Here is a 288,358-nt window from a genome sequence, read left to right as displayed (position 1 = left end):
TCCACAACTTCTTACAGAAGCTGCTTTTTTTTGGACCATTGCAGTGTGCTGCATACTAGGAAGAAGGTACTTACCATAGGATTTATTTGTAACTGTGAGCCAAAATACATATTGCCTCAGACGAGAGTCAGTATTATCATAAAGAACCATGCTGGCTGGGATTTAATGAAATTGGACCTGGGTGACATATTTTAGCTTGGTAAGGTTAGCAGCTGGGACGAATTGGACCAGAAATGTGCTGTGTAACAGGATTTCACCAGAATCCTTGTGCAAAAGAAAAAAAATCCCGAAAACTAGAAGTATGTGGAATATGTCACGCTAACAGTTGACAGTGTAGCTGCAACACTAAACATTAAATAAATAAATTCCATACGTAACACAGGCACAGAAAAACTTCTCAGAAAAGCGCCCCAGAGCTGCATAGCCTAGCGTCTATAAATCTCCATTAAATCAGTTTGAGTGGGGCGAGTGTTAGAGACAGAGCTGCCAGAAATAGCTCTTTTCCTGCAAGATGTAGAAAAGATTACAGCTGAGATTGAGACGGCAGGGTGGGGAGGGAAAGCGCGGAGGGGGGGTGAGGCAAAGGAATTGAACTGGAGGAGGCGGGGGAGCTGTGAAAGGCATCTCATAAAAGTCCCATTTGTTGGAAGGCTGCAGGAAGTGGAGGCAGCTTTGGCACACGTGTCCATGGTGCTAAATTAACTGTTAACACAAATAATCAAAGTGCAAGGCCCATCAAGCCGCTGGCGCCAGCAAAATGAGGGAGAGGCCAGGTCAGCACTGCCTCTGGAGTGAGCCCGCTAGCAGGTGGAGACCAAGCAGGGACTCAACAGGATGGAAGTGCTTACAGAACACACTGACCCACTGACAGAGGAAAACACGGCTGCACTCCTGCTTTCCAGCTATTGTGTCCAGAGCATCTTGTGTGTGTATTTTTATTTTGCATTTATGTAATATATCTTATTTAAATTTTTTTTTTCCTATTTTATTTTATCCCTTTTCTTAAAAAACTTTTCAGCAAGTCACTGCAGTTGAGAGCTTGGATGCCCCAGGGTGAGTTGTAGTACAGCCCAGGCTTTAATTGGCAGCATAGATGGAGGAACAGCTGAGCAGGATAAAGGAAGAGCTCTCAGGCACGAAAGTACCAATTGCCCTCTGGTGCTACCCTTCAGAAGGGAAAACACTGCTTTTCAGAAATTGATGCTGAAAAGCAATGTGGGCGGAGGTATTTCTACCTGCTTTGTTCGCTCCCCCTTGTAAAGAGTCCACAAACCCGTTCTGTGCTGTGAATATTACGTAGATGCTTCAGTAGATGTCATTGCAAAGCAGCCACCCCAGTAGTGAAGCACAGAAACCCAGCGCAGCCCACACTGCACAGCAGAGCCACAGTGGTTGTACTCACTCTTGCTGAGTAGGATTAGACATGTAAGCAAGCAAGACTGCTCCCACAATTAAATTTGGACACACTAAAGTTCACTGAAAGTCTCAAATGATCTCATTGTATTGTACTGTGGAAACACAAATCGCTCCAACTACCACCCTGCTCCGTTTTTGTGACATAGCTTGGTGGAAAGGCTGCCTGGTGAGCAACTTCCACAACACCGAAGTAGTAGGAGTCCTGTGCTGGATTCGTTGGCTGCTTCACTCAGCTTCCTGACACAAGACAGCTGTAAACCCACGTGAAGTGTCAAGTAAAGCCAGGTTTACAACTACTTTGCATGACCAAAGCACTGAAAGCAATCACAGTACAATTGTGAATCAGGCCCTGGAATTACTGGGATCTTTCACCTCATTGCTCAGGTACAATACATACAGCTAGACACTATACAAATCACATCTACATCATAGACATGTGCTATGCACATATATATTTACATCACATACTTCAGTTTGCCTTTTGTTGGATATACATGTATTCTCCACAGATGCAGCTATGGGTGCATATATTCACAAAAAAGCCCACTTGTAGCTATAAAGTGTTACAATAGAGAACATATATCCTTGCTTAGCATAAAATATGTACCAGAAAACAAAACCCAGAAATGAGCATTCAACTTGAATCAAATTACTCACAATTACTTATAACATATAATGAGTAGTATGATAGAAAAAAGAATTCATTTCAGCGAGGCTACACATCTTTAGAGCATCTAAACCTTAATTATGCCTTTAATTCATAACTGAAACTATAGAAAACTCACATATCTTTAAAAAATTCTCATTGATTTTTTTGTCAGACAACAGATAGCAAAATGCCCAATAAAAATATGGAGGGGGCAGGTGTATAATCTTATCATAGGGCATAACCATTACTTTTAGTGAGGAAGTTACTGATAACTAAAATTACAAACAAAACCATCATTAAGTATGGTGGTAATATTCACATTTCTTCTAGAAACAATATTTTAGTGAGGTTTAATTTATAGAAATAATATTGTAATCTTTGCTGTATTCCATAGGGTCACTTTACATCTATCAGGTATGAAGCCTGTGATGGATCCAAAGATGTATCTGTTCAGTTAGAACTTTTATTTTATTTTAGACCAGCACCTTCAGTATAGGATATCATCCTTAGCTAACTTCGTAAGCTTTAACTGAACTGTAGCCATCTGTGTGATCTGTACAAAGAATATTCAGGAACTTTAGAAGCAGACATCTGATGTGATGCAAGTGGCAGGTATAAAGATAATTCGCTCATGTCAGTGAGATTTGTGTAGACTTTTACAGGACAGGAAAATGTAAGATCACTCAGGAAAAGAAACGGGAAGAGAGACAGAGACAGAAAAACAGCAACAGAGGAAGAAAAAAAAGAAAGAGAAGTTAATACTGTCATAGGTAAAAATTACTTATTATTACCCTTTGGCCCCTTCTTGATAAGGGTTAAACTAACTTCACTGAAACCTTCCACATGTTAAGTCAACTTGACAGAGATAGAAGGTTTCTATATGAGGAGAGGGCAAAGCTACAAAAAAACTGAGGTTAATAGAGGTTAGGCGGCCACTGCTGTACCTGTTACTATGGGGTTTACCTTTCTGGATACATTATAGCACCCCTTTAAAGATATTATTGTATGTGAGTGAGTGAGTGAGTGAGTGAGTGAGTGAGTGAGTGAGTGAGTGTGTGTGTGTCAGAGATGGCAAGTGCTATTACAGCTCCTGAATTAATGGAGAAGTTCTAATTCCTCTGAAAAAATGGAAGCCAAGCACTTCCTGAATAGCCAGGAAAAAGCTAATTGCAAATTTTAAAGACTAGAAAATCTTTGTTAATTGAATAAGAAAATTAAAATCCCATTAAACTTTTCTGACCCTAAGCCAAGTTAGAAAAAGAACGTCATTGTTACAGTTTGATAAAAACTACTGAAGATACAAAGAAACCGAGTCGGAAAAACAAAGTTCCAGACATATAAAGATGAGATCGCTCCACATACATCAAGACTGAGTAAGAGCTAACTTGGCTCCTCTCTTACAACTCATAAATCCAGACAAAATTTGTTACTAGAGTTTTCAGAGTATATTATAGTTAGCACTAGCTGTGTAATATTTAGCATAGCCAGTTAAATGACAACCCCTTTTCCAATACACTCATTTGTAAAGACAGTACAGCCTTGGGTCTGGTGTTCGCTGTGCCCAAACCTTGAGGTAGGGCACTCCACACCACTTGGCTCTGTTCTGTGCCTCTTGCTGCTTGTGGAACCTGCTGAAGTGTGCCACTACTTCGTTTTGGCCTGAGTTTTCTTCCAAAGAATATTCTTGCATGAGAAGAGCAGTCCAACAAGAATTTGGAACATAACTGAGCAAACTTCTGTGAGAAAAGAGGGGCATGAGGGTAAGTAGATTCGCCCATTAAGTGATGCAACTTATATTACTCTGACCCCACTGCTGATTTACACTAGTGTGATATAATCACACACACACACCCCACTTCACATATTTATATTATTTCTGAATTATCTGCTCTTTCAACTGCAAGGAAGGAATTTCTCCTCCTCACTGCTCAAAGCAAAGACAACAAGAGCAAGACTCTCACTTCAGTGTGAGAGAGGGGGAACAAATGTTCCCACTTCTCTTTACAAGGAGCTTAGACAAAATAACTCAGAAGACTGCTGTAGATCCAGACCGGGAAGGAAACCAATCACTCCTTAACATATAGGAAAGAATGTCTCCTAGCCTGAAAGAATAAAGGTCAGATAAAACGGGAAAGTGAGTCTGGGCCCATTTGAAAAGTCATAGATTGGTGTTCAGAGGCTTTTTTATTAACTAACATCAAAACATCAGGAACCCTCCACGAACATCTGTACATGAAAATCATAGAATTTCTCATTCCACCCATATTTTTCTGTTCTTAGTAAGACTCAAAATATCCAGAATAGGAAATATCAATGCAGCAAGACATCCAAAACTGTAACAAACAAGGAAGAAAGAAGCAGTAAGGGTTTATCAGAGACAAAGAAGTAGGTGGGAAGGCACAGACAAAGTATTCCGTGCAGGGGTGCAATTTTCCCAATACCCATTGTTTGTTTTAGTCATTTCTGTGTACCTTTTGCAAGCTCAGTTCTAAACTCCCAAGGATGCTGAGTTGTAACTGGAGAATGTGCAGTGTAATGTGGCTGGTATGTTTGGGAAGGTTCTGTGATTTGACCCTTATCTTCTACACAAGTAAAGAATACCTACTCTGTGCAAAAAGAGAGTCACAAGTCCCATATGACACCAACACTGTGCCATGTCCATCCCTAATGAAAGCTCTTACATAGGATCATTGGCAAACAGGTTCCTGAGCCACAGGAGTACATGAACTGCAGAATTAGTCAGCACAAGCAAACCCAAGAACTCCCTGTTTCATAAGGTAGGTGTCCACCTACACTAACCTAATGTGGTTTTCTGCCTTTTGTTTCCAGGCTACGTGTGATCCTAGACTCACACAATAGGCAGTACTTAATATTGCCCAAGTGGCCTTAAATAATCCTTTCATTTTCAGTTGCCATTAGTCCATGAAAGGAAAGAAGAGGCTGCCTGAACTAGCACTTTCTCAGTTTGTTCTATCATGAACTGTTTTTTCTCAATGGAATTGTGCGCAAGCAATAAAGGTAGCTATGCCAGGAGTGGAGCAGGGGGGCAAGGGGGAGGAAAGAGGCTCCTGAGGGCTTTTACTCTTTCCTCATCATTTTCTGCATGATAGAGCTCCTCTTTTAATTGCCCAGCAGGGAATCCCAGAGGCCAGAGGTACATTTTCCCTTTGGTCTTAGAGCATTCATGATGGATTCTTGTTTTAAGAAGAGGTTATTAGTCGTTTGCTCTTGAGTATTATAACATCACCATTGCAGTAAAGTTGGTCTCACTCTAAATTTTGTTTATTCTTTGGCACGCACAGGATATCTTGGGTTACACAGCTAACATCCTTTTATGCACCACAGTCAATGAAACCCCTTCCATTGGATCTAACGGTGACAGATGAAATGTTGCAAAGGTGCTGAATAAAAGATCTCTTTTTGGCTTAATTCTGTTTCCGCTGGTAAAATTCCCTGACTTTGACAGGAGTTTCTTTAAGTCCAATGATTTAAACAGCTTTTAGAAACTATGAAACTATTCAATTATCACATAAGCTTCTGCTTGACAAGTAATGCACATAGACCTTGAGGTTGATTTATGTTGTACCATGTTAACAAAAGTTATCACTTAAAAAAGTCTTGTCTGCTGTTAATATTTTCACTACTTATACTATAGTTCATATAAGTTACTGTAGGAATAGCAAAAGGTGCAATAGTTAGAAGAGGTATCCATTTAGAGACAGTACCTACTTAATTTTTTAAAACATCATAGTGTTTCCAGGTTCCTGATAAATAATGGAACCGTGCTGATCCTGATCAGAAATTTCACCAGTGAGGTTGTATCTACATATTTCCTTATACAGCTATTTTCGGCCCTGTTTTTATCTAAGTTTCACAGACTGGGAAAACATAACTTAGCCTCATCTCAGTACTTAACATCCCAAGGCTCATGCAAAAAGCAAAAGATTCCTTTGCTGCTTTTCCAGTTTTGTAATAACAGTGATGTGCAGCAAAAGATCCATTATTCAAAAAAAGACTGTGTAGTAGCCATATGTGTGGATGAAACATTATTTTTATATTTTTTTCACTAAGTCTTTGCTTAATAAATTAAGACTTTTAATTATGCACACAGAAAATCAACCTTCCATACACTTAGGGTCTGGGTAGTAGGTGTTTTCTCATTATTTTGTTGTTCTGTTGTTGTGCCTGAAGGATTATTTTTCCCTGACCCGAAACAGTTTGTTATCATGTATTAACTTCAACAAGCTCAAGAAACTACAATGAGAAAATTCTCGGAGTTCAAAGAAGAAAAAAGGCACCTTTTATCTTATCTGTTCCACACATACTTTTAATTCTGAGTCTGACATAGTTGCTGGCAAAACCTTCATAGTTACCAGAGAACAAGTTCACTAAAGTAATGAGCTTCAGAAGGTAAACTCAACAAGTCTCTGTTTACAGATGTCAGCATTGAAGGGTTTGAAAATTCAGAGTGTTACCTGATATTTCTCAGAATACTGACTTTAACTTTCCCACTCCTCATTTCTTTGTCACCTCTGTTAGCTCTGGAGACAAGGTGTGTGAACTCCAATACAAAAGAACAGGTTTACTTGGTAAAGAGTTTCAGATACGAATATGGTTAAAACCAACCTAGCTGATTTCAAATACTTTCAAGGTTGCTTGATAAAATTAACTAACCTTCCCTTCAGTTCTACTCCCATCACCTTCCTCTGGGACTGCATATTCCCATCTTCCAATATTTTAATAGTGCACAACAGAAAAAAAATTATAACTGTACATAAACACTTCAGCAACTATTTTAAGACATTTTGCACATCTCTAGGCTCTCCACTTACATCAGAGCAGGATCCAGCTGTGCCAGTTAATTACTTAGGTAGACTATCCATATTTATTAACCACTTAATTTTTGCTGTGAACGTTAAGTATTGATGCCTAATATTTGAGAATAATTATTTCCACAGAAAACAGTTTTGCAGTATCTTTGATTTTTTTTCTTTTCAAGGTTAGCAGGATGAGGTCACTAAAGGAAGTCTGTGTCCTGTTATGCATAACAGAGCACTCCCATCTGCTTTTGCACAGTATTCCTGTTCTTACACAGGTAATGAATACCTCAGGAGACAAGAGCCAAATATGCCTTGTGTGTTTACATCCAGCAGATGTTTGGCCAAAATTATCAAAGGTGAGCACCTGCCATTAGACACAAAAGAAAAAAAAAAATAAGTGCTTGGATTATCAGGAGTGCCAGCAAGCAATCACAAGGTTACATCTAAACAGAATCACAGAATTATTTAGGTTGGAAAAGACTTTTAAAATCATCGAGTCCAACTGTAAACCTAATGCTGCCATGTTCACAACTAAATTATGTCCTTAAGTGCCACATCTACATGTCTTTTAAAGACCTCTGAGGATAGTGACTCCACCAGTTCCCTGGGCAACCTGTTCCAGAGCTTAACAACCATTTTGGTGAAGTAATTTTTCCTAATATCCAATCTAAACCTCCTCTGACACAACTTGAGGCCATTTCCTCCCATCCTATCACTTGCTACTTGGGAAAAGAGACCAACACCCATGTCGCTACAACCTCCTTTCAGGAAGGTGTAAGGAGTAATAAGGTCTCCCCTCAGACTCCTTTTCTCCAAACTGAACAACTCTAGTTCCTTCAGCTGCTTTTCATAAGGCTTGTGCTCCAGACCCTTCACCAGCTTACGCTCTGCCTTGGGATGCAAGACAACCTTGTGCTCTCTTCTACCCAGGGCTAAGGCAAAGCAGGAACACTTGTACAAAGGCCAACAAAGGTAGAATTAACAACAGCCTCCAGGGCAATTGGGATGGCACTGCAGCAGAGCAGCAGGTGTTCATCTCTTTCTCTCCTACCACACCACAAAAGCTCAGGTTCTGTCTTTATTAATTCTTTTTCTGAGTTAGTCGTGCTTCATCTTGACATTTTGTTTGCTTGTTTTGAGGAAGAACAAGACAACAAACTGGTCTAGGCTTCAAATACTACCATTAAATGCCACAAATGGGAAGGAACTGGTTAGTTGGTTGGAAAGGGAGCCATTTTGGGCAGAAGGGAAGGAAGAGGGGATGCGGAAAGGAGGGGGAAGCAGAATGGTTGCCACTGACCACTTTGAGACCATTACAAAAGATCTCCTGCTCTCTCTAAGCACCATGACCTTCTCTGGGTATTAAACAGGGTTGTTTTGTTTTCTTCAAGCTAGGATGATTCTTACCACGTATTTGATATTAGAATTTCTCTCTAGTGGTTTGCAAGTATTTGATCCCCTAGGGCTTGTGATGCTGGATCCACTAATGATTCACACAATGGTATTAATGTCATTCATGGATGAAACCACATTTCCTTATCCTACAGGGTGAGAGCAAGATGGGAATACTGTGGCTAACATTAGGAAGGGACTGGGTGGGAAATAAAAACTGAAGTATTCAGGTCAAAAGACAGTGGGTGGCTAAATAAAAATCCGTGATTTCTGATCATTTTGGAGGTGGGGTGAACAATAGAGATTTCACCCTCGAATGCCTGAGGACCCAGCACTAAAAAAATAGACAATAAATGACCCCCCAAGTGAGCAGTTTAAAACCATTCTCTTTGAAAACAGTTCTTGAAAACAAGTTGGCAGAACAGTTAGATCTCCCCACAGCAATGCATCATGAGATCACGTACAAGGAAACAGCAGAAGTATCAAAGCATGCTTGACTAGAGCATGCCCTTAGTTGCTCTGCCGTCTTAAGCTAGGCAGCTCAGACTAGCTCCGAACAGCAGAGGCTGTGTGAGGAGCTAGGTAGACATTGCCAGCTAAATGGTGGCTCAAATCCTTATTGCCTTTGAGTGGGGAATAGGACTTTTAATTTTAAATTATTTAAAGTAATCACAGCAGACTGAAAGTGAGAACTTAAACTTAATTGCTAATGCGCATGCAAATTTTGAAGAATTATTTCACGTACTCACGTCCACTGATAAATGGTATGCAGAAGGTGAGAAATAACACAGGAATGTAGGAAACAGCTGACATGCAGGAGCACCTTTACCCAAAACACAAAAAGAAGGTCAAAACAAAAGCAAAAGACAAAGAAACCTCACCAAAAGTCCCTGAAGAAGTGCATCAGAAATATCTGCCTTAGGGAGAATGCCAAAAGCACCAGAGCAGTCAGCTCAGAAACACATGCAGGAGAAATTTCCAGCAGAAAGGTCTGTTCCAAGGCTGTGACAGATCTAGGTGACTCAGAGGGCCTTCCCAGCTCTAGTGTAGAAGAGGAAAGATTTCCAGTTCCTCACAAGAAGAGAGACAACACTTGGATCAGATACCAGCCTAATAACCAAGGCGCACTTTTTGTAATCTTGAAATGTCAAGGCTGAGAAAATATACATTGTTCACTGGTTAACAAAACACAATAACCGTCAAAAAAGGGGCTTGCATCTTGATTTGTGGGTATAAATTATACGCAGGAGAGTCTCAGCTCCAGCTTCAGTTTTGTGGGTGCCAATCCTACCATTTAAGGATTTGATCTCAGAGACAGCTACTCCTCTGAGCCACACCACTGATGTAATTTCCCAGTGAAGTCCCTTTACACCCACAAATCAGGTGCTGAAATCCCTTTGTGGGATAGTAAAAATGCTGGCACAACTAACTGCCAATGTAAAATTATTCCTGAAAATGAGAGGGACAGGTCAAAGCCCCTTTAAAAAAACAAATCTTGGTGGCAATGCAGAAAAAGATTATATTATGCTTAGCTAGTGCGTGGGTTTAGAGAACAAGGGACAGAGACAGTCTTCCTCATACGCCCTCCCCGCAGCCCCTTGTGAGGCAGAACGCATAGGCAACATTTCAACCTCAAATCCACAACCAGATCAGGATACACTGGAGGAGAGAGAGATAGATTTCTTTTTTTTTTTTTTAATAAAAGGTAGGATTTAGGAAAAGATGTAGGTGGGGAAGGTGTAAAACAAGCAGGCAGGCAGTCTTTACTCAGCTTCCTTCTTTTATTCATTGCTTTGAAAAGTGGACAAGTCTTAGGAAGAAATAAGACACATGGCTGTGGGTAAAAGGGGGGAGGAATTAGAAACTGTAATTCAATCTAATATTTGAGGCTTGGCAAATGCACCTATGGGATTTCATGAAAACCCCCGAATCTTTTTCATTTTGGAGCAATTAACCAGATCCCAGCATCGCTGGCTCCAGTGAGCCGCTTAGCTCTCTGTTTTATTACCCATTTCCTTTCCCCCTCGCCAGCACTAGCTCCCATCCTTGTACTTGGGGAAAAAAAAAAGCGGGGGGGGGGGAACCCCACACTGTTACAGTGCCACAAAGGGGCCACCACAAACAAGTGCCAGCCAGTGCATTTCAGAGCAAACACAGAACACACATAAATGAGGCTCACATTTGGATTAAAACGCTGTTGTGTTCAGGCATTTATGTGTGGCATAATTAAAAACATCCAGCCGTAATTTAATAGTTCCCACCAAGCACAGACATAAAGTCTAGCAATTTTTCCCTCTGCATATTTAACCCTTAGAGACAGAAGGAAGAGGAGGCAGGGGGTTAGGGGGAGGGAGCAGGAAGCCAGGGAGAGACAGAGGTCTTTCGAACACATTTTTTTTCCTGTTCTTTTGTGTTACTCTAGTTTGCTTTTTACATTCTCTGATCTTTTTCTTCTACAAAGGGAAAGCAAGTATCTTCTGGATGCTATAGAAACAGGAATCATGTTCAGATAGCATTTCTGTAGTTCAACAGCAGTACGGCTGGGTACAGACTCCTCAATTTGCAGAGGATAACATCTGTAGCTGGATGCACTGATTCACAGTTTGTGAAGATGCCAGATTTTTCAGGCTTAAAAATCAGCTACTAAAAAGACAGACTAATTTCACCACCATTACTCACTCTGAGTACAGTCTTTCTATTCAGAGCAGCCCTTCTAAATCAAAGGCAGCAGTGACAGGGCTAAGCATGTTGTTAGGACAGGAAGGATAAACCAGCATTTGCAGCACTAGCTAAGCATCCGGGACACCAGGGTGAGTTCATATCCCTGCTCTGCCACGTTGTTGATTTTCAGAGAGACATCTTGGGGGTGGAGGGGGGGTGTTCAAAAATGCCTAGCTAGGAGCTATGAGAGTGAGACACCTGAGTAAGGTCTGTACTGCTGGAAATCTGACTGTTTTAAAGTTTTTCACCTCTACTCATGTCAATTCCCTACAGGCAGGTTTGGGATGATAACATTTTCCTCCATCCTAAAGTATGCTACAAAAAGAAATGTATCCAAGATTGGGATGTCCTCAAATCCCACAGCAAGAAAGAAAGTTAATAAAAAGTAGAAAATCCTCTTGGATCTACTTTTCTAAATGCAGCACTCTTGATTCAGGCAACAGCCCATTACCTCAACTGCACAGCAGGACTTTGCTTGAGCAAGGAACACGGAATCTCACCCTTACACTGAAAGAGTGAAAACTGAAGGAAATGCTCTGCACAAGTTAATAATCATGTGTCCTAATTTTCCACCAGTTGTGTATACAACAATTAGTTGCGGACCTTAAATCTATTAGTATGCAGAGACAGTAGAGTACGTATGCATATAAAGAACATATAATATTACTATCACTAGTTATTCAGCTCCACCCTTTGAACATGTTCTTGTTCAACAGAACACAAGGGCAAAATACAGAGTGGGGAAAAGAAAAGCACTTCTAGGGCATTAAAGCAAAACCGAAGAAACTGAGAAACAAGCCTATTCTGTGCATATAATTCTAAATTTTAAGATCATTCTGTCCTCTCTTCAGCTTTTCTTCACCATTTCCAGCTTAATATCTACTACCATGAAAACTTGCAGAAAGTACGTGTCAATCCTCCCATCCTGAAGAATAAAAGAAAGCATCTAACCAATCCACTCTGGATTATGAAAGCCAGCAATGCCAGGAAATTTTGCCAGATAGGTCAGAAAGTCCTGGGACCTAATTGCAAAGTACCAATTAAGAAGCCCAGGGATGCTCACAGAATGGTTCATAACCAACATATAGAGAAAAGATCTGTGAAAGACAACTTTCTAAAATACGAATATAAGAAAATTATGACCAGCTCATAGATATCTTGCTTTTATTATATGCCTATGAATAAAAGATAATACCTCAACTTCATGCTGAACTATGTGCTTAGCAATACCTCTGGTCGTGTAAAATGTAGGATAACGGGATCATACAAGACCTCAGACTGGAAGTGACCTCAGGAGGTATGGTCAGCTGCTGTGAGGTGCACCTGGTTATACATAGAAACTGGGGAACAAGAGGCTGGAAAGCAGCCTTATGGAAAAATCTGGAGGGGGTGGGTCAATGACAAGTTGAGTATCAGTGAATACTGTGCCCTGGCAGCCAAGAGGGCCAACCATATCCTAAAGCGCACCAAGCAGAACATAACTAGCAGGTCCAGGAAGGTGATTGTCCCACTTTACACTGCACCGGTGGCAGCCCCACCTTGAGTACTGTTTTCAGTTGTGGATGCTTCAATATAAGAAGGACAATAAGCTGTTAGATTGTGTCCAGAGAAGAGCAACCAAGATTCTGAAAGGCCTCAAGGGCGAGACTCACAAGGAGTGGATGAGTTGACTTGGTTTCTTCAGCTTAGAGAAGAAAAGGCTGAGGGATGACCTCATTGTAGTCTGCAGCTTCCTCAAGGGGGACAGCAAAGGAAGAGGTGCTGATTTCCTCTCCTGGATGACCAGCAATAGGACACAATGAAATTGAATGAAGCTGCATCAGGGGAAATTCAGACCGGACATTAGGAAAAAGTTCTTCATTGAGAGGATGGTCGGTCACTGGAACTCCCCAGGGAAGTGGTCACGGCACCAAGCCTGTCAGAGTTCAAGGAGCATCTGGATGATGCTCTTAGTCATATATTTTAATTTTAGGTGGTCCTGCAAGGACCCATGATCTTTATGAGTCCTTTCCATTTTTGAGATATTCTATGATTCTGTGATTCTAATTTACTCAGTTATATCTACTTTGTGTTTCAGAGCAGCAACATGCTGACAACTCTGACCCATTAGCACTGTTTGGGTGCAGTGCAGTGTGGTACAGAGATATGGAGAAGCTCTCACTCAGATCCAGTGGCAGGACAGTGCCCCAGTCCCAGCACATCCCTGATAAACATGGATTTCTTCTTAGGAGGGTTAGTAAACCTTGTATGATGTGATAAAAATGAAAATACAGTGTTCTTGGCTCCAGAATCATTACTACCATCTCTGTACTCCATACTTGCAGTGCCCATATACCCTTACCTCTCTGCACTTCCCCTTCCCAACAGTAAAGCCTTCTGAGCTGCTGTGAGAGAGAACTAAATTTAAGATTCTGATAGCCTCATGTAAAGAGGACACTTGTGCAGGTGCCTAAGACAGATAGCTGTGTGGGAGGGGGTTAGGTAAATAAGTTCCAAATGAGATCCCACAAACTGCAACTCAGGACTACCGAAGCATTGTTTTTGATTGCCACTTTATTACCGCCTTTATTGCCTCTCAAATAGATGCAGAGAGCGTGGCATGCCAAGACAGAAGAATGTGCCTCCCTGTCCTAGTAAAATCATGCGTTGCTTCCAACTAGAAACCCTACCCCTGAGCTTCCAACTAGAAACCCTACCCCTGATCTCTTTTTATATAAATAAAAGTCAGACCAGGTCTTGCACTGTAGCAATTTCTTACAATGTCATTTATAAGTGCTCTGCTGCAAACCTCTCTGCAAATAAAAACAATCCATCTTCCCAAGGCATCCTGCAGAGTGTGTAACTTTTCAGGCAAGGCGGGAGTGGGTGATACTGAAATGAAGATGGAACAGGGTGACACAGTACTCCAGCACCTCACAAGATCTGTTTTCTGCATACTGGCTCTTACTAATGAGAAAAAAGCTCCCCTGTGCTTAAACATAATGAAATTGCAGACAAGAACAACTAGCTGATGATGTCTGCCAACAGCACTTCTTTCTCTGTACTTCCATGCAAAGCAGTGACTGGGCTTCAGTAACATGTACCGTGGACTAGTGACATGGAGTCACCCAACAAGATCCGCAGCGAATCTGCTAACCTGCTGCTTTTAATTATAAAGCCATGAGCATATGGTGTAGGACAATAATGTTTTACATTGCAAGATATTATTGTCATAAAGTTTTCCAGGTAAAAATACTTAAAAGGCTCTAAAACTGGAGAGTCACAGAAAAAAACGGGTTTTATCCTTGACTGAATCAGAACCAGAATGCTGAAGTTCTAGCTAGTCCTAGCAAAAATACCAAAAAGTTTTGTCTTAGTTTCAGTAATATGGGCAAACAGGAAAGCTGCCACCTTTCCTCCATAGCTATTCTGCTTTACTTTCCACTCACCTTCACCATCCACTACTATTTTAATGCTTGAAACTATGCGTAGTACTATAAAGGTTTCAACAATATTACATATAATAAAAATGCAATCCTATCCGTTCTATACATCTTATGTCACCATAGTAGCCTGACACCACCGTGATGAGAAGCACTTGTAGCACACAAGCAGAACTAGCAAGCCCAGCTAACCTAACAATGTCAGCAGCAATGCTTCACTATAGAACTAATTCATACACTGCTCCAGAAATTTGTATCATCAACGCCAAAACGCAACCACTGCTGGACTGGAAGCCGTCAACTGACTCATGTCTTGGTGTACAACGGTTACTGTGGGACATAATTATAGTCAAGAACTCTGCAATAAACCACTGCTCTTAGAAAAAAGCATAGCGGCCTCTTTAGTGTCTGCACAGAGCAGATGGGGACTGGGAGTCCAGCCCTGCAAGCTCGACTAAGCACATTGGTAAGGCTGGGAGCCACACCATGAAGCTTCCTGTCACAGTGGTGGCAGAGAGTATGACAGTGAGTTGTGAGAAGCTGAATTCACACTTGAGACCGTCGGCTGCTGGCACTGTAAGGTGGTAGGTACAACTGCAATTCACACTCACTTGAAAGGCCTTTTCCCTTTGCTAAATGGGTAAAAGTATAAATAAGGCTCAGAATCCAGGGTCTGAAGAATGAACCACTGTTTTTCTTAAGGCCATGTTTAAAAAAAAAATATAATAATCCCCCTACGTTTTTCTCCTGTGCTTTGCATGCAAGTCAGAACGCACTTTCCTGGGAAATGCATTATAATAACAGGCAATGTTTAGCATCACATTTGAAGTAAGCACATCCCAGTGATTAAAATCCAGGCAACAGAAATAAACACATCAGCAGGACATGCTGCACAGTACTGAGTTGGGACTTCTTTGTTTTATGACTTTCTTGAACGTTAAATACTGTGTGAGAAAAACATTGTTCAAACTTAACCATCTGTATTTAGTTTCTCTTGAGTGCATTACAATCATCAGTGATTATTTTAAGCCTAAAATCAGAAAACCTGGTTGTACTTGTAGGAGACTAATTGTGGCAGTAAAAGGTGGCTTATGTAGCAATAGAATTCTTTTATTTATTTTTGTAAGTAAATTTATTAGAAGCTTGTTGTTTTAAAATGGGGCTACTCTATATTAAAGTGGCACAGCCCATTATGTTAAGCTGAGAGAAAACCAGTTTCCCTATAAACAGTTTTCTAGATATCAATATTTTTTCCACACTTCAAAGTGGGAGGAAAGGTTTAAAGTATTTAAATTTTCAAAGCTAAAGACCTAGAGCAAAGAAAAAAAAATACAGTTCAAGGTCAACATTTTGCTTTGACAATTTCAAAACATATCTCTCAATGCAACGTCTTAAATATGCTATTAGGTTGAATTTTCAAAACAAGAAGTAATTTTGAATGAGAAAGCCATTCAAACTACCAAAACATTCTGACAGTTCCAAAAATTTAATTCCACAATAGTTTTCCAAGTCAAGATATTTGTGAAAGCCAACTCTTTCCCACAAACAGTCTCAGTTTCTGTGAGTCAGCATGTTCTGTCTTTGAACGCTTTATTACCAGCATGACACAAAGGGTCTCACCTCACAAGACCTCTTCCCAAGAGCCTGTTATTCTAACTCTCTCCTGGGAGTTGTCACAGCAGTGAGCACACTGGGTTTAGCTTCTGCCCCTCACTGAGAGATGACACCCTGCTGCCAGCTGCAGTTCTCAACAGAAGTCTTCTGTCTCTGCACAAGTCTTCTATCTCTCCAGCCACATCCTAGAAGATAATAGAGAGGAAGAAAACATAGTAAGAGAAACACTGCACCTACAAGCACCACCTCATACCTACCTCTTAGGCAAAGCTTCAGATCCTTAGGAAGGTCACTTGGAGAAGATGAGCATGAAGAGGAAGAATCTGGCCATCCCAAATAGCTCCTTGAAATCTCACAGCCCCTTGTATAGAAGTATAATAGTAGCCATCAGTACACCTGGTGGTATCACAATTATATTTTAATCATCCACACTGAAAGCACTGAAACAGTCTTGCTCATCCACCTCACTGGACAGTGTAACTCTGGCTTCCAGCTCATTCTCTGGGTCTCTCTGGCCAAGTCCATGATCACCCCAGATATGTCACCTCAAGGCTTTCAGCCCTAACCTCAGCACAGACCCCTCAGCAGTCCAGCTTACAGCATCCCAGGGATCCTCTCATTCTCCCAGTTCCTTGGTCCCCATACCAGAGTTAACACCTGCTCTCATTGCTCTTGAACTCTACTCATGGAAATTGCAGCCTGGGCACAGAAACTGGCAAAAAAACTGCCTTAACGCAGGGAAAAACTTCATGCTCCACGCATTAAATCTACTTGGGTGCTGAAAAAGTGACTAGCTAGTTGGACATGCCAGCATCATTCTGCAGCCTTAGGCTAACCATTTGAAGCTATATACTGCAAAATGCACGCAAGCCATATAGATAGTTCTGTATCCGAATAGGATAAAGTCAAAATTCGGCTCCTAAACAACATGCAGGAAGACTGCCCACACCATCCCACTCTTCCTTTCTCTAACACTGTAGGCATTAGGGGTTTTCTGTGTGCCTTGGGTGATTAAAGCCATGAAACCTTTGGCCTCATGCCTTATAACTCCACCCAAGGCATGTTGTAATTCCCCAGAAATGCAGTGTTTGTCAAGTTTTATTGTTTAATTCCACTCTGGCTTTATTTTATTGATACGTGTCTGTTTCTTGACAAGCTAGATGTGAGTTTTAATGTCCCTGAAAGCAAGATTGGGAGCATAGATGCCCTGTAACCATTGCTGTTATCAGAATTGCAGTGCTCAGCACCTGTCCTCTTCTATTTGCTGGCCTTGCTTCTGCTCCCACCAGAAGCGTTGCCGTACCAATTAGCACACTACCAGCAGCAAAGCCTACGTTATTCATATCAGAGTGAACAATGTTATCATGCTGCATTGTATATTCCCAGACTCCCAATTATGAGCTATCTTTTACAACACCTGGTAATTCCTTAAATAAACAGAAGTGAGCAAAGGAAGCAAATGAATCTTTATTGGAAATATTAACATTTTGGTGCAAGTAGGCAGCTATTTTTCTTTGTACATTTTTATCCCAAGAAGTGACATTGGGAGACACCAAAAAGTATGAACAAACAACACATCTAAGAAGTTAATCAGAAAAAAAAGAGGAAACAAAAGAAGAAAAAAGGTGAGTATTTGATCAGTTATTCCCAGGTGTAGGAATGACATCTGCACTTTCTAGAAGTATATGGTCTTTAGGGTGGAGGAAAAGGAAAGCAGCTTGATGAAGCTTCATTTTTCAAGGTTTGGCTTAACTTAGCACACACAGAAATCTGTGGTGGAACTAGACAGACTAATCAGGTAGCATTCAGTAGAAGGATAATTATTTCTACATCAGAGCCCTGAAGTCATTCTTCATATAAATTCCTATGGAAGTCAGTTGAGCAAAAGTTTGAAGAATTTCCCCCAAAATATGAAAATACCATAAAAGTATTTATAGTAAATTTCAAAATATAATGAAAGTTGGATGGTATGCTCTAGAATCATTCTCATTCTTACTAGTCATGCTGACATTATGTGTGTCTCTATTTTCCTCTAGTCTGATCATTTGAAAGCCTTACCTAGCTGAGAAATGCTTTCAAATAGGAAACTGCATACTTAGAAGTGCATAAGAAAGGAGGAATAACAAGCAGTCTCTGTAAACATCCCTTAGCTCCTTTCATTTTGCCCTTTCAGAGAAGGGAATTTGCCATTTGGAGCCAGTAATGTCTTTTTGTTGCCTGCTTCTGGGTCCCAGTTGATCACTGTTTCCCAAAACACAGCACTGCCATTTGAGAGTTGCATGTTAGGCATCTAGAGTTCAACAATAACAGAATTCTTTCTGTTTTGGCAGAGTTTGTCTCAGTTTGGAAACTTTCAGCCCAAGTTTGATGTCACTTACAGCAGTCAATATGCCCATCCAAAAAAATAATGCTAAGTAAATAGAGTTACTGCAACTTCTGCTAAGGCAACGGACATCATTATGTGTTTCCAAAACTTTTGGTAGTCCAGGAGTAACAAACAAGCGGTACAGATTTCATTACAACTATATGCATATATAGGTGTATTATACATATTTATTCAGTTTAACTGATGAGTGTTGTTAAGAATTAAATTTTTGTAATAGTCAGATCCCAAGCACAGGGAAGGCCAGAGCCTATAGAAACTGTGCTGACATTAAGGTAATAATTACATAGGCCTTTTGGCTAACATAAATCCTTCAGAGTGTGAAATCGCCAAGCATGAACCAGAATCTGCAGATAGAGAGCTTGAAACAAAAACCGATGGGGCGTCTCTCCTGTGTTAATTGTTAACTCCAAAGGACTGCCCCAGGACACTGAAAATGCCCATGTTGTTAACTATTTATTGCACGGGAAGGAGGGGGAGACATGATCCTCCTTCTTCAAATACTGGAGAACAAGGGAATGAGAAAAGAAAGCTAAGGTAGCCGTTAATAAAATTCTGGCTAATATGTATGACAATTGCGTGACTATATACTTCCATTCCACTCACAAGGAAATATTACCTCTGTTTGTCACCTAGCATCTTCTTTCCCTTTGATCCCCAATATAAATTAACATTGACCATACACTGTCTTTAAACTAATGATTTGCACATGAAGTGTCATTTACTACAAATTTACTTTTAGAGTTAGCATGTAACCTCTAACGTAAAACATCATTAAACATCACCCTATATCATCACTTGTCAAAAATCCTAAGGATGTTTTCCCATTCAATGCTCACAGACAACTTTACATACTAAGAGATACTGAAATGGCTCCATAAGTACTCTGGGCTGCTCACTAGATTGTTTTCCTAGCAGCTTGATGTTTCTTGGTAGTTATGGTATGACACATCAATCATGACACTTTTTAAGCACAGCCAACTTACAGCATCTGTGAATCCCACAGCTGCAAGGGCTTGGAGAAGGAGTTTGAAAAGTGATTTTGAAAAACTTATTTTTTGCAGTGAAAAGTTTCATTTAGACACATTGATACTTTTATCACCCTTCGAGTCTACTCTTTTTAAATTGGATTGGCTTCCTATGATATCAGTCAGTACTCATGTAAATGAACATCTATTTACTTGGCTTGTTACAAATAACAAGTAATCTATCCTGTATGTAAGGAAAGTCAAGGATGATTTCTGTTTAGTTGCCTTTCCCCTTCCTACTCATTCCTAAAATTTATTTACCTTTTTGACTGGCTGTGAGCTAAAGTTTACATAGATCTGCCTGCAACTATTTCAAGGTCTCTTCCCTGAATGGTATGTGGAGTCTAGCGCTGAATAACATACAGTCACAGCTGGTTATCCTCCCTAAATGGATTATTTTGCATTTATTAACATAGAATCTGACCTTTTTCCTCTGCCCTGCAAAGGACTTGCCTGCCTGAATAAACCAACCTTGTCCTTCATCCTCTCATAAATACACCAATAGGCCCGTGTACGCAGACTAACCTAGTAAGACTCTAGTGGAAAAAACTTACTTTGCAAACTCAAATTTTTACTTCTCACATCCTTCTCAGAAGAGAACTTTCCCAGATACTGAACAACACCACAATTTTATAAGAGGAATGGTGATGGTAGTGGATCATGTTGCTTGGAGAGACAGCACACAGCATATATAACTGCCCTGCTTTGACTCCTTCAGAAAATTCAGTAGAACAGTGAAGGAGAGCTACAGGACCATAATGTCAGTCTCTCATGACACATATCCTCACCTAATATTCATTACTTAGTTTCTCACAGTCTGGACACCACAAAGTCAGACACTCTAGACTGGCAACACAAACAGCTACTTTCCACCCTGCTACTAGTAACAACTAGGATGCATGCTCCAGTTAACAATTTTGCAATCTCATATTTATGTCATTTAAACTCCTAGGTAAGCAGCATCTGTCCTCTGAATTTTGTAAAAAAATATGTTATATTCAGCCTAAAACTATTCTGCCTCTATTTGAATATATTTCCTTGCCTCACCTCTTGAAAAAAAAAAAGAAAAAATTTATAGCAGCTGTAAGCTCCTCCATACTGAATTTCAATATAACACCATAACATTTCTTGCATATACTGATTTTACAGATACACCAGGAGAGGTTCAGCTTCTAATGTGTTTGAAATAGAAGAGTTAATTTATTTACTCATGTCTTTCACAATTTTCTTCAAAATCATTTTCGCATACCTTACTATGGCTTGACAGGCATCTTGTGAAAATTTGTTCTGCTTCATATGTTCCTTATTTGGAATGACTTCCACATATTCAATTATATATTTTTATTTCCTTTATATTTTTTTATGTGTTTAGAAACTAATCTTCAGAGAGAAAATGCACACTACCTACAAAAACCACCCTGAACACACCCCTTCACAGCACTTTAGGAAACTTAACATTTTTACTGTTTTAATTTCTTTCAGAGAAGTTTTCTCAGTTTTTTCTAATACCTCTGTGGCTTTTTCACTCCCACAAGAATGCTGAGCATCAGTACAAGGGGATAGCTACTGTACTAACTCTGATAGTTACCTTTTGGACCACATCTGGCACAGCAAGTCTGGCCTAAATCACAACCTGTTTCTCTTCTTGTTTGTTCTTTGGCCATTTACTCTAAAATGTCATTCATAGTGTCAAAAAAAAAAAAAAAGACTCTATCTTAAATGTCCATATGAGTTTACATTGTCTATATAGAAACAGTTTTCCACTGTGATTTTTTACTTCCACTTAGTATACCATGTTCACTGTTAGCTGCCCAACACAGCGATCAATATTGTAACCTCGACATTATAATTATAATATTCCTTCTAATTGGAATCCACAGGCATCCTGTAATATAGTTAATTTTTTAGGTTGTTTGAACCTGAATTTTAATGTATCGTGCCACTTCTGTATCAGCAAAGCTATTCTGCTATTCCTGTATGCTTTCTATTCTAATATTATAGCTGCTTTTGTTCCTTCTGTCTATTGGCATACTTATATTAATATAATTTCTGAGCTTCTGAGAATACTCAACACAAACAGGATGCTTCCAGAGGGCTGAATAAATTCAGGGCACTTATTTGTGGCTGATGAAGGCTGGTGGGCTAGCTCTATCTACACTGCATAGAAGTGAGAGAAGCCAGGTCTAGTCCAACAGCTGTCACAATGGCACCAGCAAGGATAATGCCAGGCCTTTCTCATCTGGAAGGGAAGACAATTTCACAAGCAAAAGCCCATAACAACGCCATTTCCGCCATTCCAGAAATCCATTATTACTACTTCCTCAACTGACAGTGCAAGAGGAGAAAGGATGAGGTCTTTGGTTTCTGAACAGCAAGGCACGCCCTTGAATCTAAGGACAGGACCTAGACACTTAAAAGAAAAGAGAGGGAGAGAGCTTTCCTCTTCTACCCTACAGCCTAAGCAAAGTCTCTCAACACTGCAAATCATCACATTTTAATAATTTTTAACAATTAGAAGCTATTAACATGTCCGTTTTTCCTGAAGAGAGCCTACTTTTTCAGTTAAGAAAGAAATATGGTAAATACCCATATAGTTTTAACACTTATCATTCTTGTCAAGATACAACTCATTTTTAGTAAGTCCTATTTGACAGAAACACCAAGAGGTATTAGTAACTTTAAATGAGCCACAAGTTCCTTCTTCCTTACTGCTTTTCTGTGGTACAACCTAGAAATTCAACAGAAAACACTCTCTCTATTTGGACCAGCCTCCTGATCACTCAGGCTATAACTTTTGGTTGATTTACAGTCTTTTAGAAAGATATCTTGGTTTAAAGACTTCCCTACGTTAGCAATTTTTCCAGTAATTACTTACCCTTGGTTGTCTTATATTTCTGTTTATTCCCAGGTTAAATTTGATTAGCTTTATATTTTCAGTATTTAGATTTTGTAAATCCTCTTTGTCAAAGTAAAGAACCCTGAAGTATCACCTACTTTTGTGCAGATACATACTTAAAAAATAGAGATCAAGCCATTTAATCTTTTTTTTTCCTGCACAGAGTTATGATGCTCTCCTGCTGTTGCATTGAGGAAAAGAAGCGAGAAGATAGAAGGAACCAGAGCAGAATCAGAGTGGGAGTGAAGATGAATGGTGATGATGCCAGTGTTGATGTTCTCTTACTTCCCCTAAGGCAACTACTGTTCCGCTGTCCTGTGATGCTGCGAAATGTGGAACACAATCAAACCTTCCAGCCGCTTCAGTAAGTCCTCCAGGTATCAAAGCCAAAACCAACATCATGGGTGTGTCAACTTCATTAGTGATGATTCAAACAATCACACAATACAATCATTTTGCCGGGCTCAGCAAAAGATTATTCGAAGGCTTAACTCTGAATCAAAGACATGGACATCCTTGATTTACTGTTAATGGTTTGGCTACTAAGAATTGCTTATATGATGCCAAAAGTGAATGTAGCATTTTAAAAAAACCCAAACAGGATAAGACCCGTTCTTTACATTGAAATATAATTTTAGCAAAACACTTGCAAAACAGATATGCTTCTGCATTCAAGGAACCTGTGAGGAACCTGGCAACTTAACAGAGCAGATTCTGTATATAAAAAAAAACTGAGGTTCTCATTTCAAAAAATCCTATAGTACATGCATTACGTGTACGTGTGAACAGGATGTTTCCACTACACAGTTCATCATTTGAATACAGAAGGCACCTTTCAGCTGCTAAACCAACAAACGTATACTTTTTTGAACCCGTCTGTCTCCTTCTTTTGGCTCTCAAAGGAGGATACCGACTTTGAAGGCTCCTTTTACTGCTATGACGATCATCCAAGTAGCCTGAGGAGACTTCAGTAACGAAGGAAATTCAAAGTGCAGCTCCAGAGGGCCTGACTGGTAATAAAGATTTTGGTTTACAATCTCAGATTGTAACTGGACAAACGAGTACAGTGATTTCAGCTGCATTTCTCTAACAGACATGCACTCAATATGGCACAACCAAGAGCTGATTCCACAGTACCACAGGTTGAAGTCACTAGAGATTTTCTCCAAAGTAAAGACTAAATAGAAATTGCAAGAATGACCCAAGATGGAAAAAAAAAAAAAGATGACCTTATGCTAAGTAGGAAGTGATGACTATAAAATCTGTGAATTTGGGGGGTGAAAGAAGTAGGGAAAAAAAGAAGTAGAATGTGTTTAGATGTATAAGCAAAATGACAGAAATATACCACAATGATCAGAGGGCTGGAGCACCTCCCATATGACGACAGGCTGAGAGAGTTGGGCTTGTTCAGCCTGGAGAAGAGAAGGCTCCAAGGAGACCTTTTAGCAACCTCCCAGTACCTGAAGAGGGCTACAAGAAAGCTGGGGAGGGACTATTTACAAAGGCTTGTAGCGATAGGATGAGAAGGAATGGCTATAAACTAGAAAGGGGCAGATTTAGACTAGACATTAGGAGGAATTCCTTCACGATGAGAGTGCTGAGGCACTGGCACTGGTTGCCCAAGGAAGTTGTGGATGCCCCCTCCCTGGAGGTGTTCAAGGCCAGGTTGGATGGGTCCTTGAGCAGCCTGGTCTGGTGGGAGGTGTCCCTGCCCATGGCAGGGGGATCGGAGCTGGATGATCTTTAAGGTGCCTTCCAACTCAAACCTTTCTATGATTCTATGATTCCATGAAATGAGTTTAAGCATGCTCTCAGCAGCAAAAAAAAATTGTACTTTCTTTTCTATCCATCATGCTACAGCAACAAACAAATCAAAGCACACAAAATATCATATAAGATCTGCACTGATTTATTTCTTCAATTTGTTATTTTTTAGAAAATAGCCATCCACAAATAAACCCAAATCAAGTCTGCTATTGCTTTTCATCAGCAGGAGGGCAGACTGCAAGATTTGGAGCTTTTCAGATGTTATTTCCCTGCAATGCCGGTGGTCTTAGCTTCCTGGCCTTTTTTAAACTCTTTGCACAAGCCAGACCAGCATAACAGAGACTGGGAAGAATTAACACCATTACAATAGCAAGAGTACAGAACATTATTAGCTACACCTAAAGAAATGGATCATATTTCCATGTTACATTGAAATATAAGAATATTTCATGGCAATGTACTGAATCAATTTAAACAAAAATAATCAGTCACTACAAAGTACATTACTGTTATCAAAAACTATAGACTGGATACAAAAATAACATGACATGAAATTTAGCTAAGCTGAAAAACATAACCACAACTTCTGAAAACCTTCTTTAAAAACCAACATCTAATTTAGGCAGTAAAAAGTTACTACATTTCTCTGTTAATTATCTGCTCATGAAAGTTTAATTCTGCTTGACTTCGGCATAGGCAATTCCCAACAACAATGAAGAACTGCAAGCATATATTGAGAGCTGGCAGCACTGTAAATAAAATGTTGATACACATAATTTCTAATAATTCTAATAAATTATTATAATTTCAAATAATTTCTCTCCTCAAGTTGAAAAGTTTAGTGAAATTGTTTAATTGCTTATATTCATTTTTGGATATATGGCAGATTTTAAGGACTGTAAAAATATACAACTAATGAAATTAAATTCTTGAGCATAACCCATGTGTGTCAAGGTTGTAAGGATGATACAAAAGATAACCATTGTATACCAATGCCTTACAAAATCACAATAACTTCAGGGCTGTCATTTGCTTTCTAAACATCTACCTCTTTCTAACAGTATATGCTCATTGTGCTGAAGCAGCACTGCTTATCTTGTTATGTGCACAGTGTGACTCTAAAACTGTCATTTCATCCTGATTAAAATGCAACATAGGAAAAATTTATTTCTGCATTTGGCACTCCTTGACTGAAATGATGTGCACTGAAATACAAATGTGCTTTATTGCATCTACATGCACTGATGCCTTAGAACAAAGATGAAAGACTATTGAAATTATACCTCAAATTCCTGGTGTCCTAAACTGTAACTTCCTTCTCTGCATTGTAAAGGTTTATGTTATAGGCAGATGTGATTCTGGCTTTTCTATTTCAGTTCATGGCAAACTGCATATTTTCACAAGATTTATCTTACGGTCTTGGACAAAGATTTGATAAAATATTGGTGATTTCATTTTAATAATTATTCACAAGTATTTTAATGCAATTTAATGTAGGTCATTACTGATGTTTCTCTCATTTAAGCAGTAGTTCATAATCAGACACCAGTTCATTAATAATAACCAAAATTTACCTCATGCTCATGTTTTCAAAGGTTTTTTAGAGGACATTTCTTATGACCCAAACAGACATGTCTGGGTTTCATACCATGTTCAGAGGGCACCACTAAGTGATTCAGATTTGGTGTTAGACCACTCAAAAATGCACCGTGCAAGCTTTCTCAAAATTCTTCCGATACCCTTATCCAACATAAACATCCTAATCATGATATATTATCACTTAAATTCAGACAATACTGAATTATTTTCTGCCCAACAATCAAAAATAGATGACAGACTAAGATGTAAGACACTCTTAAGTTCTCTCTAAATCTCTTCCTGTCTTAAATACAGATTTCTATTTCATCCTGCTGATCATTTTTTATGTCTGTGGGAAGTTGCCATCCATCCAATGCATGGAGAGTCCAGGCAACCAACATAAAATAGAAAATAGTGAATTCTGCTGTAGAAGCCTGAAGAATAAAAATTGCATACCAAATTGCTGTTGGCTGAAAAACATTGCCGGTTCTGAGCCTGTTGATGCTACTTGCGCCAGATCAGGTAGTTTCTTCAAAAGAGTGTTTAAGCAGCAAATGCACAAAGAAAGCTGATATCAGAATCATAGAATCATGGAATAGTTTGTGTTGGTTGTATCTTTAAAGGTCATCTAGTCCACTCCCCGTGCAGTGAGGAGAGACATCTTCAACTAGATCAGGCTGCTCAGAATCACATCCAGCCCAGCCTTGAATGTTTCCAGGGATGGACCATCTACCACCTCTCTGGGCTACCTGCTCCAGTGTTTCACCACCTTCATCGTAAACAGTTTCTTCCTTATATCTAGTCTAAACCTATCCCCTGTTAGTTTAAAACCATGACCCCTTATCCTATCGCAACAGGCCCTGATAAAAACTTTGTCTCCATCTTTCTTATAAGCCTCTGGTCTTACTGCTCACTCTATTATCAGTGCCAGAGGAATGGATTCACAAGTCACATCCAGAATACGAATGAACAATCTCTGTACAATGACTAGAAGCAAGACTAATCACAAAAGTACAAGCATAATAAGACAAATTCAGTGGAAAGCTTTGTTTTCATCATTCTGGAATCCTCAACATAAAAAGGATATAGAGCTGTTGGAACAGGTCCAGAGGAGGGCTACAAGGATGATCAGAGGACTGGAGCACCTCCCATATGACGACAGGCTGAGAGAGTTGGGCTTGTTCAGCCTGGAGAAGAGAAGGCTCCAAGGAGACCTTTTAGCAACCTCCCAGTACCTGAAAAGAAAGCTGGGGAGGGACTGTTTACAAAGGCTTGTAGCGATAGGATGAGAAGGAATGGCTATAAACTAGAAAGGGGCAGATTTAGACTAGACATTAGGAGGAATTCCTTCACGATGAGAATACTGAGGCACTGGCACCGGTTGCCCAAGGAAGCTGTGGATGTCTCACCCCTGGAGGTGTTCAAGGCCAGGTTGGATGGGTCCTTGAGCAGCCTGGTCTGGTGGGAGGTGTACCTGCCCATGGCAGGGGGATTGGAGCTGGATGATCTTTAAGGTGCCTTCCAACTCAAACCTTTCTATGATTCTATGATTTTCCTCAAAAGATCTGGGCTCTTTGGAAGTTTCTTGAGGTTTGGTGTTTGGTTCTTTTAAACACAAAGGAAAACACACATCTCTTAGAAGTGCCTGTTTCTCTGACAATGAGAAACCACTGAATGCAAATAACTACAATTATGCAGTTCTCAATTTCTTCCCCCAAAGAAAGAATACCAAGAAAACAAAAAAGTTATTTGAAACTAGCGTTCACCTGCAACTAAGCAGGTGTTACAAACTACTAATTTAGACAAATATACACAATGTTTCTCCTACCATGTCCTGTCATCACCTTGTCTTCCCCACTGAAGAGTCTAACCATTTCTTGGTCACACATCCTAGTACTACACTTCAGTCCTACAGGAGATGGGACTGCTTTTGACCTTTTCATTCAGTCAGTGTTTACAGCACAGAAAATGTCCTAGAAATAACAATAAAAATTGCATTTAAATCATGTTCTATACTCTCAAACCACCTCAATGGGAAAAACACCACAAATATCAAAATTCGGCATCAAACAGATGACATATTCTTGTTCACTAGCTCTCAGAGGAAAATGCATCTACAGAGGTTCTAATCACCAGCAGAATTGCCACAAACATGCCAGTCTGCCCAAGTTGTTGCAGAAGACAGAAGAGCGAGAAGCTCCCAGTTCCACCTCTTCGCTCTTCTTGATAAGCTGGGGCTTGGGGTTTTTTCTGGATTACAATTGGTAACGCACAGCAAATCTCCTTGAGCTGCCCTGCTCACTGCAGCTGGGTAGTAGCCCTGCAACTATTTGGTGGGCTGTTTGAGAGCTCATCTGGGGACAGAGGTCTTCTGTACAGCTCACTCCTGCCAGTTCTCCAGGTTCCTAAGGCCAGGAGGGCAGACCACACAAGCTGCTGCAAGCACTGCCACAGCAAACGTCGTCACTCTTGCAACACACTAGATTCCCATGCCCAGGGAATTACTGGTGTAAACACTCAGTTGATTTTCATCCTTAGACCCTACCTCAGCAAAACATTTATACATAAAGAAATGCATACTTACACACATGGCTGTACTGCAAAGCAACACATTAAAGACTTGTTCAATCAGAAATTTACTTAGAAGTAGGTTAAAGTTTCAAGCATTTTACTTTTTTTTCTGGAAAGATTAAAACACAGAAAACAGAGACAACACCAAAGAGGGGGGGAAAAAAATCTATAAAAATACATGGAAAAACCTTTTCACCCAGCCAGAATCTTGCAGCAGTTTTTTCAATGCTAATTGAAATACTTCACTGGATATTGGGAATTGGTTTGAATACGCAGCTGGTCCAGTAAACTTGTACATCAAAACTAAGCTTCAAATTGTGAAAAATCATAGAATCATAGAATGGTTTGGGTTGAAAGGGACCTTAAAGATCATCCAGTTCCAACCACCCTGCTATGGGCAGGGACACCTCCCACCAGACCAGACTTCTCAAGGCCCCATCCAACCTGGCCTTGAACACTTCCAGGGATGGGGCACAGCTTCCATAGCTTCCTTAAGCAACTTGTTCCAGTGCCTCACCACCCTCATTGTGAAGAATTTCTTCCTAATGTCTAATTTAAATCTTCGTCCTTCCAATTTAGAGCCATCCCCCCTCGTGCTATTGCTATATGTCCTTGTAAAAATTCCATCCCTTTAGGAGGTGCCTTCAGGAAGAATACCCTTTTTATTTTGCAGCCTCAAAATAAATTACCTCTTCTTTTGTCCCAAGTACTCCTTGAACATCTTGGGTGAGCTGAAGGCAAGCCTCTTATTTGTTTTTTACTCCTGGAATTTACAAGAGGAGACAAAATTCAAAATACTGATGTTACTTAACAATTTATGGTTTTACTTATCATAGACTTGAAAGTGTCTTATTTTTGCTATATGAGGTCTTTCATTCTTGTTTATTTGTCTTATCATAAACCACACATTGTTTCATGGCTACAACAGCACATGGAATCCACAAATATCATAAACCATTGCTCTTTGTCTGTAAGCTGATGTGTGCCAACTACAGTGTACAAGATAATGAAACACTTCACATATTATTGGCAAAGTATATGAGCTGTTAAATACGGGACCTCACAGTCTTACAGCCAAACACCTGGTAAAGTTCAAATGAATTCCACAGGTCCCATATAAGCTCATTTTTTGTCACTTACTCTGTGTCTACTAAGAGGCATTTTGGTTTTATACAAGTCAAATATTTATAGATCAGTCCTTGGGTAGGAACATCTTTCCTACCAGCCTCTCTAGATGAAAAGCAACCCAAAAAAACCCATGGCGTAACATTCTTCCCAAGTAAGCCTTCCTTGGATGTTGAAAAGGTTTGGCAAGACCATCATCCCACAACCACCATTCTCTCTCCTGTTTTCGCCCAGTCAACTGAACTCAACTTGGACCACCAGAACATAATTAAAAAGGTCTTTCTAAGTATCTTCTGTTCAAGGCAAAACAGGAAGCTCTGTCATGAGTCAACCTGCTCGTTGCTTCTTCTCTTCAGCCTGAGAATTTCAGACAGCCTGGGTGAGTCACAGAAAGCTTAAAGATGACTTCTGGAGTATTCACCCAAATAAATCCCAAATTTTGAAAGTCCTGAATTCCGACTATCTGTATAAGCATCTCTTCAATGAAGTAACATCACAAGGCTGCTTCGTACAAATGGACAGCCTACTCTGCAGGGTCAAGATGTTTGAAATTCCCATTTGACTTTAAAAAGTCTAGTGTGTGCTCAACACACCTTTTGCTTGCTAAAATGCATAGTAATGTACGTGGAAGTCATTCTTTTTCCAAAATGAACATTTCCAAGTCTATGGTATGCTTTGCTGCATAGGCATGCTCATTTATAGCCTCCTGCCACCTTGAAAGCAACATGCTTGCCCATGTTGATAGAAAAAAATTCTCAGAGATCTCAGCTCATCTGCCATGAACATTGCTTGTAATGCTATCCTGGGAATCCTCTGTTCATAGTTTTATGATTATAAGACATAACCTTGTACAGCATAATACATCCTGACAAAACTAATATCACAAAGTCTCTTAGAGATGAGACACTAATGGATAAGAGATGCATAGGAGAACTGAGTAGATCCATAGCAATCCAGTGAATTCAATGTTCCTGTCTAGTCTACTTGAGCTCTGTAGGAAGATAACATCCAGTACACTCCTAGGGGTTATTTAAAGGCCTGCTAAGAGACTGAAAACATAAGGCTAAGAAGGATCCAGTTCAAAAAACAGGAAAGTCAAGCAATAATAAAGGCATTCAGAACCTCTTGCAATGAGGACATTGGTTAAGACATGCAATAACCAAAGTTATTCCTATCTGTCAGCTGCTCAGTAGCCTACACAAAATGAAACAGTGGTTTCACTGCAGTTAGTAGACAGATGTTTACATTATAGCTAGAACTACGTGGCAAGCTCGACAGAGAAGCCAAGCAGTTTTGCTAGGTTAACACACCAGTGATAACAGAAGAAAGCTTCCAAGCCTGATACTGCTCGCCCCCACTTGGCGTTTGTAGGGTCAGCCCAGGTCTCAGCCAAGAAGCCATGCAGAAAGTGCTTATGCTTCTGCTATCTTCTCTGTTCAGGAATCCAGACAATACGGCATTTCACACAGATGCTAAATTAGCAGTAGCAGGCAATTTTTAAGTAATATAAAACCCTCCCTCAAAAAAAAAAACAAAAACCAAAAACAAAGCACAACTACATGTGGCAATTGTTTATACTCCTTTAGGCCCTAAACAATTTTATATTGCAAGCAGGCTTTGAAATATGAATAATCCCAAAATCTCAGTGGCCTTGGCCTCCTTGAGAGCTGATCTTGAAGTGTGGTATAACTGCTCTTGACTTCTTCCCCAATGAATACACGCAGTCAGACACTGTTAAACACAGGGTTGCGTTCTTCAGATGATTTTGCTCCCCAAAACCACATATACAGTCAATTGCATCCGTTCTTTTAAGGAGGATACTTGATGAGCAAAAACCGAAACACGCAAGGTTCAAAAGGGCAATACAGTCAACTGCTACTGAAATTCAACATCCAAATCACTTGCTCTAACCCATTCGAGGTCTGCTCAGTTGTCAGTTCATCTTAAAGGAGGAACCCCTCTAATTAACAGAGCACTCAGCTTCAGTCAGTGACACCTACCCCTCTGTCACCATGAGATGAACCCCTGTGCTGGCAGCTCTGCACTGCCTGGAGCAGCCTGATGAACCCCAACCACTGCCAGGGCCCTGAGTGCTTGAACTGAGTGTTTTTGCCCAGTCTCACCAGGGGCCACTCCCAACCCTGCCCATGGCTCAGAAGCCCCCTTTCACCACAGCTCAAGGCATGAGTCCCTGTCACAACCACTAGCCTTGCCATGGACCAGTGGCCCAGCCTAGACCTGCCCTGCCCAGTCATCCTGGGGCTGTGCCTGACCCTGACTTCCCTCACCTGGCCCAAACATACCCCCTACACATGGGCTGGCCTCATCCCCAGGGCTTGGCAACCGACCCTGGAATCATAGGAAATCATGGAAAATCATGGAAAAGACCTCTAAGATCATCAAGACCAATCACCAACCTGCTCTGAACAGGTTTAAGCAATAAGAGACCTTACAGGGAACCATTAGGATGGACAGAAACTACTTGGTTCTCCCAAGAAAGAAGTGATAGAAAGAGAAGAAGTGGCCTCAAGTTGCACTAGATGAGGTTGAGATTTGATACTAGGAAAAATTTCTTCACTGAAAGGTTTATCAGGCACTGGAAGAGGCTGCCTGGGGAAGTAGTTGAGTCATCATCCCTGGAGGTCTTTAAAAGACATGCAGATGAGGTGCGTAGGGATATGGTTTAGTAGTGGACAAGTACAGTTGGACTCTAATCTCAAAGATTTTTTCCAACCAAGCAATTCTACAATTCTATGATCAACACAACACCAACATGCCTCACAAACCGTATCCCAAAGTGCCACATTTTGAGCACATCCAGCAAAGGAGACTACACTACTTCCCTGGGCAGCCTGTTCCAATGCTTTACCACTCTTTCAGTAAATAATTATTTTCTAATACTCAACCTAAATCTCCACTGAGGCAACTCGAGGCCATTTCTTCTCATCCTATGACTTGTTACATGGCAGAAGAGACCAACACCCACCTCCCTACAACCTCATTTCAGGTAGTTGTAGGAAGTTGTAGGAACTGTTGGAATGGGTCCAGAGGAGGGCTACAAAGATGATCAGAGGGCTGGAGTACCTCCCATATGAGGACAGGCTGAGAGACTTGGCTATGTTCAGCCTGGAGAAGAGAAGGCTCCGAGAAGACCTTATAGCAACCTTCCAGTACCTGAAAGGGATATAGGAAAACTGGAGAGGTACTTTTTACAAAGGCATGTAGTGATAGGACCAGGTGGAATGGCTTTAAATTGGAGAGGGGCAGTTTTAGAGACCTCATCTGGAGTATTGTGTCCAGTTCTGGAATCCTCAACATAAGAAGGATATGGAACTGTTGGAATGGGTCTAGAGGAGGACTACAAATACAATCAGAGAACTGGGGCAAAGCCCATACAAGGACAGGCTGAGAGAGTTGGGGTTGTTCAGCCTGGAGAAGAGAAGGCTCCAGAGAGTTCTTATAGCCACGTTCTGATACCTGAAGGGGGCTACAAGAAAGCTGGGGAAGGACTGTTTACAAAAGCTTGTAGTGGTAGGACTAGGGGCAATGGCTATAAATTGGAGAGGGGCAGATTTAGACTAGACATTAGGAGGGGTTTCTTCACCATGAGGGTGGTGAGGCACTGGCACAGGTTGCCCAGGGAAGCTGTGGCTGCCCCATCCCTGGAGGTGTTCAAAGCCAGGTTGGATGGGGCGCCTGATCTAGTGGGAGGTGTCCCTGCCCATGGCAGAGGGGTTGGAACTGGATGACCCTTAAGTTCCCTTCCAACTCAAGCCATTCTATGATTCTATGACAAGGTCTCCCCTCAGCCTCCTCTTCTCCGGGCTAAAGCCCCCCGGCTCCCTCAGCCACTCCTCGCTACGCCCCTCCGCCGCCCTGACCCCTCGGGGCCGCCGCTCTGGGCCCCGCCCCGCGGTTCCCGCTGCGGAGCCGAGGCGGCTGCCCAAGCCATTGGGGAGGGCGCCACCCAGCGGCCGCCGCCGCCGCTGCAGCCCGCGGGGTCCCATGCTGCTGCGGGGGGGCGAGGGGAGCCTGTCTGCCCCTCGGTCCGTGGCGCCCCGCCGGCCGCCTCCGGGCTTGCAGCCCCCCCCCCCCCCCCCCCGCCCCCGGGGGCCATCTGTCTCCGTTCGGGTCATAATCCACCTCAAATGTGAAGTTAGTCCGTTTACTTAATCGCAGAACGACCCGAGTCGGAAGGGACCCGCCAGGATGGTGGAGTCGGCTGTTAACCCTGCACAGGACAACCCCAAAGTTCACACCGTGTGTCTGAGGGCATCGTCCAAACGCGTCTTGAATTTTGTTAGGCTTGGCGCAGGGACTGCTTCCCTGGGGAGCCTGTCCCAGTGCTCCAGCTCCCTCTGGGTGAAGAATCTTTTCTTAATATCCAACCTAAATGTCCCCTGGCACTAAATGTCTTCCTGCCACTCTTCAGGTCCTGTGCATTGGTCACCAGAGAGAAGAGATCAGCGTCTGCTCCCCCTCCTCCCCTTGTGAGGAAGCAGTAAGCTGCTATCAGGTCTCCGCTCAGTCTCCTCTTCTCCACACTGAACAGACCAAGTGACTTCAGCCGCGCCTCATACAGCTCTCCACCTGCACCGTGGCTCAGGTGCTCTGTAAGGTGCCTTTTCCAAGCTTTTCCAAGCTTGCCACTGCCTGCCTGACGCATCACCGCTCCACACACCCTCCTCACAAGCACCCCTGCACTCACCAAATAGCGCTACCAAACCCCTCAAAGGTCATATAATCACAGAATCATTACGGTTGGAGAAGACCTCATCAAGCCCAACCATCAGCCCAACACCACCAGCTTTACTAAACCATGACTCAAAGTGCCACATATACACATTTTTTTAACATCTCAGGGAAGGTGGCTCTACCATGTCCCTGGGCAGCCTGTTCAATGCTTGACCACTCTTTCAGTAAAGGTTTTTTTTCCAATATCCTATCTCCTCATTTCCCGTCAAGCCGATCAAATATTATAGAAAATAATGTACATGTAACAGGAAAACTCAGCTATTTAAAAACCATGCAAGAAACTTCTCGGTTGATGGCCACACTGTGTCTTTGTCGAGAAGCAACGCAGGCGTGTAACAGGGCTCGTGGCACTGGGATGGAAAGCCAGATGAGGAAAGAGATACAGTGCATCCATGCACGCTGCAGGGAGGAGCGGTTGCAAAACACAGGCAGCCACGCTGGGAACCAGACCAGATGCAGGATCTAAAAATCCATGCTCTCAAGAAGAAACAGCACGTAACACCTAACGATTTCAAATGGTCACGACCCAAGTTTGAAATCTCTTCTGAAGGAACAGCATCTCTACTAAGCCAGTTCCCGCTATGAGCACACCAGGGCAATGGTTCAAGGATGACTCGGAGGGAAGGCTGCCATTTCCTGACTCACCATGCCCGCTTCCTGTAGCCTGGCCTTTCAAGTCTCCATCCCATTACTGGCTCCTGAAATGAACCCTCTTATCGTGTGAAGTGCAATGAAGTCACAGGCTCCCACAGATTGTGTCTATACATACTCTTCCCTCCTCCATGTTTTTGTCTGGAAATTTGTTGCTCATACTGTTCATATGAACATTTTTCTCACTAATGTCCAAGTAAAATTATTCATAAAATGATTCAGGTTTGCCAGTAACTGTGTGGACTGTGAGAGTTCATTAAGTTGTTCTGTACCTATGGTTGCTCTAATGCTCTGAAAAGGCTTCCTATTAGGTTTTATCCACAAAAGGTTGAAAATTTACCTGATAGTGCTCTTCCTGTCAAAAATGCAAGTGGAGAAGCATTCACTAAAAAAACTCCCATTAACAACAGCAGATTTGAGATAAGGATGCACTCCCAAAAGTAAAAGAGAAAAATGTATTCCTCACTATCTCAGTGATAGGGTGCATGCTTTATCTGCCTCCTCAAAAAAAAACCTCAGAAGAACAGATCTAAACAAGAACATATACTGAGATATTTCACAGTCAGAGGTCATGATCTTTTACTTATAACCTTAACCAATTAGCTCTGTCTGTTTTAGTCTGTTTCGGCACACCTAATCAACAACTTCAAACAGCATTTCGCAAAATACTACCTCTAATCTTAAAATATATAAATCACTAGGGAAAAATGCACATAGCCCCTGATCTGTCATGTTTATTTCTGCAGAGACCTTTCACACAGCCCTACTCAAGTTCACAAAACTGTACAAAACATTAATGAAATAAATTCACTTAGGTGACGTCTCACCCCAGTGGGGTTGTGAGCTTGCCTTGGATTGGCTTAAGGATTGTGTATTCTGAGTCTGCTTGGGCTGCAAGCAAATGGACACGGAAGGAAGCCATTCTGATCACACTTGCAGTGCCAAGCAAAGGAAATTCAGAGCCCTATACCTTAAAAGTGAAACAGCAGCACTCAAAGCATTGCACAAGTCTGGAAAATTATGTTGTAACAACATAAACCAAGGGGTTCTGGCTCTCATTGCTGAGCTTGCCCCCCTTGGAGGTCTCCCTTGTGGTGCCTGGAGACTTGTTTTCCATCCCACACACTGGAAGGACCCCATTTTCAACATTTAACTGTGGATGTCATCTGTATTTTCTTTGGTCTTCTGTCTCCATTTCCACCAACATGTGAACAGTTTAAGAAGAATTCTTTCTGGCTGAGGGAAGCAACATAATGAAGCAGGGAATAATCGATACAAAATGAGCATCTGTGGCTGAGAAAGGTTCTATGTTGGGCAGGCATAAAAGCAACTGCAAACAAGTACAAAATCAATTAACCCATACCAGAGAAATTACTGAGGACTACATGAGAAACAAATAGGAACAAAGCTCAGCTCGTCCTCCAGAGCAAGCTGGAGAGGCTGTTGACAAGTAAGTTTATCATTCTGTGTCTCACTAACCTCCTATAACAGCATCCAGCAACCATCAGCCCACCCAAGTCCTACAGTCAAAAGGGCTGCATGTTCTGCTGACAAATGTAAAGAGTTGTAGAAAAAGAAGTCCAAACCCCAAAGACTCACATGCAACACCTTACATTTTTCAACTGTTATAAAACCACCCTGAGTAATTTCCAAAATCATGGCCAGACCCTAACGAATAATTTTTTGTGGATGTGAATTGTGGATGTTTCCGTTAACATGTTCAGTGTATAAATTTAATTTCTTTGTGTAGAGTTACTGTGTCCTAAAAGCCATTATGTTCCCTTCAAGAGACAGTGGAGAACAATGCCGCTGCACTCAGTCGGGGGCATCTTCTGGAAGGAGGAGAAAGTTGTGTTTTTCCAAGAGCAGCTGACCAGCTTTTTGGAGAAAAAGTTTCTTAAGTGCAAAGCAGGTCAGACTGAGTGGAGAACAGCCCAAAGAGGAAGAGCCTATAGCACGAGCAGAGATAGGAGAGCTCTGAGAACAGAGGACACATACACAATCAAGGGCCCAAGCTGATGTAAATACTTCTTCCACAATGCTTGGAGAGGATTGTGAAGACTTTGTTACAGTGCAGGAAGCCACTGAAAATCATGGTCTAAGAAAATGACCAGAACATAAGGACACGGTGCCTTGTGGGGAAGAAGGAAGGAATGGGTTAAAAGCCTTTAATTTCCGTTTTCTCAACATTCCTGCTTTTTAAAATATTAATTTTTCTAGCTTATCTTTTAAAGAAACTCTTATTCTTTTTGGTGGCATATATACTAGTATTTGAATGATAGAGAAGTTTAGCATGGCATCTGCACAAGTTGGTTTGGGGGTGGCAGGAAGGCTGTGCAGTACAGGAAAGATGTTGACACACTGAAGCAAGTCTAGCAGCAGGCCACCAAACTAGTCAGAAGGCTGAAGCACAGATATATGAGAAAAGAGTAAAAGAAATTAGTCCAATCACCTTGGAAAAGAGGTTCAGAAGAGATCTGACTACTGAAATAACCTGACCTCAGGATACAGATAAGACAGAGCCAGACGCTTCTTGTAGGTACACAATGTGAGACAATGGACACAAGCTGGAGGATGGGAAACACAAGAGGAGTGATTATAATAACATCACTGGAGAAGCTGTGGGACTTCACACCTGCAGAGCTCTTTGCAAACATAAACTGCACAAAAATATAAATACTTTTCTTTAACCCCTTCAAAATAAAATACACAGAAAGTGGCAATTCTTCACAGTTTCTTTGCTGGAATGGAGTAAAAAGTGGCATCAGTGGCAGAATGCTAGTCTTTGTACACAATCTATGACATCAGACAAGCAAGATTCGCCAGTCTAATGAGATACCGCAAGGTAGTCAACTATTTCATTGCTTAGGTTCCTCAGAAGTGTGCTAGGCATTGATTGCAATCTCATAATGTAAATTATTCTGGTTTGTTCAGTACCTCAAATAAGCAGCAGTAACTCCTCCCATGTTTGAACTCTGATGCTGGCATTCCCACACCATACCACGTTAGACATTCAGACAACTGTGCTGATCATGTATTTCCTCTTACTTTAATAGGCCTTTCAGGAATGAACAAGCATTCCCTTGTATACTACTATGGTTCCCATCACTTGATGGTCACACTTAATTAACCACTAGTTTAGTAAAGAGCTGGTTACACTTCATTTCGTTAAGTGATTTCATGATCACCAGAGGTACACTGACAGCTCTGTTAGCAGAAGCTATGTGAAAAGTGGCAGCAGAGACAACAGTAACATTTTGCAGCACTTCCTCATCAGTGATTTTCCAGGTACTACTCTTGCAGAATACTGCTTGTTACATTTCCATTCCCATTTAGCTTTTTGGCTCAATGCTATCTCAGCCTTGAGTTGAGACAGACCATATCCTATTACTAGTACCTTTAGCAATATTGGTCCCTTAAAGTCATCATTTTTATATGAAGTATATACTAAGAATTTCTTCATCTGTATTCTGTACTTTAGGCTTTTCTATTCAGTCAGCAAATAAATGCAACTGAAGGATAACATCCCATTGAAAAATATAAACAAGAATCAAATGGAAAAAAAGAAAATGTCAAAAGGTTCTACAGCATGTTAAAGGAGACAGTTTAAAAACAGTAGACAATTAACTCTGAGATGTTTAAGTATCAGGACAGGAAAAGCACCAGCAATGTTACATACAACATAGACATCATAGGATACCTGTAAAACCATACATTAAAGCTGCATACCACAAAAAACCTTCTCATCATACTTTATGCTCATTCACAGGGATATGTAACACACAGGTGGTTTAATGTTTCTAAAGTGAAAGCATTTTGTTCTCATTTAATGGGGGGAAATTTGCATCATGGTACTCCAAACCTAGATCTAAAGTTTGGTCTGCTTGTGTTTTAACATGTATTTCAGTTTAACAGAGAACAAAATGTTAGCAGAACACCATGATAAAGGAGGATGAGATGAAAGGTGTATAGCACAAACCAAAAATAATGCCAGTGACTTTGTTGTGAAGTCCTTTGTCACAGAGATTTGTACTCATAAATTGTAAAAATTCATAAAGAAACTGTATTTCATATAAAAACAGCATCTTTCCTCTAAATATCTAGTCTTTAATTCATAGAATCATAGAAAAATTTGGGTTGGAAGGAACCTTAAAGATCATTCAGTTCCAACCCACCTGGGCTGGGCAGCGACACCTCCCACTACATCAGGCTGCCCAAGGCCTCATCCAGCCTGGCCTTGAACACCTCCAGGGATGGGGCAGCCACAGCTTCCCTGGGCAACCTGTGCCAGTGCCTCACCACTCTCATCGTGAAGAAATTCCTCTTTGTGTCTAGTCTAAATCTGCCCCTCTCCAGTTTAAAGTCATCATCCCTAATCCTATCACTACAAGCTTCTGTAAACAGTCCCTCCCCAGCTTTCTTGAAACTCCCTTCAGGTATTAGAAGGTTGCTATAAGGTCCCCTCAGACCCTTCTCTTCTTCAGGCTGAACAACCCCAACTGTCTTGGTCTGTCCTCATATGGGAGGTGCTCCAGTCCTCTGGTCATATTTGTAGTCCTCCTCTGGACCCATTCCAACAGTTCCATATCCTTCTTATGTTAAGGATTCCAGAATTGGACACAATACTCCAGATGAGGTCTCACAGGAGAGGAATAGAGGGGCAGAATCATCTACCTCGACCTGCTGGACACTTCTTTTGATGCAGCCCAGGATACAGTTGGCCTTCTGGGCTGCGAGCGCACATTGCCGGCTCATGTTGAGTTTCTAATCAACCAGCACCTCCTGCAGTCCCCTGCAGGGCAGCTCTCAATCACATCATCCCCCATCCTACAATGAAATCGGGGATTGCACTTGGCCTTGTTGAACCTCATGAGGTTCGCACAGGCCCACTTCTTCAGCCTGTCGAGGTCTCTCTGGATTACATCCCATCCTTTCAGTGTGGCAACTGAACCACTCAGCTTGGTGTCATCTGTAAAGAATTCAAATCATATGAAGAAATAGTAGAATATTTACCATTTACTAAAAGCAGACAAGAAGAAAAACAAAAGTATCTTGTGCCAGTCAAATGATGTGTCCATTACTGCAATTCCTTAGAGATCTGTTCTACATAAGGATCACAAGAATCACGTACTGTTGAAAAGATTCCTACAAAACTTCATCTGTTTTCAGCATCTATGTGTGTAATGCTATTTTGGTTTGTGATTATGTGGATTTGTCACCGGAGTACAAAATATAAGGGAGACACTTGTTTCAGGAAGTCTTGGGAGGAATTCTGGTTTGTGTGTCATCATGAATTCACATCTATCACAAAAAAAAAAAACCCATCTAGGTATGGAACTAGATAATAATGTGGGGAAAAATGCAGCACACCATCTACCACTCAGCTTACAATATGGTTTGAGAAGTTTCATGTAAGTTGTGTAAACTTTTACTTAGAAAGTAAACTTGTTACTGATGGGGAGGGGGACGGGGTAGGGAGACAAATCCCCCACTGCTTTTTACAATTAGCCTCTACATAATATTATCATAAATAAGTTTATATTCCTGTAACATCTTCACACATATACTTTTCACAGTAGCTATGGTGGATCCATACAGATTTTCCCATTTTAAAGGCAGAGTAAATGTTACGCCAAGCATTTAAGTGACCTGTTCAAAGTTGTGTAATGAGTTACAGATATCCTGGCTGTCGACAGCCCTCATACTCCATGGAGTACACCCCAGCTACAGTTTGCACTGAATTATTTAGCCACAGATACTGTAATCAGAAAGAAATTTCATTACTCAGGTCTTAATAGGATGATACTTTGTGTTCTCTATAAATCAAAGAAAAGGAAATCGGCAACGGGCTTTGAACCAATAATGAAAATTCATGGTAAAGTGATTCAGATGTGGTTATCAAGAAAAGAAGGCAATCTCACCGCCTTATGGGGAAATCACTGCAGGTTTACAGATTAGCTCTCTTGTTCTGCTAGCACACAAACCTTAATTCCTTCAAAAAAAAATTGTATTTTTCAGGTAGGTGAGACAGATCAAGAGTGACAATGACCTTACTAGTTTACTAATGAACAAAAGATTACTAACTGTAACAGGATCTAAATAAAAATCTACCTCCTTGTCTCTTGGCTGAATGACTTGTAAAGCATTTCTCACCCTTCATATGACATGTTTTAACTGACCATTTAAAAAGCCTTTCTTAGGTATCTTTGTAAGTTTCTGGGATGCCAGATATTTGCATTAATTTGCACTGAAGTTTTAAAGTCATAGAATCATAGAACAATTTGGGTTGGAAGGGACCTTAAAGACCATCCAGTTCTAACTGCTCTGCCATAGGCCGGGACACCTCCCACCAGACCAGGCTGCTCAAGGACCCACCCAACCTGGCCTTGAACACTTCCAGGGAGGGGACATCCACAACTTCCCTGGGCAACCTGTGCCAGTGTCTCACCACCTTCGTCGTGAAGAATTTCTTCCAAATGTCTAATCTAAATCTGCCCCTCTCCAATTTATAGCCATTCCCCCTCATCCTATCACTACATGCCCTTGTAAAAAGTCCCTTCCCACCTTCACGTACTGGAAGGTCACTATAAGGTCCCTTAGGAGCCTTCTCTTCTCCAGGCTGAACAACCCCATTTTGCTCAGCCTATATCCATACCAGAGGTGCTCCAGCCCTCTGATCATCTCTGTACCCCTCCTCTGGACTCTTTCCAACAGTTCCATATCCTTCTTATGCTGGGGATTCCAGAACTGGATGCAGTGCTCCAGCTGGGGTCTCACAACAGCAGAATACTGCTATACTTTCTCTGTGCTGCTACAAAAGCAACATTATTGATAATAAAGACAAGATCCAGCAGGGAAAACAGGAGAAAATCCAACAAATCTTTCATTCATTGGAGACTCAAAGCCGCATGATTCAAATACCAGAAATTCACTTTCAGGAATTTTGGCAAGTTTTTATAACCAGTGAATTATTACTAGTTTTCCTTGGTATTCATTATAACAATATTAATAGTGGTGGATTCCTTTGTACATGTTTAATTTTAATATCCAAATGTGTGGGGATCCCTGGTATTTAACAGAACAAAATTAAACATCAATTACTAAGTCACAGAAGGAAATATAAAAGTGTCTTTATCCAAAAAATTGTTCACATTAATTTATTAACTAGCAACACTTTCCAAGGTTTCAGACACTGTATGACTCCAAAATAATGAAGAAATTTTTCATTCATGCTCATTTTGTAAATATGCTGCTACATACACAAACTGTTCCTGCAATTTATCATGTTGCTTCACCACTATTAGAATTTGCCCCATACCTCACTGCACATTAGCTTAACTAAAAATCCTATCATATCACGCGGAAAGAAAGCCTATTCTAAGAGCTGCAGAAATTGAAAGAACTGTAGGCAACAGAAAAGCATGTCAGGTTTCTCTCACTGAAAAGTGAGATGTGAATTTGGCAGGAGCCTCACAGTTGATAGCTTTCTCTTACACTGAATTCTCCCTTTCAATTTTTAATATACGTAGGCCAAAAAGAACGGTTAGCCTCTTGTTCCTTTCATTTGCCCATGTCTCTCAAAGCAGTATGTCCTCACAGTTAAACATAAATATTTCAACATTAAAAAGTTGATATTGGAGCATTCTCCTTTTTAACAGGCAGATACTCAGGTCTTGAAGATTTAGACCTTACTGAAAGGCCTTGCCAACATAGCTGCTGCTAATGGTTATGAAAGTTTTTATTGGGAAGCATAGACACACTGTGACAAAAGCATTCTTGGCATCTGCCCTTCACATCTCATTTTATCTTCCATAAACACATGAACTCTTATTCTGTCTCACAAGCACTTAAATTAATGAATTTTGCAATCACCAAACAGCTGAAAAGACAAAGCTCTGGGCTACAATGCCACATGTCTAGATACAACAGTTTTAAGCATGTATTCTCAAGAAGGGATCAAGTGGAAAAGCTCTGCTTATTTTTTCCTGAAGAAGGACATGAGCTCAAAAAGAAGTGCCAAAGTCTAAGAACACATCCTCGGCCTTAGAGCCAGGGGCTGCTCACCCACATCAGGGCTTTGTGGCTCCAGCTGGATCCTGAGCCTCTCCTCTAGAGGAAAGGGCATCAGGTCCTTCCTGGTGATGACCCCAACCACTAGGTTCTGCAGATCAACAATAGTGAGGTGGCACAGCCTCAGGGTATGAAAGATGATACAGGTGCATTGCAGGGAGAAGTCAGCTTGCACTGACATTGCCGATATGTTCACATATGGCGCCTGTAAAGCAAAGAGAGAAGACAATGGGAAAATGCAAAAGCATGAGTGCATTTCTTGCCACAGGTGTGGAGGGAAGGAGAGGCAGAGAAAGGAGCCCAGGGAGAGAGGTAGCAGGTTTGAGGGACAGGAGCCAATAAGAATATTAGTTCTCTCTCTGTTCCCCATCCCCAATTATACCTAAAACATCAGGAAATACCATAGTAAAAAAACTTTCTTTTTTTGGTAAGCCATCAGGTTCACTCTAAATAAACTATTATAACTGGAATGTACCCAAATCTCACAGGCTGGAAAAGTAAAGTTGAGCTTCATTGATATGGTCTAAGTTTTTACTTGGAAATAGTCGGTGACCCCAAGAGTTATTAAGTCTTAAGATTTTTTATAGCTGCTATCTCATTACACAACCATTTATGACATCCTGCAATATTTTGCAGTAAATGCTTATAAAAGTCAATTCACATAGAAACAGACACTGGGAGAAAAAGGGCAAAGAAAACAATTACATGGCTCTGAGAAGAAGAGGGCCTGCAAGTACTAAACTCTGGTCACTGAATACTAGGAGGATTATAAATGTTTCTTGATAAGTACAGAGCAAAAAATTATTTTCTTTTTAACCAGGCTGCTCTTTATAATTTATATAGGTGTTCGCTAAGTTTTTGCTTTGCATATAATTCTACAGTATCCTTCTTATGACTTAATTTCTCTCAAGGAAGGTATATTATGTTACCCAAGCATACACTTTCCCACACAGAGGAAAAATTAAACAAAGACATGATAAAATAGTATAAATAAATGCACAGTATAGAGGGACACGTCTGTTCTCCCTCTCTCCTTTACAGAACTCACGAGACATTCAAAGATGTAAGGAGGGAAAAAAATGAAGTTTAAAAAAGGTTTCCTTTTTTTTAAACCACATATAATTTTGCTGCGGAACTCATTGCCATGGGAAATCATTACAGTCAAGAACTTCACAATTAATATTCCTGTGGATATCAGAAACAGAGATTTCCTTTGATAATAATAAGTTGTTGGAAGAGATACTAAACTTTGTGCTTCAGGGATCACATTAGGTACTAAAAAGTTAGGTATCAATGGGAAACCTAATTGAGTGGAATAGATTTCCCAGAATAGAAATTTTGTGTGGCCCAATGGCATGAGCACTGGATTGGGTATCAACTGAGCTGGTGTCAGCTCCCATGTATGACCTCCTCTTGAACTTGTGAAATCTACATGTCCTCTCTTCACCACAGTTTCCCCAACTATTGAAAGAAAATTAAACCCAACTAGATAATGGATGTAAGGAGCATAGTGAGATTTATAACTTGCTCTCCTTCTAGCTGTTCTCAAAGCAAGGAATCCAGATAAGAAAGATTTTAAACTCAGTCCCATCTTCATTACACATGTGTAAGGAGGAGCAGATTTTATATCTTTTGAATAAAACCCACCCAAATTAGGCTCTTTCACCTGGATTTCCCAATATCCCCCACCTCCATTTCAATGCTGTAGGCTGGAAATTCACCAAGGCAGAAACTACATTTAACATATTTATTTTAGGCCCTTTTCAGTATACAAAACATGTTGTCGCTTTTGGATCCAGTATTTTAGTACACTATTTAGGAAATAAATGTGGCAATGTCATAGCAGGGATTAAAAAAAAAAATAAAAAAGGGAAAGGGGAAAGAAATACAGCTTTATTTATAAGTTGATATATAGGCACTGTACCATAATGGAGCCTAAAATTCTCAAAAGCGTTGCTTTATATTTGCTTTATAGGACTATCAGAGCCAAATAATGACATTTAAATGATCTATTCCATTAACATTGTATCATTTTGTCAATCTGGAATGTATTTTAATCAAAAGCCCCCTTGAAATAGTCTCCTTTGTTGTATTTTCTTTTTGGCTCATTTTATCAACATCTGTTATGTTTATATAATATGAATTAAAACTTCGGAATGCTGTTTGTACTCAGCTACTTTTGTTGAGAATGTAAGGTCCCAGGATTGGCAGTGTTTATGTAAATCAGTGCGGCTGACACAGCCATCATAAACAAATGAGAAAATATAACAAACACATTGTTCATGGAGGAAATGTTTGTTTTTAGAGTTGGCTTCAGTCTTACCAGATTGATGAAGAGTTGCTGATACTGGGGATCTGTAATGTAGCGATTCAGCAGCATGGTTAGGTGCAACAGACTGGGCAGCTTCTCCGCTGTTATCTGAAATACGCAAGAATCCATTTCTCTTTACTTCTGCACCACACATTAGAACCCAAGGTTCAAAAGCTTTCCAGTCTGAGTTTTAAAGGAAGGTTTTCTAGCAGAGCTACACTGGCAGAGTTTGTCCAAACTTCATGAATTCTTTTGCCAGTAAGGCTTAATTTAGCAATTTAAAAGAAAACATTTTACTTACAGAAAGATTTTGTTTCACAGAATCACTTCCCTTTACCTTTAGCGCTATCTCTATTAAGACAATGTAAGTTATATTGGCTTAGATGTGAGGTTTTTCACACTGTGAAAATTCACACACTAAGCGGTAATTAGAGGATAGCATAGTACAGAAAAATGCAACATGAGTGGCATCAGCCATCAGCTTCAGCTCTCTTCCATCGGACTACCTGTTTGTATCCTGGCACCTCATCCCATACAATCTCAACATTTTTCTTTCTAAACATTGTTTTTCCAGTTATATTTCCATGTGCAAGCCAAGCTTCAGTAATACATGATGACTCTATACATTGCTCAAACCTCCATTACTGGTCCTGCCTTGCTAACACATGATTTTTTTTCTACCACACTTAATGTTTACTAATCCTAAAAATCCTTCAGTCATCTATCACAGGCCATCAACAGGGAAGAATGCTACATGCTTTTCAAGTTTGAAAGCTTTTATAAATACTCATACTCATCATTCAGAGAAGTGCTATCCCATACACAATTAAATATTATAATAATTCTGCTGTCCACGGAGAAATTGAGAGAGGGAAGATTGGAACAGCTGATGAGCAAGAAAATTCTTTGCCAGCAGTCTTTCACAACTTTCAGACAGTTTATGACAGTTGTCCCTGGAAGGTAATTTAAATCATATCTGACCACCGCTTTATTTCAAGCACATATATTACATCACCTCTTTATTCACTGAGAGCTCATCCTAAATCACCTCATGTACATGCTTACTAAACAAGGAAAGAGCTGAAAGAATCATAGAATCACAGAATAACCAGGTTGAAAAAGACCCACCGGATCATCCAGTCCAACCATTCCTATCAAACACTAAACCATGCCCCTCAGCACCTCATCCACCCGTGCCTTAAACACCTCCACGGAAGGTGACTCAACCACCTCCCTCGACAGCATGTTCCAGTGCCCAATGACCCTTACCTTCTCATAGGAGAGAGGATGAGAAGAGGAGACAGACTCATTGTTGGTCTCTGGCTCAGAGATGTGCTCATTCTCCAGCAGCATGCAGAGCTCTAATCTAAAATTAACTAAAGGGAAAAAAAAGGCTCAAAAGAGGGAGAGAAGAGGACTACATTATTATGAGGAACAAATTTTAAAAAGCAATCACACTCCACTTTACCATCAGATATATGATGGATAAAGTATTAGTGGGCTGACCACATATTTCACCTTCCTGTATTTCCATTAACAATAGCAGCATCACACAGGTGTTTTCTGGTATAGGTTTGCTTAATTAGGTTCTAGGATATCCTCTATCCTATGTGTTCTTTTTGACCTGGATTAACCTGTTTGGCAGGAAAAGCTCATGTGCTGTCTAGTTTGCACCCAACATGACAATAATACCAATAATAAGTAAATACAATTGTCTGAATATAAGTAGATAGGCTGTTCTTTCTTCCCACATCCTTCTTAAGTAACATATACATTAAAACACAAGATCTGCAGAAACTCACATCATATTTTAAATCATCATTGAAACCTTCTGTCACAATGCTGCACTCCAGAGTTCATTAGGGCATATGGTATACTTGCTGACTTAGTCATGTGAAAACAGATATCTTTATCAATTATTACATCATTTCAAACCTTTCTTTAGAATTTTCCTCTTCTGCATCACAGATACAAAGCCTTGACATGCAATATCTCTAAAATCATCATCTATATCTTAGTGTTTCCTTGTTTACAGACACACTCCATCCACACTATCCACCTCCAGCTTTTTAACTTATATTTAGATAACAAACACCACAAAGATTTTTGTTTTACAACGTACTTAATATCATGTTAGCCCTGGTCTGTGAGTACAACTAGGAGCTTCTAGGAGTTGTACAAAGATGTGCAACACATCGCTAAATGATGAGATTGAGGGACCTAGAAAAGAGCTGACACACAACCTTCATTAGAGCATCAGAGAAATACAAATGATGTCTATAGTTTATAGATAGTTTTAGCATTGCAGAGAAGTCCCTCTTCTCCTGAAACATTCAGCTGTTTCACCCTTTAGGTCCAGTCTCAAAATTCGTATTTTGTTAATGTAGACATGTCCTTGGTCTCTCATCTAAGATTCTCAATGGAATCCACAAGTAAGTATGCCTGTGGCTGGCATATAGGTGTCATCCTTTTATAACTGAAGACCTGAGAGTGAAAAGAACTTGTGGGAAAATGAAAAACAGAATAAAGAAAATCACTGGAGTGATTTTACTAGGAATCTGTCACCTGCTTCCACTTTTAAAGCACATCCTAGTTACAAATAAGGAATTCAGCAACATTCATAACTATTTAAACTTAATTTATCTCAATTTAATATCTGACTGGCTTTGGTTTTCATAAAATCTCTTTCAGGTTACTAAAGAGAATGTAACACTGCAGCAGAACTACCTGCTGAGAAAACTCTGCTGAGGAAGTACTTTGCCCTGAGCTCATATCTCCCATTCTGGGAAAGTCACTGGCTTGCCCTTAGCCTCTTGCCATGTTCATGCCAGCATATTGACATGTTGCATAAACAATTAACAGACTCAGGTTTGAGGACAATCATGAGAACACAGTAAAAATAACAGTATAGCATGCTACAACAGGTAAGATCTATTCCTTGGAAGAAACAAGGGAGGAAAACACACTAAACATACATATATATTCACTACGGAAGAGGATATGGAGAAGAAATTAATTTAGTCATGCCGTGTGAATTACATTTGATGCATTGCACGGTTTGGTCTTCAGGGTGCTCTAAAGGATCACATTTTATGGTCTTTCACAAACAGGTCTGTAATCATGAGATACATGAGATACTCATGCAGAAATCTAAACTCTGCTCTGAGATCATCATGTACAGCTCCACAAAGTCAATTTCAAGGATGATCACTGGGCCATGAATACTCTCAAGACATGAATATATGGAAGTCAAGTACAAAAGTTAAGATCCATAGAATCATGCAACCATAGAAAATTTTCAACTAGATCAGGTTGCTCAAGGTCCCATCCAACCTGACCTTGAATGTTTCCAGGAATGGAGCTTCTACCACCTCTCTGGGCAACCTGTTCCAGTGTTTCACCACCGTCGCTGTAAAAAATTTCTTCCTTATATCCAGTCTAAATCCACCCTTTTAATTTAAAACCATTACCTCTTGTCCAATGACAATAGGCCCTGCTAAAAAGCTTGACCCCATCATTCTTATAACCCCCTTCATATAGTGAAAGACTGCAATAAGGACACCTGAGAGCCTTTTCTTCTCCAGGCTAAACAACCAAAACTCTCTCAGCCTTTCTTCATTGGAGAGGTGTCCCATCCCTCTGATCATTTTTGTGGCCCTCCTCTGGACCTGCTCCAACAGGTCCATGTCTTTCCTGTGCTGAGGGCTTCAGAGCTGGACACAGTACTCCAGGTGAGGTCTCACCAGAGCAGAGCAGAGCAGAGGGGAAGAATCATCTCCCTCAACCTGCTGGCCACACATCTTTTGATGCAGCTCAGGATCCGGTTGGAGACCTAGGCTGTAAGTGCATGTTGCCAGCTTATACCCAGCTTTTCATTCACTAGTATCCCCAAGTCTTTCTCTGCAGATCTACTCTCAATTCATTCATTCCCCAGCCTGTATTGATACCAGGAGTTGCCCTGACCAAGGTGCAGGACATTGTACTTGGCTTTGTTGAAACTCATGAGGTTCACATGGGCCCCCTTCTCAAGCTTGTCCAGGTTGCTCTTAATGGCATCCCGGCCCTCAGGTATGTCACCCATACTGCTCAGCCTGGTGTTGTCTGTAACCTTGCTGAGTGTACACTCAATACTGCTATGTCAGTGATGAAGATATTAAACTGTACTGGCCCCAATACAGACCCCTGAAAGACGCCGCTTGTCATCAATCTCCATCTGGACATTTAGCCGTCGACCACTACCCTCTGGATGCGACCTTCCAACCAATTCCTGATCTACCGAACAGCCCACCCATCAAATCAACATCTCTTCAATTTAGAGAGAAGGATGTTGTGCAGTACTATGTCAAAGGCCTTACAGAATTCCAGATAGATGACATCTATAGCTCTTCCCTTGTCCACTGATGTAGTCATCCCACCATAGAAGGTCATGACGTTGGTTAGGCAAGGCTTGCCCTTGGGGAAGACATGTTGTCTGTCTTGAGTCACCACCTTGTCTTCCATTTGCATAGCTTCTGGGAGAATCTGTGCCACAACCTTCCCAGTCACAGGGGTAAAGCTGACATGTTGGTAGTTCCCAGGATCTTCCTTTCTACCCTTTTTAAAAATGCGCACAATGTTACCCTTTTTCCAGTAACCAAGGATTTCACCTGACTGCCATGACTTGTCAGATATCATGGAGACTACCTTGGCAACTACATCAGTCAGTTCCCTCAGGATTCTGGGATGCATCCTGATCGCCTTCTATGACAAAGTGACCCGGCTACTGGATGAGGGAAAGGTTGTGGATGTGGTCTTCCTGGACTTCAGCAAAGCCTTTGACACAGTTTCTCACAGCATTCTGCTTGAGAAACTGTCAACCTCTGGCCTGGACAGGCGCACACTCTCCTGGGTGGAAAACTGGTTGGATGGCCGGGCCCAGAGAGTGGTGGGAAATGGTGTGAAATCCAGCTGGAGGCCAGTGACAAGTGGGGTTCCCCAGGGCTCAGTGCTGGGTCCAGCCCTGTTCAATGTCTTCATCAATGATCTGGATGAGGGCATCGAGTGCACCCTTAGCAAGTTTGCGGACGACACTAAGCTGGGTGGAAGTGTCGATCTGCTGGAGGGTAGGGAGGCTCTGCAAAGGGATCTGAACAGGCTGGACCGCTGGGCAGAGTCCAATGGCATGAGGTTTAACAAGGCCAAATGCCGGGTCCTGCACTTGGGGCACAACAACCCTATGCAGTGCTACAGACTGGGAGAAGTCTGTCTAGAAAGCTGCCTGGAGGAGAGGGACCTGGGGGTGTTGGTTGACAGCCGACTGAATATGAGCCAGCAGTGTGCCCAGGTGGCCAAGAAGGCCAATGGCATCTTGGCTTGTATCAGAAACGGCGTGACCAGCAGGTCCAGGGAGGTTATCCTCCCTCTGTACTCGGCACTGGTGAGACCGCTCCTCGAATACTGTGTTCAGTTCTGGGCCCCTCACCACAAGAAGGATGTTGAGGCTCTGGAGAGAGTCCAGAGAAGAGCAACAAAGCTGGTGAAAGGGCTGGAGAACAGGCCTTATGAGGAGCGGCTGAGAGAGCTGGGGTTGTTTAGCCTGGAGAAGAGGAGGCTGAGGGGAGACCTCATTGCTCTCTACAACTACCTGAAAGGACGTTGTAGAGAGGAGGGTGCTGGCCTCTTCTCCCAAGTGACAGGGGACAGGACAAGAGGGAATGGCCTCAAGCTCCGACAGGGGAGGTTTAGGCTAGACATTAGGAAAAAATTCTTTACAGAAAGGGTCATTGGGCACTGGAACAGGCTGCCCAGGGAGGTGGTTGAGTCACCTTCCCTGGAGGTGTTTAAGGCACGGGTGGACGAGGTGCTGAGGGATATGGTTTAGTGTTTGTTAGGAACGGTTGGACTCGGTGATCCGGTGGGTCTCTTCCAACCTGGTTATTCTGTGTGATTCTGTGTGTGATCTTGTCACATCCCATAGACTTATGTATGTTCAGGTTCCTCAAGTGGCCATGAATCCAATCTTCTCTTATAGTGGGAAGGACTTTGCTCCCCTAGTCCTTGGCCTGTGGTACATCCACTCAAAAGGTCTGAGAAGAGAGGCTGCTAGAGAAGACTGAGGCAAAAAAGTTGTGAAGTGCCTCAGCCTTCTCCTCAAACATTGTTACCAGTGTGCCAGTGTTGCTCATCAAGACAGGTATGCTTCCTTTGACCTTCCTTTTCTGGCTGACAAACCTTTAGAAGCCCTGTTTCTTTGCCAGCCTGTGTATGCTCAGGTCCAAAACACTGTTCAGTCTTGCCCATAGACCAGGCTTCACTATCTTCCATTTGAACAACGTGGGCTGGAATTAAAAAATCAGCTACATTGACCATGAGCTGAAAGAGCAGAAATGTTTGCTCATCACCAGTGGTTTGTTTTCTGGTTTTGGCAGTCTGCAATTTGCTCAGCTCTTAACTAAACCCAGCAGGGAGTCACTTACCAGGGCTCTTGGAAGTGTGAGAGAAATTTGGCTAGTCAAAAAAAAAAAAAGAAAGCACACGCAAATACAATGAAGGAAATCGTTGGAACATGTCTGATAAGAATCCAAGCCTATTAAAAACTGCCATATTCAGGAGAAAAATGAACATACATTATTTCACTTGGAGTTCCAGAAGTAATGCTTCAGAGGTATAACAACACCACTCTTTGATGTTACGTACAACATCCTTCCTATCACATCATCAAGCCTTAGAAAGCAGACCAAACATGTTTCTTGCACTATTTTGTGAGGTTTAACAGGAAGTGTTAGGATTCAGACTTGGACTCTGCAATTGTTCATTTACTCTATATTTATTTAAGAAGGAAGAAAACCTTTAAGTAGGGAATCTCATTTCAAAGATACCCTGGCAAGGCATTGCAGTAGTTTCATGTGCTCTATCTGTTAGAAAGCATGCATCATGAAGATACACCTAATTAAGATAACACATTATTATCCCAATATCCACACTTAAGACTTAGCAAAGAAGCCAGGAATTAAAAGTATCTGACAGCTGATTGTGTCACTCTTCTATGCAAGATGGCTAATTATCTGAGGAAACTACAAATTCTAAATATTGGGGGAGTGACATAAAAAGAACTGCAGCTCTGAAGTAGCTGCAAATGAACAGAAAGAAGATTAAAAGGTGATGTCGCTAGCAAAAGCATCCAGGGCAGGACTCCCCCAAACTGAATGGATAAAATCGTTACACAGTGGGGAGAGGGAGGAGGGAGGATTAGAGAACCTGGAACATCGTTTTTAGCTTGCTTCAGAAAGCTTTAGGCTTATTTCTCCCACATTAATCCAACAAAGGTACCTGCATTGTTTTTATACTTTAGCTGATTATATCTGACGTTTGGCCAAAATCCAGCTCAGTGCTATTGGTGATTAATATATTCTGATCAGAATAAAACAAGTGCCCCTTCCATCAATTCAAAACCTACTGCCTCAGGGCTTCTCTCAGACATGTACAAACCCTAGTGATACCAATTACTAAATTTTGATTGATGTCAGTCATTTTCAAAAAACAAAAATATAAGAACCAGTAACAACTAACAATAAATTGCACATGAAAATAATCAAATATGGCACCCTGAAAGTGTTCATGGTCCTTCATCATTGTGATATCTGATTAGTGTAAATTATTATAGGATATTAATAAGTTTTTGAAAACTTGCCACATTTAGACTTAGGGTCTTGCACCTTCAACTTTCACACCAGTCAAAATGGAAGAAGTGTTTAGAGGATTTTGCAGGATTTGATCACTCTTCTCTCAGCAGAAGTTCTAGCATAAGCATGCAATGCTTCCAAGAGGGCACAATGAGAGAAACATTTTACCTGGACTGTAAAATGTAAATTTTATTAAGAATAGTTTTTAATATATGTTATAGGTAAGATAGCCACTAGTATATTAAATGCATTTTTCCTGACTTGAAATAGCATTGTGCCTTTTTAAGATGGTAAAAAATAAAAAAAGAGGACTCTGCATATGGTGAGCAGGACAGCAGATACGGACTAGGTCATCACATACCAGGAACTGTTTTAAAATCCACCAAATCTTCACCTTCACAGCAAAATCTCAGGGCTACAGGGTTGTTTCAGGTTAGGCAGCCTGAAACATTACTGTTGGCTTGATATTTCATTCTTCAAAACAAGGAGTTTTGAAATATTTTTTGTTATTTTACACACAAGATGATAAAAAGTTCATTATCAAGTAGTTGGTCTGAGTTTTTCCAGAGCAAAGATCAAATTCTGTCCATGACATAGCTTTTCAGAGGATGCTGAATAAACATTTAATCTCTGTACCTCAGTTTTCAAATCTACAAAACAGGGGTTTCTTCCACCTCAGACATGTGCTTTGAAGTTAATATTCATTACTTAGGTCACCAGCTGTCTGGTTTTATGAGAACCATCATCAGGGTGAATGAGCAGACAGTAAGTCCACAGCCTCAGCATGAAAATGCAATGGCAACTGCAAATAAATTGTAAATGCAAACTTAGTATTTCAAACCTACAGAATGGCTAGATTTTAGAAAATTATGAAGTCTTGGAATAAGATTTGTATATCCCTACAAGCTGGCTTCTAACCAGGCAGATTTTAAATTTCAGAGAAACCTACCACACATTTAAGCAACAGGACAAGTATGTGATCAGTCTTTCCATTCACACACCAGTTTTCCCCATGCTTATATTTGATTTCAACATTTAACAACACTCTGCACTTGCCTAAAAGCCACCCACATGCTGCAGTGAGGCTGCATACGTTTTTAATTTGTTTTTTTGAGTTAGCACACAGCCTCTGCAGCACTCCAGTTTTCCCTCCAAAGGGCTCCATCACAAAGCCCTACAGCACCTGCACAATTATTTGTTTGGCCAAACAGGCCTACTAATTCTAAAAGTATCATGTAATGTTGTTCTGTGGAAGAAAAGTTTTGCACTTCAGATAAAAAATAAAAACACCGCCACAGACTCTATAAACCTCCCTGCATCATGTTATTCACAAGCTGAAAGCCCCAGGACCCTGACAATGCATGGCGGAATCATAACGTCAAGAGCTTTTGTTGAAAGTGCTGGATTCCATTTATTTTAATAGTCAAGATTACTGTATAGTATATCATTGAAATTAACAGGATCAGATTTTCAAAAGCAGGAGTCCAGACAGTAAAATACAATAACGTGCTGACAGATTCTGCCCTCTAACATGAAAAACAAGTAATCAAAAGAGGGCTTTGATATTGCCATCAACTCCCTAGTCTATACACCTAAAAATAGATTTTAAGTCTCTAATGTGCTCCTCCTCCCCTTCTTTCCTAGCTGAGTTTAGATGCAGCCTTCAAATTACTACCAACAGTGTTTCTAATTTTGATAGACCCGGTAGAATCACCATTGCCCAGAATTTATCACAAAGACATGGGAAGAGAAAAGGGTAAAGCTGTCCATGATCCTCTAGTAAGAAACAGAACCTATTTTTTATCTCCATGTATTGCATGAACTTTGTAGACTTGAGTTTGAGTGAGTAACTGCATTCCTGTGATCTAAACTTAGCAACCTCTCCACAACAGCGCCAGAAGGAAAAGGCTCTCCAAGAAGCTTTCAAATCTATATCAGTTTTTTCGAGAGTGCCAGCAGCAAGGCTGTCACAATATTAAGGTAGATATCATTAAGCTCAATATCATTAAGCTCAGTAATTAATTTATGAATTCAATGTTTCAGGGCTTACTTCATCTTTAACTTTCCACTTTTCCCTAAGCTGTTGCACCACATTGCTTATTGAAGACAAGTCATTCTCCTCTTGCTAAGAAAAATAAAGGTATTGCCTTATTAAACAAGTGTGTGTGGACTCTCTGCACAGACGCACAGGCATACGCCTTGAGAACAGTGTTTCATTAGTCCCAGTTGGTGGGGCAGATTAAAGAAAAACACCAGAAACCATACCTACAGCCTGACATATCTGTGATCTGTTGCAATGCTAGATCTCCTCTCCCACAGCACATATCAATATGGTGTAGTCAGTTTTGCTGAAGTGCTTGGCAGAAAACATTCTTGACTCACAACAGTTTCTGTTCACTGAACTAACCAGAGGTGAGTCATAACTAATAAACTGCCATAAAAATACACATACACACACCACTTTGGATCAATGATTTCTCGGCTAAAGGATGTTACTATGTAATACAGCTTTAAGTTTTCAACTTTGTCATATTTTCTAAACTCTGATCTCTTCAATTTACTTTCAGTTATGTGACATTCCCCTTTAGTGGAGTGAAAGCATGCATTAGCTAAACAGTGTGGTTTGGATTTAGTGTTCCCATGCATCATCGTGAAAATGTTTGTCTCAGCAATAGTGTCATTATTGTTACTGGGAACATCTGCTCTACCACGTCTTCTGATTGTGGAAAGCAAGAGTACCACACTTCCCACACCAGTTTACAAGCAGGGAGATTAAAGCAGGACCGTCGAGTAGGAGGTTTATGAGCGCACAGTGTGCTCTACCTGGCTTCCTCTTACCACAAAGGAAGCAGAAAGTGCAGCGCAGCAAGAACAGCAGCAAAATAAATATTGCAAATAGAAATGTAATTTGGCTCCCTCCACTGGTAGTTCTTCTGACTCTGAACCGAGGACTAACCTGAGGCAGAAATCCTCCTCTCAGGTGCAGCTCTCTGGCAGTTCAGCTCCATTAGAAATCCTTTGAGTACGAATTAGAGTGAGGAGTTTGCTGCTGATCAAGTGGATGTTTACTCTCTCCCCTGGGTTTCTGAAATGGAAAGATGTAACCCTCAGTGTTTTTGTCAGCGCACCCTGCAACTCACCGAATTAAGTTTCCACATCTAGCTCTGTGTGAGTGATGGAGTCCTGCTGGTTCGCCAGGAGTGTCACAGCAGTGATGCTGTGCCCTGCAGCCCCACACAGCTTGGCTTTAGCCAGCTGCAAATTTTTAAGGAAAGCTCACACAAGTTGCAGCCATTTGTGTGATTATACAGAGCAGCAGGCTCTAACTCACCTTTCAGAATAAGATCTTCAGAAGTAATTAAACTTTATTTTAGAGATGGATAATATCTGTTTTCCAGAATATTAGACCTTTTGAAATGTCTTTGGATGAGAAGCCATGCATCCAGTCACTGGTAATAACTACACAGTGCTGGAAGTCCAAGCTTTTGTAACTGTTCAAATGCAGGAGGACCACAGCTTTTGAACATATTTCTTTTCCGATTTAAAGAACTAAGTTCTGGCTTTAAAAGGATCTTAGTTTTCCAACTTTGTTCAGAAACTGGGAATTAGGCACTTGGAACACTTCACATATATCAAACAAACTTAGTTTGAGTAAGGCAATTGCACAGTCAAGACATTCCCGTACAGCATATCAAAATATGTAATAAAACAGTTAAAACAAAATGAACATGGTAAACTGCAAAGATTTTTGACAACTTTACCTATGATATTTTCGTTGAAATTTCCTTTTGGCCCAAAAATAACAATTTCCATCAACCACAAATGCTGAAGTTTCGGTAAATTTGATGCGTGGGAAGAGATGGGGTTTCCTAGGTGAAAAAATAGACACAAAAATGTAGGCACAATGCCAGAAATATCACATCCTGTACCGAAGGAGTAGAAAACCAAGTTTTACCCAATCCTGCTTAGATAGACACATTCTGTACAGTCTGCTTACAGTCAGAGGTATTTTGGCTTCTGCGCAATTCCTTTCTCTCAATCAAATTAATTCAAGAAAAAAAAAATTTTCCTTCAGCTAAAGGATAGACAAACAGAATGCAGAGTAATGGCTAGCAGCTGTGTAGGTAAGAGTGCAAAGGTAAAAACAGGGAATCCAGCCTTCAGCTTTGCATTACAAAAGCTATGTATAGGACAGATGTGAGAGGTTCAGTCATGAACAAAATGGCTTCTTTGTTATGGTAAAATTCCCAAACAAGTTACTCAGTAGTATTTATCAGCCCAGTAGTTTCTCCAAGAAAATTTTATCATAGCTGTATTCAAGAAAGAAATTAAGGTTGCTGGGCAGCACTCCAGCTTCTGCCTAGCTGCATCACTTCTCCTCAAAGGAAATGGAGGGAACAGATCCTGGCCTAACAAGATGCCAGCATCCACCTGTTTTTCTTCAATGAATACCGTGAGGATTTAACTTCAGTATGGAAACCCTACTCATTCATTTTCCTTGGCAAAACTGAAGCAAAGGCAAGGAAACCCACCAACATCATAACAGTCCCTGGGAGGAACATGGTATTAATCAGTCAAAAATATGCAGGACACCTACATATAATAAGGGATCAACAGCATCTTCAGAAAAAAAAGCACCTCCATAGATAGCACATTGTCATCCATTTTGGTGGAAGAAATCAGAGAGTATACACATGCATGTAGAGGGAAATGACCGTCATGGAAGGATGCACAGCGTGACAGCAAAGATGTTGCTGATGACCATGAAGTATCATCACCCTCCATGTCATATCCTAGCTGTGTCCACAGCCAGGGAAAAGAGATTCATTTCCTACAGCTTTCCTCCTCAAATCCTCCATGTCTTCTGTTTTTACTGTGGTTTACATTATAAAGTAACCTCTGGCAAAGAAAATGGAGCAGCAAAACTCAAGTGATGATGTGTCTAATCTCTTCATTATGTCAAAGAACCACTTCATTGCCCTACAACAGCCCTATACCAGTACATTTTAACATATGTTGAAGTGAAAAAAGTAGGTCTTGTTTCAGTTTCAGTCTCACAGAAATTAGGCAAAAGGATTACTATCTTTTCCCACTGGAGAAGGATCTGGAGCCATAGACTAGAGCAGCCAAGGCAAAAGAGAGCCAGGAGACCTCCTAACAACTCTTCAGTAAGCACTTACAGCCTCATGCAGTGTCTCTGGCAGAAACTTCCTGGGAGGGAAGGGTGTGGTCCTATCCTCAGGTCTCTCTGAAAAATGAATTCCACTTTGGGTACACTTGCTTCCCTCACCGGTAGGGTTTGCAGTTTAGGGCACGACATTAATAGCTTTCAGCAGACTCTGGGCTGACATATTCAGAACAGCCCAGCTCCCTTTCTTTAGTTCTAGTGGGGAGACAGGGAAGGCATTTCAGCTGCACTGTGAAAGAATTGCTTATTTTATTCTAATGTGCAAGTATCACAGTTACTGGGGGGGAAGTGAAGAGGGGAAGCCAGTCCCTCAACCCTCTGCATTGCACACAATCATCCTCATCAATTCCATGCATCCAATTCACCAGCTAGACATTCCTCAAACTGAATTCTGCAAGGGTTTCCCAGGCATACACAGAGCTTTGCCTATGGCAAAGTGTCAAAAGTATTACTCTAAGGAGATCTTTGTTTTGGAAACTTGCTTCTCAGCTACAGTTTGCTTCCTCTTTAACAATTTTAAAGCCAAGGAGTTTTCTTTAGGAGTTGCTTTTTGGTTTAGTCTCTACTGCTTACTCGACTGGGAAAGACAACAGATTCAGATTTAGGTCACCCATGCAAAAATGTGTTTAGTGATCTCATCTTTATCCCCAGCGGGTAACCACCCAGATCACCAAGAGTAGGAGGAAAGTTTGGCTCCGCTAAGCAGACCTGGAGGATTTGGGGTAGGGGTCTTTTTTTGTTTTTAATAAAATTGGAATATCTGGGTATTTGCTACAGGCCAGAACTGAGGTATATTTGTAGGTCCACACAAGTTCCAGCCAACATTGCTTTGGCCACAGCCCTTGCTTTTGTGAAAACTGACATTGACCTTTTTTTCTCAAAGAGTCAGAATCATTTGTATGTATTACAGAACATAACAACACATTGTCCTTGTACAGCAACTATCATCACTACAGTTTCCAAGTGTGGGCAGGTACTGAATAACTTCAACATTTGTTCCAAATTTAGTGTTTCATACATGCTTATTTCATGAGAAGAAATGGTACAGAAAAACACATAAATGAGGAACAGCATTAAAAATTATAAGCTGCTGCTGCCTTCATGCAAGTGTAGCAGATTCCTTGCTTCTTACCCTTCATTAGCTTGTTGTCTCCTTCTTTTTGTGAGCTAATAACAATTTTTCTAGGGAAAAAAAAAAACCAGACGCATTTAAGCATCAGTAATGCCCAAGGCAACTCTCAAGGAAAACATCGTGACAGTTACCCTTACATCTTCCCCAAACCACCTTTTATAAAACATGCCAGGCAAGCCATATTTCCTCCACTTTAACATCATTGATATATAAGATGGAAAAATAACATCCTTTCTTAGCCTGTGGTCATGTCACCCCCATTTGGGATTGCACTGGATCTCACAGAGTAAGAGGTTGAACAGCACCCTTCTTCTTTAGGGAGTTCACAGCATTTCTCATCTTGGTCTTAACAGTTACGTGCTACAAGAGCTGTAATTTTATGAGTAAGATGGAAAACCTGAATCCTAGCTACTTATGGTTTATGTATACACTAATTCCATGACACGTCACATTTTTGGAGGCTTGTTTCAGAGGATGCCTGCAGAGCATTCCCTTCCTGGTGTCGGTAATCCCCACCGGGGACAAGGCACACAGAACTCATCACACAAGTACTCTGGCTGCTGGGCATGCACTGAGGCAAGAAAGGATGTTGTCAGGACTCTAATTTATGCTATACAGTATCCTCAGATTGGTGCACATTGCAGAATACCACTCAAATTTAGGTTTTAGTGCTTTAGCACATTTTTATTAATAATGTTTATGATAGGATCACCATGAGGGAACAAGTATATATATCATATACAAGTATTTGATACTGCACATTATTCCTACAGGCCAATGCTACCCAAATTATTTCCACTGTACAATTCTCATTCCAAGCAGATAATTCTCTTCCTAAAAGGTCCATATAAACTCTTTCATTTGTCAGTGAAACAAGTTCATAATTTTTATTGAATATTCACTCCCTCCCCATTGTCGTGCTCCAAAAGGGCAGCTGACCACATTGCTATGAGTAAGTTCATGTGATCCAGCTGCCAGCGTTTCATCCTTGAAAATTTCTTATAAAGAGACAAGTCTGAATCAAGTTTTTACTGATGATGCACAGATGACATTTTTCCCCATCCAGAACAACAGAAGAAAAAACTTTTATCCTTGTTTGCTCAGAGATAGCTCCCAATTGTCATGCAGCTAGGGTGTTAAACCAGAAGTGGATCAAAACAAATTCTCTACAAAAAAAAGTTGCTAGAATACTACAGTCATTCAGGATGAAAGACACCATGCAAATATGAAAGATGATGATATTGCAATACAAAACTGGTCATGTGTTTGTATTACAGCTATTGGAAGCATAATTCATAGGGTTTTTCTATGTGAACTCCTGTGTAGTAGGAGTTACATATGCATCTTCTCCTTTCCTCCAGGGTACTTAACATGGAAATGAAGTCACTGCCTATCCCAATTATGACCCACAATTCAAAGGACAGTCTTGAGATACCTTCCTGAAAGTCTGAACTCACTCTCACATTTGTATGAAATACAGAACCATAAATACTTCATTTATCAAGAGATTTTTATATGCCTCTTGAGACCCTTCCATATGGCAAGGATTCCTTTAGTCTAATTCTTGTTTACCCTAGAATGTTACTTCCAATGACTGTGTTGCTTATCTTGTCTGTGCTATGATTTATATTAACTCTTTCCTGTAAAAGCATGCACTAATGAAATTTAAAAAATTGTGAAAAGCGGGCAGTCCAGCTTTAAATTGGCATGGGACATTGCATGAGTAAGTAGATTCACATCCTTTAAAACTACTGTTTTACTAAACCTTTAAGGCTCTGAAGGGCGATCTTCTCTTTTTCTATAGTTCCCACAAGATCATTTCATTGGTGCTGTCTCAGTAAACCCCTGATGCAATAGATAACCTTGTACTAGAAAGGACCTTGGTTTTTTCATTAAAGGACATCTGCTGTTCATGCTAAAGAAAGTAGGAACACGTTTCACAGCCATCTGTCCTGGTTTCAGCTGAGACAGAGTTAATTTTCTCCCAAGTAAATTTTCTCCCAAGTAGCTAGTATAGTGCTGTTTTGGATTTAGCATGAAAATAATGTTTATAACATAGTGATGCTTTCAGTTGTTGCTAAATAATGCTTATACTAAGTCAAGGACTTTTCAGTTTCCCATGCTCTACTGGTGAGTAGGTTCACAAGAAGCTGGGAGAGAGTGTAGCTAGGATAGCTGACTCAAACTGACTAAATGGATATTCCATACCACATAATGTCATGCGCAGTATATGAGTTGGGGGGGGACTTGGCCACAGGCGAGACAGGAGCTTGGGAATAGGCTGGGCACCTATCGGTCAGTGGGTGGTTAGCAATTGTGTTGTACACCATTTGTTTTGTATAGTTGTTTATTATTGTTGTTGTTATTTCTTCTTCCTTCATTTTCCTGTTAAACAGTTTTTATCTTACCCCATGAATTCTACTTTTTACCCTCCCATTGATTCTCTTCCCCATCCCACTGCAGAGCAGGGAGAGTGAGCAAGCGGTTCAGTGGTATTTGGCTGTCTGCCAAATTAAACCATTATACCATCCCAAATAACCTCCACAAACAGATGTTTAAAAAAAAATCTGGCCAGAAACACTATGTGATATCAATTTGATAGCATTTTTACCTTTTAATAGTTCCCTGGAAACCTTTGCATGGTCTGGCATGGGCCTGCAAACCACTGGGAATCCGCCATGGCTTGTAGTTGCAAGAAACCGAGCCAAGGAGACAATATTATCTTTCAGGTGAAGGACTCTAACTCAAGGCTCCATGACGTCCCTGGCAGAGAACAATTCCAGGTTCAACCTGAAAAACACAAAGGAGTGAGCCAAAGGATTATTTAGTAAACAGGAAATGAGGAATACTGCATGTTAGCATTTGATGAGTTTATAATTTGTCAGAAAATTGCTTCAAGATGGCAATGAATGTGCTTTATTTGCAAATGTAAAAAAAAAAAGTGTAATTACCTAATAAAACTGCTTATCAAGCATTACCTTTCTTTGGGTAAGACACATAATAAATTCAACCATATGTATTACGTGGTAATCCTAGACATGATCTCATAAGACTCATTTATCAATTAGCATGACTTTTCACATTAAAAAAAAAATTTAATCTGAGCTGAAATCCTCTGGAATTCTGGCTGATATCAAATAGTTTAAAGTTAAGCACTTAGAAGAAATTCAGACTTACGTATATCATTGCAATAGGATTATTTGCAGCAGTAGCAGCTAGATGACAGCCCCAAAGATAGCTTATAAATCAAATACTGATTTTCCAGTATTTTCTAACCCCTCTGAGGTTCTAGGCAAAGTTTCAGGAAATATGAACATAAAAAAAACTGAAAAGCATGTGCACTCACTATTTCTGTTAGTAAGGTGAAGTGAAAAATAAAGATACTTTCTGCAAAATTCAGCGGTAATTTCTATGGAATTACAGTAAGTCGGATTCTGACTTCAATGAATTCTAATTTTAGGCTTGTTTTCTATTTATTTATTTTCAAAGAAATATATTAATTATTCTGTCATCCGTACATATCATAAGCCAGAATCTCCAGTTCAGGCACAGGCTGAACACGGGTTCACAAAAGGCAGGTCTGATCGCCTCCTATGACAAAGTGACCCCCTTTCTGGATGAGGGAAAGGCTGTGGATGTATCTTCCTGGACTTCAGTAAAGCCTTTGACACAGTTTCTCCCAGCATTCTGCTTGAGAAACTGTCAGCCTCTGGGCTGGACAGGCGCACACTCTCCTGGGTGGAAAACTGGTTGGATGGCCGGGCCCAGAGAGTGGTGGGAAATGGTGTGAAATCCAGCTGGAGGCCAGTGACAAGTGGGGATCCCCAGGGCTCAGTGCTGGGTCCAGCCCTGTTCAATGTCTTTGTCAATGACCTGGAGGAAGGCATTGAGTGCACCCTTAGCAAGTTTGCGGACCACACTAAGCTGGGAGGAAGTGTTGATCTGCTGGAGGGTCAGGAGGCTCTGCAAAGGGATCTGAACAGGCTGGACTGCTGGGCAGAGTCCAATGGCATGAGGTTCAATAAGGCCAAATTTCGGGTCCTGCACTTGGGGCACAACAACCCTGTGCAGTGCTACAGACTAAGAGTAGATTGGCTAGAAATCTGCCTGGAGGAGAGGGACCTGGGGGTGTTGGTTGACAGCGACTGAACATGAGCCAGCAGTGTGCCCAGGTGGCCAAGAAGGCCAATGGCATCTTGGCTTGTATCAGAAACGGTGTGACCAGCAGGTCCAGGGAGGTTATCCTCCCTCTGTACTCAGCACTGGTGGGACCACTCCTCGAATCCTGTGTTCAGTTCTGTGCCCCTCACCACAGGAAGGATGTTGAGGCTCTAGAGCGAGTCCAGAGAAGAGCAACGAATCTGGTGAAGGGGCTAGAGAAAGTGTCTTATGAGGAGCTGGGGTTGTTTAGCCTCGAGAAGAGGAGGCTGAGGGGAGACCTTATTGTTCCCTATAACTACCTGAAAGGAGATTGTAGAGTAGAGGAAGCTGGCCTCTTCTCCCAAGTGACAGGGGACAGGACAATAGGGAATGGCCTCAAGCTCCGCCAGGGGAGATTCAGGCTGGACATCAGTAAAAAATTTTTCACAGAAAGCGTCGTTGGACACTGGAACAGGATACCCAGGGAGGTGGTTGAGTCACCTTCCCTGGAGGTATTTAAAAGATGGGTGGATGAGGTGCTGAGGGGCATGGTTTAGTGGTTGATAGGAATGGTTGGACTCGATGATCCTGGGGGTCTTTTCCCAAATTGTCTCCTCCAAATAATTCATAAAAATGTTAAACAGGCCAGGGCCAGGGATAGACCCTGCGGTGCTCCACTTGTTAGGCCTTCAGGCAGTATGTTATCCATTAACCACCACCCTCTAAGGCCAACCATCCAACCCATTATTTTACCTTTGGTTTGTTCAGCCTCTGAACTGTAACATCATATTTTGAACACAAGAACATGACGCAAGACAGCGTCAAAAGCCCTGCTAAAGTCCAGGTAAATGACATCCACTGCTTTTCCTTCATACACAAACCTAATTATTTCTGCACAGAAGGCAAACTGATTAGTCCGATGTGGTTTACCTTCCATCAATTCACGCTGACCGTTCCAAATAACCACCTTCTTCATGTGCCCAGAAACTTGTTCCAAGAGAATCCACTTCATGATGTTCCCAGTGACTCAAGTGAGGCTGACTGACCTATAGTTTTCTAGGCTGAACTTTTTGGTTTTTTTGAACACAGGTGCAACACTTGCCTTTCTGCCGTCATTTGGGATCTCCTCCAATCTCTACAGTCTTTCAAAGATGAAAGACAGCAGCTTTGTATAGAAATCAGACATCTCTCTCAGGATCCTTGGATGCAGCCTACCTGGTCTCATAGACTTTGATGGCTCAAGCTCTCAGAAGTAATCCTTCACCCAGTCCTGAACTATCACAGACGTTCTCCTTGAATCCTTAAAACTACATTCAGAGGTGTGGGAGGCCTTGTTGGTAGGTAATGTAGCAAAGAAGACAGTGACTGTGTTACTTACAGTTGCTGTTACTAGATCATGTGTCCCTATTCATCTGTTAAAAGAAGCAGTTGCACACCTGAAAATGGAGAAGGATCTGCCAGGAGTCCCAGTCCCCAGCCTTCCCCATCATGAAGTCTCCATTTAGTCCCCACAACCTACCATTGTCTCCTGGGGCCCCTCCTTCTGTGTAGCTGGGTAGTCAGGCTGCTGTTAAATGGGTGCCCAATGTGCCTTTACCAAGATCAGCCTTCCCACCAGCAGCCAAGATCCAGAGGGCAAAGGAAACTAGCAGAAGAACCAGAAGGAGAGTACAAACAGTAAGCAGGAGCCTAAAAACCATCCTGGGCACCTACATGTGCACTAGCCCACCAACAGCCATGCCAGCTGCCCAAGCCATGCTTGCAGCCCTCCAGATAGTGCTACTCACCATTGGTGGATCTCTCCTCCTACGCACAACTACAAGCCTTCCCAAATGCCTCCCAAGGATGCTCTGCTTAGCTGGTGAGAGCCATGGCTGCTGCATACTTGTGTTTATGCAACAAAGCCCTCGGTTTCACAGTGCAATTTCAAGCAAGCAAGGACATTTCATTTACCGTTTTTAAAATGCCTTTTCATATGGAATAACGAGAGGCATTTGCATTTGGATTTTAACAAGTAGATCTTTCTTAAACAATTAGATTTACCTCAAGGAGAGACACAAGCTGTAGCCACACTACTAAAATAGATATAGGGTAAACTTTTCTCTTATATGACATAGGAGAACATTTTCTACCAAAATGTAATTCGCTATAGTAGTACAATGTGTTAGAGTATTAAGGCTACTTCACTAAAGTTATGATATCCAACTTTTAGGTTCCTTGTGTTCTAGAGCACATCCATGAGACTGGATAAAACATGGAACAAAGATTATCTGCCTTATGACCTAACTAAGACAGTCATTTGGTAGGAAGCCAGTATTCCTGAATAGTGAACTGTCTTGAAATGATTCATGGAAATGTAGTTCAGGCCCTGTTGCTATTAAATCTAATGGAAGCTTTCCCACTGAAATAAATTGTTAAGGATCTAACCATAACAGACTTCATCATAACATGGAGATGTCCTTAGACAACACTCAGTACAAGAGAGCTTTTCTTCAAATCAGGTTTACTCTGTATTTTATGCAAGTTTCAGATGATTAAAAGGACTCAAAGGAGGTGGGAGAGAAGTATAATCCTAACTCAAACACACTCCAAAGACCAGGGTGCATGAGAACACAGGCAGTACTTCTTGCTTAGATTTATTCACAGACCTACCCTCAGCTTTTTTAGCTGTCACTCCCATCCTCCTCTTTCTGCACTGAGGATGTTTACCCATTGACTCACCACAGGCTGTCCTGCTTAGGACAGCTCTAGGTTTTATTTGGGCTTCTTGTAAACCACTGTTTTATTGCCTTGACTGGCCGTTGCATTTTGCATAAATAGTTCTCAGGAGGTTCTTTTGTGGTTTGCTTAACACTTGTGGCAATTCTTAGTCTCAGCATAGTCGGGACTCTGAACAATAGAGAGGGTAGACTGGTTAGCTTAAGGGAACATTATCAGGTTGGAGGTCATTAAAATTACTTACCTGTGTCATAAACATGCCCAAGCATTAGAAATACTCAGTTGTAATTTCTATTATTTGTGCATTTTCTGAGATTAGTTCTTTTTTATTAAAAAAATATACTTCATTTGGCCAGAGAAACTGAACAGATTTCCTAATTTTCATTCTAGTACAGAACCAGCCACACTGCTAAGAAGCCCTGTAGTGGCCACTACAATCTAAATATAGTTTATTTATATTAGCTTTCTTTCATTCTACTGTCTTTAAAGAAATCCCTTTCTGAATAAAATCACAACATAGCAGGAAACTGCTTACATTTAAATCCAGACTTTTTCTTTCTTAAAAAGTTATTAAAAAAAGTTTCTACATACTTGTCACAGATCCACCAATTTTGCTTTCAACAAGGCGTTTGGTAAGAGCCAACAATAAAAAAGCTGATCCAAAAGTTACATGCCAATATTGATCTCACTATATAACAGAATAGTTTATATGTACTACAGAAATGTTAATCATGTGCAGATGACTGAATTCAGTAGTTTTGCAACTGAAAAATAAATGGTTCTTTAAGTATGCTCACACAATACTGCTGAGATCAATAAATGGAAACAAAAAGCTCTATAAAAACTCCCTACACTGGAAAAGGATACCACTTAAATGAAATTAATTTTAAAACTGAATTTCTGATTCAGTGCTAGCCCCTAAAATAGACACATATGAACTGATTTAAAGTTAAATTTGACCAATAAAATTACCATGTGCATTGATGTAAGTGCATTCATGCTAGTGATCTGCTTTCATTTAATTAGATATATTTAAAATCAGTTTTCAGTGGAACTTTGCATGGCAGGCAAGGCCTACAACTCCTTGCTGTCTCTGTTTCAGTTGAGCACTAAACTGAGTAAGAAATTCTTCTGGTTAAATCAGAAGCCAAAACTTTGGCAGAGTTAGTCTCCATTCAGTATATCTACAAATATTTATATTGACTGTGAGACAACAAGCTTCCAAGCATCCTCAATATCCTTAAATAAGGGGGCATTTCGCTATTTAGTCTAAAGGTCTTTTGATAATACAGCACTTAATGCGAAATGTGTTGTTTGGGTTAGCTGAACGTCTTTGTCACTTATTTCCCAGAGAGGATTTGAAAGCTATATATGTTTAGCAACTACTGTACACTAAAGGCAAATGGATTTCCATGTAGTCTCATAATCTGCTGGGAAACGGACTCTCTCTAATGCTTAAAAAAATGCAGAACAAAAGAAGAAAACAAGGAAAGATAAGAAAGCTTTTATGTTTTGGAAGAGACAGCATGCAGTGGAGGGATATGTCAAACGTTGCAGGGGGTGCCAAGAGCTTACTTCTTTGTTCCTTTATCCCTTACAAAGTTTTTCCCACCAGCACTATCAATAAAAAATGCTAACAAGTTAAAAAAATTAGTTCTTACTAATTTTGCATATATGTAGCTGTTTATACAAGAATGTTTCACTTTAAAAAAAAATAATTATGTTGTGCCTAAGACCTTGTGATAAACAGGTAAAGGATCGTTTGAGTGGCTGGAATTACTCAAACAGCAGCTTAAAAACTACAGCCTCAGCGTACCACGTGTGGAACTGTAGGTAAAAACAGGAAGGTCATAGTTCTTGACTTAGTTTTCACAGTGCAAGTCCAAAACCAAATTTAGGAATTCTGTCTAGCAGCCTATCTTAGCTATGTCAGCATTAAGAGAAGTTCAGGCATCTAAATATTCACAGCTATTGACAATGCTTGCTCACTTCTTCCACCCGAATCGGAAGGCATCTAAACTCGCTTGGTATTTGTATTCAGAACTGTGTATTTCCCCATCTGATTAGCAGTATCCATTGAAACGTCTCAATCCATACAAGCAGATGTCTGGTTACACAGCGGCTTTCAGCCCTTACATATATCAATATGAGTCCATCATAAGGCACTGCACCAGGACCACTTAAGAGCAGTGTCCAACAAACATGACCAGTAGAAGACTACATTTGGTGGAAATGGGGGAGATCCAAAATGTGTTCAGATAAAGGAGACGCTGCAGCATCCAGGCTCTCAGAGTGCCGGGAGCAAACACCCCTCCACAGAGGCTGCTCAGCTGAATGGCCAGGAAGGGAGGAGCCCTGTGAGCAATGCTTAGCCAGCTCCAAAGAGAACACACATAAATGTGTATAAAGGTACACAGAGAGAAAGATCTAAAGACAGATTAGCTACCTTGCTGTCTAATGGGTGGACATACTACTTATTATTACTCCATTCAGAATGGGAATGATTCAGCTATCGTTGTATTTTCCAAATTACTATCAGCCTGCAAGACCTTTTTCCTAAAAGAAAAAAAAAGTGTTAAGCTTGTGTTAAATCCATCTGCCCTGGCACTATAACCAACCAGAGGCAAAGAAAGTCATTTCTCAAAATGACATCAGTACAAGCTATTTAAATTCAAAGAAATATGTCAAACAAACTTCCATAGGAATTAGAGACACAAGTAAATTGAGCACTAAAATAAATACCTCGTGATCTTGCTTATAACTGGACAAATGAGGAAATGCATGTTTTCTGGATGGATCATTGCAAAGCAATTTCTAAGGGAAATTCACAAAATACTAAGCTGGCTCTTGCAGTTTGAATGCAATGACATGATGAGTTTCTCACAAACTTATGCCAAAAAAATCTAATCCAAACTGGAAAGGAGGAAGGAAAGCTCCTATGAGACAGTTTTTATAAAAGCTTCATTCAGGGCCTCCACCCTTGTGTACTGCACCAATCACCTTAGCTTTTCCACTCTTCCCCGTCCAAGAAAGCACTGACTGCTATATTAAAAATGTTGGCTTTAAAAATGTTGGGAACTAACAGTGGCAGCAATACATGTTTTAATAATCACATTATCATATGATCTTTTACAAAAAAATGAGATACAGAAATTTATTTCTAACAAACGACAAAATAAGTAAACTCAATTGAGGTCGATGGGAAAAAATATGAAAAAGATTTCAAATTGCTTCCTCCCTCCAAGAATCAGGCACTTCCTAGTGGAAAAGTGTAGTCAGGTTATTACAACATAATATTGGGTATCTGGAGACACAAATTGCACCCTGCTCTCAGTCCAATAAACAGAAGGCTTGGCACTTATAACCAGGATTTCAAACAAAAGCACTTCTTCCCACTGTACAATCAATCTCCTTGGGAAAGGCATTTAATCCCTCAAACTTCAGCATTCCCATTTCTAAAACAAAGCCCACTCCTTACACCACAAGCCCATTACGAATGATACTTAATTTTTCATAAAAATACTATGAGCTACAACATTCTACATATATTCATCATTTTTAAAAAAACATATTTCTTTAACCCCCACTTCACTAAGTACCATTCATGTGCAGCACATGTTTTTTCCTAGGTTTTGACTTATGGCAAGGACCCACCACTTCAAGTGGAGAATATACATGTGCTTACAACCCAGTTAAAAATAAGATCGTGAATGCTGGTATTGCTTATCTGCTCTTCCAGAAAATGAGTGGTGATCTCTCTGCACCTGACAGTATATTTATAATGAAACAGATCTATATATGCACCTCAAATTCTGAGAAGGGATTTTGTGTGTCTGACTTGCTTTCTTTCTCTCCTTCCTCATCCCCAACATCAAGACTCGGCTTCCTCGGGGTCTTTCCACCTGCTTGTTGCTTTCATTTCCCATTCACCTACTGTCATAAACCCACATATTAGAGGGTAGCAGCTAATAAAACTATGTTCTTGGCTTTATAGCTTTTTATAAAATTACTCCATTCTATGCCGGGTATTTTGCCTTGCTTCTCCTGTGGCTTTTGTACTCTTAGTGCATTGAAGAATAAGCCTCCTTTGTAATTGTGTGAAATAGCATTTAACAGCTGCTTAAAGCTTATATTATTTTTAAAAGGTTATCAAATTTCTCAAATATGCTGAAATTCATTATTTTGTGCCATCTGTTTCTTCTTTGTAAATAAATAACTCTTTCCATCATGACAACCACTATGACAAGCTACTAATAGTTAAGACGGTGTAGCAACACTCGCACACAGAAAAATGACATGTGAACAGCAAAGGATCCCTTTCAGCTTAAAGGGAACTCAGAAACAGTCCCCAGCACCAGAATGAAGATGATATCCTTACATAACTCACAGACACTGAGGTATAACCCTCACATAAATGATGTCTGTGTTCACATACACAGAAAAGACTCCCAGGGGACTTTAGGCAGCTTTGAGCCAGATCCACCATTTCTTGAATGAGTTCAAGCAGTTGTTCAATGACATCTTCATGAGATGGGTTTCTCTGCCATCTCAGCTGGCTTTCCAGTGGGGTGCTGGCTTCATGCAGAAGCTGTCAGTATCTGCCAGATGGTGGCCAGACACCAGAGCAGACTTAACCAATTAGTGGAATACCTCATCTGATGGCTGGATGTGATTTCTTTGTGTGTGTGTGTGTGTGTGCGCGCGCATTCGTGCACCTGCACTATCATATCTGAAGGCTGCAATCATACCCATAGAGGCAACCTATCCTCCCAGGTGAGCCAAATGGGAGTCAGTCTCCTTCTCCCTGGGCCAGCAGAAGCTGTTTCAAGTTTCCCACAGCTGAAAGATGCTGTGGGCATGGTTTATGTAAGGGCTTGCAGGAGCCAGAGTGGCTCTCTTGCTGCCCACCAGCAAGCTGTGAAACACAGGTAATTAGTTCCAGATGCTGCTTCAGCGCCTTTCCTTCTGTGGAAAGTGTGCAGAAGTCAGTTCCTTTGGTTTCCATGTGACTCCCCAGAAACGGAAAACACACCAAAAGTCAGGGTGGATTTATTGTCCCTCCCTCAACATCAGGGAAGGCTTCAGCAGCAACTAAGACATCTGTGGAAAGACTTCTCCATGTTCTGAAGGGATCTGTGCTACACTCAGTAGCAGTGCTTTGGCATAAAAGGGCTGATTTACAATGAACCTTACAGCAAGAAGCAGAAACCCATATTTAATTCCCGTCCACTGTCACAGCATGGTCAATACTTGCAGCAGGTTTGTCAACCAACCTGATGAAAGTTCCATTGAGACTGTAACTGGGACCTTGCTTTGGATAGGTGAGAGAAGGACCTTATGACGGAAACCAGAGGAATAGGATAGTTGCTTCAAAATTCACTATATTTGTTCCACCTGTTTGTGCCTCCATATTTTCTCCCTAAGGTTTTGACAAACTGCATTAAACCAGTCTTTCAAACTTCTTATACATTTGTTTCTCTTAAAAATCTTGCTACAGGAAAGCCATTTCCCTCACTGCTTCTGACAATTATAATAAAAGCAGATCATGTAGCTGCATCTACCTGATAATTTACAGTACAACATTCACTTGTAAATTAGCACACTGTGATCACAATCAGTACATAACCTCAGTAGAACTTGCCATATACATTTCACATACTTGCAGGCAGGGAGAATACAGTTGTAATTGCTTGTGAAAAAAATGGAGTGATAGAGAAGCTGAGCCTGTAGTTTTCAGACATCAGAAAATAAAATTTTTTAGAGCCTAAAAGCATTCCAGTGTAAAACATTTTGGGCTCATGGAAAGGTAATTATGCAAATATATAGGTCCTGTGTAAACATTAAAGTATTTACAGGGTCCTCCAAGGATCTCAGTCAGGCAGCTTCTTGGCTCGTCTTCACTATCCTTGTCATTATTTTTCTGTATTCATGCTTCTTTTGTATACACTTAGTTATGACGAGTGCTGTAACTACCAATACATTTCCAAGCACAGCAGGTCAGCAGTGAGCTACTTGGCCTCCAGCCCTCTCTATCAAAGGAGAGTGCTGCTGGCCAGGTCTCTGTGAGACCTCTTCTCAGCCAGCTCCACAGTTGCTCCTCATCCACTGGTCTGTGTAAGCCTGCAGCTCCTAACTTTGAGGTCATAGCGCCAGCTCAAGCTCTCATCCTGGACATTTTAGGAAAGAGAATGGCTAAGAGTGGGAAAGGTTTACTTTAGGTTGGAGAAAGGGTTCTATCTGTTGGTATTTATTGTAGCATGGGAAGAATGATTTGTTCTATTTGTTCAGATTCTGCCCCAAAAATAAACAGTAATGCAACCAGAATCTTGGACATCTCTATATGTTTTTTACCAACCTTTAAAAAGTCATTTGATTCATGTAGTACCTTTAGGTAGCAGTTTCATTAAATAGAAATTAAATAAAAATTTGAGTAGTTAAAAAATCATCCTCTAGAGTTCACAAGAAAGGCTTTTTGTTTAAGAACTTGATGATACTTGGCAAAGACAACAGACACCAAAAGTCATATGAGCAGTCACTTCCCTTTAGTTGCCTCCTTTCCTCCGCATAGCCATCCTCTTCCTGCATCATCTGAATATTAATATTAATACAATACAATTACACTGTTTGCATGTGACTTTTTTCCTAAGAGACGTTACTCAAACTCGGACACTGAAATCACTTCATGCTAAATTTGAAATTTTGGGTGAAATTTAATGGTAAAAAAATTCTGAGAAATCAATGTCTCTGGTCTCTGAAGATTAAGACTAAAAAGGCCCATTAGGTCATTTTTGTAGATCAATGTCGCCGAGTCTTGGTTTTTTCTAACATTCTGTAAAGAGAGATCTCCTGAAAACTACAAAGCTAAGTAGCCTTGTTCACTACCACAGAGCTAAAAGTGCATCAGTAAGGTGAGTATTTGCGTTAATATACAGCAGTAACTCTGCCCAGCTGGAAGTCTGCCTTTCATTTATGTTTGATTTAAGAAAATCTTCTTCACAGAAATTCATGTACATCAAGATTTCACTTTTTTTTAGGAGCAGTTCTGGGTAATTTGGAGCCAAGCACAGTGAAGCAAGCCAGTATCAGCCTCTTGCCATGCTAAAATGATTGCAAAGGTCGGCAACCTGGTATTTCCCATAGAGATCTGGGGGAGTTGGTGCAAGGCCGTGAGGCAGCAATAAGTCCTTTCACCCATCCCACATGGGCACCACCAACCCCACATCAAAATCAAAGCAAGGCCATGCTGCTGTTCTTCCACACACGTAAAGGGACATCTGGCTCTACCAGAGTATTTTTGTCAGGCCAATACTGCCATTTAAGGCTCCATACAGTTGCTTCTCAGGTAGCGGGACCACACTAAACTCAAAAGCCAGCACAGGACAATAGGCATAAAAAGGCAATAAAAATGGTTCTTCGCTATGTTTGCTTAAGCCTGACACAGAGACAACTTAAAATTCAAATGTACTTTTTATAAATCTCACCCACATCTCAACACCTTCCCTCCATCTTTCCTGTAGCAGCCAGGATTCTCCCCAGACAAAGCATGGCTTTGTTATAGCAGCTCCCTTTTTTCCTTTCTGCAGCCAGAGCAGGGCCCAGCTTCCACCTCGAACACTCTACAAAAGATGGGCTGGATGTCCTCAGATGCAAAAACATTGCCAAGTCCACCCATTAATGATGCCTCTCAGGATGACCAAGTAGCCATAAAATATGACAGCTTCTCAAAGAGGTGAGATGGGATGTATCACGTTTCATCAAGATACATAAGGAATCTTAAGGTAGTTGCTAGTCTAGGTCCAAACCAAAGCCACCACCCTCCACCCCAAAATCTGTTGATTTTCAAAATCTGAAGTCTCATCTAAAAAGATCCCTAATTACTACAATTTTTATAACAGGCCAAACCAGGACTGTGGATCCCAAATAACCCTCAAACTCAGGTTGACTCAAATTCTGGATCCAATGTCTGCGGTGTGTGCTAAGGCAAAACTAGAAGGGAGACACTAAAAAAAAAAAATCAGCCTTGCTCCATGGATCTTTAATACAGGGCCACCTCTGATACAAAAATATGAGAGCACGATAATATATATCCCATCCAAAATTCTTGGCTCCCAATACCAGCTTTATATGGTATACAACACAGAAACACCCAGGAGATGCTATAAGAACTTTGACAAGGCTAATATTAAGCTAGAACAAAACAGAACTACTGGCACCAGCTCCACTCAGCTCTTAAGTAAACTTGTCCCGTTAAAAAGTATCCTCTTAGATATTTTCTCTCTGAAGTGCATAGTAGCTTATAAAAAGCAGGAAGGGTTGCCAAGTTGTAGATGTGTTCAAGTACTCCTTACCCTCATTAAAGAACATTCCCTGGCAGCCAGCAGCTTTGAGTGTTCCAGTGAACCAGATTTTATAGGGGGTGGGGGATTTACTGTGGTGTGTGATATAACTGGAAAACACGGTGTGCCGTAGCAGTCCTGTACTAGATACAGCTGTGTTTGGAGCATTATCACCCAACACAGAACACAAAAAGCAGGGTGATCAATGAGGTTCCAAAAAATAACAAGTATTAAGTGAAAAAAAATCTCAGTGCTCTCTGGTCCATAGGAAGAAAAGTGTCAAGAGATGCCAGTGCCTAAATATGACTTAGATAGTGAAATACCACTAAGGATCTAGGGCTCACTTCCACCAGTTTCACATATAAATATTTACAGAGCTGTCTTCATAGTGAGTATGTACATAATTTAGCTTCTTAATGTACCCACTGACTTCTGCAGCAGTTAGGAGTTAAACTGTTTTATGGATCTAGGCCTAAACCCACTCTTTGCCTTACTCATGTAAAGTGTCTAACATATCTTCCATCTGGGGATATCATCCAGTCCTGGAAGAGAAATCAACAAATGATTGAACGTGGGTCTTCTTATCCTTAACACTGATGAAGAACTGGGAAAGAAGATGTGCACTTTCTTTCTAATAGTATGAGTGCCAAGGACTTAAAAACATGTGTTCTTTTGACTGTCTTATTTATCCTCCCTGCTACCAACCACGCACTGGTTTCCAAAGGCAAAAGGACCCAAATTTATGTGGCATTTCTATAGCTTTTAAGGAAGCTGTTAGTTATCCAAGTCTTTCCCTCTGCATAAACAAAGATAATTTATCACCTGTTTATAAACACACGCTAGCTACCAGTTCCCACAGAGCTGACCTCTGTCCCTGCTACAATTCATGGAATCCAGCAATGCACAGTTCATGTATTTTGCCAACTTACGGAATAATTAATGTTGAACAAAGAGGATGTAGATCCTGTCATACATGTAACCATGCCACCTAAACTTTGCCAGAGCAGTAATCGTGTTTGCAAATCCTCAACACACCTGAAACAAACAAAGGAAGAAGATAGCCTGTGCAAAATGACATCTGGGTATAAGCATCTGAAGATCAAAAATACTCCCAAAGTGTAGCAAATAAGTGGAACTTAAAAACAGTAGAGCCTCACATACTCTGGGTGGTCACTCTGAGATAAAAGAAAGACTAGAGAAGCAGACAGACAGGCTCCCACAGCATCTCGTTAGCTGCAGATCATCTAGTCCAACCCCTGTTAAAGCAGGTTCACCTACATCAAGTTGCATAGGATTGCATCCCGGTGGGTTCTCAATACCTCCTGAGAAGAAGATGCTATGTCTCTGAGTAGCCTAATTCCAGTGCTTTGTCTATTTCTCATGCTAGGTAAAGTAATAGGATCCTTGTTTTGGAATTCTTACAAAGACAACATGTTAGGGTTCATAACTTGTCTCAATTACGACTTTTTTTACTTTAAGAGGCAGATTATAAATCCAGAGTTTCCTTGAGTCAACATTCAGGGTTGCCATTAGACAGATCTAGGGATCAGTCCAAATCCTGGTGGTTTAAAGTGTCTGAATGGTGAAGCTTCATCTCTTTGCAAAGACACCAAGGTAACAGAGCATGCAAGAAGTATGCTGCAGAGACCAAGAAATGGGCCAGTGCATAAAATCATAGAATGGAAGGATTTGGATTGGAAGGAACCTTTCAAGACCATCTTGTTCCAATCCCCCAACTGTGGATATGGACATCTTTCACTATATCAAATAGCTCAAAGCCTCATCCAGACTGACACTGAACACTTCCAAAGGCATTCTGTTCCAGTCTCATCACCTGCATCACAAAAAAAAATTCTTCACCTTGTCCCATCTAAACCTACTTTATTTTAGTTTAAAATCATTGTCCCTTGTTCTATCACCATAGGCCCTAGTAAAAGTTTGTTTCCAACTTTTCTATAAACTCCCTTTAAGTCTTGAAAACCTGCAATTAGGTATCACCAGAGCCTTCTCTTCTCCAGTCTGGACAATCCCACCTCTTTCAGCCTTTCTTCACAGGAGAGGTGCTCCAGCCCTCTGACCATTTTCATGGCCCTCCTCTGGACCCACTCTAAAAAGTCCATGTTTTTCTTGTTCTGGGGACCCCAGAGCTTGGAGTAGAGGGAGAGAATCATCTTCCTCGACCTGCTGGCCATGCTTCTGTTTATGCAGCCCAGGATACGATTGGCTCTCTAGGTTGCAATCACATATTGCCAGCTCATATACAACATTTCATAGACCAATATTCCCAAGTCCTTCGCCACAAGGCTGCTTTCAATCCATTCATTATAATGTCTGTGCTGATATTGGTCATTGCCCCAACCCAAGTGCAGGACCTGGCTGAACTTCATGAGGTTCACTCCTCAAGCTTGTCAAGGTCCCTCTGAATGGCATCCTTTTCCTCAAACGCAGTACTCAGCTTGGTGTCATCCACAAACTTGCTGAAGGTGCAACCTCATTGCCTATGTCATTAATAAAGACATTGAATTGTACCAGTTCCAACACAGGCCCCTGAGAGGCACCACTTGTTATTGATCTCCATTTGGAAACTGAGCCACTGACTGCAACTCATTGGCTGTAGCCATCCAGCTAATTCCTTATCCATCGAACAAATCCACCCATCAAACCCATTTCTCTGTCAAATTTATCAACAAGGATGTTGTACAGAACTGCATCAAAAGACTTGCAGAAGTTCAAGCAGATAACACCTGCAGCTCTGCTCTTGTCCAATGATGCAGTCACTCGATTATAGGAAGCCACTGGATCAATCAGGCATGATTTGCCCCTTGTGAAGCCATATTGTCTGTATTTAATCACCATGCTGTCTTCCATATGCCTTGACGTAGCTTCCAGGAAGGTCTGTTTCCCAGGCATAGAGGTGAGGCTGACTGGCTGGTAGTTCCCAGGGTCCTCGTTTTTACCCTTCTTAAAAATAAGTGTGATATTTCCCTTTTTCCAGTCACTGGGGACATCACCTGACTGCCAAGACTTTTAAAATATGACAGAGCAGCTCAGCAACTACATCTGCCAGTTCAGATGTGTATCAGCCTGTTCAGACTATGTCTAAGAGGATTCAGACCAAAACTTGGCAGCATGTGAAATGTCTAGCTATAAAAATCTTTACCAAGTTGTGATACTATGTATTTTGCTTTATAGTATCAGTATATGCTGTGACCAAGTTATCCAGAGACTTCCTTTAATGTTTCTGGACAGGAAAGGGAACAGAGTGGGAGAGAAATGAAATTACATATATATATATAAATGAATATATAGATATATCAATATATAAATATTTGTCCTTCAAGTGAATAAGACCTCAGTCTGAACCAGGAAAGTTCCTCTAATTCTTTCCATGGACTTGTCCTCTAGCTGAAATACCATGGGAAACTTTATGACTTCTTCCCCTCTGTTTTATCTGCCATGATACATATAGAAGTCATCCATAATGTCACAGATTGTTTTTACTTCCTTCTACCACATTGCTGGCTTTTTTTCCTCTCATGTCAAATACAGTTAGACTATACCCAGTATTCAATGTGCCTGCTAAAAACTTTCAGATACAGTTACCTTTGGAAGAAAGTTATAAAATGTGGACAGAATGAGTCACCAATACTTAATTCTTCCACAAGGTCATTTGAAATCAAAAGTTTGCCCAGTAGGCCTTAGTACTGGGAGAAGTGATAGCTTTGCTTATGGATATATACTGCCCAAATATCCCTCAAGGAAAAACAAGAAGTCTTCACATGGCAAATAATAAATATAAATTAAGTAATATAAATTAATTTTTGCTTCTATTTCTTCACCTTATTACCTAATTTATTCCTACAGAATATCTTAATGAATCAGCATTTCTGCTAATTATTCTATAGAGAACAATAGTACAGACTTCTCACTACCTACAGATAAACATAGACCTGGCACCTACATTTAGGAAAGAATAAGGTTCTTATTATTGATTATAAATGCCCATGAACAGACTGATGTTCTTGATACTGGCTCAAACATTACAAGGTGGTGATTAACATAAATTAAAAATTAAGCGCTATAACTTTTTTCCAAGCTATTCTTTTAGTCTATAGTCAAAGAAGGCACTTCCAGAAGACAAATCATCCTACCTGCCTTAAACGGCGACCTCTGGATGGCAGGAACCCTTGCCTGAAAATGTATGTCTTATGGTACCAAATGCACATGAAACCTAGACGAGTAATCCAGAAGTTGGGTAAGGCAAATTCCACCATAAGGGACTCTATATACTCTGTTGTTATTCCTCTGGTCTATGGCACTTGTTCACAAGAAAGTGTCACAACTGTCTGAAAACCTCTATTTGATTCTCCATTGCACCAACTGTACCACTATTAAACAGTATCTAACTAGGCATTACAGCGAACTTACTGCTCCTCTCAGGACTCTGGTGACAGTTGTAATTCAGATCCTACCATAACCTTGAAAAGAAAGAGATTCTCATTTGTTCTGTTTGCACAGCATATTGTGTTGTGGGGATGCTGTTGAGGATCAGGGCCTCCTTTTACTCCTTTGTCCTTCCAAGCTCCAGGTCTCAGAGAACCCACACAATCTTAACACAGAAAACTCACAGATCAGCAGGATAAAAGACCTCACCATTTTGTCCTGTGACAAACAAAAAGCTCCACTTCCAAGCAGGGAATCAGTTTCAGCTTCAGGAGGGAACTGTACAGAGATGCGCTGAACAAGTCACCGACCATCTTGGCCACCATGATAGCTACCATTACCACTAGCAAGGATTGGACATCATTTGTTTTCTCTACCTATGGAGAAAAGAGAACAAAGACCAGGAGACAATAGCAATGGTCCAGGCAATGGACTACCTACTTTTTTCACAAGGGAATGGGAAGAAATTCAGTGTGCTAAAAGTGGAAGGGTGCAACCCCTTCTTTTGCTGGGGTTAATCAATCAACAGTTCCATCAGACTGATGCAGTGACAGCTCCCCCTCCTCTTCCTATCAGCTTGAAGTACCGCACTTCGATTTAAAACTCACATCTGAGTCTCATTATTTCAGGTGGCTTGTGATAATTTTGAAGTATCAGAGAAGGGTAAGTAGAGATGGAATAGCCAGATTGCTTAAAATAGCTTGGCATTATGACAAATATTAAAAAATGCAAACAAATCCAAATATTTTTTCTTTCTTGCTGAGCTCAGGAGATATAAAATTGTTTTCCCATACTGCTACTTCCTGACAGGATAAGCTTCTTGTACAAACATAGTCTTCAAGAATGCCAGAAAATGGAATAAGAAGCTTTCAACAGAAGCCCAGTGCAGGAGATCAGGCAGCAGCAACATCACAGAGCTACCATGCTGAACAATGTGCAGCGGTACAAGAATGATGCAGGCACCTCTGTCCCCATGATCACAAATCTATGAAAGTTGCATTGCAGCGCGTGTTGTAGAGAAATGGTATCTCACCTAAAACATCTCACCTAAGTATACTTGCACTTTCTACCTATATAGTGAGGGTATGCTCAGATGGGTGGCAAAGAATATAGCATGTTTTAATACTTTATCCCCCTCCAAGTACTCGTTTTTTCCGCTGTTGGATACAGCCACCATGACAGTATTGTTATCTCACTGCAGGACAAAGGTAGACTGATTTCATTTGATCGACTCCTACAAATGTCTAACAGCTGTGGTGGCAGTGACTTAATGAAGCACATCAATACAACTGCCTTTGAATAAAGGATTCAGAATGAATCCTTGTACACAAAGTAGAGAGCAACGTGAATGCACTTAACACTGCTTATGCCCGGTTCACAAGGAAGTCAAATATTTTTCATGGTGAAAATGAATGCACAAAAATATTCTTTCACAAGTCTTTTTAGTAAAGAATGCTATCTCCTTTCGCTTCTCACTACTTCTTCTACCATTGCATCCTATTAAAAAAAGGATATTCATCAGCAATTATTCTGGGAATAAATATGCAAACTTTCCTCATAACACTAAGAGGCTTTTGCCCAGAAAATTCTCTCCAATACAGAAAAGTGAATTGCAGCACATGGCTATTTAATAGACCTCATTAACTAGAGATTGTGAAGTACAACAAGAATCTACACTCGAAGAATGCCAATAAACACATTTCTGCCTGATAAATTGTAGCAGATTTATCCAGGCTTGTAATTTCACCCCCCTTCTGTCTTTGTTACGGGTTTGGAAAGATAACATCCAGGATGATTTACAGTATATCCCAGCAAGGGACTCACATGGCATGGTCAGCTACGTACAACAGGGTCGTGCAACTGTCTGTTCTGCCCGGACATAGCCAGGGATTTCTAATAATACCACAACATTCTTTGAATGTCTCTTTAAATCTAGTGTTCAACTGTTTTATTTTAAAACACCAGGAACATGTCAGTTGAAAGGAAAACAGCAAATGTGGGATTTTAAGAATTGCTTCATCATGTCTGCCACAACTCATTCACACAGATGGAGACTCTTTTATTGTGGATTCCTTTTAAGGTTTTTTTTTTTTAAATATCTTGCTATGAAGAACTCTTCTGGAATAAAACATTAAAAATTAATATTAAAAAATCTGAAAAGTGATAAAAGCACTATAAATTTAAAAACTCTTGAAACTCAAACTCTAAAAAACACTTTCAAGTGATTGCTTTAACCTATACAGAAAATCTCCAGAACAGCAAGAACCAGAGCCTGGCTTTCCAGGCTCCCCTCCTTGTTTTTTATCCCATTTTATCCCTTCCTCCTACCCTCCAGCAGGAACACTCAAGCTGGCCTGGGCCAGACTCTCATCCTTTATTGTCGCAAACATTCAGGAGCATTTTACATCTGCTACTGAGAAACTCTGAGGCTTGTGTTCATTTTCCCCAGCCCTGTGGCCCTCCTGAATGCTGGGATCTGGGTGGGGATGGCTTCTCTCTACAACGCTGCATTGAGCACTCAGAGAAAGTGCCTCTGGGTTCAGCATCAGACTTCACTTCCTCCAAGAGTTAATGTCTGTCAAGCAGAAATGCTGTTTATCTTTGGCAGGCTAGTACAGCTGAGGTCATTAAAGAAAGACATGTTAAAAGCATTTTGAGCACTATCTTCTGTATGTAAGCAAATTTAAACTTTGGCCAAAATATTTCTGATAGACTTGTCCTGAACTTTCACTACAGATGGAAACTGGAGAGGCGATTTTTTGTTGTATGAAATTTTCTTGGAAATAGACAATATCATAAAGCAAATCTGCAGACCACTTAGAAATCAATAATACACTTGAATCATGAGCCTGAAAAACAGCTAAAATAATTTCTAAAATTTCAAGAAAGCTTTGCATTAAAATTTAACACATTACATGACCTTAACATAAAGTGAAGCTATACACTTATTATAGATATGTAAGAGCAGCAGTCTAAAGCAAAATTTTTATTCAAAAATTTACCACATCCAAGTCATAGAATCATAGAATCATCAGGTTGAAAAGACCTCTTGGATCATTGAGTCTAACCATTCCTATCAATCACTAAACCATGTCCCTCAGCACCTCGTCTACCTGTCTTTTAAATACCCCCAGGGATGATGACCCAACCACCTCCCTGGGCAGCCTGTTCCAGTACCCAATGATCCTTTCTGTGAAAAATCTCTTTCTTTCTGAAGCTCCCCTGGCACAATTTGAGGCCATTCCCCCTTGTCCTGTCCCCTGTCACTTGGGAGAAAAGGCCAGTACCCTCCTCTCTACAACCTCCTTTCAGGTAGTTGTAGAGAGCAATGAGGTCTCCCCTCAGCCTCCTCTTCTCCAGGCTAAACAACCCCAGCTCCCTCAGCCGCTCCTTGCAAGACTTGTTCTCCAGCCCCTTCACCAGCTTCGTTGCTCTTCTCTGGACTCGTTCCAGAGCCTCAACATCCTTCTTGTGGTGAGGGGCCCAGAACTGAACACAGGATTCAAGGTCTGGTCCCACCAGTGCTGAGTACAGAGGGAGAATAACCTCCCTGGAGCTGCTGGTCACGCCGTTTCTGATACAAGCCAAGATGCCATTGGCCTTCTTGGCCACCTGGGCACACTGCTGGCTCATGTTCAGTCACTGTCAACCAACACCCCCAGGTCTTTCTCCTCCAGGCAGCTTTCAAGTCAGACTTCTCCTAGTCTGTAGCACTGCATAGGGTTGTTTTGCCCCAAGTGCAGGACCCGGCATTTGGCCTTGTTAAACCTCATGCCATTGCTTCAACCTTGTTGAACCTCATGCTGAGGCCCAGCGGTCCAGCCTGTTCAGAGCCTCCCTACCCTCCAGCAGATCCATGCTTCCACCCAGCTTAGTATCATCTGCAAACTTGCTAAGGGTGCACTCAATGCCTTCATCCAGGTCATTGATAAAGACATTGAACAGGGCTGGACCCAGGACTGAGCCCTGGGGGACACCACTTGTGACCAGCCTCCAGCTGGAGTTCACACCATTTACCACCACTCTTTGGGCCTGGTCATGCAACCAGTTTTCCACGCAAGAGAGTGTGCACCTGGTCCAGGCCAGTGGCAGCCAGTTTCCTAAGCAGAATGCTGTGAAAAACTGTCAAAGGCTTTACTGAAGTATTTGGAAAGGTAAAGAAATTCTTATTTCCTACTTACTGAGGATTCTCAAGTTCTAGGAGAAGATTTCTTAGTTACAAAAGCATATCAAATACAAGAACAAACTCCAGAGATGAACTAAGAAATACCAGGGAAGAGAGTCACAACAAAAAGATTCACACACAAAAGATGTAATCACTTGTATAAAAAACAGTATGTTGTTCTTAGTGCTGAAGAAAAAGGGAAAATTTCTTAAAATCTGCCTGAAACACGTAGCTAAGACCTAAGTCCATTAATGACAAGGATAATGGCAAAGCAGCAGCAAAGTTCTCCTCAGGGTATCTTGATAAAACTCAAAGAAGCACAAGTTAATCTAAGAACTCTACTAGATTCAGGACACCTTATATAAACGTATGGACACACAAACCTACATACACACATATACATGATCTTCATAAGGCTTTATTAGTATTCCATGTTTAAAGAAGGGCCATCTGCTCCCTGCCAAGAGAGACAAAGTGCTGAGCCTCGGGACTCAGCTGGATGAGGAAGACAGCGCACGTTGAGCGTGCATGAGTATGAATTTACTGTGTATTAGCTACTCTGCACTAACTGCTTATTTGGGCACACTTGGTGCTTGGGAAGTGAAAAACAACATACTTCACCTTCAGAAAGGAACCTGCCCAATTCACACAGAATTACTCTTAAAGTTAACCTGAACAAAAGTATTCTTAGTAGGTTCTAGAAGCATCCATACAGGGAATTAGTGCCAAGTAACTAGCAGGCTGTAAATTCACACTGGAGCTCCCTGCATACTAATTGTGCTGGCAGACAAGCCCTTATAAGCATGGAACAGCAGCCCAGCAAGCCCAGCCATAACCCAGGAGCCTATGTGGTCCAGAGCTAGAAGATAATGCAGCCTCTCCTTTAAAAATACCCATCTGTTCAAACCAGTTCCTAGGGAATCCAAGAAAGGAACAAATTATGCAGAGTATTAAGAGGGAGAAATAAAATAAAGGTGACAAAAACAGAGGAAGGGAGCGGGGAATTTGGGGGCAGTCACCACATGCCTACAACTCTTCAGCCATTAAACGTGATGTTTCATTTATTGATATTCATTCTAAACCTGTATTTTAAAGGCTGCTCTATAGGATGCAATTTACTTTCTGTGCATATTGCCAGGTTTTTTTTTGTCCTTTTGATCCTACGTGTGCAGCAGGCTGTGCCAAAAATGTTTTTGCCGAGGGCACATAGCTATGCAAAACCAGCAGCACTAATAGGCGCTGGAAGCACTCAGCACTGACACTTCATACATCAGCAGCCTAGTAAATTGCACCTATTTTTTTTCCATATTCCCTCTACATACAAAATCTTTAAAAATGTCATTTACACACATACGCACACAAACCACAATTAATTTATTAGCACAGTTATTCAAACCTTTTTAAATATCTTCTTTGTCACTGGAGGCATTTTTCAATAGCCCCCATGGTCCCGAGTTTCTCAGGCTTCCACATCATTATAATCTATTAGCCACCTTCATGTTAGCTCTGTTTTATTATGTAACACATAATTATGCATTTCATTAACAGCATCACCAGGCACGATACATCAAAGAGAGAAAGGCAGCTGCCCAGGAAATTCAAAAACATGCAGTTTACTTAAAGCTCACTCAAAACCCCTCCCCCACTTCTTAATGTAATGGTGGTTAACATGTTTCAAAGGTTTTACTCCAGCTCACAGAACTGCATCCAAACAACCTCATTAGGCTGCTGATAAAGTGAATATTCCCTGACTACTTGTTATTTCCAATGATGTAAAAGGACAGATCATCAGCCAGCTATATAGTGCAAATCAATTTTCTTTCTTCTAATGAAAACCCATTTGACGAGAGACTTCTCTTGCTACTTACAAATGCTTACAATGATAAATGCAGAAGAGAGGACCTATCAAAAAGGAAGAAAAAAAAAAAGAGGATTTTTTTTCATTTATAGTCAAGTTCATCTCTCAAGATTTCTTCAAATAGAAGAGCTGCCAGGCAAATTGAAAAAAAAAAACAAAAACAAAAGACAGTCTATTTCCTTCCCATGAAACAAAGACAGTCATCTATGCTAGAAATAAACTCTCCAAAAGAAATACTTTTGCCATTCTTCTCAAGGTTGCAGACACTTAATTGAAAAGCCTGGAATTTGGAAAATATTTGGAGAAAAAAAAAAAAAGCAGCTGCTGGAAAAAGGTACAGAACAATATGTCTGAGAGTGAGTTCAAAAAGGGAGCGAATGGGAAGGTACATAAAATCTTGGTACTACCAGCCAAGTCCAATAGTTTTGGAGTTGAGGATATGGTAGGCATAAAACACTAGCTCTGGGTGAAATTTCTCATTCTCCATGCCACCAAATTGTGGAAGAGTGCACACTTCCCCAGCAAAGCAACTTTTATTTCTCTCACATACAATCAGAACTTCTTCCATTTGAAATTTTTGCTACTATTGATTAAAGACACCAAGAAAAAAAATCATTCATGGTCAACAGAACATTTACAAAGGGTTGAGGGCTTATAGCCAGCAGAAAACCTTTGATCATTTTTTACTTGTTCAGGAGCAAATGCCAACAAGGTTGCAAAGTAATCCCTTGATCTAAAGAAGGGAAGGAGAAAACAATTCTCTCTTCACAGCAGTAAAAGAATTGCTTATGCAGCTTTCTTAAGAATAGGAGTTTATGCAAATAACATTTCACAGGATTAAGTTATTTGTATTGTCACAACCATTTCATAAACAATGCAGATCTGTATTTCAATTTCTCTAGATTATGAACTGCTAGTCCTTTGTAACCTGTGTTGAACACTTGAGTTACTTTACTTCCCACCTAAAAATATCCTGACAAAGCTATGAATTAAACTGTCGTCATCATGATCTGCTATTTTGATCTGGGATTATGCCAAAAGAGGCACCTTCTTCAAGTACTCATCTAGCGTACTACTCCCTCCCTGAACATCCATTAATCTCTCTTTTTACAAGTAAATGAAAAATACTTCTTTCCTGCACACTTCACCTTTAAAGAAATCCTTTACAGTCCTATGACTACATCTATTAACTCAAATCACTTTATTGTATCTCCTTATCACTCATCACCATCACTGCTGGAAATTTTTGAAGTGGGATGCTGCAATATAGTAAACTTACATCTCCTAAAAATGCAGTATTGTCATGCTAGCCCTAAAAATTAATGCATTCAAGTTCCCTCACCGCTGAAAATGATTATTTCTTGCAGCCTCAGGCACGCGAAGCTGTGCATCCCACTCTACAAAGGGTGGCACACCCAGTGTAGGTTCACTGTGAGGACTTCCTGCCAAACCCTGTTGCCAGGAGGATTGCACAATTAGTGGGATTCTTCCTCTCCCAGAGCTCAACTCCATTAACCATTCCAGGCCACTACAAGAAGCAGGCAGCTTCTAGCACCCTAGTGTTTAATTAATGCCAAGACAGAGCATACTTTATCATAGGGTGTGTACTTTTTAAGTAAAGAAGTTCTAATTAATCACACTCGTGCATTGCTTCTTAATTCACTTTAATATGTAATGCTCATTGAGATCTAGTCTGAGTTTTCTCTGATGTGGATTTAAATATTTGTGTGAGATTTTTCTGAAGACAACGAGCATTCCATTGATGACTTCCTTGCTAAAGGAGAGAACAAATTTTTCTAATTCCATGACCTGGTACAGCAGCAGGAGATTGCTAAAGAGAACATCAAAATACCCAACACAACTAAGTAATCCCTGGAAGCATAACAAAATTCTTTGAGCCTCAGTCCTTCGGATCTTGGATGGAAGATGCTATGCAAATATTTGATTTCTTGTTTCAGTCCCTCAAGGCCTATAAATACACCTGTTTTGACAGGTTGTGGTAATGGATGCAAGCGATATCGGAAACAGTATAAGTGATAGCACTGATTCTTGCCAAGATCTCCTAGAAAGATATCTGTCGGTGTTTTTTTTTTAATCTGGCTCTTTATCTTACATACCTAGTAGACACCAGATTCTGAAAGGAGGTTTAAAAGCCATCTAAATCTATGTCTCAGAAAGGTAACACTGGTGTGTGTAGTGTGAAGTGAACCTTGTCTTAATAAAAACAGCAGTGTTGCGTATGCACATTATTTAATATGCCTATACATTCAGCAGGCTCATATATTAAATCTTTTCAAAAGGAGCTCTGTACTGTATAATAATGCAGCTAGGCAATCTTGTATTTTTTCAACCCACAGTACAACAGAGTTTATTATTCATGAGATTTTCTTACAATAAGATAGACAATTGCAATGACTCCCCATCATATTTAAGTGATGCTAAGACAAACATCTCCAGAATGCCACAATTCTCATGGCCCCAAGTCCCAAGGTCTGAAAAAGACTGGAGAAGAGAGCTCCCTGACTACAGACTGCTGCAACTGGTCAGTGGATTTACCAAGGCCATTTGGTAAACTCTCTACATTATGGGCTTCAAACTTCATTTCAGCTTTAACTTCAGCAGGAGATTAGATCTTAAATATCAGAATAGAAAACTTACAAAAGCTTGTTGTTCTCAGAATGAACACAGGTATTCATTCACTGAGCTTCCAGTTTCTCAAAGAAGTGCGTTACAAAATCTGAGGTCCTGAAACCATGCCCTTCTCCATGAGAGTATAGTTTCAATTATTTCATTTTCCAGACTAGCTACTGCCAAAAACCACACAGTACTCTTCCCCTACTTGGAAGAAATTCAACAGCAAGTATTAGGATCTAATGTATTTAACAGTTTGTTGATTATGCATTGTTACTCCAGTTATTTTCAGATTTAATTGAATAAGACTAGCATCAGTACAACACTACTATGCATCTCCTCTTCTTTGTAAAAAGGAGACATCACTTACAATCAAGGTCTGAAATAGCATTAAATATAACATTTAAACACACCAGGCTCCTCCTGACAGGCAGTGTAAGTGGAGCAAACGCTTACCCTGTGAGAAATTACTGTAGGCTTGGAGATTTTGAAAAAGTGTTTTGACTAGGTTTTAAATTCTTCATTAGAAAAAATTAGACAGCTTATCAACAGAAAATTAGGCCCTGCCAAAACAACTCCTGTGAACCATCTCAGGTGTAATCAAAAACGTTAAGTGAGCCCTAAAGTATTTAAGTGTAACAGGCTGATGTATTAAACAGTCTAGCACCAGGAAGAACTTGCCAAATGAATTTCCAAATAATTAAGCACTTCCTCTGCCTTCTTTGAAGGAAAGATCACGTGATAAATCTTGAACACTGCATTTGTCCTAGCTTCTGCAAAAGATTTTCCTTTTCCCACCAAATGCAGGTGGAAAATCAACCATGTGACATTCTCCTGAGGAGCGAAGATAAGATTGTGGCCACGCAGATAATCCTGACCAAAGCTAAACTCCATACTGAGTAACACTGCTGGAATAACTGTACTGATCTTTTTTAAAGCATCTGAGGACAGAAGAATTTGAACCCAACTGTTGAGTGGCATATATGCCTTCATCCCTCTTCTGATAAGGGCTACACAGTACATGGCTTATTAACCAGCAGTGCAAAAAATGCTCCCTGATCCAGAGCATCTACCTGTGTACTCATTCTAAAGCAAGGGTCAAATCTTCTCTCATTTACGCTACTGTAGCATGATGGATGCTGACATGTCCCATTTTACAGAGCCTATATTACTTTCTCACACAGGAAGAGCTCTCCTGACAGGCAGTTCTGTGCTCCTTATTTTCTCTCCAGAGCACCAGGCTACATTTGCCATAGAAGCCCAAGGTTCTTTTCATGCCATGATTAGGGATCTCCCAAGGTCTGTGCTGCCAAAGTGTGCTGTGAAGATGTATTAGCCTTTTCCAGTCAATTCTTCCTCTTCTCCTTGTCTGTTCCTTCCCAAGCATTGTGTACAGTCTACTAATCAAGAAGGAGAAAGGGGAAAGCGTGGCTCGAGCCTTTCAAATAAATTCCCTTCTCTGCGAACATGGGTCAAGCTGAAGAGGAGTATGAGATGGGAGTGGCATAACCAGAGTAACCCCACATCCATTGGCATGCTATATGACCTGAAGCACCAGAAGCATCTTCTCCAGCTGTCTCCACACCTGTGCAAGCTCTTCCTTTCTAAAGCCAGGCCCCATTGGTTCACAAGCAACTGCAGAAATCACCTGCTGCTGCACAACTCATCAGTGGACAACAACCTGAGTGGCCACTGCCAGTTTGGGGTGGGTTTGTTGTTGTTTCCTTTTAAAACATGCAAGAAAGCAGCTCAAGTCTAGCTCTGGAAGATTGCCTGAGACACAGCCCTCAGGCATTCAAGAGTTTTTCTGTCTTTACTCTTTTATATTTCAAAATGAGAGAAGAGCCAACATTGGACAGGCCCCACTGCCTACACCTTATAGAACCATAGAATCATAGAATAACCAGGTTGGAAGAGACCCACCAGATCATCGAGTCCAACCATTCCTATCAATCACTAAACCATGCCCCTCAGCACCTCGTCCACCCGTGCCTTAAACACCTCCAGGGAAGGTGACTCAACCACCTCCCTGGGCAGCCTGTTCCAGTGCCCAATGACCCCTTCTGTGAAAAAATTTTTATAGAATCATATATGCTTCTCACTTCTGCAATGCTTCTACTTTTCCACATGCTTTCACACCTCTGGGCCCATTTAGTTTAGCTCACAACAGTGGCACACCTTTCACCAGCACTCACCACTACCATCATCTGTGTGTTCTGGACCCAGTCTTATTCCTCATCTAAAAACACAGGGAAAACGTTGAAACAGCAACAACGAAATACATTGTTCTGCACCTCTTGAGCAGAGTGAAGACAATGATCCTCCTTAGGGATTTGCCTCTCTCAGGAGCTACAGATGGAGCCTCCTTCCCACTGAAAAACTGTGTTCAGCCCAGCAGCTGCTGCATTGTGTAACCACTTGCTCCTGTTTCAGCTGGACCCAACAATCAAACAGGGATTTCTGGCCCCAAGACCTCATTCATTACAGCACTCAGTAACATGAGGGGTTTTAATTCAAGATGATAATAAACCCCTCATGCTGGGGAAAAAAAAATAAAAAGGAGGTAGGCTTGTTGTGATAGCTTTTGTACCAGAGGTAAATAATTTTCTCAAAACCTTGAAAAAACGCTGCTGGCAGCTTTCTGAAGGCTTTTAAGTTAAGAATATAGCAAAACCCAATGGTTTCAGCTGCCTTTCATGAGAACATAACTGAAAAAATGTCTTTAATTTGGAAAGAAATTAAATTTGGCAAAGAATTAGTACATAAGACGGCCCAATTTCATTTTGCAATTTGAAAAAAACATTAAGAACAGATAAGATAATGTGAATTAAAAATAACTTTTGCACATTAAATTCTCATGAACTTTCATTAAGGTTTGTATTACATGTCCCAAATGTACAACTGTATGTTGTAATACACCAGATAACTTTATAAAATACCTTTAATGCTACTGAAAGCTGGAGCCAGAAAAATGACCATACAAAAATGTTATTGTCTCCTATTACAACTTCGTTTCCAATGAGTGCATTTAAAACAGAGATGCAGTCTCAATTTCAGTCTCTCAGATGTACAACTGAACTTTCTAAAAGTTCAATGCCAATCGAATCCATGTACAATTCAGTCTGTTTATTTTACTGATAAAAACCTGGTGCCAAAGCTGAAAAAGCTATATTGGAGATAAAGCTGGATTCTCTTCTAACCTGTGAATTACATACAGACTGTCCCATAGTTGTAGTTCTTCTTTAGAGACAATGAATGAATGAATGAGGGGGCACTTGTTCTGACTTTCTTGGTCCAGTTTCACAAGGCTACCACTCAGAAAGTAGGAGAGCTTTCTTTCAGTTTTCCCTACAAACACAATTTTTTTTTTTTTTTTTGGAATCATAGAATAACCAGGTTGGAAGAGACCCACCGGATCATCGAGTCCAACCATTCCTATCAAACACTAAACCATGCCCCTCAGCACCTCGTCCACCTGTGCCTTAAACACCTCCAGGGAAGGTGACTCAACCACCTCCCTGGGCAGCCTCTGCCAGTGCCCAATGACCCTTTCTGTGAAGAATTTTTTCCTAATGTCCAGCCTACATCTCCCCTGGCGGAGCTTGAGGCCATTCCCTCTTGTCTTGTCCCCTGTCACTTGGGAGAAGAGGCCATCACCCTCCTCTCTACAACCTCCTTTCAGGTATGTTCCAGTGACTTGACAAATTGTTCCTCATTCCCACAGAGCAGTATTTTTTAGGTTAAAACCCAAAAAGTTTTCCATTTGGAAGGCTATTGTGGTGGCTCTTGAGAATTTCAAGTTTAGTTTCAGCTTGGCTTCTCAAATTAAACTACGTGGCCCATGATGCACCATGCATTTCCCTCTCCTTCCTTGAAATTAGCAAGAAAGGTGTTTCACGCGAAATATTTCATTTGTTACAGAAAAATGCTAACATGAAACAACCAGGCTTGTAGCAAGACATTATAGATAGTTTTTCTTTATATCTGTTTTTCAGATATTGAGCATTTTTATTAAAAATCCAAGTTTTTTGAGAAAACCAATCTGAATACCTAACTTTCAGTCAAAAACAGAGTAGAAGGGATTTTTTTACACCATTGTAAACAGAGTGATGCTGAAAAAATAAGCTATAAGCAGGTTTCCATGTTTATAGTCACTCCCACTGGAAGTTAGGCACTTGAACAAGAAATTAACATATTTCAAATCAAACTGTCCTCCTGCTTGCTAGTAGGCCAAAAGTGTACTGAGCACTCAAAGAAGTTTTCTCTTCACACCTCAGCAAACTATGATCCTTGTCAAGGAAAGGATCACACTTTGAGGAGCATTATGAGTTCAGAAGGGAAATCTCTTCAACTAGTCAGATGTTACACTACATTTTATGTGTCGAAAACAGACTAGTTTCTTTTAAGACAGAAGGACCAATTTAATTTGACATCTTGCAAAAATATCTTGCTTCCCGTCATTACTCATGCCATAGGACCTGCCCTGAAGAGCTGACATTGACCAAAATCCACTAGCCTGCATTTCTGCAGCCTCCCCCACAGCTTGACAGTGCCACAACTCCTGAGCCCCATCACTTGGGGTCAGCTGCTCCTTCATTCGGGAAGAATTAAGGGCACTGGTACACAAGCCGAGTTGTATGCCAGAGCTCATGTTGTGCACTAAATAATTAAAAAAAAAAAAGAAACTATATGGAAACCATGCCATTACAGAAACGCACCTGCACTGTAATCAGTGTTTTAAAGTCGGCTTTTTAAAGGGTATTTCTATTGTTCCCTTCTGTTACTAGAGGAAGATCCAACAAGACTACAGGTACATCAACAAGTCTCACATAAGGCACAATCTGCACTGTAGAGTCTTTGCACCTCTAAGTCCGTCCTGCCAGCTCTGCAGGAGCACCTCCTTGAATAACATCCAGCTCCTTTGCTGGCTCCCCCTATTGCCTATAACACAGTCCTGGGCACTCACTCAGAGGGGGACAAACCCTAGAAAGTAGCCAAAAATGATGACAGCAAGCGGTGACTGCCGAGTGGCCAGAGCCATCCTCCCTCCCTTCTCAGGGAGACCTTGCCCTGCTAGTAAAACAGCAGCAGATAATGGGGGGCTGCAGACAGGCTGGACCTGAACCCTGAGGAAACGTCATTCATGTTCTGACAGACATGCAAAACATCACAGGCAAAGAAATTCACTGGGCAATCCAACATTTCTACTAAAACACCCTATCTCTAAACATTTAAACATCTCACACACAGAAAGAAAAAAAGAAGTGGGGAAAAGCAGCACGTGTGTTAATTATATGCCCCCAAAATATCACTCAAAAGAGCACAGTATTAATGAGTAGAAGAGGTGAGCAAGGGAAATTCACTAAAATGCTACAAGGTGTAACAAGGTATGAGCAGAGACCCAAACACAGCTGCTGGCAATCCAGTCTGTGGCTCTCCAGCATCACAGAGGAGAACCTGAAGTGGAAAATAACACAATCCAACTAATCCCAGAATGTTGAAAGGCACAGCTATACAGACTTTTTCTGGCATACCATTGGACCACAAGAAATCCTAGAATTTATGCCCATTAACATACACATTTAATCCAAGAACAATACATATCACAATTTTCTTGCCCAGTTAATGTAGTTTATCCATCTTCATCTGTGGAATAGAGCTGTCATCCATCAGATCAGGCTTCATTTAGGAGGAATTTGATTTAAAATAATGAGAATTCCTGCCACCACAATGGTCTCTTTAGCAACAACACAGAAAAGCAAGGCCATGGGCAGCCAGGACTGTTTTCACTGTTTGCTCTTCAAGCAGCAGCTATGTAATAGTATGACACCTCCATTCAACAAAGAAAGATTCAAAATTTATACCAGCTTTAGCATTTTCAAAACTATCCTTCCTGCTTGCATCATCACCACTGCAAATGGCTTAAAATGCAGCATCTTGCATTCTACAACCATGAAGCAATAGAGCTCTCTTGTGAAAACCTTGCACTGGATACCAGACATATTTTACACATATTTTAGAAGTCTTGGGCTTACTTTTCTAACATTTTATATCATCATTCTGCTCTGCTCTTCTCTTAACTTCTCTCTAACTAATTGGATTAGGCGGTTTTCTGTGCTATATTCTAACAGTAAATCTGAAAAAGAAGATGTAAGTGCCATTGTAAGTGCCCACAGCTGATGCTTTACATAAATTTCTTGTGAAAGGAATTAAGCTTCTCAAAGGAATTTAAGCTTCTCAAGAGTCATTCCCAAGTGCATAGGGTAGCCACAGAATTCACAATACATCCTGCCTATACTTTGAAGTAAGCACATTTTGCCTAAATTAGAAGTGCTGAATAAATAAAGAGAGAGGGGAAAGGTTAGGGTTAAATTATTATTATGGGTTGATACTGTTATTTTATTGAACTTATTCAAGATGACCTGTAATGCTGCTGTGAAGCATGACAGAAGTATACATTAAAACTGAGGTATCCAAATTACGCAGAAAATGTTCATTTTCATTTTGTAGTAGAATATGTATAACAACTATTTCCTAACTATAGGCAGCGGTCACTTAACAGCAATGCAGTTTGCTACGTACAGTGCTCTGCTGTTATGCTTGTCTTGATGTATGCAGAGAGCAGAAAGTACAACCCTCCATCTCCGAGCATTCAATACTGTCTTCTGAACTGGATGAGTTTACATACAGTTTATTATTTCTGCTGTATTGTAGACTCAGACAGACATCAATGAGCAACTTTTCATAATGCTCTGATCCCCCATCAGATGCTCATTTTATTTCAGTACCAAGCTCATACCATTTAGCACAAGCCACTCATTCACAGCATCCACACCCTCCTTCTGCAAGACACTCAAGGTCAGACCTTGGGCAACTGATACTCTATGGGGATCTCCCTTTGGTTTATATAACACTGCATTTCCCCTTCCAAATCCTAAGGAATATTCTATTTTCTCCTTTAGTCTACGTATGTCAAAAGGCTGATATTTCAGTGCTTCACACTCAGATGAGGGGTTTGAGTCTTAACCTTTCCAGAATCAATTGCATTCCCCTTATGCATCAGAAGAGATTTCTTGGAGAAATAAATTAGGCCAATAAAGTCATATACTACTTCAATTCTGTAAGAACAGAACAGGCAAAAAAAGTGGACAGAATCAAGGCTATTTTTCATAACATGTACTAGAAAGACAACTCAGGAAAGGAAGAATTCAAATCAGTATAAATCAAGCTTCTCTCAGCTTGCACGTGGGGGCATCACCAGTACTGGACAAGAATACTAATCCTAAGGCAACCCAGTGCCATCCTTCCTCTTCAACCCTTGCAAGGCAGTATAATTGACAGGTAAAAATACGTAAGGAACAATAAAAATAGAGAATGACTGAGAAACAAAACGTACTGTAGGAAGATGCTATTCCTCTTTCCACATCTAGAGCACCCTGAGGCCAGTAGGCTCAGGACACAAAACAGTTACAAAAATGTGGGAGACAGAAGGCTGTGGGAAGGCAAGTCATAAGGCTGGTCCTTGTACTTGCCAAGGAAAATGTCACACATTACTGTTAGCCACAAAGAGCTGAGGATGAGGGTCAAGTGTCAGCGTGGGGGGTAGAAAGAGGCAGAAGAGGCAGCCAAGAAAGAAGAGGTGGGCAGATGCCTGTGGGGTCTGCCATGAGGAAAAAAAAAAAAAGAAGCCTCTAAGAAACCTGTTCACTACAAGTCCCACATTCATAACTGTTTCCAAATGGAAGGCGGTGTGAAAAGCCAAAGCAAACATTCTCAATTCTTTTTCAACCCATCGGACAATATAGGAAAAATATATGCATTTTATGGTTTGAGGGCACAACCTTTTAATTATGTTTTTGCATTGTCATGTCCAAGACCTTTTTTCTTCTCAAAAATTAATATTTCCTCAAGCAATGCAGCTATTTATCTTGGATGAACATGAAATGAAACACAACCTGCCTCTGTAGAGAGAGGCACAGAAGAGTTATAATATGACACCTAGGGGAATTCAGAACACATTGCAATGCAATCCTCATCATTTTTCTAGTGCCTTTTCAACTCGGTTTCCTACTGCTCTCTAACAGTTTCCAGCTATTGTTTTACATGCGCCAAACACAGGTACTCAAGGAGGCACTTGGAGAAAAAAGAACAAGCACAGGTAAAGTGGAAGGCAGGGAGAAATTGAAGCAAATAAAATGTAAGCAGCTTCTGTTGAAGTTGAATGAAATGCAGTTCTGTCATCCAAGACCAGCAAGTGTTCCACAATCACTTCTCACTTCCCTGTGATGAGGCATGGCCTCATGAGCACAAACCTAAGGAAGATATCAATCAACTGCTTTTGCCACTAAGGACTTATATCTGCAGCAAGACCTTAATGTAATGGTTTACAAATGATACTTAAAATAGAATTTATTGAGCCATGGCAAGAAAGTCCAAGCCTACTTTGGAGAAGACATGAGATGTAGTGGTAATTGGGGCTCTCAAAAAACTTAAATCTAGTATTTAGGCACCAACTTTTTTCCCTTGAAGTCTTTCAGACATAGTTGCTGGCCAAGAAATCATACAGTAACTTCCAAAAGATGCGTAGCAGCAACAAAAGAAGCAAAAGTACCAGAGTACTTAATGGATAAGTAAGTGCTGAAGTACCAAGAGGACACTGAAGGAGGGGTGTTTCCATAATCAACCTAATTATTATTTCACAAAAGAGAAGTTTTCATGCACAGAGAACACCTTCCAAGCTAAAACAGAAAAAAATATTTCCTACACAATCTACCCTAAAATGAACCTAATTCTGAGTGAGGGCTGATAAACAACTACTTTATCAAACACTGTGCAACAGTGTACTAGGAGGGAAAATCCTGGCTTGGTCACTCTGCGAATTCTGACATCTGCAAAGATTTTAATGAGATCCTTCTGGGCAAAGCCAAGCTGGGCAGCCAAGACTTGGGTTAGTCATTGGTGAAATTTCCACACATGTTAACACTCACAGGATTTGAATGTCCTGCTGTGGAAGGGTGAGAGCTTCCCCACTGTGACCTCAGCACCACTTCTCTGTTGACTAAACTGAATTTCAGCTGCACCTTGCAACTCCCCGCCCCCACGTGTTGCAACCAGGGAGAGCGAAGAACATCCTTTCTAGTTGTAAGACTGTTATTTGCAAATCCTAATCATTCATAGGTTTGCCTGGAAAGTATTGTAGCATAGCCTAAAACGTTCTGTTAAAAAAGGAGGAGGGTAGAAAACAGAAGCATGAAATTAATTCTGAGGGAATCTCAAAATTTTAAAGTCTGTAAGGCGTAAATTTACCAGAGACCTGAGAGGCTTTCCCTTTTATCACTTGCCTATACTACTGCTATTGCCTCACTTACTCCATCCAGTAGGCCATATTCAACCTCCAAATAAAAAGGTGCATCTCACAAGGCCCTCAGCCTCCACAGAGGTCAATTCACAAGCCAAGCAGTGTGATCTACTATTTTTTTTGTAATCCTGAAGAAATAAAAGATGACGTATTCTGTTTTCTTGTTGGCAAACTACTGATGCCATTATCTTTTCTGTAACCCAAAAAAAACTAAAAAACACAAAAACAGATGCTCAGATTTCTCAAAGTGTTATTTCCAAACTTACACATCACATATAAAAGGTCCCAGGAAAAAAAAACAAACAAAAAAAAAAACAGACAAAGGAAAAAAAAAAAAGAAAAAAAACCCTCTTCAAGCAAGCTAAAAATAGCCAGGCCAAGAATTTATTTCTATGTGGTTCAACATGCATGGGACACCAGCTGAGGTACATTTAGCTGCAGCAGCAAAAGCTCAACTCAGTCTTAGCCACACAAATACCTGAAAACTTAACATAATCACCATTATCACAGGGAGGGAGATGGCTAGTCTTGACACACCACTGAAAAAGGAGGCAGCTCCAATGGCAACAGACACACCTGGATCAAACCATGCTCTGTATTCATTAGTTTGAACACCAAAAATGGAAACAAGGATCAAACCTATTATCCTGCCATACAAAGCTCCCGTGTACCTGCATGTGAGAAGAAAAAGAGCACTCCTCTTGCCAATGGCAGTGTTTCCTCAAAATTCTTTTAATATTCTGTGATAAGAGATTAATTTCATCAATTTCTGTAGCAACTCCTTTCCCAAAAAAGAAATATAGCAAAATGGAGTAACTGGTATTAACAATCCGCCCAATGCTAACCAGGAAAGAATCTGTGCAGGGAACCTAGGAGTCCTCAAAACAACCACATGCTACACTGAAGAGCAAAAAAAAAATATTTAGCACAATTGGGCATATAATAGCTTGTGTTAGACACAGCATTTCATTCTAGATGCAAAGATGAAAATACACAGATCTAAGCATGAGCCAATTAACTGGATCTGTACATTCACATTAAAGAAACTAAATTTTATTATTCATACTATAGCCATATATATGAAACATATTATTTGATCTGTAGAGCATCATCTTGCACCATTAGGCAACTCTTTTCCATTTATTCACGCCATTGATTCATTTTATTTGTGGATGCAGTTCTAGTAGTTCTAGAATAGTTATAAAAATTAGGTTATCACATTAGAAACATGGGACCTGGGGGACAGACTTCACTATCAATGTCTCTTTAGGTAAGTATGACATGTTTCAGCAAACACTGCATATTAAAAATTGATTTAAATAACAGTTTTGGGAACATAGGAAGCCAACACTCAGAAGCAGGACAAAGGTAGAAGGGTGTACACACAACTATTTCTTTTTAGATTTTTTTTCACTGTTTGAATTGCATTGCGTTGGATACCCACTCTCTAGACACAACTCCTTGCCTGCTGAACATTAAACCTCTCAACATTACTGTAGGAACTTGGCTCTAGTCTACTACAGCTTTCTAAAAAAAATACAACAAAAGACGTAACTGCAGTTTTCTCCAAAGTCTAGGGTGTTGATATCCAAGGTTAAGATTCAGGCTATTATGTGCATAAGAAACAGATGAAAAGTCTGGATCTGAACCCATATTTCTACAGTTACAGATATGGAGCCAGCAGCTGAGACTCTCTCTGGGTCCTCAAAGGATTCAAATGATCCATACTTAGAAAGTTCACACAGTTTTGGCTATGTTCCTTCCATAGTTATTCTCAGATGATTTTTCTTCATTCGTTTCCACAATTTTAGCATCACTTTCCAAGCAAACCATCATGTTCCACCTATATAACCTCCTCCAAGCAATTACAGGTTTGCTATTGCCAAGATTTCAGCTTACAACTCAGATGGTTGCTACTCAACACAGGCCTCTTGTATAAGAAACTTAAACCAAGACAAGTGAAGCTTACAGCAAAGGAATAACCAGGCCAGGCAACAGCAGGACCTGCCGTCCAGCAGCTGAGGTTGAAATAAAATGACAAAGCAGTGCAGAGAGATCTGTATCCAAATTCCCCATGAGTCCCGTGTTTAAAAAGATACGTGATACCTTGCTTCCCATTTTCAGCTAGGAGCGCAGCAGCTGCAGCACAGAAGAAATGTGGAGAGATACAAAACATTAATGGGATCCTCTAAAAAAAGATAATACAGGTTGCAGTAGTTCTCATTTACCTAAACCCGATAGAAAATAAAAAGTCAGCAAAATACATAGATCATGTAACTGGAATTTACATGATGGCTTCAGCATCTGGGGCACTTTAAGAAACATTTGTTCTTTCCAGTCTGGTCTATGATATTAATCTTGATTTAAACAAGAAAAAACTGCAGCCATTAAAGCCAAAGAAAGGCAACCATGCTACCAGCAGGGCACTTCCCCATTCCTTTCAGAGGTAATAACTCAAGAACTTCCCAGTATATTTGGCTCAAATATAGAATTTAGTTCTGACATATCCCTCAAAAGGGAGCACTACATATGAAGAAAACCTACATTATGAGTAGATACGCTTCAATATCATCTCGAGTTACATAAACTCAAGCTGTCACAGGTATCAATCACTTAGCATCTCTTCCCTTGATTGAAGGTTTGTTTAGAATATCTGACTCCATCAGGACCAATCCATGTGGTTGATGAACAGCTATACTTTGAGATTTCCCTCTTGAATGGATTTATGTTTAAATATTAAAAACAACAAAAAATGTTAAATGGATTAATATAACTTACTTTAGTGCCTGTACAGAACATGTATATTAGATATAAATTTTACAGAAAAACCCTGTTTTCCCTTACACCCCCCAATTAAGTTGTTTTATTAGCTACTACATAGTTTACCCTATCGGTTTATTAATTATTCTAATAATCTACAACTAATGAATCTGGTTTATTAATGCTCATGTTCCTTTGCATAAACTTCCTGCTGTTGAAACCCAAAATTTCCAAAACCAGAAATCACATTGCACTGCCAAAAACTAGAAAACAGAGAGAAAATCTGATTGAAATGCCCATTCTGGCCTTGATCTCCTTGTCTATACTTATGACTGTAACTCCATAAAACACAATCAGCAGGCAAAAAGTTTATCATTCCTGACAAACATTGCTGTGGGCAAGCACAGCATCCCAAACTCACAGATGTATTTTCAGTTCTAAAGCCTTGCATAGGAGAGTGCCACAAAGCACAGGAACGACTTGGAGGTTTCCTCTTCCACAGCAGTGCAGACAATACCCAAACCACACACAAATGATGTTTGCCCAACGTGTTCTTAAAGCTCTCCTCCAGTAAATACTGGCACCAGTTACCGCAACGTGTTGCAACCTAGATTGCCAGTTATCATACTGACCATGACCAGGCTTTCTGTACAGCACTAATGTTCCTGGACACGTTCTCAATCTCTGTCACCTGGAGCAACTGCACATCCCAAGCAGGTACAATTTCCTTCTTCCAGTCTGTAGAGCATCCAGCATTTTTTGGACATTGCTACAACCTAACCAGTACCAATATGAATTTTGTTTCTGGAATAAAGAGCAGGAGATGTGCAGTATTTGACTCACCTGAACCCTGCTCAGAACTACACAGAAAACTTACGAAAAAAACAGAAAACAACAGCTAGTATGAGAAAATCTCTTCCAGACCACTGATTGGCACCAAAGGAACATAAGTTACTTCCCAGTCCTGTATTTACTTTTTACATTAATCCAAGCACTCAAACAATACTATATTCCAGATTCATAATGGTCAATAAAAAATGAAATCTTATTTACTCCATCCTGATTTGGAAAACATATGATTGTGTAAGCCACTTGCAGCAAACCCTCAAGTTTGATAACAAATGTCTTTATTGCTAGTAAAGGACTGCACACACAAAAATTAGCACACCTGAGGTGTAATTTAAAGCTTGCAGCAATGCCAAAATAACAGAAACAACAGAAGAAATGGGGGGTTGCAATTAAAATACATGCTTGAGCGAGAAGAACAAAGCACAGAGAATGATGGTGTAGAATTTTTTTTACACACAGGGTTTTGTACTATTAAGTCCTTCCATTTAAAATCAGTGTATTTAGAAGAGACAGATTGCTCCCTGGTGCAAATGGGAGGACTGCACTGCCACACTATATGCTACAGGAATAAATGGGCTGCACCAAGACCTGCTAATGGAAGCAGCCCATCACTTCTTCACCTTTCTCCTGCCTTCCCATGATCTCCTATTCCTTCTTCTCCTAGGATTATCAAGGTCTGCTGGAAATACCACAAAATTCTACTGAAAGCACTTTTGCAGTATAAATTTATGAGGATAAGCAATGCTAGAAGGAAGTGCCATCATACTGGCATAGCCACATACAGCCTCATCCAGAGCTACAACTCTCGTACCATCACGGTTTAAAATAAAAAACATGCACTCCAATGAGTTGGATTGGTACAAAAGACAAAATTAAGCATCTCACTCTTCTTTTGTTATATGTTTCCTATTGGATATCTTAAAGTGGCAAGGGTATCTGTTACTAACCTGTTGTATCTTCAAAATTTGATGATATTTACCAGCCTCTGGAGCACTGAGTAAGAATCTCAGGGTACACTGAGATGAGCCCAATCTAAATGAATGTGATGAAAATTCATAATTCCCTTTTAAATTTTAAGAACTGGAGACCAGCGAACAACCTTTTCCATGTTTAGTCTTGTACCTTATTACAAACTCACTAGAGACTTCACCACTAGCACCATTAGCATATGCATGGCCTTGCAAGGTCAAGGGCAATTTGGTGCTTAGTTCCCTTCAGATCTATCCATGTTCAACAGGACGTACTCTTTATAACTCGTAGCCACACCAAATTAAAAACTGGCACGAAGTCCATATAGCCTCTAGGCTGGATCAGCCCAACTATATTTGATTCAGAGACAGACAAAAAAAGCCATGAAATTATCGTGGGTTTAGATGTTTTTTCTTTAGAGCAAAAATAGTTTTGTTTTGAAAAATAACATTTTGCAAGCATTTAACCCTCAAACTAAAAAAGGATGTTGGGGTAAGGGAAAAGACTTTTCCTGTAGCAATCCAAATAGTCATAGTCACCAAGTCCTGGTACCAAGTAAGTGACAAACCTCGCTTTTATAAAAAATATGTAAATACTTATTATAGCAAACAATACTGAAACCAGGTATTGCAAGTGAAATGACAGTCTGGAATTGGTGGCAAGAATGGGAAAGTACGTCTACTTTCTATATACTTAAATAAGCTATTCACAGCCCAGTCATCAATGGCAAGTTACTCAGTATTTACAGTTCGAATTATGCAATAGGTATGTTGCTGCTCACTTGGAAGGAGGAATTCAAAAATTCTCCAGATTTATGAATTTGTGAAACTAGAAGTTGGTAGTTACCATTTGCAATGACTGTGAAATCAAGCTGTCATTTAAAAGTCTGAGAAATTCTTCTTCTATTTCTTCTGGGTTCCTCATAGGTATTTTTCAAGAGATACCTAGACTGCAAAATCTATATCAGATTCAAATATATCTTCAACTTTTATCACCCATAAAATCCCTAGAAATTCAGCCAAATATTCCCTGCCTGTTAATTAAAACAATATTTGTCATTTTAAGTCCCCAGATTGTAGTTTGTGCTATAGTAGCACGGGCCTCTGACGTGTTACCTATTGGTGGTGTTACAGATGACTGATCAAATCATGTCCTTCTGATAAAAGTAGCTGACTGAAGCTGAGAATAACAAAGGTGTCTCATCAGTTTCCTGTTCCAGCTTTCCAGTTAAAGGACAGTCTGTTGCCTGTAGGTTTATGTATCTATATATATAAGGCCTAAACACCTTTTAAATCAAAATTAGGATTCTATATTGAAAAAGCACTTGAGTGATACATAACCACATTTCATGCTCTTTTCATTTAACTTCCTTTTGTTTTTCTTTCTCTGTTTTTCCTTTCAATTTGTCATGATGGCAAATGCTTACTGGAAAAGATTAAGTGATATAATTTCAGTCATTAAAAGATTAAGTGTGATTCGTGTCTCTACATGAATTAATTTTAAACATTCAGCTCTGATGCATCTTTTAATTTTTCCACCTCAAATTCTTGTAACAAGTAGCTGAGAGAAATGGCTAATAATTGTATTTACACAGATATGCTCCTGGTGACTCTCCTTACTTACATTTCTGAGTTGTTTCTCACCTGGTAATTTCTGATGCTCATGACCGAAGTGCAAGGAAAGAAATAGGGTAAGTACACTGTAACAGTCGTTCATACCTGCAAGCATTAAAAATGAGCAAATAGACTATCATCAGATGTAGAAACAAAAAAAAAACAAACAAAAAAAAAAACCCAGAAAATATCTAAAGTCACCAGTGCCAGCAGTTACTACAAGGAAATTGTCCCTTTGTCTTGCCCACATACCCCAGCAGATCGACATTTGCTCCAAAGCAGCCAGTGACCCAGACTCACCTCATCTAACTTCAGGAACTCGTACACAGCACGGACTCACAATGTCCTTGCATCCTTGGGATGTGTCTTTCATTAGGGACTTAGGGTTTTGGTTGGTGCATACACCTATGCTAAGCGTCAAAATCAATCTACTGCTTCAATTTAAGTTACTTCATGGTTTATGCACGTTTGAAATTCGTGGTCAGTACAAACAGCTAAAGACTTGTTTCTAACTTGTAAACTTACTGCTTTCCTCCACTTTTAAGAAGGATGTTATGACAGGTTTAATATTCAGGTGACCAACAGAAAGAAGTTCTTAGACAACCTAGCAACACCCAACAGGTGTAATGCCTAAAGTAGGTTACATGGTATACATTAGAGACACAGACATTACGTTCCAAATGAATAAAGAGTTTCTCAGGACCTTCTACTAGTTTTCCATATATCCATTTTGAAATAAACACGAACGAACCAAAAAATGTTTGAAATAGATCACAGCAGGTAGCGTTGTCACTGGCTGCTTTGCATTCACCAAAAGCAAAGACATCTTTACATGAGACAATTATTTCAGTTAGACACACACTGTAACATAACACAGTTCAATTATATTTCATTCAGAAATGTTAAGCTTTCTATCTTAGCTGAGATCAACTTATATTTCTAAATAAATGAAGATACAACCAAAAAAAAAATTCCAAAATATTTCAGTAGACATATGGAAAGAACTGGAACATACAGCCATAATAATAATATATTTTCCAAGCAGAAGGTTTCATGCATTCTGTGGATTGCTATAAAACAGCTCAAGTAGGACACTTACAGAAACCATCAAGCCAAGATTCAGCTGCATGCAATTATGCCAATTTGTCAGACAATCATATCTCAAGCCTTTGTTTTCCCTGTATCTCAAGGATTATAAGCTTATGGGCAGAGCACATCTACAAGAGACAGATGAAAATGGGAGTAGTTTGGTCACCACAAAGCTTAGGTCAGGTTTTGTTTCTGAAAATTTAACTCTGGGACAGTTCAAACCCAGGTCACATTTTTGCCAAAGCCCCAAAGTCCAAAAGGATCTAGAAGGACAGCTAGTCTGGAGCCAGTGGTTGCACATCTAAAGCAGTAGCCTACCTTCACAACTATGTAGAAAAGAAAATAATCCTTCCAAGTAACCTTTTAAAGCTTTGACAGTTTAATATACAAGTATATATGCATATATCCTTAAATTGTTCACCCTGTCCATGGAAACACTGAGCTTTTGGAACAGAAGCATTAGTCAACAAGATAAAAAAATAGTAGAGGAAAGATAGCTCTGCCAGATTCTTGGCAAAACATTATCTACATTGTGATTTCCTCACAGAGAAAGGTGATGAATTGAGGAGAAGCAAACACAGGCCAAGGGGCAGAAGGGCACTTAGGAAGACAGCTTCAGCTAATCTATGGGCTGAAGATTAGATATTCAATTCCAGTCAAAGGAATGGTACTCTGGGTTATGTTGTGGGTGTGGACGATACCATGATGGGTTCTTTCCAAGTTTAAATGCAGGCTGGTTTATACAAGATTATTTTTTGTTAAAGTCACAGTGACAGTTTCTTTCAGCGGCCCAATTACGTGAGTTTAATAAAAAAAATAAAATTGTACAGTTCTCCCTAAGATCAAAGTTTCTTTCCTGCTGTTTTCCTTTTTTTGCCAAGTTATAATAAAACAAGGACTGTGACCTGAGCAGGATCTTCCAGAGCTTATTTAAAGGAAAAACAGTTTGAATAAGAGTTCATGGTACAAAGTTAATGTAAAAAAAACCCCAATATTTCTTTAAAAAAAAATATAAGATTAAGATGAAAATATATTAACAGAACAACTCTTGTAAGCACTACAGTGTACAAAACACATGCTGTTCTCCCAGTTTCAGGTATGATCTGGCAAGGTGCTATCTGCTCCACGAACTTGGTGTCAGTAGGGCAACACTCCTAAACAAAGGAGGCATTTTCTTTACATCTGACACTAAATATTTGCTAGCTGACCTTAAGTTTAATCCTACATTATCTTCTAACATGCTGGGTCTTGCTGGCTGATGCCACAGCATGTTGGGGAGGTGTTAAAAAAGTAATGTGGAACTGTGCGTTTTTATGTGTTTAAGTAGTTTATGTAAGGTTTTTGTAACATACTATAAGAAAGCCAAAAGTTTCCCAATCGTAGGGGGAAGCAGCTGTCAAACACAGAGCCCCAGCCCCAAATTGTTAAGATATTAATTGTTACAAACCTGGCCTCTCACAGAGGTCCTTCTGAAACTGTGGAGTTTACACAGGAGTAATGGGAGTCACTCGTGGGACACTATTCCTCATCCTGCTCGTTTCAAAACTGGATTTTTGTTAGGATGTCTCATTGCAGCACTCAACAGCCCCCAGTATTTTGCAAAACCTGGGTGCAAACTTGTAGCACAAAGCAAGAAGGTTGAGCAGTAGAAAGACTCTCCCTAGAGCTCAGAAAAGCTGCTTTTCTAATGCCTACCTTACCCACTCTTTCTAGTGTGGAAGGAAAAAGCTTCAAGTGAGCTTCCTCGAGGTGTCTCACCTCAGTGAGATGCACGGATGCGGACTGAAAAGCCTAGATCTTGCCACTAAGAGGAGCTAAAAACCAGCTGTCATCACTGGCATGGGCTTGCTCCAGCACCGTTCACAGATCCCTCCTCCTCTTCTCCCTCCCACCGGAGGTCGGATTTCACTTCTGTTGTGCCAACAGAGAAGCCAACAAGCGGGATGGTGCTCCGAGCAGCAAGAAGGACTAGGCAGAGGAGGAGGAGGAGCTGGACCACCACAGCTCTCAAGGTTTAAACGAAATACACTTAGACCATCTATGGGGAATAAAACTAGTGCAATCTATGGGAAATGTACACATCTGTATCAATCTGTGGAGAAAATTAATCACTACAGCTTACAGAGAATTGACCGTGTGCCTCAACCTATGGTTATTTACACTCCTTCCTCCAAATATTTTTCTTTTCATATTTAGAATGTTAATTGTTTCCTTACAGTATCGTTCAGGTTGCTGAGGCAAGCCAAGGTGACTGCTTTTCCCTGAAACATACATCATTTTTGTTGGCTCGGAGCAGAAGCTGCTGAAGGGATGTCGGGTGTGATGGGAGGAGAGCAATTATATGGCCAACTTGTTGGTCTACAAGTGAGCAATCTCCTTTCCAGAGGGCAAGGAAGAGATAGTATACGATAGTACATATAAAAATACATATAACATACATTAAACAGGCTGGTAAGTTGGCCTAAGAGCGGACAGAAGAAAGAGGCTTCAGTTTGCACCAATTTCCCAAAAGTGGTCTCCAGACTGAAAATGTCTGAAAACATTTCAAAAACACTTCCCCAAAATGCAGAAAATAAGGAAAATTATGATAAGCAGGTATTCACTAGAGAAGTTTGCAGAGAACTCCCAATTTGCATAATTTACCAGAAGTGCAATAGAAAAGCAAACAAGGGATAACTTACTCCAGATTAATAGTTAGGTCCAGTAAATTTTCTGTACCCATTCAAAACTTTTAAAAGCTCTACAACACTTATGCTTCATTCATTCTTAAAACAGTCAGAGATCTCCTTTGTTGCCTTGAGGCAAAACCACATACAGTTATAGTAACGGTCTCCTAATCATTCTTTCCAATGCAACATCCGAAAAAGTGTTCAGGTGATGAGTGTGGAGGATGATGTCCACTTGGTTCTGCTGCACAGGGGCAAGCTGTGTGGAGTAATGAGAAGGTCAATCACTAGCACAGAAAAATGGAGAAAGAGGAGGATGAAACTTAATTGTGACAGCCCTCCATAGATTGCAAATAAATCCAAAAGTACACCACCATAACTGGTACATGTCACCATGCTGATGTAGTATCATCAGAGTAGAGCAGCAGTGGGAGAACAACTCTACAATACTAGTACCCTAAAATACTTGAAGCATTAAAAAACAAAATAAAAAATCCAAAAGAAAACCATATCTTCTTTGTTCTTATATTCCCATCAACATTAAATATCTACACATACTTTGAAAATTTATGTTTTCTGTACTCTGTTGTACATTAGATTAAGTAGCAGCAGGCCAGATTTATTTTTCCAGCCAGCCAGTTTCAGACCTACCCTCATTAACCACTGTAAATATTATATAACGAAGTGTATTATTTACTTACAAGGATGAGCACAGTTCCAATAGCTTGCTTATTTTCTAAAGGATTTTAGAATTGAATTAAAGAACTGTATACATTATTTATTAATCTTTATATTCAGGGAAACAAAGAATGCTCCCAGAAGACCTCCAAGCATTCCAAAGAGGATGGTTGGAATGAAGGTCAAGACATTGATGTCCACCAAGTTCTTAACCTGAGTCAATGAAAGGAGAAAAAAATGTTATGAGCATTCTGCCAGTAACATCAAATATTGTACTCTCTCTTACAAAACCTGATAACACAAACTAATTTCCATGTAAGAAATATATCTTTCCTTGTAGTGCTTGGCTAATTAATCTAAAGCTGATGTCATGAGAGGTGGGGCACTCTTCTTGCAAACCTCACAGGACTGGAACTAGCAGGTAGACATTGGTGTTGTTACACATAGCAGAAACTTCTATAATGCACTGTAGTTACCACAAGCACCCAGCACTTCAGGTTATATCCTAGCCTGGACTTCAACAAAACCACCAGGCAGCTGTACCAAACACTGGTAGTATTTCCTGACAAGAGAAATGCCAGGGTCAAAATTCAGTCAGACTTTAAGAGCTGGTCCATAGGATGCTGCAGACTGAGAGTCCGTGTCCGGAACAGGAAGAATCCCAGCAGACATTCCCAAGCAACAAGAAGCCCAACACCTATAGGTATGCTCCGAGGTAGTAGGGAGAGATTTAAGGTATACCATGCTCTACAATCAGCACTAAGCAAAAATTTAACCATGCTCTTTTTACTGATAACTACAAAAAAATACATCCTTTTCCAAATGATTTAAAGAGATTTAATGTATAAGACACTGAAATTCAGAGAGAAGTAGCTTAATTTGAAGTAGAAAAGTTGTTTTATGAGTTGAAGGATCCAAATATCTTGCATCATGTTCTACTTAATTCCTATCCTGCATTAAAACTAAAGATGGACATACATGGTTTTATTGTTTTCTCTCCTTACCTAGGTTTTTCCTAAAGGAAAGATATACTGAGGTGATTGTTTTAAAACAATATATGCACATTACCCTGTGTGGCAATAAAGGTAAAGTCAAGTGAGTGCTCCATGCACTAGGAATGTAAAGTGGCACGGATTATTGTTTGGTTTTGTCATAGTATCAGCCACAGGCTTGACCAGTCATCAAGAAAAATCTAAGTAAGTTTCACCTTTACAAATAATCCAATGGTCAATGTATAAGTAAAGTGAAGCTTTCTGAAAATCTCATACTCTGGAGTACAATAAATTCTCCTTGTAACACTATGCTAGGTAGAAGGAAACTAAAGAAAACAAATAGTCTTCTTGCGAAACATAACCCACAAGCTTTCAACTCAGAGTTCATCCACTGTAAACTGTGTTGGTTAATGCCACAAAACATAAAAGAAGCAAAATTTCCCCTGAGCCCCATGTTCAGTCAACTAAAAATGTTTCTGGTTATCTGTACTACATTGAGAGCCAAGAACTGTTGAACCCTGCCAGAAGTCATGTTGATAATAATTCTAGCTAGCTTTCACTTCTAATGACAGTAAGAGAAGATAGAAGGAGACAGAACCTACTGCTCTCTTCAGAACATGTCCTGAAAGAACTGTTAAAAGAACAATGTTTATAGTAAAATAGCAATTGAAGTGAATCCACTCTCCCCTGTGCACGTAGCTGTCCACTACACAATACTTGGTCTTCAGCAATGAAGTTCATTTCAGAAGGTCCAACCTCTTCCCTGTCCACGGAGTTCCACCTTTCTGCCACAAATTTCTATCTTTATGGTTGTGTCACTGCAGCTGTTGAGAGGACTGTGCTATGAGTTTGGCCACAAAAAGGGTTTGGGCTGAAAACCAAGGTCTTCTCTTATTGTCCCACCTAAACTTGTGGTAAAGCAAATACACCCCAAATACTTTTGCACAGTATATGCAAAGTCATTGTATCAGGCAACATGCACACACAAAAAAATGTTGCCCATTTTCCCAGCAAAGGTATGCCTACCTGTGGGAATCATCCTCATCCTTTGTTTCTGTATTGATAGAGACACACAAAGCAAGAGAAATTCAGGGAACAATGGAAGTGATCAGGTAATTATCAGAGGAAAAATTTACTTAGTAACAAAAAGTGGACTGAGATTCAGAAGACCAGGGTTTTATTTCTAGATCTCTAATTGATCTTCAATTCAAATACAAAGAAGGATATTTAGGCAACAAGTAGTGAAGATTGTGATACTTGCATTATTTGATTCATTGAATCATTTTGCAATAAGAATGAGCAAAAGACATGATAAAAAAGCAACTAATTTTCAGTGGCCACGAGCTAAAATTTGAAGATCAAGGTTGTGTCATGCTGGAAGGAACAAAGTAAAAGTAGCCAAGGCTGAAGGTCACCTCAATTGTGCAAACAGGAACAAATACTGACTACGTGTTTTCATGTGTTTAATCTGTAAGCACAAAGGAACCGGGACACAGTACAGCAATGTCAACAGCAACATTAAAGAGTTCAAGCCAGCCACAGAAGGAGAAGGCACCCTATTTAAGAACTTGTCCACTTTTTTCTTTACTTGAAAGTATCTCTCTCCTATCCAGCAGCAATACAGAAAGTTGTTAAAATAACTTACATGATTAGCTAATAAGCAAACATTAGATGCTCTATTTGTTCACTGTAATTTTGAAAAATAAACAACTATGCCTTATCTAAGTGATTATCAGACGTAAAACGTGAAGGTTTCCACGTGCACCAATGCAATAAATGTACATATAACATCCATTCCCCTCCTCAGTCCCTGCTACACTAATCCCCCAGCAACAACGCTGAAACAAGCCTAAAATTCTTCACCCATTTCTTCCCTCATCCACATAACACATGCTCAAAATATAATTCTTTTCTCTGCTTCAAAAAATCCAAAATGACCTCTGTTAACAAACCCATAGAGAGAGGAGGACAGTAACTCTGTAGTGAAAGTAGCCGTCAAGCAGCAGCAGAAGGTTCATCAGACCAGTCTTACGTCCCAGAACAAAGAAACTTCTCCTAGCGTGAACAAGAGCCCACAATGGGGGCACGAAATACCAAAGCTATCCCTGCTCCTGCACCAGCTGTAATGAAACTGCACCTGCAATGGGTAGGAAAGTCAAAAATTGGATAAGAGTAAAAATATCAGAAAACGAAGCTCTCTAGAAACTTTGTTTTCTGTCAAAGCTGGGATTATGAGGCTGAATTTATAGACTTGGTGATTTATTTTAGGGTTATTACAGTGCCTTTCATCTCTAGGATTTGAGCTCAAATCTGGGCTCAGATTTGATCCTTGCAGCTCAGATTCTCAGGGCTACTAAAAATGTGTTGATTTCAGCATACTGCTACGTATGCAGAGGCCCAAAACAGAAGGTAAATTAAGCCAGTCAAATCCATGAATGAAGTATCCATACCACAGAAAACCTATTAAACAGTCCTTCTCTGAGCTCTGAAGGGAATCAGTCAGAAAGAACGAGGAAATATCACTTTTTCCTTTCTACCCTAACAGTCCTTCTTGACAAAACCCTCAGACCTATAGTATCACACGGGGACCACCACAACACGCCAGCAAGCTGCTGAACTGGTGCTGACCACCCTAACGCCAGGAAAACGTGCCACTTCACACCCTGGAAGCAGTGCAGTCACAGAGGTGAAGGTTAGAAAGTTTGGGATTCACTGGAGAACGAGAGTACAGGCTCAGAGCCTGTAAGCTGAACGTGCTGCCTCAGTCTGTAGACATCTTACAAATCCAGTGGGAACATACATGACTTGCCTCCCTCACAGAATCACTGGAAGGTCAGGGTTGGAATGGACCTCTGGAGATCATCTAATCCAACACCCCTGCTAAAGCAGGTTCACCTACAGCAGGTTGCAGCATGCCCAGGCAGTCTTTGAGTATCTCCAGAGAAGGAGACTCCACAACCTCCTCGGGCAGCCTGTTCCAGTGCTCCATCACCCCCACAGTAAAGAAGCAAACCTTCCCAGTAAAAGCATGGACCCTGAAGAGCAACAAATTCTGTTACTGTAAGCTGCACTGGGAGCAAAAATGGCAGAGATCTGCACTGAGAGGGGAGGAATAGAGAAAATGAAAAGAATAAAACATACACATAACAAAAAGAATTATAGTCTTGTAAAGAAATGCATTAATGGACAGTCTTATTTTATATACGTCTTAGTATTATTGATGTTCTCACACACATCATTTTCTTTCCAAAAGGCCCATTTCATTATATGAAAATGACATCCTGCATCAGACCAACATTACATTTTCTTAAGGAAGGCTGCAGTGTGCAGAATGTAAGGAAGGCTACAGAAAGAGGTAATAAAATTATGATTTCATTTACCTTGGAAAATTGGATTCCGGTCCAGTTTTTGTGGGAGAGACTGAGGTGATACTGTTACATATAATGCACTAATCACTACTGCTCACCAGCTTATAAAACTTGCATCCTCTGTATGCGCTACCTAAGACTCTCAGAAGTAATTTGCAGAAAAGCTGAGCATTCAGTACTAACTGAAGTCAATAATAATTAAAAATATTCAAGTATTTAGTATATTAAGAAGTGCCAAGTTCTCAGGAAAAAAAAAAAATGAACAGACCAGAGACATCTCCAAACATTACAGGGTCTTTTTGACTCCTCTGCGATATCGACAAATTTTGTCAGTACAAAATTGGGTGGCAACGAGGATAACAGACAGAAAAAAAGAGATCAGGTTAGAGAGTTCACACATTAAAGCCCTGGCAAAATCTACCAGTGGAGCTACACAGGCAACTTGATGTCTGATATCTCCCAACCCACAAATGCTGAGTTATGCACTCTCTGTGAAAGGCTTTTTACTTACACATTTTTTCTGTGACATTGTTTCCAGTAGCAAGGAACTCAAAAGGTGCTGTGTACCACAGTAAAAGCTGGGCAAACTTTGCTTGAACTTCTTCAACTTCTAGCTCCAGTCAGTTGTACTTGTTATGTGTCCCATCAGCAGCATCAACAATAAAACCAGACCCCTCCTACACATCCATTACAGCTACCCAGTGGAGAGGTGCCTTAAGATCCTTCAACATCCTAATGCTTGCTGACTTACTGCTCTGCCTGTGACCAGATTTGGAGAGGGTACCTCGCTTAAGCCTACTTAACTCCAAAAGATACCAGGGGAGTAGGAGTCATTCATCCTAGTCTTCGTAAAAGAAGTGAGGTCTGGCATAGACTGAAACTTCTCCCTGCTGCTCACCAACAAGCCCCTCTGTGAAAAGGACTTCCACAAGGCTAAGTGCCACGTCCTGCACTTAAGTCACAGCAACCCCATGCAAAGCTACAGTCTTGGGGACGAATGACTGGAAAGCTGCCTGGTAGAAAATGACCTAGGAGTGGTGTTCAACAGCCAACTGAATATGAGCCAGCAGTGTGCCCAGGTAGCTAAGGCGGCCAACAGTAGCCTTGCCTGGCTTATATCAGAAATAGCGTGGCCAGCAGGAGCAGGAAAGTGATTGTGCCCTGATACTTGGTGCTGGTCAGGCCACACCTTGAGTACTGTATTCAGTTTTGGGTCCCTCACTACAAGAAGTGTATTGAGCATACCCAGAGGAGGGCAACGAAGCTGATGAAGGGGCTGCAGCACAAGTCTTATGAGGAGCAGCTGAGGGAATTGGGGTAGTCGAATCTGGAGAACAGAATGCTGAGTGGAGACCTCATCTCCCTCTACATCTACCTGAAAGGAGGTTGTAGTGAGATGGATGTTGGTCTCTTCTCTCACATAACAAGCGATAGGATAAGAGGAAATGACCTCAAGTTGTGATAGGGGAGGCTTAGATTGGATATTAGGGAAAATTAGTTCACCATGCGTTGAAACAGGCTGTCCAGGGACATGGTTGAGTCACCACCCCAAGGCATTTAAAACACATATAGATGTGGCACTTAGGGACATAGTTTACTGGTGGAGTTGGCAGTTCTAGGTTAAAGGTTGGACTTGATGATCTTAAAGGTCTTTTCCAACCTAAACAGTTCTATGACTCTATGATTCTCCCAGGGTCATTCCTGACTGCAGGCTAACACTTCTTTGTAATTATACTATAACTGGATACTGCAGAGAAAATATCTCACTGCCTCTCTTATCACAACAACTGATTTCTTCCCTAAGTAATATTTTTTTAACCAGCACATCTCAGATTTATTTAAATGACTGATCGCATGAACTAAGAGGACCAAGATTAAAAGTGTCACATGCAATTTACTTTTTTAAAAGTAGCAAAAGAAAGCAAGAGTCTCCTGCACACACTGTGCAATCCCCATCATCTCTTTTTTCCTGGGCCAGCACCATTAATTGAGGATAAAGACTATGTCTAAAATTCCTGCTTTTTCCTCTCTCCTTATACAACCCAGAAGGCAATGAGAAAAGGTCTTCTATATCAATGTATTATTCGTAATTATTTGATAACAGTTTGTGAACTTTCATTTCATTAAAGAGCTTAAATTTGTTGAATTAAACAACTTTCTTTTCATTGAATAGAGTGTCTATTTTCCCATTTCAAAACAACAAACCACAGGAAGGCTGAAAGTTTGCTGGAGCAGCACCTCTGTTTCCCTTTGAGATGCAATGGGCTCAATGACAACTCATCAGAGACCCCTGGGACACTAAGAGCAGGCAGAAGGGAAGCGCCCCTCAAACCTCACAGCCTTTGCTCTGCCCATCACTTACTGATCAGCTGAATTCCGAAACCTGGTGAATATCGAGAGTTGGATGCCAAGAGTGTCCGACTGCAGCTGGCTCAGGCAACAACCCAGGAGAGCGCTAAAAGTGATGTATAATTGAGAGCACCCTTCAGTAAATTATTCATAAATCAGCCACAGTTAAAGGCAAGGGAGGACAGAGCCCTAGCCATGTGCAGCAGCAAAGCCAGATTGGTTTCAACAGATTTAAACACTGAAAATGTTGAACGCTGCTTCCAAATATGCAAAGTCCCATTGATGTAAAGCAGGAGACTATTAAAGACTTTCAGATTCTTGACTCAGAGACTTATATGTGTCTTTTGCAAAGTGATGTGATGATAGACCATGAAATGTCAAATGAAGAACTACATGTTAATGTCTGCCCAAGTGTGGTGACACATCAGACTATAGCCCATCATTTCAATCATCTGTTCCCAGCTGCCAGAACAGCCCTACTTCTAACAGAAGATGTAGAACAATTTAAATTATTGCAGTGTGTTGCCAGGCAGCACTTCAAACTACTCTTAAATGAGGGGGGAGAGGGAAATCCAGACCTTTAGTGAAATTAAAAATCTGGTTATTCTATAATATTGGAAGACTTTTCTGCAATACTTAAATTAGGGGCCTTAACAGATCTCTTGGAGGCTTTTAGCAACTTATGTGTGTTTATGTTTAATAAAAACAGTGGAGAGTTCCAGCTACATTAAATTAAACTAGCTCTTAATTCATATGTTTTGAAAAGGCATCATGTTAATACTGTGCTGATTTTGATTTTCTTCATGAAATATGGTTCAATTCTTGGGCTCATGCATCAATGTTACCAATCTAGCACAAAGGGAAAAAAAAATAAAATCACATCTGCAGTCTCTGAGCTCCTGGAGACAAACGTCTGAAAGCAAAGAAAATAAAAGAAACCTAAAGGAAGGGCTAAATCTTGGTAATCATTGTCTGGAACATTTGCGGTTGCCTCTGACTAACTATGTGCTCCTGGTTTTGAATATCTGAGTCATCTCCTAGGATGCTGCACCTCTGTGCAAATAAATAAATATAAACCCACAGAGCAGCAGAAAGCATGAAGGGGTGGTGAGAGGGAAGAGAGGTTTGATCAGGCTACTGAAGAGGAAGAGAACAAACCTCAAGGATGAGTACTTTCCTAGACTAGAAAGCATCAGGCATAAAGGAACAAATAGTCCAACAAATTTTCTATATCATACTAGCAGAGATCAATTTTACCATCTCTACTTAAGGTACAGTTTAGTAATGGTAATAAAAGCAGCATGATTCTCCTCTAAATGATGAAAAAAGGAAATGATGTCACTTATCAAAACAGAGAAGCCCAAAGTTTGGCCCATAGTCCACACTAAATTTGGCTGTATTTCAACATAGTAAATTTTAAGAACCACTCTCACCTACACAGCATAACTGGGCAACCCTCTTCTCCCCTTCTCAAAAGGTCCCAGACAACAATAGGGTGATGGGATTATCTTTGTATACAGCAAGGGTGAATAAAAACATTATCCTTCATAAGGACGATGAAGCCCACTACTGCCTATCTAGAAACAGAATATTACACTACCATATGAATAACAAGCAGCTCCAACTTGACTTGCAATCTCTCATCCGCAGAGCCTACAAAGTGGTGCCTGGTTTCTGTGGCTGTTCTTAGCTGGCACCAGCCCCTGCTGTGTTTATAAGCTGGAAACATGGACCTCGAGGGCCTGGCTGTCCATCACCACGTATCTTACACTGCCACTTGCAGCACTTGCACAGGTGGCTGTAAAAATGTCACCTCTTTTGTGCAAAGCCACTTGAGACTGGCTTTATTTTTCTTCAGACTTGGCACAGGTAAAAGCCATTATGCAAGATGTAAAGCAGCTGTGGGACAGGTTTCTTTCAGAAACAAACTGACTGCAGTTGTCCAGGAAAACGCTTCCTGAGCTTCACAAGGAATTGTACTAGGGAAGAGAGCCAGTATTTTTTTATATTTGTGTCAGAAACAGTGTGACCAGAAGGACCAAGGAAGTGATTGTCCCCCCGTACTCAGCATTGGTGGGGCTGCACTTGGAATACTGTGTTCAGTTTTGAGCCCCTCACTACAAGCCAGGCACTGAGGTGCTGCAGCGTGTCCAGAGAGGGGCAAAGCAGCTGCTGAAGGTTTTGGAACACAGATCTCATGAGGAACAACCAAGGAAACTGGGGCTGTTTAGTCTGGATAAAAGGAGGCTGAAGGGAGACACCTTATTGCTCTCTACAGCTACCTGAAAGGAGGTTGTAACATGGTGGCTGTTGGTCTCTTCTCCCACAAAATGAAACAAGAGACAGGACAAGAGGAAATAGACTCAAGTTGCACTAGGGTAGGTTTAGGTTGGATATTAGGAAAAATCACTTCACTAAAAGGATTATCAGGCATTGGAAGAGGCTCTCCAGGGAAGTGGCTGAGCCACCACCTCTAGAGGTATTTAAAAGATGTGTAGATGTGATGCTTAGGGTGAACCTGGCAGTATTAAGTTTACAGTTAGACGTAATGATATTAAAGGTATTTCCAATCTAAATGATTTTATGATTCTGTGATTTAAGTCCCACAAAAATGTTTTTCTTCATTGCATGGCATGAATAGTTGTGCTAATGCAAAGGACAGGACAGCAGAGGTGAGAAGAGCTCCCAATGCAGCGTATTTTTTAAGCCTCCCCCATCACATATCAAACCCATATCCTCAGCCCAACAGCTTTAACTTTTGTCTGCTATTTCTTACCCCAAATGGATCATGGGACCCTCTGGCCCACAGAAGACCCCAGAGGCTGCAGCCAGCACACCAGAAACAAATGCCCCTAACAAGGTCTTGATGTTGAAAAGATGTTGAATAGAAGTGCCATTTAAATATCAAACAATTCCTGACAAGCCAGATTGTGAACCTGCTGGGCAAAAGAACTGCAAAGGGAAACAAAACAAAACAAAAAAAAAAAAGAGAGAGAGAGAGACAGAGTCAAGAACCATTAGATGTCGATGTGTTAGATGCATCTATGGACACTGGACACAGTTTTCAAGTCCAACATCACCTTGATCTGTTCACTAATAAACCTTCCCAGAATTAAAAGATGACACAGAAACATATATAACCTCTGGCTACACTCAAAAATTCAAGCTCCCAACAGTGCTGCTATATGTGTACTGAGAGAAGAAAACAACTGACAAGTGCCCCTGCCCCAGCCCCTTGCTATCCTCCCTGATGCCTGAAGCCAACCAGCCTCATCTTGCATCAGCTGTCTGTGGGGCAGGACGTACATATGAACTTCCACCATTTGTCCAGTCAGTTCCTTTAAGACAGATTAAAACTAGTCAGTTATTACCCATATAACAGCAAACTCCCTTTTCCTAATGTTGCTGGATTTAGGAGAAGTTCAGTAAAACTTTCACTCTTTCCCTCACTTATGCTGTTAATTGCTTGTCTATAATTAAATTGGACACAGCAGAGCAATAAATGACGGGAGGGCTCGATGTTTTAGTCTTGCAGCCTTGTAAAAGTACTGATCTGAGCTGCAAGCAATACCCACATAGCACAGCTAAAAGAACAATCTAAATCCAACAGCCCCTTCTACACAAGCTGATGGGTTTTGGCTTAGGCCCCTTCCAAACAACCAGTTTTCACAAGTTACACCAGCTGCTGCTTGTATTTATTTTATAAACACCACATGCTAAGTGTAAATTGCATTGCCACCACCACTGATTTCACCCCAGACACTTTTATACAAGTTATGGGCAGTGAAATCCAGCTGAAGACCAAGAGACTTCTCCAATGGGTTCTATAATAGACAGGAGTTTTTAAATAAATACTGAATTAAACAGTATTTGGAAGAGCAAGGGATTTGGTTGATCAGAGCACTATAGGCTCGTCACATAAGAGCCATAACACTTACCAACACTGAGCCTGAAGAGAGAACCACCGTGGCCAGCCCAGACCCAAGCACACACAGCCAGGTCATGCGGAGGTTGCCATCCTGTGCGGTTGACAAATAGATTATTGCACTGCCACCCATAGATCAAGTCCTGATTTTCAGTGATCTTTTGGCCCACAGATCTCTGCAGGCGGAAGGCATACTGTAGGGAAAAAAACAGAACAAGCAGTGCAGGCTCATTAGAAGGACAGGAGTGAGAAGGAGTAAGGTTAATACTGACTTTCTCAGGCAAGACACGCATGTTCCAAGATCTTTTGCCCATCTCTAAAAGCACTATAAATGATATGTTGTTACTGATCAAGGTCCTTTTCAGGTCAGAAGCAGAGTTAAAGGATCTTAAGAACACACACAGGAACACTAAATGGTGTCTTCAGGAGACATTTAGCCTCAATGGCTAAGTTTTACATTAGTAATTTTTTCAATGAATTTGCAGCTATTATTAAAAGACAGAAGGCTCTTTCCTGCTTTATTCTAACCAAAAGGATCTCTCTCATACTAGGCCTTCTCACATCTAAAAGACATGTTTTAGTTCCCTGGGTTTCTGGTTTGTTTGTTTGCGCCTGGGCTGACCGCAGCCATGCTGTCTCCAGAGCTCCTCAGCTCCCACATAATTTGCCGCCTGCCGCTGTGCTCAGCTGTGATTCATTGTGTGCACGGGTCAAACACACCCCTTGCCCTCCTGAGGTCCAGTGTTGCAGCCAGACACCACAGCCTTCCCGGCAGCGCGTCCCATCGAGGCTTTCGTAAATGCAGTGTGCAGCACAGTGGAACAGCAAAGCAAAAGGCATGAAAGCGAATTTTGCTCATTCGCAGCTGAAGGAACTATTTAGATGGGAAAGTACAAACATGTAATTCCTGTCAGAGCTGGTGAGAGCTTACCTGTTATCCTTCTGTATTTAACAAAACAGGACTAATTTTATAATACAGTAGGACCAACAGTGTGTATAACAATTGTTGTATTGCCCTGGAGTCAAGCTGTTCTTTTTTTTCTGTATTTATACTCTAGAGTACATGTATATACATACATGTATGCATGTGTATTCATCCACTGTTTATATATTTTACAGACATTCACATAGTTTGTTTATGAAAAAAAAATCAAGGGGAATAATACACATGCTTTCCTCACAGAAAATGTAATAGTTAATTTCTTCAGTACATCCCTCTGATATATTCTGTGTACCACAGAATAAGTCTTCCCCTATATTTCTGTGCAGTGATAGAAGTCTGTCCTTCAGCAGCTGGCAGCATAATTCCAATATCTTAATTTCACAGAACAGTGGAGGACACATCCATGTCTCCCTTGTACTGGAGAGCCCAGAGCTGGACACAGCACTCCTGAACGGAGGGGAAGGACCACTTCTCTTGACCGGCTGGCAACAACACTCCTAATTCAGTCGCAGAGTCCCTTGGCTGAAAGGCAACACAAACACCTGGTCTATCAAGAACTGCTTCCTTCCAGTTTTGCTTTTCTTTGCAAGTTTGCTGATGGTGCTCTCTGTCCTATCATCCCAATCATTAGTGAAAATATCCAAGAGTGTCTGGCTCCAGACCCCTGGAGTACACCCATGGTGACCGGCCTCCAGCTGGACTTTGTGCCACTGATCATAATGCTGAGCTCAGCAGTTCTTGCCAGTTTTAAATCCATCTTACTGTCCATTTACGTTGCCCAGTAACGTAACCGATACATCATCAGTTTGGTTATGAGGATGTTATAAGAGATGGTTATCAAAGCCTCAATAAAGTCAAGATAAACATTCACTGCTCCCAGTCACCTCATTGTAGAAGGCTGTTACCTGCTGTAAATCCATGCTGACTGTGCCCAATCACCTTCTTGTCCTTATATGGTTAGAAATGGTTTCCAGGATTATTTGCTATACCACCTTCCCAGGGTCAAGGTGAGGTTGAGTAGCCTGTAGTTCCCTAGATGCTTCTCATCCTTCTTAAAAACAGAAGTGCCACTAGCTTCCTCTAGTCCTCAGGAACCTTTCCTCTACTGCTATGATCTTTCGAAGATAAATAAGAGTGGCCTCACAATGACAGCAGCCAGTTCTCTCAGAAAAAGCATTGAGTACCTTGGCCTTTTCAAAGTCTTTTGTCCCTTACCCAGTTCAACAACAACTCCATGTTTTTCCTAGTCTTCCTTTTGCTGTACATCTACCTGTAGACACATCTTTTCTTTCTTGTTGTTCTTCAATATCTCTTATCAGATTCAACTCCAGGTGCACCTTGGCTTTCTTAACCCCACTCCTGCACACTCAATGTTTTTTCTTCATCTCAGGGTCCTGCACACCACCATCCCACAGTCACTGCTGCCCCCAACCTTCACAACCCTGACTAGTCTTTCCTTGTCTGTAAGTATAAGATCCAGCAGAGCATGTCCCCTTATTGGTTTCTTAATCATTTATAAGGAAGTTGTTATCAAAGCACTCCAGAAACCTCACAGATTGCTAGTGCTGTGCTGTGTTGTCCTTCCAGCAGACACTGGAAAGATAGGGGGGGCAGTGACCACGTAACTTCTTCCAGTTGTCTGAAGACAACCTTGTCTAATTCTTCACAAGCCAATAGTCTGTAGCAGACACCCACATCACGCATGTTCATGTGCCCTCTAACTCTGATCCACAAGCTCTCCACTGACTCTCATCTGTCCCAAGACAGAGCTCTGTCCATTCACTATGCCTCTCACAAAAAGGAGCAGCTGATCCTCCTAACCATCTTGTTCTGTCCTTCCTATAAACTCTGTATCCACCCACTCCACTGCTCCAGCAGTATTGGCTATCCCACCATATTTGTACAGACAAGGAGCTTATCTGCCATGCTACAGTGTCAGTGAGAGGCCCCAGCCCCAGCCCCCAGCCCTAACCCTGCACAGATGCACCCTCTCTCAGGAGCAAGCTCTGGGTTGTGGCCTCTGCTAAGCCAGGGTGACTTCACTTTCTCCCCTGGCTGCCGAGGACCATCTTGGGCAGCTCCCTGCTACCATTGCTGAGCACAGAAGTGGCATTGTCAGCCCAGACCTCTACCCACTTCTGCACAAATCGTTGTGCCTGCTGGCCACACACCCATGCTTGATGGTTATACAATTTCCCCCAGCACTGGCTGACAGGATACCTGACCCTGCCTGGTCAGGATTCAGCTGGAACAAAAGCTCAAAGCCCCTTTCTCACAAAAACCTCTTCAGTGTTCATATTACCTGCTATAGATATCACAAAACAGGTGAAAAATTCACTACTCGCTTCTCTTTCCAGACGAAAACACAGTCAGAGACATCTTAACATTTTACATTTTTTTTAGCCATTCAGTGATTCCACCACCATTCCAGTTAACACAGAGATGATGATACCCATTAAGGACAAATTAGTCCTTCCAGAATAATCTATGATAGCATTAGCAAAAGGTAGCTGTCACAGACATAGAAAGCAATAATATATCTGAAATCAAGTCCACATTGACTTCCATTGGACACCAAGATAAGCTAAAGTAGCACATGCTCTTCATATACAAGGAAGAAAAGGAAGACCACAATATTTTAAAGTCTTCATCAATCTCAAGCCGAGAACACCATCAGATATTATACTGCACTATAGTCTTAAGTTGTAACAAAGTACACCAAAGCATGACTACATGAAGCATCGCAGGGTATCTGATGTCCACACCTGCCTAGATAGGCAGCACTTAGGCAGTTAAAACTTTACAACGTGGATTTTCTAATAAACAAACACAGATGAGGTTACTCTGACTTCCTCTTGCTCACCTGCAGGTTATTTTCCACCAGATCCCATTTCAATATGATGAGAGAGTCAGTTATCTGATGAACCAAAAAATCCAGCATCCCAACTATTGTTCCAATTAGCCCCATCAGCAGCCATCCATCCCACTCTTTTCTAGAAATATGAAAAGACAGTCACCTATAGCACAGGCCTATTTGCCATGCTTCCTCTCACATACATACCAGTTTACTTGTTAGAGCATTTTTTATTTTTAACTATGACTGCATGAGCAAGAGGCTGGTTTTGCCAATATCTCTTTTGAAAGCGTACACTCAACAATACTCTACCTTTAGGTGAAAGCCATACCCATTTGGCTAAGGAACATGGTTGGAATTTTTTTTAAGTTTTGTTTTGTTTTTTTAATATATAGGCAGCAGTGCAATCTGCTGTCAGATGTTGATGCCATCTCAAACTTTTATGACTTCACAATTAATCATTCAGTAGAGCACTCATAACTCATTTCAAAGTAATTCCCCTTTCGTTCCACTGCAACTAATGCACTGAGCACTTATCATATAAATGTGCAAACCTTTACCTCTAGTTTCTGTCTCTCCTAAACTTATATTGCTAATAAGAATTGTACACAAAAAAAATATTTCTGGTTTATTGCTAGTATCATCTAGGAGTAGAGCACCCCTACTGAGTTTCAAACCCCATGTTTACTTCAGATTACACTAAAAAGCAACAAATTCCAAGAAAAGTCTCAATAAGAGAACATTCCCTCAAACCTCTGCAAAGTTTCTTCCTTTTAAGTTGTATACATTGAGTAGTTAATGAATTTATTTGTATACTCTACAATTTGCAAAGAGCGCAAGCATAAGCACTTTCAAAAAATGCTTTTAATCATAGTTGCTTGCCACTTTGATCTTTCTGTATTCTTTTGAAAGCATTTTCCTGTGTACAGAAACAATAAATAATGTTCTTTTAATTCCTTCTGCCGTCAGGCATCTTCTTGGATTGTCCAAATTACCCATATGATAGAGGCAACTAAACAGTACTTAAGTTTACCTGTAGTTTTTCTCTCGTAGCCATTCCTTATAAACTTGACTGTGTGAAGGCAAATAATCCAAACCCTCACAGGCTATCAGGTGTTCTCTGCCCTCCTTGCAGTGATAATATGCTAAACTGCTCTGCTGATGCTGCATTGCCTCCTAAAATCCTGAGAATTAATCAAATCAGGGCCATGATCTTCTGCCATTAACATCTCTTCTTCACCATTTTCCATGTGTTTCCATTTTTCCTATGGCAAAAAAGTGATGACATTACACTGGCCTCCAAGAGTCTTGCGATGCCAACAAGAATGGTGCGAGCCCAAGATCAGGATCCTTGAGATTGAAAAAGAAAGGAATGGAAAACCACACAAGGATGGACAAGCTGTGGCGCAGAGATTGGCTGGTTTGTGATTGGCCTTGGCTCGCTCTGGCTCTGCATAGGCCCGGCACAGACAAAGCAACAAAAACTTCTCTGAGCTGGAGCTCTCTGGTGAAGAAGTCACTCCAACAACAGACTGACCACTACAGCAACAGTACTGCACGAGCTCCTTGCTGACGGTTTAGAGGGCATGATGTTTAAGCTATAGGGGCTTTCCATGTTATAGAGAGAGGATCATTTGTTGTGCTTTGGGCTGTTCAAAGATCTTGATCCAGTAATCAAGTCTTTTATTTTAATTAAAATAAAACAAAATCTAGGTCACAGTGACATTCGGTTAAACCCTGAATTCTCAGTATTATATAGCGACCCTAAAAAAGCTTATTCTCTGCTACTATTTCCTTTGAATTTACACGTCAAATTTCTTTTTAGATTGATAAAAAACATTTGTTAGACTGCCAAACTCACTACAGCTTTGGATACTTACCCAGGGAGTTGGCAAGCTGGCAGTTCAATAAAAGCAGTGAAAGACTTGATGCATGAAAAATATTTACTGTAAAGAAAAACTGGTAACTTGCTGTGTGTTTTCCACCTCTACGACGTGTTTTTGGATATCAAAAACAGAGTAGAGAAAGATTTCAGCTTCTCTCCACTTATTGGCACATGGACCAATTTCAAAAGATCTCCTATCAAATAATGAGGAAATATAAATAGTTCCTGGTTGTCAGTTAGTAAGCACTAAATGGGAAGAGAGAGAAATATCTTCACGCAATCCACATAGAAATTACCTGAAATCAAGTCTTTGGACCTATGGTTTTCACAAGGCTGAAAGTTTCCTCATGGCCCACTACTCACACAATATTTCCCAGGCAGGGGATACCTTCAGATCAGGACACAGCAATGGCCTAAGTCTAATTTCTTATACCATGACTGTGGGGTTTTTGCCAGGTCAATCAGGCATTTCATTCTAGAGATTTCCAAAGTATTATGCAAATTCCAGACCTGGCAACCCTCAGTCTTAGAAGAAAGAAGGGTTAAAGAAGTGGTCTAGGTGGAAACCAAAGACTTCAGAAAGTAATTGTTGCTGGAAACTTTGTGTATGGCCACGAGGAACAGCAAATCATTAGAAAAGTCAGTGTTACTTTCCTTACAGATGTAAGGAAATAAATTTATCTTTGCCACCAACTCATCCCTACAGAAGTTATCTGACAAATACATGTTGTATATTCAATTAAATCACTCTAGTCAAAGGTGAATTGGGAAGGAATAGCGAGGTTCTGACTCTGATTTTGACCTGTTCTTATCTAAAAAGTGATAAGTGCTTTATTAAACACAGTAGCTCAGATCTCAGTTCTGCGTTTAACCACAAAAGATGTTTTGAGATTAGACCGCTAATCTATGCTTGTGCAGAAGTTGTGTTTAGTCTTATTCCAAGTTTAAAACGGAGCAAAGAAAAGCAGAGTCCAGATGAGAAAAACAGGTACCTGAGGAGAGCTCCTGATTGGCACCCTGCTGCTGCTTCATGTAGGGATGCCCAGTCTGAGGTCTCCATTTAGCCCATTTCTTTATTTCTAGAACATGGGAATTTGCATTATATAACCTTCTAGTTGTGTTAGATCAGACTAGTACATGTGAATAGATCGAGGTATTACAGAGATCACAACCCAATGGAAAATGCAAATCCACTTAATACAGAAAAAGAGGTGGGGGAGAATCCTTAAAACTAAAGCTACCTTTCTGTAGGAAGAGACTAAATTGCACCACTCACAGACAGCACAGACATACCTCATTCATGTCACTATTTGTTATATAAACAAGACAGCTGTTTTTCCTCAAAAAGGAATACTATTACCATCTGTAAGTGCACACCCCTGCACTTGCCTTTGCTGTCCCCACTTGCCAGAAGACCAAAGCTGACAACTCCTCTTCCATCAGACATGAATCCAGCTCAGCCTCTGTAGCTGTGGCTCAGCTGTGCTACAGATTCTCAGAGGCATCCATTCATGCATTCAAATTTTAAAAGAAAAAAATTGAGTAAGAATGGGTTTTCAGACTTTAACTCCTAATTAATTCTTTTCCCACCGACTCATCTATAGTTCACTTAAACCCACCTAATCCTTGCTTATCAGAAATACATTTCATGAACCTCTGAGCAGTGCACAAATGGCCAGGATCCAAAAGCTAGAATACAAAAAAAGCAGAAAGATAACTGAAACTGCAGGGAGGAACGGCTGCATCCCAGAAAGGCAGGAGTTGAGAAACTCTAGAGAAGAGAGACAAGGTCTTGCAAAATACTCACAAGGCATTCATTCATTATTTTACAGTGATAACTTGAAAAAATAATCCGCCTTAACACAGAACACTAGTTATTTTCAGAATACTCAGATGAAGGCAACAAATGGAGATTACAGTTGTAAAAGCATTTTCTATCAGAAAATCCTCTGTTAGAAATACATGCTGCTTAATTGCCCTGTCAGAATTTCACCCAAACCTAGGCATTTTGGCAGTCATTGTCAAATATGTTCACATACACGCACACCTCCCGGTGCCAAACATTGACTTTCGTCTTCTGCAAAATATTTTGGAGGGTGTATTATCAGTCCTATAATTCCGCAGGATTGCCCTGCTTTCTGCAACAAGTTTTCATCCCCAAACACCACATAAGAAACTCTCTGCTTCGGCTAGAGTTTCCATAGCTCAGATTTTGCCATTAATTAAGGCAAGCATAGCCAATGCTGAGAGAATACCTTCACAGTACTGGAACATAAAGTCTGTCCCCTGTCCACCTTGAGGAGAGCAGAGAATCCAGGCTACGTCCAGTTCCCAAGGTTTCCCCCTCATTTCTAACTCTGGCCCCTGCTTTTGCAAGGCTTTTGCTACCCTCCTTACAAGTGTTCTTACATCAGAGGGATCCCAGCCTAATTAGGAACTGCTGCTGTAAAGACAGGGACGGAAAGAAGTCTATATTCTATAGTCATCACTACAGAAAGCTAGTAGCTACATAATTGAGTAAATGTTTTAGGGATTCAAGTTATAGTTTCCTTAGCTGGGAGAGAGTTGTGAAGTATCAAAGTGGAGCATAAGCATGCTTTCAAGCTGCCAAGAGCCGATTTCGGAGTCACAGAGCTCCTTGTTCCCCTCTCAAGCAGCTTCCTTACAAACCTCAAGACTGCTCGCACAAGGGCAAGGGCAGGGTCAGGAGGGCAGGAAGACACCAGCATGGCTTTCCCTTCCTTGGTAAGCATAAGCAGGCTGAGCTAGGATGCCTCCAGTTAGGACATGGAAAGTAACTCCCTTGAAATTAGAAAGATCAGCAAAGGATCAGCCCACTGCCATCTGGTGATCTGCATTACAGGTGAAGTGTGGTGAACAGCAGAAATGCAGCTACCAGATCATTATCACCAGCTGGCTACTCCAGCACAAAGTTTTGAACTACCTCATCTAACTCCTCTCCCAAATAAGAGGGGAGAAAGAACAATAAATTTATTCACCTTTTATTTTATTTTGTAAATGTGAGAGTATATGCATGCACACATATGTATGTGTCCTTTATCCTTTAGAAGATCAGCATGGAATAATCCCAATCAATACTGTGAAAATACAAAATAAGTATTGCTAAACTGGAAGCCAAAGCAAATCAGAACTACCCTCCAAATAGAATTAACGATAGAGCGTGAATTTAATAGCAAAACATTTTGCCCCTTGTTTTTAAATAGTACAGACATAAATCAGATTCCAGCAACTACACATAAAAGGACCTATAAGAGAACCTCAGTTCTTGCTATGGTTGTACTAAACCACCCCTACCCAGGCACAAAGTACTGGTCACCCATGTATCCAGATGGCTGTACAATGTAATTTCAGCTGTGTAGTAGAAGAGTGTAAAACACCAAGCAAATACTTAGCTGGGACCCCAGTTATACGTAGAGAGAGACAGCATATTTTTTGAATAGCGTCAGGAGTTATATGTACTTCTATTAATTCCTTCCCTCTTCACTGCTTCCTTGTTTTCAGCTACAGGCTCATTAGTGCAGCGTATGCGATTCATGCATCTGCCAAGTAAAGCAGTGTACCATTTTTGCTAGCTTCTGTTTTAATAATAATTATCACACAAACATTAATTATCACAAATAATATAGAACTAAAAAAAACCCAAAATACAGTAAAGCTCTGGAGATGAGAGTTAACATTGTTACACTGAAAGAATAAGACAAAAATCGATAAACAAATTTGAAAGTAAGAGTATTTGAAATATGAGAAGAAATAAGTTGCTACTTTAAGGAAAACAAGCAGTTCAGGAGATATCATTTCTTTCTTTTAACAGCTTGACAACAAGGCAGTAGAATGCAGAGCTTCTGAAGCAGTACTCTGTATCTTCAGAGCGGGATGCTGTGAATAAAGACCATTACACTACTAACTGAGGTGACACTCAAAGATTTTAAATAATGAGCGTTTAATATGCAATCTGAACGACAGCTCAGGGAAGCAAATAATTATAGAGATCAAACAAGAATATAAAAACATGGCTAACTAGAAACATCATGGCTATACACTTCCATTTCACATCACTTCAGTACTTGAAAATCACAGCATTAAGGAATTAAAAGTATAGTACTAATTTAGCATGAGAATTTTTCTATAAATGCAACGGCCTGTATAGTTGATGCTGACTGTAAGGACATAGATGTTTTGAAGATATTCTGATAAGGCTGTAGCAAATCTAATATGTTGTTACAAGTTAGTTGTACCATTACAGACCATAAATATCCATGAATTTTGATACAGAAGAAAAAATGCACTTATGACAGGAAACAGTTTCAGAAAACACAAATCAAGATGACAGGAACCCTGAAACTGATTTCATGGCAGTTAGTTTAGAGATTTCTCAGGAGTGGATGGTCTCATAGATCAAAGTGCAACACACAATCCAGACATGAGAAATAATGCTCTCTCCTGAACCTGTAGTCCAGCAAACCACAAACACTGAAATAAACTGTTAGCCACAAAAGGCAGGGGTCAAGGCTGCTGGCAATTCACCTGACACTGTGACAAAAGCAAAGAGCTTTTAGCATAGACTTTTCTCATTTGTAGTACTTATTAACTACACACATACATTTAAACTTAAAACTGCCAATCACCGATCGCTCAGATTAACCTTTGACCTAAAGAGCCAACCACCAGCATCACACAATTCCACGCTTTTGGTTTCCACAGCTGCTTACAGCAGCAAGTTTTGCTTATCAAAACGTAAAAGAAATGGAGTCATCTCAACTTGTTGTACATCACCACAATGTTTTAACAATTTTATATCCGGGAATATCCCATCTCAAAGTGACAGATTAACAAAACTGGATTAAGTCCTGTCAGGCTGAATTTAAGGAGCTCCAAGTGCTTGTTCATCTACCAAAGTCATTCTGTGAGGCTCAACCCTCTCTTTCATATTAACCTAATTTTAATGACACTGGAAAGATCTGGTAGAAACACTCCCTTCTACATCATCATGACAACCTCACAGCTCTACTGTCTGAGCCGCTCTCATCCTAATTGTAACAGTTTCTATTCCTGTGACAACTGGGAAAAAAAAGCCAATTTTTCAGGGAAACACAGGTTTACCTCTACCAGATTTCTTCTTTTCTTAATAATTTTTAATCAGTAGAAACTGCACAGGGAAATCAAACCTTCCCCCTCCCGTCCTCATTTCTGCATGCTTAAAAATACCAACATTAATAATTCAAAATGAAAACAGCCAATGTGTTAAATCAGCATACCTACATATCTATAATAAACACCAGGGAGCAGAGTGGGAACAAGCACAAAGCAGCTGATGAAAATCTGCCTTGTTTATGTCTGTGTAGCCACTCCTTCAGTACTTCCAAATTAACAAATACACAGTATATTTTTTTTTTAAACTCAAACTGAATATTTTAAACATTATAAAACCATGTTTAGATTTTATCCATACTGCATATATTAAAAGCAAAAGGTTGGGATGCTTCTGTTAAGAAATGGTGAAGTCATAAATTAGGATAGAAAACATGCATTATATCATGAGATGCCAAGCACTGGTTATTTGTGCATTATCTCAATATGATCCATCATGTTATCCATACATATAATTTGGCACCAGTATAAATAATAAAAAGTTTTTTATATTTATTGCCACTTTAAAATGGTAAAGACTGAAAAAATCCATGGAAATGTTTGAACATGAAAATGCTACTTGAGAGTTTGTATATGACATATTTTATAGAACGGAATTCACTGTACATTCAATTACAACTGTTTAGCAATTGAGCTGAAGGTACACATCCAATTAGTTAAAAAAAAAAAAAACAAACTACCAAAAAACATGTTACAAATAGCACTAACAGTAAGATAACATTTAAAGTTGATATTTTAACCATTGAATGTAGTACCCATTCCCATGGAAGCAGAGATCAGCTAGTGAAATGTGTGGTTTTGTACTTTTTTAAAAGCAGCATAAGTAAGTTATTTCCATGCTTCCATAATCAGTTGAGTCTGCAACAGTAAAGGCATAACACATTGTTTAAGGGAATAACGCAATCAAGAAAACCCTCTCCCACAATTGCTTCATTTTGTAAACACAGATGCATTAACAAGCCTTAAAGTTGGGATGTTGGGTTTTTTTTAATTATGATAAAAGGAAGAATACAGGCAATTCATCCTCCCACACCTCTCCACTTCCAAGGCTTCACAAAAGTTCCGAACATATTTACAAAAAGTTATGAGAAACATTTTGTCCCACTGCTCCACTTCTATGTGAAATTTTACTTGCATAAAAGACCAACAGTAGTTTTAAAGTCACCTTTTTTGTTGCAGTAACACATACTCTAAATTGTTTAATACCAGCTTATTCCTCCTTCTCTAGCAATTGAGAATAGCCATCCAAGGGGCAATCTGGCTGACTACTCAAAAACTAGAGGTCAGAAGAAAAACACACAGTAGTCCCAACACCTTGCTTCTGCCACAGGATGATTACCAGGTGGCCTGCCAAACAAGCCTGCTGCGTCAGAAGATAGTGTAAAAGAACTGTAATAAATACTTTTAGGCCCTGAATTATTATCCCAAAAGCTACCAAAGAAGAAATAAATGTCCACAAACTAACACATGTAAGTAACCATATAAAACACAAATATTTGGCTAAATTACACAGTTTATTATTATTATTATAGCTTATAGGATGCACTAAAATTTTCCTTTAGGTATCCCCTATACATAACGAAACATTTGGAAGGAATGTGCATTATGCATTTATTTTGTAACAGCTGAGCATTCATTCCTGCCTGTCTTGCTGGGTGTCAAGTATTCTCAACTTACTTACAGGAAGATGAGCACAATCAAAGCAGTTGGTAAATGCACACCTTGCAACATTTTACGTACTTTATTATCAACAAGTAAGGCACGTTATTTGTAACATGGATATTTCCATAAGCTTTCTCATTACATTTTAAAGTTTATGAAGCCTGAATCACACCGTCTTTGGGTTTTTTCTTTGCTTCATAGTTAACTTATCCCTCTCTCCGCCAACTGAAACACAAGAACTTTGGCAATGCTCCAGAGCACAAAGCTAGTTAAATCTCGGTTGATGACCACTAACGTTACAGGAATTTTCAAATGCAATTTGAAAAAAAAAACCATTCTCAATAGAACTTGAGCACTTTGCCCCTCACACAACTGGCTTAAAATGTTGCTCTGCTTTGAAAGATCTACAAAGAGAGTTTTTGAGAAGAAAAAAACCCCCACACATTTGCTAACAAATTTGCAAATTCAAATCTTGACAGAAGAACATAGCACAAATTAAATACTTATGAGAAGAAAATTAAAACTCTGGCATCTAAGCAGGTTACCTAAGAGAAACAACAAGACATGAGAAAACAAATTACCAAGTAAACACTTGTTCAGACATCACCTGTAAAGCAGCATAACCTTTCCACAGGAGAGAAAGCAGCAGTGCTTCAAAATCTTCTTCCAGTAATAAGAATTTCAAGGAGGCTCTTGACTTCACGCAGTAGTCACAACATTTTAAAATGTCATAATTAATTTAATTAAGACTTGCTCCGCTATAAGGAAAATGGAAAACCAACACACTCAAATCACTGCAGGAATATTTTTAGTCATCCTTTATACTACATATCCTGGTGTCAAAGATCAGGTCAACTCCATCCACCACTTTTTTTTTTTTTCTTCTGCAAAATACATCTGCTTACAGCTGGAATATGCATATTTTCACAGCTACAAATGGTTAGAGTACAGACAAGGAGGACTAACTTGTGTAGTATCAACTTACACCACATAGCCAACAGAACAACCAGCCCTTTCTCATGCTCTATGAATAAGTCAGTCTCTTAATTTATATCACCAACTGTGTAATAGTTTGAGAATTTCTCATTCTCTCAGTAGTTTATGCTAAATTTTTCCAAAAAATTCACATCTCTGAACTGTACAGTTCCATTATTTTAATTGATTAATTTTAGATTAGCAGTGTCAGTGTAAGAAAAAAAGATTTAATGGCATCAAAAATTATTCAAACTAAACCAAGTAACAAAATGCTACAATGCACTCCAGCCAAACTGTCACAAATTATATGTTATGTAAGTACAGAAATGAGGTAGCTAGCAGCTATAAATCCACTAATTGTGGAAGTGTCTAATTAGTCTAGAAAGCATAAACTGACAAACACTAATTAAACCTTTCCATTAAAAAAGAACACCTATTTTATTGCTTTTAAAGATTCATTCTGTTTACATCAGAAATAGGCAAAGGCATATCAAAGATAGTTACCTGGCTGTTGATGGCTTTTAATTATATTCATTTTTTTCAAAAAAATCACTAAATAAAATTCTGAATGCAAACAGCTGAGACAATGTTACATGTTCTCACCAAAATGAACAAAGGCTTGCATTTTGGGGGCGGGAAGGAAAAGAAGGTATAATTTCCAAAAGGATAACATTAACTGCTTTCTTATGAAAAATCAGTAACAGAACAAAACAAACAAACAAACAAACAAAAAAAATCCATGTTCCCTCCAGACTAAAAGCATTTAAAAACCAGACCAACAATTGCAGGAGAGCAGAAAGCATTCTAGCTAGGAAGACGGTAGTGTCATGGCATATGATACATGGAATGCAGATTGAAATATGATTATCTGTACCACAAGTGAAAATTTTATTAAAGCTTCATGAAGTTTGGGGGATTTTTGGTGTTTCAGAAAAGGCAAAAATGGAACAGATATGAAAAATGGCAAGAAACATAAAAGAGATGCAACAAAGCAATTATCAAGGCAGTAACTGTAAAAGCAAGACAAAGGACTGAGAAGTAAGACTTCAGCAACATGGTCTGAAATTTGCTCAGAGGTCAAGTAAGCAAAGTCAAAGTTGCTCTCATTTCTCAAAAGAATTTGGAGGAAAGGTAAAGGGAAGGTAAGAAGGCAAGGGGGGGTGTTTTTATTTGGGCTTGGTTTGCAGGGTTGGGGTTTTTTTGTTGTTTTGGGTTTTTTTTAAATACATATACACAGTGCAAGCTTGTCTAAAGACGTGGTACTACAGATGACAAAACTTACTCCCCTGCAACACAACACATCTTGACCTCTTAAGTAATCTAAGCATACAAAAGTGGTAGGAATAAGAGTTGCATGCAAAACCAGCAGCAATACTATGTTTGGCTTTCCACTACTTCTGCAAGTTACTGTACATATATTACATCACTATTATAGAAATGGCACAGCCTCAGACACTTTCCACATTTTATTTACATTTTAAGACTAACTTTAATCTCAATCACATATCCATACATTTCCTTTGTTTTCACTAAAACTTAAATGCATGGTTTATTAGAACAAAGACTGTAAACAAATATTTGCCATGTCCGATACATGTAACACACAGGAGCTGCTTAACAGAAATTAATCCCCCCATTTTATAAATACAGGTATCAAAACAATCCTGAACATACTTTGTGACACTACTAGTAGTCGGCACCCACACCCTTGCAAAATTAAACAAGATGAGCAACGGTATTCACTGTACCTGCTACTTTAAAACAAATTTAACTGCAGCTCTTTTACTAAGCAAGATGGATAAAGCATGCCATTTATATTTTGCCTTCTCAAGAGATTATTTTCAGAAACATATATTATTCCACAGCAATTTGACACTTTCTGTCATGCTTTCATCTTGTAAAACCTGAATTCCAATTTTAGGCTATTTCAGGCTTATACTTAAATGACAGTGCCTTGATAAGAGAAAAAAAATAATTGTGCTGCCTTTTTCTCCCATGGTGCCTGAAAACATATTGGGCATACATATATTTATATATATTCTTACAAATGTCCAGGTCATGTATACCAGCTGAAATTCTTTTAATGTGTGGGTGTTTGCATTGTGAGATTTAATCAAGACATTAACATGAGAAGAAGGTTGTTGTTTTAAGACAGAAGTTTGAGAATCAGCTAAAATTAATTGTTGTAAGTTTGTCCCTCTGGAGGTTGTGGAAGCTTCATATTTTCTTTGGACATCATTAGACGTCTTAGCTCTTGAAGTACAACTTTAATGCTATAAGAATTTTGCCATTTTGCTAACACTGGTATGCTCCGTGCATCCACCTGAAAAAGAAGAAAGAGTTCTAAGTTATGATGAAATACCAAATCTGTACACAAATAACTGCTCTTGACCTAATTGTTCTAAGAAAGGGTCCAAGCATTCCCTGACACTTCCTCTGTAACATAAAGTCCCTGTGTTCATAAAATATTTTAAGGAAAACAATCATATACTTACACACAGATACAGATTCTGCAATAACATCCATGCAGATGGACCCTTCCATGTGTGCTGATACTAACATTATTGAGGAAGAAAGGGGATGGGAGGTAAGAAGAGATCAGCAAACCACTCACTGCAAAACTGGAGCTGTATCTTGTAAAACGTATAAATTTGTTTCAAATTACCCCCCAAAAAGAAAAAAGTAATCACCTTTATATGCTAATACATATGCTTGGGTTTCCCTCAGTTCTTTAAAAGAACCTGCCACATGAGAGTCCATAGAACACCTTTCTAAAGGAACACTTCCTCTGCTTTTCCCTTGCGACAAGTATCATTAGTGATTTATTACCAATATGATATTACATGATGCTTCCGATGCATCTAGAGTCACTATGTATACTAAAGAATGGATTGAAATAACTGATTCATAATGTTTGGACATTTCTTAGTTCTTTGCATCCTTCTTACAGTAAATCATCTTATGGAGCTGTGAAGATTACTGTACATCACTTACCAATCTGAATATGAACTGAAAGGAAAGGACATGGGACTTCTCCTATGCGTTTATAAAACCTGTGGGACAATTTACACAGTTATATTATAACAGGGAGGTTTCCATAGGAAAGTCAGCAATTGAAAGTCAGCTTGGGAACTGTTTTGGCAACAGGTAATTCCTGGTCACCCAGCCCCTGCAAAGAGGAACTTAACAAGACAGAGGGGCCTACACCTGTGCAACTGCAAAGCAGGAATAAGGCTATTGCACACTACTGAATTCCACTGGTAGAGTAGCACAGGAATGCCACATGGCTATAAAAGTGCTGGAAACCACTGCTTTATGATTTAGGCAGCATAAAACATCAAGGAGTTTCTTATCCCATCATAATTAGGGCAAACTGAAAGAAAAAACAACACTGGAATCAGAAATAAGAACGTTAATACAGACACTTTATTTCTAGATTGTTTTAAGTGAGGCTGTCTATTTTCGGAATACCAGATGAGACTAAGCTTTTTGTAGGAGGAAACTGAGGCCAAGCTGGTTTGGCCAGCAATACTAACACAAGAAACTTCTGCCCACACTCACTAAGCACTTGTTCCTTCAACAGTGCTACAGCCTATCAGCTCAGGTGTACCATGAAATGTATGTGGAACTACTTTCTGACCTGAACTGACACAGAACCCACCCAGTTTAAAAAAAAACACCCTGGGAAGAAGTTCCTAAGCATGATCCTTGATCCAGTTTACAGATCAGCACTGAAAGCACTTTTCACACAAATACTATTCTGCTCAGAGTTGGGAAACCCTTAAAGTCAGCAGAGCTGACTAACCACAATAAAAAAGGGAGGCAGATTATTTAATAATTATTGTGAATATTAACTAATTAGGAAGAAAAAGAGCATCAAAAGGAAAGCTCCGTCATGCAGCAAGATAATGCCAGTTTCAAATGTGCCTGGAAGTATAAGCTAATACAGAAAGGTTTTGAAAGTAACTCTGGTTAGACCATCACTGTAATTCCAGCACTACTACTATTAATACTTTTTTAAATGGGTATTTGGTTTAATATGATAGATAAGAGGCAATATGTGAGCAGAATAATCTTTGAAACTGGAAAACAGGTTCTCTGTTCTTAAAAAGGAGCCTACTACATAGAACGACCAGTAAGTAAAGGGGAAATTCTGCTAATAGATCACCTGTGTTATCAAGTGGCAGCTTAAGGCATCATTTAGCCTGAATCTGTGTTCTGAGGTACCAAGCTATCTCCTCCTCTCCCATCTTCCTGGATTAAAGACAGACACTCCAGAGTTTCTACCCAACAAGCTGGACCCAGTGAACTAAGAACAACATTAACTAATTTCAAAAGTTTGAGTAGTAGATATCACACTACTCAAAATTGTTCTCCATATAAAAATACCATGCATGAGACCCCCATTTTTCCTCATGGGGTCCTACAGAAAGAAGAAAAGTATCATGGTAACAGAAGAATCAAGGACTCCAGTCTTATGTTCACTTAGCATATAACTGCAGATGTTTAAGAGCTTATTTATACACATACACACTTATTCACGTTTGTTAATGCTTCTCTGCAGCTAAATTTGCATCCTCTTCAGTTTAGCAAAAAGAAACAAAATGTAATTCCCTGAATGCTTTGGTATACATCCTCTGGCAGACCAGCAGTCTGAAAGATGTCCATGTCAGTCTGAATCACTATACTTTCTACTAAAGGAGGTGAGGAGAGACCACATCACATCACCAAAAAAGTAAAATAAGAAAAAAAAAAATAAATAACCTCCCTGAGAAAAACAGAGAGGAAAGAAGCCACAGTAAATGACTGTCAAGAACCAGGTAATGGATGCAACAGAAGATTCCCAACTAGGAAGACATGTACAAGGGGAAGTCCATATGATAATAAACTATTTTAGAAGACTGCTGGTAAACCAACATGGGTAAGGAAAAGGTAGGTTTAAATTTCAGTAGGTCTGAGAAAGAAAATTAATGTAATTATTTGTTCAGATAAAGACCAGGCTACCAAAAAATGGCTGGAAAAGCATTTACTCAGACTCCCCAAAGAAATGCTTATCTTGAGCCTGGCAATTCTGCTTTCACACTGTCGTCCTTCTCACCTTAGCCTTTGCAGGCTCTCTCAAGTCTGGAGAGCTGACTCAGTCACAGCACATAGCAGTCAGCCTCCACTGTTGTTCAACAATCCACTTACGTCTACACTGGCGGTACTACAATATGAGAACCAGTCACTTAGAAGTAAGCAGTCCTCCAGCTTTTCTTTCTTTGCTGGAAATTTGTAACAACAAACTCACTCTTTAAAAATGTTATGCTCTGCTTCAACGACGTTACGAATATTATCTGAGTAACCATTGCTGCATCATGACATTTTCATTGATGTCTGTCAAGTCTCTTTTCTGCAAATCACCAACTTTTTTCATGACATCTTGCAGCACTAAAGGTTTTGGCTGAGTTTCCATTTTCTGTGTTGTGGAATTTGTTTCCAAGTTATTGCACAATAAATACACTCTAAGAAGAACAATGATATTTGGAAGAAGGACACAAACTATGTTCAAAACACAAAAACACGTTAGAGAATGTTCAAGTACACCTCCTGGGAGGCGGGGAAAACTTTCAAGGTCACATAAAAGCTAGTAAAGCTGAAAACTGCAACCTGAGTATTATTTTATTCTGGGGGTAAACCACTGTAAATCCTTAGACAATAGCAAAAGAAGCAATATATATGTAATTTTTTCTAAACAACTGAAATTAAAACAATTTCAGACAACGCTGCATAGCATTCCTTGTTTATAATGTTCCAAACAACTTTAAGAAGCAGCAAACGCCTTAGTCTACAATAATCACAGTCAAAGCACTAACTGCACAACAATTCACAGGTTTATAGCTGACAGAACCCCAAGCAAGTTTAAACAAAACATATTTCCAGCTGGAAATGGTATCTAAATGAAAATAAGCAATTGCAAATCCTGCAAGAGAGACTGCTGAAGCGTGCTCTCACAGATGCAAAAATCAGATATCCTCAAAAGACCATGGGAAAATGAACAGCATGTCAGAATGCAACCTGCGTTTCATCAATACAGGATATACAAGCCTCTAAGAGAAGAGACACACACTACCCTGCAGCATTAAGAATAATAATTTAAATGCAATTTTACAACAGTGATGCCTTTGCTATGTAAGGCGTTTTGTCCAGTCATACTTGGACTAGCTTTTCTGAACCTAGTATCCTAATTATGTATACAAACATGGTAGCTCTGTAGACAAACTGAAAAACAGAAAACTATAAAAACTAAGTTGCAGAAAGCAATTTAACAGGGTAACTAAGAGCACCTAAGTTGAGTCGTCTGAGTTAAAATACTCCTGAAGTAGCCCTCTCCTTTCCTGCACCAAATTCACTGAACAGCAATCTCTGGGATCCCTAAAGATATGCTCCTGATAGGAAAGTTACTTACAAGCAAAACTCCTCTCAGAATAATCTAACAACAAATCAATAAACTTGTCAGTATCAATAAATTCATTACACGTGTACTTTTCATACAAAGCATAAAGGAATTTGGAAGTCCAGAAGGTTAAGAACCACTGCCACCAAAGCAGTATGAGATTAGCTTCCTTAGACCCCCAGTAACTGTATCACATATCCATCTCTCCCCTCCAGCACTCACACACCAACTAAACAGAAAATATCACCCTCTAAACTCAAGATGGGGCCCTACTTTTCCTCAGGGGTCAACTGGTACACATCCTGCAAAGCATATCTTAACAACATGAACTGTTCCAGGATGCTGAATGCGCCCCCAGCTTATCTAGTGAGAATGACTCGAGTGAGCACAACAGTGAAAAATACAAGATACTAGAACACAATGGGCATATTAAAAATCACACAATAAGGACATTTTAAACTCATTAGTTATGAAAATCGTTTTCATTAAAAATACAAACTAATCTTATTTAAATCCCTTAAGAAAATAAGTTACGTATTTACACAGCAAATCCTTCATAAAATGTATTGGTTTATAGAACTGCTGAGGAAAAATTGAATGAAGATTTGTGTAAGATTATAAACTTATTAAAATCAACTTTTTCTGTAGCAATTACTGGATTTTAATACTGCTTTTAAAACAACCAGGCAGCCTTCTGGTCACAGTATTCACCCTGTTCCTTAGCAAGCTCAGGGAGTGTAGACTTCTCCAAAAAGCTCAAGCTGACTGCCTCAGTAAACACAAGCATTCAAGCTCTGCAGGGCTGATATTCTGCTTCCGGAAACCAACACCTACACTCAGGCATGCACAGATGAAGCAATGAGAGCATATTTCTTCACTGATTCAGAATAATATATGTTACAAGAGAAAGTAACATATATTATTTCATACCATATATACATATATATTATATACCAAAAGCTGCACTGCACTCCAGACTGGCAGCTTCTGCTAGTCACCACCTCTTAGTAAACACACTTAGGTAACAAGCTACAGCTGTGATAAAGGGCAACAGCTGGCTTGTAGATAGCATTGCTATTAAGAACTTTCAGTACAGTAAAAATGTTTGCTATGCAAGAAGTACTTTGAAATTAATTTCTTAAGTGTTATGGCTCTAGCTTTGGATGACCAATGAGCACACTACCCTACCACCTACAGCAGCACAAACAAACCCCTGAGAACCTCTCCCTCTGCTACAGTCATTGAGATACTTAAACTTCACATTTCAGTACTCTTAATTATACAAATGCAAGTCCATCTTTCCTTTAAATCTTGCAAATTATTTAAATTCCAAAGATGTTCTTGGACTCGCCTTGAAGTATTACCTTAACCCAATTACTTGGCATTCACTAGGACCAATGTACACACAGACAAGTGTGATTTATTATTGTATTTCCTTCTGATATATGTGTACACCACTGTAAACGCAAGATAGTTCACATTTCATTTCAGTGAGCAATGACTCTCAGACTTACTCATAGGATTAAAGTACCTAGTGAATAACGGAGTGACAAACTTGCTTGAGCTGATGCCATTGCTCACGTACGTGAACTCATTCCACCATAAATGCAGAATCAGTGAAAGTAACGTATTGATATTTAAAATAGAAGTGATTACTATCTACATCAAAAGATCTTAAGACTGAAGCTCAGAATCACCTTCAATCTGAATAAACCCAGTACAGAGACAATAAGAGCTTAAATATATCTGTTCATTAAAGGTGAGTGACTACATCCAGTGAGACTCATCAGTCATAACTTCCATTTTTAATTAATGAAAACATCAGATAAAGTTTGCAATACTCCTGTCATAGTATGCATTTACTCTCCTTTTATAAGTGTATTACAAGGTAAACACTTATACAAAGCTTAAACATTTATATTTTTTTTGTTCAAAACTAAAATCCTCAGCTTCACTTACAAAGAAACAATTGTTTCAGTACTACAAACAACGCTCACCTCATTGATAAGCCACTAAGAACCAGTAACATTTTGTAAACACCTAAACATTTGAAGTAGTAAGCAACCAAAATTTGATTTAAACCAAGTACTTATATTGTAAAATTGAAATATGAAAGTTCTGTCCAACATGCATATTCCTCACCTGGGTTTTTCACAGAAATAATTTATAGCACAGATTAACAACATGGTTGATCTTACCATTTCAACTTACCATTCCATTGGAATTATTTATTCCATTCATATTAATTTTAGTTACAAATCTAACTGTAGGAGGTGCTTCTGGATATTTAGGTCCACACTCTACTTTCAGACTGTATATTCTGTTTTCATAGTTTGTCTAGAAAGCAAAAAGACAGACTAATGCATCTTAATGAAAGCTGAATATTAATAAATAAAAACCCCACAAAGAATACGCAAGAGGAATAAAGATTAAGACATGTGAAACTACTATAAATTTATTAATATCATGTACCAATTGATGGTCTTGTATTACTGATCAATATTCCACTGCTTTGGTTATATTGATTACTTGGTGAATACATATAAATTACACTACTTATTGACTACACCATACAAAATTTATAACAGAACACAATTCTTTTTTTAATTCATATTTCTCTTATAATTCCTACCCAAATGTATGCCCAAACAACTCTGGCACAGCAGGGGGCTGACAGAAAAATCAATAACCTGAAAAAGTACCTAACACTGAACAAAACCAAAAGAAAGAGAAAGAGAAAGATGAAGATGAAAACAACCCAAGAGTTAAAATAAAACCAAGAACAAAATGAGAAAAAGTATTTTCAAAAAACATATTCTGGAAGTAATTAGCACTCCAAAAGATATCTAAGACTTCAATAGCTGAGGACTGCTTGGTTTAAGGGATTTGTGAACTTTGGACAGTAAAGTGACAGCTACTTTGCAAAAGGCGTCACTCCAAAATGACCAGGAAACAGATAATTCTAAGGGCAAATATATTTTGAGTAAGTCCATCTAGAAACTATTAAGAGTTCTTTTTAATTTTGTCAAGTAGGCCATGCACAATAAAAAGTATCAGTGGCTTTGCTGGTCACTGATGCACATGCCTCTGTGCTCCAAAAGGAAGATAAACCCAGTCTCTGCAGCTGTCTTACCATTGGCACAAAGGATACAGCTAACATGAACCAAAAGCAGTAAAACAGTCCTCAACTTAGCAGAAGTACAACATTTCAGCTGCTCTGCATCAGCCACCTTTCTCTCCAAGGGGAAGTTATCCACCACACAGTTAAGTTATCAAATGACAGTCCACTCTGTGGTCAATTAAAAGGCAGAGTGGAATTTGGACTACTTGAAGCATCCTAAACCTATCTTAAAACTTTAAGAGGCCAGAGACTGAGCAGCAAGTGGTTCAAAAAGAAACAAGGCTGCTGTTCTATCATTCTTTCCCATTAGAAGCTAAAGCCCCAATAAAAGTAATCTTACCCCGTTACACATAACATAGGTGCTATCACAGCAAGAAAATGCAGTTACAAAATTTCTCATTATCACTCAGTTTAAACAATTGCTGCTTACAAATTACAATTACAAACACTTCTCCAGCTAGAGACGTTCTTATAATGAAACAGGCCAAAATGTATATATAGTGCTCACAATTTATAAAAAAAAAATCCTTTAAGTCACTATTTTACATCAAGCAAAGAATTCATGGCCACCTTCCCTAAAAGCCAAACAAACAAACAAAAAAAACCACAAAACACATCCCGGTGGGTCAGAAAAATGTTTCCTTTAATCTTAAACAAATCCTGCCCTCCTCCCTCAAACAAGGCAAGAAAAAAAATAACAAAATTTTTGCACAGCTCTAAAGAAGCCATGTATGTGCAGAACTTCATGCTGCAGACTGTATTAGCAACTTTCTCTGTGTTGTCCTTAGCTGCACCCTGCCTGCATAACTCAGCCAAAGCCTGAAACGCCCATCTTCTACAAATGCTGAAACTGGATATGCAATTCTACTCAAGGTGCTACCACCGGCTCAGGAGCTGGTGGCATTCACTTTCTATAATCCTCACATAATGCACGTCATCCTATCAACAAGACAAACTTCCTGAAACGGCATAAAATTTTCCTTGCATGTGCTCTTTCATAAAGAAAATAAAATTACAGCAATATAAATTGACCAGAATTAAAAGCCCGTGCCAGGTTGGGGGTGGGGGTGTGTATTATTATTTAAAATGTGCACTATTACACAATAATCACTCCCTTCAAAGATGTGTTAGAAGGCTGCCTTAGGCTAAGCCAGAAACCAGCCACAAGCAGTTCAGAAGGCTGTTTGTAGAGTCAGGGAGGCACTACTTGAGTTAGCTCACATTTGCACGTTATTTTCAAAACCAATAAGACTATAAACTTCCTTCGAAATGTATTAAAATACTGTTTCTATTTCACAGAAACTAGTATCCAAAGCACACCATCATTATGGTTATTTTAAACAGGTTCTCTTTCAAATGCACCCAAATCTTAGGATTCAGCACAACTATACAGATGTTCAAAACAGTCTGGTGCAAGCTGCAACTAACTGACTTCCAAAATGAGCCTGAATTACAACGACTCTGTCTCTGGAACTCTGTTACTTTAGAAGACATTCTCTTCACTAAGGTCAAGTTCTGATCTCAGTTCTCATCTTGGATAGTTCTTCCAATAAGCCCAGCCGCACTGAACAACATAAGAGACAGTAACGTCATGTTAGCAGTGAAAGACATACACTAACTCAGAGCTAACTGAAGTATACCCATTAAAAATTCTCATTTACACAGTGATCCTTTGTAGCCTATTGAAACTCATGAGAAAGCATGCACAAAAGTAAGTAAAGATGAGCTTATTAATATCTGATGAGGCTGATAGACAGGAGAGATGACTACTTCTCTTGCAGATTTTATCAGTCAAGGTGACATTCTACAAAGCCTAAAAGGTCAGAAAGACTTGAACTTGCTGCATATATTTTATCTTATTAGAAGTAATGAAAAACTGCTTAGTCTTTAAGCATGGTTCAACTGAAATGCAAAAACTGCTATACTGAAAGATTATTTGGTAAAACTTGTGAAAGTTGAAAATATATTGCCAGTTTAATACAGAATTGAAATTACCAGGACCATAGGATAAACAGTGGAAAGACACTTACCCTGTTTACTGTACTATCACTGTACACTTAGACAGCAGCGACGGAAATACAGACAATATATCCCTGAATCAGTAAGTCTCAAATTCCAACTGGCTTATATAGACAACTGCAGAAACATGTACTAGGGGAGGTTAGACTGAAAACACTTAACATGCCAGGAAGTGATGAATTCCAACATGAATACACGGTGTTTCGATGACTTCAAGGCCAGGTTGGACAGGGCCTTGAGCAGCCTGGTCTAGTGGGATGTGTCCCTGCGCGCAGCTGGGTGGCTGGAACTGGATGATCTTTAAGGTCCCTTCCAACCTAAACCACTCTATGATTCTATGACTTCATTCACTGAATTTTAACTAATTCCTTTCCACTCCAGGAATGCAACATTCTTTTGCATTTTGTATGGCCTATAAACTCAAGAAAAATGTTTTAATTAATCACACTTACCCTTGGTGGCCCAATAATCATTCCTGTCCATCTGGTGAGTGTCATATCCTCATCATCTTCAAGGCCCCAGCTTACTGTACCATCACCTACTCCCTTCTGTCCTTCTTCAAGTTCTTCCAACAAGCGAAAATTACGAGGTACTTTAACTAGAGAAAAAGGAATAACGTAATCCATAATGTTCACATTAAGGAAAAGGTGAACACTTGCATGCTTATGTTTTGCACTACCAACTGCAGAATATACTTTCAAAGCAAAACAAATATTTCCTGCTTGAATTTATTTGGCAATCAAATTGTTCTGAAGCAACTAACCACTTCACTGGAAAGTAGTTACTACCAAGTGACAGCAATGCAAACTATAAAAGAAAAAATAAGAGACCTCTCTTTAGTCTGACGTGGTTTAATTCAGATTCACTTTCCCAAACACAGTCCTGTCGAAAAACAGTACATTTCAAACCTAGAGTCATCTGTCAAGTTCTACTCAACTAGAACCCACATAAAATTGATATGGCAAATTCCCTCCAAAATAATTAAAGAATGCAACATTTAACAAAAATAATCTTAATAAATGTAAACGGCAAGAGAAAGATTGAAACATTTTCACTTGATTTCATTTGGTTTTAAAAAAATAAACCAAACACTAATATCTGAAAAGAAATTAAAAATCTATTTTTTAGATCTAGTGATTATTATTCCCACTTAACAGAGAAAAAATACAAAGCACAGAAGCACTTGATAAAGAGATATAATTACTTATTCATAACAGAATATGAAGATGTACTGCCTCTGAAGAGATCCAAGCAATAATCATGTACTGAACTGTAATTACTGGATTTTGATTATTATACATGAAAACAGATACTGGTACATGTTAAACAAGTCAATGCTTAATTGCTTTATATCACAGAAGCTAAATGGTATTTCAGCACTGATGTAGGGAACAAAGTTAATTAACACTTCTGCATGCAATCATGGTATGCTTTTATATTCAAACAAAATAAGCCAAATGATGTAGTAGCAATATTACAATGCAGTAAAACTTCAATTTCCTTATAGCTGCTTACAACTATAGTGTTTTCCATCATTTTTACTAGAGATCCTTTCTTTTACTGGACTAATCCAGGTACAATGTAAAACTAAAACTCTTAAGACTGGGTACACAAAGTTTTTAGCAAGGAATACATACTATGCAAGTTTGAAAAAGAGGAGCATCAGAAAAAAAGTGGTTTTCGTACCAGTTATCTAGTCACCAGGCTTTTATGCTGTACATTACCCTAGTCTGTAAACTTAGCAGTCTCTATGCAAAAAATTAAGACCAATAGTAAGTATACAACATGATCATTTAGTCAACACATGCACACAGACCAGTGTAGACAAACACATCCTTCAGCAACTATTCAAAAATCTTATCTTGCATATCTATGGTTTCTCTTAAACTGTTTAAACACATACTAGGGAGAGGTTCCTAAAAAAGGCAGAAACTATTGTCTCCAAGTTTTCCAAAATTCCCAGGGAAAAGCATTAAGAATATAGTATCAGAACAGAGCAAGGAAATTAATCACTCATGTACAACCTCAACTTCCTTCCTGCTTTGGTATTGTCAGTCACCTGAGCCCATATTGAGATACTCCAACTTGCTAACTGAGCAGAAAACTTCAGTTAGTGTCCTGACAGCTTAACAGACTAGCCCAGCTCACACAGAGATCTGACAGGTACTAGCACGGAAGTGCAGCCATGGCAGCTGAAACTCTGATTACCTTGATGTAAAAATGTGTTTTAATGGAGTTAAATGACTCTGGAAGCTTATTTTCACAGATAAGGGTTCACATACAATTACCTGAAAGTACTAGCACAGTACATGAACAAGCAGAACATTTCTCAGTACTTTAGCATAGATCCTTTTAAAAAGCTTCACTGGAATCCATCTGCCTATTCCTCTGGCTCCATCCTCAGTTGTTATTAGATCTATACATTTACATACCCAAATCAGAGTAGGGATGAGCACTGACAATCACAGTACTATAGACTTCTTGGGAGCCTCAAACAAACAAACAAAACACCAACTCCTACCCTAAAACCCATGTGCTTGAGCATCCAATAATTAGACTTCTCCAATGGCTTAAGTCCACCATTGTTAAGAATTCTTCCTCTGACCGCAGAACTTCTGATGTATAGACTACCTTTTTAAAAAGCACATAAAAGATGGTAGTGAAGAGGCTTTAAAGTTTAGTTCTGATCAACAGCTCTCACCTTTCAATGCAGCCAAGATGACTGAACTGTTCAGTGCCAGGAGAAGAGGTTCCATGACTTCTCTCAAAACTCTCTTGGTCTTGCACTAATCAGGCTCCTCTATTAGTCAAACTGGCACACTAATTTAGCAAAAAGCTTTTTTTCCTTTAGGCAAAAATCAAATCCAACCAGTTAATCAACTGAATTGACTCAGGAAGAAAGACTGACAAATGCTGGAGCTGACTGCTTGTGTCTTCCAGTGCCTTCCTTTGCAAAACCACAGGTATGGGGATGAGGGAGCTTTTCATGGCAAAAAGCCACTTCGACCGCTCAGTTGTATCATAAAATTGGTACTCAACATAAAAAACTGTAGGAGATGACAGTTACTAGAAAATAACAACCCCTTATGACTAACTGTCCTGTGTTCACCACATTTTTCCACTACATTGTCTGTGCTCACTAGTTCCCTAACTGCCCAAGAGGAGCAGCAAAGGACTTGGGAAACCACCAGAACACGTGCAAAAAAGAATTTAGATCTGTTCTGAAAAAAGACAAAAACATCTGATGGCAAGTGCCAAGCTCTCCAAACTAACATTCCTGTCAGTCCTAGAACCAGTTAGTAAAATTCTGCTCCGAAGTTGAAAATAAGAATCAAACATTTAGAGTTTAAAACAAAAAAAAACCCAAATACACAAACCTCATCACAATGACCTACTGAGATTCCAATCTATTGTAATACTCAGGAAAAAAAGATGTCAGTTCTCAACTAAAATACATGTTCAAACAGGTTCTTTCTCAGAAATCTACACAGTTTTACTACATCTGAGTTATGGTCACCAGAAACAGTTGTAGAAATTGAGATAAAACCACTATTTTGTAAGAGCACTTCTGTATTTAAGTTACTTGTTCACTTCCACAAAAATATTATATTCCTTTATTTAAGGGTTCATAGGAAATGTAGAAGATTTCTTTTTATGCACTCCTGTACTTAAGATTTGGACAGCAACTTCTCCCACCCTATTTCCAAAGAGATAACTTAATCTGTCAACTGCCATCAGAGGGGCAGAGCAACAAGCTGTGCACATCCTGATGAGGAACACCTACTAAAGCTGTTTTGTAAAAAGGGATTACAAGGTCACTATTTCCTACCTTACAAAAAAAGCTCCCCAAAAACCCCACTAAACTGCTTCTATTTCCCTTGTACTTATGATTAATGTATTATCCTCAATACTTCAACCTTCAATTGAAGTAATGGTTCAATGTTTTACTAAAAAAACATTGTTGATAGATTTCTGACAAGTGACATGGAATAGTTAAAAAATTAACACAGTGGATAAAAAAAAAAAAACCCTTACCTTTATAATTACAGTATTTGAAGCTACTAGCAAAACTGACTGCAATTTAATGTTAATGCTGTCCTGAGTATCCACTCATGCACACTATTGCACTCTACATGTTTCCTTTGTCATGCTATAACCTTTACGCAATATCCACCCAGCTGGAGGAACAGAATACATGTACAAGATTACACCTTCTTTCCACTAAAACCACAGCAAGAACTTCTATCTAGAAGATCAGGTAATGACGGTCAGGATCTTTTGGAAATTAAATGTGCTTCTAATATAGAGTCAAAAACTCTTATTCTCACTATTCCAGGGACCTCAATCTAAACTGTATGTTAATGAGGTGTACACAACTTGCAGTTTTGTCTCTAATTTAGACAACGCAATTTATCAAATGTCTGCTAAAAATTTTGAAATCTTCCTTAATGGAATCTGAATAACAACCAGTATTTCAGTTACAGAATGTGAACAATGAAACAACATCCTTCTGCTGTAGTTTGCAGCTTACTTCACTAGGGGTGTTACTGACAAACATCTCCTGACCCCCCAAAACTATACACAGGAACCGCCAAACAGCATTCACCAAGTTTTCACAAAGAGTTGAAGCAAACATTTCACTTAAACAACCTCCACATATGCTTACATAACCCAATAGTTTTTAATGTAGAAGTTTAATCATGAAACTGGACTACAGAAATTGGTACCTATTAGAAATCCATGAAATCAACAGTGAACTCAATACCTTGAAACAATGAGAAAAGCATAAAAGGAGAATCAGTAAATAAAACTTCAATTATGCAGGAAGGTCTACTTCCATTCAGACAGAGCTACTTCAGACATCACATTAAAAACTATAAAATTAACAGAAGCAAGAAGTATACTATTCCATGGGAGAAGTCAGAAGTTAAGCCACAGCTATGCTTTTATCCAGTGTTTGCGCACATGAGAAAAAAAAAAACACCACAACCAGGAAAAAAAACCAGGAATCTTCAGAATCCTTTAGTAGGATCAACAACTTTCACTGTAGCAATATCATAGCAGAATTGTGTAGATCACAGAATCATAGAATCACCAGGTTGGAAGAGACCCACCGGATCATCAAGTCCAACCATTCCTATCAAACACTAAACCATGCCCCTCAGCACCTCGTCCACCTGTGCCTTAAACACCTCCAGGGAAGGTGAATCAACCACCTCCCTGGGCAGCCTGTTCCAGTGCCCAATGACCCTTTCGGTGAAAAATTTTTTCCCAATGTCCAGCCTAAATCTCCCCTGGTGGAGCTTGAGGCCATTCCCTCTTGTCCTGTCCCCTGTGGCTTGGGAGAAGAGGCCAGCACCCTCCTCTCCACAACCTCCTTTCAGGCAGTTGTAGAGAGCAATAAGGTCTCCCCTCAGCCTCCTCCTCTCCAGGCTAAACAACCCCAGCTCTCTCAGCCGTTCCTCATAAGGCCTGTTCTCCAGCCCCTTCACCAGCTTTCACCAGATGGACCTGCTCTTCCTAGTATGTAAAAAGAGACAGTTCCACTATTGGTAACACCAGATCACCCACTAGTACAGAGATTTAATCAGCATCGAGACAAAACACAGAATTGCACTTACGTCAAATTTAGCAGAGCACACTGCCTAAACTTAATCACATTTTAAATAGTTCACAAACACGCTCCTTCAAATACAGTTGAGAGTCTAAACTACCTGCAAATGAAATGATTCTTTGCCATGTAACAGGCCAGAGTGGGATTGCCTACACTCTACTCTTCTCCCTACTTATAAAAGGAAGCCATAACCCTAATTTTTCATACACTGGCTCAAAGAGTGAGGTTTTCTGTTACATCCAAAACTACTTTTATAACAATTGCCTATTACAATATCCATATCAACATTCACTTTTTCTTAAAATCTTCCTTAGCTCTTGGCTTCAATCACTTCTCAAAATTACATTCATACTAGGAGCCTTTTACCATAGTTAAGACTAGCAGACCCCATACTGTCAGCATACTCCCCAACACAGCTATAAAAACAAATCTTATTATGGACCCAAGAACGAGTCATATCAATAAATTACACACTAACACGGCTAGGATGCTGTCAGGGATGCTGTTCTTCCCAACTGAGATAGCTGTACCAGGAAAAGTCTGTAATACAAACAATTCTGCACGTGTGAGTTGTCTTTTGCCTATTGACTTGCAGCTAACAAAACTGAAAAAAATATAGATAGCTTGGTAACAAAATCTCTCAAACCTCATTTAACAGCTTCAGGCTGGCAGAAAAATAAGTATTTTTTAATGAAGGGGAAAGGAGGAGGGATGTCAGCCTTGCAAATTCTAAGCCATAACACAATTTCTCCTGGGGCAGTGCAGGGAAAAAATAAAAAACTGCAAAGAGAAAACACAGAAAATAACAGGCTCTTTTCAGTCTGAACAATTAAGAAGTCATCTTGCTCTGGACAAAATAAAGCAAGAAACTGAAGTACTGTACCAACAACACTACCACACCACACATCCACAAAAAGAACACAAAAAAAACTCCCAACAAGTCTTAAATAGACCCTGAAATGGGCACTACTCAAAAAAAAAAAAAAAAGAGAGGAAAGATGGCTAGGGCATGCGAAATACTAACATATTCTATACTGGCTGCAAAAAATATTCCCGTAGAATTAAATTTTTGAAGATTCTTCTCTGAAAAAAAAATTTAAAAATAAAACCCAAAACATTATCTATTCTTTTGTTTGTCAGTTACCCTGTGCCTAGTAAAACATTCTGTGAATACACACAAAAATTGTTATCAGGAACCTACTACCAAGAAGTGTTATTATCTTTACTGCTAGTACACTGTCATCATCTGAAGCTGATCACAGCAACCTGGCTCCTAAGCCCAAAAATATTTCTAGTAACTTGCTTATTAACGGAGTTAGATGTAGGAGTTCTATCTACAAAAGAACTTCATTGCGATTGTTAGGAGTGGAATGCTACAGTTCAATAGCAAACTTTGTTGTTGTTTTAAATCAAGAAGGTACGCATATAGTTCACAGGCTATACTTCCAGGCACCACTTCCAATAACCCAGAAAACAACTTGACTCTTAGTCAAGGCAAATAAACATTTTAGTGAAAAGCAATATATTTTTTCCATGATAACTACAAATGCATCCAGTTGCTGCTGGGGAATTCAATCTGTAAATCTACCCAACCATGCGATACCAAACGTACAATGAGCCTGCAATGAGAAAACTGTGCATTCATTAAATGTTTGATACATCTTGATATTTCAGAGTTAACTGAAACTTGTGCTTTCTTAGAACTATAGGTACACCCCACTTTGAACTGCTTTCCAACCAAAGTTGTGATATACTAAAGTAAAATTCAAATTCATAATTCTGTACACCAGTGGTATTTATAAAGCTACATTTACTATTCGCTAGTTTTCTCTACTTTCCTTCAGCAATTATGTCCTAAGGAATGCAATTCAGGCAATAGAATAGTCAGCATTAACAAGAGCTAAATTTGGAAAGCACTGTGTTACCTTAAACAGTGAAATGAAGGTATTTAGCAGAAATACGTGGCATTGATTAGGATGGTGAATAAGGTACTAAGCAACGCCAGCACGTATGGATGAAATTTCCATATAATGCAAATACAGTATTTTCCACAGGAGAATTCCAGTCATCACTGATTTTGTCGCATAAAACCACTTAGATGCATTTCTATCAATGATAACAGAACAAAGGAAGTCTTTTATTAAAGCCACTCAATAGAGACAGATGACAAAAAGACAACAGACCACTCCATACTTCTGAAATTAATCACGGGCAACTCCTCAAAACCAACAGTGATTTTGGATGCTTTCCTCACTGTTTTGGTAGCATCTAAAGCACGCACTGTGTCGGGTCAATTGAACAGAGTCATTACTATCCACGACTGGCAAAGCTGTAAGCAACAGCACTTTAGACCTGCACAGTCATAAAGATTACCCTAACTAAAATTACCTACAGAAAATTTAAAGGAATAGAAATTTAAAAAGAAAAACAAGTCTGACACAATCAGGTAGAAATCCATTTCAACACTAATTATTGATCCCAAAAGGAACAAACAAAAAATCAAGACAACTAACTTCAGGAATTAATAAGAAAACAGATAAGCAGTAGGTATGTCTCAATAGCTTAAAAAGATGTACATACAACAATGAAGACATTTATAACAAATGATCATTTATTCAATGTTTATCATAATTTAGAGCCAGTTTTGCTACAATCCTAAACATCAGAAAACTGCCATCCCACAAAAATTCAAGAAATGACCTGTACTCAACAGAGCTGCTAAGATCTGAATGGGCTATTTTGGTCTTTGCAGAACTAAAATTATACATATATATATATACACACACACACACACCCCCCATATATTTGACTATGGGGGAGCTGGTCAACTGGTTAACTTCTGTCTTTCACAATATTTAAAATTTTAAAAAAAAGTTGACAACACACAGGTTGGAAGACTTAAAGGAAGAGGTACAATCCTAGGAACTATAATTAAGTATGCATTTCATCAGTTCTGGGGGTTGTTTTTCTTTCTTATGAAGATACATCACTTCCAAAGACCATTTGCCAGCAGGAGTCAAGAAAATCAGAGCAGTGTGAAAGCTAAACCTTCATCTCAAAATCCATCTTTTGTTAACACCTAACCAAAGGTAATACCCCTTTTCAGACTTACATTGGTGATAATTTCTATTTATTGCACTTATGCGAAAGCTTACATTTGCTGGTATCTTAACAAATATAGCTCAGAACTGAAGTTAGGCTGCAAGAAAACAATTTCCATAGGAATTTCCTTTATATTATAGTCTAGCCACAGCCATAAATATCCCATCCATAGTTTATATAGAGAAAACAGCTAATGAGAAACTAAGTCAATACAGCGGAAGCCTTGGTCATTTATTGCAATCCAGCATGCACATGTTGGATGAGGGGAAAAGATCTGGAAGGGTGGTAGGGTATTTATTTAGGATGTATGAGTAGTTATTATCTTTAGGGTATGGCCTGAACACTGGTATTTAAAAAAAAAAAAAAATAAAGTAATCACATTGAAGACAGAAAAGATTTTCAGAAGCAGATTTTTCCCCCTTAGTTTCAATTTCATTATACAGATTTATAACATTTATGTAACAACAATATCCTAAAGTTGTATAAGGTACAACAGTAATCAAGTACGTCTGTGAGCAGAAGCACATTGAGGAAAGACTGGATACGAGCACACAGAGTATAGTCCACGTCTGAGACAAACTCCAACTGGACTCAATTCTGATAGTAAAGATGCAACAACAATTACAGTTTGCTTCACCCCATGTTAGTATTTTAATGCAAATATGATCATCACAGTTTCTGGCATGGAATTACTAATGGTGCTTATAAATTGGACGAATGAAGAACCTTGCTCCACTACAGCTACAAACACTGTTAGACCACAAAACAGTGAAGGCACAGCAAGCTCTTAGTAAAAAAATAAACCTTGAAAAAAAGAAAACTTTGAAAAAACTCCAACAAAACAACGTTTAAGTAATTAAAATACTTCAGCCAAAAAAAACCCAAAAATTATTTATCACGCCAATAGAAAAACTGTTGTATAAAAACCACTAGATTGCAGTCCTAAAATGAAATTGATGTAAATTGCTTAAAACTAATTTGCACCAATGCTAATGGCAGAAATTACCAGTCCATATAATATCTAAGTGCAACTTTTCTGTTAAAAAGACCATTGCTAACTCAGGAGTTTCATTATGTCAGACATTGCATGTCCAGTTGTGCCTAACTATAAGAAAAGCCACACAGGAATTGAACAGTTAAGTCTCATCAACTGACATCCAGGCAGTTTGGGTAAAAAGTAGACACACACAGGCTGACTAAGGTTCAAAAGTTAACTCTTTGCAGGCAACCGCTGAATGAAACACAGATGAGATACGAAATGGTTTCACTACCTTCCTAAATGTTTCAGTGTTTCAAGTGATATTTGAAAAATGACACATTGTGATGCTTAGCAAATTGAGTTTTATTGATATTTCAATTTTGTACAAAACAATGTAAAGCAGGGTGTCAGTAAAGAGAGTTTAGAAAAAATATCTGTCACTTCAAAAAGCACCAGCAATATTGTGATTTAATAGTCTAAGTTATTAAGATTTCATCAGACAAAGAAATCTTTCCAATTTCTCTCCTCAGAAACTACAGCAGATACACTCTATTTTTGAAAGTTTCATTTTAAATCTGAGCTTGTGTTGGCAGACAGGAAAAAAGACTTCAAATATATACCTTTTTAGCCATCCTTTAAAGCAAGATGACATAATTTTTTTTTTTTTTTTCAGATAAAAGGACAGGAGGAGTGGGAGACTAGAGGAACCTAACAGAGGCCAGTATCTCTTGTCATGAAATCACTTTCCCAGGGTCTGCTTTACTAGTAAGGATACAACGTGTGACCCAGATAACAAGAGTAGCATCAAGGACTTAGTTTAGCAAAGCTGTCTAGAACGGGTTACCAGTCATTGATTAGCAACCAGTTGTTCTAAGACTTGCATGAAGGTCCCTTCCTGCATGACTCAGCACACACCCACAGGCCAGAACATAAAGATCCTTTATCTATGTAAAACAGATAATGTGGTCCATTGTTATTCTTTCAGTTATATACATAAGCATACACCTATGGATATAACCAGCAAATGCACCAATCACCACATATTCAGTCACGAGGACTGCCTTTAAATTATTTTCCTATGTTATTTTTGTGACAGTCATATTTCAGTCTATTTTTTTTGGGGGGGTGGGGGGTGTGTACTGGAAAGTTCAAATTAAATTTAATACTTACATCATCAGATACTGCAAGTCAGTGAGAAGAAAGCTTACAATTCCTTCCTTGAAAAAAAGTTCTAAGTTTTATGAATAAAACTGGGCAGTTATTGCTATACTGACTAAAGGGCACTATTTTCACATATATTGAGAAAAAAAAATTTACTCAAGCACATTTGAAACACAGTTAACTATCCAGTTATGAATAGTCACAAATACAAGGAAAGGTGGTGTTTTTTCTTACTTTGTGCAGTTCAAATATGTCCAACGCAATATGTTTTTTAAAAGGGGATGCTGAGTCTATCAAACCCTAGTTGTAATTTTTCTGACTTTGTTTTTCTTTAAATCTAATTGAAGCTTCTCATCCTTCTGAAATAAAGGATTCGTTTAGAGCTCTGAAGTTCTAAGTGCTGAAGATTCCACGTGTTCCAAAACATAAACTAGAAATGATTTAGTCACATACTTAAAGCACCATAAATTTTTGAAAAGGCTAGAAAACAGCTCATGTTATTCAGAACCAGTCTAACAGCCTCACAATCTTAAGTTTTCACACAGACGTACTGACTTTATTCATAATATTGTTTGAATTAGATCTCATTACTGTCTTCCAAATGACAAATACAAAGAAAAACACTCTTTTGGGCAGAACAGTATACAGCAAAACCCTTATGAGTACAGCTTAAATCAAGACTATTTTGAACTCTTGCCCCATAGCACCTTCTTTCCACAATCAGTGCTGAGGCTCCCACAGGTTAGTTGAGACAGGAAGCCAATAAAACCTAAGTGACATGAGGAGCTGAAGCTGATGTAGTATGTTACATAAAAGTTTTGGTCAGGATGAAATACAAGCTATAGTCGGAAAAAAACAGATAAAAGTAGGGAAAGAGAGGAGGAACTGTCTGTCAACAAAATGAGACTGAGTAGTTTCACAGCACGTACAATGCCTTAGGAAAAATCTTCCATGAGGCAAAACACAAGCACTAACAAATATGTACGTAATTCAGCTCCAGCAACTACTCATAAGACACAGACATCTAAATTCTCACACATCAGGAGCCTTCTCATCTGTACTTAGATTTATAGTATGGGCCATCTGCCTCCAACTGCTGAAAGACGTATCTTCCTGAAACTGTGCACACTGCATTTTCATCCAGGCCAAAACTTCCCAGGATCATGCAGAATAATTTAGATAACAGGCTTTAATACCATGCCTCATAACACCCTTGAATTTCAAACAAACTCTTAAACAAATGTAAGTTTATAGAGCAGGCCACTTTTATGTCAGAAGTGTTTAGCCTGTAAGCATACTCTCAGGCAGCTATTGTGGCAGAAACACTGAAGTTAGGGCTTGTTTTTAAAGACACAGTTGTAAAATACCACCAACAAAGACAGGAAAATGGTACAAGCAAAGCTCTGAGAAGAAACAGAGCATCTTGCCTATATATGCCACAAAGTTGGAAAGAACTGGTGGTTTATATGTAGTTTAACAGTCATTTGCAAGCTAGATTGTTCTCGACCCAGCTGAAGCACATCTAAATTATTTGTGGCTTGCAAAGATGTTTTTAAGCAGGCAGAATAACCACAGTTCCAATTCCTTGCACATAGGACAGGATGGAACAATGCTCCACACAGAGTGCTTGCTGCTTCATAGAATACAGTATTTTACATCTTTTGTTTTGTCTGATTACTTGCAGCTTCTGTGCTTGCAGAGCTAACATTACAAAGACACAAAACAAACTTCAAGGACTGTAAAATTCTAAGCAGCTTTTAAACTGACTTCTTGAACAGGTTCTGGATAAGAGTACAATGTCATGGAGATGCATTAGAGAAAAGGGAAGAAAGCAATATATGCTTGAAGGTAAAACAGCAGATAAATAATAGGCACAAGTCAAAAAAGAGGAAGGAAATGAGCATCCAACAGGTCAGAATAAAAGAGAAGCACACCTGTGTAGAGTTTAACAGACAAGTTCTCTAGAAACAAAGTTCTCCTCTATGGAAAAAAAAGTCTTTAAGACATTACTTCTACCATTCCACATAAGAATAAATTCTTTTATTACTCCTCTGAATGGCTTTTAATTTCTAGGAGTCTCTACACAGAATCTCCACAGAACAGACAGACAGTAGCTGAATTTCCAATGGAGAAGAGTTACTAAGGATTTAAGAGGAAGTATTACAAAAAAATGGAATCTTTGTACTGCTTTTTTATGGGGGGGCGGGAAGCGAGGAGGAGGCGCAGAAGCTTTAGAAACAAAACAAAAACGCCAATCACCAGGAAAGACACAGTCAGTCCCTGTTTCACAGCTCAGGGAGTTAGACCAAATGCACTTAAGACTATTTCCAACCCTTCATTTTAATATCAGCTTCCTTACAGGTGCAGTCATACATGCTTAGAACTGTTTTCACCACCACTAATGTTTGCAAAAAAATGTTTGTAAAAAACAAAGCTGAAAAAACAAGGTACTGACATTGAGCACTGTCCCATTTCTATTCAAAGAACCAATCACATAAAACTTAAAAGGCACAGATATTTTTGCATGGGTAACATAAGTCACACTAAGAAGCCAATTCATCCCTAAAGACAAGACTATCTGGAAATGAGAAATATGGATTTTACAGGAAAAAAGTACTTGTTTGGGATCTAGCTGTGCTCCTTCAAAGACATTAAGCACACCTTCATTCAAAAAAAGTTGCCTGTGATTACACACTAGAAGTAAATCAGGAATCTCACATGTAATTGCTGACTGTAGATCACTTGATTTTTTTTTTTACCAGAGTGAACAGTTTCAGCAGACCAAGGGGAATTTTTAGTAACTCAGCCCTGTTCACCCTCCCCCAAGCTACTGAAGCCTTTGTCTAAAGAGGAAGGAGACAAAAGCTTTAGCAGCCCATAGGTTAAGAGCACAGTATTAGATTCTGCTGCCTTAATTCTTTCTCATCTTTTCACACATAATTTCTAACCACTTAGAGACATGATCACTGCTCTTACGAAACAGTCATATTTTATATGGATATATCCATATCCTCCATACATAAGGTAATTTTAAATAAAATCTAAAATACAGAAATGCAGAAATTAACTCCTGAATTAACTCCTTTTAATGATGTTATTGAGCTGTTTCTTCTTCTCAAGTTACATGAGATTTTAAATGGCATGCTTTGGTAAATTACTTGTTTTAACCTGAGACTACATTTAATCACATTTTCTGCTCAGTATTTTCAAAGAGATTAATAGAATGAACCTCCAGTTATCCAATATGATATTGGCTGATTATATCAATAACAGCTGTTCTCCTCTTTATAAAATTGACTTGTTTTTCCCCAGACTTCCAGCAGCACCCTCACAACCAACGTAGGACCAGCTTCAATCAGAAAGAGCACAATACAGGAAGATCAATCAAACTGCAGCTTACAAATGATCATTTCCATGACGTGCAATATCTACATGCAAAATTAATCAGTACTTACCTGCTTCTTAAAACCACCTGTACTTATTCAACAATGTAACACCGACATACACAGTTTCTTTAGCACACATTAAAGAACAGCTATTTTCAAACTAAATTGTTTGTTGTTAAAGGCATGTAATTTTTTTACATGATTGTTTAAAGAACCAGTGAGCCCAGGAAAGGAATCTCTGGGATAAAACTAAGATGACCTTAGTAAAAGTTTTTCTGTTGACTTCCTTGGGGCTAGAATTTCATACCTGGACTTTCTGCAACCAAAACATTATTTTTTTTCTGAAATAAATAAGGATTAAGTTGAACTTTACAATAAAAAGAGATTAAATTTACTAGGCAGAGCTAAACCTTATGTCTACAGCGAATCAATCCCTTCCCTCCTCCACAAATGAATATAACACAGCTTCCTGGCAAGAGACGCTCTTCTGTGTGAAGTCTTCAAGACCTAAATTTCTGCATACTCTGTGGAAAGACCAAAGAACCCCTCCCCCTCAAATCTATGCATATACCAATAAAAAGCCAACATTTTCTCCACAGTAGGAAGTACTTTGTTTTAGAACCCCTGACTAATTTTCCCAGCAGTTCTGTTGATGATTCTGTCTGCTCACTTCATTTTACGAAAGCAATTTCATTTCTTGAATAATGCACATATGCCGTACTAGTACTTTACACTGTTTGGATTAAATACATATCTAAATAGATTCCTACACCTCCCACTTTTTTTAACTTCATGTATGGCTATATTTCTGAGACAAAAAGAACCACACTGAATAAGTGTATAAGATTTTAAAATATCACCTGTAAGACTGCAAAGAGCATTTATAGCAATAAAACTAAAAGTTTAGTAAAAAAAATATTTCTTATATTTCTTCTTATAGAGCTGACTGTTCTGTGGGAAGAAAATAGCATTTTTACTACACAAATTTTTAGTAACTGATATTCTACACTACTAAGACTGAATGGTCAAACACCAAGACTCAATATACATGACCTAAACATTTACTTTTCAGGATGACCCAGGCAAGATCCCAAACATAAGCTGAAGTTTCTGGGAATTTGCTACATAATAAAATTAATAATAAAATCCTTTAAAATTTAGACATTAGGAAAACAATAAATTTTAATAAAATAAAATGCAGTAATCCACAGCCAAGCAAATACTTAAGTTTCTCCAGTACATCCATTCTATCTGTTTATCATAGGCAATAATGTATTTTTTTGACTGCTCTTTGACACAGTTGCAAGAGCTGTTCTATGTCCCAATTTGATGTAATCTTACCAAATTCCACTGTGTAAATCTCACATGTCAGAAGTCACATTACCAAGAGGAAAGGAGTCTCCTACCCCCCAAAATCTGACCAAGCTCTCCTTAGAATCAACTGATATTGATGCTCTACTGTTTCAATACACAGAAGTTTCTTAGGTTTTCTTATAGTCTCAATCCTTCAATGATTTAGTTGTTTGGGAGCAGAAATACATTAGTGGACAACGTTCACCCTAGACCAACCACTGAAGTCAATTCATTCCTCTGTCCCAAATGCTGTCAATCCCACTAATGAAGTCTCAGGGGTGAGAGAAGGGGAAATGAGGCCCTGAAGACTTCAGATTTTTGTATTGGAGAAAGATCTTTTTATATTTCATGACTCTCACAAAATGAAACTAAGACAGTATAAGTGCGCTTCTTAAGCTGCTGCATTTAGTAGTTTAATCAACATTCTCCTCCCTTCCTTTGCCACCACCTTTCACAATATTCTGCCCTGCAAATACTCAACATACACTATACTGGTTACCAATACAGGATTCCTAGGATGCCTCACAACTCTTCGTCCTTGCATTTGCCCATAAGGGAGACCCTCTGGCTCGAATGGCTGTGTAGTGAAAGACAGCAAGACGCTTCACTCCTCCTCCACACTACGCTGCACGCACCACAAAACCGAAGTACCTTTACCCCAAAACACATCACGGGCCTGGCTCTTTCTCCCCTGCATCAAGAGGGGAAAGAAATCATCTTTCAGTTTGGATACTACTGTACCACGATTTCTATGCTCGCCAGACAGTACACTGGTACAAATCTCTAGCACAAATCTTCTTCCTCCGGGATTTTTAACCAGGCTAGCGGCACCTCCTCCCTTCCCTGCAAACACATTAACCTATCCATTCCTGCCTTTAGGCAGATAAGGTCTCCCCTTCTCCAGCACCCCGCTACGTTCTTCACAGAAACCGGAGCCCTTTCTCCCACCACGCACCCCTCAGGCCAGGCTCTCACCGGGACGTCGCTGCCCCACAGACGGGAAGGATCGTGCCTGGCTTCCCTGCAGCTTCCCCCTATCAAAGGATCCCTCCCTCCTCGCTCCCGTCAGGGGCAGCTCGCCCTCCCCCCCGGCCCCCTGACAAATGAGACCACTCAGGCCCTGGCAGGGCCGCCTCCCGAGCACGAGCCCAGCGAGCCCACGTCTCCCGCTGCAGCCCCAGGCCCGCCGAGCCCCCCATCCTCCTCTTCCTCCTCCTCCCAGACAAACCTGTGGATCCAGCCATCTTGTCCGAACCCCCACAGCCGGTCCGGGCCTGCACGCGACGCCCGTCACTTCCGCCTGACGCAGCGCGTCACTTCCGCGCGGGGGGCAACGGCCGCTCCGGAGCGGAGGGGGGGCAGGGGCGCGGGGCGGGGCGAGCGGGAGGGGCGGGGCTCGTTCTCTGGCCCCTTCACCAGCTTCATTGCTCTTCTCTGGATACGCTCCAGGACCTCAATGTCTTTTCTTGTAGGAACAGGTTGTCCTTCACTAGAACAGGTTGCCTGGGGAAGTGATGGATGCCCCCTCCCTGGAAGTGTTCAAGGCCAGATTGTATGAGGCTTTGAGTAACCTGATGTAGTGGAAGGAGTCCCTGCCCATGGCAGGCGGGTGGAACTAGATAATCTTGAAAGTCCCCTCCAAGCCAAACGATTCTATGATTAAAGGATTTTTCTCCTCTATTATAACGTCACTGTAGAAAATATTGTGGCCGTGAACAGAAAAAAATGCCACGAGTTGTCCCTCTTTCCCTGTTCTTTGTGCTTGATAGCAATTGCAAAAGAGATAATGGAAGCCACTACACAAAGCTTACCTGCTGTAGTAATCCTGAATGTAGCCAGGAGGAGTAAAATGTATTCCCCAAGCCTGTGCTTTTCCTTCTAGAAGTAGAACCTGTCTGGCTCCAAGGCCAGAAAGGAGCACTACGGGAACCCAGTGCCTGTGCACTTATTTTTTTCAGAAGGATTCATCCTTTTATTCAGGCATCCTGTGCTAACAATGAATAGTATAGCTGCGTATCTTCAGAGACACAATACAAATATGGCTGTAGACTTAGCAAAGCAAAGCTGACTCGTATTCCCCAAGTCCTGAAATCACATAGCATATTCCACAGTCCATCTGCTTTTACGTCCACCCACTAGATGTAGACCCACCTTATGGGTAGCAGCCACAAGTTGTTTCAATGCTAATTGCAACTATGCAAAATAAAGATAAAACAGGGGCTAAAAAGGGGAGAAAAAATATAAGGTCACTGTTCTAGGTCACAAACCCTGCGCTGAGAGACTCTTAACAGCTATTTGGTTTCACTCTTATGATGTCATGGAATATTTACTGGGAAAACAATGGGGTTTTTTCAACATTGAAGTTGAGAGGAAAGATATCTGACAAGTAGAAGCTGAACATATTTAAAGGTGCGAGTTCCTTTTCTTCCAAACAATCAGGTGCTTACACGTGATAATGAAGTCACCTCTCTCTTCAAAAAGAAAAGTCCTTTGAAATACAACTTCTGCTTACAATTTGGTCAAAATAGCGTAATGGTGATCATTACAGCAACATATTTTATAAACTTTACTATCAAACATCACATAGCATCCCTTAAAAGAAAACATAGAACAGCTCAGAAAACCAACGTGCTACAATTGTGTTGTGGAGTAAATTTATTAAAAAGAAGAGTTTCACAGAGTTGAGATTTTTTAGTGCAGATTCTACAGATGGCCCTCTTGCTGTAAAACACTTATGGTCCCCAAGCTCCACCCGACCCCTGAGAAGATTTTCTAAGTAATATTTGGAACAAAGTATTGATAATAAACAAGTAACGAATAATTATTCCCCTTTCTCAGACTACAGCAAACACAGGCAGAGATAGGATAACAATATCTTCCGGCAAGTTTAGTACAAATTACTTTTCACAAAATAACTAACTGATGTAACTCTTTTAAGCACAATATTACGGAAGACAAAAGTCTGTGTGAATGGTGATAATAATAAAAATAAAACAAAACTGAATTCCCTCTTTACACAGAATATTTCTATGCAACTTCTGACTCAGAAAGTGCAGACAGATACAGAGTAGTCACTCCTTTGATATGGGACTCTGGAAACGGCTTACCCATCATCAGGTAATTTCCTCCCACGTGTGGTGCTTTTTGGGTGCCAGGACCCTTGCTTCTCTCAAACCAGCAAATTCTTCACAAGATAGTTTACCTAAAAAGTAAGGACATAAAACACTACCTGGGATGAGAAAAAGCTCTTACTCTTATCATCGTGTGTTTACAAACCCTAACAGACAGAAGAGGCCAATTACAGGAAGCTGCGCATAAATAGAATGAACAGTAATTAGTCTAGAGAGCTTACAGTCAGAAGTCATAGTTCTGCAACTGATTGCAGATGGCACTTGTACAGAGCCACACCAAACTCTCATTTCATCAGTGCACGAATTGCGTCTGACTAGCTGAGAGGAGTGACATTACTCATCCTCTTTAAAAGCACAGAAAATGCCAGATATTAAGCAATAACAGAAATACAGAAAACACAGAAGCAATAATAATCACACAAAAAACTACGACAGAGTCTCATTCCAAGCAAATGTACATTCCACTCATTACCTGAGCCCAAAGAGGACTCAAAGTCCGTAACACTTTTCTCTCCAACAGACTTCATTTTAACAAGCATCTCGCAGTCTTAAAGTCATAATACCTCCTTTCTCTCCAGTACATGGAGAAGACAAGAGAAATAAGCAAATTGAGTTTCTGTCCCACACCTCCAGAGGTTAAATCCTTTTTTGTTACATCACTGGAGGAACTCCAAGTTCCCTTGTTTTCTCAACAGTTGCTACTTGCACATATAGCAGCACAATATCTCCTCCTTCCTTAACCTGACAACCAGTTCATAATTTGTTTCCTGACTTCTGTTTGTTTTAATGTGTGTACTCCCAAGATCCCTATTGCACAAATTCACTACATGTATAGCAAGTACATTTTGCTTGTTTCCCCAAGCCGCCTCATCCTGGAAGTACAAGTAGTTAATGAGCAAGTAAGAAAGTCAAATCAGAGCAAAAAAATTTAATTGAGACTTTAAATGTACAAGCATAGATTTACAGAGAAAAATTTGATGATATTTCACAGATGTAAATGTTCACAAGCAAAGGACACATTCTTGCTACCAGGAGTAAGCTACAGAACATTCTAGCTCATTGTTTCTAATAAATAGCCAACGTAATCAGAGCAAAACAAAAATAAGGATTATTACTCACAACAGAAATATAGAATTTTGTTCATTATACACTAAAGGATAACATACATTTAAGTAATGAATGAACTCCTAAAGCTTCAAAGGCACATTAAGAAAAGCCCTCATTTTCTCTACAATTTAAGGTTGTTTATTATGGCACTAAAATGTCAATAAGTTGTTACTAGATGCAAACATTCTATTTTTTCTCACTGTATGCAAAAGAACAAACAGATTATTGTGAAAAGAAAAAATGAAATATTTAAAACAATGTGTTAACTTTTTTCTAAATTACAATTTTTTCTGGTTTCTTTACACCATTATACACAAAAAAAAAAATTTAAGTGTAAATAGGAAATATTTTTAAATACTGTTGTTTAGCTGATAATGAAATGAATATGGAAAACTTACACTGGAGAATGCGGGCATCGATCCCGCTACCTCTCGCATGCTAAGCGAGCGCTCTACCATTTGAGCTAATTCCCCACTTAAAAAAAAATTTTTTGAAGCTTATAGATATCACTTATCAAGAATTATGATGCAACCATGTCTAATTATAAAGTCCTTGTTTCTTGCTGAGTCATTCTTTCTATTCACCCACAACTGACTGCAACTCACAGCTGGAATAATGTGATACGTTTTTCAGCATGCACACTAGCAAAATAATCTTATCCATCTCTTTTATAACACAAGTCTTTCTTATTTAGTTGTTTTCATGCAAGAAGCACTCCAAAAGATCAAGTTATTTACAAGAAACCAAATGTGTTGTCGAAAAAAAGCCCCAACTTTAATGTAACAACTATTCATATTCAACAAGGAAACCCACAGTTTTTCTAATTTTCAAGACATGCACATGAAAAACCTGGTTCAGGAAATTTTTAATGAGTGAAAAACATTATATGCTTGATTGAAATAGCTTTATCGTATGTATGAACAGTTTTATAAATGTGTATATATGTGTGTGTGCGTATCTAGAGAGATCATTACCTATTGCTAGTGCTGCTTAACTGGTACACTTGGAAAAAGCTTCCAATTGCACGAGTCCTCCTTCCAATATTTGTCAGAAAGATGAGAAAACACACCAACCCCACCAGGAGCCCCAGCTCATGCCCTGTCTGGCCACACCGGTGTGGTGCCTGCACAGTGCCGGACTTGGGCACTGGTGCCTCGGCTCCCAGAGACCTGTCTGCCCCAACCACAGGTCTCGGATATTGCCCCTGCAGCTGTGCTCCCTCACAGACCCGTCCCAAGGCGTCTTTAGTCGCTCTACATCCACATTTGATTCCTCGGAATGATATCGAAAATGTCAGCAAATAAAACTCATTTTGGAGTTTTAGAAAGCAAGCATCCTTTATCAGGCCTGGGCAAAATGATCTCTATCAATGATGTGCAAGGAGACAAGAGCTAGTTACAGAGTATATTTCCCACTTACATGCATATGTATAAATTTTCCCAGAAAATGTATGCATATTCTATTACTTTCCAAGGTCTAATTTTAATATTATGAAACTCTGCAGCACTGAAAACTCTTGCTAATTTGGAGCTGGCTCCAGCACTTTGCCTGACCTTGCCTTTCAGATTAGTAAGGATTCCAAGTAGAGGTGATTACAGAAGAAGCGACATCTGTTCAGCACATACCATACTTCACAAGAGCCATTATCATCTTCAAGCAACAATGTCTGGAAAACACCATTTTAAGGAAAACATGCTGTCAGAGAAAGAAAACACGCTCTCAGAGGGACATTCTGTCTGACTCTCAAAAACCACAACTGCTTAGACAAAACTCAACTGTACTTTACCTTAAATCAAAATATTCCACTTTGAAATTTTCCACATATTGTACCAGGAACAGCCCTATCCCCTTCCACAAATGTTGCCCTCGGCATTCCTGAATCACTCCCCACCTCCCCTGTCCCTCTTCCATCCACTCCTTCCCTGAAGCCAGCACACGATCTGAAGCACAGACGACATGAGGGGTGTGATCATGGAGCCAGGAGAGGGGCTGGAAAGCTCCCAGCAGTCAGATTCAGACTTGAGTTTAGCCGTGATTTGAAAGAGTTCATAACAACTTGGACTTGAATGTTGTTCATCATTCCAGGTTTTGTAGAGCTTCACCAAACCCAGGCTGAGTTCCATTTTACAACTTCCCCTTTCCGATTATTTGAACAACAGGATTCTCTCAGCATTCTTTAAGCTTGCTGCCATATAATACGAGCAGAACCAGGACTCTGATTCTCTGTAGAGTGAGAAGAGTTTGTAAACTCTGCCTGATGCAACACGGTACTGTGTGCTTGTGCTTTTCTCTGTAGGCTCCATGTATGGCTGAACACACAGCCAAATTATATAGTCCACCATTTACCACATGGTGTTATTCCAGCTGTTGCTTAAGCTTCTTCATTTACAGCATAAAAGAGATCTTTCATGTGCTGTGTTGGTGCTGTACCACACAATGACTCTTTGCCAAGTTAAGCTGCATTTCTCACTCCAGAGGAGTGTGACTGCAGAATGGTAGATGTTACTCATCCTTGAGTCTAAGTCAGGCTAAGGGGATATCAAACTAGAGCATGAGTGGAGTGATGGTGGAGTCGCCATCCCTGGAAGTGATGTTTTAAAAAAAACATGGAGATGTGGCACTTCGGGGCATGGTTTAGTAGCTACAGTCATGTGTTGATGGTTGGACTTGATGATTTTAGAGCTCTTCTACAAACTTAATGATTCTATTATTCTAGGATTGCCACCTGACTGGTTTCTAACTGGCCTGGCTTGTTTTCATGTTGTCTTACTGGTTTCTGGTGACACTAAATCTGCTGGTTTACGTATGTTAACCCCTTACATGTGATTGATGGCTTGGAGCTACTGTACATAGGCATTCGGTGTTTCCTGGAGCTGGATGCTTTGGCAGGTGGCAACACAAAGTAGGAATACTTGAAAGTATTCCACAATCTCTGCTCTGCATGGCAATATACACTTGGTGCTTCAGATGTGTTGGCATCAATTTGCTACAGATTTTCTGACAGCGCCAGCCAGAAGAAAATAGGAAGGGGAAGAAAGTATAATGGTACTAAGAAAAAAAGAACAAAACATATTCATCAGCTCTCTAAAACCATGAATGGTGCAAGTGAGAGCAGTAATCAGAAATAAAGCTGCTATGGATTTATGGCCATCTGTAAGTTATTGCTACTTAAGATTTTTTATTTTTTAATATTAAAGCTACTCCTGCTAGAGTTAAAACCATTAAATTTTGGAGTGCATTATTTTGTATAGTTTTCAATGTTTGTAGAATACTTTAAAAATTAAAACCAGTCTGAAATTGATGTAATTGTAACACTTCTGATTTAAGGAGAGATCTTTGCCATATAAATAATTCATTTTGGTATGGCAGCTGCTAGCAAATGCACAGAAGATTCAGCACGTTTTCCAAGCTGAAAGCACTAGGTGGAAAACATTATAGCTTTCAGTATCAAAACAAAAAAACTTCTTGTTATTTCTGAAAGTTAATTAAAACGATTGATCAAGTACTGGTAACACAAAGCTTAAGGAGACCATTGGGAAGCATTGTCAGCTGCTTAGAACTGTCAAGTCAGACTTTAATGAAAATTCAAGCCAGAAGTGATGTCTTTGCATAGTTATGAGGAAAGCTATAAACTTGCAACCATATTTTTCACTTGGGGAAGCTTTATTATCACAAGCATTTCATTTATACTAGAAACTGACACAAAATCCAACTGAATTGGTTTTTTTACATCGTCTTATCTATGCAGAATCAACCTTTGAAGTCTCATCTGGTTCTTTTCTTTCTCTTCAGAAAACATAAAGCTTTCTTCAGAGAAAGTTGTTTAGAGATTGCTACTGTCAATTCAAATGCTGCTATAACCTTAATTGACTGGTAAACATCTCAAAGCCTGCACTGATCTTGTTTCAGGTTGTCTAATATCATTAACCTGTCTTTCATAGCCTTTTATTCAAGAAGTCTTTAAGTAGCTATAATTTTACTAAGAAGATTTTACAGAAGGATTGCTCATGAGCTACAGAAGGGCATTAGCTTTGCCAACAGAAAACCAGTTCAGCTCTTGCTGAAATTTTTTAATTCCTGTTTTTCCTTCTTCTACTTTTTTTCAGGAAAAATATTTAGTAGTAGACAAAGATAACAAAAATATTTAGTAGTACACAAAGAAAACAAAAAGTTACAGATGTGCAGAAGATGAGTTATTAGCAAAACTTTCAGACACTCCAAGGAACTGAGGCAGAAAGGAGCAAGCTGGAGCAGCTTACGCTACAGCTTCATCAAACCTGCTAGCAGGGCAGATTAAAGGTGGATTTTCCCATCTTCTAATTAAACTGCCTTCTCTTGCTAGCAGTTAACCTGATGTTTGATGTTGAAGGTTTAAAGCCAAGGATTTTTTTTTTAAGACAGGAGAAACTTTTACAGCTGCAAACCAGCCTTAAAATTTTTCTTTAAGAAAAAGAAAAGAAAGTACAAAAATATAGAGTATCTCCAAGTCAGTTTCATACTCTCAAGTGCTAGAAAATACCACAAATGTGGTTGTAAGATAAGAACTTTTCCTTTCTTAAATACAGATCAACATACACATTAATTACTTTTTTCAACCTCCACCCTCAAAGCAATAGTTAGGAATATGCATGAGCATAAGCCTAATTATGAATTTACATTCTGGAAAAAAAAAAGCAAAACCTTTCAGGTTTATTTAAAGGTACACACTCACCTGTTATTCCTGTTTACTTACAGCCATTCCATTTGGTAAATATAGGACAAAATCCACTGCTCTCTCCCCTGAATGATACAGAAGGCAATTTTAGCCCAGGGTGGCAGATGCACAGCAGAGCTGGCCACCAGGCAGCTCACCACATGGGTGAAGCTTTTCTATTGAAGGTTTACCCATTGCCCTCAGAACAACAGCTTCAGGGATGAGCGAACTACAGCCTCCTCCTAAACACTTAACAACAAACGTAACAGTACAGCCTCTATATATAAAGAAAAAAGACAAGTGGGAAAAAAGGTGGGGGAGCAGTTGCCCAGAAGGAAAGCACGGCGGAAGAGTGATGGCACGGGATGGGATGGGATGGGATGGGATGGGATGGGATGGGATGGGATGGGATGGGATGGGATGGGATGGGATGGGATGGGATGGGATGGGATGGGATGTACTTGGTGTCCTGGAAGCGCAAATGCAAGTCAGGCTCTGGGTGGGTGGGGAGGTGCCAGAGTGGGAGTGGCATGGAAATTGTCAGCCTTTTCGAGCCTGAGCTGAGGCCACAGGAGGACAAAGCTGGCAGAGGAGGTTTGCTTGGAGCCTTTTACTGAGGGAGTTTCTTGTCATGATGGTTGTGTGAGTGGGTCTTACGAAATCTGTTTTTGAGGTCGTGAGGGTTGTTCCTTGGAGGAGATGCAGCAGGTGGTGCTGGTCCTCGGGAGAGGGGGTGGCTTTGTGGATTCTTCTGGGGTGCTTCCACCTGCTGGACTGTACCACCACGGCTCAGGATCCAGCTCTCCTTCCATCGCTGTCAACACCTGCTATGGCACCAGCCTTACACTGTATTAGTAAAAATTTAATAGCAGGTAGTTGCCTTCTCTTCTGATACTATTCAGCAAGAGTTCACTCAGAGCGTGTCACTAAGTCCAGGAGAGAAGTGGAATAATCAAATCAGAGGATAATATGGGTCGAAGAACTTGTTGAAGTGGGTGCTGACTTTGTGTATTTTTTAAATCAGCTTGGTCGTGATGTTTTTGTGCTGTAGCTGCGTTTTATGTGCACTGTAACTTCAGGTAACTTCATCAGTAAATATAGGTCTTAAACTCACAGGTCTGGTTTCTAATTTTCTAATGTCAAAATGACTTAAATATGGTATATAAATTTTAAAAAAAAGATAAATTCTGGAATTTTCATGTGGACCTAAGTAATTAGACATTAAATATACAGAATTTCAGTGAGGTGTGTGTACCTTAAGACTGTAATCATTGAATATTGCAGCCACGCATCTTTTCAGGTCTTTCTAATTACCAGTTCCTTGGATCTTTCCCTGTTTTCTTTGTTTGGACAAGGTTATTGTTCTTAAACTACTTGTAGTATTCTGGAGAAATTCTCATTTGGTGAGTAGATAGTTCTGTTCCTTAGTAAAATCCACAGGATGTAAGATTTTTCAGTCTTCTTCTAAACTAGGGAAACCTTTGTCACTCCCTCCCGTGTTAACTTTTGGACCAAAAGTGAAACATGGATAAGAATCTGAAAAATACATAAATTATCTAGTGTTTTGTGGAAATTGATGGCTCTGCAAAGCCTCTGAAGGAATATGAGGAAAATGCTGTATGCATTGTTCAGCAATAACTGATGAGCAGAGCCCTAGATCTATCCAGCAGACATTCTCTCCTTTCTGGAGTTAGAGGGAATGTGGAGAAAATTGGGATTGTTACAGTGGTGACTTAGAAAACAAAGGTTTGCAACTCCGTTTGTATTCAGGCATAGTTGATCTCACTGCTTTTGTAACAAACTTTTTGACTATTATTAAGTAGGTTGATTGGAAAAAGTATCTGAAGCTAGATAGTATGTAAAATGAATAATAGTTTTTCTATACTGCCTTTTTAGCTTATTGAAAGAGGGCATTGTACATGAGCCCTACAACGTTGAAACTTTTTTGAAACCCTCTTGAAGTTGGTAGAGATGTCAGGTCTTCAAAAAAAATCAGGGAAGGAAGTTTTGATCTGAATATACCTGTTTCCTTAAAAAAGAAACCAAAATGCCTAGTAGTATTACTTACTGTTTCCCATCTGGAAAAAGAATGAAATCAAAGAATGAAATCTTTGCCAATCTGGAAGCCTTATGATTATCAGGACATAAATTTAAAACCTTTTGATGCTTTTCAAGAAAGAGAATGATAACTGAGATGTCTTGATCAGGTCTTCGACCTTCCTCTCAAATTCAGGATGTTATGGGTTGTAATCATGATAGTGATTTTGTGTGGTCCAGATAGAGATCCCAAAGAGTAACATAAAGGGATAGTCTGATTTTCCTCTGAGCTGAGATCTGAGCCTTACCACTATGTTAATTTAAATCACAATGTGGCAAATATACACAAAGAATATTATGGTTTTGTACTTCTTAACAAAAACAACATATTTAGTATGAATAATTTGGGCCCTTGGCAAGCTTCTATTGTGGCTGCTAATGCTAACCAAAGTTACTTAGGTTGCCTGACTAAGCTATTACCAACATTGATTCTTTGATCAATATTACAGCATTTTGTAGTGATGCATTTTGTACCAATACATTACCTCCCAGGATTGTACTGATTTTCCTGAAACGAGGTAATAGAAGAGTCAAGTATCACTAAAAGCAGTAAATCTCTGTAGTTTTGTGGAGTTATTTTCTGTGGTTTTTGGTTGTTTTTTTTTGGGGGGGGGGTGTTGTTTGGTTCTTTTTTAGCATGTTTTTGTCTTTTGGTTTGGGTATAAAATGAATGGTGGCAAAATGGATGGGAAATTTTTTGAGCAAGTAATAAAATCTTCATCAACAAATAAAGATTGGGATACAGAACTGGAAGCATTTGTTCATTTTAGTGATAAATTATCAGTTTGAAAGTTAGGCTATTTAAAAGAACGAACTGAACGTACTGTAGCTGTTCTTAGTTATTTAGTCACTGTTTAGTTTATAGTTTGGGGGTTTGTTTGATTTTAAATAAATTTTCTCCTACTTGCTGTGTTAAAGCCTTAAGACTACAAGTACTTAGGAACAAATTAAGAAGGTTCATAGGGAGCAGTACTTGCTGACGTATGTGCAGTGTAAGCCTGCGTGGGGCTTCCCTTAATTAAGCCATAGAGATGTGGTTTACCATTCAGAAGGGGGCATGATAAAACCCTGTTCCTGCCTGAGCTGTGTGCATACAAGTCTAATGCAAACATGGTTAGAATAAGTTTGTTTGTTTGTTTGTTTGTTTTACAGAATAGGTGTTTTTAAGACTTAGGGTAATTCTATCTTGAAAGAATACTAGAGAAAAAATCCAACTCCACACAAATGAAATTAATCTGTTAGGTTTACAACTGATTTGGGGTTGTTTGTTGGTTGTTTTAGTTGGTTTTTATAAGTACAGATTCCTGTTTGCAGGAAAATCATGCTTTTTATCCGTCAGTGATTTTACATCATCTATTTTTGTCAATCATACAGAGAGCAGAAGGCATTCTGCCTAAAACAAGGTAAAATATTGAGTGGATTTTTAGTAATCAACTCATTTAAAGCTAATTTGTTTCTGTAGTGTACTGAAATGTGTAGTGCCATAACTGGCATAACTCTGAGTCACTTCTGAGATTTAGTCACTGATGTTCTGGAATATCTTAATCATCACCACGTGTTGTGTTTCTAGTTACTATATGACTAAACAAATTAACTTATGAATGCTTCACAGGTCTTGGTTCAAAAATCCAACTGGCCACGTGAAGACATTGCAGAGTAGGAGTAGCAGCAATCTTGATTACTTTGCCAGACATATAGACTAGTGAGGTTTTCCGTCAGCTAGTTGCTGAAATGGCTGTAGTATCTGCAGAATATTTCCAGCTGTAAGAACTTAACTATCTTCTGCAAATTAATTTCAGACGCTTATTTCCACATTGATTAGATTTTAATATGAGAGGGAAAACATTCTTTCCCAAACCCATCTGTTTCAGAGTTTGTTAAAGGGAGAGTGTGTACACGACTGAAGAAGGGCTAAGGCTCAGCTAGAAATCAGATTGGCAAAGTCTGTGAAAGATAACAAAAAATCTTTCTATAAATATATAAATAATAAAAGGAGGACTAGGGAGACCATACAGTCCCTATTGGACGCAGAAGGAACAACAGTAATAGGGGATGAGGAAAAGGCTGAGGTGCTTAATGCCTTCTTTGCCTCAGTCTTTAATTGTAAAGAGTCATTCCGTCTGTGTACGAACCCAGGAGCTAGAGGAGCAAAATGAGGCTCCCATGATCCAAGAGGAGGTGGTCAGAGCCTTGCTAGCCCGACTAGACACCCACAAGTCTATGGGGCTGGATGGGATTCATCCAAGGGTATTGAAGGAGCTGGCGGATGTGCTGGCCAAACCCCTTTCCATCATCTTCCAACAGTCCTGGAAGACTGGGGAAGTTCCACTGGACTGGAGGCTGGCTGATGTTGTGCCCATCTACAAGAAGGGTCGCAGGGAGGACCCAGGGAACTACAGGCCTGTCAGTCTGACCTCAGTGCCAGGGAAAGTCATGGAACAGGTGATCTTGAGTGCTATCATGAAGCACATGCAAGAGAACCGGGTGATCAGGCCCAGTCAACATGGGTTCACAAAAGGCAGGTCTTGCCAAACTAACCTGATCGCCTTCTATGACAAAGTGACTCGGCTGCTGGATGAGGGAAAGGCTGTGGATGTATCTTCCTGGACTTCAGTAAAGCCTTTGACACAGTTTCTCCCAGCATTCTGCTTGAGAAACTGTCAGCCTCTGGCCTGGACAGGCGCACACTCTCCTGGGTGGAAAACTGGTTGGATGGCCGGGCCCAGAGAGTGGTGGGAAATGGAGTTTACTCCGGCTGGAGGCCAGTGACAAGTGGGGTTCCCCAGGGCTCAGTGCTGGGTCCAGCCCTGTTCAATGTCTTTATCAATGACCTGGATGAAGGCATCGAGTGCACCCTTAGCAAGTCTGCAGATGACACTAAGCTGGGTGGAAGTGTTGATCTGCTGGAGGGTAGGGAGGCTCTGCAAAGGGATCTGAACAGGCTGGACCACTGGGCAGAGTCCAGTGGCATGAGGTTTAACAAGGCCAAATGCCGGGTCCTGCACTTGGGGCACAATAACCCTGTGCAGTGCTACAGACTAGGAGAAGTCTGTCTAGAAAGCTGCCTGGAGGAGAGGGACCTGGGGGTGTTGGTTGACAGTGACCGAACATGAGCCAGCAGTGTGCCCAGGTGGCCAAGAAGGCCAATGGCATCTTGGCTTGTATCAGAAACGGCGTGACCAGCAGGTCCAGGGAGGTTATTCTCCCTCTGTACTCAGCACTGGTGAGACCGCTCCTCGAATCCTGTGTTCAGTTCTGGGCCCCTCACCACAAGAAGGATGTTGAGGCTCTGGAGCGAGTCCAGAGAAGAGCAACAAAGCTGGTGAGGGGGCTGGAGAACAGGCCTTATGAGGAGCGGCTGAGAGAGCTGGGGTTGTTTAGCCTGGAGAAGAGGAGGCTGAGGGGTGACCTCATTGCTCTCTATAACTGCCTGAAAGGAGGTTGTAGAGAGGAGGGTGCTGGCCTCTTCTCCCAAGTGACGGGGGACAGGACAAGAGGGAATGGCCTCAAGCTCCGCCAGGGGAGATTTAGGCTGGACATTAGGAAAAAGTTTTTCACAGAAAGGGTCATTGGGCACTGGAACAGGCTGCCCAGGGAGGTGGTTGAGTCACCTTCCCTGAAGGTGTTTAAGGCACGGGTGGACGAGGTGCTAAGGGGCATGGTTTAGTGTTTGATAGGAATGGTTGGACTCGATGGTCCGGTGGGTCTCTTCCAACCTGGTTATTCTATGATTCTATGACTTTTGGTATGGGAACTTGAGGTTAAACTGGTGGTCCTCATCAGGTTATGAGGGAGCTGGAGTCTTGGCTGCTGCTGCAGCATTTGACAATTTCAGAAAGTGAGGTTAGTGTTAGTAATTGATAACTGATGGAAGTGTTAGATTGTGAATTTTCTCTGGTCAATAATTGGTGTCTTGTTTCTTCTTTTTTTTGGTTCTCTTACCATGTCTAGAAGATTCTCTTCTTTAATCCTTTTATGATAATTGCTTTACTATTCCTACTACAATAATATTCACAGAGTAGCTTTGGATTAAAAAAGAAAGCTAGATTTGTCATAAACTGCTGCTGTTGTTTTATCTTAAAAGTGAATTTGCAACTGTAGGCCTAGCTAGGCTTCTCTTAGTTACGTTGTTTAGAGGTTTTCTCTGCTGTCTTTTGAAGCACTGCATATTCTGAGCCACATCATGCTATGAGGTTCCTAAAATGTGTTGTCTACGTTAAGGAGTTCTGTGCATGTAGTGTTCAGAAATTAGAGATACCTTAATGGGCAAAGAAGAAAGAAGGGACTTCTGTTGCTAAATAATGATGAAGGTTGCTTGGACAAGAAGGCCAAAGGTTCAGGAAAAAAACACAGTCATTCAGAAATTGTCTTAGGCTGTGAATGAAACTTGCAAGAAAAGCAATGAGTGGTGTTGCATTAGATGGCCAGAAGTATCTTGTCAGAGTATCCCCATTCTTTGTACTGATAGAACTTTACAGTAGTAAAATCACTCATGTAAGCTTGAGATGTTCTGCTTTAAATGTCTTTCTCCTAGAGAAGACTTGAAATAAATTGAAATAATAGGAAATGTTGGAGACCCTACTTTCTTTGTGTTTTCTGGCTCTGAGCTTGCAGAGCTGAAACCAAACCACTTAACAGATTTTTCACTTCTGGTTTCATTATGTGGGTTTTTTTGTTTTACACTTTAATTATGTATTTATAATTTTTATATGTGAATTAGTTTAATTTCATTTTAATAATGTGAACTATTATTTTGTTTCCCAGTGACCCATTTGCCTGGGTGTGCCTTTTTTTAGCCTTTTTGTAATTTGGGCCCAGACTCCATGGCCAAAAGAGAGAGAACTGGAAGAACTCTTCTTATTCAGTCACACCTATTATATTGTAAAATGTGGAAATGGGTAAATTCATTTAGCTAATTCTCTTCCACCTAGGGATTACAAATAGGAAAAATCTATTTCAGAAAAAAAAAAAGATCTTTAAATACATCCAGATTTCTCTAAACAGTCATAATTGTTTGGTGTGAGCATAAATCTGCAGTTGCTTGGAAATGAAGACCTTCTGTTATCCAGATGCAGCTCATCGGGATAAAAGACATGCTGTTTCCTCAAGGAAAAGTACAGGTTTCATGTTAGGCAGAACTCCCACCAAGGCTGTCGAAAGCAGCGTGCTTTGAGAAAGACCTAGTTGTGTCTGCATTTCACTAGGAAGTTGTGTGCTGGTTTTGCCTACCAGTAACTTTGGTAGGGGAGTGAGGACTCGAGTAGCGTGTTCTGACTGCCCCGCCACCGGTGTGATATTTGGATAGAAAATCAGTGTGAGAAGGTTTTGTTTGAACTTGAGACAGGAGATCAACTTTCAGTGTTGGTGTTAGGAAGTTGTTTTGCGAGTGAGAGAAGCAAAATGTAGGAATTGATAGCAAAGCAACATAATGCCCGCCAGGGGAATTAGCTCAAATGGTAGAGCGCTCGCTTAGCATGCGAGAGGTAGCGGGATCGATGCCCGCATTCTCCAGTGTTTTTTCCCCTTTGTAAGTGTTAGTACTCTTTATTGCTGCCATGAACTTTACTTCATGAATTTCAGTTACCAGTTATAATTTTTTTTGTCTGTTTTGGAAAAGAGAGGCTTGTAGACTTCTATTTTGTCTAAAATTAGGGTAACTGCCTGCACAAACCAGAAATAAGTTCCTGTTAATGAGTTTCAAAGAATGAAATGAAAGCGTGCTGACAGATACCATGGTTTCTTCTAATTTTTGGCTATGATACAATTTTAGTTCCCTGTTCGTACTACTTGATATTGTGGGGCTGGTTTAAATTTAGATGTATTTTTCTGTAGGAAAATGTAAAGATTAAAATTAATCAGTTTTAAGAAGCACGTGCACAATACGAATGATCTAAGCTGTTAATATTAATCAAAGATGAGAATTTTTTAAAGAAAAATAATTTTTTAAGGTAAATTATTTTCTTGTAATGGGTTGAGGAAGAAATTAGGTGATTGAATGCTAGTTGAAACTCAGGTTAGTAACAAGTTTGTCAAGGCGCAAGGTCATTGGGAGAGGCAGTAGGTCTGTGGTGAGCTGCTGATTGTGTAGGCAAGCTGCACACTTTTAGAACTTATATACAATTTCACAATTTTTTCGTGTAAGTGAAAACTAAAAAAAACCAGCTTGCACTAGAATAGGATGCACTTGGAAGGGACAGAAATGAATTTTATTTCCTGTATTGCAGGATAATAACGGTACCGGTGGATGATTTTGTGGAGAAATTGTTTTCCAGGGAATTCACAAGCATAGTCTGCTAATCGAGATTTTTTTTTTTCCTGTGTTTTATTTGGTGTTTGAAGCGGGATTTTTTCACAAACCTCAACGATTTATGCAAGAAAATCTGCTCCTGTAGATGGTCAGTCTCTCAAAACACTGGAGAATGCGGGCATCGATCCCGCTACCTCTCGCATGCTAAGCGAGCGCTCTACCATTTGAGCTAATTCCCCTTGTGTAGCAGTGGTGCTGAGCAGATTTCCTTCAGCGCAGCCACGACTTCGCTGTTTGAGATACACGAGAGACACCCTGGAGGTGTTTAAAAGACGGATGGACGAGGTGCTGAGGGGCATGGTTTAGTGAGTGATAGGAATGGTTGGACTCGATGATCCTGTGGGTCTTTTCCAACCCAGTGATTCTGTGATTTTGTAATTTTGTAATTCGTTGAGTTAGGCTGCTTATTTACTAACACTGCATCCCGTAAAGCCTGTTGCTCGACATATGAGAAGCATATAGATGCATTTTCTGCTATGTTACTTTGATAAAACAATACTTAATTTCCTGAACAAAGCCTCCTCTAGTGTTTATTTGAGAGAACTTTGTTTTATCTAGGAAGTAGTAGTTAGAAGTCACTGAAGGGCAATGAGATTTTTCTTTTTTTTCCCCAACCTTAGTTTTTTAATTAGTGGAATGTAAATAACAAATACAACAGTTTAAATGTTCATGTTTATCATAGTTTGTGGAGAAAAAGTATTCATTTATATCTTCCTTAATCACAGAATCACAGAATCACAGAATAACCAGATTGGAAGAGACCCACCGGATCACCGAGTCCAACCGTTCCTACCAAACACTAAACCATATCCCTCAGCACCTCGTCCACCCGTGCCTTAAACACCTCCAGGGAAGGTGACTCAACCACCTCCCTGGGCAGCCTGTTCCAGTGCCCAATGACCCTTTCTGTAAAGAATTTTTTCCTAACGTCTAGCCTAAACCTCCCCTGGCGGAGCTTGAGGCCATTCCCTCTTGTCCTGTCCCCTGTCACTTGGGAGAAGAGGCCAGCACCCTCCTCTCTACAACGTCCTTTCAGGTAGTTGTAGAGAGCAATGAGGTCTCCCCTCAGCCTCCTCTTCTCCAGGCTAAACAACCCCAGCTCTCTCAGCCGCTCCTCATAAGGCCTGTTAAGTTATATTCTAGGTATTTCTACCTTTTTGTATTGATTTTGATTCAGTTAAAATAGTATTGCACGTTAAATGTATGGGGTTACTAAAAACATTTCAGCCTGGAGAAGAGAAGGCTCTGAGGAGACCTTAGAGCAGCCTTCCAGTACTTGAAGGGGCTGCTAGCAAGCTGGGGAGGAACTGTTCAGAAAGGTTTATAGTGATAGGACTAGGGGCACTGGGTATAAACTGGAGAGGAGCAGATTTGGACTAGACATAAGGAAGAATTTTTTCACCATGAGAATGGTGAGACACTGGCACAGGTTGCCCGGGGAAGCTGTGGCTGCCCCAATCCCTGGAGGTGTTCAAAGCCAGGCTGGATGGGATCTTGGGCAGCCTGGGGTGGTGTGAGGTGTCCCTGCCCATGGCAGGGGGGGTGGAACTGGATGATCTTTAAGGTCCCTTCCAACGGGGTGGAACTGGATGATCTTTAAGGTCCCTTCCAACCCAAACTATTCTATGACTCTGTGATTTCAGTAATAAAAAAATTCAAGTGCAGTCATACTGACTTTGTGGTAAGAAGCGCATTGGCAAAGCTCTGCTCCCTGATTGTTAAATCCAGGAGTGCTTTCTGGATTTGAAGAACAAAATGTTATAACCACAGTGAGAGTGGTCATAAACAACAAAGACAATGAAAATTATATAATAAAAGATTTCTCACTTTCTGTTTAAGTGCAGAAAAGTAGGTTCTGCCACTAAAGTAAAATGTTGCAGTAATACAATACATGCACTAGTGGTTTCCTCTAATGGATTTACCTTACTGGATGACAGCAAGGAAAATAAATTACAAAATTAAGTATCAGCTAGTTAAAACTTGTCTACAGCAAGGTAATGCTTCAAATCTATCACAATCCAGATCCAGGCCACCATTTGGAACTAATAACAGTATCACTGCAAACATTCTCCTAGAACTTAAATAATCTCCTGCCTTACCACCATCTCTGCACAAAAGTAAATTAAATTTTGCTCTTACTATTTCTTGCAGTATATTGTAACTGTATAAGCCTTGCTAGAGTAAACTTGAGGGGGAAAACAAGTATGCGTATGTGGTTTCATTCCTCACAGACACATATCTTGGGTTCAGTAACGGCACACTGCACGCCTGCTGCTGGAATCTTTCCCATATCATATTTCACAAGGTTCAGCTCTATGTACAGTTTTCTTTATCTACCCCACACAGTCTGAGTCAGCATGAAAATGGCAGATTACCTCTCTCTGTTTTTCACCTCCAGATCTCACTCTGCTGCCACTGAAAAGGCCTAAAGCTTGGACAGATCATCTCAAAGAAAAACAGTTTATTTGATTCTGGAGTCAGATATGGGTGAGGAAAGACCTCTGCAATACTACTGTTTGCAGAGATTAAAATGTGTATTTCATATAATTGACAGCCCACTATTTTGTGATCTTGAACTTACTGTAACTGCTAAGTTTTCATTTCAGACAGTGAGAAAAACTGTCTAATTTCCCCACCTGGTTGCGAGCACTTCCTTATCGACATGGCTGAAAATAACCTGAGCTTCTTAATTATGTTCTTCCATTTCTCTAGGGTGTTTCAGCTGGGAGGGCTTTGTGTCCACTTCCTTTCATTTAGCACAGATCACTTGGATGCATCTCTTTGGCAACACTAATGTAAAAACTAATAAAAGCTAATTTAATCAGGTTTTACCTTTGCTTTCTAAATGGTCTCCTTAGGGGATGTCTGGGCAAAGGCAAGTTTTCTGTTATGTTCAAGCTGCTCCACTGCATTGTCTGTGACTTCCTTCAACACAGAAGACGACGTTTGTCCTCTTGGACAAAAAAAAAAAAAAAAACAAACCAGGCTCAAGGTTGTGATCCAGGTGCCCTGGCATTACTGTCTGTGGTAGAGCGGCATTTGAGTATTAAAATCTATCACTACAAGATAAAACAGAGTGGTATGGGGGGGAATTAGCTCAAATGGTAGAGCGCTCGCTTAGCATGCGAGAGGTAGCGGGATCGATGCCCGCATTCTCCAGAGATATGTTTTGTTTGTGGTGGGAGGGAAAACCAGTTAACTAGAAAAGATGCTTTCATGTGTTAAACTGGAATTTTGAAGTAAAATAATCTCTGATTTTTTTAGATGTATATGGCTTATATCTTAAACGCTGCCATAGGTTTGACTAGAATAAATTAAATAATCAGCTCATATTAAAAAAAAATAGAAACTGACTTCTATGGGGAGAAAACCAAATGCTGAAATGTAATTCCTGTCATGAATTGCAAGAAATGAACATGCCTGGTTTTTTTAATCTTACACACCTGGAAAGCATGTATTTTCTGGTTTGTCTTGTTTCTCACTACTTCATTTGGAAATGCTAAATGAAATATTACAAATTTTTTATTTCGACACCTGTTTCAGAGTTGAAGCTGAATGTGTTTTCTTTTATGAACAGCAAAAGAGAAAACTATATTATCATATGTATGGAAGTACATTTTTAAATATGCCTTGAAGATCACAGTTTTGTGATCCCCAAAATTAATAAAAGTGGGGGGAATTAGCTCAAATGGTAGAGCGCTCGCTTAGCATGTGAGAGGTAGCGGGATCGATGCCCGCATTCTCCAGTGTTTTGTGAAGCAGTGTAGGAATCAGTGGTACCAAGGTAGACCTGTTTGATACTTTTGACTTGGGGTCCTTGAACTGACCTTGGGATGTAAGAGCCGGAAGCTGAACAAAGAGGTGAACATCAGAGATGCAAATCAGGGTGGAGAAAACATTTAGGGGCAGCATGTGGGGTTTTGGAGGTCAACCAACCAAATATTGCTTCTGGTGATTGCGAGCGCATGGACAATAGGCCTGGGCCAATCAGGATGCTATGGGAAGCGCGTGGACAGATGAGCAAAGGTATATAAACCTGTAAGTTCCAACAGTAAAGGTCTCCACTTCTACATCTATCTGGAGTCCGTCTCGTCATTTCATTCCCGCAAAGCAGGGATTGTAGTACCTAGAAGTAGAAACTATGAAAACAAAATATGTAACTATTTTAGTAAAGTGTTAATTCTGTTTTAATTGGGATAAAACTAATTTTTTTTTCTTTCCTCCCTTCCTTTGTCCACATGCTTTACTACCAAAATCAGGCTTATGTAACTGCAGTGTCAGTCCTCCGTTGTAACTGTTGACTCTTCCTGGCCAGTTTAAGTCAAACTTGGCAGAAAGAATACCCTGCCATGTGATGGTTTTCCAGGCTTTATGAAAAACGATGGATGAATGGTGATTAGAGACCTAATTCAGCATGTTTCTTTTATCATACAGTAGAAACAGAAGTTCAGGAATGCTTGTTCTTCCCCAGCCGCCCATTGTGCTCCCTGCTCAGAAGCACACGATCTTCTTTTCATTTATGATCTTTGTGAAGCTGTAGCATGAGCTGGAACAGTCAATTCAAGGTTAAGGGTAAAAGTTGTCACCTCTTTTCCCTCAGGTCTGTATCCTAGAAAGCAAAAGTACAGCAACTATGCCTTTTGGCTATGGCCTGTGTGCAGGATGAGGTTGAGCTCCTCGGTCTTCTCTCCTTCTGTTTTTGCAGAGCTGCTTTAAAAGGCTGATGCCTGCAACACTTGTGTTAAGAGTTCCAGAACTAACCTTGGCCATCTCACCGACTCACCGACTTCCCCTAACACCTTATTAGTTTCTTCTTCTGATCCTTCTCCAGATGTTGTATTTCTTCATAGTGCACTTTCCCCAACCCTTCCAGAAGCAGCTGCACAGCAAGTGCTGCTTTGTAGATCCTCGTGACCAGTGCTGCAGAATCAGTTGTGTATAGCAAAGCACTTTATAGTGTGCAAAAAGGCATGTTTATTTCCTCACATTTTCTGCCTGTTAATGGCTGAGGACGAAAATGTGTATGGAACTTGCCAAAGACTGTTTTTATTCCACTTCTTGGCATGTCTTCTTGTAATTTAGAGGCTGAAAACTTAACCTCCCCCTTGAACTCTTAGGCATACCTAAGTACCATTCTTAGTGACTAGTTTCAATATGATTAGTAGACAGAAGATGCCTAGGATGGTCATACTAAATGCCCCCATTCTGATAGCAGCGTGTCACAACCTTATAGCTACTGTGTACACACTTATTTTCAGCAGGGTGGCTCTCAGTGTGCACTCTTGGCACTGGGTTCTTGTCCCACCAACATCGCTTAGTAAACCTGCCTTATAAAAAATTATTCCTGATCATCACTTTTGATGTGCAATTTTTTATTGGCTGTTGTAAGAAGCACGGACAAAGATAACTTACACATCCATCTCAGGAATATTTAATGATTACCTTTCCTTCTTGGAGGACAACCACTGAGTATTCCAAGATATCTTCAAGTAAATGAATGGATTGATGCTTTTTTTTTTTTTTTCATTCACTCTTACCCTTCATGAAGCGAAGGCAGAGTACACAGTTTGGATTATTTCTCTGCAACATCTATCTTCAAGTTTTGCTGAAAGGGCTATGCAAGGATTCTGACCTACTTGTTGTACTTAAATAAAATAGATCATACAAAGCAGCTTTGTACAGCTGAGGAAGATCAACAGCTTTGTTTTTTGCTGTTAAAAAAATCACCAATACCAGATACATGGGAGCATTCTTGTTTATCTCAGGGGAAACAGGTTACCTACTAGGGTCATTCACACATTTACAATTAAACCAGTGTTAAGCCTGCTTTAGCTTCCTGATCAGCCTGGGGCTGCTGTTTTCAATTACTGACAGGAAGCTGAGAACAATAATGAAGTATTTAGATGGATATCTACAGCTAGCCTGTGTATTGCTGAGAAGCTGGATGGGGCCCATAATGAAGTTTACTTTGTATTTATTTGTTTATATTGGTTTCCATTTGGCTGGAGTGTTTGTATATCATGTAGATTCAGTAAGAGACTCTTCTAATAAGGGACACAGAGGCAATTATTTTTCCAAAGTGACAGGAATTGTGTGATTTTGGTATGTAGCTGTTACACAGTGATGGCATGTGAGTGGAACTATGAACCAAGCAGATTGTGCCAAGACTGGTTAGAAAGATACTGTAAGAAGATACCCAACTGATGAAAAAATTCTGCCTATATAATGGCATAGAGTCATAGAATCACCAGGTTGGAAGAGACCCACTAGATCATCGAGTCCAACCATTCCCACCAATCTTTAAACCATGCCCCTCAGTACCTCATCCACCCATACCTTAAACACCTCCAGGGAAGGCGAGTCAACCACCTCCCTGGGCAGACTGTTCCATTGCCTAATGGCCCTTTCAGTGAAGAATTTTTTCCTTAGAGCTTCACTATTACCAAGTACGAGCTTAAGAGATTAACATCAGTTCTTTGGATACTGAAAGATGGGATAAGAACTGGCTGGATGATGGATCTGCCTCCCCTCTATTTATCTTCCCACTCACATGTACACGTACTGAAAAGCAAAGGTAACACATTGTGCAACTAAAACTGAGATAAATACGAATGTAAGCAGCCAGCCCAGCCTTACTGCATTGTTGGAGGTTGGAATCTCACCTCACTCGATGGACATTATGTCCCTGGACGCTAGAGCTCAATACTCTCTGGATTTAAATGATGGATGTAGTAGTGTGCAGTTACATTTTGCGATGGTATTTGCGTTCTCCTAGTTCAAGTCTGATTCTGGTGCTGCTGGGAAAGATTGGCAACTGGAAAGCCTTCCAGAACTAGAAAGTAAATCTTCCCTGGCTCCCATCTCAGTAAGCTTGTGCCAACCGCTTTCTCAGCAGGTGAGACATGCCAGACTCTGAGGGGTCTGTTGTGGTTACTTCTTTTGGGGATAAGAGAAGGAAATTGCGCTTGAGTAGAGACACTGTATCAGCTTTTTTTCCGTCTTTTAGGTGTCTGAGGTATCCAGAACTGCTGATGAATGGTTTAAGCTTTTAAGTACCTTTAGAAATTACAGGTAACAACTCAAAAGTCACAAAAAAACTTGCACCAGGAGTGTAGTAACATTAACCTTTTAAAATGGAAGAAGGGTGAATAGGCCTACTTCCTAACATTTCCGCTGATCTCTTTCTGTACATTGAAATTTTGTAGCTTTCCTACACCTAGTTATCTGCATTTTTAAGACTAAATATTGTACCTAGCAGTTTTCAATAAAAACTTATTGACTACTTTTTACTCTTGCTTCAGAGCTAGGAAAGGTTTTACTTATTAGTGAAAACTTTCTTAGGATTTTTTCTTGTGTTGTCTGAAGCATTTGATGATTGTGAAGACTAACAAAGGAGTCTTAGCCAATGCATTGCAAATCTGATCCAGGCTGGCCAGTATGTTGCCCTAGTAAAAGCTTGTTTCATACTAGAAAAAAAAAAACCCCACGTGTGATAGCAGTTAAGAGATAGTTGGATCACAGAACCACATCACAAATATATGGCATTTTTAATCACATTTATAAAGGAAAGAATTTAACCTGCAGATGTAGCAAGATCTGCAGAACAGATTGTGCAGGCATCACAGTGGTTCCCTGATAAGATTCCCACTCACAAAACACAGTAATTGGAAATTCTATGCTTCATTAGAAAAGGTGCTCAAATTCAGGTAAAAGCAATCCAAACGTGTTCCCATCCAGCCCAACTGAGAACTGGGACAGGATCAGGAGTCACTGGACAAACAGGGTGAATATCTTCTTTGCTATCAAAACACAGGACACAGAGAATGCTTTAGAGATCTATGAAGTAATTATACAGTGATTACATAATTAGTAGGTCTTCTAGTCAGATTTTGAGACTTCTAAAATATTTTTATAGTAGCAAATGTAACACTTTTCTTTGTTAATTTGGAGTCTAAAGTGGCCAGTCACAAGAGGAGTTTGTTTATGCTTATTATTCAGACAAACTGTGCTCTGGAAACTTAACAGCCCCCCATTAACTAGCCTGTTGATTTTGAGAATTAAATAATTCAAGCTGGTGCCAGGCTGTCTGTAATCATTGTTGTAGGGTGCAAACTACGAACCGAATGACAGTCTCCATATTGACTGCTAGTTCACCCCACAGAGCATGAATCCCATGCTTTTTATAGTAAACTTTTACAAGACTACATGGGGTCTTGCAGACTCAGGAAAAAAAATGCAACGTACTTACTTTCTTTACTCCGTATCGCAGCAAGTTGCATAGCAGCTCTAAGATCATGAAATTAGAGAAATGCACTCCAAAAGTGGGATAGAATTACTTCCCTTACCAGCTACTTGACATACAGTGTTCGGTGCACTTCCTTCTTTTCCCAAGATAATTCTGGAAGTCCTAGGGCCTTCTATTAAGAGAAAACTACAATTCCAGAGCAACTGCCAAAACTAAGACCAAATTATGATGAGGCTGACTAGAACATAGTCTTAAGGAATAAGTTGTCAGTTATGATGGGCAGGGGATAATCCTGACAGATGTTTCTCCCTTAGTTTACGTTCGTACCTACAGAAGCTCCTAACAAAACCTGGGATGACTAGGATTGAGTCACTTTCCAATCAACTCTGTGCTGGCAGAGAAATAAATTACCATATTTGAAACTAGTAACTGTGGTAGCAAATGACATTTTTCAGTCTATCTTGTCCTCATTCCGTATCCACCCCAAGGAACTGGTGATTGCTTTCTATGTTAAGAAAACAGAATACCATTCTATTTTGCTTCACCAGCAGCTTCTCCTTATAGTGTTAGACAAGATAGCAAATCACTTCAGCTATGGTCTCTCATAATTATTTAGTACAAATGACTTATGGCAGTAGGCTTATAACTTTTTTTATGCCTTTTGTAGAATGTCTGGAAGACTTTAATGCCTTTCTTCTATGTATTTTCTGGCAGGAGTGCTTTCCCCTAGTTGCATATTCCAGTCTTTAAATGATTTGTTTTTTAAATGAGCTTAATCATAACTAACAGCATAAGGCAAATACGCAGTAAATTATGATACAGAGTTTGAAGACTATTGCATAGAGTAAAGAAAATGCTCTTGGTTTAAGTAAATTATTTTCATCTTCCTTAGCTTTGTGTATATTTCAAACTAGCATATGGATGGTTATCAACTTCTAATCAGATGGGGATTTTCTTAACCAAAAGACAATTTAGAAGCATTTCCACTCTATCTACTCAATTAAAGTGGTACTTGCAGTCTTTGCTTTTTAAAAAGCAAAAGCCACTACAGACTGAAAACAAATTGCCTCAAACAGCTGCTACATACAGGCTTTAGGAGCCACCTAGTGGGATTATTGTGCAAGTAACCCTGTAAACACTAAACAGTAATGCCCAAGTATTTTACTTCAAAAACAAAAAAACCATAGAACTAGAAGATGGTGAATTAAATAATTTTAAATCTAAAGGGAGTTGAAATCCGTTTTACACACAACTTACTTCCATTTCCTAGAACACTTTGGTAGCTACATGATTCAATACGTGTTTAGAATTTGCAAGGATATGAATAGCCCAATATCTGTTCTACAGTAATAAGTTTCCATACTGACAGGCAATTGTAATTTGAGGAACTTTGCTGGTGTAGCCAGATGCATCACTATTTGAATATTTTTTTTAACACTAAATCAACTTTCTAAGCTCAAAAAGACCTTTAAGAAGCTTTTTTGTTGCTGTTTTGTCTCACAAGAGGAGGTATCGAGTATTAGGAAGCATAGTGTTGTTATAGCTATGACAGCAGGAAAGCAGGGGAGAGAAAGGTTTGTGAACTGAGGTAGTATTTTAAGGACCACACAGTGTAAATGGAAAAAGTACGCAAGTCATTCTTTCAAAAAGTAAAAAGTTTAGAACTGTATCAATCTCACATAAAAAGCAGACAGTAACTGTGGAATAAAGGTATGTTAGAGTGGGGAAGGAAAGAGGAGGTCATGAGATGGTTGTTTTCTAAGCAAAATACATTGCAGAGAGAAAAGTAACATCCTGCGAGACAACTGCCATTAGAGAATCTATGATTCTGGTGAGTTTGGAATATTAATATACAGACTTCTTTGAAGAGAAGCATCAAGTTCCTGGAACCTCAGCTTACATATATTTAACTTGTAAGCCTTGAATCAGGGAATCAAGATGCTACAAAAAAGCACAACACAAATTACCTCCTTCCAGTCCATAAAAGCCAAGGAGAGGACATGACAGTAACTTGTTTACATGAATAAACAAGACTTGGGAGAGGTGATTGTGGCTTAACCTGATCCTTCTGACATACACTGTGTTTTTAGTTCTATGCAGACCAGGTTCATTCCTTGTACAAAAAAAGCAAATCATTGAAAATTCAGCTACAGGAAAACAGTATCTTTCTCATGTAATGAAACATTAGCAAGAAAAAAAATAGATCTTGAGATAGTCCCCATTTTTCAAAAAGGGGAAATTTACTTCCCTTCTGGTGGAAGGAGTGGCACAGAATACAGGATTAATTAAGTTCAGCTTCAAAGGGTTAAGTGAGCCATTGCAGTCAGTACCAAAGTGAACTGGGGAACTCTCCCCTAGCTATACAATAGCAGCTATCGACATGCAATGGCTGAGAGCATCTACCCTGGCCAGAATGGGGGTAAGAATGTGGTCAATTCACCAGTTCCAGAGGTATTTAAAAAGTTTGGTACACAGGTGCTCAGGGATGTGGGCTGGGTAGTGGGCAGGTATGGCTGAACTCAATCTCAAAGGTGTTTTCCAACCAAATGATTCTATGATTCTAAGATTCTCTAGTCATGGCCTACTGGACCTTGTTCTTTCAGGACATATTATATGACATTACAATGGAGGCAAATAACTTAATTTATCCAGTCATGCTTAAATTGCAGTAAGAAGGAAAAAAAACCAAACCAAAAAAAGGTCGTTTTAGGCTGTCACAAAGAACTTCCTAAAAATTGCAGAATTCTAGATTGAAATGCGCTCAGCACGGGATACGCTCATTTTCAATTGAAATGAATGCTAAAGAGCCCTTTTAAGTCCAATTATTTTATTTCAGATTACAGCAATACTAGTCAATGCATTTACTAAAAAGTCATTTAATATGAATTTTTACAATTCAATTTGAAATACATACATTGTTAGCATGTCCTACAAAACCTCATAAAAACATAGCACTTGACCTATTAGTAATTACATTTAGCTAAAATGTAAATAATATTATTCAACTGAGAATTTTTTTAAGTCCCCCATAATACCTGGTGCTGACAGAAGCGCCACTTTATCATCGTTACACTTGTCATAGCAAATGATAGCCCCAAATCTTGAAAAACCTAGACTGACACTGTTGTAAGGCAACATAAAACCATAAGACAGTTGGGTTGCAAGGAAAGGCTGTGCTTGTCATAGCAAATGACGGTCCCGATTCTCATAGGTCTTGCAGACTTGACACTGTATTAAGTCAGGCAAAGTAAAAACTCTTAGAAGTCAGCTCACAAGGAAAGACTAACTTACAGCAGTCTAACAGTCTTTCCAGTCACAGTCAAGAAGTCATCATCAGCCAAGGCACGAAGCGCTTCTTCAAACATTTCCTTTGTGACAGCCTTAAAGAAAAGGAGTAAATCAAGTAAAAACGGAGAAGAAAGACTTAAAAGTTCTGGTTCGTTCTTTTTGTAATATGAAATCTGGCCTGGAACCCTGAAGCAGAGTTTGCTATTTTTGGATACCGCAAAGATTCAGCCCATAGTAGAACTGGCTTCCTGGTCACATCAGCTGAAAATGCTGATGTCTTCCTTTTCCTCCATACTGTGATTTGAGGACAAGAATATTGATTTGGAAAAACACCGTGCTTTTAAAAGTTAATGGAAAAGTAACAACAAAGCAGGAAACTTACTGTATCAGATTGTGCTCGAAGATCATCAAAAAGCTGTTGGTACTTCAAAGATGGTGTTTTACCCTTTGACTGGATAAGCTTCCTTAAGGCTTGAGCCATCTCCTCTTTTCGCTTACGAGCTGTTGCACTCATTCCTTATAAGAGGGAAGAAAATACCTTTTAGAAATCAACTAAGGAGAACAGGTTAAGTTACATTTAAAAGTTAGAAAAGGCCAGCAGCATCCCAGCTTTCACACTATGAAAACACAAACCTGTAGTGAGAATGGATATGTCCACAATTCCAGTCCTTGGATCAGTAGCAGATTGTTTCAGTGCTTCCCGATGGAGGCGCTTTGCTTCTTCTACATCAATTGTTTCAACTTTCTCAGAAAACCTTACTTTAGCATGTGCTTCTGCCAGTCTGATCAGAGACTCAAGTTGTCTAGGATATGCAGAAACCATTCCCCTGCCACCACCAATCTTCCTCATGTCCACATACGCCTGAAAAGAGTCACATTCAGTAAATCCTGTTACGTCCTCAAAGCCCCCTTCATCCTCCCACCTCTTACTTCAAAATATGAGCACTCCTGGCAAGCCATTTTAAACACTGTATTTCTGCTGCTCGTGTTCCTTTACAATTCTTCCGCAATGAAGGATAACCACCACATCATATGTAATTCTTTCCATTATAAAGCAATTAAGCCATCCGAAAGAATCAAGTTTTGAATCACTTTAAAATACATAGGACTAGCCTTACATAGTAGTACTTGTCTGTGCAATGATACATTTATTTTGCTTCAGTAAAATTTTATACTTTATATGTGATGGAGCCAAATCAACACATCTGAAAGACAAAGACTAGAGTGAAAAAAGACTTTAATACTGATCCCTCTTTCTTTTTAATTGTTGGTGATTTTTAGATTTTTTTGAAGGATCTTACAGAAAAGCCATCTGTAGATAGAAAGCGTACATACTAGGGGGTTTTGCCATTTTTGACAAGTCAGGAGAGACTAAACATTCTTAACAGCAATTCATTTACCTCAATAAGGGCTTGGCTTGCCTCTTCACTTAATCTGGGATTTATGTAACAACGAGCATAAGCAATGTAATCCCTCAATACTGCCATATCCATGTACTCCTCCTCCATCTTGTCTTCACTTCGGTAGTACAGCGAAACCAAATGGCGAGCAAGACGTCTATCATAAGCTTCATCACGTGGATCCAACATTAAAAAGATCAAGTCAAATCTGAATGGGATAATACTCTAGTATTAGCACGTATACCTCCTTGCTATTTAAAGTAGAGGCTTTGACTTAACAAGTACAGGTAGGAGTTATTTGACTATTGTAATAGTTCCTTCTGAAAAGATAATTTTTCTATAGAATTCTGAAAGCACAGAGCAGCACAGCGGATTTGCTTTCATCCTATGGACTCGAAACTTTGAAAGTGAGATACAGTCTGCAAAATTCATACCTTATGTTCAAAGCTGACAAATTTTGTTTTCTTAAAAAAAACCTACCACACCACCTCCCCCAAACACCAAATACACAGAACAAACTTGTTGCTGAAGAAGCTGCCCTAAAAGGCAACAGTGAACAGGGTACATGCCTATATAGTTATTTTGGGCATATAAAAACCTTAAACAAATGTATTTATAAATAAAAAAGCACTTGATATTTGATCCTGGAGAAAATGGTTTATAACTTTACACACTATACATTCAACCAAGTTCAGCTATAGGCAGATACAAATAACATTTTTAACCAGCCAGTCATATGTTCATAAGATTAAATCCAATAAATGCTGGAAGCGAGATGCTGCTTAAGCCTAGTTTCTTTCTGTACACCCTTACTAAGGTACCCATTCGTCACTAAATGAAGCAGCTATTAATTGAAATCTAAACCTGGAACAGAGCAGACTGGGGTAGAAATCCACCCATGGCCTCCCACCCAACTGCTCCATCTAGGGCAAGGTGTCCCCATCTATCTCCAGCACTAGCATCGTTCTCAGTGCTACCAGTGCCAGCAGTAACCACCACGATGGGCAGGCAGAGCATTTGCTGCATTGAAAATACACTGGAGCTCCTATTTTTACATTACATTACACATTTTTACAATACACCAGAGCTCCTATCATGGGCTGAGACCAATGGCATGAGGTTTAACAAGGCCAAGTGCCAGGTCCTGCACTTGGGGCACAACAACCCCGTGCAGTGCTACAGACTAGAAGTCTGGCTGGAAAGCTGCCTGGAGGAGAGGGACCTGGGGGTGTCGGTTGACAGTGACCGAACATGAGCCAGCAGTGTGCCCAGGTGGCCAAGAAGGCCAATGGCATCTTGGCTTGTATCAGAAACGGTGTGACCAGCAGGTCCAGGGAGGTTATTCTCCCTCTATACTCGGCACTGGTGAGACCGCTTCTCGAATACTGTGTTCAGTTCTGGGCCCCTCACCACAAGAAGGATGTTGAGGCTCTGGAGTGAGTCCAGAGAAGAGCAACAAAGCTGGTGAAGGGGCTGGAGAACAGGCCTTATGAGGAATGGCTGAGAGAGCTGGGGTTGTTTAGCCTGGAGAAGAGGAGGCTGAGGGGAGACCGTATTGCTCTCTATAACTGCCTGAAAGGAGGTTGTAGAGAGGAGGGTGCTGGCCTCTTCTCCCAGGTGACAGGACGAGAGGGAATGGCCTCAAGCTCTGCCAGGGGAGGTTCAGGCTGGACATCAGGAAAAAATATGTGTTCTCTGAATATTCAGTATACTGGATATGGAAATTTCCAGTTACCGTGGGAATTCCTTAGAAGATGCAACGGTAGCACATGGTTGAATTTCCTATAAGCAGACACTAAACGTTGCTCTAACACTTATCACCCAAAGGGTTAGCACCACCACCTCCCCAGCTGAATCTTACAAAACAACATGAAGCAGGCACAGATCTTTGGATCAGGTCCACTGCAAGTTCCCTGACCATCGGTGTTTCACTTGAAAAGTTGGAGCTATGAAAAACATCCTGAGTTTTTGTTGAAGTTATCACTACTATGTTGCAGAACAACTCTTTTCTAGGAGATGATTATAAAACAACAACAACATGGAAGTAAATAAGAGATTCTACAGCTCTCATCTCATCTTCTGTTCAAGGTCAGTGTGTAAATGCTAAAAGGCAGTTCTCTGGCACACAGAAGCTGTAAAAATAGCATGGCAAATAAGTGGTTTAAGTGTTTTCCACTGTGTTATAAAGAACACAGTTGTTATGTTCTATTGTATTTGATCCATTTTCACAGGAAGAAGCATAACATCTAATAAAAATGAGACATGCAAGCAGGAATTCAGTACCTTGACAACAGCGTATGAGGAAGCTGAATGTTTTCAATAGTAGTCTTTTTTGGATTCCACTGTGACTCTATAGGGTTAGCTGCTGCTAGGATAGACGTACGAGCATTCAGTTGGCAAATGATTCCAGCCTGTCAAAATGAGTAGAGTTTCTGAGTCCAGCTGCAACTCTGTGCCACGAAAACATTTCTCCCCACAACTTCATGAGACCACCAATGTTACTAAATTTGTTCAGTGGTAAAAAATTGTACTGTGAAAGCCTTTTAGAATAAAGCAAGAACAAAAGCATCTGGAAATACTACAGCCAGCTAAGAAAGCCACATTCTTTTGTAAATGAGTTGTTACAAAATCTAGGATTGATCCACCGACAACAACAGAAAACCGTGATCCTTTGTTCTTCTGGTAACTTTTTGGTTTCAGCTACCTAGCATATACCACGCTTAATGGAAAGAACCTGGAATTAAATAGACGTTTACCTTTGCAATGGAGAGAGTCTGTTGCTCCATTACTTCATGTAGTACTGATCTTGTGCTTTCATTCATTTTATCAAACTCATCAATGCAGCAAATGCCGTTGTCACTGAGCACTAAAGCACCTGTCTGAAGCACCAGTTGCCGTGTTTCTGGATCCTTCATCACATATGCAGTAAGACCAACTGCACTTGAGCCTCTGCCAGATGTATACTGGCCTCGAGGAACCAGGTTATACACATACTGGAGCAGCTGTGATTTGCTAGTACCAGGATCACCACAGAGAAGAATGTTGATCTCGGCACGAAAATTGCCTCTTCCTGTGTGAGTGAAATCCTTTCTTGATCCCCCAAAAAGCTGAAGCAGGATACCCTATAAAAATATTCTCTTTAAAAATCAAAACATCACCTCTTATATAGCTAACAGAGCAAATCCAACTGTTGAACTGAAACATATAACAAATGGAAACACTGCTAAAATCAACACAACTCTGACATGAAAGAAAATGCTTGAAACTCTTGAACCGTTTTTAGAGGTCTTTAAAAGGGTTCATTCTTTATAGATATCCTTAGTACCAGTTAATGACAAACATACAGTTAAACCCCTAGGTCCTACAAACTCAGCTTCTAATTCAAGTTTAAAATTAGATTTGTTCCAAACCTATTGCAAAACTTAGATAACGAAAATTTTGATAACACTGATGACAATAGGAAAGCCAGAATAGACTATCATTTTCCTTAGGACTATGTTTAATCTAGGGATAAAGTACTATTACCTCTTTGGTATAATTAGAAAAGTGCCATTTTTAATTAGCTTTTTAGTCAAGCCTAAGCAAGTATCATTATCTTTTCAGGAAAACTGCTTTACTGCATTCACAACATTACTTAAATGAAAGGTCTTACTTGCCCATTTAAATTTAAGGTCTTTTATTTCATTGGCCTTCACTAACACGTCATTTCCCGAAGGAAGCGTATGCTTGCAGTGTTAGTAAAGAAGTAAAAGTAACTAACTTGCAGTATTTTGAAAGTATTGGAATTATTAGTGTAAATGTATTTGTAATTTTATCAGTTACCTACAATTATCAGGGCAGATTTTTTTCTCCTTTTTCAAATTTACTAGATGAAAAATTCACCATTTCTCAGTATTCTTTTAGTATTATTTTCCTCTAGAAGTGTATACATGCTAGAAAGTCAGTGAAAAGGAACAACAGTGGCTTTGACAGCTGGAAACAAGGAAGACTGTATGCTTCATGTGAAGCCTCTGCACAATTTCTTACAGCACAGAAACTTTGCAGAGGCATGGAGTAAGCTACCTGCATTAGTTCTGTTCGCATTCGCTTTGAACTTGCAGAAGTCAGTGAAACCTGTTCAATAGTTAAGAGAACGATGACCTGCCCCGTTTTATTTTCCTCGAGGTCCCCTATAGACAGTACTGGTGCTCCAATGCATGTGGGTTTCAAGCACTTCTAAGTATCTAAGATGTAAATTTTGTATGTTGTTGTGAACAGGTTTTGGACAGAACCTGAATAATCTCCCTTGATGAAGGGTCCCTAGCTTTCCTCAACTACACCTAATATGCCTTATCAGTGTGGTGAGGAGGCAATAACAAATGGAATAGTTATTGTATTTCCATTTCAGTGGGAAATCCTCATATGGTTTTGAATACAAATTCTAGCCATTTCAGAAACACCTGTGAACTATGATAATGTATAAATCTATAAAGAAATAACAAAGGAATATACTTAAAGAGATTGTTTGGTGTCTGACATTACCTTGAAACCCACTACTGACTGCAGGTTTTGCTGTTATAAAGTTGCAGTACCTCAGCTGAATATTTTATTGGAATAGACTCTTCTTGGATACATCTGAGTAACTGTTTTGATATCCCATAAATTAGGGTCAACCAAATATCATTTTAAAACTACTGTTCTCTATGTACTATGTTATAGCTACTTATTTTGATTGCCAGTAATCCAAACATTACAAGATACTAGCAAGATGCATATTGCAATTAAGTTTTCTAAATTCTGCTGCTATCCTACCATTTTTATATCTTCCCTCCAATTAGCACCCCTTAATACCATGAAAAGAATTATGATACACTTACAGCTGATTCCATCCTGGCAAGACCATGGAGTTATAACACTACTCAAGATACATTTTTTTGAATTTTGAAGCCTCAAGTCATTTTTATAGCACTCAATAATTATAATTGCATATATTTATATGTCTTACAGGAGAAATAGAGAATTTTAGTTACCTTTTTGATATCTTCATGCTCATAGATACTTGGGGCCAATGCTAAAGAAAGTCTCTCATATATGTCTGCTTTTTTAGAAAGCTCTTTCAACATTTCCACACGTTCCTCTGTAAATATTTTTTGCTCCGTTTCCTCATCAACACCATGCAGGCGTTTTGCATCTGTCTTGCGATAGTGTATGACATCAATGTGGGTCTTATAGACTGATTTTACACTGCTCATCCTTGGATTAACTCGAATTGGGACCGCCCTGTAGATACCTAAATACAGTTTTTAACCACAGCATTAGAAATGAAGAAATATGATAATTCCAGAAACAGAAAATGGTACATTTTCCCTTGAAAAGTAAAGCTTTAAAACAGGCTAAATACATGAGTCAGTTTATCTCCCAGTACCAGTAAACCATGCAGAAGTCAACAGAACGTATTTAAATCATCTATGCCCTATTTTTACGGGTAAGTATATATTCAGCATTCCTATCGGAACTGTTCTTAACATTTAAAATTCTTTAACATTTTTGAAAGAAATTAAGGCTTGATGCTTTTGAAAGTCCTGCTTTTATGTCTAAAGTCAGCGTTTCCTCCCTTTTCTGTAAATGCCAAGTTTAATAACAGATTTCTAATATATCTTGTAACAGCCAGCAGTACAGCAGTTGTTTTAAAGTTAAGTGGTTTATAAAATGTAATTGTAGTATCAATGCTTACTCTAAATTAGCACTCCCCTAACAGCACACACTATTTAAGATATTGTCACTTCCTCACCTACATTCTCACAATGACTGAATCATCAGGGTCAAAAGGGACCTGTTGAGATTGTCTAGTCCAACCACATGCTCAAGCTGGAATCAACTAGAACAGCTTGCTAAAGGCTGTGTCCATACAGGTTTTGAATCTCTCCAAGGATGGAGACTCCACACAACCTCTCCAGGCAACCTGTGCTGGGGCTTGACCACTCAAATGGGAAAAGATTTTTCTTAGGTTTAACTGGAGTTTCCCATTTTTCAACTTGGGCCCATTGCCTCATGACCTGTCATGAGAAGAGACTGTTTCTTATCTTCTTGACACCACCCCACTGGATCAGATACTCATAAACACATTGAGAATATCCGTACAAGCCATCTCCAGGCTGAACAGTCCCAGGTTTCTCAGCCTCTCCATATACAACAGAGTTTCCAGTTACCATCATGGCCCTTTGCTGAATTCACTTCCACTATGTCCATGTCTCCCTTGCAGTGGAGAACCCAAAACTCACCAGTGCTAAATAGAGGAGAAGGATCACCTCCTTTGACCGGCTGGCAACACCTTCCTTATGCAGCCCAGGAGGCTGTTGGCTGAATAGCAACACAATCACCTGGTCTTACCAAGCACTGCTTCCTTCCAATTTTGTTTTTGTCTGCAAGTTTCCTGCAGGTGCTCTCTGAGCCATCATCTGGGTGATTAGTGAAGATATCCAAGTGTTTTGCCCTGATATTGACCCTGGGATACACCCATGGTCACAAGCTCCCAGCTGGACTTTGTGCCACTGATCATAATGCTTTCAGCTCAGCAGTTCTTGTCAGTTTTAAATCCATCTCACTGCCCACTTACAGACAAACTGATGGTGTATGGACTGCATGAGGATGTTACAGGAAACACTGATGAAAGCCTCAATAAAGTCAAGATAAACAACATCCAATGCTCCCAGCCATCTCACTGTAGAAGGTTGTTACCTACTGTAAATCCATGCTGACTATGCCCAATCACCTTCGTATCCTTCATATGGTTATAAATGGTTTCCAGGATTATTGGCTCTATCACCTTCCAAGGCGTCAAGATGAGGTTGACTGGCCTTTAGTTACCCAGGTCTCCTCCTTGCCCTATAAGTGACACTAGCTTTCTTCCAAGACCTTAGCCAGTCACCATGACTTTTCAAAGATACCTGAGTGGTGTTGCAAAGACAGCGACCATGTCTCTCAGCACCTGCAGGATCACCTCATCAGGTCCCTTTATAGATGGTTAAGATCAGTGGAAAAGCAGGATGCAAAAATGCAAACCAAACTTTACCTGTGACATTAACTCTATCACCTGGCTGAACTTTATCAACAAGGTCATTGTGAGCAAACAGCGCAACCGTATGAGGGGTCTGTCCAGCTGGCATATCTTCAGGAGACTCCTGCAGTTTGATCTAGAAAAAAACCCACTCAGTTTTAGTTTCTGAACAGTAAAACTTTTCTACATTTCATACAACAGAGTCTTGTATTAACACAGGCTTCAGCATCATTTTGAATCAGGAATTACCCCACCTACAGCAAAACTCATTACCAATAAAAAGTTACCATGAAAATGAGATTTCTTCTGGTTGCTTCTGGTATGCTTTACAGACAAGGCTCACGTAGTCCAGACGGAAGTGGATGTACTATACATATATATGCACTATATAAATACACTATATACTATCATATATACCCATTACTATATATAAAGAGATTTGCATATGGGAACACTGAGATGTGTACACACCTTGTTTCATCCTTTTAATGCAATTTTTTCTCCACAGTATGGACTTGCCCTTTCATTAAACTGTTTTACCCATCTTCATGTTCCAAAACACTTTTCCCTTCTCAAAACATTCAGTCTCAAGATACATGCTTTAATGCTATTGATGATATTAGGGGGGCAGGGGAGCAAAAACTAGAAACTCTTTCACTTTAACCATGACCAAAGTGGAACATACCATCTGTTTGTCAGAGAACATGGATCGATTGTGAATTAGGGCCATACTGTGCGTTGTGTTACAGTTCTTGCATACTGATGGTTCAGCAATCCTGCCACGATCGATTTCTACTCTGGTGGTGAAAGCGCAGACCTGGCATTTAAAGAATGCTTCTTGCATCTCAGGAATTATCTGGGAGCTTCTGATGACCATACCACTGATGGTGATGAGTTGATCAATATCTACAGAATTATACAGACTTGTGTCATGACTTCATACTTTTAAAATACCCTTCAACATTCATGCTACATTAAGTTTTTAAGTGAGAGGTGGACAATGACTTAGATACTAGTATTTTGTCTAAGGTAAAGCAGAGAGTCATAAATGTGTAGTACAACTATCCTAATTTAAAGGAGTATTTATGCAAAAGAAAGAATGCTGCACATCTGCAGAACTAAGAACATGAGTAGCTGATGCCAGGAAATATTTCCTTTATGTACAGATTATTCTGCATTTGAGGTGCAAAGCATTTAGTTCTGAAGCAGACTTGTATATACAACAGACATTGGTCTGGATGTACATGTACAGTTTTTATATGGTCTTCATGTAATTCTATGTTAACATTCAATAAGTTTATAAAAAAAAAAAATCAAGATTCTTTTCTAACATAGTAATCAAAAGTTTACCTTCAGGGTTTAGATTTCTCATATTCCTCGTCTTCAATGCATTATATGGCCTTACTTGAATTTGATGTTCTAATATTGAATCAGGGTAACGATCAAAAAAGATCTCATTGGCAGCCATGTCAAATGTTGGGATAACTTCCTGTACAAAATTGTTAAAAACAGTTAAGCTTACAAGTTAAAAAAACAGAAGCTATAGAATGAAATGTTTTTGCATAAAGCATTTTATATGCTGCTAATCAGTCAGGAACGACTGGAAGTTACACCAGCTGAGTATTTTACTGTATAACAGAAAAATTTCTGTTTAGATCAGACTTATTCATTTGGGTATTGCAAAGGAAAAAGAAAAGACTACAGACATTGCACTTTAACAGCTAATTTTGCATGCATGAGGTACACACTGTAATATTTACAGTCATCTACTATGAAACAAGACATTTTGTATTAAGTATAATAAAGAAACCAGAGAAATCACACTGAACATACAAATTACACATTGTATTAAAGAAAACATATTAAAAGCCAGAAATACAAAAGCCAGAAAATGAGGCCACTACTTCACCTGAGGATAGCAGATCAGTTGCCTGTAAAGATTTTCATCAAATGATCTTAGATGGTCACAATTTACATTCAGGAATGGTTCCCCAACTATATTAATCTGCAAAGTATTTGAAAAGAAGACTTTAGCTCAATACCACACAAGACTGAAAAAGACAAGTTAGATTTCACGATGTTATAAGTACCTCTTCAAGTCGCTGCATATAGCGTGGCTCGTTAAGATCCAAGCCAATATCTTCATCCTCTTTAGCCAGTGGATCAATGAAACGCTGAAGAAATCTCTGAATGTTAGAGGTAACAGGGAGACAGAAAGGAAACAAACAGAATTTAGTAATACAAACAACTACTCTGCATCAGACTGAACTAATATACTTGCTTAAATCAAGCTAGCTTTTCTTTTAAAAAGGAAAAAAACCAAGTTGTTAGCCTACCTGGAATTTTTCTTTGCATGTGGCTACATTAACATCTGTTCCCCAAATAACAAGCTTTTGTCCAAGAGATTGCTCAGTTGTTGCTATATCCTCAGCCGGCTGCATGGAAACAAATTAAGCACACCTAAAAGTGTGTTTTTGTTTAAGATTAAGTTGTCAGATACAAAATCTGAGAAATTGACCTACCCCATCTGAGTGTAAATCAACTTGTCTGCCTTTACGGGCAGATCCGAGATCTGGCCTCTGCCTAACCGGAGTTCCTCGTACACCACTTCGTGGGGTACCCTCTACCCTGGAGCTGGGTGTGCCATAAGTCAGAGGGGAACTGATATCAAAGTCCAGAGGAATAGCTATAAAAGAAGTGTTCTATTATGATTATCAAGACATTTTAGAGTTAGAGCAGACTAAAATTCAGCATCTTCATTTGTCTCACTATTCTTCTAAGTCTACTGTCATAAAATGACTAGCATAAATCAGTTCCAGTGTTTTGTTGAAAAAGACGTATTAAAGATGATTTAAGTCCACCCTGAAATTTTCTTTGGACTAACACCTCTTCTGCAAGATCCCAAGCTACAATAAAGCATTGCCATAAAACTTCAAACTGGTACTGCATTTTAAAACTACATGGGTGTTCAAGCATAAAAAGTCAAAATGTAGTATTCTAAATAAAACATGTTTTTCAGTATTTTGGGGACTGAAAAACAAGTGACACAATTACCAGCTACTGCAACTAAAACCAACCCTAGTTATAAAAGCAAGAAAGGTTTTTTACGGCAATCTAATTCTTTCCACATTAATAACTTTAAAGAATAAGGCAAAAGAATAAGATGTAATCCCCCGTATATATTCCCAAGATCATTTGAAGCTAAAGAGCAGATCTGCATCCCTGACACCAACTACTGTCCTGCACTGTTCACTATGCTAAACTCAAATGAGAAACTTGAGACAATATTCATGTTTTCCAAAAGTATTTTTCAGCCAGATCCATTCCCCAGGTGTACCGGAGTGGCGGAACTGCGGCGGGCTGGAAAAGAGGGGATCGGGAGCACCAGGGCTCTGTGTGTCAGCAGGTGGGGAGGTGGGCATGGGCTGCAGGTCACCAGTGGAGGTGGAATCATCTGTTCGACGCTTCTGAGAAGGAGGAGACTGAGTATCTTGCGCTGCAAGAAACAAACAGAGCTGGGGTCGGCATTTACATCGTGAGCGGGACCAAGGGACAGGCGCTGTGCGCAGGAGAGCTCCCGTGGAGCAGGGAGGCAGTGGAGTGAGAGAAAGCCCACCAGGCTGCCAACACCTGCCTGCTGCCTCTGGCCCCACCAAAAATGACAGCAAGTAAACTCTTTTTAAGACTCATTTTTGAGTTTTACAAAGCAAGCGTCCTTTATGAGGCCTGGTCAACATGCAACAGAAACAATCATGTGCAACTTCCCCCAGTGCCAGGGAAGATTCAGATCAGACGTTAGAAAAAACTTCTTCACTAAAAAAGTTATAAGGCACTGGAACAGGCTGCCCAGGGAGGTAGCTTATTCACCAACCCTGGAGGCATTTAAAAGATGGGGAGATGAGACGCTTAGGGATATGATTTAATAATGGACAGGTAGGGTGGGACTTGATGATGTCAAAGGTCTTTTCCAATCTAGGATTTCTATGAAAAGCTGGTTACAGAATATATTTCCCACTTACGTGCATATGTATACATTTTCCTAGAAAACTTATGCACGCTCTATTACCTTCCAAGGACTAATTTTAATGTTATTATGAACTTCACAACAGTAAAATCTCTTGCTAATCAGGAGCTCTGGCTCCATCTCTCTTGTAGCTGAAATAGGGAAACACCACAAACAGAGGCGATTACAGAGGACACATCATCACAGACCATACTGAACATGCTATCATTTCCAAAGAATGAACAGCATCTGCAAAAACGCTGTTTGAAAGAAAACAAGCCATCAGAGGGACGCTCTGCCTAGCTTAAAAACGAAAAATACAATTACTTAGATGAAACTTTACTTAAGCTTCAATCAAAACCGTCCCACTTTTGTAACAGCGACTCCTCCCCCGTGGCCCCTTCCCGGGGCTGCACTTACGAGTCGGGGGGTTGCTGCCCCGGCCGCGCTTCCCGCCGCGGCGGCGGCTCGGGGTGGAGGCGGGCGACGACATGGGCGCTGCTGCTCCTGCGGGGCGGGAGGAACCGGGGCTAAGGGCGCTCCCACACCGGCCGAGCCCGCACCGGCGGCTCTGTGCCCTCCCTTTCCCTCCCTCCCGGTCTCTCCCTCCTTCCCTCCCTACCTCTCTCCTTCCCTGGCCTCCCCCTCTCCCTACCTGGCTCCTTCCCTCTCTCTCCCTACCTGGCTCCTTCCCTCTCTCTCCCTACATGGCTCCCTCCCTTGCTTCCCTCTCACTCTCCCTGGCTCCCCCCCTCCCTCTCTTCCTGTCTCCCCGGTTCCACTCTTCCCCCTCTTCTCCACCTCCCCCTCTCCTTGGTTCCCCCTCTCCCTCCTTCTCTCCCCCTCTGTCTCCCTCTCTTCCTGTCTCCTTGGTTTCCCTCTCCTCCCTGGTTCCCCCTCTCCCCGGTTCCCCCTCTTCCCGGGCAGAGGGGGCAGCGACCCCCGCCCCACTCACTCCTCCGGCCTCCGACGACCCCAGGAAACGCGCGCGCCGAGCCAGCCGCCCGCTCGCGCTCTCGCGGGCTTTCTGGCCAATGGGCACGCGCGATCGCAACGGGAGCGCCCAACAGAGGCGGAGAGGGGGGGACGTGGAGCGGAGTGGGGAAGGAGGAAGGAGTTGGACCGCCCACGCTCCCGCGACAAGGGTCGCTCCCTGATCGAGCAGCTACAGCAGTGGCAGAAGTACGCTGTAGGGCACTCCTTGTGCCGCGAGGCAGAGGCTGCCTCCGGCAACGGCACACCGCCACCCCCCTCAGCCCAGAGTGGAACCGCCCGCACCTGACCGAATTTCGCGGCAAAACTAGGCACGGGGCGGGGAGAGGCTGGAGCAGCCCATTCTCCGTCGAGGGGGGGAGGAGGCGGCTGTTGTAGCCTCGCTGTATGCTCGTGTGCTGAGCCGATCCTCCGGCGAGAGACGTAAAGACCTTGTGAAAACCCGCTGCCCTGTCACTGCACCCTAGACGATCTCGTCTGTCCCTTCTGGTCGGGACCCTCGGGCTCGGGCGTCCCCCTCCTCGGCGTGCGCCGCTCCAGACGCTACCGCGCGTGTGTGTTTTCCCTTCCGACTGCCGGGCTGTGTTGGCTCGGGCCGGGCGGGCTGTCCGCGCCCCCTCGGGCTCGGGGCGGCATGGCGGGCGTGCAGGACTCCCTGCTGCAGCTGCACCGCTGCCTGCAGCCCCGCGACGCCGCCGCCGCCGCCCTGCATGGCTACAGTCTGGTCCGCAGCCTGGGCGAGACCTGCCTCACCAGCCCCGCGGGCGGCGCCGCGCAGGGTGCGCCAAAGGATCGGCCGGGCAGGGGGCTGGGGCTAAGCCTTGGGGTCAGTTAGGGCTAGGGCAGGAGTTCTGGTTCCACGGGGGCTCTGATGGAGTCCTGGGACGGCCCTTGCCTCCCTGGTGACTTTAAAGCAGCTGCTGCTCGGCCTGGGGAGGGCTCGTTAGCGTTAGGGGCGCACCCTCCCCAATACCTGGTCCTGTGGGGCGGTTTTGTCCTCCCTCCTGCTGCAGGCATAGTAGCGAGGGTCGGCGTCGGGAGAGGGACGGTCAGACCTAAATAACCCTTCCCTTTCTTAAAAACGCCTTGGTGTGTCCCTCTTGCTGCTGGCCTGGCCCTGGGCTGGCTGTCCTTCTGCCCCGCATGGCAGTGAAGGATCAAAGCCCGTGGGGAGGCCAGAAACAGGCAGGTTAGGTTGTGGATTTCCTGGTGACAGGCACCAATCCTTCCCAAGGAGGTACAAAGGTGACGGGCTGAGCAGTCCGTGCCAGTTCTAGAAAGGAGACCGAGTGCCTGATGGTTGATTTTGCTTCCCCGCAGCGCTGCACCTGTCCCTGGTGTTCTCCCAAGAGCAGGGCTTGCTCCTGTTTATCCACAGATCCCTCGGCATTGAGGAGGTAAGTTGGTAAATATCAGTCTTTACGCCTTCCCTGGAAGTGTTTAAGGGACAGGTGGGTGAGGTGCTGAGGGGCAGGGTTTAGTATTTAATAGGAATGGTTGGACTCAATGATCTGGTGGGTCTTTTCCAACCTGGTGATTCTGTGTTTCTATGATACATGTTGAGGAGGTGCTATGTGACCAGCATGTGAAATTACGTTAAAACTAAATGGTTTTTTTTCTTTGAATGTTTCAGTTTCGAGATTGCAGGGAAGAAGCACTCAAGTTTCTCTGTGTTTTTATGGAAAAAGTGGGTGACAAAATTCATCCTTATGCCTGTAACATTAAGGTGGGTAAAGGAACAGTATTTCTAGCTGTCTTCACCACGTGGTGGGTCTCATATCGTAACAGATTCATAACTGCCCTACACGCCTTCCCGTCTGCCGTATACATCTCTTGTGTTCTTGTTAGGGCTGGAATGACTTGATTGATGTAAAGCATAATTAATACAAGTGCGGAATCGTTTCTTCAACTATAGGCTTAATATTAATAACTTTTCTTTTTAGAACACAGTATTGGTTATGAAATTAAGTTATAACAAAAATAATGGTTATAACTTTAAATTTATGCATACTAAACTCATTGTTTAAGTGTAGTATTCTAAATATTTCTGTAAGGATTAATATTAAATACTCAATTTTTTTACCCTGCAAAGTTGTTACTTTTGCAATGAATAAAGAAACTAGTGGAAACTGGAAAACCTGAAAATTAGTTTCCTTGGGTCTAGATTGATGAATACTGTTGAGTTGCATAGAAATGTTTGACTGTACCACTGCACTTTCTGATCTCAAATTATGTCTTATGAGGAACAGTAATACTGGGGCACAAAGTTTGCTCTGTGTGCCTTTCATTCCAGCAACTGTCTTTGCTTGTGGTGGAATTTGTTATTATGTCAGACAGTGCTGCAGTTTTGTTAGTGAAGCTACTTTCAGGACTGAATATTTTTATTGGTTTAGTCTTTTTTTTTAAAAAAATTAAGTTATTAGGCACGGGTGCTTTAAAGAGGTAGGTAAATGCATTGTTACCTTTGAATTTCCTTTTCTGCTTGTAAGTATTATAATCTCCATTTTCTTTTATATCTAGCAAACTTGCATCAGTGTTTATACAAAAGAGAGAGCAGCAAAATGTAAAATCCCAGCTCTGGAACTTTTGATTAAGGTAAAATGTGTTTTATGAATCTCTTTTTTCTAGAAAAAGTAGAAAATTTGTTATGTTACTTTAATTGTGCTATATCATGCAGAAAATTCGTAGTCTGTGGCAACAAGGGAATAGTGATAGTGTAATATTTAGGTGTTAGTATGAGATATGTCTTAACAGCAGATTGTCTTCAGTATTCTGCCATTAGGTTGTTTAGATGTCAGTATGTCATTCCTTCATCTGCTAGAGCTTTGGGGACAGTTGCAGATCTTCTCCTAGTTTATTTTGTATTTTTAAGAAGACATTTTACAGTTCAATTATATTCTTGCTTAAAAAATACCATGTATTAATATATAACATTATCCTACACACAGTATGTGAAAGGTGTGGAGGAGGAGAAGGGCTTTTTTTCCCAAAGTTTTATTACTGTGCAAGACGGTAATTTTGTAGTGTAGCTCCTTGGAATGCATTAGGCTCTTGTTTTGCAAATGCCTTTGCACCTACTTGATTTTGTTTATGTGAAACAAAACTCCTTTCCGAGTTATATGAATCAATTCTGTGAATTGGATTTGCTTTATAACAGCAGGGAGAGGTATACAATATGATAAAGACTACTGCAGACTTACTAAGCCTGTGTTCTTGTCGAGTTTATATATATATAGATGTATATATAAAATATAGATAATATATGTAAGCACATAAACTATATACATATATACTGTGTAGGGTTTTCGTGCAGATGACGCATGTGTAATATATACAATATAAATAAAAATTATAAATTTAATATTTATACATATATAGGAAGGTAGTTTGTTGGTAAAGTAGATTTCATGCCAGTACTCTTTTGTAGTCCTGTCACCTTAAATGTCTTTCATTGAATGGCATCCTTAAGCTTAAGAAGTTATGCATATGAACTATGTTTTTATTTAAATCAAGTAGGATTGTGGTAGTTACATGAATGGTTTCCCTAAATTTTCTTTTTTTTTTAACTCTGTTTTAGTTGCTCCAAAGTTTACGACGTTCCTATCTGATGGAAGAAATGAAAGTTGGGGAGATATTTAATAAATTTTATGGAGAACTTGCCACAAAAAGTAGAATTCCCGATACAGGTAGGCTTTAGTTTTTCTGTCAATGTTCTTTGTTTTGTTTACGTTCAGTTTCTTTTTGATTGAATCCCATAGAAGTATATAATGGTTATTCCCATGGCAAGTGTGTTTATAAATGGCAGCTGTCATATTTTAGAGCCAGTAAAATTTTTTCAAGTCTTCTGATCACAACAATGTACTTCACTGTTTCTTAGCAGGCCTGTGTATATGTATGAGCTAACACAGGAGAAATCATAGAATTGAATTTAGTAGTGGCAGTTCATACTGAATTTAAGCATAGGTCTGGTTTAAGATTCCCAACATAAGGGAGTATTTGTACGTCTAAGCCATTATTATTAGTCTCAAAATGCCTAAATCCTGAAAGTAACTCCAACTTCCTGTTGTTAACCGGATTCAGTGCTAACCTGGTGTAGCGAAACCTTTGAAGTTACTCTTAACAGCTTATTTATGACTATACACACACATCCCCTATAACTTTGAGCCTTAAGAGTGGTCCTGGACCCTCCAGTCGGTGCCCTTAACAGAAGCTGAAGCTGCCCGTCCCTGTTAAAATTCATGTAAACCTCAGCTTGGTTGCTAAAGCTCTTTGTGGCCAGTTTTGTCCTCAGTGCTGCAGTTTTACTGTTTAAAAGCCGTGTTTAAAAAGGGTAAATGCATTTAACTGATTAATGTGAGAGAAGGACGCATCTCGCATTGTAGTTTGTAAATAGATATGCATGTATATCGTAAAGAGCTGTCTTTCCCATCTGCTAATCACAGATCAAAATTAAACCCTCAGGGATGGTTTTCTCATGGTTGCAAATTACACAGGAATTACAGAAGAAATGTCGGAGTAATTATTTCAGTCATTAATATTTAATAATATTAAATTACTTTCTAGTACTGGAGAAGATTTATGAGCTTTTGGGAGTTTTGGGAGAGGTCCAGCCTAGTGACATGATTAACAACTCTGAAAAACTATACCGAGCTTATTTGGGAGAACTTAAAGCCCAGGTATGATTGGAATTTATTTTCAGACTCTTATATTGCTTTATTTTTTTTCCTTTGATGTGTGTACCACTGTAAGTTGAAATACTATTGTAACTAGTACAATTTGTAGGGATCTAACTGGAAAATCATAAATGCGTCCTTAAGAACCAGTGTTTAAAGTTTGTGTTCTCTGGTTCCAAGAGGCTTTCAGAATAATAATTCAAGGCTATCAGTGACAGCTAATTAACCGTGAGAAAAGATGGTGTGTGGTGTTCATTGCATTAGTGCCCAAGGAAAGTTGTATTGCCATGTGATGGTAGTTTCAGATTTGTTCTATACTAGCTGCAAAGTCCCTGCACTTGGTGTGAATATCACAGTCCTGCTGAACTTTACTTGCCTATATTCTGTGCTTTTAAGACATCAGTGTGTGCTATCTATGTTTTGCAATCGTTGATCTTGGTGGAACATATTTTGTGCTTTTCAAAGGATTTTTTACACTTCTGCACTTTAATTCCTTCGCAAACAAATGAAACTTGAGTAGGAGATGTTTCTGTGGACTTGTGTTCATGTAGGTGGCTGCTGACGTAACTGTATTAAGTTGGAATATGTTATTTTTCCTAAGCTTCTAGGAACTGGGAAGCCTTTGTTTTGGCTTAAGGGTAATATGTTTTTCAATTTCCACTGGTTTTAGATGACATCAGCTACAAGGGCACCCAAGCTACCTGTTGTAGCAGGATGTCTGAGGGGACTGGCCGCACTCATGTACAACTTTACTAAATCTGTGGATGAAGGTAGGTTCTTTTTCTATGTGAAAGACAGTTGTACAGTTTGGTATATTTTAATCATTGTACCACCAGCAAGCAGTACCATTTCTCACTGTGAATTTGGAAGGAAAATTTTGCCACTGGTGAATGGTTTATGCAGAAGCCAGGCCTATCCAGCTATGTGATCCCTGTAATCTGTCTCTGAAGTGGCCTCGTCTGTGTGTGTCCATATGTAAATGTTTGAAGTGCTATTTTCTAACCAGAGATTGGGCAGCTGTGTGCACTGTGCTGAAGCTGGAATGCAGTTTATACAGAGATTCGTTTCCCTTAGAAGAGACACGTATGGGTATGGAGAAAAATCAATGAATATAGATGTACAATTTTTTTTTCACATTTAAGAGTATTTCAGGGAAAAGCGTCTCTGCCTCTTAAAATGTGATCTGTAAGAGTTACCAATATTGCTTCTTCATACCAAGCTTTGGATAAAAACACCTTTGTCTTCACTCTACCTCTTGTGCATCAATAGTGAAATACTGATTACTGGATTGTTTCACAGATCCTCAGACTGCAAAGGAGATTTTTGATTTTGCAATGAAGGCAATCAACCCACAGGTAAATCTGCCATGTGTTAATTATTCCACATAAACTGATTAGTTCTGATGAAGAATAAATCACATATGACAAACCTTTTCTAATGTTACAGGTTGATCAGAAGCGATACGCGGTACATGTAGGTAAGATTGTAAATTATTTCAGTTTGTGCCGAGCTGTATACCGTACATGTAATGGAAAAGAGAAGACTGTAGATTGGGTCAAAGGAAAGTAATTGAAAGAGAAGGGGAATTTCACTTGAAGAAGGAGAAGGAAATTTGGAACAAATTAAGTTCATGAAAAGAGAGGGAAATTGGCCTTTGAAATGTGAGGGGCTTTTGCAGGAGTTGTGAAAATGCAAGGTTTGGGCAATAGGCCCATGGCAACTGTGAAGGGTAAAACCCTCTTTAAAGATAACCTGCCAAAAAAAGAAACATTTCTATAGGGATCTTTAAATTTCATTTATGTTTACACTTGGGATTGTGAAATTACTTATATTCTGAACTCTTTGTCTGCATCACAGTTCGGTGGAAGCGGGCACTTGGGTGTATGTCCTGACCACAGAAACTGAACTGTGCAATTGAGTATTATTATTTGTAACCAGTAGAGTGCCTTTCTTTTTTACTGTTACTATAAATTACTTCAGAACAAAGCTGTAGTTTCCATAATGGTCTACATTAAAAAAGAGGATTGGTGTGTACGTGTGTTTTTAAGCTTAAGTTCTTAATGTTTGGATACTGATACCGTAATGACTAGAGAAATACATATTACCTTCCAGTCACGATAAGTATACCTACCTAGAATCCTAGTGTGTGCCTTCATAGTCTAGTCTGGTTTTGGAAAGTGGAATGTAAGTCTAGGTTTTAATGAGAATTGTTTTTAAATTGCAGCTGGCTTACAGTTGTTCAGCTGGCATGCTGCTCAGTTCGGTACCTTACTCCTGGACAACTATGCCTCCGTCTTTGAAGCAATGTGTAAATGGTGTAGCCACACACATCAGGACCTGAAGAAAGCCAGTCATTCTGCACTAGATTCATTCCTCAAGCAGGTATTGTAACTTTACTGGGATCGCTGAGACTTGGGCAAACTCAAATTTCTTGAAATGGTGGGAATATTTGGTGCTTCAATGTTCAGTGAATCTGTTTAATGATTATTTTGTTTCAAGTGCTTTGTATTGCGAGCTAGGTATCTTTTGAGACTTCCTGTAATTGTTTGGTGCCTGTTTTCATGTTTCTGGAAATGCCGACTCTTTTGCATCTGCTCTACAGGTTTCTTTAATGGTAGCAAAGGATGTGGAGCTACACAAGACTACTTTGCAGTTCTTCATGGAGCAGTTCTATGGAATCATCAGGAGAATGGATTCAAGCAACAGAGAATTGTCCATTGCCATTCATGGATATGGGCTTTTTGCAGCAGTACGTGCAGGAAGCTTTCTCTGATAAGGCAGTAGTACTGAATGGATTTAAAGCTAGGATTCGTATACAATTCGTTTAAAAATTTTAAAAAGCTTGTATAAATGCTTCTGTTTCTTGATTGTTGAACATAATGTAAGCTGCACCGTAGAGTACATTGTGGTTGAAAATTATTAGAACACTTACTGAATTTAGTGGGAATGTTTGCAGCTTTGAGGGTTGTAGTTACTTCTCCTTGTGCACTAGTTCTGAAGTGGAAAAATAGTGGTTTCATATACTACTGTCCCAAAACTTAATGATGTGCTTCATCACTTAGGTACAGACAATTGCTTGTTAGCTCTGTCTGTATTCAGATGGCAGAATCCAGGCCAGCTTTCCTCTGGAAACAGTTCAGATCCATTTACTACAGAGCAGGAATCTCAGTCAGAATAGCCAAAATGTATTGCTGACTGCAGGATGTTAGGAGGTAATCTGTGAAACAGCTGCAAATTGAAAAGAAAATAAATGAAGCCATGCATATATATCCATGTGGAGGGCAGGTATGTTTATCAGGAAGTACTGTTAAGAACCAACTTCAAGGTTTTGTTGTCAGTCAGTTAAAATAGGAATGTAAAAATGAAGTTTCTATGAAGAAAGGATTGTATAGATGTGCTTGTTGATGGTACCCCAGTTTTTATGTAACGGCTCTAAACATTACTTTTTCTTCTCTCAAAGCAAAGATTAGGTGAAATAATCTCAAAGATTATTTAGAGAAGGTTATGAAATGTGATAGAGTAGCCAATTACCTGAATTCTTTCCATTTTACTACCTTTTGAACAGAGTAAATTTGTTTTCTAGAATTTTCAAAGTGCTTTATTGAAATCTAGTCTCCCTCTTCTGCAATGTGAGCTAGAAACGGATTAAGTTAGAGATATTGTTTCCAGAAAAAAAAGAAGTATTTCAAATACCTGAATTGAAAGAACCTTATTAAAAGTTTCTGTTACAGAACACAAGAAGTTAATTAAAATTGCATAATGTAAATACAGACATAGGATAATACTGCCAATTTTAACAGGTAAAAGGGATCTTAATGCTCCAATTCCTATATATCTTTGATGTGTTAAGTCACACTAATAGTTGTTATCCTGTTTAGGCTAAATCTTGGCCCAGTGTCAGATATTAGAGAAGAAAGTAAGATTCTTGCTGCTACTGCAGCCTTAGCCTGAACACAAGTTCAGCAATTGATTCAGGTGCAAGGCAGAACTATGTAAGCATTATTACATTCCTTCTAGCACTGTTTCAGATACCTTCGACTTGTGCCCTAGTTCAAGTTGTGCCTTTATCCTCTGTTTGTACAGATCTCAACACATTATGGGTTCAGAATTTGGGCAGCTGGGTTAAATGTTAGTAGCCTGTGGATGATAATTGATTAAGCCACATTAAGGGAAGCCACTTAATTCTTCAGTGCAGCTAGGTCAAAATATAAGTGAATATTAGCATCCGTAATGTACTTTTAAGATATTTAAAGCCAAATAGCATGTAGGCCAAATTTGAAACGATGTCACTGGAAGTTCAAGTACTCTTATAGTAAATTAGACAGCATCAGTGAACTATTTTTAGTTCATTACGCACTATGTTTCTCATTCATGTAGCAAGTGGAATACTTTAAAGTTAGGTTATTCAGCTGTATTGAGTGCCTGGAAAAATTTAAAAGATTGTTCTTATTATGATTTAGTGAAGACTTGTCTGGGTTGTAGCACGACAGCATGCATTTGCTTGCCTGTATGAAGTCACTAAATCGGTGTTATATTTTCTCTCTGTAAGCCCTGTAAAGCTATATGTTCTAAGGATGTTGACAACATGTATGTTGAGCTCCTTCAACGTTGTAAGCAAATGTTCCTTACTGAAGCAGAAACAATAGATGACCATCTGTATCACTTACCGAGTTTCCTCCAGTCCATTGCAAGTGTGATATTCCATATAGATACAGTAAGTGGAGTATTTAAAGTACCACTCGATTTCTTTTATGTGCAGCTTATAGATGTGAGAGGAGGTAATAGCTGTGAACTTAGACACAATAGAAGGTGTTTCATTACCTAAAATGCAATGATATTGAGCTCCTAGGGAATGGGAAGAATATCAGAATACTTTATTAGATTTTATGTGAGTAAAGAAAATGTACAAAATATACTAAAAATGTTACAGTGCATTGTAATCAAAACCATGATAGCCAAATGTGGATAGGTTTTTATATATTTGAGGCAAAGCTGTTTATTTGGACCTAGCCTTACCCTTCTTTTTATGTCATTTGTACTACTCTGTTGATGTGGTGTTTTTCATACTGATATGTAGCATGTTCTCTGAGGCTGATACTTTGATTTTTCTTTGATGTTATGCTGTCTGTGTTCCAATGAGGGCTTTCTGGATCCCAGCTGGAGCTGGGAAGTTAAATTGGGGTAGAGGCTTGCACTTACATTCTGTTTTCAAATTATTACGGATGAACAGATTATACTATAGTCTTATTACTGTTTATTAGAAAAGTACTGATTTAGTTAAGCCTAAGACTGGTTCCACTGAAGCACAAATAAATTTAGGAGCTACTTTTCATACCGTGTTTCAGGAAACTTTCTTAGTCTGTTTTGTTTGGATTTTCTGTATCTACAATGAATTCACTTGCCAAGTCTTTTATTGTTCTCAGAACAGGTTGTGACTCTTAAACTGTCTTGCTGAAATCATTTAATTCTTCACATTGATACTGAGTTATAACCATTGTCTTCATGTGAGGTATTTCGGTTTTATTTCTTCTAGATTCCTGAAGTGTACACTCCAGTTCTTGAACATCTAGTTGTGCTGCAGATCAATAGTTTTCCACAATACAGTGAAAAAATGCAGTTAGTCTGTTGCAGATCTATAATAAAGGTATTTCTAGCTCTCTCAGGAAAAGGTCCAGTTCTCTGGAGTTTTATCAGCACTGTGGGTGAGTCTATGATACTATCTTTGCTGTATTTTGAGATGGGTGGTTTTCTGGTTGGGTTTTTCATTGTTCTTTGTTTTTCTTTTTTCTAAATTGATAAACCCTTTCTGAGAGAGATGCCCAATAGCCATCTGTGGTCAAAAATGAAGCTTTTCCCATCCTCAAATAATGGAGGCTTAGGGTTCTCATGTTATTTTTCAATTTCCATTGTGAAATCACTTAGGGAATACATTTAACAACTGCTTTGGATAGCAGAGTGGCTATTAAGGGCAAGAGAATACGTTTTTGTGATACTGTGAAGGATTTCAAGGGGAAAGGAACTTCACAGAAAAATACACAAAGATCTGTTCAATATTCTTGCAGTTGCACCTACAAAATGTCACGGAAAATAAGGTGAGTGTCATCTCTGTCAGAAATGCCATCTGTTTATGCTCTGGAAACTGTACACAGTAAAAATGAAAATTCCAAATATTCGGTTAGTCAGACACAGTCCTGCAAATGTAATAATGGATGTGTCGGCATTGGTAGCTGACAATTCAGTAGTCTCTAGAATGCTAACGTTTAATTTAAAATAATTTTTAGAAATGATTTTAAATTTTTTTTCAGTTATTTACAGTGGCTTTTCTCTATTGTTGTGGAATTTTTCTTGTTTTCCATATTCTTGGTTTGGGATGTGATGTGCATCCAAAGCACTGTGCTGGAATGGGGATCCTAAGCTCGTGTTTTACTGTAAGAGTCATTGGGAGTCATTGCCCTTTTCAGTATGGGCACTATGGACAATACCGTGGTCATCACTGCATTCACATGCAGGAAAAAGTCAAAGCAGTATTGAGAAAAAATAGCAAGAGGCAAATTCAAAATCGGTTCCCTGTGAAAATTCTAGAGTTACACTTCTGGTTTTGCCTAGAATTGTCTTAAAGAAAAAGTCTGTATTCTTTTGCCTCTTCCTTGTCATGACAGAATATAGAAAGTAGAAGACTGGTTTAATTAATTGCTAACATAATGAGTAATATGTATGCTTTTGAAGTCTGCTCAGACATTTTTGTTGTTGTTGTTTCAGTGCATCAGGGATTAATCAGAATCTTCTCCAAGCCAATCACATTTTCAAAGGTAAGATTGCTGTTTAAACCTATTTATTTCATCTAGATTCCTAGAGTATACATTACAGTTCTTGAAGGTGTAGCCCAGTAAACAGGAGAAGGCCCAAAGAAGCAAAAAGAGTGCTGGCAATTTTGGATTGTGTCCCAGTTGTAAGTAGCCTCTGATCCCTACATCTGCTCAGTAAAGCATGGATGCGCCTCTTTACTGAATGGAAAAAAACAACAGGAAATGAGGTTTAATTCTCTGCAGTTCGTTTGCTCAGGTTGTTTGTTACAATGTAAGTTGTAACGAAGGTCACACAGCTTTCTTTCAGGTTAACAAATTCTGGACACTTAATTTAAAAGTTTTACTGAATATTTGCATTAAGGCCTTTAAATTCTGTGAAGCAGGAGACTATAGAGTTTCTCAAATAACTGACCATCAGAAGGAGAAGAGCTTTAGAGATTTTTGAAGGGAGTTGATTGTTTTTTGCTCTCCTCAGGCTGATTAAGTGCAAAAAGTAGGTGGTTTATGTTTCTACCTACAGGGGTAACTTTACATCATGTTTTGGCTTGAGTTAGGTAGTTACATATACAGTGTTTCTGAAAAATATTGTGTCCTTTCAGGATTTTTTTGGAAAAGAAACTTCTGAATCTGAAGCTGAAGAGGTTGGGACAAGGAGATGGAAGATACCAACTTATAAGGACTATCTGTATCTCTTTAGAAGTCTACTGAACTGCGACAAAATGAAGGTAAAAGCATAGTTAATATGGAAACGCAAAAGGAAAAGTAATCCTGAATCTTATCACTGCTTTTCTAACACTAGAATTTTTTCAGATGTCATGCTGTAGAAAAACTGTTTTCTGGTTTTAGTTGGATTTTGTGGCTGATAAATGAATGAAACGGGTGAATTTAGGCTTCCATAGCTGAGAAATGTATAAAGATGAATTATGGTTTGAAATCTTGGTTTATAAATTCAAGAAATAATTCTCGTAGTGTTTTGAAATGTGTACTTTTTTCCTCCTACAAAGGAGTGTGGTTTTGAAGATGAAAACTTCCTTGCTGCAGATTCACCACTGCAGTCCCTGAATCGCTTGCTGTATGATGAACTTATAAAATCTCTTTTGAAGATTATTGAGAAGTTGGACTTGACTATTCAGAAACTGGATGTTAATGAACAGGTGAGACCTGATAACTTGTCCATTAATTTCTGTTGTTGTAGGGGAACCAAAATAACATTCTCTATTTTGTTGTCATTGTGCTTATAAACCTCCTCATAGTGTCCTTGAAGTGTAATGGAAATACAGTCAAAATTTTCTACTTTGTATTTCTGGATATTGCATTATAGTGTTAGGAGGCAGAAAAATTGGAATCAGCGGAAGTTCACAGAATCTGATGCCTACTGTGGCATCTACTGGTTTTTATTTTTGTACTCACTTTTTCCTTATGAGCAAGCATCCTATGTTATTTTTTTGAATTATTGATATGCCAATTATTTGTCATTTGTCTGCATCATACTAGCAAGTAGCGGCTAGACTAAGAGGAAGAGGCAGTCTGTTTTTCTGGAAAAAAGGTGTAAATGCTTTCTGTTTTGTCACAGATTCAGTGTTCTTGCCTCGATATTTATTTTCAGGATGAGAATGGAACTGACAGTGCTTTGGTTGGGCCTACTTCTGACCCTGCTTCCAACCTTCAGCCAATGAAGCCAACAGACTTTATTGCCTTTATAAATCTAGTGGAATTCTGCAGGTATTAGTATGTTTTTATATAGTTTGGAAGTTACAAAGTGATTGGAAGAAATTTTAAAGTTAGATTTATATAAGGTGCCTGTTTCTGACTTACGATGATTTGCTGTATTTCAAAGTGCACAAGGTAATTAGCAGAGAGACAGTAAATGTTCTTCAGATATCTAGGTCATAGGTAAAAATATTCTAGCTCATCAGCTCTTTTTTTTTTTTAAGTGTATGGGAGAAGCCATTCACTTTCATTATCTGGATGCAATTGTCTTTCAGTATATATTGTTACTTTTAGTATTATGCTGACCCTATGTACTGAATACTTCAGAGACCAGAAATATGGTCTTCATAGTGTGAGGCATTAAGTGAAAAGCACAGCATTCTTTGCCTGTGGAAGTCCAGTTGATTTCTGCTAGGGATACTGCAGTCTTAGTAATGAAATGTGATATGTGAGTACGTGTGTATAAATTCAATAAAGAGATATAATGAGGAAGAAATGACTTTACACTGTAAAGCAAAATAAAAATCTTCCTATGCTTGCTGCAGAAGGGAGCATGTAATTATCCCTTATTGTTGGAGCTGCTCTGTTATAGCAATACTTGTCCTTCTTGCACTGACTTGAAAGTTTTTGAAAAAAATAAAACAGATACTTTATTCAGTTTCTTTCCCAACCTACCTCCCTGTATGTCTTCTGTGCATCTGTTTTAGAGAGCTACTTCCAGAGAAGCATGTTGAATACTTTAACCCATGGGTATATTCCTTTGGTTATGAGCTTATTATACATTCAACGAGACTTCCTCTTATCAGCGGATTCTACAAGCTGCTCTCTGTTACAATGAAAATTGCCAAGAAAATAAAATACTTTGAGGTGAGATCTCTTTTCCAAGTGGATGGGTAATGTCTGTTAATGATGGTGCAGTTGTTCATGTATGGTCTTTTTATGCAGTATGGGAAATAGTTCATTGAAACTGTTACCCAGGTTTTTCAAATGTTGATAGCATCCTGTGCCTCTGCAGTTACAAGCACATAGAAAGTAAAAATTCAAACTAGAAACCCAGTTTCTGAAGAGGCACTAGTCATGTGTAATGCTCTTTCCAAAACCCTGAGCTGGATGAACAGCGGCGTGGGAAATACTCTTGCAGTGCAGGTGGTACAGAAGATAGCTTGGATATCAGAAAGTCTATCTAGAACAACAGAGACATGAATAGGTTAAATACTCGACTTCTGGGGCGTGCTTGTATTCCACTCAGTGATTTCCCCAAGAAATACGATGCTCTGTTGGTGGGTGCACCATTTGTGATGTGGAAGCTTTTGTGAAGTGAGGTATTTTCATCCCATTGTGTGTGTAGCCCACCACAGAACCCAGAAATGGCCCATCCACAGCTGGTAATGGCACTAAGTGAAGCAGATTTGGGAACTCATTGGTGTAGATGCTTGTACTGTAGATGCTGTCAGGAATTACTCCTTTCTTGTTCCACCGGCGTTCTTGCTACATGGACATCACTATCAGGGATTTCTTTTCTTTTATGCTTTGGTTGATGGGTAGACAAGGAGAAAATTTAAGTAATTGAAAAGTTATTTTAAAGTCCTCCGTATCTTACTTATTTCGGTAATACTAAATGTATTAAAAAAAGTAATTTGAGACAACAAACATGCGTTTCAAGTTTTCACTGATGCCAGTTTCACATTAGATGGTGATGTATGTATTCCGAGTTGAACTTGTGCTTCATATTTTTACTGCATACTGTGATTTTTTTTAATACTATGCACTTGTGGTTACTGTTTGGTAGGGTGTCAGTCCAAGGAGTCTCAGCAAATGTCCTGAAGACCCAGAAAAGAGGTCTTGCTTTGCACTGTTTGCAAAGTTTGGAAAAGAGGTAAGTGATTTTGTAGGCAACTCAATCAGAACTATCTTCTGAGAAATCTTACAGATGCAATGGAAGTATTCCAGCTCTTCATATTATGCAACATAGTGGGGATTTAAGGTCTTTTTCTGTCTTTTTCTGTCTTTTTCTGTCTTTTTCTGTCTTTTTCTGTCTTTTTCTGTCTTTTTCTGTCTTTTTCTGTCTTTTTCTGTCTTTTTCTGTCTTTTTCTGTCTTTTTCTGTCTTTTTCATGCCCAAAGGGATGTATTGGTCACCTATTCATGTATAATATAACTGTATAATTGTGCATTAGGTTATTTCTGGTACCTGTTGGCAAGTGAATGAGATTCCAGTACAGGGTTTGAGTCATTTATTTTACGTGGATATTGATATAGCTAAATCAAGATCTTAGAAGGCTTGTTCTTGATCTCTTTATCTGAATTTCAGGTTGCAGCAAAAATGAAACAGTACAAGGATGAGTTGTTGGCATCCTGTCTGAGTTTTTTGCTTTCTTTACCCCATGACATCATCATGCTTGATATCAAAGCATATATTCCCGCACTGCAGGTGGGTCAAAGTGATACACACCTAACACTTCTTCTTTCTAAAACACATAAAAAAATCTCTGGGACGATGTTAGTATTCTGTTGAGCAGGTAAGTTAACTATTAAGCTTAGTATTTTCTTCAGTGGGATTAGAATACAAATGGATGCTTTTTGTATGAACAAGAGAACTGCTAGAATTTGCTTTTGCACTAAGCTGACTTTCTTAGTGCCTGTGCTGATCTTGAGTGAGATGTTAAGCAAACAAAAGTTATTAAAAAGGAAAATTTATTGTATGATCAATGCTTTAAAATATGGGGAAGGGGTTTACCTTTAAATAGTAGTACTTGATGAAAATGAAAGACTGATGGTTTTAAATTTGACCTGTAGAATGCGTTTAAGCTGGGCCTTAGCTGTATCCCAATGGCTGATCTGGCACTGGATGCTCTGGAAGACTGGTCAGCTCACATCCCAAGACATATAATGCAACCTTACTACAAGGATGTTCTACCTCTTCTTGATGGTTATTTGAAAAATTCTGCATCTACAGGTACATACAGACAAAAAATACCAGTTTTGAGGGAAACAAATTTTTTTTTTTTCATAGTTATGCCTAAAGATAGGAATGTGGCATACTTTTGTGTTTGTATTGTGCGCTTCCTGCGGTTGGAACAATATAACTTCTCTTACACTCCAAAATTTATCTTTTTCTTAAACGAGGATTTATTTGCCACTGCTGAACAGTCATTAACTGTACCCATTTTATATGCCACTTGTCTGTTAATTTATCCTTTGTATCCTTAAATCAGCTTAGTTATCATTCATACAGGTTAGTTTTCCTTAACAAAGATTTAAAATGAAAGAATAATAGTTGCATCTTAAAAATAAGTATGAGCAAAACCAGGGTGGGTTTTCTTAAAGAAACTGAGTAGGTACACAAGGTGTGGCTACAATAAACATTATTAATATCCTGTGGTTTTGTTCATCAGTTGAATCCCAGGATAACTGGGAAGTAAGGAAGCTTTCTCGAGCAGCCCAGAAGGGATTTAATAAAGTTCTGATACAGCGTTTAAGAAGAGCAAAGACTTCTTCATTGGTAAGAATTCTGTTTTCTTTTTAGAGTTAAATGTGAGACAGTCACTTACCCCTGTTTTTCTACCTTTCTTGTGTACGTACTTTTTTTCTGAGGGTTATTTCTACCTTGGATCAGTTCAGTGAATCCTATTCTACAGTGTGGCTCAAAAAGCTGTTACATAAGCACAGCTGGAAAGATGTCATATTCTAGGGTGAGAATGGGAAGGAAACAGAAAAGGGTACTGGAGAAATTGTGTGAGTCAGCACTGCTGCTAGATTGATTATATTATGAAAACTTCTTCTTTTTGCAGTCTTTATCCATATTTTAATAAGCGCCATGAAACTTACACTTACTACATAAACCAAGTTGCATCCATACAGAAGTAAGTCTTCACTAATATAAATCTGTTGAATTATTTAGGATGACATTTCCACCTTGGAAGCAGTAAGAACTAGAGTAGCACGCCTTCTTGGATCTTTGGGAGGGCAGATCAACCACAACTTAATTACTGGTGAGTGTTCTGTTGGTGTAAATAAAAATATTTATATGCCATTGCTGTCTCTCTTGAAAGCAGATATCAGTGAGATCTCAACATCACTTGATGAGAGTGCATGAGCTTTTCAGGGAAAGCTATTTTTTGTTTCTCATATTTAAACAAAATTGCTTTTATTCATTTCTGGAGTTTAGGAGAGCAAAGTATTCACTAACTTAGTGTAGAATGCAGTAAGTGAGTAGAAAACTCCTGTAAAAGGCAAAGGCTATGTGCATCTGAGTATATGGTTTTATTTATTCACCCCCCTTTCTCATTCTGGCTGCCCAGCCATTTCAAAACTGCCCCAGGCTGTGACTCTTCAGTACTTGTTTGCACCTTTTTACTACAGTTCTCACTTAATCCAGATTTTTGGAACTGCAGCCTGTGAATTGTGTAAATCTTGGCAAGCTTAATTCTTGCCTTGTGAGTTTAGGGTGCACCATGCCTTTAATATGTCTGGATACTAGAGCTCCATTTGAGTGTCTCCTCAAAACAAGTATTTTCTGTTCTTCTCTGTTCAGTCTTTGAATAAACTTTATAATTTAATTATTAAATATCATAAAATCTCATTAACACAAAAATTGAATAGTATCAGTGCCTGACCATGAGTTTTAAAGGATAGTTCGGTGCAAAATTTAGTCAGTCTAAAACAATAATGTCGTTTCCATACTTTTAGTGCTTACATTTGTTTTTTCTTTCAGTGAAGTGCTTCTCTGTTGCTTATTCAGTAATACTGTGGGAATAGTAGCATTATTCCCTGGAAATTAAATACTAAGTGTGGTCATACTTTGTTAACCAAACTAATGAATATGGGAACACAGGCAGAGAAGGGAGTAAGTGTGGCAGTTGTCCTTGGAGGACATAGCCATCAAAGTAGTAATTTTCTGTGGAACTGTACGAGTCTGTATGTTGGATCTTCTTGTCTGATCTGATCTTCAAGTTTTTTCTTTGCAATGGTGGTAGATTAAGTAGTGTACTGGATGTCTTAAAGAAGTATTTTAAATCAAGTGTTATTCAATGTTTTTTGGGTTTATAATTGTCTCCAGACTTGCCTGTATTAAAACTGGGGGCTGCTACAACTGTCCCCTGAAATGCTGGCTGCAATTATTTTTTTGTATGTGGTGGTTAACATCTGTTTGAATGTGTAAATAAAACCAGCCTTGAGTATTTCTGGTACTTGTGACATCCAGTAATTTATTAAGCGTTAACAACTTATGCAGTCTCAGTTGAACTTGGAATCTTAAGGGTTTTTTTGACTGAGATTTATGTGTAGTACATAAGGTTAATTTTTCTGTTGTTCTTTTTCTAATGCATTAGCTACCTCTGCAGAGGAGATGATCAAGAAATGTGTATCTTGGGACACTGAGAAACGTCTGAGCTTTGCTGTACCATTTGCAGATATGAAACCTGTCATCTATTTGGATTTATTCTTGCCTCGTGTGACTGAACTGGCTCTTTCTGCAAGTGACAGACAAACAAAAGTATTGATGTTTTTCTGCATCTTTTTTCATGCGAGTTGGTAAATGCTGCATAAAAACGTCTTTCTTGTTAAGACAGACCTGTTTTAATTAATTCATAGAAAGCAATGTGCTTCTTCAGTGCTCTTCCATGATATTATTCCGAGTGTTTAAAAGCTAAAGAGCAGAAGTTGCTTTTAGCTTTCTCACATAGCTTTGTGCTTTGAGAGTTAAACTTAACATAAAAATGAAAATTTTCAAGTAGTTGATCTTCAGCATTGTTTGGCCTCTTTCTCATGCTTATGAACTTGTGGGCCCAGTCCAGCAGAGCACTTAAGTAAATATTTTGCTGCTTTGCTGGGATGTTAATATCCAAAGAGAGAACGGAAGTATCCTTGAGAACACAATGATGAGTGGCTTATCCAATGATGGATTTTTCTCCAGCTGAAAGCGACTGCCCACAATAGAGACTAAAACATTTGGAGAAAGGCCAGTTAGAATGTGCACAAATTATTTCCAGGACATGATCTGTTCCTGGAACAGTGATTTAGTATATCTTGGAGTGATTTCTCAAGTACACCCTTTATTGTGACTCATTCTCTCCTGCTAACAATTTTGTCTTCTCTGTGAAAGTAATGGATGCATAACCAAAAGGACTTTTGAATTTCAGGTTGCAGCATGTGAGCTGCTACATAGCATAGTCACGTATATGTTGGGGAAAGCATCTCAAATGCCAGAAGGACGTCAGGGTCCCCCACCCATGTATCAATTACATAAGCGAATATTTCCAGTACTGCTTCGTCTTGCTTGTGATGTAGACCAGGTAAACAGATTCATTTACAAGCATTTTAGATGTTTAAAATACCTCTAAATGTGGGAATTGATTTATAATGTTGTTTAGAAGTTCTCCTGACGTGTGGCTTTTTTTTTTTTCCCCAAATGTGTTTTGTAAGCTGGAATTTTATTTAGGGATAGTTTTTCAGGATTGTGGGGAAATGGGGTGGAATCATTTTCAAAGCCTTCCGTAATGGAGTGTAATTCAGAGTAACTCAGACGAGTGTACAAATACATGAGGGTTTCAAGATTCACATATCAAAGTTCATTCAAAGAGTTTGTGTTAGTAGCTGCTCTTTATTGCTGTATTTAAGTAATTTATTTTTCTGTAATGTTAATTTGAGGTGAAGTTGATTATTTCAGTATTGGGTGAATGCAAAGCTATAATCCACAAGACAAGCGTTTGGGAGGGAATTTGAAGCTGCCTCTTTATTAGCTAAGGATAGTATATTTAATACAAATATCTGAACTTGGTTTTTTTCCTCCTTTACACAAAATAGAGTAGACACGAAGGTTTGGCTTCATTGAAAAAAGGTCTCGTGCCTTTTCAGACTGCTGTTTGGACCCATCAGATTCTGGTTTTAGACCGAAGAGATTTGTGTTCTGTTAAAATATACAGGAAGCTGTGTTAAAAGTTTAGGTGAAACTTTTTGCTGACAGTTGGCTGAACATAAACTGTAGGTAAATGATATCTGGATTGGTCCAAACCAATGCACACAGGCATGCACCGTGTATCTTGGGCATTTATATATGTAAGCAAGTATATTTAATGGTTCTTCATGTGATAGTATGACAGTACCTGATCAGATTGACTTACTGGTAGAATTGTTGAAATACAGCGATGTATATGGTAAAGATCAAGAGAGATTTTAGATCAAAAAACAGCTTAAAACTAAATTTCCCTGTTTCTTTGGCTGTATTTTGTCATATCAGTCTGTGGCATGCAATGTTTTTTTTCTGTCTTAGAAGATACTGAAAATATGCTTGGAGATCTTTGAGGTTGGTTGAATAGAAAGTAGTTAACCAGATTTTTTTTTTTTAATCCTTCATAAGGGAATATAATATGAAGCTGATTACTTATTTTACAGAATTTTTCCGAAGAAGTATTTTTTTATTCTTACATATTTTGAGTAGAAAAACAACATAAAAATATGTTAATCCTTCAAATGTAGTTGGCTTTTACTCTTTTCAGGTAACAAGACAGTTGTATGAGCCTTTAGTCATGCAACTCATTCACTGGTTTACAAACAACAAAAAATTTGAAAGTCAAGATACGGTGGTGTTCCTGGAAGCTATCTTGGTAGGTCTTAAGTCTTCCTTTTTTTTTTTCTGTGCCATATGACTTTGTTTCTAACTAGTATTATTTTACTACTGAAAGAGCCAGGAGCAAATCAACAGATAAAATGGCTCCCTATTTGCATGAAAGAAGGAAAGCAGGTGATCTTTTATTATTTCTTAACTGGGATTTCTATGATGGATTGCTGTTTCTTTCACGTTCTTAAAGTGCAGGTAACATCTTTAAAAGTGCTTCTGGAATTAATGAAATGTTGTTTTTATCATCAGTGTATACAAGGAACTTCTGAAATGCATAGCTTTTCCCCCATGCTGAATGAAAGTTGATGTCAATCTGTGCTTCGTTTTCTTTCAAGCTAATTTGCTTTCACTAGGTGCAAAAGCTTTACGTGTAAAACTGGCTTTTGCACTGACCTGAAGTGGCTGGAGGCACTGTAGGCCAGGAGGTTTTGCAGTACTTTACTAAATTAAAGTCAGTATTGCCATGCCACCTCTAAACCAGAGGAAACTGGCTCATCAGAAAATTAAGTGGCTTGGACAAGGCTTCTAAACTGTTCAGTAGCTGAGATGGAAATAGAAATACAGCTCTGTGAGGCCTAATGCAGTGCTGTGAAGGCTGGAAATACCCCTTTCTTTGAACAGTAGTGATTTGGAGGCTTTATTACTTCTGGAAAGTGTGAGGACATTTTTTTAAACTTAAATAATTCTGTCTATATAAACTGCTGTAATAACTTCTCTGAGTCAATGTCTTTTCTTTTTCATTCTTATAATGAAATAATGATGTGTAATTTCAGAGTGGTATAGTGGATCCGGTTGACAGCACTTTGAGAGATTTCTGTGGACAGTGTGTACGAGAATTTTTGAAATGGTCTATTAAACAGACAACACCAAGACAGCTGGAGAAAAGCCCAGTAAACACCAAGTCTCTTTTTAAACGGTTGTACAGTCTTGCTCTTCATCCTAGTGCTTTCAAGAGACTGGGTGCAGCACTTGCTTTTAACAGCATCTACAGAGAGTTTAGGTAAGTAAACAAAGCTGAGAACAGTAGCTAACTCGGGTTGAAGGTTCAAGGAGATTACAGTAATTGAGGATAGAACTCAATCATCCACTAGCACTCATTCTATTACTGAATACGATAGGTATAAAATTGAGTTACTCAGATCATTAATTTTTAATTGTAATATATATAGAAGTTTAAATTTCTATCACAAGCTGATAGGAGGTTCTGCCTATTGAAGGTGGTCAGCAGATATCCATTGCTGTTCTTTGAGAATGATTTACATGTATATTTTCATACAAAAATCGTTTGCAGTTAATCTCTACAATATTTTAATTTGTTTTTTAACTAGAATTTTACACCTAGTGCTTCTTCCACTCATGTTTCTCACCATATTTATTCCTGATTTTTAAAGGGAAGAAAATTCTCTGGTGGAGCAGTTTGTATTTGAAGCATTGGTTGTATTTCTGGAAAGTCTAGCCTTAACCCATACAGATGAGAAATCATTAGGTGAGCTATAATTAACTAACTGTGTAATGAACTAAAAAGCCATCCTGTTGAATCTTGGAATAAAAAAGGAAAACCAAATCTTTAACTGGAGGAGAAGTAAATGTGCTTATTTTTGCAAAAAAGGAAGGATTAGTTTTCATTACTGCTAGAGAGATCCTTTTGTATTTATTTAGTTAGGAACTCTTTGAATTGACTCCTTGCAGCATATAAAGATGGAATATTTTATGTTTGAGAGAGAGCCTTTTCACATTTACAATGATTTACAGTTTTATGGTACTACTAAAGATGCTGGTGGTGCTTTTGATTGGAGTCTTGGGTTTGCAGGTTTGTAAAATGTAGTTTGATGAGGGTCCTGAAGTCTACTCTTTTTTTATAACAAACCGAATGACATATGACAGCTGAATATGAGCCAACAGTGTGCCCAGCATCTTGGCCTGTATCAGAAACAGTATGGTCAGCAGGACCACGGAAGCGATTCTGCCCCCATACTTGGCATTGGTGAGGCCGCACCTCAAATACTGTGTTCAGTTTTGGGTTCTTCATTACAAGAGAGACATTGAGGTGCTGGAGCCTGTCCAGACGAGGGCAGTGAAGCTAGTGAAGGGGCTGGAGAACAAGTCTTATGAGGAGCGGCTGAGGGAACTGGGGTTGTTTAGCCTAGAGAAAAGGAGACTGAAGAGAGACCTTATTACTATCTACAACTACCTGAAAGGAGGTTGTAGAGAGGTGGATGTCGGTCTCTTCTATCTGTAGGTGATAGGATGAGAGGGAATGGTCTCAAGCTGTGTGAGGGAAAGTTCATATTGGACATTAGGGAAAATTTCTACACCAAAAGGATTATCAAGCACTGGAACAGGCTGCTCAAGGGAGATTGTCGAGTCACCTCTCCCTGGAGGTATTTAAAAGACAGGTAGATGAGGTACTTAAGGATATGGTTTAGTAGTGGACAGGTACGATTGGACTCTATGATCTCAAAGGTCTTTTCTAAGATAGTTATTCTGTGATTCAAATGCTTGAATGTTGGCATTTATTTATCTGTGGGAGATTTCCTCAATTTTGTAATACCCTTTCCTATTTACCTTGTCAGTCTTCTCTACAACAGTACTTATGATCCTTCAGTAGCTTGCTTTTCTCTTTTTTATTTTCATACTCTGACTTTTATCAATTAATAGTAATTGGAACATAAGGCAAAAACTTGGTATTACAAAGATTTGTTTCTTTTGGAGAAACAGTTCAGCTCCAGAGGAGGACTATGAAGATGCTTAAAGGGCTGGAGGACCTCCTATATGAGGGCAGGCTGAGAGAGTTGGGGATGTTCAGCCTGGAGAAGAGAGGGCTCCAAGGAGACCTTATAGTGACCTTCCAGTACCTGAAAGGGGCTACAAAAAAACTGGGGAGGGGTTTTTTACAAGGCCATGTGGTTATAGGTTATCGGGCAATGGATTTAAATTGGAAGGGGGAAGGTTAGACTGGACGTTAGGAGGAGATTCTTCATGACGAGAGTGGTGAGACACTGGAACAGGTTGCCCAGGGAAGCTGTGGCTGCCCCCTCCCTGGAAGCGTTCAAGGCCAGGGTGGATGGGGCCTTGAGCAACCTGGACTAGTGGGAGGTGTCCCTGCCCATGGCAGGGGCGTTGGAACTCGATGATCCTTAAGGTCCCTTCCAACCCAAACCATTCAATGATTCAATGATATGATAAAACTGGCTTCAGAAGAAATATTCATATGGAAAATCTTACAGTTTCTTTGAGCATGGAAAATGTAATGCGCAGTTTCATAGCAGAGGCCTTATGGTTGGCTCAGGCCATGTTGACCTGTCTGCTATTTTGTGATCTTGTTCTATGACCTTGCAGATTTCCTGTAGAAGCACAGAGTAGTGAAGGTGCTAGTATTTATTTAGACACGTCACTTCTCTTTTTCTAACAGGTACCACTCAACAATGTTGTGATGCTATTAATCATCTAAAGCGCATAATCAAGCATAAAGCATCTTCTCTGAACAAGGAAGGAAAACGGCGAGTACCACGGTCAGCAATTTGCCTTTCTTTTGCTTTTTAAGTATTACATTTTGGTTAACAATGTATGTAATTCCATTAATACTTAGGACAGAATGGGGAATTCATCCTATGACTGTGGCTTATAGAGATCTCCTGATATGTCTGTTGAACCACTGGTGAGAAATATTGGATATTGAAAAAAGGATCGTGATGGTCATTTATTCCGGTGTGATGACCTCAGAACAGAGAGCTTGCTCTAGTTTGGCAAGAAAGGGGAAGAAAAGCATGTGGCCCTCACAGCAGTGTTTATGATGTTAGCATCGAATTACAAAGCGTTTGGAGGAAAACTCTCAAGTCTCTTATGTTTTTTTTTTTTAATTGTTTTAATTGTTAGCAGTAGAAGGACATGATGAAGTAGTGGAAAAGATAGAAGAAACAAGAATGGATTCAATATCAGACTGGTAAAGCTCTGGGTCACCTGGTCTGACTGCATACCTGATCCTGCTTTGAGCAGGAGGTTAGACTAGAGACCTCTGGAAGTCATTTTTGACCTGAATTGTCCTGTGATGCTAGAGAAACAGACAAATGGAGTCTGGGAGTTAGCTCACTGCTGTGTCATGTGTTAAGTTAGGAGACTCGATAATTAGGGACAATAGAAAACTGTCCAGGCTTATTTAAGCTTTAAACTCCTTTTTTGTCTCTTTACAAAGAGAAGGAATTCTGCTTTTTAAAATTTTGCTGCAAAGTCTTGTCTATGAGGATCTGTAGTAGTGTGGAGAGAAAGGAAAGCAGTGCAAGATGTGCTTGTTGAAGAGCTCGTCCAGGTAGTGCACATGGGTTGTGGTTGGATAGATAGAAGGACACTCATAATACTCATGAAACGTTTTGATTTTTTTCACCTGGAAGACTGTGGCTTCTTGGTAGATTTCATGAGGACTGTTAATCCCTAATATTTTTGTGCAGAGGATTTCCAGCTACTAAGTCAGTGCGTCTTCTGGATGTTGTCATGTGGCTCTTAGTGCAGTGTGGACGACCTCAGACAGAGTGCCGACATAAAGCCATGGAGCTCTTCTATGAGTTTGTTCCTTTATTACCAGGTATTGTAAGTCAGAGTACACTGTTATCTTTGCTTTCTAAATACTATGCATGCCTTCCCTCTGTGTTCTCTGTGCAAAATATGAATTACAAGAAAAATTATTTTTGAAGGAAATGTCTGTTCACTCACTGCTGTTAAATGGAAAGTGAGTAATAGCTTATATTGGGAATTAAATATTGTGAGAACCTCAGGGTTTATAGGCACAGAAAAGGGGTTTATTGCGAACTCCCTACCAGCCAGAAACAAGAACTTAAGAGGCCCAGAACTGCTGTTGTATCCAGCTATGAAAGCAGTATTTGCTAACTGAGAATTAGTGGGAGTGTCTCATAAACTGAAGTCTTCCTTGTTGGTAATTTAAATATTAAGACCAAGGCTAGACCAGAACCAATACATTTTCTGCTAGAAGATATGGTTTACAACAAGGTTTAGGCATATCAGTCTGTTTGCTTCTAACACCTTCCTAGTTTGAAATGTGTTTTTCATAGAGAATGCATATGTATGGTTTTATTTTTATCAGGAAACAAGTCTCCATCTTCTTGGCTGGCTGATGTTCAAAAAAAACCAGGTGTTTCTTTCCTTATTAACAAATTTGAAGGAGGTGGCAGCGATGCTAGAAGTCCATCTGGGATACTTTCTCAGCCAACTCTCCGTGGTATGCAGGAGCCCTTCTGTTTGCAGACTGTCATGCGGTGGATGGATATGTTCTTAGCAGCGCTGGACTGCTACAATACGTTCTTTGAGCTACGAATGATCAAACCTTATGAAATACTGGGTGAGCAATTAACTGTTGCATTAGGTTCATTCATGTCTGTTACACAAAGCCTGTCCAAGATGAGTTCCTAATGGGGACTTCAAGTTTTTTCTTAAATCGTAAAGTCGTATAGGTTGGAGAAGACCTTTAAGATCATCAAGTCCAACTGTAAACCTAACACTCCCAAGTCCCCCACTGGACCATGTCCCAAAGCACCACATCTACACATCCTTCTAAATATCTCCAGGGATGGTGACTCAATCACTTCCATTGGCAGCCTCTTCCGGTGCTTGACAACCCTTTCAGTGAAGTAGTATTTCCTTATAATATAGTTTAGAACTCTCCTGGTGCAATTTGAGGCCATTTCCTCTTGTCCTATTGCTTATTACTTGGGAAAAGAGATCAACTCCCACTTCTCTACAACCTCCTTTCAGGTAGTTGTAGACAATGCTAAGTCTCCCCTCAGCCTCCTTTTCTCCAGACTGAACAACCCCAATTCCCTCAGCCACTCCTCGTAAGAGTGAGTGAGAAGGGACACTCCAGCCCCTTCTCCAGCTTTGTTTCCCTAAAGGTAGGGTCGATGAATTTTACAAACTCTTCCAGAGATTTCAGAGACACTTGTTGTACCGTGTGTTTTCTGATGAAGTACTTTGTTAATAATGTATCTGAAAATGTTTCTTTTTAGTCCTTGAAATATACCTTTGAATTTCTGTCTTTGTCATCCAACCACTAGCAACTTCTTTTACTGGGAGATAATGCGGGCTTTTAGAGGGGGTGTGTTTGGAGGGTTTTTTTAATAGCCTTCCAAAGCTGCTTTGTTTATGTCTGGAAGGAGCTATCAGAAAGTGATGAAAGAATGACCATTTTTCACTTCAAGCCCATGCATGTTACCTTTTTTCAGTTCCTAATGATTGAACTGCATCAAATTCAAACCCCTTATATTGGAATTTTGATCAGGTGCATAGTAATACTCTGTGTAGCCACTGGGTTTCTTAAAAAGTTTTTCTTTTTAGTTGTTCATGCAAGTCTAAACAAAATGGTTTTTATCACTGATACAGTTGTATCTTCATACAGTTAGTTGTACTTCATGTGGTAGCATTTCATCTACAGTCTGGTAGAAGTTCTAGGTAGTCAGTCTGTCAGTATCATCTCTGTATTGGTTTAAAATAATACTGTAAGATCATTGTTGGATGCAGTTAGCACAGAGCTAAGTTATTCAGAACTAGGGATTTAAAAGTTTTATTCTTTTATTACACGTGCCTAAATCATCATCATTAATAAGTGCTTGTAATGATAAGTAAGTACAAAGCTAGGGCATTCAGAAAATACTGGTGTGAGATGTGTTGACTTTCTGGTTTGTGTCTCAGTTCGACTGTTTTCTTCCAAACAAAAAATAATGTATTTGAAAGTTGAGAGCTGCTGCACCATTTCAAGTTATTGTGGTTCTTCTTAGGTGTAAAAGAAAGATCCTCATTCTTGAAATCTGTGCAGTTCTTCCTTGAAACTATTGCTTTACATGATATCCATGCAGCAGAGCAATGCTTTGATTGCAGTTCAAAAGGCAGCATGTTTAGTCCACAAGAGAGAGATTTGTATAATTACAGCAAGTGTACAATTATAGTCCGAATCATGGAGTTTGTCACAATGATCCTGGAAACATGCCAGCAGGACTTCTGGAAGGTAGGCACTGAAATCTGTAGTGGATAAAAGTTACATGTTTTATATGTGGTTAGAGATTTTGTGTTTTTATTGCAAGATTAGTTTGCTGGAGAACATCATTTTTAGTTGTGTTTTAACTGAAAATGATGACTAAGTGTCACAGACTGTTACAGCTTTCAGATGTAAGTGAAAAGAATTATATTGCAGAGTTGAATTTTAGTGGTTGATTTAGTTTTCATTGGAGAAATTAATATTTCCTGTGTATTCCAGTTGTCTGCTGACTATGAAAGTGTCATTCTGTATGGTGCACTTGCAATGAATATTTCTTGTGTGATTCCTGATGGCCTTAACTGTGTGATGGTGATAGCTGCTTAAAAGACAAAGGCAGATTAGGGCAATTCTTTCTTGAATTCAGTATAAATACTCAGGTATCTCCATTTGCCTTGCTTTGCTGCAATATAAACTGTATTCAGCCATACAAATTATAGTACTTACCAGTCTCTTATGGCATTCACACTGCAAGCTTTAGTTCTGAAACTGACTGTCTTTTGTTTTAAATTAGTCATTAATAGTGTGCACAGAGGTGTACATCTGGATTTCCTGGTGGTTACAGGTGTAATCAGGACTGAAACAGGCCTATGTGGACATAAAATCTTATGTGCAGTTTGTTGAGATAGCATATATTCTATGTATATTTGTATAGGTACTTGATCTTTGTGTATTAGCACAATTGATGGAAAGTCAGACATTTCACAGAGAAAAAGAATGTTGCTTAGCAAGAATAGTTACTGGTTTATGTTCTGTTTCATTTTAGATACAAGAACTAAGTATTAGTTATGAAGAATAAAATAGGGAAATCTAAATGGATTTTTAAATAAAGCTTTTATTTAATCTTTCATTCTTTCTAGCTACTTGAGAAGGAATTGCTTAATGCAAGCCTTATAGAGCTTCTGGTGATGACAGTGTGTGATCCGTCGCATGTAGGTTTTAACACTGCTGATGTGCAAGTCATGAAAAATCTCCCAGATATCTCAGTAAGACTCATGAAAGCTTTGATGAAATCTCCCTATAAGGAGTCTTTGAAATTGTGCATTAAAAAAAGAATCACGCCGCAGAGGTAAGTAGGTGCTTTCTGGTGAGCATGAATCCAGAATAAATGCTACTCACCATGAGAAATGGATAATAAATAATGTGTACAGTTGCACATGGAGCTCCCCACCGATGTAATGTTATTGTTTCTCTTTTCCTATTAGCCTTGAGGACCTTTGTTCTGTTGATCTGTTTAATTCAGACGCACGTTTTGATCAAGTTAGGTTTAGTGCTCTCCTTTCAGCCTGCAAGCAACTCCAGAAATCTGGCCTCCTTCATTCTGTTCTTCACAATCAGGTAATTGTTTATTTTTATACAGTAAAGAGATTTTCCTGTGTAAAAGGCCAGTATGAAAATAGAGAACAGATTAGATGAAGTTGCGTAAGTGAAATGAACAGCGAAGAGCTGATGCTGAATAGGATAAGAAATAAATGTTTTCTGTTTATTCTACAAATGTTAGTAGGACAATACTGAGGTTTGAATGATCTTCATAATTATGGAAGAGTCATGTCTGTCTTTCTCCTAGTTTCCAGGTCTTGGAGGGAACCAGAATCTACCTAAAATTTTCTTTCAGTGAGCTTCACAAGACTGAAAGCTCAAAAAATCAACATTTAATACCATATGAAGGAATCATTTTTCAAGAATTTTTACAGAGAACATTCAAAGTGATGGGGAAAAGTTAGAAAATTAGTACATTCTGTCTGATCAGAAGCAATATAGTGCAATACAGGGTCTGAGTTACAGGAAAGCAGGATGGAGAACAGTTGAGGAGTGAGAGTGTGGGATATGTTACTCGAAAGAATTCTTTCTATTAAGTTCCTGACTGTAGCTTATCTTACTTTGGGCAGTTGAAGGAATACAGACTATGCAGCAGCCATAAGGAGTGAGAGAGAGTTGGTCTACTGTTGAGCAAAGCTATATTTAGCAAGTACAAAATATTTAATTTCCACAGAGTATTTGCCATATATCCTCTACATATAAACAAAAGCTAGAGCTGTGGTTGTAGGATGGTGGTATTCAAGGAGCTGCTTGGTTTACCTTTTGTGGCCCACCTGCTCTGACTAAGCTATTCATTTTATTTCTGTAGTAGTGCTGTTATCTGGAAAAAAATCTGGAGGAGGATCAGAATCTTTTGAAGACGGTATTAAAAGCTATTATTTTGTTCTGAGCTCTGTATGCAGAAGGATTGTCTGGTTAAAAATCTTGTCCCTCAGTTAGAAAGGTATCTTGTAATGGTATATTTGCATTGCTTTATGAGACTATGATCTGTAGTTCAAGTGTTGTCATTAGTTATACAGGTGGGTGGGAAGGCCTTTATGTTATTTTTTCAGTTTACGTTAATTGTCATCTGTTTGTTTATTTCTACAGGATGAAGGACCTCATTTCTTAGTTGGCTCTAAGATTCTTTCAGTTGTTTATAAAGGTATTGCACCTGGGGGTGAAAGGATGTCTCTGCCGTCATTGGACATCAGCAGTAAGCGATTAGCTGATAGCCTCCTGCAGCTGGCCTTTGCTATTGATGACCAGGTAGGATACAGTTCTCCAGTTTTTGTAGTGAATCATCATTTTATGCTTATCATCAATAGTCTTATACCCATATTTTGGGTAGAAGAACCAGATGCTTTATGCGTAATCCTACACAGGAACTGTAAGAACTCTTTGACTTGGGTGACAGTTGTAGTTAACAAGCATTTGGTAGTCTATTTGTGCTTTATTTTTGTGCTTTCTGGTAACATTTAAAAGTTTAGGATTGAAGCTTTAAAAAAAAAAAACCCTCATGCTTATATAAGAAATGAGTAAAACTTAATGTGCTTGAGATAACTCTTGTCTCTGTTACTTAATTTTCAGTGTGAGGAGCTAGTAAGCCTGCTGTTGAACACAGTGGTGTTATCTGTGCCATTATCAGGAGCATCCCCAAAGAACCTGATCAATTTCTCTCATGGACAGTATTTCTACAGCCTGTTCTCAGAAACCATCAATCAACAGCTGCTGAAAAACCTGGATGTGGTCATAGTCCGGCTTATGGAATCATCTGTCAGCAATCCCCAAATGGTATTAGACTCTTCTTTAAAAGGGGAAGGTCAAATGGGGAACGCTAGAAGTAACACTTCTTTGTTGTTGTTGTTATTGGTGGATGTAACTGAGTAGTATAGTGGGGAGAAAGTGCATTTGATTGCACTTTGGATAGCATTTCATCTATAGGATTTTTTTCATTTTGGTGGGGTTTTTTGTTTGTTTCTCATGGTGTATGATGCCTACTGGTCCTACATTCATGATCTCTGGCAACCTGACATAACTTAGGCTGTCTGTCATCTCACGTCAAACTGAGTGGAAAGTACTTACCTATTACTGATAATCAAATCTATGAATTGAAGAACTTTTTTTGCATAGTGCTTAAGATCAAGAGGGTCCTTTCAAAGCAAGTCTGAATGTTCCCACTTCCTGCACTTTGATTTTCATTGTAGAGAGGTCCCAGAGCATGCATACTGGATTTGTTTTGGTTAAAACTAAACTGGAAAATGAACTCCAATTACTAATGGGCATTTAGTCCACAGAACTAGAGTGGAGCTGGATCGATGTATTGAAAAGAGAAACAAACACATATATACATGCACAACCCACCATAATCTGAAATAAATACAGGGTGGATGTCATGTACTTGGTCTCTGTTGGTCCATACTACTTACCAATGTAGAACTCACCTTCAGGTCCGTAAAGGAAGCATGTTATAATTGAGAAGCCTTCTTTCAGAGCTTCTGACAAACAGGTCAAAAAAGAAAGATCAAAACCCCACTTTCCCTTTCACTTAAGAAGATGCTCAGGGAAGTAGATAGTCCTTTTAAAAAAAATTGTATCTTTTTCATCCAAGATGGTGTACTTAAACAGGTTGCATCCAAGTAATGTTTTAAAACACCATGAGCGTAATTTTTTATAATGCTTGTAGAGAGATGTATACCTATTTTAAAAGACTAATACTTGTGATGGCTGTAGTACGGAGCATGCCAAAATAGATACACTTCGAAAAGTGTCACTGATAAATGATAGGCTACTAATCTACACTAGCTACATAATGTTAAAAGTCTTCATTTATTTAATTAAGGTAAATAAACAATGAAATTGGGTCACACAAACACTTCCCTGTTGTCTGCTATCTGTTGTTGTTCTTTGCTTGACTTAAAAAAATATGTTTATAATCACATTTGGCAATGTATCTATTCTTTAGTTCTAGGACCTTGTGACATACGAGAATTAAAAAATAAGGTTTATTTTACAGTACCCATCGAAATCTGGTGAAATCACAAGGTTGATAACACTAATGCAGTTTATTACGTAGTTGCCATCTATTCAAGAGGAGAATGCAGAATTCAGCTTGGAATTAAATTGAGATTGCTTGAGATTCAGGCATCCTTAGTTCATATCTGATGTGCTGTGGTTTGTTACTTTGGAAAATGTATGCAAATAAATTAGCGTATATGCTAATTCTATTGCTCAGCTTCACACTAACTAAAATTTACAAGTATTGATCTTTAAAGAAATTATACTTTATCATTTAATTCTCCATATTCACAAAAAAGGTATGAGGAGGTGTTACTGCACTGTACTCTGAAGAAACAGGAATGAATTCGATAGAAATCTTTTTGAAAAGTGTAGTTTTAATTTTCTGAAGGCAAACCTCTGTATCCTCTTGAGATTTAAATCTAACATTGCTGTGTGATGCAATAAATTAAAGTCAAGTTTGCTGATGTGTCAGAGTGGGATTTTTGAAGTTCCTTAATTAGGCATTTACTTTCCATTAATTATATTTAAGGATGTGGGATAGAATTAAGATGTTATAATTATAGATCCTAAAAATTTCTGACAGAGTCAAAGAAGAGAAAGATGCTTCTCATTTAGATGCTTTTAGGAGAAATGTAAAGTTGGACAGAAAGAGCCTAAATTGAAGAGATTTTCTTTCTTTTCTTTAAGCAGCAGCCTTTCAGTCTGGCGGTTCCCCTGAATCTGTGATACTTTTTTCATTATTGCCCATGGCAGTGAAGAGATCCTATCATCACTTCACTTGGGATGCAAAAATCTAACATATTTCTTCTTTCAGGTTGGCAGCATTTTGAACGGCATGCTAGATCGGAGTTTTAGGGAGCGTACTGTACGCAAGCAGCAGGGAGTGAAACTGGCCACAGCTGTACTAAGAAACTGGAAGAAACTTGACAGCTGGTGGGCCCAAGGTTCAGCTCCTGAGAGCAAAATGGCAGTGTTGACTCTGCTGGCAAAAGTTTTCCAGGTATGCGTTACTTTATAAAATCTGGGTAACTTTTCTAATTGTGTAGGAAATTTCTTGTTTTGAAGAAATGCTGATTTGTTCTTTTTGAGGGGAAAAGTGTGGAGAGGATCAGAATCTGGTGATGTCTTTCTGTTTGTACAGTACAAGAACTGTTTGGTTAGACAGAAATTGCTAGATTTTGCTCTTATCTTTCCTTCCCCCCCTTTGTTTTTATTAAACTGATCTCATGTTTTAGCTTCCTTTCATTCTTCAGGAGAATTGGTACAAGTACAGGGGATAACTTTGAAACAGCCTCTGATAACATTCTTTGTCATGTTGGCACCCAGACAGACTGCTGAAAGGTCTTTATTTCAAAGACACTTAATTTCTGTGACATTGGGGTTTGGGTGTTTTGTTTTTTTCTTTCTCTGTTTTGAAAACGTTTTATCTACTTATCCTCTTGGGGGTTTTTAGGATCGTGTAAAAGTGCTATACACAAATACACACAAAGATCACTGATTGAGAATTTTTTTCTTTATTATAATTAATTATTTTTAAATGGAATTATGTTTCAGGACACAGAATGTTAGTTGTATTGCTGTATTAGCTGGCAGTGAAGTGACCAATAGGAAATCTGGCTTTAAGAGTGAGCTTGATATCTTTTTGAACTGGAAAATATCCAACATTGTGATTGCTTGTACTATGTAGGAGCTTTTATAATTCTTTTTGATAATCCTTTCAAAACCAAAGTCACTCGGTATGTACTTTCTGTTAATTCAGTGTGTATTTTTGGAAATCCTCAGTTCTATAGCTTAAGGCTTTTATAAAAAAGTTCTTTGAGACAATGATCTCTTTAAGTAATTATAAAAAAAAAAAATCCTGATTTCTTTGTTTCTTTTCTTTTTCCAGATAGACTCTTCAGTTTCTTTCAATACCAATCATGAAGCATTTACAGCTGTTTTTAATACCTATACTAGTCTGCTTACTGATCAGAGTTTAGGCTTAAATCTTAAGGTAAATTGCACACTTCAGTGGCTTCCCCACCCTCCCCAGATTAAAATGGTAGTAGTTCATTAAATTCCCTGTTATTTGGCTTAAACTTTACCTTTGTTTGCACAGTAACATGGGTATCTTACCCATTTTTTATTGTCCTGTTCAGCATCCTAAAAATTGTAAATCATCCTTTTTTGCTCTTCATAAAGAAGACAATATGAGGGGCTCCTTTTTTGTCTTGCCCTGCTGAAAGACATGTAATTTTTATTAAAAATACTTACTGTCAGTTGCAAGTAGTTTTGAGAAATGACAGCTTTTAGAAGGAGTGCCGTTTCCAAATTACAAACAAATTACAAATTACAAACATCTACAATGATTTTAATGTCCATGTCTTGAATTACAAGACTGATACTAACAGATTAACTGCTGTATATGGCTTGGTCAGGAGGGGGAGATAAAGAACTGCAGGCTGAAAGTGGAACTTACAAAAGATGCTAGATCATAAGCTTTGGACTAGAAGACTGAACATTTTGTATTTATGGAACAGCTTTGCATGGTTGCTGCTTGGTCAGTCTGCCTTTAGCTAGACAGAGTTTTGTACTTTCCTGTACATTCAAAATAAATAAAGCCTGAGATCTTTAGCTGCTACCTGGTACCTCAAATCAGTGACTTCTGTGATAATGGATGCTGGCTTAAAAGAACAATAAGGTCTTATCAGTGGTTATGTCAGCCATCAGATATTAATTAGCTGTTAAAACCAACTCGGTAGTGACCAAAGCTCTTTTCTGAACTAGCACCTTAAAGATGAGCTATTTAATGTGTCTCTATTGGGCCCTGAGCCACTGAATAAGTAACCACAGCCACTGTTGATTACTTTGTGGCCCTATTCTATTTGTTTTATTTTTTGTATGTGAAACTGCATTTCTTTTCTTCAGGGTCAAGCAGTGATAATTCTTCCATTCTTCACTAATTTGACTGGAGAAAAACTTAATGAACTTAAGAATGCTCTTGATCAACTTGTTGCTTTCAATTTTCCCATGAGGTCAGATGAGTTTCCCAAAGGAACCCTGAAGCACAATAACTATGTAGACTGCACTAAAAAGGTAAGTATTTTTAATGAATGTGTAATAAGAAATCTTAAGTGAACTATATCTAGAAACAATGTTTCACAGGATCTGGAATTAGGGAGAGATTCAGTTCAGATAAGATCAGCTTCTTGTTCTGAGTTAATGTTTTTATCAATTAGTGTAATGGACAGATACACATCAAATAAACATTTGTCTGTGCATCTGCTTCTGATCAGTATGAAAAATAATTACATAGTTACGTGAAACTGATTTGATCCAGTGTGGCTCCTTATATTACACATTACTTCTTTTTCAGTTTTTAGATGCATTAGAATTGTCTCAGAGTCCAATGCTGTTGCAGCTGATGACAGAAGTACTCTGTAGGGACCACAGACATTTCATGGAGGACTTATTTCAAGCCAGCTTCAAAAGGATTTCCAGAAGGTGAGTTTGATCTCATGGATTTTGCTCTGGTTCTCATTGGATTTTTTACTGAAGCAAATGTATTTCCTCTATTGCATTGTGATGATTTGCACCGTGAAGTTCTATGTAAGGTTTTTAATTGGGATTTTACTTTTGTGTTCATGTTTCCAAAATAGTTCCAAAGTGTGGCCAAATAGCAGCAACTTCCTAATGGCACTTCCAATGCCTGGGCAAATTTTGTAAAATCTTCTGTTAATTAGCTTGTTCTGTCAGAATTCAGTTTAAGATAGTAATTGTGTGTGATACCTGTATTTGCTGTCCCTGTATAACTGTGTGATCACTTAAACTGACAGTTAAGTACTTTGTTCCACCCCTTTGAAAATACAGCAACACATTTATTAAATTGAAAGTTTCCAGTATGGTAAATTGTAGGTGCAAACATGCTTTTCCCATAGAAGAGGTCTTCAGTCTATTCCAAACTCAAACATTCCAGTTCACGATGAGCTATTAAGTAGTGACTGTTGGAGCATGTAGTTTCCTGGATGAAGTCATTTACCTTTAGGCCCATATCCCATTTTTTAAGTTTTAGTTTTTATAAAACGATTCAGAACAACAGCTCATCGAGTAGTGGTACACTTGATATGCCACAGGAGGACCTTGTAACAGTGAAATCTTCTCCTTTTTTTCCTTCTTTTTTCTCCCCAACCTTCTTGTATACACAATCAGTTTTCTTTTAGGTTGTTCAGCAAAAAAGGGACTAAGAAAGTTAATGATTAAACTAACAAAGATATGCAAGTAAATTTACCGTCCATTGCAGAATAAGAAGATGAGATTTTTTTTGGAGAGCTCCACAATAAGCAGTGATTAAACCTGGTCTTGCATGTCTTGTAGGAGGATAACCTGAGAGAGTTTGAACAAAGACAGTGAAAACTGTAAATGTGAGGGGGGGTTGAAATATAAATGGATGTGGTAAAAGAGTTTTCATCTTGAGAATTCTATTTCTTTAGGAGTACCACTGATAAACAGGTGATGTTGTTGGACACTGTTCACAAAATGTTCCAGCGTGAAGACCTTCTTTCAAATACTACCCGTCAAGCGTTTATGGATCGCTCTCTCCTCACTCTCTTGTGGCACTGCAACTTGGATGCCCTAAGAGAGTTCTTTGGAAAGATTATAGTACAGGCTATGGATGCGCTTAATTCCAGGTTTACTAAAGTATGTATTACTTTCGGGTTTTTTAGGATTGGGGAAGGTCCGATAAAATGTTGGTGTTTGTATGTACATTTTGCTTGACTTTGAACAAGACAGTGAAACCTTTTGCTTTCCAGTTTTTTGTGTCTTGGAGTAGAGGTTTGTGCCAATTACATAGTTTGGTTATTACTGAGAAACTTTTCTTTTTCCCCAACATGCTGTTGTTTTGAGTTTAATGTATGTTTGTATAACAGCTGTGTATAAAAATTGAAGTTGGAATATTACCGATACATATTTATCTCTAAAGGGATCTAAAGCTCTGTTGAAAGCAAAACCCCATTCTAACAGAGAAATATAAAAGTGGTATTAAATTGTAGCCTGTTATAACATTATAAAAAAGGGGTATTCAGTTTCTGTAAAGAAAGCTCTTACATTAGGTGTCTTAGTTCCAGAGAAAGAAACACATCTTCTAATCATTGCCAAGATCCTTCAGCAGGAGATTGGGAGCACAGATCATCCTTTCTGTATTTACAGTCCATCCTCCAGTTTAGAGTGTACTCACAGGCACTGATTGTTGTTGTCAGTGGAGGTGACTCTCTTGCCATAGCTTTTCACTTCCATGGTTTTGCTGATGCAACTGTTTAAAGGCAGCAGGACAAAGAAGATTCTGAAATGATGCAAATTTAGTAACAGTTATTAAAAACAAAATGCTAAAACCAAGGCACGTGTAGAGACACCCCCACCATGTTTCTGTTAGTGCAGATGTTGGCACCAAAGTGAGATACATAAAGGAACTCAGGAATGATACCCGGTATGTTTTTATAAATACGTTGGCAAAAAAAGGAGGACTAAGGAGAATCTTCATCTTTTATGGGATGTGAGGGGAAACATAATGGCAAAGGATGAGGACAAGGACAAGGTACTTAATGCCTTCTTTGCCTCAGTCTTTTATACCAAAAACAATTGTTCTCGGGATACCCAGCCCCCTGAGCTGGAAGACAGGGAGGGGGAGCAGAATGGGGCCACCATAATCCAGGAGGAAATGGTTAGCAACCTGCTACACATGTAAGTCTATGGGGCTGGATGGGATCCACTTAAGGGTATTGAGGGAGTTGATGGAAGTGCCCACCAAGCCACTTTGCAGTCCTGTCTAACCAGGGAGGTACTAGTTGACTGGAAGTTACTAAATGTGATAACCTTCTACAAGAAGGAACGGAAAGAGGATCCAGGAAACCCCAGGCTCATCAACCTGACATCAGTGCTGGGGAACATACATGGAACATACAATCTTGAGTACAGGAAGTGCAGGACAACCAGGCAATCAGGCCCAGTCTGCATGGATTTAGGAAAGGCAAGTCCTGCCTGGCTAACCTGATCTCCTACAATGCAGTGACCCACTTGGTGGATGAGGAAGAGGCTGTGGGTATTGTCTACTTAGACTTTAGTAAGGCCTCAGACACTGTTTCTTCTGGCTGCTTATGGTTTGGATGAGTGTACTCTTAGCTGGGGAAAAAAACTGGCTGGATGGCTTGGCCTAAAGGTCTGTGGTGGATGGAGCTAAATCCAGTTGATGGCTGGTCACAAGTGATATTCCCGGGAGGTCGGTGTTGAGGCCTTTTTGTTTAATACCTTTATCAATGACCTGGATAAGGGATTAAGTTCACCCTCATAAGTTTGCAGACAAAACCAAGTTGTGCAGGAGTATCAATCTGCTTGAGAGAAGGAAGGCTCTGTAGAGGGACCTGAACAGGCTGGAATAGATGGGTTGACACCAGCTATATGGGTTTCAACAAGGCTATACGTGCAGGGTCCTACATTAGGCCTACAACAGCCCTGTGCAACACTGCAAGCCTGGGCACGAATGGCTGGAGAGCTGCCTGGCAGAAAAGGACTTGGGGTGTTTCTTAACAGCTGGCTGAACATGACCCAGCAGTGTGCCCAGGTGACCAAGGAGGCCAGTAGCATCCTGGTTTGTATCAAAAATGGTATTGCAAATAGGGTGTCAGAAGTGATTGTACCCCTGTACTTGGCACTGGTGGGGCCGCACCCTGAATACTGTGTTCAGTTTTGGGCCCCTCGGAACAAGAAACATGTTGAGCTGCTGGAGTGTGTCCAGAGAAGGGCAAAAAAGCTGGTGAAGGATCTAGGGCACAAGTCTTACGAGGAGCGGTGGAGGGAACTGGCATTGTTTAGCCTGGAGAAAAGGAGGCTGTGAGGAGATCTTATTGCTCTTTGTAATTACCTGAGAATAGGCTTTAGTGAGGTGAGTGTTGGTCTCTTATTCCAAGTAAGAAATGATAGGATGAGAGGAAATAGCCTCAAGTTGCACCAGGGGAAGTTTAGATTGCATATTGGAAAAATTTCTTCAAGAAACACTTGTCAAGATTTGGAAGAGGCTGCCCAGGGACGAGTGCGAGTCCCCATCTCTGGAGGTATTCAGAAAACATGCGCATGTGGCACTCCAGGGGCGTGATTTAGTGATGGACTTGACAGTGTTAGACTTACAGTTGGACTTGATGATCTTGAAGGTCTTTTCCGACCTAAATGATTCTATGGTTTTGTGATGACAGGTATGTATGGTTTGCTTACAGGTGTCAAGAGTTTGAGCCGTTACTTTGTATTCAGATTATTTTACTCCAGTATTGCTGTAATAATTTAGACCATTTGTAGCTAAGACAGTCCACCTGGTAAAGAGCAGGTGAAAATAGTTTTAGTAACTGTATTACACAGGAATTCAGAGTCTGTCAGTCTTTTGTTATCATCAGCTGTCTTCTATGTTCTAGAAGGTAGAAATAAGTTGAAGGCCGTTCAGTAGAAAAGGTAACTGTGGAGTTCCTTAGGAAGGACAAGATCCGGGAAATCTCTTTCTGAGGTTTTGCTTATTTGTTTCTAGTCCAATGAATATGCTTTTGATACACAAGTCACCAAGAAAATGGGGTATTACAAGCTGCTAGAAGTGATGTATGTGCGTCTTTCAAAAGAGGATGTTTACTCCAAGGACTCTAAAATTAACCAAGCTTACCGTGGCTCCATGAGTGCAGAAGGAAATGAGCTTACCAAGACATTAATAAAGTAAGACTATTATTTCTTTTATTTCTTTGTGGTTTCCAATTAGGTTTGGGGCAGATATGCTTTTAAAACATACTATATAAAGTAGAAGATTGATTTTGCTCAAGGTGATTTTCTAAGCTGGTTTTCTCTGGCTGATCTATAGCATAGCATAGCATGCCTGTCCCTTCATAATTTCTTTGGAAAGGACCACAAGAGAGATTTATGCATGAGTCGAAACATCCTATTGAAAAATAGTCTGTCATTGTATTTCTGACAATAAAAGCTGCTCTGTAAATACTGGGGAGGTTGGCTTTGTCATTGCTGAATAGTTCCATTTCAGCACACTGTACCTGCAGAGAACTTTGAATGTTCATGTCTGCAGTTGTTTAATGCTACTATAATAATAATAAAAAAAAAATCACTAGAAATTCTGTTTGGTCTCTGGGGGACTTCTGATGATGTTTTCTTGCCTGTTTTTATTTTAAGGTCATGCTATGATGCATTTACAGAAAACATGGCAGGAGAGAATCAGCTGCTGGAGAAGAGGAGACAATATCACTGCGCGGCATATAATTGTGCTATTGCTGTTATAAGTTGTGTCTTCACTGAAAGTAAATTTTATCAAGGCTTTCTTTTTTCAGAAAAATCTGAAAAGGTGAGAAGCTGTTATTCCTGTTAGAAGTCTTATAAATCTTGTGACACTAAGTGATCTTACTTATTTGCAATAAATCAAAGCATCAAACCTGAATGACGTGCAGTTATATTAACAAGCTACAGAAGAAGGAAATAGAAGGAGTCGTGGCTGACTTTAGTGCAGTTTGAAAGGCTGATGAATGTTTTACTATCTGTTTGAGAATGGTCAAAGTAGTGATATGTTTACCCTGGTTTTCCTCCCTTCTCAATATGTTGTCTACAATTTGAGAAAAAAAACTATTGTTTAAGTACTCCAGTGTTTAGAATATATCTGAATAAGAGATACCCTCTTTACAGAGCACATTGTCTGTACTGTGAATTCTTGAGCAGTTGAATACCAAAACTTTCTTGAAAGTATTGATTCAGAAGAGCAAATATGCCATATTTTCTGTTTTATATGTTGATCTGTTTTTTTAATGAAAAAATAAAATACATTCAGAGCAATTATTGTTGCGTGCAGTATTATAATTTTGATATTTCCAAATACGCTTTGTTTTGCAGAACTTGCTGATTTTTGAAAATTTGGTAGACCTGCAGCGTCAGTATACATTTCCTGTAGAAATTGAGGTGAGTGGAATTAATAGGCTGTAGTGTTTCCAGGCAAAAAGTTAGTATGGGTTTAACAGGGTAGTCACTGTAGACTAGGTCAGATCTCACATAGAGAAAGAGGACTCTTTAGTGAGTAAGATATGGAGTACTCCTCTAATGCTTTAAATACATTTTTCTGAGAGAAATACAGACTTGAATTTTACAACACACCTGCAGTGCACCTGACTTGAATACTTTTTGGCTCACTTAATCTGGTAATGAACAGCTATAGGAATAACTAATTTTGTTGTTTTTCTGTAGCGTTAAGTATAATTATTTACAACATGGGATTTCCATTAATGTTAAATGGTTTTGATAATATTTTGGCTGTTCTGTGAACAAATAATTGTAAGTAAAGAAAATTTAACTAATTTTCAGTCTATATCTTGCTGTTTAGGTACCTCTGGAAAGGAAGAAGAGGTACATTGCTATTAGAAAGGAGGCCAGGGATGCAGGGAATAGCGATCCAGGTATGAAAGTAATTTATGCCTATGAAAAAAATGCTTTTTGACCTTTCATACAGTGTTCATTGATGTGTTGCTAATTGGATTCTACAGTAGCAGGAACAAATAAAAGTATTCAATGTACTTTATCTAGCAACCAGTTCCTACCCACCATCAACTTTTAGTGGTTAATAAAGGCTTGTTTCCTGTAATTACTTTGATTAATGGTCTGTTCTTTTTCCAATTTAGATGAACCCAAGTATTTAGCTTCTGCATCATACATGATGGATAGCAGTTTGAGTGAGGAAATGAGTCAGTTTGATTTTTCTACTGGAGTCCAAGGGTTTTCTTATAGCTCCCAAGATGTTACAGCTAGCAGTGCTCGTTTCAGGAGGAAGGTAATTTAGTTACTAATGTGCTGTAACAAGAAAAGTTTTTTGCTTTCTAACAGCTGAATATATTTATTAGGGTTAAGGAAGAGAACTGTCTAGTCTCCTATATTTGTTCTACTTGACTGAGTATGGGTTCCTCTAGAAGATGAGGGTGCAGGACTTGAACTGTGTTCTGTCAGTCATTTTTCATCTCCCATCTCTCCACTGGCTACAGCTGGAGAAAATAAATACCCTGCCTTGAATTTCTGAAGTTGAGTGATGTGAGTGAAGTCCAGCCAGAGTTATAAAAAAGTGGCTTGTGACTTTGTGTGCATTCCAGGAGTGTCCTGTGTTGGTGGTGTTTTGCTGTTAGGCACCCAGCTTCCTCATTTTCCTTCTCTTTTGGTCTTTGAAGCCACTTGACCAAGCTGGTTCTATCAAATGTATGGAATAAATGATCAAACATAGTATTACTTTTCTACATCTATTGTGACAACTCAACTTGTATTTGACTCTTGCTCTCGGAAGAAGAGCATTTAATATTGTCTGAGACTTGGAAGTTGTATTCCTTCTGCAGTTAAGAGATGCCTCATCAACAGTGTTACTGATAGGACAGATATTTCCTATGAAACAGTAAGAAAGTTTGTGAAAGTATCGTAGACACTGAAGATTAAATTTGTCAAAATGACTGTTAGCATTGGTAAAGATAAGATGTTCCCATGTTTTGGAGCAAGGAGGTAGTTTAAGCTGCAGTGAAGTTAACCAGAAATGTACTTTCTGTCTGCTTTGTCTAGTAATGTAATTTCTAACTGTGAACAATTTCATTTTGCGATTTACTCTGTATAGGAAAAGAGAAAGCTGCTGTGGTTGCTAGTCAGTGTGAAAAAATACATCCGTAAAAACAGAGCTTTCCACCTGTGGAAGGTGTTAACGCATTCTTTCAGCTATAAAATGAAGTAATTACTGTAAGCTACCTTTTCCTTCTTCAGTTGCTACATCTATCCTGGCAAATCAGAGTAACATGAAGTTGACTTCTCCTGGCACAGAAAGTAAAAGAAGTGCACAGGTGATACATAGATTTGAGAGGTGTCTGAACAATGCATTTCATGAGTTCCCTGTTGTGCACACTGTGAGCATATAGTCAAATCTGTAAATACAGATAAGATCTGAATGACTCACGGCATTATCGTGGTTTAAAAGAGAATACACTGTTGTTATTAATCATAGTAACACTTTTTTTCTTTCAGGAGCCCACAGAATACCAGGTTTTAAATGATGAGATGGAGCTGGAAATGGATGAACTCAATCAACATGAATGTATGGCTTCGATGACCACTCTGATTAAACATATGCAAAGGAACCAGATCACACCCAAAGTGGAGGAGGCCAGTATTAACCAAAAAATTGGCAGTTTTTCATAAATTATACCAAGGAAGTGGACTAATGATTGAATTCCTACATTTATTAATTTTTATGGCTATATTATGAGACTTGTGTTGCTCAGGCTGGGGACTTTGTGGCTTGCTAAGCCTCTTTGGTCCAAGAATTGAGTTGATTTTTGCTCATCTCTCTTAATTTCAGGGTACAGCTCCAGTAGATCTTCCTCCTTGGATGAAATTTCTGCACAGCAAATTAGGAAATCCAGCAGTGCCATTGAATATTCGCCTCTTTATAGCAAAACTTATTATTAATACTGAGGATGTGAGTAATTTTTTTTTCATACTTTTTTGCTGTTAATATAACAGGATGTATTATAATATCAACTGTTTAACTTCTGTGGGTTGAAGTGTTTCATCAGCCAATGCTTTTGGGGCATTCAAATTGAGTAGTTTGCTCTGATAAAAGAGAGTGCATTCATAGCCCAAAACTGCAAATAGTGCCAGTATTTTGAATGTAATATAAATAATTTTGCACCCAAACTCTACTTCTATAAGTAGGGTGTCTTCTGTAAACTGTAAAATAATTGATTCTTTGTTACTGGGTAAAAGTTATGGCTGATTGTGTTTGCCATCTTGGAAGGAGCAAATATAATGGTTTTTTAGTAGTCACAGATGAGTTTTATGGGAGCCTGTTGAGCTAAGTGATGTTCTGGTTGCAGAAAGAGATTATGATGACATAGTGTGTCTTTGCCTAAGCAGGAAATTTTGCTAACTGTCATTCTTGGGTAAAACATTCTCATCCTATTTCGTACAATGATTTTTAAAGTATAATGTTTCTGTCTGAAATATTCCAAATCCAGAATGCGAAAAGGCTGAATTTCAGAATTAATTCAAGAAGCTTTAACCCCCACTTAATGCTTCTTTCTTGGTAAAGCTATCTTAAATGGAAGGGTGGCATACTCTTTCAAATCCTTTAGGGACAGGCTTTCTGTCCGGGAGCTGTATTACGTGGACCCTAGTGAAATAATTAGTTTTATCAGACTACTTGGTTAAGGGTTTCTATCCAGAACTGAGGAATGTAGCTGGAGATAGTTTATGTTTGAGAGTTAATTAAAAATTTTTGTGGTTGTTGCTTCGGAGGTTAAGCAAAGTGATAAGAGTGATAATAAATGATAGCTTATTTAATTTTGAGCTTTCGTAAAACAATATATGCCTTTATGTTGGAGTCACTGTTTTTATTTTTGTTATGTTTATTTAACAGTCTTACCTGCCATGATTACTAAACAGCATGCTATTTAATACTTGGTCACTGATTATCCTGTTTTCCATAGGTTTTCCGACCTTATGCCAAGCATTGGCTTAGTCCATTGCTGCAGCTTGTTGTTTCTGGGAATAATGGAGGCGAAGGGATTCATTACATGGTAGTGGAAATAGTAGTTACTATACTTTCCTGGACAAGTGTAGCCACTCCCAAGGTAAGGAAATCTGAAACTCATTTTTATTATTATTGTGACTTTTCGTAAGGAAAGAGTGAGTTTTTTATTATGCATATATAATAATTTTCTACATTAGTCCACTTTTTCTTTTAGGTATTAACTTCAAAAATAGCTTATTTACTTACTTGCTTTCAAAAACTATATATGCCTTCATGATGGCATTAATATGTTTATATTTGCCTCTGTTCATTGTAGGGGAATATTAAGGATGAGATTTTAGCTAACAGATTGCTTGAATTCTTGATGAAGAACGCCTTTCACCAAAAAAGAGCTGTGTTCAGACACAATCTGGAAATCATAAAGACAGTTATAGAGTGTTGGAAAAATTGTCTCACCATACCTTACAGGTAAGCAGGCACTTAGACAATTGATTTATCACAGCAGTATTTTAAGAATATAAGTGAACATTGTCAAAGGAGATGAAAAAGTGAATTCAACTGCAACTTTTTACCTCTGGAGCTGACAGTAGAACTTCAGAACTGAATTCTCCAAAGATTGTAACTTAATTTGCAAAACAACATGGAGGGATGCAGGGAGAGCATAGAGGATTACAACAGCAACAAGAGAAGCGGAAGTAATCTCTGCAAATACATATGTTTTATTTGAAATTTTGAGTGCTGTCACTCAATACTGGCGCACTCTAAACATCTGTGATCTGCTGTGCTTCTAAACTTGTTGCAGAGAAGTTGTGTGAGCTTACAATCTTTTTTTTTAGATTTTATTTTATTTTTTGCAAAGGCTTCTTCTTTGAAGCTAAATGCTTCTTTCTGAATATATGCTTTCTGCTGGTTTTGGTGGGAGTGTATGTGTGAATATATCTGTGTGTATGTATATATATATATATAAAGAGTGGGTGGTTATGGTGCATATACTCAAGGTTTTTCCTGTATTTCATTTTTTTTATGTCTTTATCCAACAGTTTGATATTTGAAAAGTTTTCTGGTGGAGACCCTGATACAAAGGACAACTCAGTGGGAATTCAGCTGCTGGGAATTGTCCTTGCTAACAATTTACCTCCCTTTGACCCTAAGTGTGAAATTGATCGTGTCAGGTGAGAAATGCAGCTTTTTGGAGACAACTTTTGTCAAAAGCTTAAGGCAAAGACAGCAATGCTAACTTGTCCGCATGAAGTAAGGAAGCTGCGTTGTTCGTTTACTAGAATGGTTTGTTCAGTCATTCCTGTGATATTGTCTGTCAGATCTAATGCTTTTCTAGCTGCAAACTGCAGGCCACCATTTATTTTGGAAAATATCTAGAAAGATGTAAGTTTTTTTACAGTGGGCCCCAAGGTTGCGTTTTCATGGGAATTAACAGAGTTAGGAATTGCCAAAGCAGGGGTTTGAGGCAATGCAAGTTGAAATCCATGTTGTATTCAACTCTTCTAAAAGCAGTCACTGTTCCCCTAGGCAGGTGAGGTTTTTGTTTCAGTTTAATATTGGGTGCTGGAGTAGTGGCTTACAGCATGTCTACCTTTTGTGTTAGGTATTTTCAGGCTTTGATCAGCAACATGGGCTCATTAAAGTATAAAGAAGTTTATGCAGCTGCAGCGGAAGTGGTGGGACTTGCTCTTCAGTACATTTCTGAGAGAGAAAATGTGAGTGAACTGTATTGTGTGTGACCAGTCCTGTCTTAATTGTATATGCATTGTATGATTACTTAGTTCAGCTGTCCTCTTCCTTTGGAGCTGACAATGAATGGTTTCTTTCTGAGGCATTGTTCAGCTTTCGCCAACAGTAACCAGTAGTGTATGCTACATTTAAAGGTTTGACTTCTTTTGGTTTGTTGTGGGTTTTTTTTGGTGGGGTGGGATGGGAAGGGTTTTCAGTTTGTTTTAAGGAATAAAATTGCAAGTTGGCAAGGTCAGGACTACCTTTTGAGTATATCTGAGGATGCTGAGTAACTTGTAAGTGCTGATGTAAAATTTGAAGGTATTTTATTTTGAATCCAGTTATTTTCTAGGTAGTGGATAATGTGAATACAAAACTGTTACCCACCAAATCCCACAGTTCTAGAACTAGGGGATAGTGCTTGGTGGTCACAGAAATCTGTTTGAGACAGATGCTAGAAGTATTTCTTTACATAACAGTTAATGAGCTTCTGGAATTCGCTGCCAGAAAAGGTTCTAGGGGTAAGTAGCATCAGTGCATCAGCAACAGTGACTGATGCAAATTCACGCAAAAAAAAAAAACTATCCTTGAACAGGAAGACAATAGACAATAAGGTACAGTCTACAATCCAAAATCTAATGATGGATACATGTTTGGTGGTATGAGAGAAAAGGAGGCTCATGTGTACCCTCTAAATATCATCTGGCAGCTGCTATTGAAGACAAAAATACCTAGATATTGACTAGGTGGATTATTAACTTTATATGTTCTTGTCTCCTTACTATTCTTGCTACTTTCCCTGCTGAACTGTGTTGTGTTCCGACTGCTCTTTCAGTTTGCAGAGCACGTGTTGTAGATTGAATTCCCGCAGTCTTCTCTTTAACAGTATTACAAGCTCCATTATAAACAGTAGTTTGAATAAATGAGCAGAAGTGGTGCAAATAGTTTATCGTATGCAAAGCTTATTCCTTTGACAGTAAGTGAAGGTTGCTGATTATTTTTCACCTTTTCACTTTTTTTTTTACATTAATTAGTTGGAAATCTGCCATACTGAATAAGAACCTATGTGTTATTTATGTAAGCGTACTAAGCAACTTGTATTTCAAAATTAAGGCATTGGTTCCAAAGCAAAGGAGGCTCACAAATTTATTGTTTAAGCACGTAATCGTGTTTCAATCAAGCATAGCTGTACAGCAGCCATGAGGCAATATAAATGTCAAGATAAGGTGTATCTTACATAGTGAAATGCGCTAGAATGAAACAGTACAGCAGCAGAACTGTGTGATGTCTAAGGCGGTTAGAGTTTCATGGCTATGCTTGTCTGACTGTCTTTCTCTTTTTCAGGTACTGGAAGATCCAGTTTATGATTGTGTCGTAAGACTATTAAAACATCTTCAGAACACCCAACAGGATAAGTTTGTTCAATGCTTGAATAAAGTCGTTAAGAATTTTGCACCTCTTGCTGACAGGTATATCATGATTTACATGGTACATTCATTGTAGATGTAGAAGAATGACAGAAAATAATTCTCTTTTCTTTTGTGGGCTTCTGGTTGTATTAAGGTTTATGAACGCAGTATTCTTTTTGATACCCAAACTTCATGGTGTGATGAAAACCTACTGCCTGGAAGTAATAATGTGCCGGGCAGAAGAAATACCAGAACTTCATTTGCAGTTAAAGAGTAAAGACTTTATCCAGATCATGAATCACAGGTGAGTGGTCTTATGATTACAAATGTGGATACATAGTCTAAACTTCTTAATAGCATTTTCTGTGGTGGTCACAACATTTTTCCATTCAGTAGCATTTATAATTCATTTTCACTTTTTGTTGCTGCTCTCCTTATTTGAGCTAACGGAATCTGGGAGTTAAATGTTAAAATGGTTATCTCGCTGTGAAAAACAGACAAAACCCCTAAACAGCATTAATGTGAAACACCACTGGGATGTGAATTTCTGTAGTATGTATTAGTTTAGTTACCTTTTAGCTCAACCGAAGAATAAAATATATTTACCTAAAGCTGTTTATGCAAAACCAAGTATTATTGGTGAAACCTAAACTGATCTTCTGGTCTGTCTGTAGCAATGAGGAGAAAAGCAGTGTAATGCTTCTTTTTTCTTTCCTCTCCTTTCAGGGATGATGAAAGGCAGAGGGTTTGTTTGGATATAGTGTACAAGATGCTCTCCAAACTAAAACCAATAGAACTTAAAGAACTACTTCCTGGAGTGACAGGGTTCATTTCTCACCCTTCTGCAATATGTCGACAGCGCATGTATGATATTCTGATGTGGATTTATGATAATTACAGGTGTGTATTTACTGCAGATGTTGTCTTTCAGTGATTTGTCACAGAGAGAATGAAAGTGCTTGTAAAAGTATCTTCCAACTTCATGTCCCTGGTTGCGTGGTTTTCCCAGGTCTCAAGAATAGAGCCTATGCTTTGCCCAAGTAGCTCTGACCTTTGGTGGCAATTTTATCACTTACACTAAGAGACAAAGACTTAACCCTGAACTTTAGCACAGAACTAGAATGTTGATTAACCACGGCATGATGGCATAAGAGGTCTTAGTTCTGATGCTACCACTTTTTTTTCTTGTTGCCACAATTCTGTAACTAGTAAGAATTGTACGTGAGAGAAGTTTGCTTGTGGGTAGAAGGTGTATTAAGGCACTTTGGCGTGATCTGGATCCCTTCAGTCTGGTCGTATAAGGATGTTCTTTGTTTGATCCCTTAGAGTAGGGAACAGGCTCAGTTTGTACTCAGTTTGACAAGCAGATTGCTGTTGAATCGTATAACTGAGTTGGGTTCTATTATATGCTTTTCCCCAAGATGGGTAGTTGTTGCAAAGAAAAAATGCAGGCAATTTTTGCTCTAGTGTTACTTGGGAAAAATTAATTCCCTGCCTTTTTTTCGGTTTTAACCTTGCAAACTCAGGATTACTTCCATATGCCCTGTATAGTAAATACCTAGCATGTATTACTTGGCTCTCAGATTTTTCTTTTTCTAAGTAGTGGAGAGATGAGACATTTTTGGCAATGAAGACCTCCTTATGAAAGAAATGCAATGTTGTCATGCCAGGCTGAGTTTTTCATGAGAAGGGCATGTTCCTCCTTTTCTCCCATCATTCTCATCCTCTCATTTTGCTAAAAATTGTTTGAGAGAGGTCATTAAGATACATTTTTCTCCTACCTTCAGTGATCCAGAAAGCCAAGCAGATGGTGATTCTCAGGAAATACTTATATTGGCAAAAGAAATGCTGCTTCAAGGACTAATTGATGAGAATGCCGAACTGCAGTGAGTAAACAGTGTTGTGATGATTGAAGTAATGAATTCCTAAATTGTTCTTTCTTTATAGCAGAACAGTTGATCCTTAGAATTTTTATAAGCATTTTAATATAAAAATAGTAACATTGAGATAACATTATTTCCTTTTCTTCTGATAAGTTAATTTATATAATTGTATCCCGTGGCGTTAAACCAAAATTGAGTGAAGCACAGAGCTTTTGACCAAATTTCTGAGTTACGGAGAAGTTGTTTCAGTGTGTTAGAACTAATTCTGCATTAACGTTCTTGAGGTTTTTGAACAATATGGCCCTCGCTATGCACACAAAAATAGATGAAGCGTTGGAGAATGTTGGATGCCTCTAATTTTTTGGTGAAGCAACAGGTAGAATAGGTCATCTCTGTGCTTGTCCACCCTAGCACTTCTCCAGAGGAAAACAACTCAATAGAAATAATTTTATCAGAGTAAACCTTTAATATCAGTCAAATGCAATAGAGTATGGTAGATGAATGAGGAATTTGGTGTAATTCAACAGAAGTATGGGATAAGAGTTAATTGAAGCCTTTATATCGTTATTGTGTTGGGGTTTTTAAGTTAACTTTTTGATAGTGGTGTGTTTTCTGCTTGCGGATAACCAAGAATATCTTTATTCCTTGCCTTTACAGGTTAATTGTTAGGAATTTTTGGAGTGATGAGACAAGGCTACCCACAAACATTCTCGATCGCATGCTGTCACTGTTAAATTCTTTATATTCTGCCAAGATAGAAACACAGTACTTGAGTCTAATCACGAATTTTCTGCTTGAAATGACCAGCAAGAGCCCAGATTATTCCAGAAAAATATTTGAACACCCATTGTCTGAATGTAAATTTCAGGTGAGTTGTAATGTGTTACCCTGCATGGAACCACGTGACGAATTCCATTCCCTAATATAGTTACCACTTGGACAAGAATAGCATAGGGAAGGAAATTTTTGGATGTGTGCTTTATACTCCCTTGTTAACAACTGCAACAGTCATGTTTTATACACAGTATCAGAAGTTTGTTTTTGCGGGGACAAAGTTTTGCTTTCTTTTCAAAAGAGGCATATTCAGTTATATATACCAAGGATAGCTGTTGTGTAGAGTACTGAAATACCAAAAAAGGAGGATGATGGAGAGAAGCACCATAAGCTGGAGGGAAATTGTGAAGAAGCAGGAATATTGTTTAAAGAGCTGTAAATGAGTCCTCAGCTGTGAATGTGTCTAGGACTGTGGAGAACTTCTTTGTGCTTTGGGGATTTTTTAGTTTTATTAAAGTTCTGCCCCTATACCTGGGATGATATTTTTAATTCTGTACATTAATTTCTGCTATTTTGCGTTCCTTCCTTGTGACAGAAAGCCTCCATTCTAACTATTCTTATTATCTTTTTGTGTTCCTAGGACTTTGTAATTGATTCCAGCTGGCGTTACCGAAGTACAGTGCTCACACCTCTGTTTGTGGAGACACAAACTTCTCAGAGTATCCACAGGAATTTGTCACAAGAAAGATCCCTTTCTGCTTCTGGGTCAGTTGGTGGTCGAGTGAGGGCTACCCAAAGGCAATATGAATTTACACCTACACAGCATGTCAGTAAGTACAGACCTGTGTCTTCTCAAAATTTCTTGTTCAGTACAACTGATTCCTGTTGCATATGCATTTTTAATGTAAAACTGCAAATGCATGTAATACTTCGTTTTCAAGGGATTTTGTTTTTAAGTTTCAAGAAAAAACATCCAGTCGCATTTTTATTAGTTTCATATACATTTTACATTCTGGCTAATGTAAAATAAGTTTGTTTCTTACCTAACAGCTTGAAATCTGTTCTGCCTATAAACACTGGAAATTATATTTCTGGAGGAGGAAAATGACCTGCTTCATAGATGTTTTCACTTGATTTTTATATGGATATATTATAGCTTTTTTACAATTTTTTTTTTCAGGTGGTAGAAGTTCTTTTAATTGGCTAACTGGAAGCAGCATTGACACATTAGCAGAGTATACAGTTTCATCCTCTGAATCCTTGTCTTCATCCATGCTGTTGGTTAATAAACAGAGTGAAAAATTTAAACAAGCATCCTTTAAACCAGTGGGTCCGGATTTTGGGAAAAAAAAGTTAAGTTTGCCTACTGATGAGGTGGACAGCAAAACTAAAGGTTTGTAAGCCTTATGATGCAATTTCTATATAAATATTGTATTTTTATAGACCATCTTTGTCAGTTATTTGGCTGGCAGTCCATTACCTTCTAACTGAGGTTCAACTTGAGAAATTTTGTTTCTAGGAATGTGTGGTGGTACATAACGTGTGGCAGAAAGCTTGAACTGTGCTAGAAATTGCAAAACTGTGCATTGCTAGATGAAAGAACTGACTGGATAAGAAACGAGCCAGTGTGATCTTTGCATTCCTACCTCTCCCTTAGACATTTGTAGCATGAATATACCAAACAGTTCTGTCCCTTCTGTTTTAATATTAACTGCTTATCACTTTAAAGGAGAGATCTCCAAACATTTATTTTTCCAAACCATTTCAGCTGTGCTGACACAATCTGCAACAGATTGCAATCTGGCATTAGAACCACACTGCTGGTTTCTGAGAATGCTCCTTCATCCTCCCAGTCAATAACTGAAATATATCAGTACTGTTCTGGAAGGGCTTAGGCTCCATCTCACCATTTCCTCCCCATTTCACCCTTGCCTACCTTGCGGTTAAAATTTTGTCTGGAAGGATAAGAATAGGATTTCAGGCAGGGCACTATAAAGATTGACCTTTTCAATATCTGAGAGTTGTTTTGGGGCAGTTTTGAATGGACCATGCTGCACTACAGAAAGAGAGAGAGTTCAGTCTGCCTTCCAGTCAGTCCCTAATCTTCTACCAGGAAAATACCAGTTACAGTGGTATCATTTTGTTGGCTCACTGTTCTTTCCTAGTAGTTGGACTAAAGTGAAGAGTCTGTGAAGTAGCACTTCTCCATGACTATCCTCAGCAGGAGTTGATCCAGTTACAGTGTTGTAATAGTAACTTAAAAAATATGGTACTATATAATTATTACTACCCATTCTTTGAATATATTTAGCGCCTCTTTTACGTAGGGAGCTTTATACTTTATGGAATATGGTGCAAATGTCGTACGTGACATTGAGAGCTTTAAATAAATCTGTTATGTAGGGCAAATTTATTCATGAGTTTTAGTGCCTTTCCCAGTACAATAGTTTCACCTTTGTATCTCATCCATATGCTTAAAGGTTTTATGTACATGCTCGTTGCCTTTTCTCCTAAGAACAACTTAATTTGTTTTAATTTGCTATCTTGTTGAAAGACCTTGCATTGATTTGTTGGATATGAAACTTAGGAGGCTGGCTGGTAAGCTAGTAAATAAGATGGTGTTTGTTATTATATGATACTCCTGCCTTAAATCTGAAGTTGGCTTGAGAAAGGAAAAACTGCACATGATTGTGTTCCCTAGGCATAGAAGAACGAGCAGAAATTCTAAGACTGCGGAGACGTTTCTTGAAGGACCAAGAGAAAGTCAGTCTGATTTATGCTAGAAAAGGTGTGGCTGAACAGAAAAGAGAACAGGTTTGTTAATCCAAATAAGTTTAAAACCTTAAGTTTTGCTCCCATTTGCAGACCTGTAATTCATCTCTAGAAGTAACTTTGTGAAGAAGGAGTGCAAGATACTCATTGCTAGCTACTTTTAAGAGCTTTAGAAGGTTTTGTTTGGAAACCATGCTATTTATGTGATTAAAGCTAAATGGTGTTACTTAGCATGAGTGAGAAAAGAGGTGAGTGGTAGTGCTTCCAGTCTACCACTTAGTGTGGATGAAGTGATTCAATGTGATGGAGTCCATAATGATTATGAGAAGCTCGTTATGATTGTCATCCAGGAAACTGGGAGCCTTGAAGCTACAATATAGTGAAGAAATAGGTGGAGAACATTATCCAGTGTCTGAAGGTGAACTCAACAATGTGATACAGATGATGGACTAACCAGAACAGTTACATACTTCTAATCTGAAGGAACGTCAGTAGTAATCACTTGCTGAGTAGCTTAGTACTATGTGAGTTTCCTGGTTGTGTTATGTACTTACCATAAGTGTAAGTATTTTCAAGCTCTGTAACAGTTTTGCAGAGGTCATTTTAGTAAAAATAACATACATTATCAACCAAAAGAACAAAGAAACTCAGGATTGAGACCTACCAGTTTGAGACTCTCTTATAATTCTTTGCAGCTGCAGACAACTATGTAAACAGAACTTATGTCTGGAAGAACCACACAAACACCTATTTTAGCCAATTTATATTTACTTGCAGGCTAAAGCTACCATTTCCTCCCACCCTACAGGATAGAACCTGTAAATGCTTTCAGTATTACAGTACAAAATGAAACCAACAAAAAAGCCTGTCATATTCCACAATAAAAGACTAGAGGAGGCTATGAATGCTGTCAGGACCCCTTTAACTTTTCAAGAGATTTTTTGCAGGTATCACACATGGAACTCTGTAGCTCGCATAGCTGATGGGGCAAAAGAGGAAAAAGTAGGTCCTAAGCAAGAAAGTTTTTGGCAGTGGCTTTAGCAAAGTCATAATTTCTCTCAGCATATTTCTTTTGGAAGTTTTTTAAAATCATCCTTTTAAAGTTATGCAGTAGTAAAATGGGTTCAAACAGCAAAATTACAAAGCATTTACAGAAGAGAAAAAATGTTCAAGCTTTATTCTGTTTCCCTCTTCCATTCTTGCAATGTATTTATCTATCCGTTGTTTGCTGGCTTTATTGGTAATGGTGGTAGTTAAAAATAAAATCCCAGGCTCTAAACTTACTGCTGATTTCCTTATGGTGTATCAGTGCTGAGAAAAGGAAGAAAGGTAGAGGAAGAGATAGATTTTGTCTGTAACTGGTAGTAGCTCTTGTTGGATTTAAATGGTTTAAAGCCTCAGCAAAAGGCAGGACAACTATTTAACAATTGCAGTCTGCAGCAGTTTTATCACAATTTGATTTAAGTTTCACTGGTAATCAATTCTACTAGATTGATCATTCTTACTTCCCCTTCCCATTCCGCTGAGCAAAATAAAACACACTACCTTTAGAAACCTCATTTTACTTCACACATGGGCCAGTCTGAAAACCGTTGTATAATGGACTTCTGTGGCTCACCTGGCAGGCAGTAACTTGTTAAGCCATAGCAACTCACTAGTTGTCAGACAGCATCATTCTTTTTAAAAGTGACTTAAATATTACCTGTCTGGAAGCAGGAACTACAGGGCATTAATATTAAAAGTTAAGAGCTGAAGTAAGTCTATGAACAAGATTCTGGGCGTTCTAATTTACTAAGGTAGTTTGGGGCTTGGCCATATTACAGCTTCTTAGAAAGTGTATTTGTTTATAAACTTTTGCCATGCTTATTAAACACTTCTAAAATGCTCATGCTTATTTTGTGTTCTAGATACAGCTCTTTTTAAGTAATATGATTATTATTTTTTTAACATGAGCAATGTGTTTCAGGAGATGAAATCTGAGGTGAAGATGAAGCGTGATGCCCAGGTTACTTTGTACAGAAGTTACCGAGTAGGAGATCTTCCTGACATCCAGATTGAATACTGCAGTCTTATTGCCCCTCTGCAGGGCCTTGCTCAGGTCTGTCTGCTTTTCGAAGATCATTTGCGAAGATTTCTGTTCCTGTAGAGTAAATTATGTGTAGTTGGGCCACTGCTTTCAAAATTGATTTGTTGTTTCGTAGTCAACCACTGTGACACGCATTTAAAGAGTCCGCGTTTGAGGAAGTGTTTTTCCTGCATCCAGGCTGGTGCACTGATAAGAGTCTGTGCCCTGTAGCTTTACTCACCTGAGCCAGCTGAGTTGAACACTGAGGACTTGAGACATCAGCTGTTGTCTGTTGCCTCTGGGTTCCTCTGTTTGAGAAACAAATGGTGGCAGCGGGGTTGGAACTTGATGATCCCTTCCAACCCAAGCTCTTCCATGATCCTATGCTTCATTACAGGTGTTATTGCAGAGGATATCTTGCTCATACAGTAACAAACTAGCCATTTTTATTCTTTTATATGGCTAAAGTGAAGTTACTGTGTCTAAGACTGGACTTGGACAACTCAGTAAAGCTAATACAATATTAATTTTCCTATCTGAGAGCAGTAGAAACTGTAGGTTGAACTAATAGTGTTTTACAGCATTTGGGAAGTCACATTGCTCCTGATTACCTTTGTATTTATTTTTGATAGATATTTCTGTGTAAAAGGAGGAAGCAGCACGGTCATGAGTTATCTGAATAGCATTAGATGAAGAGTTACACCAAACTGCAATTCCATGACAGATCGGAATGCTTAAGATTGTTAAACATACAAACATGTTTCTAGGTTGAAATAATTCCATTAAATCTCAAAGGAAACTGTCTGTTTGTACAGACAGTCTGTCCCTCTGTGTTGGTTCCCTTAATGTTAGGTCTGGGTCTCCTCACATGTTGTCTTCTATTTTTTCCTGAAACCCTCTCCACTGGTGGTGGTGTCCATAAGATGATGCTGGGTGTTTGGTTCCTGTGGTGGGAACTCTAAATGTGTGAAAACTGTAAATTCCATCCTCTCTACCAGCACTGTGGCCTGGAACCTGTATTTGTCTTGAAGTTTATGTAGAAGAATTAAGATGGCATGTGAATGGTTAATTTGGTAATTCCCAGCATAAGTGTGAAGCATGCCAGACTGATTATTCCACTCCTGAAGTGCCTACACATGGATTAAGTACAGGGTGGGTTGTATCTCTTAATTTTGTGTTAGCTTACTGTGTCGCAGCAAAAATCAATGGCTTTATTTCTTTTGCTGTAATTTACAGAAAGATCCAACATTTGCCAAGCAGCTTTTCAGCAGTTTGTTTGCTGGAATTTTTCATGAGGTAGAAAAATCTAAAACTCCTTTGGAGAAAAAAGCCATCGTCCAGAAGCTGCTGAACAACTTCAATAATTTCCTGAGTATGAGCCTGTCTTACTTTCCACCATTCATTGCATGCATCCAGGTAAATCCCACTATATGGCATGAAAGTAACGGAATAGAATGTCTTTGAATGTGTGATAAACCCTGTGGTAGTGAAGATCACATGCTGTTACTGAAATTTAGACAGAGTTCGAAAGAGAATTGTTAACCAGTCGGAAGTTTCAAGTGACTCTTCTTAAGGTGAACAAGGTAATTCATGCCTGTGAACTGATTTATCAAGGTTTCTATAATTTCTGATCTGTAGAGTTGAAGTTACCTTTTAAAGTTTTAATTGCATCAGATAACAAGGAGGACTCGATTTTAAATGAAAGGCACAAGAATAACTGAAAGGGCTACACCGGTGTCCTGTGCTTGTCTTCCTGTTTCTGGGAGGTGTTAACTGAGGAATGCTTTGATATCTTGATGATATCAGTAGCTGTCAGACTGTTTGTTGTTAGCAACTCATTTACTTTTTTCAGATTAGTCCCCCGAAGCAGTTGCCTTTTAGTAATGAGGCAAGGACTCTCTTCCACCTAAGGGTGAAGTGGGCGCACCGCATCCAATTCACTGGAAAGCAAACAGAAGCCTTTCTACTGTGAGAATGTACTGACCTAGAATAGATTGCAAACTTCATCTTTTACTCCAGTTTTCAGGCAGATAAAAAAGAAAACTTGTCAAAGCACCTATTACATACACATTGTCACTGTGTTTAGTGTTTCTTGTCAACTTTTTATCTTAATGTTGCATCTGGTTTGTAGCACTCAAAATAATCTTTTTTTGAGTGGCAGGTAGTGTTTTTTTTTCTTTGTTATGGAAATTGAAATACTCTGTGACGGCAGATGGCATTCATAAACAGGAGAAACATCTAGTTTGGATTAGCTTATTAAACAGTGACAGACTTTGCTTCTCAGTACTTGTACTTACACATCTGAAAAAATGTGATTTCTTGTTTACTTTTTTTCTGTGCAGCTGCATAAAAGGTCAAATGCTCTGGGGATTTTTCTGGGCCAACTTGGTATTTTTTGAGCCAGCATCTCACAATAGCTATCTGTTAATATTCCCTCTTGACATTGCATTTGTTGGTTTTCTTGACATTATTATTTGCGTTAAATTATGCTGTCTGTTAGACTCCGTTAATAAACACTGTTGTGTTAGGCTACCTTTTTCTGAATAGATGGAAAATGAAGACCCAAAAATAGGTAAGTTAAAATTAGTCAAAAATATGGACTTTGTAAGAGCAATAAAAGCATTTAATTGCCATTCAATAGCAGAAACAGCAGCAGCACCAAGGCAAGCCTCCACCTGTGTATTTGAGCATCCTGCATAACAGTGAGAGAAAGTGTTTTCCCGACAGGGAACTGAGTTTATGTTCATCGAGAGAGGGAGAGTGAGAGCACACAGTGCTGAAGCTGTCCTTTGGCTTGCGAAGGCTGTCCTAATGGCTTGGCCATTTGGAAATATAGCTTCTGTTTCCTGTATACCAACAACGTAATAAATACGGGCTTTTTTTCAGAAAAGCTTCCTACTTCTCTGCTAATTCCTTCTGGTTGTTGGACCTTATAGTCTGCTGTAGATTGAAGTCCCATCAGGAGAGTAACTTGGAGATAAAAAGAGCTGGTTTTGTCTACAGGTATAATCTTAAAATAGGCTGTGAGGCTTTGGGACTGGCTTTCAGGACAGATGAAAAACCATCTGAAATACTGAGAAATAAGTTAACCTCGTGACAGAAGTTTACATAGACTCCATAGAGATAACTGGCCTCTGAAGAACGTATAGTTGCCTTAGAAAAGTTTTAGCTGTCAGGCTGGCTTGGATGTCATTCATCCTAATCTTTGAACAAGTGGTGCAAGTAAAGACGCAACTGCATTGGATATGGAGCGAGGAACATTTGCTTTGCTTTCAGAGGGTAAGTGAACAAATACTCACTACAAGGTGCTAAATAGAAGGACGATTCCTTTGATGTGGGAAAATGTCTGTAAATTGTAAGTTTGGGAGGGTATTCATTCTCTGGAGGTACTGTTAACATTTGCATGGTTCTTGGACTTCTTCCTAGGTATCACTAAGAAAGGGCTTTTGGTGTTACCTCAACACAGCTATTCTTCAGTTTTTAGGTTGTGCAGATGGCACAGTGCCCCTGACACAACTCCTGTAAGTCAACAGTCAAAGAATGTGTGTCTGTACCTAAGAGTATCTGGAGCACACATGCAACTTTGATGGAAACTGCTGGTTGAAATTGCCTGAATAGTGGATGAAGCATGTGTTAACCCCTCGTTGTAATCCACCTAATCTGTAACTTGGGAAGCTGTAAAAAGCTACTGTTCTTCTCTTTTTTTTATTGAGTACAAATTTATTGGTGTGAGAGTCTCAACTATACAAATTGTGTAGTGAGTTTACTTGTGCCAAATACCTGTTCTGCCGGTGTTTTGCTGGTTGCCATTGATCAGATAATTGTAGGTTGGTTGTTCTCACAGTCTGCTGTTATAGTTTCCAAATAGTGATTTTGTTTCAATTGAACTTACTGTGTTGCAAGAATCAACTCAGTGCTATTTCTTGTAATGAAAGTGATATTATCACTTTTCCATGTTGTGAATTTTTTTCTTCTTGTTTGCTTAAGATTTTATTGCAACTTTCCTTTAGGCTTTTAAGTGGAAAAAAAAAACCACACAAAAAAAAAACCCCGAACACCTAACTTTAACAAACTTTTCTGCTACTTTCTTATAGAATCATAGAATAACCAGATTGGAAGAGACCCACCGGATCATCGAGTCCAACCATTCCTATCAAACACTAAACCATGCCCCTTAGCACCTCGTCCACCCGTGCCTTAAACACCTCCAGGGAAGGTGACTCAACCACCTCCCTGGGCAGCCTGTTCCAGTGCCCAGTGATCCTTTCTGTGAAAAATTTTTTCCTAATGTCCAGCCTAAATCTCCCCTGGCAGAGCTTGAGGCCATTCTTACCTGTATTTAAGTATCTAAAGAAACCTTTAGGTAAACGAGAACATTTATCCCTGAAAAAGAGATCATTCTGTAGTTGGGCTGATGTTAAATAGGATAAAAATCTGCTAGAAGTATTGTCATGTCTTTAAATCAGGCATGACTAGATGAGTACAGTACTAAATGGGTCTAACAGGAGGCTGTGGTATATGCTAAAACTGGGGAAGTGTGTGGATGGGAAGCCTCCAGCTCAGAGAAGGCATCACGATTAATTATGTCTTTGGCTTATGGCAGGAGTACATCGCTCAGTCAGTTAAGTGAAATGCAGCTGACGTGTAGTGGGCACCATGCTGTTAATGAAAAGAAGGAAAGATTGAGGCTGTGAATGTGTCCATCTACATCTGCCCCACTTCCTGTGGGTTTTTTTCAGAAGGGAGTTCTCCTCTGCACTGGAGAGAAACAGAGTAGAGGATTTATTCTTTACTGGTCTCTGTCCAAAGAGCAACAGCCCAGAAGGAAAAGAATTAGCTTTTCCAGAGCTGGGAACTTGTGGAAATTTAACAGCTTATTTCCAAAGCCAACACAATAAGAATAAGGATATTAAATAGGTGATCTGTAGGAAGTAACTATCAGTGTAGTTTTAGACCAAGTCAAAACCTGTTATTTTGTTTTATTTTATAGGAAATGTGTTACCAGCACAGAGAGCTACTAGAAGTGGATTCAGCTAACGTGAGCACAAGCTGCCTTGCGAGTTTACAGCAGCCAGTGGGCATCCTTCTTCTGGAGCATGCCCTGATGGCTTTGTCCCCTGCCGAGGAGCCTCCATCCAAGCGAATGCGTGGGAGAACAGAACTTCCCCCAGATGTGATCAGATGGATTGAACTTGCTAAGTAAAATCTTGCTTGATACAACTTGCTCCCATTTAGCTTTGCCTTGTGAACAACTCTGCCTTTATGGCTTATGGGATTTCTTTTTCGATCTTTCCTTTTTTTGAATTAGATATGCTGTTAATTTCTTGTAAGTTAATCTCTGTCTTTCAGTTAGAGCAGTTAGACTTAACAACTGTGTGCCCTGATGATGCTGTCAGACTGCTGAAAAACATGTTGTTCATAGATTTGCAATAGCAGGGATTTCCACAGCTCAAGTATTACCCTACAAGATGAGTTTTATTTAATTAAATATATATTTATGATTTTATATAAGAAACATCAATAAAATTTGTTACTGTTACAAGCCAGTAGTATTACTGCTTACTGTGTTATTATTATTATTACTATTATTACTATTATTAGGTTTATGTTTGAATTTATATACCTCTATTTAACAAATTAAAAGATTCTCTTTTGCCATTTTACTAGGCTCTACCGATCTCTTGGGGATTATGATGTCCTTCGTGGCATTTTCAGTGGTAAGATTGGGACTAAGGAAATGACACAGAAAGCATTGTTGGCAGAAGCAAGGAATGATTATGCTGAAGCGGCTAAGTATTATGATGAGGTAAAATGACAGCAAGGTTATTTTTTTTAAATAAATCTCTCATGCCTTAAAACTCATAAGCCAAAATTAAACATTTTGACAAGCAGCATATCATTTTAAATATCATTGTGCTTTGTTTGATTGATGGTTCCATCTGTAGTCATGGAAGCAGATGAGGAGTCACAGCGGAGCAGTAGATGTGATACTGCTCTACTATTTGTTAGAAAGCTTTACATTTGCGATCACCTGGGCAGACAAATAAAACACCATGAGCACACTAACAAGACAGCAAACAGCATCTGTTTACGATGAAGAAAATCTGAGTTCTAGTGAGTAAAATAGAAGAAGGATCTTAGTAACTTTCTTTTCAAGTCTTTGCTTTTTAAAATGCAGGTTTACTAAAGATTACTACCTGAAGTGAATTTATGTATAAATACTGACAAGCTCAGGTTTTCTGCATTTAGTGTTGCTGTCGCATTCTGGTAAATGGATAGGTATTTTTATGAGACAATGAATTATTAAGTTCCTGGTGACTTAGAATTAAAACTAGTGTCAGGTTCCAGCTGAGAATCTTCCTCCCTCTCAAATTCATTTCTTAGGCGCTCTCTAAAGAGGACTGGCAAGATGGAGAGCCAACAGAAGCGGAGAAGGACTTCTGGGAACTTGCATCTCTGGAATGCTATGACCACCTCACAGAGTGGAAGTCTCTGGAATATTGTGCTACCGTTAATATCGACAGTGGAAAACCTCCAGACCTAAGCAAAACATGGAGTGATCCATTTTTTCAGGTTTTTAGAAATCAGTTTGTTCATACTGCACATATTTGACTTCTGCAGGGCTGTCCTGCACTACTGTGATTTTGGCTGGAAGTCAATTGCATTATCTGGGTTATTTTTTATTGTGGAAATTAGCGGTGAGTCTGATATATAAAATATTTGAAGCAGTTACTTCTGCTGTATTTACAGTGTTTAATTTTTACCTTGAGTCTGTGGCTGATCATATAGGACCGATTTTATCATCATCATATTGCAGTGTTTTATTGCTTTTATTTATTTCATGTTTTAAGAATTAACAAACCACTCGGTTTGAAACTGGTAGAATTTGCTAATAGCTTCTTGACCCTATCAGAAAAGACTACTGTGATTTGTTAGCAAATAGGAATTTGTCCAAAGGGAAAACATATAAGAAAACCATTCAAAATAGTTTTACATTTATTTGATGTGCCACTGGTAACAATTAAATTATCATCTAATATATCATTCCTGGAAATAAAGACGGTATTTTCATCTTGTAGGAGGCCTATCTGCCCTATATAATACGGAGTAAGTTGAAGTTACTGCTCAGCGGGGAAAATGACCAGAGTTTGCTAACTTTTATTGATGAGGCAATGAAGACAGAACAGAAGAAAGCCCTTATAGAAATGTATTACAGCCAAGAGCTTAGTCTCCTTTACATCCTGCAAGATGATTTTGACAGAGCCCAATATTACATTAGCAATGGCATGCAGATCTTCATGCAGGTAACAAACTCTGCTATTTCTGATCTGATTTTTCTGTATAAACTCCTGGAACAGTGAAACTGTTGTTGCTGTTATTGCTGCTAGATTATATGCTTAAGAGAAACAGTTGCCCAAGTACAATGAAATCTAGGTGCTTTCCAGTCAGATGACAACTTCCTTTGAATTCACTTCTTGCAACGATAAGACTTGAGCCAGGCAGTGCAATGCGTCCTCCCATTTTAACTTGTTTTATTTTGCTGATTTCATCTGCTGGAAATTTTTCGGAGTAATTGTTTGTGGCGATTCATAGTAATTTTATTTCATTTCATTCATCTTTTCAGAAGCCTCCTGTCCCCAGAACAAGTTTGAAAAGAGAGTATTACATCAAGAAGTTACAAGTTCCATCCATTACTAAGTTTTAATTAGACTGTAGGACTGTCCTAAAACCTAGGATAGGAACTGCAGCTAGAATATGTCTCTATACTTGTCCAAAGAAGAGTTACAGGTAAAAGGCTGAGGTTTAGAGCGTAATACCTAGTAGCATCAGATAGTCTGTAGTGCGCTGAACAGAATCATGTTGTAAACTGTGTATGAAATCTTCCTTTCTTTCCTTTTCTTTTCAGAGCTATTCCAGCATTGATACTTTGTTATATCAAAGTCGAATGACCAAACTGCAGTCTGTACAAGCTTTGACAGAAATACAAGATTTCATCAATTTTATAACCAAAAGAAGTAAAGATTTTTTTTTTTCCCTTAAGTGATTTTTTCCTTTCATTGTGTTAATTAATCATGGTTTCCTTAACTCTGAATTTCTATTTCCACACTTGGAGCACTGAACTCCTATTTGGAAGTATCATAGGCCTGGAATTACAGTAAAAACTGTTGTAGTTGTGTAAGATAGGCTTGAAGATAATTCTGTGTTCTATTGCAAAGTTTTGTTAGCCTAGCTGTTGTGACAAGAGTTAAGTATCTCTTTTAGTGTAAGTAATAGTTTTTTGTTGGGGTCACTTTTGGTAGAAAAATAGTTGTTAGCAGAGATAAAAGGTGGATGTGCTATATAATTTATAGCTTCTGAGACAGGCATGAAATACAAATTTATACTCATTAACCAAATAACGTATTAGATTTAGTTAACAGTTCCACTATATTCTAGCATATACCTGTACGGGAAGGGACCTACCCAGTGGTGATGCCCAGTGACAGTTGACCCTGATCCTTGTTTATTCTGTGCTTCAGCAATAAACAAAAGCAATATGATCACCAAATAGTGCATGTAATGCAAGCCCAGAAATACAAGTGAGTTGTTTTATTGCAGATTTGTGGTTTGAATGTTAGAGTATGTTTGGTTTAGGCCTTTTTCACTTTGCTTGGGTTTAGATGCATTTAAAGTATTTTTAATTGATTTCTAGGTAACTTAGCCTCACAGGCTTCCCTTATGAGACTTCTCAGAATTTGGACAAGTAGATATCCAGATGCTAAAATGGATCCTATGAACATCTGGGATGATATCATCACAAATCGGTAAAATTACATTCTTGGGTTAGCTTTAGTTCTGTCTGCCTGATGAGTTCTGAGAGGTTCTTTTTCTAATACTGCTTGTTTTCATTTGGAAAAGGAGTGTTGTTGATCCAGTGTATGACTGTTGTAATAGCTTTAGGATCATAACCGAGCTTTGTGTGACTAACTTGTAGTAAGAAGCAAAAGGAGGTTGAAAAATGGACAGGAAATAAACCACATCTTGATACAGAAACATAGCTGTTAGTTTAGGCATTTTCTTGCATCAGTGACTACATGCATTGCTAGCCCACTTCAGCAGCTTTTAAATACATCCACTTGTAACTGAGTAGATCAGCTGCATTTACCTCAATAAAACACCACCCAAAAAGCCAGGCTATTATAAATAAAAATACTTACCTACTTTGTAGGAAGTTCTAAAGTTAGGGAGTGTACAAAATAAGCCCAGCCCTGTCACTATCAGTGTTTCATGTGTTTATAGGAAAGTTAACGACCAGTGATGTAATTAGAGACTTCTATGTGACTGTTGCTAGAAAGAACAAAGCCTCTCTGGTGACTCCTTTGACTTCCAAAGAAACTGGAATGCTTTATTTTCAATTTGAAATTTTTCTGTCCTCCCTGTGGCATCTATCTTCATCCCAATCCATTCTTCCCATGCAAATTTAGATTCCTTCTCCTTACCCAGGGGACAACTTCTTTAACAGCTCAGCTAATAACCACTGCGCTCTGTAATTGATTTTATTATCTCTGGGTGTGAAGGAAGCATGACTACCGAAGAGCTTGTTGCAATTGAATATTAGGCATAATACATGATATGCCTCATGTTTATGACTTGAGGGTTGTCAGTGTCTTGAACATTTTTATGTGCCTTTAAGAACATCATCTTAAATGATTGACAAAGGCTGTACCTTGGCAGTTGAGTGCCAAGCCCTACTCCAGACTACAAAGCTTTCCCCCGCATTGAATAGCAGTCTGCATAATGAGAGATGCTATTGAGTTAGATAGGACTTAGTTGTAGAACGTGAAAAGGATTTAGCATTGGTTAGTGGCAATTCCCTTCCAAATGTTATGGTCGCTGGTCTTTTCTGCAACACAATGTTTACTTGTGTTGGTGTCGTGTGTGGTTGACATAAAGGGCACCTTGGCACTTACGCGATACAAACAAGACTCCTGATTGTTTCCACTTCTGTCAAGTGTGAATGCAAGTTATGCCTTGCTGAACTTTGAGGTTGTAGCTACTATTTTAAAGGAACAAACTGACAAAAAATCCTGCTCTATTATGGACACTTTCTAGTAATTTTGTGATTCAAAAAAGAGAAAACTCTTAGGGTCAACTTGTCCCTGGCTGTGACTTTTCAGACTCTTAGAACTCTGTAACACTTGCTAAAGGTGACTGCTATAACTTCATATTTTTTATTAGCTTTGTTTACTTTGTTGATCAGGCAGATCAACACTTTTGAATATTCTCTTCCTTGCATGCATACCAGAGTGATTTGTACTCCTGTTGTCGTTGTACAGGTGTTTCTTTCTTGACAAACTGCAGGAGAAACTTCTCTGTGATCAGGCCAATGATAGCATGGAGGTGGATGAAGAACGTGGTGCTGGTGACCAGATGGAAGTGGATCAACAGGAAGAAGACATGTGCTCAATGATTAGAAGCTGCAAATTTAACATGAAAATGAAGATGATAGAAAGTGCCAGGAAACAGGTGACTGTACTGTCTCATAGTTTCCAGTTTTGTGAGAACATATATAGAAACTACCATTGGAAAAGCCTCGTAGGTGGTCTTGGGCACTTTTTTTTGCCTTGTCTGTCTTTGACCTTGCTGTCTGGAATATTTTGAAAGCTCGAGAAAGTCAGTTCCACAGAGAAAGAAACCAAGTGGATGTTAATTAAAAACTTGGTGATAATTTGTCGTTACTGGAAATGTGCCTGAAGGCTCCTTTGATCTACAGATGGTTTCTGACACTCTAAAGGACAGATAAGTATCTGAAATGCTTCAGCCTTTTAACAGAGGATTCTCGCAACCAAACATGCTTTCACATCTACAAATAATCTCTTTTGTACGAGAAAACAAATGAAATTCAGATTGAATCAATATAATTTACTTCAGTTGGCAAAGATGAAACATTTTACGACTTTTTTTTTTACAATTTTCATTAATGCTGTTAGGTGAACCCTTCTATAAAGATTTAAAGCTAAGTGACTTAGAAATTTGGGGTTGGATCTGACTGTTAAAATGGCTGAAGCCTAGTAATCTTTGATAATGGGCCTTTAGTGTTTCAAACTTGAGATAAGATGAATAATATTTAATTCAAAGTCTCCTTCATCTATTGAGATGCTGCAGAAATCTGCAGTCAGTAACAGTTTATTTTAAGCACTGTAATAATCAAATGTAACTTTAGTGCTCTGTAGACCATACACTCCTAAAGGAGTAAATGAAAAATAAGATTTCCTTTATTGTTACTTATATGAAACTTCTCATCAAAACACAAACATAAGTGATTTGCTTAATGGTGTTATAAACCAAGTTACATTCCCCATGTATGTTTATACTTTGGAACAGTATGCCTGTCCAGTCACACAGACAGAATTATTTTATTTTCCTCTGTTTGTCAAACATTTGTTCTTCTCTTTTTCTTTTCAAATTTCTCCATCAGCATAAATCTGTTTTTGAATGTGAGACCAAACAAGCAGTAGACCTCTATTCATGTTATTATAGCTTTACTTGTGTTACCTAAATCCCCTCATCCATTAATTTTGTTGCAGAAAGGTTCTATTTCCTCTTCAGATATATTATCTGAAAATTCTGTCTTAATCTGAATATAGAACAGCTTCTCAGTAGCCAAGAAGCTTCTGAAAGACCTACGCAAAGAAGCCAAAACAAGGGAAGACTGGCTGGTGAGGTGGAATTACGCCTATTGCTGCTTTACACATAGTTGCAGCCGGAACCAGAGTTGTCCTGAACGCGTGCTCTCAGTGTTAAAAAGCATCTCCCTGCTTGGTAACAGCCTTCTCTTTGTTTCACTTTGTTTATTATACAAAGCTGCTTTGTTGTCGAATTACCAACTTTGGTTTTGAATTCCAACAGAAGATACTAAATCCGACTATCTTAACAAGAATATAACAGCATTCCGAAAGCAGAATCTTCTTCTGGGTACTACGTACCACATCATGGCCAATGCTCTTAGTCAGGATCCAAGATGCCTTGAGCAAATCGAGGAAGAAAAAGCTGGGAAAATATCAGCATTGTCAGGAGAAAGTCTTGAGAGTCCTGAAAAGGTAAATGAGAGGGGGAAAAGCTTTTAGGCATTTCAGTGTTGTAATCACTACTTCAATAGGTAGTGTAGTGATGGATATGGGTAGATACAGAGAATGTGGAACTCATCTGGTGTTAGTGGTGGTTTGTCCAGGAACAGCAGCTGGGGGAAGAAAAAAAAAAGAAACAAACTGAAAACCCTAAAACCAAACCACTGTGGTTGCTTTTTTTTTTTTTTATGTTTTTTGCTTTCTGGAGTGCTGGAGTAGCCTTTTTAAGTGGGAGAGTGCTCTTGTGTTTCTATGTTCTTGCATTTGTGTGGAGGGAAAAGACATAGTCATAGCACCTGCATGTGTGTTGGCAAGGCAAGTCTTGGAAATGTGATTCTCAGAGAATGCTTTTATTTCAGCTGGGCATTTCTGAGCTGCTTCATGCTGTCAGACAATCCTATTTTCTAAAGAGGTCTTTATAATACTCATAATGATGATAACTTGTGCACTTATTTTATTTAGACAATTTTAGTGATAATAGAGGAGAGGAGGTCGGTTTTGCCTTTTGGGAGGAGGTGTGCATTTGAACAAGGCAGTGACAGACTGTGCTGCATCTCAAATCGTGTGTTGTCAGTTGTCCCAAATGCTACGGCACTGATTTCTTCTCTGTCAAATCGATTGAGTAAGGATTTGAAGTACCGCTGACTGTTTTTCTATTAATTTTAAATGCCACCATGAAGACCCTTAGATATGATGTGAACCATATTAGTATAAAAAAAAATGTTCAGGTAAATGTTCAATTTATCAGAAAAAAAAAAAAGTTCTTAATTTGTATTTTTCATGGTTGTAAGAGCAAAGCAAATACAGAAGAGATTCCTGTAAAAAGAGACTTAAATTTTCAGGTGTGTAGAAACTTGAGCAAAAAGCTTTAAGCTTCGTTTATTAGCTAATTATTAAGAGCATTCTTCTTAAGGAAATCTAGAAGATGGGCATAAAAGCTCCTCTGTGTCAGATGAGTCAAATTGGGATACCAGATATATCTGAAAGATTAAGGAGCTAAGCCTTATTTTACCTTAATATTAGGCAGTACTCTGACCCTGGTAGTTTAGCTCTACCTATCTGAAATTCAAACTATTTAATTTCGGTTACAGGATTTTTCAGTTATTCCAACTTAGTTCTGCAGCAGTTTTGTATTTTCTTAAATAGCTACAGTGTCTTGAGATTGGTAAGCTTGTTGGCAATATGAGAATATAGGTACTTGATTCGTACACATTCTGTTGTAAAGGATGCTGTCAAGTCCATGACCTGCATTAGAAGCATATGACCAATATGACTATGTTTGTAATAGGGGAAAAGACATCAAATTTGAAATAGTTTGGTACATGCTTTTTTTTAACACAAGTTTGAAGTATAGCTGTTACGCAGACACTGCAGATATATCTTAATGGAAAAAAAATAGCTTTTTTAAAATTGTGTCTTCTGTTAACTGTTTGTGGAAATTCTAGTAACCTTAACATTTTTGCAGTTATAAAAATTCCACGTGACATTCCCACAGTGTGTTAAAAGTGTTTTTTATATTTTTCCATTGAAAATTGTGAAAATTAAGTTTCTGGTAATTACTGCCAGAAATAATGTCCAATTTTTTTTTCCTTTGTTATCAGCTGCTCAAAACATCTAATGCAGTTAAAATTGTATCTGCTCAAGACTTGCAACCAAGCTTCAGTTTCCAAAAGAATTGTTGAATGCTAATTGCTAACTTGTATTTTTTTCTCTTATGGATGAATTTCAGGTATTGGCGGGTCTGCACAAGAAGGCTTTTCAGTGTTTCAGCAGTGCCGCAAGGAAGTCTGAAGAGGAGGTGCAGTCCCACTCTATGGAACATGTAGATGTGAAGGGAGTTACTGATGCGTATATGACTTTGGTTAGTTTCTGTGACCAGCATCTGCGTAAGGAAGAAGAAGGCTTGCTTGGTGAGTCAAGATTTTTCTGAAGCATGTGAGGTGAATTTATCTGTTGTACGTGAGCTTTTGTGATACCCAGGATATCTCCTTGAGCAACACAGCTTGAATTTAAATGGAACAGTTTGTCCTCTGGTTCAACAGTATTTATATTGCTTTCCCCCAACACGCTGTTTCTGCTAGCTCTGGTACTAGTGAATCACTCGTAGTGTCTCTTACTTGTGAGATACTGATCGTATCCAGCAGATGCTTCCCTTGTTCCTTCCCAGACGACAGCAGTCCTGTGTTTAAAGCACGCAAGATACCAGCAGTGATGCAGCCTCCTGATAAAGCTAATCCTTACAGTCCCTGAGTGCATGTGTTGCTGATGTGTACAGTTCAAACAGATGGGAAGGAGAACAAAGTAAAAATACAAAATACACAGGGAAAAAAAACACTGAATTGTAAAGATGGATGTTCCAGCTGATCAAAGACATGGAACAAGTGATGGTGTTTCTGATAATTCTTGTTTAATGTCTCTTGGCAGAAATTAACACTGCAGATCTGCAGCTATTCCCAGCTATTGTGGTGGAGAAAATGATAAAAGCTTTGAAACTGAACGCCAGAGAAGCCAGGCTGAGATTTCCTAGACTGCTGCAAATAATTGAAAGATATCCAGCAGAGACATTGGGTCTAGTGACACGAGAGGTTAGTTACTTCCATTTTCCTGGCAGCAAATGTTGCTATAAATCGAATTTAAAAGGTGGGGGTTGGAGGTTGGATGGACAGAGAGATTAAACTGGTAAGTTTTCCTTCAGGTAGATCAGATAAATTTTATTCCATCGTTGTTTCTTGTCTTTCTCTACTGTAGTGCATCTAATTCATATGGACAGAGGCTTTTTTTTTTTTTAAGTTTTACTTTTTATCATTATTCTGGTTCCAAGTATTAATTTGAGAGCTTCTGGAGAAAATTTTTCTGGGCTTTTTTTTTTTTTCTTCCTTCTGAATGATTTAAGTGGGCTGATAAAAGATGCATAAGACTAGAGCGAGGAATGTATCTTACTTACGTAGGCTGTTTCCCATATACAGGAACACATCAGCTTTTCCAGGCTCATTTTTCACTTCTTCCACCTCTCCCTGTCTCTCACTTCAGAGGTTACTACAGTTTTGTCCCTTCCACAACCTGCCTCTCCACTGCTATTCCATCGCAAGATACCGTAAAAGGACAGTTAAGCTGAGAGGTCTTCTGTGATTCATGCCTGTTCCTGCCTTGGCCTACCTGCATTGTCTAACCCATTTTGTTGGTGCACACAGAGTGCCAGGCACTGTCAGAGGTAGAGCTTGGAAAAAGTAGAAATATGACTTTGTTATCTCAAGAAACTGAGAACATAGCAAAAATGGCCGAGGTGCAAAAGGTGTGGCCACAGTGAAACTCTGATGGTTCTAACGGAACCTGACACCTAGTCCAGTTAACAAACCTCACCCAGAAAAGCACTTCACCAGGCATTTCTTTGTCCCCTCTATGAGATAAATACTGGCAATCTGATATTAAACTCCATCAGAAGGGCAAGGGATGCGACATGAGGAAGGGAATTGGAGTCTGGTCTCTTGCTATCACAAGAAAACCTGTTGTAGCACTCTGTTCAAAAGTAATGCAGCTTTTGGAGTGAAGTGATCATGAAGTATATTGGCAGGAGTTGTTCTTTAAAGTTGAGGAAGAGCAAAACTGTGGTTGGAATTCCATTGTTCTCCTTACTGGCTTTTTTTACTCAAATAAAGACTTCAACCCACTGGTGTTTGAACTGTCCCTTCAGATTTTTGAGTTGTTTGCATGTGAGGATCAAAAATTATGATATTGCATTCAGACAGAAAAGCAACAAGTTCAAGCATAAAGCCTCCTCTCGATCAAAAACTGTAAATCTTTGTAAAGGAAAATCTTCTAAACAGCGCTAGTTAGTTGTGATGATAGTAGTAGTAATAATAATTATGAAATCTGCTTTGTTGGGGGATATTTTGTGTGGCGTAGTTGACGGTCTCTATTTCCTTTTCATGTGTTTCTGTCAAGCTGGGCTACAGAGCAGTTTTGTTCGTGTTTGCTGTGTTCGGTATTTTTGAGGAGAACCCAAGTTGAAATGCAGTGTTTGTGTTTCTGCAGCTTTCTTCGGTTCCCTGTTGGCAGTTCATTGGTTGGATTAGCCAAATGATGGCGTTGCTTGACAAGGATGAAGCAGTAGCCGTGCAACATACTGTTGAAGAGATTGCAGATACCTATCCGCAGGCAATCATCTACCCATTCATGATCAGCAGTGAAAGTTTCTCTTTCAAAGATACTGCAACTGGTTATAGGAACAAGGAGTTTGTAGAAAGGTAAATTTGCAATTCTTATTCAGGAGTGGAGAGATATATTTATTTTTTCTGAAGAAACTGTTTTCTTTAGGGGGCACAATAAACATGAGGGAGTATTCCCGTGTGTTCTGTGTTCTCATTTAAAAGCACAGAGAAGACTGGTACATGAGCTCTCTTAGTATTAGACATACTCAGTCAGGTTGGTGACCTGAATATTTTCTGAAGTGCTGAGTACATATAATGCTCAAGCTGTGGGAAGTTAGAACTTTTTCAAACAAAAACAAGAAGACCGCAGAGAGGCATGCTCTTTCTGCTGGTAATTCTCAGGTGGTCAGTTTCTTTTTCCTTTTCCTACTCTGCTGAGGCTGAAGGGAAATCTGGTGCATTATTAGGCTCTTACTGTAGTAGACTTCACAGCAGTGAGGGTCAGTACCCATCAAAGATGAAGATGAAGCTAGCTTTGGTATTTAGAGTCATTGTAATACCAAGCAAGACCAGAGATACTTAAATAGAACAGATGTTCCCACCAGATTCTGGAGAGGGCCAGTGAAAGAGATGTACATATTCTTTTGGAGAATGACAGTTCTTTGTTATCTTCTTCTCTGCTTATTCAGTGTGCAACATATGCCTTCCTCTACAAGCCTTTCCTTGCCCCTTTTGCTATGCAATAAAGCATGAGTTTATCCCCAGGCAAAAGTCAACTTCTGTTACACAATGCTACAGAACTACTAGTAAAATTTTAGGTGTCCTTTTACCTTTTTTCAAATCTGATCCATTTACTGAATTTCTTCACTTAAAGTATGAAGATAAATCTTGTGCTTCACAAACTGTCACCCTTGAACTCTTGTGACAGGAGATATAGTCTGGTTAGTGCCCATTTCTGTTGCAAGTATGCTTTCCACTCCCCCACCAAGCTTCTATTTTCATAGTGAAACACTTAAAAAATTGAGAGCCATGTGACAAGGACAGTCATGCAGCCCACGAGAGAGTTTTGAGCAAGTCCTCCTGTCTACCCCCAGATTATTTTGCTAGATTCTTGCATATAGCAGACAATCTGGATCTGTGTTTATGTGTGGGCTGGGTGGTGATGGTAGTTCCCGTTGACTTGTGATGCGCTTTTTTTTCTTTTAAAGGATCAAGAATAAGTTGGACAGAGGAGGAGTAGTTCAGGATTTTGTTCATTCCCTGGAACAGCTCTCTAATCCCATAATGCTTTTTAAGGTAAACCCTGAGGGTTTTTTTGTTTGCTCTCCCCTTCCCCTTCATTCCTCACCCTCTTTTTAGGAAAGAGAGCTGGGTGGAGCCTGCTGCAGTTCAGTTGACACCACAGCCACAGGAAGCGGTTCAACCTAGAATCTACTGGTGATGGTGTCGGAGTTCTGTTGGCAGCTTTCACTAGCAACAGCCTCCCTCCCTTGTGCCAGCTGGCTGTTCAGCTTTCACCTTCAGGGTCTCTGCCCTTCCCCACCCCATGGTCAGTCGTCCTTAATTGTTCCGAAACCATTACAGAATTAGGATTCGAGAAAATCTCTGATTTCTGTCTAATTGTGTTCTTATGCCCTTTCCCTTCTCTCTGCTGGGCCTTCCTGTCTACATTCCAGCCCTGTTGTCCAAAGGATTCTCATATTTGGTACCACTCCTGGTTTCATAGAGGATTTTTTAGATTGCACTAGATGATATGGTAGTAAACATTTATCTGAATAAAGTAGAAGCATTTTATCAGGAGGCAGAATGAAAGGGAAATATTTCTATAGCCTTTTGATTTCTCTTTTGGTTGTCAAAAGACACATTAATTGTCTATTAGTAAATATGGCAACCCAACTGCAATCTGAGCTGATTACCAAAGAGTGAGGGTCAGTAACCATTTTTTTCAGTACTTATCTGTTTCATTCTGTTTGCAGGATTGGGCCGATGATGTCAGAAATGAGTTGGGAAAAGCACAGAGGAATAAAAATAAGCTGAAGGAAATGTATGAAGGAATGTACAAGAATTTGGGAAATTTAGAGGCTCCAGGCCTTGGACTGCTGAGGAAAAGGTTTATTCAGGTACGTGTGATTACTGAGTAGTGTTGCTACTCAAACTTGCTGCTGATACTAAGTTATGTAGGGTTAAGATATTCAGAAGTGTTACAACTATGAAGAATTACATAAAGGACTTTACAAAACTGACTGGGATCTAGAACAGTGGAATTCGGCATAGAAAAATGAAGTGGTGCCTGTGGAAAAAAAAAATCCAAATTTCACATATAAATTCTTTGGATTTGAACTGACTATTGCAATTGAGTGACAGAAACGTGATTTGTAGTAGTTTCGTGTGTACATCAGCTGTGAATACTCAAGAGCAGTCAAGAATGAAAGCAACTGTTGATCATTGTTAAGACTAGTGGATTAAACATGGATTTATACATCGACATAGCAGCCTTCTCTTGCTTCTTGAACACTGTAGTCCTCGTTTGCAGTTCTCAACATACATACAATGAAATCAGAGAAGGTTCAGAGCAGCAAGAATAATCAGAGGTTGCAGAGTAACCTCTGTAGAATTCCTTCACCATTCCTCCAGTTGGAATAGAGACGATGAGGACAGATTGAATAAGGCTCTTGGCATCAGAAGTACCAAGCGCAAAGTAGATATTCTGTGGAAAGGGCAGTTCAAAACAAACAGGGAGAAGTGTTTCCTCATTCAACATACACTGAAGTGGTGAGCTCCTGCTGCAGTGTTGCAGATGCTTTCATATCAGTGCAAATGGAAAATGGCAGGGAGGGTGCCGGGGGCAGGGGGAATGCTTTGAGAACTTTTATATGCAAATGCACACTTCTGGGTCCAGAAATCCCTGAGCTGTAAATTGCCGGAGGCCAGGAGAGTGATACTGCTGTAGAAGCATGGCTGGTACTGTATGCACATAGCCCCGTGGCCACGGGTAGGTGTGGATTCAGGTCTCTTCCATATGGCCATTCTTATGTCACAAGCATTAGATAAACTTATCAGAGTGTCTACAGGGAGATTTCTTCCCCATGATCAGGAAAGGTAGAGGATATTATTAAGGTGGATATGGGAGAAGGTGAGGTGATACAGCAGCAGAAATGGCAATTAGGAGTTTAGGGGCATACTGACTCTTTGAATGTGATGCTGCAAATAAAATGGGTCTCTGATGATAATGGGATAAGAATTTTCAGGCTATGCTCTGTCAGGGTTGGGTAGAGGGAGAGGAGTAGCTGCGTGTTGACCCATACAGGCTACAGGTGCAGCGAGGGACCTAGCAGGCATGAGGACAGAGGCAGGCTGTGTTTGGTTGCTGGAATGATTTGTGTGTGCTTTTGCCCACTTAAAAAAGTCCATGACTCTTTAAAAAGCTGAACTGTGCAGTAGTAGGCAATACTGCAAGTAGCGCTGATGGACCTGTAATTGTTATTGAACTAAGAGTAGGGAGAGAAGAGCAAGCGATATGCTGCAAGAGAGGTAAGTGAGGGTTTTTCCCCTCTGAAGGGAAGGGGGAGAGCAGTATTCCTTTCACACACCAGCGGCTGCAGGAGAAGAGGATCAGGGTGATGGTGTATGGACTTGATTCTTTGCCTTCGTGATGCAGTATTAGTGGAGAAACAAAGTATGTGTGAGGATAACTGTGCTTAATAGCATCCTCGCTGGAAAAAAAAAAAATTTGTATCTCTTGACTGACACATAAAATTGCTCTAATATGTGGAGTGCTTCAGGATTGTAATCTTCGTATCTCTTATTTATGTACTGTTTCAAATATAAGTTAAAAAGCAAAAATCTTGCTGTTAATTATTTGCTATCTTGAATTTTAAAGCTTTGATTTTAATATGGCAAAAAAGTTTGTGATCTAATTCTACAGATCTTTGATATCACTGGGGTGATGAAATGTAGATATTTCTGTTGATGATAGCTGGTAGGTCTACCAAACAGGCAGTGAAAAGTTTCTGACGGACTAGAAATAACAGAGAAAAAAAAAGAACTGGGGTTGAAAGATGATTTATATATTTTAGGAGCTCAGATGAAGCTGTATGTGTAGGTGGGAAGGTACCATTTTGGTCTTTATGAGGGGAGGTCTTAGCACTATGTTGACAGAATTCCTCTCTGTAAATGAACTTCAGGCTTTTGGGAAGGACTTTGACCATCATTTTGGAAAAGGTGGTTCAGAACTTTTGGATATGAAGGCTCGTGACTTTGATGCGATTGCAGCTTCTCTCTTCTCAAAAATGAACAAAAACTATAAAGAACCTGGAAACTTGAAAGAGTGTTCACCATGGATGAGTGAATTCAAAGTAGAGTTCTTGAGGAATGAACTAGAAGTCCCTGGTAAGTTCTTCTATCCCTTAGAAGAGTTGCTACTCTTCAGCTTTCCTTATTTTGATTATATGGCCATAGTTTCTGGCCTTACGCGGAGGTAGATTTCATCTTAAATAACTCAGTTCATTCATCATCTCTAAATCTGTTCTGAAGGTGTGGTTCTGAATCTTTACATTTTATCTAGAATTATGTCTCTTACTAAGAACTTAGTATTTTTTTCACATCAGGAAATCTGGTATATAAACCTTATAAGTGTTTATATCTAGTTCAAAAAGGATGTGTCCTCTTAAACCATTAGGAGCTGGATTTCTAACTGGTTAAGAAGGAAAGAATATTAGCAGCTCACAGATAAAATCATATGATGCATGATGGATTTTTATGCATTGTTTTCTTCATAGTCATCATTATACCAGTTTAAGAAAATATTGGGAAGTGTGTTGTGTTCTGTTCTTAAACACACTTCAAAAAATATTAAGATCAATTTATGTAACATTCTTCTTTTTTTTTTTTTTTTTCCCACTACCACTTCAGGTCAGTATGATGGAAAAGGGAAACCACTGCCAGAGTACCACACAAAAATCTCTGGATTTGATGAACGGGTATGTTTACAAGTTTGAGTCAAAATCCTGTTTGGTTAAATATGAGTCCATACTCCATTTGAAGAATTTGACAATAGCAAGGTTGTTGCATCTTGCAGCACATCAAGGAAATAAGTATTTTGTTTTTCTAGTGGTAACTGAACAACTTGGTTATGCCATCTAGAAATGCCAGATATGCTTGATTTTAGGACAAGAGGAAATGGCCTGAAGGTGCATAAGGGGAGGTTTAGATTGGATATTGGGAAAAATTTCTTTACTGAAACAGCGGAGAAGTACTGGAACAGTCCAAGGAAGTGGTGAAGTCCCCGTCCTTGGAGGTGTTCAAAAAAACTTCTAGACCTGGCACTTCAGGACATGGCTGATGGTTGGATGGTTGGGAGCATAATGCTGTTATTTCAGTGATGATTCTGTAAGGCCAAGTCTTCTTTCACAAATATTTTGCTTTTTCTTCTCTTTTTCCAAGATAAGTGTAATGGAGTCCTTGAGGAAACCAAAACGTATAACAATCCGAGGGAGTGATGAGCAAGAGTATCCTTTCCTTGTCAAATGTGGTGAAGACCTGCGACAAGACCAACGTATTGAGCAGCTGTTTGATGTAATGAACATCATCCTTTCCCAAGATGCTACATGTAGCCAAAGGAATATGCAGTTAAAAACTTACCAGGTCATCCCCATGACAACAAGGTAGGAGCTTATCTTGAAGAGACAGAAATCCTTATATTAACATTTATTACTGTTGGGATATTGGAAAGTGAGATTTCTGTGTGCCAGATTATGGTTCAGAATGTTTTGGTTCTTAATTTTTATTTTTGTTTTCCTTTCAAACAACATTGAAATAGTTTTGTCTGGAAACTGTTTTTCAGAGTATACTTAGATTGGTAGCTCCCAGTCTTCTTTTAGCAGGCAGTAGAACATGTTTCTTCTCATTGTGGTGTTCTCTAAAGTTCAACTCTGAGCTACTTGTTCACATCTCTGATTTCTTTTGTTCCAGACTGGGACTCATCAAGTGGCTGGAAAATACTTGTACTTTAAAAGAATTCCTTAAGAATAGCATGTCTGAAGAGGAAGACATCAATTATAACAGGTAATGCTTGGTTTATCTGTTTGCTCTAATAATCTGTTTGCTCTAAACCTCTACTAATAGGGCTTTTGATAGCAACAATCTTTCAGCAGTGTTTTCTTTTTTATTTTAAAGAAAGAAATAAAAGAACCTATAAGCAAGGAGGCAGTTTATACTTCCTGACCCAAATTAGTAATTGGTAGTTGTTTGTTTAATGAGTACCATTGTACCTGGAATATCCCCCACCCAGCCTGTTTAAACAAGAGGCTTATAATCATGTGTGACGTCATTATCATCACCATTTCCTTATCAGCACATTGATTTTTACAAGGAGAAAGGATTTTGATCGCTTGATTTAATCAAGCAGGAAATGGACATAGGTCAGTGAGGGGGGTGGGAGCCGAGGGGAGGGAAGCAGAGCAGAAATGGAGCTATTCAGAACTGCTTTCAGTAGTGAGTCAGTGACGGGGGAGGTTTGCAGCAGATACACAAAACACAACTGTAACAGAACACTCTTTCTGACTCTGCACAAATGTTGCGGTTGAATAAACTAGCCTTCTTCTTGATTGCAATTGGGGGATGAATATTTGTAAAATTGATTTAATCCTAGCATTTCAGACTGTTTCTATGATGGAATTTAGAAATTCGTTTACCAGTGTTGTTCCTAGCACATAATCTGTTTCACTTTGTCAAAGTGTTGCAGTCACCATTTATTTTTACTAGCTCTCCTGTTTATGGGGCAGGTTGGAGCATGGAGGTTAAACTCCTAAGAGTCTTTGTTTCTATAGTTATTTGATTTGTGAGCAGTCAAACTGCTACAGTTCTTCTATTCCTGCTGTATGGTTCACTTCTGTGAATGCCAGTGGTATTATATGGGTCTCAGTTCAATGACTGGGCAAGTGGAGAAGGAATCGAATGGAACCACCTTGTAAAGGAGAGAATTCTTGGTATACTAAATGTAGAACATCAGTGTCTTTCTAAAAGCAGTTAATGATTTATCAAAAAAAGAGCTTTATTTTATTGTTGTATATATACTTTAAATATTTTCCTGTGTTTTGTTGGATAAAGTCAATTTTAAGACACTTTATACTGAGCCATGGTTGAAAGACAGCACTTGCAAAGGATAACGCTGAAATCCTCTCTGGCAATATTTTTGTTGGGGTGAGGGAAATAACTTTCTGAAGTTTTGAAATCCTTTTCTTTGTCCCGAAGTGATGGGCTACAGCATCTATAAATGAGAAGTATTTCTAAATCATACAATCATAGAATCACCAGGTTGGAAAAGACCTCTTGGATCATCAAGTCCAACCATTCTTGTCTGCCACTAAACCATAGAATCACCAGGCTGGAAGAGACCCACCAGATCATCGAGTCCACCCATTCCTATCAAACACTAAACCATGCCCCTCAGCACCTTGTCCAGCGGTCCCTTAAACACCTCCAGGGAAGGTGAATCAACCATCTCCCTGGGCAGCCTGTTCCAGTGCCCAATGACCCTATCCATGAAATTTTTTTTCTTAATGTTCAGCCTAAACTTCCCCTGGCGGAGCTTGAGGCCATTCCCTCTTGTCCTGTCACCTGTCACTTGGGAGAAGAGGCCAGCACCCTCCTCTCCACAACCTCATTTCAGGTAGTTGTGGAGAACAATGAGGTCTCCCCTCAGCCTCCTCTTCTCGAGGCTAAACAACCCCAGCTCTCTCAGCCGTTCCTCATAAGGCCTGTTCTCCAGCCCCCTCACCAGCTTCGTTGCTCTTCTCTGGACTCGCTCCTGGGCCTCAACATCCTTCTTGTGGCGAGGGGCCCAGAAATGAACACAGGATTCGAGGAGCGGTCTCACCAGTGCTGAGTACAGAGGGAGAATAACCTCCCTGGACCTGCTGGTCACGCCGTTTCTGATACAAGCCAAGATGCCATTGGCCTTCTTGGCCACCTGGGCACACTGCTGGTTCATGTTCAGTCGGCTGTCAACCAACACCCCCAGGTCCCTCTCCTCCAGGCAGCTTTCTAGACAGACTTCTCCCAGTCTGTAGCACTGCACAGGGTTGTTGTGCCCCAAGTGCAGGACCCGGCACTTGGCCTTGTTGAACCTCATGCCATTGGACTCTGCCCAGCAGTCCAGCCTGTTCAGATCCCTTTGCAGAACCTCCCGACCCTCCAGCAGATCAACACTTCCACGCAGCTTAGTGTCGTCTGCAAACTTGCTAAGGGTGCACTCAATGCCTTCATCCAGGTCATTGATAAAGACATTGAACAGGGCTGGACCCAGCACTGAGCCCTGGGGAACCCCACTTGTAACTGGCCTCCAGCCGGAGTAAACGCCATTTACGACCACTCTCTGGGCCCGGCCATCCAACCAGTTTTCCACCCAGGAGAGTGTGCGCCTGCCCAGGCCAGAGGCTGACAGTTTCCAAAGCAGAATGCTGTGAGAAACTGTGTCAAAGGCTTTGCTGAAGTCCAGGAAGACCACATCCACAGCCTATATAGAAAGGTTCTCTAGTATCTCAGAACGTGCTTTGGAAGGAGGAGAAAAGATGGAGGCTCTGCTAAGCTGCTGCCTCTCTGGAACAGAAGTTTAATGTCTTTAGTTAAGACGGGGAGAAAAATGTAAAATTATTCTATAAATAATGCATCTAATGAAGACTGGCTTCTTATGAATTAATACTTCAAGCCTAAGCCCCCATTCTTCCCCTCCTATACGTATTGAAGAGGTAACGGAATGCCTTCCTGTGTTCTCTGCCTGTTTGGATGAACAAAGGGCAGCTTGTACTGTGGCAGGCTACATAATGCCTCTCAAATGGCTACAAGACTGTTAAAAATACCTTTCCTTTCATGGAGAAATTATTTGGGGCCCTTCTTCTCAAGGTAGCATCTAATTTTCACAGTACCTATTGACAAATTAACACTTTTGAGATGTCTAATCTTCTCTCAAATATGACTGAAGTGCCTCCAAAGCTGGGAGGAGGGAGATGAATGGATCAGCACATGTACTGACTGCATTAACTTTATTTCTGTAACAAGGCTAAAATTAATGTAGGCTGTAGCTTCCTGATGCCTTCTGTGCTTAAAAGTCTTGCAGATCATAGTGCACAGACTCAGCCCCCAGATATTCAAGGACAGAGTGGTAAGATGACAGAGGAAAATAATCAGCCCTTTCTTTTGTCCCTAGCAAAAAAGGACCTCGTGCTACCTATTCTGAGTGGCTGTCCAAGATGGGTGGGGAAGCGCAAGGCATCTCTCGATACCATGTTATGTACAGGTAGGTTTTGAGAGAACTGCATATGAAATACAGAAATTACAACTGTGTGTGTATGCACACTCTAGAAATTCCTGGAAAAATATGATTTGCATTATAATATGCTGGCTACTTACAATATTTGCCCATTTTACTGCTTTTTGTTACTGGAGGTGCTCTGCAGGAGGAGTTTAATACTGCCAAAATCCCATCAGCGCACAGGAATGTTTCCAGAAGCTTGCTGACTTTCTTAAGGAAGCATCTAGAAGCAGATACTCCTGTTCAACTTTATTTTCTAGATGTCTTGTTCCCAATTATGCGGATAGGTAGGCTGCCTCTGAGCCAGGCCACCTGCTGATGTTGGACAGAGAAAGTAATTGTGATTCACTGAGAGCGTAAGAAGATCTGATGGTTTGAGTCCCAGCTTAAACATTGTCTCAAAAGGATTTCTGCACCTGCCTGAATCTAGCACTGTACTGGGGGGAAGTGATTTCTGGTCAGCTCATAACCTGCTTGCTTAAAAGCATCTTGCGTCTTAAGGAAAAACTTTAACTCGTTTATCTGGGTCTACATCAATATTTTTATTCAGATTTGGAATGTGCTTTTGAATTAAACTCCCAGTCACCCCCACTTACCTCAGGTTGGCTTGCATCGCATAGCTGTGCCTGGCTCCTTTCAGACGAAACTAGACTGGAAGGAGAGCTCCCAGCACATACTAGCTGCTCATGATCATTCAGTTTCCAGGATCAGACGTAGGCTAGGCCAGAGCGGTCTCCCTCCCTCCCTGAACATGTACAGCATGGATGTCCTCAGCCCAGTTATTTAGTTCTGTTGCCTCTCCTTGTGCTGCACTACTGTCTAGCGTAAATATAACCTCTGTGTGCTGCTGAGAGATTGTGTTTGGGCCTCAGTTTCTCTGCCTGGAAGAGACTATCCAGCCAAGAAGAGCACAGCACAATTGCTGTATTAAAACTTAACCTGTCTGCTTAATTTGGGTGAAACCAGACAAAACTACGTGCCATTTTGTGTTAAGAAATGTGAGTCATGGAAAAAACTTTTTGGAAAAAAAAAAAGAGAAGGGGGTGTATTTTTAAATTCAGATTAAAAAGTTTGGGCAAGCTCTCTGTGTGGCTTGCTGTACTGTTAGCTGGGGTAAGCAAAGTGTTCTAATGCAGTCATGTAAACATCTTAACTTTTAATGTCCAGTGGGCTGTTATTTCAGTAGTTAACATAATTCTTCCATTAATTTGCAGAAACGCTAGCCGTAAAGAAACAGTTATGTCTTTCAAAAGTAGGGAAAGCAGTGTTCCAGAAGACCTGCTGCGGTAAGTGCACTGTTAATGACTGCACATTGTGAAACAAATGTTGGTACTTTACGTGTGTGCCACAAGTGACTTCTGTTTTGTTAAGGCGAGCCTTTGTGAAAATGAGTACATCTCCTGAAGCTTTCCTGTCTCTGCGGTCCCATTTTGCAAGCTCTCATGCACTAATGTGCATCAGCCACTGGATACTTGGTATTGGAGACAGGCATCTGTCCAACTTCATGATTAACAAGGAGACAGGTGGCATGGTGGGAATAGACTTCGGATATGCATTTGGCTCAGCAACACAGGTATTTGTTTTCTAATTAGTCTTTTACAGCTTGTGCATTTATTATGTGCAGTACATGTGTATTCTCAATACTAAATTTGATGCTTCTTATTTGCCATTGTTCTGATGCAAAATAATCTTTACAAGTTATTTCTAGTTAATAGAATAAAATATTTGTTTCCAGATATTCTCAGACAAGAGTTTCACAGCGTCTGTATGGTGATGCTTTGTATAATACAGCCACACTTTCAACTGCTGTCACTGAATATTCGTGACTAGAGCTTTGATGTCAACTTGGTCTTGTTCTACCATGTTGCATGTTATTTTCAGTTAAGTGACAAAGAGTGCTCCAAGGCTTAAAAAGAACAAAATATTTATTTCTAATCCATCTGTTTCAAGGCTTCTTAATTTTTGTTTTCTTTTGACTGTCCTTCCCCTTGGCTAGTTTTTAGGCGTGCCAGAGTTGATGCCTTTTCGCCTGACTCGCCAGTTTGTTAACCTGATGATGCCAGTGAAAGAGTGGGGTCTCATTTACAGCGTGATGGTGCATGCTCTAAGGGCCTATCGTTCGGATCCCGAGCTCCTCATCAGCACAATGGATGTATTTGTAAAAGAGCCCTCTTTGGACTGGAAGGTGGGATTTTTTTTCTCTTTTTTTCTTTATGTGAAAATTCTTGAATTGTAATAAGGACAGAACTGATCAAACAGTATCTCTTGATGCTCACTCTTAAGTGCTCCTTTTATCTTTCTTTTTTTTTTTGATGAGTTTTCAGAGAAACTGAACATAAAGGATTTAAAATGACAGAATTTTGTATTGACGGACAAAGAATAGTAGCGTTATCAGTGCACTGTTCTTTATCTGCCTTGTAATCCTAAAAATGTGAATACCTCTTGGTTGCATTGGCAGCAGCAGCAAAAATATTTTCAGTGTTTTGCACTGAGCCTCTTAAATTTACAGAACAGCACTGTATATATCAAACTAATAATTACAGAGTTAAAAATCTGAAACTAGTTGCACTTCAGTAACTCCAGCTGTAAATTAAATTTTATATTACAGGTAGGTGAGTTCTCACTGCTTTGTCCTCTGTTGCATCTGCAGTTAAGAGTTACTGACTTGACTTGATATAATGTGGTGGCTTAAGGATCTTAAGTATGTGATTTATGGTAAATGGGGCAAATCTGTTTTCTCTTTAGAACTTTGAACAAAGGCAGCTGAAAAAAGGAGGCACATGGATTAAGGAAATAAACACATCTGAAGTGAATTGGTATCCCCTGCAAAAAGTCAGCTTTGTCAAAAGAAAACTTACAGGTGCCAATCCAGCAAGAATCACTTGGTAAGATGCTCCCCTTGTGCTTTGAACAACACCACTAAGAGCTTTGGCCGTCTCCTGTGTCAGACTTTGCTCCCTTCAGATAGAATGGTAGCTAGGAAAAGAGAAGAGGCAGACAGGGCAAAATTTCAACAAACCTTCTGTCAGAATCCTTTCGGTCCACGAAAGCTGTGTCTGAATCACCCTGCCAGCCAAAACACCAGCTATCTCCCCATGAGTGTTCTTGCTCCAGCTAAGGCCTTTTGAGCAGTTTTACTGTTCCTGGCAGCACACACATCCCCACCCTGTAAGCCTGCTCAGCTTCTCAGTCCTCAGACTGCTGTCATTTGTCTCCACAGCTTTTAGGCTAGGGATAGTATTTAAATTGACATGCTGCTGCTGGGTAGTGGCTTGAAATAGAACCTGAACCAGCTGTATGGGAGGCATGGAGGTAAGCTGCTTCCCAAAAGCATCAAATTCAAATCTGATGGCATTCTCAGGTTATTTATGTCAGACTAGTCAAGTCTGGCTCAAGCCAGAATATCTTTGAAGCTCAGTTAAAGTACAATTAATCCCTTCCATCCTCCTTTAAAAAGACATTTTGGATTAATCAAGGATAAAAAAAAGGCCAAGAAAGCAAGCCTGGTTTAAAACCATACAAATAGTGAAAAGTGCAGCACTTGGGAGGATTCCCTTTTGTGGTCAGGGCTGAACTGCAAAAGGCAGCAAAATACTTCTTGCAGACACAGATCAGCAGGGCAGGTAAGAAGTTAAACCAGCTTGGATGCGAACTGCTGCATCCTTCTTTCAGTTAAGAGGCCTTTGACAAGATTGAAATATTCTTGCTAAATATTCACTAGTAAAGCAGTTAAGACACCTAAAATCATCATTCTTCTCTGGCCAAGCCTTCTACAGCTATTGAACGGTTTCCACATCTTGAAAAATAAAGCTGCATGAATTGTGTTCAAGTATTGTTTCATACTGAAAAATCCATCTATGATTTTCTGCTTGTTTCTTTTAGTAAGAGTTTGTTTTTCCATTCTCCATTTTAGTGATGAACTACGCCTGGGCCACGAGAAGTCGCCTTCTTATAATGATTTTGCAGCTGTGGCTCGTGGTAACGCTGACCATAATATCAGAGCCAAAGAGCCAGAGGACAGACTTTCAGAAGAGACCCAAGTGAGATGCCTGATTGATCAAGCGACAGACCCCAATGTTCTTGGCAGAGTCTGGGAGGGATGGGAACCCTGGATGTGAGGGACTGCCAGGAGGATTGTCGCCTACCACACAGCTGCAACCAGATCAGAATCTTAAGGCTGAAACGGAAAAAAACCATCTCAACTGCTTTTACCGTCATCCATTCACTTGACTAATGTAGAAAACTTTTTGTATTAAAGCTGTATTCAAACAGTGATTTTATTATTAATAATATTTTTCTTATGGGTGGTTCTGTAATAAAGCAGCTTTATTGTCTTTGTGTTAAAATCAATGCAGAAGGAACCGGAGAGGCTACAGAGCTTAAAGATTTATTTGAAAGGCACTGAGATCACTCAGAGAAAAGCACAGATTAATACCCTGCGAACTCTTGGGCGTCTTTGTAGTGAAAGTCTGTGCTTTTGTCTTCACAGAAACCTTGGTGACGATCAAGAAGCTATTCTACAGATATGCATCATTTGTAATTAAAACTAGATTTTTAAATCAATAGTAACAGTGAAACACAATGCAAAATGAAACAGAAAATATCTTTTAACTCTACATAACACTTGAAGTATCTGAATGGTTATTTCATTGCTGGATGATGAGAGATAGTAATGATGAGACAATTCCAGCAGATTGTTTTTCAGCAGTTAGAGGTTATACTCTGTTCTGTCTGTCCCTTGGTCTACATTCCTCGTGTTGTGTCAATTCCAAATTATTTGTTTGGCCAAAGCCAAAAGCGGCCACTGCTGCTGCAGCAGAGCACTGAGAGCGTCTTGCCGTAACTGCACCACAGTACGGGAATGGCTACTGCATTTTGGTATTTGCTTATGCCAAAGTGTGAAAGCTGTGCCAGCTGTGCTTCAGGTAACCCTGGGGGCAAGTGCAGCAAGGGAGAAAAAAGAGGTCTCTCAAATATTACGGTTGTTTATTACCCACAATTCATTGTAAGAGAGATAATTTCCATTGAGGCTTACAATAATTATCATAAAAGGTGTAATAAAAGTGAGTCTTTGCCCTTTCACTGCCTACACACCTTTTCTCCTGCCTCTGTGGTGATGGGGCAGCCCCTGTATCACTGAGGGCTGCTGGCTCCAGCCTCAAATCGTTTGGCTGGAGTGCAGAATCTGCCTCCTGGATGCAACTCCACAAAAAAAACTCTGGAGGAGGAAGATTTGCTTGCTGATGCCTTTCGTGTTTTAAATACTTTCCAGCAACAATTACTTTGTTACCTTCCTTCTTACTAACTATGCCCAGTAGTATTACAAATTGAGAAATTCAGAATCTTTTTTTATCAGATTATATTAATTAAAAATATTGCTTGGCTGTATTTTCGTAGAGGAAATGTATTTAAAAATAAAAATAAACTTTCAGATGTATTCTTCATTTCAAAAGTTAATTTGGGGCACTTTAATCACAGAAAACATTCACATTTACCCATTTACAGCAGGTTTTTTTGGAAGTGTGTGATACAGTCTTTTAATATTCACCTCATACAAGATGTCTTTTAAGAGATGTGTGAGATGCATTTTGTTCTTTTAATCTCTGGTGTCAAAACAGCGTTGTAACTAAAGCTTGGATAGGTGAGGTATTCAGCTTTCACATGTCATTCTACAACTATAAGAGAGTTAAAGCATAATAAAAAGTTCCATGAAAAGGAAAATGAATGGCTGGTTATATGAGGTGTTTAACAGCACTTTTGGCACATACCTTAGATACTTACTAGGTACTTTGACCTGCACCATGGAGGACAAAGTTTAGGTTTATAGTTTAACAAGGCTCTTCTCGTAGGACTTTTGATACCTTCAGCAACAACAGCTGTTTGTGCGCAGCAGGGCCCCAGTGCCAACGGAGGCTTCCTTGGCCTTCTGGAAGGGGCTGGACCAGGAGCACAGCCCAACTTCTCCAGCAGCAGAAGGGACTCATGAGCCCTGCCTTCTCCCCTCCTCTCCCTTTAGTCTATGCCCAGAGGTTGTCAAGCCAGGCGTGAAAGCCTTGGACGTAACAACTCAAGAGAGCTTAGAATGTCTCTATAATGCTTAAGGTATATTTAAAATAGTTAAAAGCTCCCATTTCGCCCTAAAATAAGTGCTAGAATTTGAAGCCGCGGGTATGCCGGTCCTACTAGTGATGTATCCGTCAAGCTCAAGTCAGCTAAGGAACAAAGCACAAAGCTGCTGCATTTTCACGAGCAGAAACACAACCTACATGAAGCAAACTGCCCTGATGGAGCTTTCTCTGTGCAGCTGAATGAGCCTGAAAATAACCTCCAACAGATGTAAACCGTGGCTGCCGTCCTTGATCCTAACTGAAGGAGTGCTGCTCTCAATAAAATGCAGCCGTTAAATGGAAGGGCTGAAGCCAGCCCACGAA

At 39.5% G+C, this 288,358-nt stretch overlaps 3 protein-coding genes, 4 non-coding genes and 1 pseudogene across 7 annotated transcripts; 3 read left to right on the top strand and 5 right to left on the bottom strand.

Annotated features, from left to right (window-relative positions):
• Positions 1-41,566: 41,566 nt before the first annotated feature.
• Positions 41,567-123,566, bottom strand: LOC138719112 (chloride channel protein C-like; annotated as a pseudogene).
• Positions 123,567-132,998: 9,432 nt separating this feature from the next.
• UBE2V2 (ubiquitin conjugating enzyme E2 V2) lies at positions 132,999-160,046 on the bottom strand. Its single transcript, XM_069854078.1, has 4 exons — positions 159,945-160,046; positions 143,574-143,719; positions 140,193-140,318; positions 132,999-133,868 (listed from the first exon to the last, which is right to left on the bottom strand). The coding sequence occupies exons 1-4, from the start codon at positions 159,958-159,960 to the stop codon at positions 133,722-133,724; spliced, it is 435 nt and encodes a 144-aa protein (XP_069710179.1). The 5' UTR covers positions 159,961-160,046; the 3' UTR covers positions 132,999-133,721.
• A 3,308-nt stretch (positions 160,047-163,354) lies between these two features.
• Positions 163,355-163,427, bottom strand: TRNAA-AGC (transfer RNA alanine (anticodon AGC)). The gene has a single exon. It is a non-coding gene; the product is annotated as a tRNA-Ala (tRNA).
• Positions 163,428-175,182: 11,755 nt separating this feature from the next.
• Positions 175,183-175,255, top strand: TRNAA-AGC (transfer RNA alanine (anticodon AGC)). The gene has a single exon. It is a non-coding gene; the product is annotated as a tRNA-Ala (tRNA).
• Positions 175,256-176,157: 902 nt separating this feature from the next.
• On the bottom strand, positions 176,158-176,230 carry TRNAA-AGC (transfer RNA alanine (anticodon AGC)). Its single transcript has one exon. It is a non-coding gene; the product is annotated as a tRNA-Ala (tRNA).
• Positions 176,231-179,137: 2,907 nt separating this feature from the next.
• TRNAA-AGC (transfer RNA alanine (anticodon AGC)) lies at positions 179,138-179,210 on the top strand. The gene has a single exon. It is a non-coding gene; the product is annotated as a tRNA-Ala (tRNA).
• Positions 179,211-187,099: 7,889 nt separating this feature from the next.
• On the bottom strand, positions 187,100-200,530 carry MCM4 (minichromosome maintenance complex component 4). Its single transcript, XM_069854055.1, has 16 exons — positions 200,444-200,530; positions 199,358-199,516; positions 198,543-198,706; positions 198,357-198,455; positions 198,111-198,206; positions 197,930-198,025; positions 197,371-197,509; positions 196,706-196,926; positions 196,036-196,156; positions 193,994-194,253; positions 191,741-192,106; positions 191,268-191,395; positions 188,985-189,192; positions 188,218-188,446; positions 187,967-188,100; positions 187,100-187,676 (listed from the first exon to the last, which is right to left on the bottom strand). The coding sequence occupies exons 1-16, from the start codon at positions 200,514-200,516 to the stop codon at positions 187,584-187,586; spliced, it is 2,586 nt and encodes an 861-aa protein (XP_069710156.1). The 5' UTR covers positions 200,517-200,530; the 3' UTR covers positions 187,100-187,583.
• Positions 200,531-201,643: 1,113 nt separating this feature from the next.
• On the top strand, positions 201,644-287,877 carry PRKDC (protein kinase, DNA-activated, catalytic subunit). The gene is made up of 86 exons (XM_069854076.1): positions 201,644-201,795; positions 202,337-202,413; positions 202,650-202,742; positions 203,537-203,611; positions 204,594-204,702; positions 205,580-205,692; positions 206,360-206,459; positions 206,989-207,044; positions 207,136-207,166; positions 207,914-208,071; positions 208,292-208,438; positions 210,239-210,403; positions 211,223-211,391; positions 212,449-212,498; positions 213,095-213,220; positions 213,500-213,649; positions 214,102-214,217; positions 214,913-215,072; positions 215,995-216,081; positions 216,516-216,635; positions 217,001-217,160; positions 217,600-217,706; positions 218,106-218,196; positions 219,535-219,698; positions 220,345-220,497; positions 221,701-221,808; positions 222,596-222,822; positions 223,214-223,308; positions 225,235-225,334; positions 226,268-226,401; positions 226,918-227,172; positions 228,605-228,831; positions 229,719-229,927; positions 230,064-230,196; positions 231,268-231,426; positions 231,748-231,951; positions 233,993-234,178; positions 235,067-235,171; positions 236,086-236,253; positions 236,534-236,661; positions 237,648-237,855; positions 240,725-240,903; positions 241,369-241,537; positions 242,077-242,142; positions 242,561-242,633; positions 242,856-243,004; positions 244,225-244,362; positions 244,559-244,678; positions 245,688-245,831; positions 246,048-246,199; positions 246,772-246,903; positions 247,335-247,446; positions 248,804-248,928; positions 249,023-249,172; positions 249,595-249,768; positions 250,656-250,754; positions 251,409-251,619; positions 252,166-252,355; positions 252,706-252,918; positions 254,227-254,339; positions 256,264-256,395; positions 257,599-257,778; positions 261,353-261,561; positions 262,030-262,168; positions 262,747-262,935; positions 263,442-263,666; positions 264,269-264,377; positions 265,055-265,166; positions 266,679-266,868; positions 267,990-268,164; positions 268,252-268,442; positions 270,199-270,379; positions 270,894-271,054; positions 272,502-272,713; positions 273,826-273,913; positions 274,594-274,737; positions 276,802-277,006; positions 277,529-277,596; positions 278,060-278,280; positions 278,588-278,680; positions 281,823-281,912; positions 283,142-283,213; positions 283,299-283,500; positions 283,924-284,112; positions 284,673-284,812; positions 285,841-287,877. The coding sequence occupies exons 1-86, from the start codon at positions 201,651-201,653 to the stop codon at positions 286,043-286,045; spliced, it is 12,399 nt and encodes a 4,132-aa protein (XP_069710177.1). The 5' UTR covers positions 201,644-201,650; the 3' UTR covers positions 286,046-287,877.
• Positions 287,878-288,358: the final 481 nt, after the last annotated feature.

The sequence above is a fragment of the Phaenicophaeus curvirostris genome, chromosome 3 (assembly GCF_032191515.1).
Source record: "Phaenicophaeus curvirostris isolate KB17595 chromosome 3, BPBGC_Pcur_1.0, whole genome shotgun sequence".
Taxonomy (NCBI): domain Eukaryota; kingdom Metazoa; phylum Chordata; class Aves; order Cuculiformes; family Cuculidae; genus Phaenicophaeus; species Phaenicophaeus curvirostris.
The sequence above is the reverse complement of the archived record's forward strand: the minus strand, read 5'-3'. Positions and strand labels throughout refer to the sequence as shown.

What these genes read in the sequence shown, in the direction of transcription:
- PRKDC (XM_069854076.1), top strand. Translation starts at nt 201,651, where the DNA reads ATGGCGGGCGTGCAGGACTCCCTGCTGCAGCTGCACCGCTGCCTGCAG. An exon ending in TGTCTCACCATACCTTACAG is followed by an intron (nt 246,200 to 246,771) that starts GTAAGCAGGCAC and finishes TTTATCCAACAG; the next exon opens with TTTGATATTTGAAAAGTTTT. An exon ending in GGAAGAAGAAGGCTTGCTTG is followed by an intron (nt 270,380 to 270,893) that starts GTGAGTCAAGAT and finishes GTCTCTTGGCAG; the next exon opens with AAATTAACACTGCAGATCTG.
- UBE2V2 (XM_069854078.1), bottom strand. An exon ending in TGATTATTGGGCCACCAAGG is followed by an intron (nt 140,319 to 143,573) that starts GTAAGTGTGATT and finishes TTTGCTTTCTAG; the next exon opens with ACAAACTATGAAAACAGAAT. An exon ending in TAAATAATTCCAATGGAATG is followed by an intron (nt 133,869 to 140,192) that starts GTAAGTTGAAAT and finishes CTTCTTTTTCAG; the next exon opens with GTGGATGCACGGAGCATACC.
- MCM4 (XM_069854055.1), bottom strand. Translation starts at nt 200,516, where the DNA reads ATGTCGTCGCCCGCCTCCACCCCGAGCCGCCGCCGCGGCGGGAAGCGC. An exon ending in TGTTCTCTGACAAACAGATG is followed by an intron (nt 196,157 to 196,705) that starts GTATGTTCCACT and finishes GTTTTTTTCTAG; the next exon opens with ATCAAACTGCAGGAGTCTCC. An exon ending in AGACTCTCTCCATTGCAAAG is followed by an intron (nt 191,396 to 191,740) that starts GTAAACGTCTAT and finishes TCATTTTGACAG; the next exon opens with GCTGGAATCATTTGCCAACT.